The following is a 217,830-nucleotide window of genomic DNA, read 5'->3' as shown; positions in this document are numbered from 1 at the left end:
AGGGAATATTTGCCAAGGGTATCGTTTTGTTTCCAATACTTGTTAAGGGTAGGGTTTCACACGCCAATACTTGTTAAGGGGTGCATTTTCAGAATATGGAAATTACGTGTTTAGGGTGCTTTTCGAGACCCCATGGTCGCGCATGGTATCCACTCGTGAATGGAACTGGCCCCCCCGGGGTTGTGGAGTTGAGCAATACTACTACAACAAAAAACTTGTATGGGATTTCCCTGAATCCCTTCAATAATGTGCGGGATTCCGCATGAGTGATTGGATAAATTCCAATCACATGACTTGACAATCGGATCACTCACTCATCAAACATGGCGACGTCGGGAGAGGTTCGGTGAAGTGAGAGGAGCATCTACCGGCGCGCTGAGACGGTGTTTGGAAGCAGATTTTCTCTTCTTTGCTAGTAAATTGGAATATATGCATGACACAATGACGGGGTGGGTTCCAACAAAGGAGGCAAAGTATGCTGTTGGTAAGTATTTTATACAGTTATCGCACAGTTCAGATTTTTTTTATCTTGAATTTCGCTTGGGAGGCCGAGGGAGACGGAATTCAGCTGCAGACAAGGGTCATTGCCCATTCGGTGCGGCAGAGCCAGAGCCACCGGGGCCGGGGCGACTGGTGGTTACCGTTGACCAGCCTCTGCTCTGCTGAGCTGATACCTTGGATTCTGAGATCCATTTTATCTCAGATAAACTATAATATTTTATCTTGTACTCAGTTAGAGTAACTTTACAATCCAATGTCTTAATCAAGTACTTTAGTATTTTTAGTTTATCTTTGTTGAAATCACTCATCCTACGAACGAGGTTGTTGAAATAATGACAAAACAATGTCAATGTCATGAGACAAGATTAAGATAACCGTAAATCTGAATTTGTATAACAGTTAGTTTAGACTACTATCTTATCTTCATTTTATCTTTGTAGACAGTGTAAGACACACCTATTGCCATTAATGAGATATATATTTTTTTAGATCTATCTAGATCTAGTAATACTATAGTAAATGTGGCTGTCAATGAGAAATGCTGTACATGTAAGTGTACTTATAGATCTATACCGTTAGCTTTCTCATCTCATTCAATCAATGAAAAATGCTTTTTACCTATATCAGGTCATGCAGATGAGATGAAACTGGCAGTCAGTAGTCGATCTAGGTCTGTCTACAATAAAAAGTACAAATCCTCTCACAAAAATTGCTACAATAAGAATAAGTAAGAATGCCACACTTCCAGAATGTCGACGTAATAATGGGTAAATTTGAAGGCGCTGATTCGAAACATCAAATAAATGAAATGCACAGGCATGTACGGTGATACACCAGCCTGGTGGTGGACTGTTCTTTCACGGATGATGATGATATTTCGCAGACACATGCATGCACCAATTTGTACACAAAAGTGCATTGACCTGGCTGCATACTCAAAGCTTCTCTGTTTGTTGGGGGTTATACGTTATGGCGCCACCCTTCTTATTTTGATAACAATTATCACTCCACCTTGAAAATGGAATGATCGCAAGCATCTTTTTATAATCTATATTTTGGTACCAAATATTGGTAATTTACGCAGGCAGCTTTGGAAACATTGATTACTTAGCAGGGCATGTCAAACCATTGTCCCCCCAAAATATGCAAACTTATGCTAATTTGGGGCATCTAATTTGCATCTTTAAAACTTGGGCAAGATCGCTACTGTTGCTGCTGCCTCTGGGCTATACATGAATTAATATAGCGCTCAGGATCAGTCTCCTATTTTTGGGGATGTTGTTATCTTGGCGCATACCATTCAGATGTGAATATTTACCCCTGCTAAAACTTGGCTTATTTCCAGTCTGGATCATGGATAAAAAATTAAGCAAACAAGTCAGTCCGAATTGAATGTCTAAGTATGTGACCCCCCCATGAAAGTATAATGTAGATAGCCCATTAAGATTTCTTACAAAATCATGGCACCACCAATAACTCTAAGATTTGTAAAGTAGGCCTTCATGTATTTAAAAAGCCCTGTGCTTTCAACCCTATTTCTGGCCTTTGTTTCAATAAAAAGACAGTGTAGTGTGTGTTAAATCTTTTTTTTTTCAAACCTTGTTTCACTCAGGGTTAATACCTGTAGCTCAGACATACGTACACCTATCCTCAAAAGAATGTTTCTAAGAAGACTCCTCCAACTTGCATAAATTTGAGTTGAGCTAAAAGTTCATGAAATTGATAGACAAATTAAATTTCATATTTTCTTTTATGATAAAAATATGATTATTTACTTCTTGGCACATCAAAAGTTCAAAACTGATACAAATATGCATGTTTGAAATTGAATCAAGATAAGAAGCATTCAATCCTATCTAGTCATTAATTCAGCGTCATGTTTTCGCTTGCTTACCATGTCCAGCTGCCTGATTTTGAGACAGTTTAGGCCAAGTAAAAAAAGAAAGTAGTTGATCGTCCTCGCGCGCATCTATTTTGGCCGCCGCATGAAAATTTTTACTATTTACTATTTCCCCCCCCCCCCAAAAAAAAAAAAAAAAAAAAAAAAAAAATTGTGATGTTTCTCCTCCGTGCCTGCTTTCCTTTTCGATTGCAGCATCAATTTTATTGATATTTACTATTTCTATGGCTGCTGAATAGCGAAAAAAATTCACAAGATTGGCGAGTGATTTGCTCTCATGTGCTCTGGGATCTCTCTCGCAACTTAAAAAACAATTGCTAAGTCCGATATCGCCGTAACTGCAAGAAGGAAAAAAAATCTGATTTGGTTTTTTATTGGAATTTTGAAGATACCATCATAAATTAGCGAGAAAATAAAGTTTGCAAACTCGGAAAAGATCACGGATTTCTTAATTTTTAGTGCATTTTCAGGGACCCCGCTTCCTGAATCTGAACTAATCCGTCGCGTGCTTTGGAAATATGGCGCAAATAAATCAATTTTAATGATGTAATTTGTATTTTAGCGGGGTATTTTGGTGAGTGATAGCGCCAGTACTTCAATGTGTGTTACGGTGAATGAGCTGTGCTTGTGACTCTGTTGGGTGAATGCAAGTGTGCTGGGATGATGTGATTGACTGTGCTGGCGCGACATGTGAATTTGTGAAATGAAATGAATTTTCTGGCAAGTTTTCTTACGTCAGCAGGCAATGCATTGAATATTCAAAAAATAATTTCAAGTGGGTTATTCATTATCAATATTGAAAATCATTAATGGGATTCCAGTAAGTGCCAATTCTGTTCAAATTTGATAAACTTCATTCTTCCTCGAGCTATTCAATTTGATGTAAAAATTAGTAAATAGATCTAACACTAACAGTTACAAATATTGAAATAATAAACATTATGTGAACAATTAACAATTAATTCAATAATCATTTAACATTTGATATCAATTAAAAAATGAATAAAAATTGAAGAGTATTAAACATTATGTAAACGAATATACAAGCAGCTGGAAACTGCGATGCGAAACCATGCCCAGAGCTAAAAAAGAGATTGGCTCTGGAAAACTTAACATGGCTCCATGGTAATAAAAATGACCCCCCCCCCATGCATGTTTTACCCGTACATATTATAGAATAATGTTTAAATCATTCACTTGACATGAACATTTTGTTTTACAACAAGTACCGGTATACATCAGTATTATACTTCAATAGATTTGTATCGCATAATACATTTTCCATATAGATTTCCAATCAATTGTATACATATATATTACGCATATATATATACATGTGTATATATATTTCTACTCATTTATTATTAATATTGAGCATGCATCGATCACATAATTCGAGCTTGACATGGCCTGACAATCATTTGAATAAAAAATAGCAAAAAAAAAAGTAAATAGTAAGGACCTCCCTCATCACTGATGTCAAAAAACGGGCCGAGAAAATGCCTCCTTGTTTTTAAAAAAAATAGCAAGATAGCAAATAGTAAGGACCTCCCTCATCACTGCTCTCAGAAAACCCGGACGATCAACTACTATCTTTTTTTACTTGGCCTTAGTATTACTTCATCCATCCGGTGAGTGTTATTTCCTCACTGGGTGAGTCCAGTTGGCCAGACTGTTAAAGCCTACCTACATGTATCTGAACAGTAGATATCTTAGTAAAAAAAAGCATTGTTAAACTTAATCCTGATGTACTGTGTGTTAATGCCATTTGTGGCCCCAGGTACTGTAAAAAAATGTTCATTTATTATTGCAAATTATTAACAAAACATTCATGACTATTCATTTAATCCGTTCTAAGCAGGATCCTGAAGAAAAATTATTCTTGCTTGTATCATTTTGAATTCTCATTCTGTGCATGGCCTCAGACATATTGACTTACCGTAAATTATTGTTAATAGTGACCAAAGCAATCTTGAATGAAGACATTAGTTTAAGTTATTTTTGTGCAAACATCCCTTTTGGTACATGTATGGAAGTACAGAACTGTTTCAAATAATGAGAAAAAAATGTTCTACTTTATTAATAATATTCTTCATTTTATGGTATTTATTTGATATCATGGTGCATATTTGAAATGAATTGCAATGGAATGACAATATTAAGAGAGTTGTGGTCTTTATGGTTGTGTTTGTAATTTGTATCAGATAATACAGAAAGAATTTTCTTCAATCAAAATAATGTGATATTGTGGCTGTACATGTAAATGTGTGTAAAAAGCCCATCTCCTAGTTTGCATGCATGTCTTTCACGGGTACTTAGTGCTTCTCTAGTACTCATGGAATTAAGAACAGGAACTATTCATTAGTCTATAACTGGATTCAGTAGGTGTGACAAATAAGGAATATCCGTCAGAGTGTGGACAGGCCTAGAATGGTCTTGGGAGGGGGAATTACCTGTTTCGTTCTTTAAAGGAAAACTCACACCTGCTGACCTAATAGGCAATAATTGATTTGATTGGAATATTTTTGTTCGTGAATATTCATGATCTCCGTTCTCAATGATATTTTGAAATTTCAACAGATGAGCATTCTATTTTCTGCATCGTGATTTTGACTTTTTAACCCTATCTAGGCCAGGGGGGGGGGGGGCCTTGGAGGCCCCCTCAACGATTCGTGCAATATTTTCGCAGTGCAAAATTGTTTGACTGCGCTTCTTGCTGAATTTTTACGTTCAAGTCTTGCGCATTTGAGACCAAATTTGCGACGCCCAGGTATGCGGTTCCAAAATTACTCAACATTTTGTAAGTGCTTGTCAGACCAAAAATTGCTCTAAAACGTGGTTTCATGTACAAAGTAAATGCAAATTGTGTTTTTATCCAAAAATCATAAATGTATGACTATTTTTAATTGATTTATTTTATGCTGTTTATGATCTTAAGAGTCCCCAACAAAGTTCATCAAAAAACAATGAAAAAAAGTTCCAAAAACAAAGAAATTTATAAGAAATTGCAAAAACAATATAATACGTAAGAAATTGATCTGATATCGCAATTTTTTTTCACGTACATTTACTAAGAACAACACAAAGAGTTTCTACACCAAAAATTATGACATTTGGAGCTTTATTTTAGGGAGTTAGAGAAAAAGTGTGATTTTGCATGTATTACTAATTATGCATGTACCTGTATTACTAATTATGCATAAATTAGCATAATCAATTGATAGCAATTTGCATGAAATAAATTAATATAGAATTTTGTAGATTATAGGCTATCCCAGACAACCTGCATGCCAATTTTCGGCATGATCGCGCAATCAACGGCCCAAGATCTCAAGGGGGGACTGGGAGGCACCCCCCCCCCCCGGCCATATGATCTCCCAATATAGTTATACCTGACCTAGGCAGGGTTAAGAGAGGTTTGAAAGAGGGTTGCTTTGGGTCGTACGTATTAAAAATATGATTAAAAAAAATTCAATAAAGATAAAAGCGTTACACATGTACTGTACCATCTATTAAAAGTCTTGTACTGACTGGCTGAAAAATGAGAACAATGTACATAAATGCATTGACATGTCTGTAATCATAAACTTTTTAGTGATAGACCAATTGGTTTGTTGCCAAATTGGAAATATGATGAAGCCCTTTAACTCGAAAAAGGATTGGGCTATTTGAGATCTATTGAGGACTTGGGGGGGGGGCCATGATGGCCCCCCTTCTGATCTCGGCCGCCGTTCGCGCGATCGCGCCAAAATTTGGCACGCACATTCCTTACCATATAAACTACAAGATGGTATAAAAAGAAATTCTGAAAATAATTATTTTTTTATTACAATGTATGAATAAAATGTGCAAATTTATTCATGAAAACATTATTTGCATTTTTAACACCCAATTTCACCAGAAATTTTCTTCTTTTTTTGCAGATCTCATCTTTGTAATCTAATTTAAAGGTTTCCACAAAGAAAAATTGCAAAAGCCAATTTTTTCCTTATGTAATTCTTTGTTTTTGAAATTTCTTATGTATTTCTCTGTTTTTTCATCTTTTGTTTTTTATTGTTTTTTCAATGGAAATTATTACAGACCATTTAACAACTAAATTAATTGAGGAGACCGATTAGAACGAAACAGAATCACCCTTTTATAAATTTCATCTCCTTAGACTTTGTGCACACAAAGTATAAAAATGAGCCATTTTCGGCATGACATTGTCTCGTATAAAGTCATGTGACGTCGCGATGCTATACCCGTATGCCACGAATTTGGACTCAAAAGTTGCGCGAGACTTCAAAGAAAAAAGTCATAAAATTCTGCGGTGCTAACTTTTTGCGTTTCAGAAATATCGCACGAAGCGTCGGGGGGGGGGGGCCATCATGGCCCCTCAGTCCTTTTAGGGTTAAACCAGTTATTGAGTATGAGTAGCCTATCAATCGCATATTCATCTACCTGTATTTGGGGATGATAGACCATGTACATTACTCCCCCCTCATCTTGAGCCAAAAGTTATTAATAGTGGCCTGTTAAATACTAGGAGGTCCTGGATCTCAGGTTACTGTTGGTGTTGTTGATACAGTGTTTTTGTTTATCTTCCGTTGCCATCACGACATAAATCTCTCAGTTGATAATCTTTATAAAATCTGCTACATGTACATGTAGGTGATGCTCAAGTCTCCTCTGCTGATGCATTCACACCTGCCTGGCTAAAAAAGCTGGAACCTGTTCAAGTGTCAAAATGATAAATAATTATCCTGTAGTAAAACAGAACTATGTACAGTGTACATGTATGCATTGCTTTGAGTTTTTAAAATTTAGTGTTTAGTTTGCAAAGATCCCTGCAACCCTCTAGAACTCTCTGTGAGAGTTTTTGTAATTTTGAAAGTACAAAAATGTTTGAATATTACAATAAAAAAGATTGTAAGGCCTATGTATTTTTCCATGGGCCCTGACCTTAATTTTGTAAAATCATTAATGTTTAGAAGCTCTACATTTTATATGTAGGCTACATCCACTCTGCGTGCCTACATGTATAAAGCGTAAGAATTTTAGAAATTACTTAATGTTATCCAAAGAATCCAAACTACATACATCATGTATGGTATTTTTCTCTTGAATCGCATTGAAATATAAAATGAAATAACATTACATGTATATGCTTGTAATATGATTTATAGATTGATATTTTTGTAGGTTAGAATGATTTATCAAATAGGGTAATGCTGAATGTGTATTTTATACATGAAAAGGCAGGAATATAGGCCTAATTTACTGTAAATATTTGGCTGCAATGTGGTTTTCCAGAGCAGGAAGCACTTTTTTCCTGCTTGAACCTTTCCCAGTCTGGTGTGTGGTAAACAGTAAACTGCTGGGGAAGTGGATGAAACAAGGATGAAAATGCATAAAAATAGGCATTTTATGTGCAGTGTACGTACATGTAGGCGGAATAATATACTGTAGGCTTACAGTAGTGTCATTTGATCAATTATGAAAATTGTACATGGTATGATTTTAAAGATAAGAACACTATTGCACACAAAAAAGAGCCCCTGAAAATGTTTTTGTTGACTACAGCATAGTACAGGACTACAGGTTCATATCTTTATTAAAACCAAATACTGGTATTTCCAAGAAAATTGCCAACCCTAGACCTGTATCATAATCCACTACATGTACTTAAAGGAGAATGAAACCCTTGAAACCAGCTGAATCCATATCAAAGAGAAAAATCAAAGAAACATATTGTTGAAAGTTTTAGGAAGATTGAATGAATAATAAGAAAGTTATGAGCATTTGAATATTGAGATCACTAATGCCATGTAGATCCTCCCATTGGCAATGCAACCAGATTCTGTGATGTCACACACGTACAACTCCCTCATTACTTTAGTACTTATTTCACTTATATTCTCACTTTTATAGAGTCTATCACAAGGTGAGGTGTTCTCTTTATGAGAGGACAAGTACAGAGGTTTCACAACATTATATCAATGATGAATCGTTTGTCATATGATTAGAATGAGCAAAAAGAGATGTTTTGGGGTACATTTTCAGTGTCCAAAAGGGGAGAGTTGTTCATCTGTGACATCTAGATCTTGGTCGCATTGCCAATGGGAGGATCTCCATAGCATTAGTGATCTCGACATTCAAATGCTCATAACTCTTCTATTGCTAGTCCTATTTTACTCAAACTTTTGTTGATCTTACTCTTTTATTTTTCTGCTTTCACAAAAGCTAACTTGCTCCAAGAGTTTCATTCTCCTTTAATAATATGTGTCTTAACACCGGAGCAATGGACATGTACTTTTAAAAAGGGGTGGCACGACATTTGCTCCTGCGACAATTGCTCTGGCTTAATTTTGTGATGTAGGGCTGCAATAGGGTTTTACATGTACATGTATGTTAGTTTTAGGGTGGGTGGGTTGAATTTGGACATCCAATTAATGTGTGGAATTTTAGAGCGGAGCAGTTTTTACCGGAGAAAATGTCATGGAATCACTTAAAAGTACAGGGTGTACATGTACATGTAAGTGATGAGACTGGTGGACAGCAGGCCACCATTAATCTTACATTTCCAATTTCATGTTTAGTATATTGTTTACATACAGTATAGAGATCATGATGATACCTGTATTCTAAAATGATGCAATTTTTTTTGGTATATAATGTGTATTAAAGTTGTGAAAAATATATTGTACAGTGTACATGTAAGTCAGTGCATGCACTGAAATTGAATACCAATATGATGGTATCAAACTTTATCAAGTTCACGTCTAAGTTTCATGTTACAAAATTAAAAATCTTGGAGTAGTTGGACATACATGTATACATGTACAGTAGGCCCTACAACCTAAATTAAAATTGGTTACAGAGAAATTATGAATTCCAAGCTGCGGCCGCTATGTCCAAGGATCTACATGTACATGAGCTCTACATGTAAGTGCTTTAATATGGAGCTATAGAGGTCCATTTCTTTCCTTAGGACAGGCCTACTGTAAATTGTTTGTGTGTGTTTTACAGTAGGTGGTTTCAAACCGCCTCGATCACAAGAATCCCCGTTAAATTACGAGAACTTTTTTAGGCTGAAAAATACCCATTAATTATTCCTGCATTCACACCGCCCTGAAACATACCCTTCGGGATAAGTTCCTGAAGTTACGAGCATGCGCAGTATGGTCTGATAAGCAGCAAGGCGCGAAATTCAAAATCACTAGCCCAGCAGCAACCCATGCACGGCGCCGCACCCAACGACACGCTGGGCTAAAAGTTCCTGTAATTTGCTTTCAGACCGCCAAAATACCCACGACCTTGGAAAAATCCCAGCGAAAGTTCTCGTAATTTCGCCAAGTACCTACTATTTATCGGGTATTTTCTTTCGGGGATATTACGCGTAGTTTGCTTTCACACCGCCAAAATACCTGGTATTTTCTGATCGGGGTAAATTTCCCGATCAGAGAATACCTGGAACTGGCGAACTTCGAGGCGGTCTGAAACCACCTAGTGAGTCATGAATAGATGAAGTGTTAGTGATTGCATTCACCCTCAATAGTTTACTCACCAGATTGATGTGATGATTGAGACTATAAACATTCACTTTTCTATAGGCCCTTTATGACCCCGTTCTCATTACCACCCTAAAACTAGTTTACTGGAAATTAGTTTAGTGGAAACTACTGTAGTTTAACCTGTAATAAAAACGGTTGCAGCGGTCTATGAAGTGATCTTCCAAACTAGTTTGGAAAACCACCGCATGATGTAGTTTTGAAGATCGCTTTGCCTAGTTAAACTGGTTTTCGCGTAAGTGAGGACACAGCCGTTCTTCAGAAAGTGATCTTCGCACATTTTGAGCACGCTACTCACACTTTGTGTAGAATGTCTACACTGCGGTTTCAAATTTCGTGTGAAACATGTCATTCCCACTGATAGCATTTCCATAGCAACAAGGCCACTTTACGTGAAGTGGTTTTGAAAACCACTTTTGGCTGATCAAATGGGAATGCTTGCGAAGCAATCTTCCAAACTGGTTTCCGGAACTGATTTCCAGTAAACTAGTTTTAGAAAGTATAATGAGAACGGTGTCTATGACAATAAAGATGTGTGTTCATGATGATGTAGGCCTGTAGTAGTCTGTAAGTACGGACCCTTGGTTTTCACAATGCACATGATGTCGTGCATAATGCAGTCTCAAGTACATGTAGGGAGACAATCATTCACTTTTTACTGTGGCTGACACAGATATGCTTTTTACATAACCCCGGGAGTATCCTAAACCCTATACTATCCTCTTTTTTTACTTCATTTTCTTAGCTAGGGTTAACGCCTTAACACTGGACTTTTGCACAGCTCATGAATATTGATGATTTTGCCACGTAGCGCGTGATTAACGTGCAATTTTTACTTCTGTGTTTGGCTAATACTTACAATGTAGCTCCACTTTTCCTTAGCCCGGTTTGGTTTCAGAATGCAGTTCTTAGCACCGCAATAAGCCGGATAACCCTGCTTTTAAGCAGGGCCAAGTACTGTACTGTTTACCAATGCTAGCCCACTTTGGTTAAACGTAGTGTGAAAATGAAGTGGGCTAATAAGCTTAACCCCGGGAAATTGATGGGGCTTAGGCCCCTACTCCCCCCCCCCCCCCCCGGAAAAAATTGAGATCCCTAAAAGACTAGATGTAAATTTCAAATTTGCAACTGGGTAGTAAATTATGACAAGGGGCAAGGAAACTTTCCCATAGATCTAGGCCATGTACTTAATGTTCAGGGGGGTATTTTGAAAAGTCTCATAAGTTTCCTCTTAACTTTCCTCATAAGTTTATACCATTCAATGGAGCGCTAATGGACCTCCAAATTTGTATTCTGAAAACTCTTAGCGCTCAATTAACTCCCTTTAGGCCACTCCCCCATTGAGCCGAATTGGCCAATCAAATGTGCTCTTTACAATACAACGTAAAATTTTCTACCAGCGTGCAGTGTCTCTTCACTTTACTGGCTTGCAGCAAAGTTTATATAGACTACCTTCTTTCCCTTTATTCTATTCCCTTTTATACCTTTCTCCTTAATTCTCTTGCTTCCTCCTAATTTTGGTCACAGTAGTAAACAGATTTGATGATGATGATGTCTTGCCTTAAATTTGATAGTGAAAAATTTGCTATAACTATAAGATAGAGTTCGTAAACTCGGAATAAAATCACAGATTTTTTCATTTTACCATATTTTTTGGCGACCCCACTTCTTAAATCTGAACTAAGCCACCAGGTGCTCTGGAAATATGGCGCGTATCCCGCAATTTGAAGGACGAAATTAGGATTTTCAGCCCTGACTTTTGGTAACAGTTAGTGCATGAGTTTAAATACATGTACAAGTAATGGTGCTAATGCAGTTTCATACCCGCATGTGTTGCAGTGATGGTTGACTGTGAGTGTGAGCTTTGCTAGTAGCTGCGCTGGCGTAGAAATAGCTTAGCTTGTGAAATAAGTTGACATGTTGATGTTAGCTCACTTAGCTGTCACTGTCAGGCTGCGATGCATTCAATATTTCATAAAATAATTTTCAAGTGAGTTTTTATCAAATAAGAAATTAAAACTTATGAAAAGGATTTCTCTGAGTACAAATTCTGTTCAAATTTGATAAACTTCATCCTATTCAGTTTGATTGAAAAAGATGTAAAAGAACGTCCAGTTGATTTAATACATGAGATACAAACAATAAACATTAAATGAACAATAACAAATTAAATAATCATTTAACAATTAATAACAATGATGAAAAAAAATGTTAATTAAATAAACAATGTTAAACATTAAATGAATTTGTAAACAAGCAGGACAAATTGCGATGCTAAACCATGCGTTGAATCATGAAAAAAAGTATGGCTCTCAAAAACTGAAAATGGCTCTGGTAAAATGAAAAATTGCTCTCGAGTTTTTTTTCAAAATGGCTCCCTAAAAATAAAAAAAATTAATTTTAACACTGCCTTCTGTGCACATGATGAGAGCTCATTATTCCCAAATAACCATATAGTATTAAACGATGCTAATTCCACATGTTCGGGGAGGAATTAATTGTTGTATCACTTGACAATGAGGAGAAAATTAGAATATTTCATATAATAAAATTCAAAAGAAATAGTAAGTGGATGATGTCATAGTTTCCTCATTTGCATACCAGCCAGGATGTGCATATAACTGTTTTATGAAATTAGGCGAAACTTTAAAATGTCATAACTTTCTTATTTTACATCCGATTTTGATGAAATTTTCAGTGTTATGCTTGTTGAATTATTCTCTTATTATTCAAATCAACTTTTTGTTGGGGTGGACTTGTCCTTTAATACTTGAAATCCTACAAAAAATTGTTGTCATAGGCCTTATGATTGTCTGTATATTATGTAAGCCTATGTGTAGGAAGGCTTACAAAACATAATTTGTTATTCCTTTCCACCCTACTTCGAAATAGTCATCATTTACCCACAAATTGGGATTATTCCATGTTGTTCATGTTATATTATGTTATGTTTAATACAAATACTGCAGCGTAGGAAATACATTTCACCCTCTTGACTTCCCAAATTGCCCCTAAAATTCCCTCCAAAATCCATGCTTTGGGCAACCCTTCTTTTTTGACTTGCCCCAATATCTTGTCACAAACAGTATTCAAGATTATTTTGGAAAATCAGTATTTTAGCTATGGCACAAAAATTATATTTGCTTGTACATGTACATGTACATTGTGCAGTACTGCATAATTGCTTGTTTCCTCATAAAATCGGCCCTTAAAAGGAAAGAAATAGCCTCCAAATGTACTCTAAATGTGGATAAAAGATAGGGATTAAAATTCTGCAATTGTACTCCAATGTGGAAAAAATGAAGCCCCCCCCTCTCCTAAAAAAGAAAATTATTTCCTACCCTGAAAATACTGTCATTTATGAAGCATACAACATATGTACAAATGAAGAAAACAAACAAACAAAAAAATACCCATATTGGGTGTATTTCCTATGATGTTTAATGCTGTAGTTTATGAGGCATACAACTACACGTACAAATGAACAAATGAAAAAAAAAACTCATCAAAAGTCCTGGTAGGTCAGACTGGAAAAGTAGTGTCCATTGCCTTTAATGTGCATGTGTATTTATAGCCCTACGTATGTACAAAAAAATTTGCAATAGGTTTTGTAATGTTTTGCTGTAGTACATCGGGCGCCTACTCTTTGTTGAAAGCTGTAGACCTATTCGGAAACTCAGAATGACCCACTGTCACCTACATGATATCTTATTTTGGCTCTACTCTAGTCTGTACAAAACAGGGTCTACTTGTACACGTATACAAAATGCCCTCACAATACATGAATGTACAGTACAGTACTGTCTTGGTAATCAAAGTTTATTTGCAAAGCTTTTGTTTTTACAAGATGTAGATAAATGCGAAATGTTAGAGCATAATTAGGTCTATGTCTTATCTTTCCTGCACTGTGTGGTACATGTACTTGTATCTAGAGTGTTGGGTAAATTCTTGTCATGGTTTACTCTGATGAGTTATGTAACATGTACCGTTCTAAGACTATTTATGGGTTGTCATTGATTGATCAAAGTTTTTCAGGATCCAACATGTAATGGTAAATTGCCAATTCATCTACTGCCAACTCATCCAAATGGTCTACCTTCATTCTAGTCTAATGCCATTCCGTCCATCAAAATTTGTCGAACAACCATTGGGTCCACTAACCATTTGGTCCAATAATCACTTCGTCTAATCACCAATTCGTCTATTACCATTTCGTCTCATAACCAGTTGGTCTTACTGGTTATCCATTTTATTTTCATGTATTTTGCCCAATTAACACTAAGTCCAATTAGACCAAATGGTATATGGATTAAATAGCTATTGGACCCACTGGATATTAGATAAAATGGTGAGTGGATGAAATAGCAATTAGACAATGTGGATAATGGATGAACTGATGGTAGACCAAATGATAGTAGATGAGTTGGTAATTGGACAAAATGGCATTAGACCAACTATAAATAAACCCAGTTATCAGGCAAAAAAAATAATGTCCTGTTTTCGGGGGCCTACAATCCTGAAATCTGTAACATTGGATAAGCATTAACATTGCAGTGAATAGCATCTTCCGTAATGTAATTCTTTCATTTGATATTGACCATTAATGTTGTATGTGTAAATACCTAGAACCTACATTAAAAGAAGAGGAGATAATCCATAAACTCAATCTGTACATGTTTGTTTTATTCTGTGTACTAAGTTTTAACCCCCCAGAATTTTTTTTTTTTTTTTTTTTTTGGGGGGGCTTGGATCCTGACTAAAATCCAGTTTAAACATTTGCTCCATACATGTATAACAGTTGAATGTACATGTAGTAGTGGAATAGTGACTATATACATTTGGGACTACATTTACATGTACATATACCAGAACTTACATGTCCAAACAACGTTTCCATGTACATTTAATCCCTTTCCTGATCAGTAGGTATACAGTACATTCTAGCCATTGATTGTTTTGCTATATAAAGGGTTTTTGGAAGTATGTCACAGTTTTTAACAAAATATTACTAGCTAATTATATTTGATATTCTTTTCTCCTCTCTTTAATCTTTTTTTTACAACCCTTTTCTAGCCATCTACAATTTCATTGGGTCTGGCCCCCATGAACTAGCTCTTAGTGTTGGTGATACTGTGCAGATTGTAGAAGAAAGTGCAGGTAAGTCTATTGTCATTTCACTTTACTCTAAACAATTGTTAATGCTACTTCATGCACAACCCAGCCAAAATACATTGTTTAAAGAAATAGGACTCTGTATAAAACCTAAATTAAAAGAGGTAAAATATAGAGCAATGAAATGGAACTGCTGTGTTGAGTTGAGAAGCTCATTAACCGCATGCGTAGTGGAGCTACAAAGAAAGGAAGTGTTTTTTCCCATATTTTTTTTATATTTTACAATACTGGTAATGATTACCTTTCAATATGCATCAAGGAAGGATGTGGGAAAGAAAAGATTTCTTGAAATGACAATGTTACATGTTTTTTTTTTACAGCAAGAACTATCCCAGTCTTTTCCAAGAAGAAAACTTATTTTTGTCTCGCCTTCATAGCAGAGCGAGACTATAGGCGCAGCTTTTCCGACGGCGTCATCAACATTGAAATCTTAACCAAGGTTAAGTTTTTGAAATGTCATCTTAACTTAGAAAGTATATAGACCTAGTTCATGAAACTTGGATGTAAGGGTAATCAAGTATTACTTAAAGGAGAATGAAACCCTTGAAACCAGCTGAATCCATATCAAAGAGAAAAATCAAAGAAACATACTGTTGAAAGTTTGAGGAAGATTGAATGAATAATAAGAAAATTATGAGCATTTGAATATTGAGATCACTAATGCCATGTAGATCCTCCCATTGGCAATGCGACCAAGATCTGTGATGTCACACACGTACAACTCCCTCATTACGTAAGTACTTATTTCACTTATATTCTCACTTTTATAGAGTCTATCACAAGGTGAGGTGTTCTCTTTATGAGAGAACAAGTACAGAGGTTTCACAACATTTTATCATTGATGAATCGTTTGTCATATGATTAGAATGAGCAAAAAGAGATGTTTTGGGGTATATTTTCAGTGTCCAAAAGGGTAAGTTGTTCATCTGTGACATCATAGATCTTGGTCGCATTGCCAATGGGAGGATCTCCATAGCATTAGTGATCTCGACATTCAAATGCTCATAACTCTTCTATTGCTAGTCCTATTTTACTCAAACTTTTGTTGATCTTATTCTTTGATTTTTCTGCTTTCACAAAAGCTAACTTGCTCCAAGAGTTTCATTCTCCTTTAACATCTAGCCCGAGTTTCAGGTCACATGACCAAGGTCAAAGGTCATTTGGGATCAGTGAACTTACAAGTAGACCATGTTGTAGGAATCAATGTTGAAATCTTAACCAAGGTTATGTTTTTGAAATGTCGTCAGAAAGTATATGGACCTAGTTCATGAAACTTAGACATAAGGGTAGAAGTGTATCACTGAAGATCCTGCTTTTCTGGTTTCTGGTCACATGACCAAGCTTGAAGGTCACTTAGGGTCAACGAACTTAGACCATGTTGGGTTTTTTGTGGAATTGTCATCATAACTTTCAAATTTTATAGATCTAGTTCATGAAACTTAGACATACATGTAAGAGCAATTAAGTATCCCTGAACATCCTGTGCAAGTTTCAGGTCACATGACCAAGGTCAAAGGTCTTTAGGTTCAATGAACTTTGATAATGTTGGGGGTATTTTAGGAATTGTCATCATAACTCAGTCAGTCCGCAAGCCCTGAAAAAGTAGCTTCTTTTATCCAAGTGATATTCATGACTCGAGGGTTTTTGCATAGTTAATGAGCTTGGTGCGAACCAAAACACCTCTTTTTATTCGGCCATTGCTGCTCTAAATATTGACCAAATTTCATGTTTTTGGTATCTTTGTAAAGAAGAAGAATCATTCTTTCAGGTCATGTGTTTGGATTTTTAAAAGAATGTTGTAATAAAGGAAAAAATTTTGATCTAAAACATGAGACAAAATATTTTTTTTCATGCAACAAAAGTTGTTGTTTTCACAATTAATTTCTGTTTGGGCACAAATGATTTTTAGATCATGATAAAGCTGAAGATCTAAGCTTTAATATGATATAATTTTAATAAGAAGATGTATTTTAGATGGGTCAGCAGCCAGCTTTTTATAGGCCAAGTACATTTTGCAGCTCAAAAACAAGAATACTGCGCTCTGATTGGTCATAGACCACACACCCACGCAAATCCCAATGTTACCCACACTGGGCCTCTGCAAGGTCACACTCACCATGTGGTAATCTCTTCAAATTACCCGCGCCTGTTGTTTTGAAAACAGTATTCAGCCAATCAGAACTCTGGATTTTATGTTACTCAGAAATTTCAGAAATCTCGTCTTGCATCTTGATGGATAAAGCTGGCTGCTGACCAACCAAAAAATTACACGGGGGCGGCGGGCAAATTCGCCCCGGAAAGTCCAAAAAGAGCCCCGGAAAAGGGCTAAAAACATTCACACGAGGGCGACTGCAAAACTCATAATCGCCCCCGTCAACACTGTATATTTATGTAGCATTTCATGCATACGTACGTGATTGCATTTAAATTATACATTATACATTATATTGCATTTAAATGTGTACTTGTTTGCATTTGCGTGTGACCGCTTATATTACAATCTTGAGCTGTTTCCTACGCGCACACCAATTGTGCTACAAAATCTCAAACTCATTGCCCGACTGCAGTTGCGAACATCACGTATATATGTACGTAAATCACCGCGGAGCTGCCCGCAGAGTCACACAAGCAAATACAAGATACAGTGGCACAATAACATTGCTCATTTCAGTGCACGCGAGTCCATCATAGGATCGTGTCAGCTAAGAGAACTTACCTGTGAATCTCTGTTTACGGGCGTGAATAGTGCATGTGGTACATGTGCCTATGAATTCGAGATGGTACCGGTACGTACTTCTCACTAGCTCGCGCCGCGCTGCTTCGAAGCTTCGTTGCTATCGCATGTACAGTACACGCGTATGATTACATCGTATATGCTAGCTACCGTGTATATATATACGTACTGTACTATACTGTAGTGTTGCATGCTCTTAGCTAGCTCTGTTAGACTACTCTATAGATAGATTTCGTAATTGTAACTAGCTCGAAATTGAGGGGGAGACAAGGAAATATGTCATACTAATGATACTATCACATCTCCCCCTCAATTTTTTGTTTGTAAATAATGAAAATGTAACTGATGTTAAATTATACTGGAAGAAGAGACAGTAGAGTAGTAGACAAAATTCACGAGAATTATTAGAATAAATCAGTACATCTTGTTAAAGCAGAGCCTGCAGCAGAGCAGCCCTGCACTGCTGACCAGCATCCCTTCAATGTGGCACACACACACATACACACACACAGACACACACACACACACACAAACGCAAAAAAGCCGCGAAATAGCTCCAGAAATTGTAGCCCTGGAAAGTGGAAAAAGAGCCCTGGAAAACGAAAAATTAGCCCTGGAAAATTTTTAAGTTTTTCAAAAAAGAGCCCTGGAAAGAAAACAAGTAATTTTTTGGTTGCTGCTGACCCATCTAAAGGATGCCACATATCAAGAGTGACATTGTAAGAAAGTATAGAGTTTGAGCTTTCTGATGATATAAATAATGTTGGTGCCTAAAACACAAAATGTTGCACAATTTGCAAGTGAAAACAGAGGAAGAAAATTATGTTTGATGCATCTTTTCAGGTAAAAAATTCACTTATTTATCAAAATATTTCATTCAAAAGAAATGACCAATATAAAAGAGTAACATTTACTCTTGCCCATGGTACAAAAATAATCAATATTACTCAAGGAGAAAGTGGTTAAATTCTTTGAGAAAGAAAGTCTCACAATTCACGAGATTTTGCAGGGACATGAATTCAGCCACGAGAGGACTTGGATAAATCTTGCTCATTTGCTCATTAACACAGGGGCTTGCGGACTGACTGAACTTTAATAAAATTTTATGGATCTAGTTCATGAAACTTGGACATTTATAGAGTAACCATGTATCCCTGAATATCCTGTGCACTTTTCAGGTTACATGACCAAGATCAAAGGTCATTTAAAGTCAATGAAATTTGGCCATGTTGGGGGTATTTGTTGAATTGGCATCATAACTAAGAAAGTGTATGGATCTACACATGTACATGTAGTTCATGATCCATCTAGACATATTAGGGTAATCAAGAATGTTTTGCACACATCTTATTTCACATGATCATGGTCAAAGGGTCATGTTGGGTCAATGGACATAGTATTTTATTATCATATGAGTGTTTCCTTTTGTGAATAATTATTCAATAGCTGTTTTCAAAGTCAGTACTTCTGTTATATTGAATCGCGTAATGCAGGCGAGACTGCCAGAGGCGTTCCACTTGTTACAATTTTTTTTTTATAGATTGTTTAATGTATTGAACACTTTCCTCTACTTAGGGAGCAGGAGAAAATATACATTTGGGCAAAAACGAGAAGACTTCAACCATGAAATGATGTAAAGGTGCCCCTTTAAAAACAAGTCTCTACACTTTTAATTGTATACCACAATAGCGAACACTTGGGAAGTTGGAGTTGAAAGAATGACCCTTGAAAGTGATGGTAAAATGTGAGATTGTCTGTGTATGTGTGGGGAGGGGAGGGAGAATGTTGTGGGGGGATGAGGAGATGCATGATCTACATTTACACCTGTTCCATGTTATGTGCATTACTGGGATGTAGTAAAACAGATGATTACTTGCAGCGTGTGTATTGATTATCTACATATATTATTGTTCTTTTTTTGTACAGGATGGTACAGAGGAAGTAATACAAGGAACAGACAGTTGAAGGTGAGCTTTGTTCCACTTTTTCCCATCTTATGATAATTGAAAGTTTACTTGTTCGCTCAGTAGTGTATTAGCAGCTTATTAAGCCTCATTGTGTAGTTATAGTTAATTAGATAGATGGATAGATAGATAGATAGATAGACAGATGTAATGGATGTAATAAATGTAAACTATTTGATCTCAGAAAAAAAAGTAGTGTCAGTGGAAAAAAGAAGAATGTAGTGGTAGGTTGAATGAAAAGAAAGAAGGAAACTAGACAAATGAAAATGGAAGTCATGAAGGTGTAAGGAAATAAATGGAGAGAATGGAAAAGAGAGAAGAGAAAAGGAGGAAAAACAGAAGGAGAAAAGGAAGAGAAAGGAAGAGATCACATTCATCAAATCCTGACATGTACACACCATATCCTATCACGTAGAGATGGTTCAGGAGAAATGAAATGAAAATATGGACGAAAATTTGAAATTGAGAAGTAGGAAAGGAGAGAGAGAGAGAGAGAGAGAGTAGGCCTATATTTCCATTTTTTGTTGAATCAATGAAACAGTCCTTAAAAAGTAGCATGGCTCCCTGCAATATGTTATCCGTTTCATGATGACTTCTTATAATAAATGCACAATTTCTATAACTTACTATCGACCAATCAAATCGAATGATTTCAGTAGCTTTAAACAATTATTGCAAATAAGTTATTATAACAAGTTTTAAAGTATGAAATGGGTCTGTGGAAACGATACATGGAAACACACACACATGTGAATTAAATGCTGCTTCCTTCTGCATCTATACAATTACTGGACAAATGTGAAAGAATTCATATCAAAAGTAGTTATTATTTGCCCCTCAAAGATACCAGTTCAAACAGAATCCGATATTAGATTAACACCCAAGTGTTTGTATGTATAAATAAAAAATATGTGCCAAGTGGCTCTGGAAGAAAATGTGTAATCGCTGAGAAATAAGCAAAATAAGCACGTAATTCCATAAAATGTCAGGTATTTTTCCGAGCAATATATATACACTGTCCCACATGTGCTTTCCTGTGTTAGTGATCATCAGAATGATCGGTTTTCGGTGAAGATTTCATGATTTCACATAGATAAGTTTACATTAATGTACCAGATCTAGATATATATATGATAATAATTATGGTGACAATTAACCTTGATTTTATAGACTCTCCTGAAATAAATGTTTGCTGCAACTAAAAGTTTTATTATAAAAACCAGTTATGAATTTCAATGCCCCTTTTGTCACTATACAATGAAACAAACACATTCTCACACCACTCCAAGATTCCAAACAAATCTTGAGGATGGAATGCTCTGATGACAATTAAATCACCAATTTACAAATCTATCAGTGCATCATTTTCACATTTGCACAGACAGTTGTCTAGGTTTGTAATGGTTTCAACAAGGTCTCTAGACAGAGGTCTTGACAGGCTCAACAATCAGGGGGCTTCTTTATTAAACAACATACTTGGCTTTAATGTTTATACAGAGAGTAACCATCTGGAGGAGAACCAAATTTGGATGTCTGTGATCGTTTTTGGAAATCTTTTAAGGCTGTTGTCTGGTATTTCATAACTGCCTGTTAAAACAAAAGGCTAAACAATACATAATGATTATTTTCCATGTTCACACAAGTCTAAACAAAATGAGATCTTGTAGATGTTAGCCAGCAACACGATTTGCAATGACGCGCATTCTTAATACCACATGCCTATGAAAAGTAATTGTAATTTGCATTCACACTGCATTTATTTCTGGAACCTTTATAGAGAAATCTTTGCAGAAGTAATTTTGAAAAGTTATTGCAGGCATTTTGATATAATTTATTTTCTATAGTCTATTATTTTGGTTGGATCCTTGTGAAAAATAAAAACAAACAATATTTTTACAAATTTTGGTTGTGTGCCTGACTAAAATAAAAAAAATGCATATTTTATTTTTTATTTGTGGTATAAAACAAATTCCCGAAGCAATCCCAATCATGGAATGGGACAATATTTGCAGTTTACAATAATTGTTAAAGTTTTTATGGACTTGTTGGAATGCCAATTTTTAGAGGATAAGAACATTCCTGAGAGAAGTCTGAAATATGATAGATATAAAAGTTTAAATTTTCAAAAGGAATAGGTAAAATGGAAAGATATTTATAAATTACTATACTTTTGTATAGTTGGAAATGAAATCTTGGATTCAATATTTCAATGTTCATGTACATGTAATTCACATTATTGAATGGTTGCCAAATGCTTCTAAAAGATAGACTGTATGTCCATTTTACATTTTTGGCATTTGATGGTGGACTCAGAACAAGCCAGAATAAAATGTCAAATATATTGCTTTCCTGAATATGGCTTTGCAGGGAAAGTATGCTAATGTACTTTCTACCTTGGAACAACCAGTGAGAGAGACAAACAGATGTATTCCTTGTTCCCACACCCATCAAAGATGCCTTCATTTGTACAGGCCAAACTTAGGTCAACCTTTTGAACTTTATCAAAATAGCCATAGTATTTGACTATTGGTAGCTTCTTGTGTTCAGACCATTTTGATATGCACTCAGGAGTAAAAAAAAAATGCCATATTTCCTCCACTGTGAACAGTGCCCTGAACACAGTGTTTAGAACATGACTAATACCCCTTTCATAAACCTATCCTCCAATTAGCCGCCTAATAGTAATGCGGATAATTCAATAAAAATTGCGTTCACAAACTCCGAAAATTATCCGCATTATTTTTACGAGCGCCCGTCCTGAAAAAGGCGGATAATCGTCATGACAACTGGACACGCCCCCTCCGATGCGGTTGTGTTGGAAAAGGGTGACCTTGTGACCGCACCATGGCAATTATCCGCATTATCTGGAAATACGTTCATAAACTCAAAATCTTGTCCCGATGCTGCTATTATGCGGATAATTGCAGCATCAAAATAATGCGGATAACTCTGGTCCTCCTCCGATTTTACGACCAAATTATGCTGCTATTAGCCGCATAATTGGGTTTATGAAAGGGGTATTATTTAGAAGGACATTTGGTTTGAATTTTAGAAGTAGAGCATCTTTCATTATTTTCATGGATAACAACCTAATTTTCCCCAAACCATGTCATCTTAAATATTGGCATGTTAAAGGGCAAGTCCATCTTGCCTGAGCTGATTTCAATAGATAAAGAAAAACAAATGAGTAAAATGCAGAAAATTTCATTTTATATAGATATTGATGAAATTTTCAGCACACAGTTTTATTGGATTTTAATTTATAAATTCAAATCAACTTCTTGTTGGTGTGACTAGACTTGACCTTTAATTATAAACAGAGATTGAATAAAACGATGGACAGATTTGATTCTAGAAATATTATTCAACCATTATGGAAAGCAACTCAATATTACCACATCAACTGAAACATTTAATACACATATAGACCAGCCACTGTACATGTATGTATGAAATATGCTAGCAACGTCATATTGATATGATGATGTTAGGCTGTGACTGTGTGGAATATGATTGAAAAACACAGTGGCTTTTTATTAATCTTTCTCCTACGCCTCATTAATGGAACCATTAGTCTCACTATATGCCATCTGTTCCCTGTCTGGCTTGCTTTCCTCATGGTCATTATGTGTTGATGATTGTCAGCTTTTGAACCATACTTCCTACATGCTAAAACAAAACAACAACAACAAAAATAGAAAATATAACGTCAAATACAGGTAATATTTCTGGAATGGGGGCTATTTTCCTACTTAATTGTTCATGAATGCAAACATAAGTTTTGTTTTGATTCCAACAACTACTTGGACTTCTTGACATTTTGGGGCAAATCACCTTTTGGCCTTTAATATGTATTTTGTTTGCAATGGTTTAACATGTACATGTACATGCATACGTACCTGTACAAGTACATCATTTTTATTTTCCCTTTTTTAATATTTGTCTATACCCTTTTAAATTTTGTACATGTATGTACATTGAATCCCCATTTCTTCTTTCTCACTCTACTCATTCATTTTTGTTTTCCTGTGAGCATTTTTTGTCATTTTTGTTTAGAACTGAACAGGATACTCTGGATTAAGTTTTTGTGATATTGATGAATTAATTAATCTGGGAAAAAAATGGCAAAGTACTGTTGCTGAATATTTATTAAACCAAATCGCATGATATTTCACAAAAAATATCAAGTAGTCTCAAGATTCTCAAGGTTTAATTCATAGCCCATAAATGGCATCTTCATGACAATATCATCTTGAGATTGTTGTGTTTTTGGTAATATTCTGTTCTGTATCAGAAATAGGGTGATTATTTGAAAACTCATGCTGATTGAGATGAGCATTTTATGCCAAGTAGTGTTTAAGTGCTGAAGTACATGAAGATGAAACACAGATCACAAGTAGATGCACACGTGTACAGTACTTGGAAATTATGCCATAAGTTGTTCCATTTCAAACTGATTGGTTTAAGGTTATTAAGTGCACTTTGTTATTAGATTTCTTTTAAAGAGGAACATTGCCCAAGATAAAACTGCCAACTTTTGACCACAATTTATCCGCTTGTATTTCATGAGAGGGTAATGTACCGTACTGTACAAGAGGGATCTTCATAGCTTTTCATGTTTTATGTCTATACTTGGTCGATCTAGGAGCTCTTAATTCCATTGTTTATTGGCCTTAAAAAGAATACTTTTGTCTTTTCCAAAATTATCAGGATCAAGGATGTGTTTATGTAAAATGTAAATTGAGGAAGCATAAAGTTGCTTGAATGATAAGAACTCATAAAATTTTGGGGAATTTGCTTTGCTTTTTTTGGATAAACATGAGCTGAAGTTCTGGTCATTGAATTATTAAACTTTAAAGTGCATGTAATTGCCTTTAATAGTGTTTGGAATATTCTGATTATAATACACTGGAGAAATAGTGTACACATTTGATGTAAGATTTTGGAATCACCAGAGAAAAATGATTAAAATTATTGTCTGCTGATTACTACATATACAGCCTTTATCACTGCACACTACTTGAATGGGACTACACACAAATTGTTGGCCAGACATTTGTGTCATTTCTTTATTGGCCTATTAAAGTGTTTTAATTTGAAGGCATCTGAAAAGCAATCCTTTGCATTGGACATTCTTTGATATCCTTAAAAACTTCTGACATTTAAAGCTCATATTTTTTGTATCCCTCTTACCCACAACAAGAGATTGCTTTTAAATGACCAGAAAATCTTCCAAGTGGTGTTTTGTCATATTCCCAGCACTCTAGAACAGAAAAATGAAACCACTATTAAGGCCTGGTCCCACTGGCCGACAGATACAAAACGTACTCATAACGTATACAGCGGACAAGCAAAATTTTGGGGTGGCTCCATCCGTTTTCATCATGGACCTACTAGTAGGTCCATGGTTTTCACCCGCTCCAGACGATGGACAAAATGGGCAAATGATGAAATCACAGTGGATGGATGCTCGATGTATAGATATAGAGCATATGAAACACATACGGAAAGAGTACACAACAGGTACGTTTTCCAACGGATGGCAAGATTCTTTTCCATTTTACATCCTCTCTTCATCCATAAGTGCAGTGGGACCAAGCCTTAACATTTATACATGTATAGTATCAAAGTAGCCTTGCTTTTTTTCACTCTCATGGATATTGAATTTTGATTGAAGCTTTCGTTGACCCTTTTGTTCATGTTTTGATTTAATGATATCATATGTGCTGTTAGAAATAAATCAATAAAAATTATCTTGTTTCTTTATCATTATTTTTTTTATTGTTATAACAGGGCATCTTCCCCAAAGGTTATGTACATATCAAGGAAGCTTTGGTGGAGACCATTGGGTAAGTTGTGTATTGACATAAATATAATTTATACAACCATATATTATGAGTTGATATTTGTTCACAAAAATGGTAACTTTCTATTAAAAAGAAAAATCCTAAATTTTATGTCACTGATACATACATATATGGCTTGCCTCCTTTTTGTAATAACAAAGTTGTAAAAGCTCCTTTTGTCAAGACTTCTGTAATAAAGTCAAGTCTAATATCAGTTACAATGTACAATGTAATATGCCACATGAGAATAATATTAAACCCCTCCCTTCACCCATTCTTCCAGCCTTTGGGTATTTAAATATTTGATATCCCGATTGAGTCATAAATGAACATTCTTTGCATTCTGATGTTTTTGGAAACTTTCCATGCATATTTTGCAATGGAAATGATGAAAACATCTGAGAAATATGAAATAGTGAAAGTATTTAGAAAGACCACATGCACAATAGTGAACCAGTTCTGGGCCTGTTGCTTAAAACTTAATGATAACTTTAAAGGAATCTTTGATTTTGATTGGCTGTTGAGCACTTCTACCATTGTTTGGATGGCAAAGTTATATTTATAGTACCTTTTATGAAATAGGGGCTCAGATATTGCAGTTTCTACCATCAACTGTATTGATTCCTTTTTTTTGAGACGTCAGGGAGACACTCGGCACTGGGCAATTGGGTTGAAGGGCTCCATAAATGTCTGTACAAGTTCATCCTGGCCACCGAAATACACTATGATATATTGATATGTTTTTCACACTGCACATATTTTCCTAAAAGGAAAATGAAACCTTTGGAACAAGATAGCTTGTGCGAAAACAGAAAAATCGAAGAAATTTATAAAAAAAGTTTGAGAAAAATTGAATCAATAATAAGAAAGTTATGAGCATTTGAAGTTCAGATCATTATTGTACTGCACATGTAGATCCTCCCATTGGCAATGTGATATTATGTGTGATGTAACATCTGAACAATTTCCCCATTACTTTTGTATATATTTGACTTCAACTGCCTCTTTGAGGCCGTTCTCATTACGCTTTCTAAAACTAGTTTTCTGGAAACCGATTCAGAAAACCAATTCGGAAGATCGCTTTGCTAGCGTTCCGACTTGATCACACGAAAGTGGTTTTCAAAATCACTTCACATAAAGCGCTCTTGTTGCTGTGGAAACGCTCTCAGTAGGGTGACACGTTTTGCGCGAAATTCGAAACCGCAGCATAGGCATTCTACACCTGTCGTGTGGAGTAGCGCGCTCAAAATGTGCGAAGATCGCTTCCCGAAGAACGGTTGTGTCCTCACTCACGCTAAAACCAGTTTAACGAGGCAAAGCGATCTTGAAAACTACATCGCGAGGTGGTTTTCCAAACTGGTTTGGAAGATCGCTCCCAAGACCGCTTCGACCGTTCTCACTACGCGTTAAACTAGTTTCCACTAAACTAGTTTCCAGTAAACTAGTTTTAGGAACGTAGTGAGAACAGCCTCTTTTATCACATCTATCAGTAGATCATATGCATGTATTCTTTCTATAGGAGGGTATGTAATACAGATTTTCAAAGAATAAATTATGGATAAAGAGTTGGTATCACCAGAAGAAAGAGCAAAAAGATACATTTTGAGGGTATTTTATAGTCCATCTAAGGGGAAGTTGTTCACATGTGACATCACACATCTTTGTCGCATTGCCAATGGGAAAATCTCCATAGCATTAGTGATCGCAATATTCAAATGCTCATAACTTTCTCAATATTTTCTCAAACCGTCTTTGATCTTATTCTTTGAATTTTCTATTTTCACACAAGCCCACTCGTTCTGTGTGGCAAATTCATCAATATTCATGAGATGTGCGATAGTCCGGGGTTAAGGTGTTAACCCCGGCTAAGTAAATAGTATTGGGTTAAGAAAGACAGTGTGAAACCAAAAAAAGATAGTCTGGGGTTAAGGATAGTGCGGGGTTAAGGAAAGTACATGTATGGGGTTAAGGAAATGCAGTGTGAAAAGCATAACAGAGTATGAAATATCTCACTGCTGGGTGATGATTGTTTCTTGGGACGATAGAGTTAGTTCAAAGTCACTTTATGAACTGATATACATAGCAAAGGTATATTGAAATTTGAAAACTACATTGCAATATGTTTTTTGAACCAGTGTCTCTTTTCTTATCACTTGGGGTGTTTACAGTCACACTGACTCAATTGATTCATGTTGATTCCAACAATACATGTATTCCTTCAGTGTACCGGTAAGTTTGTTCAGTGAACAAGTATAGAAGATTGCCTCTTTATTAAAATACAGCATTAAACTTTGAAGGGTAAAGTCAGACAGGCGGCGACCCATTAAAACAAGCAGAAAAATATATGAGAGAAACATGCCAATGAAAGTTTGGCAAAAATCCATCGTAAGGAAGCAAGTTGTGAACTTAATAGTACAATATTTATAATTTTGTGAGATCACCAATTGAGTTGTTATATACCTTTCATGTTATGTTGTCATACATAAATAATTCCATCAATTAGCCTCTTTATGGTTCATGATAAATCAATTTAAAAAAAATAATCTTGAAGAAAATTAACATTTTCGACATTGGAGAGCAGTTTACAAGTGAAAACTAATCATAGCAACATTTTTGTAATCTATTGGGGATTTTAGTAAAACTTTAACAGATGCATGGATCTACCTAAATGACAATTGATGTCTTGCTGTGTTAATGAATGAAATGAAAAATAGAAATCATTAGGACCTATACTGTACATAAATTGTCACTTCCCACATAGGTTTTCAATTCCCAATACTTGTACATGTACTTGTTAATATGCTAGTACATGTAGGCCTACACGTTTCTAGTGTGTAAACGTCCTCTATAATTTGTGAAAACTCACTGAAATACATGTATGCTTGCTTTCTGAATATGGAAGCCTTTTACAGATATTCTGACAGCCTTATGCGAAAACAAGCATTTTTGGCCTGCAGGCCTGACCTGTAATATATTCCCACAAGCAATACTTTCAAGTCTTTTTGCAACAACAAGGTTAAGATTTGCCATGCCTGGGTGCCTGTGCATTGATCATGATATAATCGCTGCATTAAAGGTCGAGTCCACCTCAACAATGAGTAAATGTGAACTCATAGAATAAAACAAGCATAAAACTGACATTTTTTTCAAATTTGGATATGAAAAAGAGTTTTCACAATTTCTTTTTTAAACTTCACAAAACAGTACACATGTATGCATGGAAGTGCAGTGATTTATAAAATGTTTTTTTTTTTTGTAGAATTGGTTTAAACCAGCTCTTGAATATTATATATAGTTACTTAATCAATCTTGTATGTTTTCAAAATTCCCATTACCGACTATCTACCTATATATTTTTTGAATTTAAATTAAATTTTTAGGATTTCTATTTTATTCAAATAAACTTTGGGATGGATGAGGTTGAACCATTTGATATCAAATTTAAGGCAAAAATTCTGGTTAATTTGTTTAATAGTTAGTGCTCTGTCAAGTCAAATGCACGAAGCCTTTTAATAGTGAATATTAAAGTTGCACTGATGTAGACAAAAGCTGGGTTCAGGGGATCACTAGTAAAGTGCCAACTAAAGACTTGTAATGTTTACATGATTGATTTTAATATGATATCCTATATTAGTACTATCAATGAAGAAAGAAGTGCTATTGTGCTATAATGTGCGATAATGCTATTGTAAGGTTATAATGATATAGTATAGGGCTACGTTGCGGGCATTTCGGGAATACATGTACATGTATGTACTTGTAAATTACCACAAGCCATTCTCCCCTCCCCCTGCCCATACAAGGGAGATGAGGCTTGTTCTTATCACATGCTCAATCACAAACTCTACAATGTAGCTTGATTTAAGAAGGGTATTGTGCAGACTATACATGTACATCGTACAATGTACTGTATATAGTCCTACACATAAACATTGCAATTGTTCTATCAAACAACGGGCAGTTGTACTATTGTAGTTCACCTTTAATTGCTCCATTAATATTAATTGCCTTACTGTACAATGCAAGTGAATGTACTATTCATTCTATTCATACAGGCATCTAAGAAGAAATTCGCTTTCAGCTGCCCTTTTACATGAACTTGTAGGTGTGGGAAACTTGGTCAGAAGTTTACTTAACGCTCCCCTTGTTAATTGTTTTACCAAGCTGTATTGTAGGTTTGTCCTTTTTATGATGCTAAAAAGATAGGATGTGGATATTGTGGATTCCTTGATTACAGCCTATGTAAAATGCCTAATTGTAGTTTAAATTTATTATTTAAGATTAATATCGAGTTTGTTATTTAATTGTGTAAATATATAAAGAATAACATTGGGGTGAATATACAGTATGTCTCAGAATGCATGTGGAAAGATGCATTTTAACCAAAGTCCAATAGGCCTACTTTAACCATTACAGACTTTATAAATAGTGGCAATTGGCTGAATTGTTTAAAAATTTGTTTGTGGTGATTTACAATCACAGCTGTACATGTACATTTTGTAGATTGTGTTTGATTTGACTTTTAGATGTGAGCTTCTTTACTGAAAGTTAGAAATATTTGCATTTTGTTCTTGAATATGATACTGTATTAAAGGCAAGCCTAAATGTTCTTTTCATGATAGTGATTTTATGAATAGTTTCCAGTAATCTATACATTGTAACTTTAATTGTTATGACAGCTAAAACTCACATTTAATAAATAATACCATCGTCAAACTAAACAACAGTGTTTTACCCTCTCCTCCTCCTACGCAAATATTTTCAAGTGGTTGGGTCTAAATGACTTTGTTGTGATTATTATACAGATGGCCTTATTCATATATTTTTTTTTCAGGAAAGGCAATGACGTGTACATGTACTGTGTTACTGGTAGGCCCGACTCTCTCCATGAAAAAAAAAAAAGAATTTAAATTACGAGCAAGCACAAAGTATTTATTAATTTTTTTGGCCTGCATTCTCTGCAATGATGTATCAACATGGCTATACAGTACATGTAGTACAGTAGGCCTACATGTACATGATGTAGTACGGTGTCCTTGGATGCTCCACAAACATGTAGGCCTACAGGTCCAACATCTAATTTGGTAGCAGTACATGCCTCTTTCCAAAAATTAATAAAAATGTCACTGTTGTTCTTCCACGATCCACCCACGAAAAGACATACTGAGAAGAACATGACCTTAGATCTGAGGTCATTTCAAATTCATAGAGGAGACATTCCATGGTTTGTGAGTTGCTTATATTGAAAGTGAAATAGTTTGGTTATTAATCATCCATACTATTGTGTGGTCTGGGTTTTCTTTGAGTGGGGTACTTTGTGTAAAAACTACATTGTTTTTGTAACTTAGGTATTTGAGGATGCAAGTAAATCATGAATCATTTTTGCTATGAAAAATGAACATGGATAAAATCAATTAAGCCATTATTATTATAATTTGTGGTGCAGTTCTTTGAGTTGCTGCAGTCTGTGTGGCTTTATTTTCAAAGTTCACCCACAGTATCCTGTTTAATGTAAATATGGATTGTGAAGATGTGGTAAATTTCAACAATATCCTAAATTCCATGTGAGAATGTGCAAAAATTTACTGTAATTAAACAGTATGTTACAAAGCCCTTGCAATTGCACACATCAGGGTTGCAACTTGAGTCTATGTGAGAAAGAACTAAAAGATCTGTTTTGCATTTGGATCTTTAAGATAATGTCTGAAGATAAAAAATGCAAATGCACAGATTTTAAGGATCTAATGGTCATCATTTTTATGTAATTTTCTAATAATTTGAAGGAACCTCTAATACTTGTACATGTAGGTATATTATTTTCTTGTATTTTTATCAGAGCAGTATGAAATTTCCTCTTCTGATTAAAGGTAAAAGAAAGTAGTTGCAGCAAAATAATCATTTCATGAGAAAGTCTTAAAAGTAAAGGTTAATTGTTACCATATTATCATAGATCTACATGTAGATCTGGAACATTGAAATAAACTTATCTTTTAATATGAAATGATGAAATCTTAGCTGAAAACCGATAATTCTGATGATCACTAACACAGAAAGGCATACTTTATGTAGGACTTGGAAAAATACCTGACATTTTATGGAATCAGCCTGTGCTTATTTTGCTAATTTCTTAGCAATTACCCGGTAAACATTTTTTTCAGAGGCCATTTGGCACATATTTTTTATTATACACACAAACAGTTTGGTGATCATTTAATTGGATTCGATTCGAACTCATTTTGAGATCGTTACCACAAACTGGTATTTAGGCCTACATATTTGTATATGTATATTTAACTATTGTACATGTTATGATTTTCAAGCTTTTCATGAAAAAAAAGTCTGAATAGAATTTTATTTAGGAAATAGGATGGACTTTTTTTATTGGAGTTTGATGGTTAAACTTTTCACAGTTGTGTACTTTGTATTCTATTGATGTTAAATCATTCATTCCATCATTTTCTGCCTTGCTATTGATCTTTAATACAGTGAAACACACCATGAACGGGTGACACCCAAGGAGATTCCAATCGTTCAAGAATTAACAGCAGTCCTAAGAGAATGGGGGATACTGTGGAAACAACTCTTTCTGGTAAGTCAATCATGAGTTTACAAAACATGATCATTAAAACATGATCATTTTCATTTAATCATATTTCTTTTGGAACCTCTCAAATAACAAAATTATAATGAATAAAAGATAATGAATGTTTCAATTACTGGCTGACTGAATAAAGAATGAATTATTGAATGTGCCTACATATTATTAAAGGGTTAATGAATAATGACCAAAAATATCAAGCTTGATCATTAACAGGCATTTATACTGTAAAACACAAAGTGTAAAATGAATTTAAAGTAATAGATTAACAAATAAATAGGTAATTAATTGGTAAAGGACCAAAGGAAGAAGAAAAGCAAAAGAAATAGAAAGCGCCTCAGAATAGTTCACTAGACAGATGGCGCATAATAAAGGCTATATTTTATTATTATTAAAGCAACAATAATGAAAGACAATAAAAAATAAAGAAACCCAAAAAGAATGAAAGAATGGACAGCAATGAATAAACAATAATTATGGATAAAAAGTAAAGAAACAAAGCAAAATAGAGAAAGAGAAAGAAAAAAGATTGAAAGGAAGAAAAGGAAGAAATAAAGAAGAAGGAAAGATATAAGAGACATGGAAGAAGGAAAATTGGAAAAAAATAAATTAAAAAAAGACTAAAAGCATATCAATTTTCAAATAAAAAAAAACCCTGAAAAATTGTTGCCAGGAAGTAACAAATTTTTATATTACATACAGATTCTTTTTTTTAATGACCGAACTCCCTTGTGCATACTTAGCACACAGTTCAAGGCATTCCTTTCTTTTAGAAGAACAAAAGAGGAATAAAGAATGAATTGAACCCTTTTGAGTATATCAATCAACTTGAATGAAGAGGAACAGTAGAAAGGTTCACAAGTTCAGTCAAAATATTGACCATGAAAAAAAGAAATGGTGCTTGCATTCTTTTCTGACCATAACAAGGCTGTTTTGATTGGATGTATATTTGAGCACCAAAGGGGGGGGGGGGTCTTCTTTTTATTTGGCAACCAGTCAATTTGACTATTTTCGCCATCATGAATATTATAATATTATTCACGTTTGTACATGTATTCTTTGAGAAAAAAAAATATAGAAGTAAAATTCTTTTTTTTTCTTTTCCCTTCTTTTTCTTCTCTATTTCTTTTTTTGTTTTTGTTTTTTGTACTCACATGAAAAGTCTTCTGTCAAAACTCAAATGTTTTTTAAGTTAAATTGTTGTTTTAATAGTTTATGTGAACTACTTGGGTAGTTTCTGTAGACAAAAATTACATGTAGATGCAAGTACAGTTCAGACCCTTTTCACTCCAGGTTGTGTACTTCTCAAGTCAAACTACAGAGGACATTAGCTGGGCTCATAATAATGAATGATAAATTGATAAAATTTGCTTAATCCTGTAGCTACCACAGCTTTTAGATTTCTTTTGATATCTGGGCTTACATGTACATACAATCCAGCTGTGTGATTCTTAACTTTATAAATAGGGATGCTCTGGGCTGAAAATGTTTATATCTTTAAATAGAGTAAAATGCTGAAAATTTCAACAAAGTTTGATAACAAATAACGAAGTTATTAAATTTCAAAATTTAGCAATTATATTGTGAAAACAGTTATATGCACATCATCATGAATATTCATTAGATGGACTGATGATGTCACATCCCCACTTTCATTTGGTTTGATCGCACCCTTGAAGAACAGTATGAAGAAGGTATTTCTGCACTTGAGAGAAAGAAAAGATCAAAACAAAGCAATATGTCTGGCAAAATATGTTTTCAATAGAGTCTTCTCTCTGCTCTTATTGCTTGTACATGTAGCTGGATGTAGCGATAACCCGCATTGAACAAATTGAATGAAATTATGTAGTAGAGCAATACATCTTGTCTCGGGTTGAAATTGAATTACATCGCAGTGATTGTAAAAATGGAACATGTCCAAGGATGAAATGCAGCTCAAAATTGCATTTCATAGAGGGAGGGGTCTATTTGGCCTGTGTTTGCAATCATGGTTTATGTTATTTTCCAAACATATACTGTACATGAAGGCAAGGAAAAAAATATTTTATTCTAAATCTAAAGAGCAGTGATCTTTTCTTTGCAAGTTCAAAAGGGTTGAGGCTTTTACAGTAGGCTCTTGGAACATAGGCCTATATATGTATTTTCCAATAGGCCTTCCAGTATAAGCTAAGGACACTGTGTAGGGAAAAATAAATTTACAGTAGTTTTTTTAGTGCACAGTATGTACGTATGTACATGTAGTTTTTCCTATTTCCCTGTAATATGTCACCTACATGTATAATGTTCTATTTGAGCTTGGCTTCCGCTACCGGTATTCTGATTCTCTCTATTACATGCATGGTGATATAAATTTCATTGGCAAATTATGGCTCCAGGCAAGGACTCGGATCTCAGATTAATTTGGTTCTCTTGGGGTTGTTTTGCAAATTATGTAAATGTGTGAAGTGCATTTGAGCAGATTTACACTTGTATAATAAAAATGATTAAAAAAGAAAAAAAAATTGTCCCTGATATTTGTTCGCTTTGACATTCCCTGCCAACCACACCTTTTAAAGATTTTTGATACATGCATTGAACCAAATAAAGGTGATTATTCATGTTATTGTATGCCCATTGCCAATGCAGCCTTCGCTTTTATTATAGGCTGCATGTTAAATTACACAATGGGTGCTACATGTACCAAGTACAGTGTATATTTTACTTTAAGTAAGACTCTTTGTGACATTTGAAGCCACACTGCAGTACAGATTTTATGCTTCAATTATAATTAGCTTGTCAAAGGAAATCTCTTCACAGTACTCTAAGCATGTATTGTTATGAAAACTCCCTAAGATGATTGTAGAGATTAAATCAGAACTGGAATAGAAATACTTCCTCTTCTTAATATCTGTTTCCTTTGGATGTAGCCAGATTCAGTTGATGGTAAAGAAGAAGCTACATGTAATATATATCATCTTCCCAATTTTGTTAATTTATCGAATTTGTTGTTGTGCTGATCATGCAACTGGGTGAAGTAGCTAATGATAAATATTCAAGTGTTGGGCCTTGTTTCCTCTTGAAAATGGCAAAATGGCCATACCATACTATGTGTATGTACATAAATTTAGTTGATTGTTTTAAAAGGAATAAGGGATGATGTTTAATCTACAGTCGACATGTATATGACCCCCATTCTTTTTTTTTACATATACATGAATGTACAGGTTTGGTTCAAAAGGGATTGGCAATGATGCATAGCTTTCCATAGTCCTTCCTATTCATGAAATTACTTTGGTTTATCACGCATGGAAATACATTCATAATGTAGGCCTTCAGGTTTAATGATGCAATGCTCATGTTAATGCAATTGAAAAGATTATGTGATTTTATTGAATATGAATATAAACTCTATTCATCATCTGTACATTATCGACAAACTGCACAAGTTCTTGTATCTCACTTGTATTTGATTTGAGATTCAAATATAATCCTTCATGATATGAAATAATTTTAGATGAGTTTGGAAAGTATGAAACATGTGTTAAGGCCATAAATAAAAGAAGAACAAAGAAATCAAAAGAGAATGAAAGAATCTTTTTATATATTCATGGGGAAAATTAATAGTTGAAATGTATGAATTTAGAAACCAAATTTTATTTTTCTAATGTTATTTATTCAATTTTCAGACGTGGAATGGGGAGTAATTCCAGGATAATGTAAAAAAATGTCATAAAAACTTCATTCAATGAAAAGTAATATAACGCTACACTTATGTAATATTGAAATGTTAGAATCATTTTTCAGTACATTTCATGTTCTTAAAAATTTATCAAAGGTTTACTACTTGTAGATAGGCTTTAGAATTAGATTCAATATTTCCAAATGCAACAAGGATATCTGTGTTGATGCATAAAGGTTAAGTATTGATTATAAAGTTATATTAACATTTTTTGTCCAAGTTTTAGCAACTGTTTTCATAAATTTACTTGTGATTATTCAATTTTATAGAAGAGAGACATAGAGAAGTACGACCTGGTGCACAAGATGTTGTACGAGCTCATCGACTGCCGACGACAGATCATGTCTGGGACTCTACCGGTGGATGACATCAAGGAGATGAAACAGCATGTTACATCCAAGATAGACTTCACTAACAGGTCAGTACAGCTAGTTATTAACTTCTAGTATGAATGACAGGAGCCTAAAAGAAAAGCCCCTTTCATACATGGCATGAGAAGGCTTGAGAATACAAGATGAAATACCTTGTTACATCCAAGATAGATTTCTCTAATAGGTCAGTACAGCTAGTTATTTATTTCCAGTGTGAATGAAGTAGACAAAATGATAAGCCCCTTTTAGACTTTGCATGAAAACGCTTGAATTCAGGAAACAAAATACCATTTTACATCCAAGATAGATATCACTAACAGGTCAGTTCATTCAGCTAGTTGTTAATTACCAGTGTGAATGCAGAAGCCAAAATGAAAAGCCCTTTTCAGACATGGCATGAGAAAGCGTGAGCTTACTGAGACAAAACAGCTGTTACATACAAGATACATGAAGGTTTCACTAAAATAGGTCAGTTATTATTAAAGTGAGTTATCAATAACCCGTGTGAATGACAATACCCCATATAATAAGGCCTTTTCAGACATGGAATGACAATTTTAGCCATGAGCTTTAAGAGATGATATAGCATGTAACATCCAAAATTGATTTCATTAACAGGCCAGTTCATCTACATGTATTTATTGATTCCCAATATAGCCAAAATAATATTTACATATCAAGCCAGTATTGGACACGGCATAACAAAATTAGGCATGCCATGGAAGAATATCAATTTATCCTCTCAGAATTCATTTAAATTCAAAGATACACAGGGTGCGTCACTTGCATCTGTCAGACAGTCCCAGACCTGTATAAATTGCTGTCAGGCCAGTAACTTTTACTGGTCCGATGAGACCATAAAAAGTATATCAAACTGATACAAATGATATTTTTTCCTCTTTTTGTAAACTATAAAAATGGCTGTGGCATCTTAAAAAAATGGTTCTCCAAAATTGAAAAATGGCTCTCATGAATTGTGTGTACTGTTTGTTTGTATGGTTTTTTTTTTTTTTTTGGGGGGGGGGGCAATAAAAGCAATAAAGGACAACAAAATAAACTCAACCCTTTTTTTATGTTTTTCTACATTTTTGGGGACTAGTAAATTTTAGGTTCGGACCAGTGAAAAATAGAAAAACTGGGTATCTACTAGTCCAACATGAACAGGTTGGACCATTAGAAAATAGTGTGGAGCCCTGAATACAAGAGAATCAAAATAATGGATATTTAGATGGTATATTGACCTGCAAGTGCTATACAATATTTCTATCAATTAATGTTTAGTAACTTCAATCACATAATTTACATTTATCTTTTTTGTGCTCTCTCCCTCACTTACCATTATTTATTGCTGTTCTATTTTGGGAGTGGTACTTGCAAGAAAATCATATTTTGCTTGAGGGAAAGTGCTTTTGCGCTAAGAGACTTTGGTGATAATTTTGAAACTTGTTGAATTGGAACTTAGGAATAGGAAGGAAAATGGATTGAAAGAAGGAAGTCGCCTCTTGAAAATGTACACGATTTACATGTGTAGGTGATTAAAATTGCCTTAAGTTACATAGAATATCAAGAGACACATCGTTGGCTGGGTGGTAATGTGATTTACATGTACGTCTTTTCCTATTCTGTTGGTCAGACAAAAGTGTTAACTCTTGTGCACAGTGAACATTTCATGTAGCGAATGCTTGAGCTAACGTTCTGACATGTAGGCCTATACAAGCCGTGCATTTTTGAAAATGCACGCGCGCCCTCTGCCAGCCATGGAGTGATATTTGTTGATAAGGGTTCAAAGCTAAAAACAGAATTATAGAATGTTCGTAACCTTACAAGTCAAGTCCACCCCAGAAGAATGTTGATTTGAATCAAGAGAAAAAAAATCAAAGAAGCATAATGCTGAAAATTTCATCAAAAACGGATGTAAAATAAAATTCACAAAACAGTAATGTATGTAAAGCCTAGTTACATGCAAATGAGAGAGTGGATGATGTCCCTTACTCACTAATTCTGTCGTTATTAAGTGTGACCAACTTGACTGACCTACAAAATGTTAAATCAATGGTAATTCCACAGGTTCAGGGAGGGATAAATCTGTTTCACATGAACACGAGGAGAATATTTATATTTCATATAATTAAATATATAATGAATAGCGAGTGGGTGACGTCATCAGTCCCCTCATTTGCATACCGACCAGGATTTGCATATAACTATTTTGGTAAATTAAGCCATACTTTAAGATGTCATAATTTTCTTATTATTTTATTGTGATGAAATTTTGATGACATTTTTAGTGCTATGTTCTTTGGATTTTTCTCCTTTTATCAAAATGAACTTTCGTTAGGGAGGACTTGTCCTTCAAATATACAAGAGTTGTAGGGCCCACAGCTCTAGGCTTACATATATTGCTGATTTTATGATCAATAAGAGATGACTCGTGGACCTTTTCTCCACTTCAATGAGTTTGTTTTCAAGTTTGACAGCCTGTGTCTGGATTGTCATTACTGCAAAGTACTTTGTGGGCACTGGAATTTCTTTTGTTGTCAATGTTTGTTGATACTCTTAATATTGCTGATCAGCAAAATGGGGAAATAAATGATGTGTGAAATTTTTGGTTATAAGACAGATTTAGCCAGTGTTCATTATTGGCTTGAGTGTTAACTGTACATGTATGTTGGTATGATTATAAAGGGGGTGAGGAGGAGGGGGGTGCTGATAATTTTAACAGTTTGGTGCTTTAAAAATATAGCCAAATCATGTACTTAACGTTATTCCGAAGACCAGGTTCATTTTAAGTTCAATGGTGATGTGCTGGAGTGAAAATTGACCAAACACCAAAAAAAAAAAAAAAAAAATGAACCTGGAACCTGTTATTTCACAGTAATTTTCATATTTGTCACTTGCCTACATGTACTTTTTTTTTTCAAATTTGGAAGTGCAGCTTCTGTATGAAATTCATTCACTCTATAACTGCAGATTTGTCTTGTTGTTAAACTCCTGATAGGATTTAAGGTTATCAAAATTCATTTAGATTACATTTACTTCTGTTGTAACCTTGGAATATCCCAGTGAGGGTTCAAGTAATTTATCTATTGAAAAATATTGATCAGTTTGCATGTATTTCCTTCAGGGATATAAAAATACTTTACATTAAAGTTTACTTTCACACTGGCAAACTACCAGGGCCCCGTCTTTAATACAAAGAGTTGCGATTTGTCCGATCAACCACAGCTATGGACGGCCAGCAACGTCAACATCTAAAATACAAATTTGTTCAAAATATTGTCTAGATATGATGTATATTCATACCTCAATCATTCTCTTGAAGATTCAGTGTGAATCTCTTTGTTTACTAGGAGATTGTGCAAATTCCCTGTAGAAAAAAATATGGTATGGATGGATTTCCATACAGTTGAGATTGATTGGATAAATTATAACTCTTTGGAAGATGGGGCCTAGGTATGTTTTTCGTGATTTGGCAGGTGTAGATTTGTCCATACATGTCTATAGTAAGGAAATATTTCCATGCTTTTATTATGGAAAATGAATAGAAAGGTGTGTGTTATTGGAGGACACTTGTTATTGGACTTGACAGCCTTCTCACTGCATTCCATTCATGTGAAGTCCATTTAACCTTGACTCCCACATGCTATGCACCCCCAGGAGACTAAATGATATCTTCCATTGCTTGAAGCAGTTTTTACTGTCCCTTATCAATAACAAGGGTCATTCCATTCCTCATGAGGGTGGTTAGATATAAAGAGTTCAATAGAAAGTGTCCAAAGTACAAAATACTATATGGGAAGCAAATTCCATGAAAACAAAACATGTATTGATAAACAGTACTAGGTCTGTATTCTAAATATTGCAAATTTATTGCTTTTTGTTTGTTTATTTTAGCTAGTTTTTAAAATAAGCCTGTCATTGCATTATCAATCATTTGAATAGACATGTAGGTTGATGCTCTTCTAAGCTCAAAATTGCTAACTTATGGTAATTAACATTTTTCCAGCCCAGACAGTATTTTCTAGACCATTTTCTTGTCTTTATCCTGTAATTCTTGAAGTTGTGTGACTTCTTGTTTCTTTGATATTGGCTTCCTTTGGGCTGTATATTGGACATATAAATTACAAGAACATTGAATGAGTTGTAGACTAGTGCAGAGTGACGCAACTGGATGTAATACTCAACATTGTGCAACAAATTGTAAAAGAGCTTTTATTTCAATGTGGAAATTAATACTTACTTTGAATTAATAAATTCTCCATGCAGATAAGAAGAGAAATTGGTATTGTGTCATAATCATCAACTACTTGTGTAGACCATCTTTTGCTGTTGCATGCACCTAATTGAATATTGTATTAATTATACTGTTTTAATAATAATACATATAGGCATGTATATTGCGCCATCTTTTTAGAAATATTTGATTCTGACGCGCATTATTATTACCCCAGCTTTAGCTTGAGCTGTCTTTCAGCGCTCAGTGCATTTCAAGGAATTAATCCTGCTGGGGACCCATTCACCTCACCCGGGTTGAGTGCAGCACAATGTGGGTAATACTGAAAGAAAGAAAGAAAACACACCATGGCTGGGATTTGAACCAATGTCCCTCTGATTGAGAGACAAGAGTCGTAACCACTAGACCACAACACCCCCACATGTCAAACTACAAACAAAAATGACAATGATAGTAATGTTATTGATAATATGATGAAGATTGCATTATCCTGAATTTATATTTTATCGTATCTGATTATTCTCTTATCTTTCAATCGTAGGAAGTTAGGTCTTGACCTTGTGATCAGAGATGAAGAGGGTAGCGTACAGAATCCTACAATGCTTAGCACGGTGGCGCTGCATAGACTCCATGAAGTGGCAACACAGAGAATCATTGGACAACAAGAAACTTCAGTAAGTCAACCTCTCTCTCTCACCGACTCTTGTTTGATTCTCCTTTGTATAGAGTAGCAGTAACTGCAGCAAATCAGTTTCAAATCTTGATTTTGGTCAAATTGCAGTTGATTTTAGTTTCACAAATTGCTACTCTCTCATTCTGAGCCATTAAGACTGATATGTTTTTCAATTAGAATATATTTGGCAATAAAATGAAGTTATCTGAAACTGATTAGATAAGTGTCAAATTTCCTGATTATCTGAAACTTTACTCATCATATTCATTATTTTGGTTATCAGTCAATATATAAATTACATGTATTAGGGTATTGTGAGGGATCTTTATGCTTTCCAGTTTTATAGCAGAAATAATGGTGACGATTCTAGTAATAAGATTTGTTTGAATAAAAGATCAGTTTGTACCAGTCTTATGTTTATTTCACTCTATTTTTTCTTTAAATTATTATTAATCCAACAGTTCTTACAGAGGACAAAGAAGCAGAGCACTGTTTACACATACAACCTGTACGTCATGATAAAGAACGTTGTATGTAAGATTGGTGAGAACTCAGAGGTGCTGATGAGTCTCTATGATGGCAAATTGTGTGAACACATCAGGTAGGTTTAACAATTGTGTGAAATGATACAGCTAGTAGCTCTGATAAGGACATTTAAAAAAAATTTAAATTCTAAATCAAGCATATATGTAAGTTCTGAATCAAGACAAAATCTTTCATCAAAAACAAATTTGTAGTTGATTAGCTTTCAATTGCTACTCTACTTTTTTTGCGACACCTAATTATGTTTGATTTTGGGACTTGTCTTTGATGTTTCTTGCAATGTCCCATTAGACACATAGTCACAGCTCTTCACCTAATGATACATAAATTATGAAGTCCTGTGGAATCTAAAAGTTCACACAAAGTGTGTGTGAGTCTATACTGGCAACTTATTTGAGCACTCCAATTTTAATAGGTCAAAGTCAAACCGTTTAATAAGTATTCAAATGACTGCCAGAAGCAAAACTGTTTACCATTTTGCGAAAAACCTTTTAATCATTTGAGGAAACTAATGATATAGAAAACCTTTAAATTGACATGTTCCTCAGATATTACACAGTTATGAATTGACTTTGAATGTGCATTTTACTCAGGATTTCAATGGAAATTGTAGAGGAACTATCATAAAACTTGGTTTTGACTTTTGAAACTAGAAGGTCAAGTTTTCAAGCTCATATACCATATTGAAGTCACTGAGTTTGAGTAAAATGGCAAAATTTGTGCATGCATTAGATAGAAATATTGGTTATACTATGCAGTTTGACCATGGCAGAGAAATGAGAATAGTGAACTATAGTCTCATTTGAAGTGTTGTGGTATTGACCGCATTATAACATCATTTCAAGGTTGAAATATAGGATCATGAAACCAAAACCTTTTGTGTATTGGTAATTCATGTCCCATTTATCATGAATCTGATCTTCTAAGGATGTGTGCAATGTTGGTTTCCAAGTCAAGATTCAGAATAAAATTTAAACGTTGAAAAATAATCGTTTGTAAACGTGATCAGCCCAAATTTTACGACCTTGAGCATCGTGAATGTGACATTGAACACAATTGAGTTTTGAAACGTCTTTGAATTTACTCTCGCAGTGGAAGCCTACACAAGCAGGTGCCAGAACTGACCTTTCGTGTGATGGGTCAAACTGCACACTAAAGCTGCGCTCACGAAAGCGGGAAATGTAAAGACGATCAGCATATAAATGGATTTATATTTTCAACACTGAACAGTGCACCGCTGATCGTGTTTGTGTTCAGTGTTTTGTAATTGAATTTTCAATCATGATTCATGTTTTGCTATTTAAATATACCCTATAAATTGTGTTGAAAAATAAAGTAGCCTTACTGAAGTTTTTGGATTATGATGTGTGTTGTAGAATGATACATCTTGATTGGTGTAATAAAGTTGTCAGCAAGAAATTCATTCTTTTTTAGTATTTGATTTATAGAAGATTGTAGTAAATGATACATAAGTTTATTAATTTGAATGAAACAGGCATTCAAATTTATAGCAGTTTGATTATAACCGGTGTGTTGGCTCAGTTGGTAGAGCCTCCGTCTCACAACCGGGAGGTCAGGAGTTCAAACCCCGGCCGCGTCAGACCAAAAGACATTAAAAGATCAGAGTTTGCTGCTACCCTGTTTGGCGGTCAACTCTACAAGGAATAGAGCTACGTCGATCTGGCTGCAGGGCCCACGATTAATTGGGCCAAACAAATTTCCTGAGGATTTCTGTTTCGAACAATAAAATATGGATTTTCCGTTATTTTCGATTAGGGATTTTCAATCATCATATTACATGGTGGTTATAGTTAAAATACTAAAGAAGAAAAATGCTGTGCACCTTTATCGCGCAATTTTAATCTTTGGATTATATTCAGAAGTTACATCCAGTTTTTCATTTCCTTTTGTTTTTCATCGTATTGAAGAAAAGTAAATCAGTCTTCTATTTAAAATTATTCTTTCATATTTACTTGTGCTTTTTCATTGCATCTAACAGTGAATCCTACATTGTAAAATGGAGTAGTAAAGGCACGCCGACTGATTTGAATAAGCTCTACAACCTCAAGACTCTTTTCACAGTAAGTGATCTTGACCATTTATCTTCTGCTGACCACAGTTATTAACTTATTGCGTACTGGAACTGTGTAATCCCACAAAGCCTGAATGAGAATTACATAATTCAGCAGTCAATGGGTCAAGTCCTTTTTTTTGCTTGCTGCTTTACCAGAAGCACCTGCTCTTTCATGGATATATTTTGCATATTACTTTAGTGACTTGTTTTACCATATAAGATAAAAATAGTCTGAAATGCCTTGCTCGAGGCATGGATGCTATGTGGGGATCACATCCTTGATTTTCACACCCGTTGATGTGGCTTGGGCTCCTAGACCATTGGACCTCCATAGTTTTCCCTTGCAGTACTGTGGGAGCATGTATGTGAATCTTGATACCACAAACCGCATACTGTGCTAAAATGAAAGTCCACCAATCGAGTAGTATGAAAAGAAATAGAAGTATCAATATGGTTACAGGTATATCCTGGTTTCCAAAGGTGTATTTAACAGAGCAAAGTATTGAGAAATGTGTATTTTGAAAAGGTAAATTTGAATGAACTCAACTTAAAGAAAGTGTTTCACAGAGAATAATTTCCCGTAATAGCTCTGACTTGAAACTGAAAAAGTGGTTATTTTTTCACATTATGCCATTTGATTAAGGTTTTCTGTGACCTGTTGAAATGATTTTTTAATTGCTATTGGGTTAGTACAAGGCTTGATAAGTTTCTTTTGTCAAATGATAAACAGTTGTACATATGTGGGGAGAGATATACTGGTTTCTACTATAGAAATCTCACTACATGATGTATTTGTAGTAGAATACAATGTATGTTTCGATGACTTATTTAACAATTGATGGTCTTGTTGAAATGTAGCCACTCATGCAACATTACAGTCTAATCACTTTAATTGGTTTATTACTGTACCAAGCATTAATAAATGAAGGCAATCAGAGAACCAATGTACTTTCACTCTTTCAAAGACGGCTAAAAAAATAATTCATTTCCTCAGGCACAAGATCACTGTCTAAGTTTAAACTGTAGTCACTATTGACCTACTGTATATCCTTTGATGACAGTGTATAGTGATTGTTCAATTTGTGTTAATTTTCCTTTTTAGGATCTTGGGGCGAAAGATCTTCAAAGAGAAAAGATCTTCCTCGTTTGTCAGATCATTAGATTAGGTGAGTTTATGTTTCCACATCTCCAGTGTCCAGTAATCAGTAAGATCTTATCTTCACCCCTCACCTTTCTCATCTCCTCCCCCTCACCATCCATCTGAATTTAATGCAAAACATTCACTTATATTTTAGCAAAGCTCTTGTAAATATATAGTGAATTTAAATAGGGCTATATTAATATCTTCGAAGTTATTTATTTTTACAGTTCATCCCAAGTGAATAGAAAATATTTTCAATGATTATTGAGTTAATGTAATCATCTTGTTGCCATGAAATAAACAACCGAGAGTGATTTTGATAATGACTTTACTAATGTTTTTATTGCTTTTTTCTTTTACAAATTATGTAATTTGTTCCTAGTAATTTCTTGCATAATTATGGATAATAAAACCAACATTTAATGTGAAATGCACCTCCTGTCTATTTAACTTTAATAGGGCTCAGAGGAATAAGAATGTTGAAAGAGCAAGGAATTACAACAACAGCATTTCTAACAATGTTTTAAACAAATAAATATTTCATGCATGCCCAATTATTGTTTTGGTCATATATCAGGTCGGATGGAGTTAAAAGAAGGAGACCACAGCAAGAAGTATACAACGGGACTAAGGAGACCATGGGGTGTGGCAGCCATGGAAATCACTGATATCGTGTCAGGAAAGCTTGATACAGATGAAGAAAAACAGTACTTTCTGCCATTCCAACCGTGAGTATTTAATATTACCGTAATCATATGATATGTATACACTTAATTAAAATCTCAATTAAACAATCTCCCCATCGATGTTAGTTCAACTGAACTATATGCCTAATTAATAAACAGATCAAATATCGTACATACCCTACCACTAGTAAGTCACATTCCACCCAACACTTGCAAAGCACACATGTATAAGCTGATTTTCTCATATTATTCATGAAGTTAAACATATTTTTACTTAGACCACAATTCTATAGATTGCCAGTTGCAATTCATTAAATATAGAATATCTTATCTGCACAGTGAGAACTTTTCCCCCAAATGTTTGCTCTGAAATGAGAAAGAAAAATAATGTGAGTATATTTCAGTAGATTGTTTTGTACATTATTCTCTTCATGAATATTGAATATAAAGGAAGATGAATTTTAACATTCCATAGAACTGTGGAATAAAATTCTCGCCTAGTCTAGAATTAGACCTATGAATAAGTATGAGAATGACCTATGAATTTCACTAATATTTTTACAATTTCAGTAAATATAGAATAGAAATGAAATGATCTTATGTTATGATGACCTAATGATATCAGAAAACCACATCCTTCAGGAGCATGACTGTGGATATAATGTTGTCGATTTGTTTCCCACATTTTGAGATTAAAATCCATATTAAGATTGAATAATCTGAGCAAGAAAGAATAATTAAAAAGAAAATGAAAATTGCCATTGTCATTGCCTTTTAGTAAGAAAATGATATTGTTTTGAACGATGTTTATTTTCTGAATCTTCGGTTAAAATTGTGATTTATCATCAGGAAGAAGTATTAGTGAATGCGTTCATCACAAGCATTAGGTTTTCACATGGTTACTGTAAAACAAGACTTGTTATTTGATCCTATGATTGTTTTTTATGATTAAATGCTTTAAACATTATGTACAGCAATTCCTACAAAGCGAATGCATAATCAATCACTAAGCTTTTACTGAACTGAGGCCTTTATGATGAAGAATAACAATAAAATGGTCTCTAAGTACTAATTGACACACAATAAGTTAATGATGTGTGTAGGAGTTGTGATGACGTATTTTTATTACCTAAATTATTAATGAGGTTAATGATCTACATCATAACCAATACGAAAATGAAACACGCAAGACGTTAGGTCTTTGAACAGCATTTGGATTACAAAATAGAGGGGATTTTAAAGCATGGTCTTATTGACAGAGTATTGTGTTTTCTAGGGCTTGTTTTGAGTTTGTTTCTTGGGACATCTCCCGGGACAGATTCTCCAGGGAGAGCTGTTCTCTCTGGGGATCATATCAAGGAGTGTTGTTGATACAGCTTTTTTAGATGTATTGGCCTTTTAACTATGGATAACAAATTCTGCTACATTCATATCTCATTGTAAAAGTTCTATTTATTAGCCCATATGACATTCAAATCGTTCTGAACTGTTGGGGAATGATAATAAGATAATAGTCTTCACCATTGAAATATTAGGAAAGAGCAATGTAAACATAAGAAATGTACTATGAAACAATATTCTGACATTTTTGGCTTCCCATAAGTTTAGCACACAATTATGCCTTGGTCTTAGTTAAACTGTACTTTGAATATGGGCCATTGAATACAAAAACACATTGAAGTCTTAAGCACAAAGACCTTCAGTGCTTCATTTTTTTGTTTTGAGTTTAACTAGAGTAGCCTCAATGAGCAGTAGTTATTTATAGAGGTTTTCTTGCTCTCATTTTGTAAATCTAAATCTAGTATGTTATGATATACATGTAGCTAATTTAAATCAAACTCTATGAAAGTAATGAAGTCTTCTTAATAATAATAGGCATTTTTATAGCGCCATCTATCTAGAAATATTCTATTTCGAGGTGCGTTGTTATTATTATTATTACCCCGGCTTTAGCTCGAGCTGCCTTTCAGCGCTCATATGCATGCATTCAAGGAATAAATCCTGCCGGGTACCCATTCACCTCACCTGGGTTGAGTGCAGCACAATGTGGATAAATTTCTTGCTGAAGGAAATTACGCCATGGCTGGGATTCGAACCCACGACCCTCTGTTTCAAAGTCAGAAGACTTATCCACTGGGCCACAGCGCTCCTCACTGCATACTTGCAAATTATATTTATGTAGCTGATAATTTATATACATATATTTAATTTTAAACTAGAATCATGAATATGTAATCATGTAATATTTAGTTAAATATGAGCCATAGAACACATAGTTTATCATTTAGTTGTATAATCTGTTTAAACCCATTTGTGAAATCCTTGATTTTCATAACACACACACACAAAAAGTGACATTTACATGCATAATTACTTTGAAAATTCATTATTTACAAAGAAAACTTTATTACATTTTTTGTATTGAAACTGTACTATGTAAAGACAAATTGAATGTTTTGGACATGACTGCTTCAGATTCATTTAGTTATATATCTACAAATATAATTGATTTTCTTTGTTTTGTTTGTTGTCATTAGTTGCCCTGGTGATGATGGACTTGACAGTGTCATCAGAAGGTTTGTACAAGCCAAAGAGGTCAATCACAAAGGTCAAGGGATATGGGTCACTCTCAAAATGCTGCATGGAGAGGTCAAACAGGTCAGTTTTATTTCATTTTTTAAAGTTCAAATCCATATTTATTTGATTTTATATCATGAAATGTACAGATTGAATTGTATACAGCAGCTTATCATCATCCATCTGGCTTGCTTCTAACCGAAAGGAAAATGCGCTGTCAATTTTCTATTGGAATGGATTGCTTGAATTAGGTTGGAATTAAATGAGTTGAATTGGAATGAAATGACTTGAATTGAATTTATTACCATATCTCACTGACAAGTACAATTTTCATCAAAATTTACTTCACATATTAAAGAAAACATTAAATTTGGAGCTAACATAATTGTAACAAAATGCTGATCAAGGTTAACCCATATAAGGGTTGTTTTATAAATGGAAAAATGTCCAAATTTTCAGGGCTTGAGCAGTAAAAGTGTGTAAATGTCTATTTGTTTCTTTATATTTTGTTGTTTCAGGTATACAAAGAATACCCTCATCTGCTTGATAGCAAGACATCAATCTCAAGAAAGATGGGCTTTCCAGAAGTCATTATGCCAGGTAGGTAAACCTTGGACAAGTGCAGAAATGTGTTTCAAGACATTGGGAACTATCGGAATGTCTTTAATCCAAAATTTAAATATAGATATGAAACCAAAATAGCCGGAATCAGTGGTCAATGATATGTGCAATTAAAAAAAACAAAATGTGCAATCAAAACTTGGGTTGGATGACTGATATTTGAGAATGTTGATCTATTCGATCGAGTGCACTTATGATTATTCATATATGAAACAGTAAAATTGATCCCAGTCTAAAATTATTTTCGTGAACTAGTGAGTTTGGATCGATGAGAGATTGAGATGAATATCAAGCCTAGTTTCCTGTAACATAAAGCATAGATATTGATCATAGTGCTGATCTTTACAATTGATTATACACAGTAATAAATGCAATCAATCATAGAAATCATACCAATCTCTATGCTTTGTTTTGGGGGACCAGAAATCACTTTAAAGAACAATTTTACTCCCAGTTAGTGAATCACCTTTGACCTTGACTCTACCCCTTCAAGGGCATCTCCCTCCCCCCCATCACCTCTCAAACATCCTTGTCCCTATAGGTTAATAAATGGTTCCTTAATTGAATCAAACTAGAATAGCCTCTTCAGTTTGCAGGCTGCCAAGCAGAAGGTTATTATTTTCACTTAAATCCTTTGGAACTGATGATCTGTTTTGATGCCTGTAGGCATTTAAAGAATCTAGAAGTTAAAAGATTATTATACAAGTCAAAGCAAAACCTTCTGTAATTATTGTAATTTATGACAAATATCTAACTTGGGTTTGTACAGTTCTGTGTCAAATCAAGGTAATATTCTCCTGAAAAGGAACACAACAAAAGAAAAGAAAACAGACCTCACTCTTTATCATGATAAGAAAGCTGTTTGCCATTTTCTTTACTTAAATTGTTTGAAATATGGTATGTATGGACATGTATTCTTGACAACACATTTAGAGTGTATGCATGGATGGAATAGATGACATATATGCACCTGCTACTTGACAGAGACCAGCTGTTTATATCATATATACCACATGGGACTTATTCTGTATGTTCATGATTACTATATGATGTACTCAAAGGGCACAATGGAATCTTAATACAAGAACCATCCACCCCTGGTGTTGAAAGTGTTATTAGGAAGGAGACATTGTATTCTCTAATTATTACAATCAGCTGTTTTTTGTGTGTGTGTAAATGCAAGCCCCTGGGTTTGAGAATGTTGATTGGAATACTTGTTTTGGTCAACTGTTTTCTTTTCTCCTCTTTGGTATGTGACTCTTGGCAGAATTTCATCATTGTGTTTATCATTCAATGAATTATAGCAAGCACCACAGACTGTCAGTTCTTGGATGCATTATCTTAACCCTTTCCCTGTAAATATAAGATAGTACATCCAAGTTATAAGTCATGACCAGAACTGACCTTTAGCTTTAGTTTAATCCATTTTCGTTGTTAATTGATACTTGGGTTAAATTTACCCCTTTGCCAACCTCCTTAGCCTATTGTTACGGTCAAACCTAACCTACATGTTTGCTTCTCTCTTTTTTTGCAGTAGTTTTCTTTTTTCTGGTCCAACAATGCTAAAATCTTGATGTCAATCAATTTGCTTCTTTAAAAAAACAAACTTTTTATTACAAAATACAAAATAGGTCATAAATTATGAAACTCTCTCTCTTTAACTATTAGACATGTGAAACTGAATAAATTATTAGTAATATGCCCTGTAACATATTAATACAACCAATTATGAATTTAAAACATATCTCTTTCTGTTACACCTCCATGGACATATTGTAATGTTTAGTTATTAATATGAGTATTCCTGATAAATTCATACCTGACTTTGGTGTGTTTTTTTCTTGTAATTTGTTCTTCCTTTAGGTGATGTAAGGAATGATGTGTATATCACAATACTTCAAGGTGACTTTGACAGGGGAGCAAGGCCCAAAGCTAGAAACGTTGAAGTCAACGTATCAGTGTGCACAGAGGATAACACTATTCTAGAGGTGAGTGTATCCATCTGTGTCTCAGGAGATAATAAATGGTTCAAGGACAGGTGGATTATTTTACACTAGTAGTGCCCTTTAGTTGTAAAACATATACAGTGGTAGTGGTAGTGGTAGTGGTAGAGTTTTGTACAGGATAATTTGACATGAAAAAACAGCACCTGATGGAAGGGTGCTTTGTGGAGGGAAAGACAAGGGGCTTCAACAAGGTATTTGTGCCCTTTAGTTGTAAAACAAATACAGTGGTAGTGGTAGAGTTTTGTACAGGATAATTTGACACAGAAAAACAGCACCTGAAGGAAGGATGCTCTGTAGAGGGAAAGACAAGGGGCTTCAACAAGGTATTTGGTTTAAATTTTGATGTGATTTTAGTTTTGAATTGAAATTGATCACTGATGTTGCTTTCCTGGCTTCCAGGGGTAGTTATTCTAACGTTTTGGGACCACGCAAGCAGGATTGTGTCCCAGCTTTAAACGTTCTGATCTGTCTCATTTCTTTCACAGAATGCAATAAGTCAAGCATCAGGAGAGCCTGCAGACTCCAAGTACAGGTCTGTTGTTTACTATCAGGTCAAGAGTCCCAAGTATAATGAAATATTTAAGGTGAGTTATATAGTGTCTTCACTATTATAGGCCCTTTATCATTTAAAAGATGCAATCATAATTTACAATTGATAATTTTTTACATGGTTTGTCATAGACGGCAGCATAGCTCAGTTGGTTAGAGCGCCTGTTTCCAATAAGAGAGTAGATCTCAACGTGAGGGGTTGGAGTCCCACTCATGTTGAAACATGTTTGACAAAATACTGATGCCAGCTTGCCTCACCGCTGTATTCAGTGCAGATTTGAATGCAGTTGGAAAACACTCCGACCATCAGAAAGGACGCAAATGTTGGTCCCGTGTATAGGAGAGTCACAACCTATGCACGTTAAAACCAATACACTGTTCGTCAAGGAGTAGGGTGTTCACCCGGTGTATTGCAGGTGCCAGTCCCTACAAACCTCAATTATATGAAAATAACCCAGAATCTGGTCTGTACTCATAGAGGAGGAAGACTCACAGTTACATCTAATTGTATACTTGTAGTCCAGGATAGGCCCCATAGAAAACTGACCAAACCTTGTTTTTTCATAAATACAATATTTTTTGATGGTTTCTTGTCAATTCGAGGGTGCTGATTACGAATCTGAATGATGCCACTCGTGTAACCTTGAGCTTTTTCTGCAAATTGGCAAAATCCAATATGGCCTCCAAAATATGCAAATTACCCATGAAAATCATAAAATTGCCCGCACATTGGTTATAAAATGTATGTATTTGTGTTGCAGGAGTGAAATACTCTCTGAATAAACGATTTTTGACAAAAAATGATTTTCTAGATATTCAAAATGGCCGCCTTGCGGTAAATGCTCAAGGTTACACGAGTGGCATCATTCAGATTCGGAATCAGCACCCTCGAATTGACAAGAAACCATCAAAATATATTGTATATATGAAAAAACAAGTTTATGCCTCTTCTATCCTGGACTATTGTACATAAACCAGGTTCCTTTATCATACAGATACCATCAATTTTTACAGTTGATTGTAACAATTTGTCATCAACTTGTAATTACACTTAATAATATAAATGATTGTATTTTGCAATGTTATAGGACCCTGATATTGTTAGTGTATTCTGTATGCTAGTAGAATTTTGCTTGTGTCTAGGTAATACAATGCAAAGGATAGGTCTGTGGAATAAGTCCCATGCTGCATCTTCTGAATATGACTTTAAAATCTAAGAAGTTGCAGAATTTTAAAACTCATTTACTGGTATCAGAATAGCAATGTTAGCACCACATCATCACTAGCATAGTCACAATTGACCAGAACAAATACTTTAATTTCTGATTATTCATTTGTATGATGTAATTATTGCATCAAGTTCACATTTGTGTATATTGCAAGTCAGCATTTCCAAGAAGATTTTCATGCATTTTAAATTGTGTTTATAGTCATACTAATGAAAAATGTGTCTATGTTACGTTATTATTCTTGCAGGTTGCTATTCCTATCGATCAGTTCTGTAAGAACAACACCCATGTCAGGTTTACCTTCAGACATCGATCAGCAACAGAAGGTTAGTCTCTGTGTTCTTTGAAATTGTTGGTAACATTTTTAGTTGTCATCGGTCCTAAAAGTGTAAATAAGCAAATAAAGTAAATAGAAAAGTTCATTTCCGATCTCAAATTATGAAATGACAGTGGTAACATAGCCTTCATTTCACTAAAAAATCAATATTATTCATGATGATGATGATGACGGTGATGGTGGTGGTGGTGGTGGTGGTGGTGGTGGTGGTGATGATGATGATGATGATGATGATGGTGATGGTGATGATAATGATGATGATGGTGATGATGATGATGATGATGATGGTGATGGTGATGATGATGATGGCATTGAAGATAATCATTCTAAATGATAGTGATGAATTCCGCAAAATGCAATTTGAGGGTTGGTTTGTTGATGCTAGGAAGATAATCCTTAATCAAAATACCTTTTTAGATGATGATAGATTAGAAATATTATATATTCACTGTTATTTTCTCATGCAGCCAAAGACAAGCAGGAGAAGATATTTGCCATGGCCTACCTGAGATTGATGACAGAAATAGGTACAACCATCACCAATGGAGTACATGAACTCATCATCTACAAGGTAATCCTGTTCATCAAATCACAAAGATATTTCTCAAAGGATGTTTGCAGGTTCTGGATGGCGTCCTCCTAAAAGAAATTTCATTTGTATCATGTAGTTTTACGGAAATCCTATACTCTGAATATTTGAAGCCCGTTTTAATGTATAAAAGCATAAATGAGCAAATATCTCGATATTGCTCTTTTTTACAGTGTGACAAGAACTTGGAATCGAACACGTCATACCTAAACCTGCCATCTACAAGACAAGAACTGAAAGCCTACGAAGACAGGAATCAAACGCATGCATCTAACCATCAGAAGGGTCTATCCATAAGCAGCAAAGATACGTTTCAACTATCCACCGTGGTGTGCTCGACAAAACTAACACAAAATGGTAAGGAGGGGGCAGGTTAGGTGATAACACACCCTGTAGGATTCATTGCTCAGATGTTTTAGTGCCTCTCAGCTTCACCAAGGATACCACTGTTATAAAGTGCAGTAGAGCATATCCATGTTGTAGTTGTGCTATATAAATTGACATTTTTGTTGTTATAAATATTAATTATTTTAATAAAAAAGAATAATAATTTTGAAATAAGTTGGTAGCTCTCAATAATTGTTTCCTTTTTCCACATGTACTCAAAGATACTATCATTGAAAAGTATGTCTTTATGTTGCTTTGCCCTTTTTGTATATAGTTGATCTTCTTGGATTATTGAAGTGGAGAGCTGAACCTGATAAGATTAGACAGAGTCTCGAATCACTCATGAAGGTCGATGGTGAAGAGGTTGTCAAGGTATCTGAAGTGTTTGTTTTTATGAATTTTTTATGAGGATTAAGACCATAATATGTGGATTGGATCAGTAACATTGCATTGGAAATTGCAAAGATGTACATTAGAAATTAGAGTAGAAAGGATATTTCATGTGGTCATTTAATGAATTTATAGTATACATGTACAGTACTTAAGTAATGTAGAACATGCATTTTATGTTTGGTAATATGCTTTGTGGAGAAATTTTGAAAAACAAACTTACATCATTTGTGCTTCTTTATCATTATGTAGTGTATAATTGTTAAGAGCTTTTAGAATTCGCTCAAGAGTTTAAGTACACTATATGAAAACATTATATTCTTTCATAGATAAATAAATTAAAATGAGACTTCATGAACTGATCAACCAATGGTACTCAAGAGCATTATAGTGAACTTCAAACAAGTGTTTCGGGTAGGTTCATCATATGTAGGGTCGGATGTACACATCTTATAGAATTGCTCTTATATCATTTCTAATGAAAATCAAGTGCATGTGGTTAAAAATAGGATATGGGGCATCACTATTGATACTTGAGCTTAAAGGTCAAGTCCACCCCAGAAAATGTTGATTTCAATCAATATAGAAAAATGAAACAAGCACAATGCTGAAAATTTCATCAAAATCGGATGTAAAATAAGAAAGTTATGACATTTTAAAGTTAAGCTAATTTTTCACAAAACATTTATGCACAATTTAGTGAAATGCAAATGAGAGGGTTGATGATGTCATTTACTCACTATTTATTTAGTTTTTTATTGTTTCATTGTTTGAATTATACAATATTTCAAATTTGACAGATTTGACAATAATGATGAACTTGTCTGAACCATAAAATGTTAGAACAATGATAATTACACATGTTCATGGAGGATTCAAACTTTGTTTCACATGACAATGAGGAGAAAATTACAATATTTCATATTTCATATTATAAAATACTAACGAAATAGTGAGTGAGTGGCGTCATCAGTCCCCTCATTTACATACAAACTAGATGTGCCTATCACTGTTTATTGTGAAATTAAGTGAAACTTTAAAATGTCATAATTTTGTTATTTTACATCCGATTTTGATGAAATTTTCAGTGTTATGCTTGTTTGCACTTTCTCTTTTTATTCAAATCAACTCTTTGTTGGGGTGGACTTGTCCTTTAAGTTTTGGATGAGGTAATATTACTATTCCCTTTCCTCCTTTGTTTAGTTTCTACAAGACACTTTAGATGCTCTGTTTAGCATCATGGCTGAGAACCCACAGTCTGAAGAGTATGACAGACCTGTATTCAATGCTGTGGTAAGTTCATCTGGATCCATTTTAAAAAGCTTGTGATCATTGCAAACTACCTACTGCCGTTTAAAGCTACTGAAATCCCAGAAATTTTAATGCCCCCCAAAATAGTTGTAAATAAAAAAAAAATGTGAAGTTGGATGACAAGCCTGTACTTTTATACTGTAAGTAAATCAAAATACACACTGTGCACCATACAAATTCCTTATTCTTGATCGTTTCAGAAAAGAAAGTGATTGCAAGAAAACTGAACAAATGTAGTCTTCTAACACAGGTTCTTTTCAGTGATGAAAATACTACTAACTAGAATAGCGATACCTGTATGTAGTGTACTAATCAGAATATTAATATAATTTGAATTTCTTGTGAATAATCTTGCAACTGATCAGGCATATTATGAACCTTCACTGGTGAACAGGTACATTTTTCTCTTTTTTATTCAATTAAAATGCTGCTCGTTGTGTATATTTCAAGTTATCAACAGCAATTTAAAAGTAATGTTATTACTTGACATTCTAAATATAGCTACCGATTCTTACAATTTGACAATACTAAACATGATATTATTAATAATTTGTATTCATATCAGTATTGACCACAAATATAGGGAATGGTAATTTTATTTTATTTTATAATATGTTTTCTTTGTGATTTTCATTTTATTTTTTTATTCATTGTCTTTTTGTACGTAGGTGTTCATCATAGGGTTAATAGCAGATAGGAAATATCAGCAGTTTAGACCAGTACTGGATACATACATCAATGAACACTACAGTGTTACATTTGCCGACCAGTAAGTACTTCATATGCAAGCATGGCTGATGATGACTAAGTCACAGATGGCATAGATAATATGTGATGATGATGATAATGATGAGGATGGTGATAATGATCATGATGATGCTGATGATGCTAATGATGATGATGATGATGATGACAATGATGATGAGGATGGTGATAATGATGATTATGATGATGATGTTGATGTTGATGGAATTATGAGCAAACAGCAATACAAAGATGACTTTTATTTGTTTGTTGTTGATACTTCATTTATTCAATTCAATTTGCATTTATTTAAAATTTATGTTCACTCATAAAAAGCAGTAGAAACATATAAACATACAGGATAGACAATATACATGAATGCACAATAAAATCTGTAGTAAACATGAGTGAGAGCACTGGCAAGAAAGAAACAAACCTTATAATGCCAACTCAAGATACTTAATGGTATGAATTGAAATGACGTACATATTACACTAAAAATGAGACGACTAAAAGCCAACAAACCCTGGACCAAACAAAACTTAAATGCAAAATACAAGAGCCTACTATATTAATGCAAATAATACTGATCAAGTAAAAAAAAGTGTTATATTTATTTTTGGAAACATAAGTGATATACTGTAATGAATTTGGCATGGAGTGGAATTTCAAATGACAGGACCTTGATAAAATATTGATTGTTTATACAAAGCGTTATTAAAAGATGGCAAGTGAAAGATTAATGGTTTTTGTCTCGCCTGCATAGCAGAGCGAGACTATAGGCGCCGCTTTTCCGACGGCGGCGGCGACGTCAACATCAAATCTTAACCTAAGGTTAAGTTTTTGAAATGACATCATAACTTAGAAAGTATATGGACCTAGTTCATGAAACTTGGACATAAGGTTAATCAAGTATTATTGAACATCCTGCCTGAGTTTCAGGTCACATGACTAAGGTCAAAGGTCATTTAGGGTCAATGAACTTAGACCATGTTGGGAGAATTATTTTCAAAATCTTAACCGAAGGTTAAGTTTTTGAAATGACATCATAACTTATAAAGTATATGGACCTAGTTCATGAAACTTGGGCATAAGGTTAATCAAGTATTAGTGAACATCCTGCTCGAGTTTCAGGTCACATGACTAAGGTCAAAGGTCATTTAGGGTCAATGAACTTTGGTCAAGTTGGGGGTACATGTATTTGTTGAATTACTATCATAACTTTGAAAATTTATGGATCTCGTTCATGAAACTTGGACATAACGTTAATCAAGTATTAGTGAACATCCTTCCTGAGTTTCAGGTCACATGACCAAGGTCAATGGTCATTTAGGGTCAATGAACTTTGGCCAAGTTGGGGGTATTTGTTGAATTACCTTCATAACTTTGAAAAGTTATGGATCTAGTTCATGAAACTTAGACATTAGGTTAATCAAGTACCACTGAATATCCTGTGCGAGTTTCAGGTCACATGACCATGGTCAATGGTCATTTAAGGTCAATGAACTTTGGCCATGTTGGGGGTCTTTGTTAAATTACCATCCTAACTCTGAAGGTTTATGGATCTAGTTCATAAAACTTGGACATAAGAGTAATCGAGTATCACTGAACATCCTGTACGAGTTTCAGGTCACATGACCATGGTCAAAGGTCATTTAAGGTCAATAAACTTTGGCCGAGTTGGGGGTATTTGTTGAATTACCATTCTAACTCTGAAGTTTATGGATCTATTTCATTAAACTTGGGATATAAGAGTAATCAAGTATCACTGAACATCCCCTGTGAGTTTCAGGTCACAAAACCAAGGTCAGTTAAGGTCAATAAACTTAGGCCATGTTGGGGTAATTGTTGAATTGCCATCATAACTTTGAAAGTTTATGGATAGAGTGAATGAAATGTGGACATGGGTGTAGTTGACAAGTCTTAAGTCACCGTTCAAATGTCATCTATGGTCATTGAACGTGGTATTATGTCATTATATGAATGGTGTTTTTGTGAATGATTATCTTACAGTAGTTTTCAAAGTTAGCACTGCTGCTATATTAAATCTCGTAATGCAGGCGAGACTGCCAGAGGCGTTCCACTTGTATGATTAATATGATGTAATTATTGTTAATTATGTATAATATTAATGAAATATATGCCTTGAAATTATTAATCATTGGATTAATTGTTAATTGATATTCAAAAGTAAATATAGGTGACTAATGAAAGTAGAACAACTTGCAACTGATACAACTTTCATAATCCACTCATCATTGAGTGATGTTGAATCATAATGTTAATAATTAATGGATATTTATAATTATACCCTTGTTACAGCAAACTTGCCAAGGTATTAAAGGACCTATTAGACAGTGCTGGTGAGCTAGACAGTCCTACGCAGCTTCTCCAAGCTCTCAAAGCCATAGAGTATCTATTCAAGTTCATTCTCAGGTCCAGGAAACTCTTTGTGGCGTAAGTCCATTCTCATTCTCAATCAACCTATTGACAACTGAATTCTATAATTTCCGTAGACGTGGTACAGGACCATCAGTTTCCAGCAGGCAATGGGTTAAGCCATATTCAGACGTGGAGTGAAAAACACTGACATTTGTGTTCAAAGTTGATAGGATAAGAGGCAACGCAGCAGGTCACAGAGGCAGAAGACATAATGCATATGGGCTATTCCACGGTTACTCACGTTACATTTGGAGACACCTTGACTCATACTTGGAGCTGTAACTCCATTATTATTGATAGGAACTAAACATCTCTTTATCACAACATAGTACGCAGTCTGACTATCCTTTGTATAAAAAAAACTTGGGAAATTTCATTATGCTCCTGGCAAATCTTTGAAATGTGTCGGTTACTCATGTAACATGATTTGGACATGCATAAAATGAAAAGTGGACATAAGTGAAAAGTGTCCTCATGCAAGGCTTTTATGAAAGTTGATTATATCCATTTCAAAGAAGTATATTAGGGAGACAAATTTGTATATGGTTAAAAAAATAAAGAACACATGGTTTTTACTAGGGGTGCAGATAAAGTGGTTACTCACGTTACGGTTTAGATGGGCTATATGTACAAAGACACATTGAGCTCATGTCCACCAACCTATGGAATTGCCCATATATATATTTTCATTTAGTTACAAAAAGCTTTTGGCCAATCAAAAATATTTGAAAACAAATAGAGCAAAATGTGAATGGTTTGGACAATGCAATTTTCATCAATATCCCTCTTATAAGAGATATGATGCATAGGTGTACTTTCATTTACATAAATCAGTCAGAGTAAGAGAGAAGGGACGGAGTTCTTCAATTTTTTTACATTTTCCATTGTAATATTCCAATGTAAAAGGGGCCATGAATAGAATTGTTTGATGTTATATTTTCTCTTCTATGGCTTTATTCTTCCAGTTTGCATGGTGAGGCAACGTGTAAGCAAGGGTTTGAGTCTTCCATTCGAGAGGTCTTCCGCTCCCTCAACTGGTTAATGACATACACTGATGATCTGATGGTTCTATGCCAAGTAAGTAATACATGATACTGATGTGGTAGGAATATATATAGTCAGTTGTTGCTCAAAGTAGCTAATCATTCTGATTGCTTTGTGCCACAACTGAATATTTCTGTACCAGTCTGTGTGATACTCCATGACGTTCAACCCCTTCTAGTTTATGTAACACATTGCATGAGAATGATGATGATAACGCCCACTTGTTTAGCCCTTGTATCCGCCATATTTAGATGCTTATCTCTCCGCGTGCCACTCTTTACCCAGGTGTAGTAAATGGGTACCTGGTCGGAAGAAATTCCCTGAATGGTCGAGCACCCGATGAGTGCCATGCTAATGCCAGGGGTAATAGTATGCAGTGCTTGGAAAAATTGTATTTAGCGCTTTATAAATGTTCTTATTAAGTTGATTCATATTGAGAGAACCTGGTGGCTGGCATGGGGGTTATGCATGCAACACAAAAGTACAAACTAAGCAAGAACTTTTTATTTTCTTGATCACTTATAGGGAGCTGCCATGAGGTTCCTACCACATATCATCAAGGACACCATGCAACAGTTCATCCCTAAAGAGCTTGCCATTCACCTGAAGGAGTTCATCCTCAATCTGCCTCCAGATCGTCTTGTCAAACAGAAGCTAGAGTGCCTCAGAGACTTTGTCCAGAGTGAGATCTTCAAAGTCAGAGGTAGGTTCACGCTGGTCACCCGACATTCGAGTAGCTGCAACAACTGTTCTTGCCTTAGTTTCTCTGTAGATATAGTGTAAACATTACGATAGAGGTTTTATTGTTCAGAATGTTTTGGTTAAAAATAACATGAGGATAATGCTTAAGGATAGGTTTCAAATTAGAGTTTGGTTGAAATATTTTTTTTCGTAATGTGCTGATTTTATTACACAGGAGAATCTTTTACTTTAGCCAATATCTCATCATAGTTTTTCAAAGGCCAATTCTAATATCGCCACCATTTCAAGTCTAGTTTGTGGCTAGTTTTTTTAATGCCCCAAAGCATAACACCAGCTTTTAATATGAATGAAGAAATGTAACCATTCAACCATCCAATGTCAATTCTAAGACGAGCAGCATTTTAGGTTTGACAGCTTTTGGTGGGACACCTTTAACTACCAAACCTCAACTACCCAATGTTTTTTTCATTTGATATGTGATAGAATGCAGAGCAGTACTTCTGCCCATGATGACAGGTCAACTCAACACACTCATCTTGAAGAGAGAAGAAATGAAGTCATGCGCTGAACTCTTCCAGGAGATCCTTGATACATTATGGCAGAAAGAAACGGTGAGAAACTTGTGTCCTTACCAACCAACATGTCCTTGTCCCCTGGCTTGAAAACTTGGGGAGTGTTTTCATGAACCATCTTGTCATTGATGATCGCTCGTAAAAATTGCTCTGAGTCAATCAGGTGCAAGGATTTTGTTAGTGTATGAAAATTGTCATTGAAAATCATTGACTTTCCCTGTCATGAAACGCTCCCTTGGTTACAGGGTTTGGTGGATCAGGATATCTCTGGATAATTTCGGAAGCTGAAAATGTATGGGGGTTTTTTTCCAGAAGAAAACAAGAAGGGTATTTCATTAATGAATTCTGGAAATTGATGGAAAATAAGTCATTCAAATTATAGATTTTCCTGAATTTATTTGTGTAACAGATCATTGTCATTCTATGGTTATGTAATCTACAATGTATGTTCTGATTAAGTCTTTACACCTGTACATAGCACTACATACTCTGTGAATCTTTATTATATGGAGGTCATATACACTACTCAAAAAAAGTTAAGGACCACTTTTTAAAACGTACATAAAGATTTTATACAAGGTGTTTTATTTCTGGAAATACCTCAGTACAACTGTCCTAAATGTCCTTAAACACGCTGTAATCAATTTCACGCATGGGTGGTTTCAGTTGTTGCACAATGTCTCTCGCATCACTGCACATCCTGAAAAGTGGGCCCCGAGGGGTATCAGCTACCGACATGAAGTGGTAAAAACGAATGTCTGAGTGTCTTTCAGGCAGTTCAGTAACGAGTGTGACCACCTCCTGCAGCAATAACGGCTTCACAGCGCTGTCTCATGGAGCTGATGAGGCGATTGATGTCTCTGACGTCCAGTGCATCCCATGCAGCCTCCAGAGCCACACCCAGCTGCTGCAGTCCAAGTGGATGGGCTTCGAGCTGCTCGAGACTCCTCCCCATCATGTCCCAGACGTGCTCTATCGGGTTTAAGTCCGGGGACCTCGATGGCCACTCCATACGCTCAATCCCCTGGCCCTCAAGGAACTCGGTCACCACCCTAGCTCGGTGGGCACGGGCATTGTCATCCATGAAAATGATGTTTTGTCCCACATTTTCTGCAAATGGCACCACTATAGGTTCAAGGACCTCATCCCTGTACCTCACTCCTGTCATTGCTCCCCCTGGGACCACGTAGAGACGAGTACGGTTGGCGTAGGTGATGCCTCCCCACACCATGACGCTGCCTCCCCCATAACGGTCATGTTCTGCAATACAGGGGTCTGCAAATCTCTCTCCTGGTCGCCTCCAGACTCTCGAACGTCCATCATTGTGGTCAAGGGAAAATCTGCTCTCATCTGTGAACAGAACTCTACGCCATTGCTGTCTGGTCCATCTGACATGCTCCCGGGCCCAGTTGAGACGAATTCTTCTGTGAGCAGGAGTGAGTGGGACACACTGAGCTGGCCGTCTGGCATGCATATTGGCTCTGTGAAGTCGGTTACGGATTGTTTGAGTGGAAACAATCACTCCAGTTGCTGCAGCGAAGTCATTGTTGAGGCGGCGTGCACTGTGAAAGCGGTTGCGGAGGCTGAGATTCGTCAAGTAGCGATCATCTCTAGGGGTTGTCGAAACTGGTCGGCCACTGCGGGGTCTCTCGGAGTATAGCCCTGTATCTCGGTGTCTTTGATTTGCTCTGCTAATGACACTGTGTGACACGCCCATCATTCTGGCTACTCTTCGCTGACTGAGGCCAGCTTCCAGCATCCCTAGGGCACCGAGAGACAGGGATATACTCCGAGAGTTTCCACTCAAACAATCCGTAACCGACTTCACAGAGCCAATATGCATGCCAGACGGCCAGCTCAGTGTGTCCCACTCACTCCTGCTCACAGAAGAATTCGTCTCAACTGGGCCCGGGAGCATGTCAGATGGACCAGACAGCAATGGCGTAGAGTTCTGTTCACAGATGAGAGCAGATTTTCCCTTGACCACAATGATGGACGTTCGAGAGTCTGGAGGCGACCAGGAGAGAGATTTGCAGACCCCTGTATTGCAGAACATGACCGTTATGGGGGAGGCAGCGTCATGGTGTGGGACGGCATCACCTACGCCAACCGTACTCGTCTCTACGTGGTCCCAGGGGGAGCAATGACAGGAGTGAGGTACAGGGATGAGGTCCTTGAACCTATAGTGGTGCCATTTGCAGAAAATGTGGGACAAAACATCATTTTCATGGATGACAATGCCCGTGCCCACCGAGCTAGGGTGGTGACCGAGTTCCTTGAGGGCCAGGGGATTGAGCGTATGGAGTGGCCAGCGAGGTCCCCGGACTTAAACCCGATAGAGCACGTCTGGGACATGATGGGGAAGAGTCTCGAGCAGCTCGAAGCCCATCCACTTGGACTGCAGCAGCTGGGTGTGGCTCTGGAGGCTGCATGGGATGCACTGGACGTCAGAGACATCAATCGCCTCATCAGCTCCATGAGACAGCGCTGTGAAGCCGTTATTGCTGCAGGAGGTGGTCACACTCGTTACTGAACTGCCTGAAAGACACTCAGACATTCGTTTTTACCACTTCATGTCGGTAGCTGATACCCCTCGGGGCCCACTTTTCAGGATGTGCAGTGATGCGAGAGACATTGTGCAACAACTGAAACCACCCATGCGTGAAATTGATTACAGCGTGTTTAAGGACATTTAGGACAGTTGTACTGAGGTATTTCCAGAAATAAAACACCTTGTATAAAATCTTTATGTACGTTTTAAAAAGTGGTCCTTAACTTTTTTTGAGTAGTGTATATATATATACATATATATATATACATATATATATATATATATATATATATATATAAATGTGTAAAGTTTTACATGTACAACAGCTTTGGCAACTCTTTTATTTAAATATTGTAAAGAAATGGATGAAGAGAACAATGGTAGGCGTAGCTTCAATCAAGGTTACCCAGAGCTATCTACCCTTTGGAAAAATTGGTGGTGCCGAAAAAATGTCTCTGCCGGGAATCGAACCCGGGCCCCCAGCTTTGAACGCCGGTGCCTTAACCACTAGACCACAGAGACGGGTTAGTGGCTAGGGCGACCCCGATCTGATATATATATATATATATATATATATATATATATATATATATACATACCTATTGAGCGTCTGCTACCGGCGGTTTCACACCCGGACTTGAGGCGATCTTCAGGCAGACGTTATTGACTATTTGTGTGGTGCGGCAGGTCAATTTGACGCTTCGGTGGTTTCCGGTTTGGTCTCGTTCGGTGTCTGCACTTTGAAATCAGTTCCGACCTTTTGTTAAGTGAGTTTCTGTGTGTTGTTATGGACACTTTTTCCTCCAGGCAAAGATTGCACAGGCCACTTTTTCTTTGGTTTAAGTTTGACTTTTTTTCGATGTCTCAAGTTAGCGTAGATTCAATGTTCTTTTCCTTCAGATTCCATATGTATTTTGAAAGTTGAGTTTCGTTCCGGTATCTTTCATGCTTAAATGATTTGATGTGGTTTCTGTATCTATCTTTGAATGTCCCCCCTGCAAGCCCGAAGTAGTGTTTCTCTTCCTTGCCATGTCGGATCGTCGCCTTGTATACCAGAGCCGTCTGCATCCACTTTCCTTGTAATGGACATTGGGTTTTTTGCCGACAGTTACATTTTGGCTTATTTTCCGCTCGTGGGTCTGATTGCTTGACAACTTTTTGGTTGTGGGTTTTTATTATGGTATCCATGTTTTTCATGCAACTGTAGCTAACCTTTATTGTTTTCTTGTTGAATATTTGCTTCATTATTAGCTTTAGGAATTTCCCTCCTACATTGGTTTTGACTTCAGAATTGTAAGGTGGGTTAAACCAGGTGACTTTTCTACTTCTGTTTCTTCTTTTTCTTCCTTCTTCTACTGGTCTGGTGTATTTGATGGTTTTGTCATACCCGCTTCTTTTGAGGGTATCGTTGTATGCTGGCACTGCTTTCTTGAATAAGTCTTCGTTAGAAGACAGTGTCGAGAGGCGCTTCTCAACGGCCGCAGGTATGTGGTTGAGGATAGGGGGTGGATGGTTGGATGCCCTATGTACGTAGGTGACTGTGTCGTTAGGTTTTCTATATGGTTGAAAATCGCCTGTGTCTAGATTGAGGGTGACGTCCAAGTAATCTACGATTTTTTGGTTGGTTTGGACGGTGATGCGTAGGCCGAGATCATTGAAGACCTTTATGAGGTCTTTTCGCGCCCTATCCGCCCTGCTCCCTGATGCTCGTCGGAGTACCGCTAGGTATATATATATATATGTGAACCAAGATAAAACAGTCTTTTATGATCATATTGCATGTTGTCTCAAGATACTGTCAATGCTTATCAAGTGATACTGCTTTTAATGTGTATGAAGGTGAACTGAAAATTTATCTCTGAGCTATATGTTGTGAGCAATCATATCAGATTTAATGCAATGTTGATCATTTTATATACCAAATTAACACCATTTTATTTTAACATGTGTTTCTTTACAATCTCTTTATTGAAAATAGATTGTAAGTGAAGTGTGGATGGTGGCTTATTAATCTTTCCTTTCTGATTATATAGAGTATTTACAATATTTCATTCTTTTCTGTACTATTTTGTAGAAATGTACCCATGGTGACACAGCAGAAGTGATGCATGCATTATTGAGGACCGTTATTCAAGCTGTCATCTACATGTACCTAGAGCAAGACCTTGGTCTCATTGTAAGTATACATCATTTTGCTTGAAGATATTAATTCAACTTCTTGAAATATTTGTGAATGTTGGATCCAGATTATAGGTACTTATCATCTCAAGGCTCTTATTTAGATCAGTCGTAGGGCTATTCCATTGATATTGAATTATTGTGATATTGAAAAGCAATTATGTGCTATTATGTTATTGATTTTTTTAAAGATAATTTTAGAAATGATTACAAGAAATGTCTCTTTCTGATAATTTGAATAATACAAACCATTTTTTTCCCAGGGCAAGTATGTTGCTTGTATGGTAAGTCTCCTGAGACAGATGAGTGATATTCATTATCAGGAATACATCAATCAGTTCCCAACCAGGACAGATCTGACAGACTTCCTCATGGAGATATTCCTAGTCTTCAAAGACCTTGTCTCTAAAAACGTCTTCCCCAATGACTGGTCTATGATGATCTTACAGCTCAACAGGTAAACTGGGCTCTGATTCATAATATGTGCTATAAATAGCACAGCAGAATATATTCTTTTCTTAGATAGTTTCTGCACTCTATAAATTTACCTTTGTATTGATCAAAATGTGGAATTTATGATGAATTTGGTCTGGGCCAATTAATTTCCTTCTCTTGTAAAGTAATTTCAAGCCTGATCTCCTTTTTTGGTCTTGGTGTTATCTCATTTCATTTCATTTATTGATTTATTTCAATAAAATTTTGGTTAAAGATACTTAGAAAGTAATTATTTAGGATTACTGTAGACAGTCTAAAAAGCAAAAGAGCTTTATATAGGGTTGGCTCCTGGCTACAGTTCAAGTGAAATGTTTATTAAATGGATTGATAATGAATAGGATAAATTACATATGAATCCTCAACAATGAAGTATGTTAATGATATAATGATATAGAAGTGTTAATAGAAAAGTTCCCCATCTCATAAATCCAGTTATGTGGGTGTAAATGTCAAGCATTTGTTTTAATTTTTCTTTTGTCCAATGAAAGTGTTACCAAAGTGTTAATGTATTAAGTGTAATCTCTTCATTGTCTTTCAGTGTAATTCTTCTTGCGATGAAGCAGTTTGCCCGGGTTCTTCATCGCTCCTTTGTTCGCATTGAGGACTTTGAGTTCCAGCTTTGGAATAACTTCTTTCATCTAGCTGTTGCTTTCGTTACTCAGGATTCTTTGCAGCTTGAGAATCTACTACAGACAAAACGGAACAACATCATTGACAAGTAAGTACTCTCATTTTATTAGTTTTAAATGTTTCATGATAATCCATCATATAAAATGGTAATTATTAATTGTTAAAATCAAATCATCTATTGATATCTATGGCTGATGTTTGATTATCTTATGTTAATTCATTGATTTATTCATAATTTATATGTATTTATTAATAGATCATTCCTTGTTTATGATTGTTTTAGTTACGCTTATCATTAAGTAAATGTTATATATTACAATACCTTCAGTCTAATAAAAAAATATTTCAAGTTTGGTGTAGAAATAATGGTGGTGCTCTTATCTCAACATCCTCTTGATGAGTAACTGACTGATATGCTTATAAAATTCTATTACTTTATTTTGGATCTGGTACAAAGTTGCTTACCATCTTCAATCATTATTCCAATCGTCGTGCTTCTGCATTTCGTCAAGACCCCAAAGGAAGATTTTTCTTGTTTGAAAGCATTAAACTATGTCCAAAACCGGGGCCCGTCTTACAAAGAGTTACAACTGATCAGATCAATCTCAATTATATGGAAATCCATCAACGTCATAATTTTTCCTCAGGAAATATGCACAGTGTCCTTAGTAAACAAAGAAAATCAAACTGAATCTTCAAGAGAATGAGGAATGTATGAATGTACATCATAATTATCTAGCAAATATCTTTAACAAATTTGCATTTAAGATGTTGACGTTGCTGGCCGTCCATAGTTGTGATTGATCGGATCAATCGCAACTCTTTGTAAGACGGGGCCCTGGTACACTTTGGCATTTGGCATATGATGAGCTTTATGCAGTGTATTATCTTGATTCTTATGGGTATAAATGTTCATTCATTCCTCCACTCTTCAGGTATGGTGACATGAGGAGAGAGGTCTCATTTGAGATAATCCGTACAATGTGGAACTATCTAGGCAAGAACAAGATCAAGTTCATCCCAGGTTTGATTGGTCCATTCCTAGAGGTTGCCCTAGTACCTGAGGTGGAGCTACGGAAGGCTACCATCCCTATCTTCTTTGATATGATCAACTGTGAGTTCAGCATCAAGAATAACTTCAAGATGGTGAGTGAAAACCTCTCAACTATTTAACAAATTTAATTAATAGAATTTTGAATTTTGACCATTCTGAGATATTTTTCCAAAATTGATTTCTGCACTTTCATAGAGAAATGCTACCTTTTTTAAATACCATTTTAAAGCAAAATTTACCTTTTTTTTTCAAATGAAAGGTTGGGAGGAAGTTTAGTGTGATGGTCGCATGGGAGAACAAGACCCTTTTCCATAAAGATTGTTATCAATTACAAATTCTAGGATACTATGATGATTTTGCTCTAAAGTAATTGAATTTCAGCAAGATATTAAGAATTTTCCAGACAACTCACCCTTGTGTCCTGTCTAATATACAAGAAATTGAAAAAATGCAAAAATTTAGAATATTTCATTAAATAGAACACAAATTTCACAGAAGCAGAAGTTGGCTTTCATGAGAAGAATACTAGACACTAGTTTTGATCGCTTGCTAAGCTTTCGATGTCTTACTCCTCATTCCTTCTCTTCCTCTTACAGTTTGAACGAGAGATCATTGGTCAGCTAGACGCTCTAGTAGAAGGTGGACGAGGAGATGAACAATTCAAGGATCTCTTCAAAGAAATGTAAGTTTTTATTCTCTCATGCAAAGCCCTTTTCTATTCATTTCTCAGAATGAGAGCAGAAGATAAAAGTTGCTCTTGTAAAGTGGGAAAAGTTGAATTATGTATATTTGGTCCCTTCATTTAGTTGGCTTATCTTGTGGTATTTATATTCACAGTGGATAAACTTTTTTTTTTTCTTCAAGTATGTGATAAATTACAAAGTTATAACAATGTAGCAATGATAAAATACAGCATAATATTGATATGATGACATGTAAGAGATAGGATACTACTTAGATACAAGAATACAAGTACAAGTATGAAATACATATTTGAAATCCAGAACAAATACTAAATAAAAAATACTACCTCATCGACTTTACTTTCATATTGCTTTCAAAACTCATGCAGTCTCTCTTCTACAGCTGGAGTATCATTCACAAATGAAACACAAACTAAGTCAATGACCTATATTCCAAATTTTCAAACTATTGTCTAAATCTGTGGGTTTATTATGGGTAGCCAAATGAAACTATTACTCTAAAGATGATTTTTTTTTTTTGCTATACAGCCTGTGTGATTTCTGTGGGAAGCATCAGTACTTAAATCAAAGTGGAGTACACTTTGTGAACCTGGTAACCAAACTGCTGGACAGACTACTGGACTACCGGGCTATCATACATACAGACAACAAGGAGAATAGAATGAGCTGTATCGTCAATCTATTGGTAAGTTAAATCTCATCTTTTGACATCTTGATAATAATAACTTTTCTTGAGGACTTGTGTGATGGTATTATCGTATTAAGATAAACGTTGACTCATTGCATAGAAATTATCACTATTAAGATGGAAGTTAACCCTAACAAAAAGTTGATTTGGATCAAAAGATGAAAACTGAAGTTGCTGAAAATTGAAATCAGATGCAATTTAAGAAAGCTATGACAAACATAAACTGCTGATTTCATGCAATGAAACTTTCTAGGAATTTTAAAGAAATTTATATTTAATTCTAAATTAAATCTTAGTTGTGCAGACATAGCCATCCTGTTACACCAAGGTAAACACAGGTATGTACCTTCTTTTCATTGTTTGATACAGAACTTCTACAAGGACATGGATAGACAGGATATGTATACTAGATACCTCTATAAACTCTGTGATCTACATCTGGAATGTGATAACTACACAGAGGCTGGATTCACGCTTCAGCTACAAGCAGACAGACTCAAGGTATAGTGCTCAGTCAGTGGCTGCACGGCCCATGACTAATCGGGCAAAAGCAAACTTTCAAAGGATTGCTATTTCTGATTTCTGTTTCAAAAAAAAAATATGGATTTTCTACTCTTTTTTTTTCTCTCTTTCAACTTTTGTTATTGATAGAGTGGGAAATCAAGTAGTTTGATTTAAAAATGATTTGACTTAGAAAACTGCACATCAAACATCTACCTGCTGTAGAGTCAAACCAACAGAAAGCTAGTCTTTCATTTTGAATGAAAAAAAAATGGAAATAAAGAGAAGATATTTATTTGAATGGGATGATAGGGGTTGGTTTGTAAGGTTACAGTGTTAAAAGCATAGGTATGATAATATTGATATTAAAACTATACAAAGAGAAGCTTGAATTGCTTCAACATTTCTATCTAATTTATTTTTCCCTTGAAATTGTTTTCACCCTGTCATATCATGTAGCCTTTTTTGTAATTGATCCTCACTGATTTCAACTTTGCATCTTAAAAATATAATTTCCGTATGACTTTTGATGGATAGTTCAATAAAAAATGAATGAAATATTTATTTATTTGAATGTCCAGTGGTCAGACTCACCGTTGCTGACATCAAGTGACAAGTACCCGGAGGCGATGACCGATAGACAACTCAAGGAAGTACTCTACTATGACATCATTGAATTCTTTGATAAGGGCAAGGTCAGTTGGTATGCCTGTCATTTTGATATTCAATTCACATTAATTTATTATTTCATCAATTTTAATTTATCAAATTGGCAACATAGAGTTATATTTTTTTGTCTTTCATTTTAAAAGTTTAAATTCCTGACATAAAGAGAATATGCGAAGGGAAAGTTTCATTTTTTTTGCAAGTTTTTATGGAGATACAGTATTCAAGGCATTTCTATCATGTTGCCAGATTTGATATTTCAATTATTTTTGTCCTTTAAACACTTTAAAAATCAAATGATATTGATGCAATGAAAATGGGCACAGTTCGTGAAGTAAATTAGTTATATTTGTTCTTTCTTTTAGATGTGGGAGAGGGGAATTGCCCTGTGCAAGGAGTTATGCAATCAATACGAGAGGGAAACGTTTGACTATGTTCAGATGAGTGAAATACTGGTAAGTTTGTATTGTGGATTCGCTGTTTGAATTCATGACAGTTTTCATTGGATGCACAAATGTTTTGGAAAGGATGTGAATGTCAAAAAAAATTGTATGAAGTCCAAGTCACATTTTTCATTGGATGCACAAATGTTTTGGAAAGGACGTGAATGTCAAAAAAATTGTATAAAGTCCAAGTCACATTTTTCATTGGATGCACAAATGTTTTGGAAAGGACATGAATGTCAAAAAAATTGTATAAAGTCCAAGTCACATTTTATTCAAAACATGCACCAAATATGTGCTTCGTTTTGGAAGTTTCACCAATCGCTCATTGAGTTGTTGGAGTTTGATGAAAATTTAGAAATAATTTAAACTGGATGTATGATTGTATTGGAAGAGAGGGAAAATTCCTGTTCATGGAGCTATATGTATACTATCAGTATGAGATGGAAATATTCATATCCTCTGCTCTTCTTGTTTTAGATGTGAACATTGTATAGATAGAAATTTAGATGAACTGAATAATAGATGAGCACAATTGTATAGTCTGTTATACCTAATTTTGTTATATTTACAACCCAGATAGCAAACTTGTCTAAAAACAATCTAACCTCATAAAATATCAACACGAGTGATGTTTCTTGAAAGATGATTATTAACATTTTTACTTTCTTTTTCTGACCATTCAACTTAGACTTCTGAATACTAGTAATAGAGAGAGAGAGAGAAGCATCTGTTTCCCTAATCTTATCTGTGTTTCTCCAAGATCTGGAACTAGTCTTTGCCACCATCTAAACCATAGGGAAAAATATTTAACTTCTTAACATTGTTTATACTTTTTTTTATAATCAGAGGCGGCAGGCTAACCTGTATGATAACATCATGAAGGTTCCGAGACCGTCACCAGAGTACTTCAAGGTCTGGTACATAGGCCAAGCCTTCCCAGCATTCCTCAAGGTTAGTTTATTCAAATTTGACATTCCATTTAGTTCAATTGATTCTATGTAGCCTCACTTGATCAGCTTTTATTCCTCAAATTGGCAACATGGGGGTATTATCTTTCATTGCTAAACTTTTCCTTTTAAACATGTTTCTGGATTAAAGATTGATTTGGAACTAGAGCAAGATGGATGTTCCCTGGTTGGAGATAGATGCATATATCAAGATTTATTAGAGTTGCAGTTCATAAGGGCACTTTTATGCAAGAACTATTATATATAATGACTGCTATCCATAATATGTGGCTGAATGAATAACAGGACAGGCAAATGAGACCAACACATCACTATTTGTCAGGTCGGTCATTCATTAGGACCACTATTATTCGTAAATCAATACAATATCTTTCTTTTTTCAGAATCGAGTGTTCATCTACAGGGGGAAGGAGTATGAGAGATTAGCAGACTTTGTTGCTAGGCAACAACAGCTGTATCCGAGTGCAACCCTCCTTAACAAGACCACACCCCCTGACAAGGAGCTCTTTGAAAATAAAGGCCAAAGTATCCTTTTTTTGTCATGCTTTTTTTTTAAAATGATATCAAGACTAAAAACCTGTATTAGTTTCTGAATCCTAGAATATTGAAATAATTTTTTATCAAGTTGCATATATATATATTTGAAAGCATCATAATGTATGGTAATCAGACTCTTTTCAACAAAAAGCCTATGATTTGGAACCCCTCTTTAGATTGCAATTTTTCTTCATTAATACTGAAATCAATGACTCATTAGGCATCAAAAGTGTATGAGCCCCTAATTCGTATGAAGTTGGTTATATGTCTTTGTTTAACCATGTCACAGAAAAGTTCAACTGTTGTGTATGTTCCTTAATGCAATTGTACGTTAGTTCTTCAAATCGTACCTGTGCAACCCAAACGAGATACCAAGAAGGAATTCAGAGGAAAGAACATCAGTGAACAGATTCTCAGGTTAGCTAATATGAATGAAAATGATGATGGTGATGGTGGTGGTGGTGGTGATGGTGTTGACGATGACGATGAAGAAAATTGCGAATTGTGATTGAAATATTTTATAAAATTACATTGACGATGGAGGCTGCACTCTTGCGCAATAGATAATATTACTTTTTATTAAAAAAAATCAATTTCTCTCCACTTTTTGCATGTCGAGACCAGGCTACTCGTTGTCAAGGCATTGATTCTTACCATGTCGGATTTGACATTTTTGGGCTGTTGAGCATTGTTAACTTCTCACCATTGTGTGATGTGGCTTTATTTTGCTTAGTGGGGAGATTTTATAATGTCATTATCTGCATTATTTGGCATTGGTAGTATTTTTGTGTGACTTCATGGTGTATTCTGTCCATTATCTTTCAGCTACTACTCAGTGAATGAAGTACAGAAGTTCACCTACTCTAGACCGTTCCATAAAGAACAGAAAGACAGAGAGAATGAGTTCAAGGTGAGTACTCATCATGCCTGTGTAGATCTCACAGAAAATTGCAAATACATTTTCGATAATTCCTGTTGGAATTTCATGAAAATTTGAATGTCTCGCCCCAATTTTTCTCCTTATTCGCTATACATCACAAACTGCTCAAGCCATGATGATTTGAGATCATACAATCTTTTATGAAAACAAAAGGATACCCAGTGATAAATCATTTCAGTAAAGTTGAAAATCTAGGGGTCAGATATTCATACTTAATTGAATCACCAATAAAGTCATCAGCTGTGAACAGTTAAAATCCTATTTGCCTGTTTTCATTCACGTTTCATTCATTCTCATATATTTTTTATAGTTTAGGTAGTCATGTAAACTTTCCTTTGTGTATGTTTGTAATCCTTTAATTTTGTTTGAACAGACTATGTGGATAGAGAGGACACATTTCTCAACAGAGTATAAGCTACCTGGCAATCTCAGATGGTTTGAGGTGGTAGAATCATGTACGGTGAGTTAACCCATTCAATCCTACTACTGTGCACTTAATTATTGTAGTCAGAATGATCTGATTTGATATGGTCAAAAACAGAAGTCTTTCCTAGTGCATTCTGGAATGTGAAATATTGGATAAATTTCATTAGGTCAAAGATCAGATCAGATATCACAAGAATTTCTGTGAAAGAAATGGTTTTATATGACACCTAGATAGATCCTTGGCATTTGATTGGTTGTTTGATATCAATCATTCGAACCGTTTTACAATGACATCATCGTCTGTGCATGTTTGGATCCATACGATTCTGTCCATTGCAGGCGCGCACCGAGACTGCAGGCATCACAAGTAAATCAATCAACAGAACGATCTCGCACTGCATGATCATAATTATTTTGCATCAAAATAAATAAATTTTATATGAAAACAATCTGTGTCATATGAAATTTATTAATAAAGTGTCATATAAACCAAATAATGAATGTTCCTTCATTCGGTGAAAGATTTAAAAAATGATCCAGGCGTAGGATCTTTTCATCTTTTACCTCATGAAGTATTTTGTCCTTTGCACTCATAAACATTCATTATTTGTATACTAGTTTATTTTGCCAATATATAATAATGATACTGATAACAATAACAAGCTAATGAAAACATAGGTTTGGCAGTGATTTTTTTCTTGGGGAAGGGGGGGGGTGGGTAGGGGATAACGGAGACCTTCGTTATTTTTAATACAGTGACAGTCTTTACAAGTATGATGCCCGGTAATCTTTCAGTGGTTCAGGAAATCAACATCAATGCGCTGTTTATGAAACTTATGCTCTACCAACTGAAGAGTGAAGAGGTGCTGAGGTGACAGATCTTTTTATGTTGCAGGCCCCCATTTGTGGAATTCACTCCCATCGCACATCAAGACTTGCAAGTCACCAGAACTCTTCCACAACAAATTAAAGACTCACCTTATGAAGCAAGCATTTGCTTAACTGTTGTGGGATTACTTTAAGTTCTTAGAAACTGCATTGTATTAAGCGCTATATAAAAGCTCCATATTATTTATTATTTACTTGTTACTTTGATTTCCAACTTAAACTGATAGTGTAATTTTTCTTGTAATTTTTTTTTCTATTTTAAGTATTTAGTGATTTCATTTTCTGGATTGAAAAAGTTGTTCATTGTGCGCCCTGAGTGCCATTATCCACAGACATGTGCGCTATATAAATCTTAAATTATTATTATTATTTTGTACACTTATATATACAATATATTGCATTAACAGGAAGAATTGAGTCCGATCCAGAATGCCATTGAGAACATGGAAGACGTGAATCGTAAGCTGAGGGCGCTAATCATCCAGCATGAAGAAGATCAGAACCTTCCCATCAATCCCCTGAGTCTCCAGCTCAACGGTGTCATCGACTCGGCCGTCATGGGTGGACCGGTCATGTATGAAAGGGTGAGAATGCTGTCCTCAGATTAATGATGTTTATCTTTACGTTCTTAACAATGTTTGAAATGATGTCTGGCTCTCCTTCAGTTTGCATTGGAATTGCATTATATCGTATGTAGGAAGTGCAGCCTAACCACATGCACATGTTATACTAGTGAAATAGTTATATTTACACAAGGAATATCATACATATCACAATTCTTGTAGGATGGGATTAAGGAGGGATCATCATGCAAGATCCCGATTTAAGATTTAAGATTCATTGATAAATGCTATATATTAGCAACTGAGAAAAATAAGAGAGAAAAACGAAGAAACCTAATGTAAATTTTATATGATTTTAACAAATGCACTATGTAATACCCCAAATTTTAGAAATGTATTCTTGTGTTGTTTTTTCAAGGCATTCTGTGTTGAGGATTATGTAGCACAGCATCCTGAGGATAGCATTCATATATCAAGGCTCAAAGAGCTCTTTGCTGAGCAGGTAAGTATTCAGATTAAATTATGTTGGATACTCTAATGTATGCAATTGGGACTGAGTTAAGTCCTAAAGCCATTGGCCCACATTCTGAAATCCAGTTTAATTTAGGTTATGGTCTTACTCTATGCTAAATTTATGCAAAGCTGAAAATGTGAAAAAAAAATTACATTGTATGTTTCTTTATGTATACTGTGTCTTTCCCAATGATTTAATGTTGTAGAAAACTATTCAAATTATTATTTCCAGACAGTTATGAATGATTGAGTTCAGCTTTAAATGTGCTTATAAACTGAACCTCTGCTGTTTTAGAGATTTGTGTCTGCATTGGCGGTCCATAGCTTTTAAGAGTTTAAATCAAACCCAAGATCATGACATGGACCATACACTTTATACATGTGACTTGGCGAAAGGCTCATGCCAAGACCAACAATATTTGGTTCTATTGACTCCCTTTTCTTTTATGCACCATATATTATTTGTTACATAATGCTTCATGATTTTTATTCTTGTGATTTAATAAGTGTATCAATGCAAATCTATTGATTTTCAATTTATTTTGTATGGTTTATAACAGTGAAAGGTTTGTGGTTTATTTGGTCATGTAATTCACAAATATAATGCCACTACATATCGTTCTGTCCTTTCACTATTCTTTGCAGATGCCACATAATAAACTCTTGCTTGATATTACTTGATTTATTCTGTTATTTAAAGCCTATTTAAGATGTGGTAAATCCTTCATGAATGAATGACTGATACATGCATTTTGTGTTTCTGCATAGATCCCGCTGGTGGAATTAGGGTTGACGTTACACAGGAACAAGATGTCAGAGGACCTAAGACCCTTCCAACGAAAGATGGAGGATCAGTTTCAGAAACGAAGATCGATCGTTGAAGAGCGTTACGGCAAGAAGGTAGGGAAGGATAATCTTTAAAAGATTTCAATTATATAGTTTGGGCAGGAAATAAGATTAGTAGTGGCATTTTTTGGTTATATGAGAAAAGCTCTCAACTACGTTCTGTAAAGTCCTATTTTAAAATGTGCTGCTCAGATGACTGTGTAGCAGTTTTTAAAAAAAGATGTGGAGCAAATTACGATGCAATACCAGGATAAGCATTCCCTGTCACATAAACGTTTGTAAAGAGTTTTATTCGAGCAGATATGTTACTATGAAACTGTTACTCGTATTGAGGCTCATCAGTTTTATGCATCAATGTTGGCCTCTTTTATATGTTCATGTGAGTTTATGTGGAGATGTGCTAGGGGTAGGAACTGAAATCATGCTCGTATCAACCTCTGACTCAGCTGGTTTCCTGTGCTGTTCGTTATATCAAAATTATTATTTTTTTCTCACTTTTGTCCTTTTATATACTCCCAAAATCCTAATTTAGTGTAATATCACTGCCATTATTACATTTTAAAGGTGTAATGAAAATGTTACTTATGATGTGGAAAAGCTTCAGTATGTCCATGTTTGATATTTTCAAAATATTTTCTGACTTGTATTTGCTTTCAAGAGAGTATGTACTTCCTTTAAAATCTTGTACAAATACTGTGAAAAGGGCTTCTTTTTGCCTTATAATGCTAAATGAATGTATCACTAAATACTGACAATATTCTCTTGATTCTCTCTGTTCAGTTGATTGAGCACTTTGCGTTGACACCCAACGACAAGTTAATCCAGTCTTTTGCTAGACGACACTCAAGAGGACAGACATACTCGGGGCGCCCTCTTTCATCCATGTCAACATCATCAACATCTTCGGACACACAAGGTTCTCGTAGTAGTATCATCTCAAATCCAGAAAAAGAGTGAGTTGTTATGTTTGTCATTTTCTTTGGATTTTGGGAATAAACTGCAGTGACTACATGTTGTCCAAGTCCTAGAGTAATACCATTTGGAAAGGGTGCTTTACACTCTATAAGCTCTGTAACACAGAGAATGCTCAATTTTATGATCAATAGTAACATGCGTCACTACACCCTTCCAATCATATCAATGGTACGATTGATTGTATTGTCGATACCTATTTCTTGTTTTCTGGGTCCTGTATAATTTAAGAAACAGTCAATTTTAGAATTAATTGGCATTCTTACAGATATGGCAAACAATGTACAAAAAGTTGCATGTGATCGCAATTATTGATTTGTATTCCTTTTGTTATATGGTTGCGCAGATATGCTTGCAGTAAATTTTACAGTAATGAAGTTGTAGAAAGTACATAATCAAATCCGTTTCCGCTTTTGCTCTCCTATGAGTTGACTCTGCTATGTAAAATTTTGTCCAATTTGTCTATGATGTTGTGTTTCTATTGGCTTATTTATGCATGAAGCACTTATCCTACATTTTTTTAAATTTTTTTATGTTGCATGAAGAAACAAATATATAACCCACAGTTTGATTTTTAAAGGAAAGGCCTTTTTATTGGTTACAGCACTGTGTCCTAAAATGGTGTACTAGTATACTGTCAATCTACTGATGTCACAAATTGTTAGTCATTCATAAGCTTCAAATGTGACTGATTAAAATCATTCTTAAATGTTGAAGGCCAGTACAACCTTATAAAGTTCATGAAATCATTTTTGTATAACATTATGCAGTGAAGTCATTCATAATGATTAAGGAAAGTAAATCAGTAGAGCAAAGAAGATGAAATCAATAGAAATATTTATTCCAAAATAAAAGCTAAAGCATTCAAAAATTTGAAATCTTGTAAACATGTCAAAAGAACAAATTGTTCTTAAACTCAAATGATAGAAGGGGATTGCTCATGACCATATCAACAAAAATTATCAGAAAACGTCAGGAAAATAGCAATCATATCAACCAATATAAATGGAGTTATTTTTTGGATGAATATGTACCTTATTAAACATTGGTGCCTAAACAACATGATCTCTTGTGTACAGTATGTATTAGATTTTTGAAGCAATTTGTGACATCTTAAATTATTGACAGTATTGAAAAGTTGGCTGCATGGATTTTTAATTTGATGTTTTGTATGTCTTTGTATTCATTCACAAGGGAACAATGGATAGTGTGTACTCTTTGTTACTCTTCTTCTTCAGAAACTGAGGCTAAATTGCACCTCTTGGCACCTGTGCATGTTCTTATGCAAATATAATTTCAACCCTAGCTCTTTTCTATAAGAAAACAAAAGTTCCTACGTTGAATATTTATACTTAGTCTGAGGCAAATTTACTCATATACACGTATATCAAAGAATAATATTAAAGTCACTGCAACAAGCAATATGCTCCTAAGTAAAAGAATAAGCACACATACCTGCCAATAAATGAAAAATATGCTCGCATTTGGCATTATATTTATCTCTTGAGAATATAAATTGACTGATTGGTTCTGCATAACACACTTGAATCTCATGAAAACCATAATATTTTTATCGTGTTAAGAGACATGCTAATGAAACCATTAAAAAGGGAATGTTTAACAGTGCATGTGTGTGTTTTTTAAAAGCTCTAACTTTTCAAGGAAAGCAAATTGATTTTTTTGTTATTTTGGGGGGTTTTCACAAACCGGTTACCTTTGCTAGGTAGCCTTAACCGTTATGCATGCATTGTTTCTTTTGAATAGTAACAGCTACCTAAGTGTTCCGCAGAAGCTGACCAATAAACATCGGTCACTGTCGTAAGTATTTATTCCCAGATGATTAGTGATAGAGGGACATATAGTATGCTTCTCACCACACATGTATTACCCATTACTAGTTCACCAGCTGTTAGAGTCATGTTAACAAGATGCCATTATATACACATCATGTAGGACCAACTTCTGTTTATGGTTTTACTATCTATAGCAGTTTATCTTGGAGGTACAATTATCAACAACTGATTGACTTTCAATTGAGTCAAAATCTATTCATTTCTATTTTAATTTGAAATAGTAGAAATGTTCTTGGAAGTTGTATTTTTTTTCTTTTATTTTTGTGCCTTGATCTGTTTGAAAGCAATGAATGCAAAAATGTAACTTTAGCATAATAATTTTTTTTTTACTCTCCCCTTACCTTTGTGTTAAAACTTGGTCTCAAATTAATTTACTTATAAATTTTAAATCATTTGGTGAATAATCAAAGTAATAGTCTTCCGCCTTTTTACAACTATCTTCTGGGTAAATGAAATTCTTGCTAAAAATATTAAAATTTATATTAATGCTGAAATGAACTGGAATTGATTATTGAAAAATAGATATTTGCCTAAAAGATTAATTTTCTGAGTATCGAGAACTGTGTTACCACCATGAGATTGGGTGGATTATTGATTGTATTTTTCTGCTATATTCATTTATATTTGTAGTTAAAATCTGCCTCCAGGTTGAAATTGATTTATTGTAAGATTTATGGAAAAGTAACTCTTTTTTTTGGTGTTGGGCTGCATCACCGATTCCCATTTATGTCATTTGATATTTATGCATCTTTTTAAAATTCATCCATACATACAGATTAATACATACAATAATTCCTGTTATTGCATGATTTGCAGTGATATTAACTTCATCATTCTAAATTACCCCTTGTTGAAGATGTTTATTGTGTATTCTTCAAGACCCTAGGCATCAATACACATTATTGACCAGAATGCATATACCATTTGCATTATTATGAAAGTTTCATTATTTATATCTGATCAGAATTACCTTTACAATAGTCTGTATGTACATGGAAGTAATATTTATCAGTATTGTAATATGAATTTTTGGATACTAACATTTAGTAACTCATAGTTATTATCTTCATCATGATATTTGCATGATATCATTCTATAATGGATGTTTAAATGAAATGTGAATCATTGTGAAAATTAAATTAAATAGAGAGGGGTGGACGAATTGTGATAGAGAGAAAAACAGATAGAATGATAGCGAAACACAGAGATTATTAAAAAGATGGAAAAGAACGAGAGAGACAGAGATAGGTACAGAGATGTACAGCATTTCACTTAGCTTTTTTAACTCATTTAAGAATTTGATATTGATGGATTTATTTTTTGACAATTTTTATCAGCAATCTCAGTTCCCAACCATGGCTTAAAAGACAATTATCTTTGTCGTAAGTATATGACCTTCCTTGCAAGATAAACCCAAGTGCTTTTAAAAATAGCGTTATATTTCCAACAAATTTTAGATATATACGTGTGAGAAATGATTTGTTTGGCTGCCATATCTTTTCACATACCACGTCGCATTCAAAGCAAAAACATTTTGTGTAGGATATTGTGTGAAAAGTCATATTGTCCCCATTTAAAGATGTTACAAATTTGTGCTTTATTCCCAGCATTTGCTTATTTCACCTCACAATTAAAAATTTATCATATGAGACATCCTGGTCATTTTTTGAAGTAGCTCTCATTGAGACTTAAAAATCTAATTGATTTAATGGTTTTGAATGGCAGATAGAGATTTTGTAAGGGCTTTGTAATATTGAATGCAGTGTATGTTTTGTGTGACATCTTTATTGTGCATTATTTTTGCAATGACAGTGCAAAAATTAAGGCTTGAATTTGATTTTGATGCTAGGTATAAAAAAAAGACAACCAAAGTGCTTTATCAAGGTTTTAATGTAATTCAAGAATGAAGTTGAATGCTCTGACTAAAAACTTCTCTTCAGAATTTTGATATGTACTTGGCAAACTGAAATGGCAATGTTGCCAATTACTGAATTCAATCCCGTTTGAGGCTTTAAGCAAAATACTTTATAAAATTTCACCCCATCAATAAGTATGAAGATGAAAACAAGGCCTATATCTTAGTATAGGTTCATCTGAAAAGATGTCTCATATTTCATGTTTCTTTTAAACTGATCTATTTGAATCCTGGAAATATTAAAGAACATTTTTTTACAATAAGACCTATTTTCAAAGAGTAGTTCCAGTTTAGTTATCAGGTTTCAGCTACTACTGGTAGTTCTTTTTGTAATTACATTGTTGTTCATTCCTGTATGAATAAGGAGTAAAGCAATTCACTGTATACTTTCATATATTTTTCTATCAGAAATATAAACACCCAGACTAGACTTATTAAGCAATACTCATTACCGTAAGTACATGTGTGATAAATGCAACGAGTACCAAAGAAATATTCAAAGTTGCAGCACTAATGCACTTAAGATGTTAGATTGCCCTTACACTAACACTTATACTTGACTTACTAATTCAAGTAGTTATCAATCTGTATTTAAAAAATGCTGAAATATTCTTTATCTTTGAAAAAGAAAGATTGCTATTAAAATCAAGATTTGTCTTAATTTTTAGTCTTTTGAAGAGGAAATAAAATAACCTATAGGACTAATGATTCCATAGAGAAAGAAGGCAACATTAGTGAGCCCAATTCCAATTAAATTTCTAATATCTTTTATCTATCAAAGTGTATTGATTCGAGCAGTGGTATGAGAGTGACTATAGAAAACCTATGGTAGAAATTTGATTTCCCTGCATTTGGCATACTCTAACTAGTGAAAATTCTGCTCGAGTGAGAAATGCGGTAGCTCTCTTGACCTTGACAAAAAATATCAAGTCTTGGAAGTAAAAGATCTTCAGAGTTTATCAGGTTTGTCATTGTTGGGTGCCCATATTTAACCACAGACTCCAACTACTAGTATAGTTTGTTTTAAACCAGATGTTAAATGTAGGTATGAACTATGAAGTAGATTTAAATCAAAGGCCTTATAGAATTAGAGTGGATAGGAAATTCATAAGAGCGGCTTCAATATTTCTTCTTTGTATCAATTGGTGGGGTAGGGTTGGATTGTGTTTTCAATGATACAACATTTTCCTATGTAAATCATCCTATTTCATATAATCAAATCATTTTGTGTTATCAGCTGGTTATTACATGTTTGAAGCTCTTGGTGGAGATCAATTTAAATTTCTTTTAATTCATTGGAATCAATACCAAGTCGTTGTAAGACCAGGGTTCTTTGTTAAAGTGTAATTCGGTATCATTCCATTTGTTTGGCACAAGTCCTGCTTCATCCAATCATTATTTTGATTTTCAAATTTGTTTGTTGTTCTTCCACTTCACTCTGATTTGTCTCTTTGTTTACAATGTGTTCTTTGATCTGTTGATTTACATTATTCTATAATCATTGATAATTGAGCAAACATTTCATATTGCCTTTCATTACTTCTTGTTTCTCTTGAAAATTAATTTCTGATGGTACTACATGAATACTTGTGTTCTTTTCTCCTTTCTTTAATGCTCATCACCTTCAATCGTTTTTGTATTATATATGTGAGGTATATTAAAAACTTTAATTGATTCCTCCCAATTCTTGTTCATTTTTAAGATCCAAGAACTTTTTGATTTCAATGAGTATTATATTTCATCTATTCTTAACCTTTATTATCATGTAATGTTAAGTATAGTCAGTTATAATACTTGAATATTTGTGGAATTGTTTAGTGTTTGCCTTCTGTCTACATGAAATGGACATAAAAGTGGCATTTATTGTAGAGTTGCCTATGTAGGATGATGATAATCATATTTATGACATCAAAATACAGCATTCTTACTTACTGATAAGTACTAATTTATAATCCTGTTTCTTTGTAAAGTTGCATTAGGGTAATTTGTACTGTATTAAAGTAACCTTTCCAGATTAACTGTCCAACACTTATATGACACGCATGTGTTGATAGTGTCGTTAATTTTTTATCAATCAATCAATCTTTATCATATGATACATCGCCTCTTACAATGCATAATGAGTTTGGATGTTCAAGACAACCAAACTGCCACAGACTGAATATTTCACCCCCATTTAACCTGACTTTGAGGCTAACCTACATGTACATGTATGCTGGAGAAAAAAGAGTGAAAATCAGGAATTAGGGCCATCAGAGGCCATTTGATTGACCTAAATGCCTTTCTCACTGGCCTTGAAGATTTTTAATACTTATTTTTCTTTTTCCAATTTATGCTGCAATAAAGAAGGAAAATGATCTTGCCCTTAAAATATTAAAATCTAAAGCTCGGAGAACAGTACATGTATATTGTCCTATAATCATATCATATGATATCTATTTGATATAATTAGATGTTTTGCATACATCATGCAGTCTTTGTTGTTTGATTCAAGCAAGATGTGAATACCCCTTATGCTTTTTTTTAAATTAATACACCTCATATCACTCTGCAATTTTTATTCATTTCAATTTTAATGTTTAACTATATTTTTCATATGAACATTGTGAGGAGAAATGTCTTTGAATAATATGGTGCCTTTCTCTCAGTATATGAGTGTGAAATTGCAGAATCAAACTCTTCTAATATGATTTGTCTATAGGTGTGGAAAAAAAAACAGAATGGCCCCCCAAAAAATCAAGGAATAAGAAAGTTATGGCTGTCTGAAAAATTAGATAATTTATCACCAAAAACCTATACATAATTTCTTAACATTTGTCTGTTCAAAGTTTCAACCTCAACAAATCAGCTTTTCTGCATTTTCTTCTTCTGAATTTTGAGGCCGTTCTCATTACGCTTTCTAAAACTAGTTTACTGGAAACCGATTCAGGAAACCACTTTGGAAGATCACTTTGCTAGCGTTCCCACTTGATCACACGAAAGTGGTTTTCAAAATCACTTCACGTAAAGCGCTCTTGTTGCTATGGAAACGCTCTCAGTGGGGTGACACGTTTCGCGCGAAAATTTTGAAACCGCAGCATGGGCATTCTACACCTGTCGTGTGGAGTAGCGCGCTCAAAATGTGTGAAGATCGCTTCCCGAAGAACGGTTGTGTCCTCACTTACGCTAAAACCAGTTTAACAAGGCAAAGCGATCTTGAAAACTACATCGCGAGGTGGTTTTCCAAACTGGTTTGGAAGATCACTTGGACCGTTCTCACTACGCGTTAAACTAGTTTCCAGTAAACTAGTTTTAGGAACGTAGTGAGAACAGCCTCTTAGTCTTCTTTGGGGATGTTTTTTGCAAGTTAAGATTTATGGCACATTTTAGTGTAATTAGAATGAGGAAAGATGCAGGCCAGAGGATGGTATTAAAATTAAGCAGGTTTGCTTTATTTCTTCTGTCAGTCATTCTTTAGTATAATTAATTAGCTCTTTAATATTTCTCATCCAGCTTTACACTTTATATAAATGTAGACAAGTTGAAATGCAATATTTGTCTTCAATTTGACAGAAATCTGATTTATGTACATGTAGAGCATAGTAAATTCAGGATAGTTATAGAAACAGTAAAATGATCGGTTGCTAAGTCAGTTAAATAACAGATTGCTGATTGCTGAGTCTGGGGTCAAGAGTAATAGTGGGGTGCTGGTTAGTCTGATAATAGCCTGCTGGTCAGCCAGTGGTAGACTACTGGTCAGTCCTCTTGTTGGTCAGTTTGATGATAGATAGGCTGGTGGTCAGTGGTAATAATATGGTGCTTGCTGATCAGTTTGATAATAGGCTGCTGGTCAGATGATTAACTGCTTGTTATTTTGATTATATACTGCTCGATACTTAATACTAGACTGTTGGTCAGTTGATAGGCTGCTAGTCAATTAAGAATAGACTGGTGGTCAGTTAAAAATAGACTGCTGATTAGTTAATGATAGCCTGCTGGTCAGTTGAAAGGCTGCTAGTCAGTTAAAAATAGATGGTCAGTTGAAACAAGATTGATGGTCAGTTGAACAAAGACTGATGGTCAGTTGAAACTTTACTGATGGTCAGCTGAAAATAGACTTGATGGTCAGTTTAAGGATAGGCTGCTGGTCAGATTGATAAGAGGCTGTTTTGCAAGTTCCACAACATCTGTAGTTTTGTTGGTTTGTGCACTAAATGAAGAACTGGTAATAATCTTGTTTCAAATCTCGCTTCGAATCTGCTATTCTTGTCGAAGAGCAACAACCAATTAGCACACTTTATACATGTCACAAGTTGGTGTTGAAGTTGCAAAGACAGTGATAGTCAGTTTGATATGAGACTCCAACATGAATTATAAAATCTGGAAACACATACTCATTGTTTCCCCTTTCTCTTTCTATGTCATTCTATGTGTACAGCAATCAGAGCATATCAAGCAAGTCGTCAGACAGGCACAACAGCAAGGGACAGGGAAGCCCTAGTAGGAACTCACCGGCCAAGATGCATCGGAACAGTAGAGATCTATCAACAGAAGATCTTGGTTCTATGGCAACCACACCATCCAAGGAGACACAGAAGCCGATCATCCTAGATGAAAAGGTGAGTGAGATGGAGGGATGGATAGATAGAAGAATTGGAAGATTGACTGACTGGACAGTGAAGTTACCAAACAAACTCTTAGGTAGACATTGACAAGGACATGTGAATTATGGCAATGATATCAGTTATGGAGCCACAAAACCATAACTGATGAAGGGATGGAGAGTAAGATAGAGGAGATAGATAGATAGATAGACTGGGAGACAGGCAGACAGATTGCGGCATGCCAGGTGTAAGGGACGGACTGCCAGATACAGGATCAATCAACATTTATTACCAATCTATTTGATGAAATAATACCAAGCGCAGAACAAGTCACCTTGGATTGATGATTGATTGGATAAAATAATACCAAAAGCATAGAACAAATCACCTTGGATTGATGATTGATTGATACGAGTAAATAGATGTAGGGACAGACAGAAATACAGACAGACCAACAAACAGACACATAGCAAATGGGTGTCTTGATATACACAGATGAATCTCAAGAGAGTCCTTGGGCACCATTTCATACAATGTTGTACGAGTAACAAAAGTTTTTATAATTATATGATATACTGCCCTCTACTAATCAATGGGAAGTATCTTAGTAGATTATTACAGAGACTAGTAAAATACTAAAAGAAGGAATGTTAATGGGATGGTACATTGACTCATATATTTTCAAGCGCTGAAGGATAAATAGACATGAAAAGACAAAACAGACAAGACTGTCAGAGAAATATTGTCAAGAAAGAAAGATGGTCAGTTGTGTTCATAACATGTCGACTAACAGACATTTTCATTGGAAGAGCCAGCTTGCTGGATTATCCACTTTTTCACTTCAGATAAGTGAAAAAATAAATGCAATCTTGAAAGAGTGACGAAAATGTAATGTCACCTGATTAACCACATTTTTTTATTAGTTTTTACCATATAGTTAACCCTCATACCAACCCATCGGTGATGGTTTTAACTTATTTTCTCATTGGTGAATTAGATGTTATTGGCATTGTTATAACTTTTTTATTTCTGTTGACTAAATGTAAATTTTTCTTTCACCTCTTTCTCTATAGAAGTTTTCTGATAAATAATTGCAGGCTTTAGTAGGATTGATATTTGTTAGACATACATATTTTAGAATTTGATAAAATTCTTAGATCAAGATCCAATAGGTATAAAAATCCTAGATTAGTATATTAAAAAAAAAAAAGTAGAGGAGAATGAAATGATGTATTCTCTATTGCGTATTTTTAAAAAGAATTACTCTTCATGTTTAAATCTAATTGCAGCTTATAGAAAGAATTTTGAAAAAAAAAATCTATATTTCTGTCATCATCAACTACAAAATACAAGGGTGCAATGATTTTCATTATGAAATCACATTTCCAAGGACCTAACTTCACAGATGTTTCTAATGTTAAGACAGTATTCTTATGAACAAATAGCCAGACAGATATGGATACGTATTTCTTAAATACCCATTGATGTCTATCGTATTACAATGTGGTGCTGGTTCTATTGATATACCATCAAATCAATTGACCTAAACTATTTAATATCCCATTTTCAATACTCAAGTATTGTAACTTTCATTAATAAGGCATCATCTTCCTTATGAATATTGATGGTGTACAGTGTCTGTTTCAGTATTGTAGGACTAAGGGTGAATATTTCAAATCACTTTATTTTATTATTTCATTTTTTTTTATCTTGACCATTGGCTGTGAATAATTTGCTTTAATTTTATATTGATTCAGATAATACATGGCCTTTGTTGGAATTATCTTATATTTGTTTATAGTTATAAAAAATTATTCAAGGCTATTGTCCTTTAAAATTCCCCAAAACAATTTTTTTTAAGTTCTGTTTAAAAAAGCTCCTTTTATTTGCTTTTTGAAAACTACACCCAAGACCCACACACCTCTCTGGAATGCATCGATCTTGCACTTACATGTACTAGATTAAATGCTATTTACCAGCCCTGCACAAGCTCTATTACAAATAAAGTCACATACAAAATTTGTATTGCACAAATTGTATTTTGCCTTAAATATGCTATGCCATTCACTCTAGCTTCAGGTTTTGTAACAAGCTTTTTATACTATTTGATCTCAGAGTATCTAGAATTGAGATTGTTCACTATGATATTGCATCATGTCATTGTATTTCTCTTATGTGTGGTGATATGGACAACAACCATTTGATCATTGCTGATATTATTGACTTTCATTGGGTTTCGTTCATCCTTATTCTTAACAACAAATTCTTCCTGAAACACTGATATTTTTACTCTCATGTGAGAAAATTATTGTTAGTGCTTAACATGCCCTAAATCCTCTTTCCTTTTCCCTCTACCAAGTTGCATTGCTTTTGATAACCATCAATATTGTGATTCTTGATAGTGTTTATTTTACCTAGCTATAGGGGCCCAATCCCTTCTGCAAGTGGCTATCCCGTTCCAGCATTGTTTTTATTTTATTCTCTGTTGATACAACTGGATAATTCCAAAATTCCTGATATGTGCTTATTAAGGATTATTATGTTTTGGAATGATTCATGTTGGGATATTTTTTTTTCAATGAGTCAATTACTTTTAAAAACTATAAATTTAGTTGTTTTCCTAGATAATTGCATGCATAGTTAAAGCATTGTACATCTGGGCTTTTGGAAGGAGAGGGTATGATTTGTTGAATTCTGATTTTACAATGGAGCATGCTCTAATCTTCTGAGTGGTAAATCTTCTCTCAAAAAACAACAATTGTTTATGTCTGGATTAATAAACATTATGGGCAAGTGTGGAAATTGTGACTTCACCTTGAAACTATTTTGGGATCATTTTGGTTTATTTTACTTTGAAAAGTAATATGAATGAAAAAAAAAACCTGTATTACCCAATTAAATTTTTAAAATCACTATACAGAAGATATAGATTAAGAATTTGGATTTTTTTGTAGGTATTGATTGGATATTTTTTGTCTTGTCTTGTTTCCCTTGTCTAATATAGAACTTCATGCCACTCTTTCAACAGGTACTATACTATGTGTAAATATATCAATAGTCTTTCAACTTTTGCTTGCCTGTAACCCCCTCCCATCCTCTTGGTCTGTCTGTCTCTCGCTGTCTTTCTCTCTCCTTGTCCTGTCCATCTATCCCTTTCTATTTCTCTTTGTCAAACTCTCCCTCTTCTTTTTTCATTTTCTCTTGTCTTACTCTCTACCTCACCCCAACCTCTTTCTGAATCTCTCCCTTTCTGCATTTTTCGTCTTCTTGCTCTCTTGACCTCACTCTGCATCTTTCTTGGTATGTTTATTTCTCCCCTATCACTTTTTATAACTTTCTTTATTCCTCTCTTCCCATCCCCCTGCCATATTTCTTTGGGACATTGTGTCTTGCTCATTGTTTTTCTGTAATCTACCCCTTGACTTTCATTCTCTTCCTCTTATTCTCTTTTAGATGTTATCTCTCTTTCTTATCTTCTCTCTCTGCTTGCATCATGTTTTTTGCAATGGATGGTGTAGAAGTAGTGTCTAAAATGCACTTTGAAATATAGCAAGTTTCCTGAATGCCATTAGTAAATGTAGCTGTTTTTACATGATTGCTGTATTTGGAGGAAATATCAAAATTCAGCGAATTGTTGTCAAAATCATTATGGAATACCTGTTTCAGTTTAATACCAAAATATGCCCCAAACAAGATGTGATATTTCTTGAAAAACTATAATTGAAATTTGAAGAAGTTGTTATGAAAATGAAAAAGCGCCTGCAATTTTTTTTTTTTTGTATAAGATTGTAATTGTTTGTGTGCATGTGCATGCAACACATTTGTTGCCAAATAAGTGTTTGTTATGTAAATGAAAAAGCTTGTGTGAAAGTTTGATTCAGTTTGATTTTTTTAGTGGGTTTTGCGAAGATTCTTATAAACTGATGAAGCTGAACATTTTGTTTCATCTGCGAAGCAGAAGTCAGAGATAGGTGCTGCTTTTCTGACAGACTCGACAGCTCTACAGTTGTGAATATCAAAATCTTAACCTGGGGTTAAGTTTTTGAAGTGTCATCTTAACTTCAGAGTCATAAACCACCGTCACGCTTGCCTCAACACCGCTACAGTCCCAGGACTGTCCCGAGACTTTAGCGGTGTCGCCTTCAGTGTAGAGTACCCTAAGATAACCGCACCTCGCTATATTTCTGCGACAAACTTTTGTTCTCAAACCATAGTAATAGCACTGGGACAGTCCCTTGACTGTTACGGTCTGCCTTTAGTGTGAAGGCACACCGCTATTTACAACACCGGGATATTTTGTTAACTTACAAAAGTTTTCTCCACAATGGGGTGTGTATAAAGTGAAATAGAAAAAAAATCTACCAATGGATTCACGTAAATTCTGCATTGTTTTGTGTATGATCAAATGCAGGGATTTGCGATTGAAAATATGCTTGCATTATTTCTGCATGAAAGATGCAACTATTTTTATTTTATAGTGCCTTATCCCCTCCTGCATTTTCTCTGCAACAAAATTCCATCCTTTTCCTGGATTTATTTGTTTTCTATGAATAACTGTAGGGAGGAAATACATGAATCTAGTATCATCAGTTAATTCAATGACCCATTCTTTGAAACAGATGAAGTAATCTGTTTCTTCTGATGCTATCTTCATAGGTAGTGTACAGGCTACCTATGAATGTGGGGAAAAAAGATGGGGGAAAAAGACTATTTCTGTCAGTGCTCTAAATTCATACTAAAACTACTACATGTTAAGTTTACAATATGAATAACAAAATTGGACATGCTATAGGAAAAAATAATTGATTATGCTAATTTGTTGAAGGTAATACTGTATTATCATTCTCATTAAATGGGCTGCCCAAAGAAAACTAATCTAGATAGCTTCTACTGAAAACTGTATAATTGCTGAGAAATGTCATGCTGCCTTGCAATACACATAATTTTCTCCCTGTCTCTTCTTAATCTCTTTTTTTTTTTGCTCCTGTGCATCTTGTGGGCAAGCAATTTCTTATGCATGCTTTGATTTATTTCTTTTTCTTTCTGTTTTTGGATTTCCAATATATGTATTTGTATTTCCTTTAACAATTTGTTCTTATCTTATTATTTTACTTCATAAATAAGTTTATTTTGGGTAATTTTTATGTTAGTCTCATAAATGTATTTGTTATTGGAAATAATAAAATAGCCCTGCACTCTCTCAATACAGGATTACATATCAAGATAATTGATAATTCAATTGTATGATCCAAGAATGTTTATTATATTTGTTTGTGAGAATTCTTTATTTCTATAAAATATTGCAACAGGAACAGGATAATTTTAAGATGGATCAAACTTGGTTACAGTTACAACTAAGTATTTTTGTTATGCTTTACAAACTATGTAACCTAAATGTATGATTGAAGTAAACATGTATAGGTATTAAGATCGTAATTCCAATGTCTTTAAATGATTATGACATTATATTTCACATATGTGTTGTTACTATATTTGAAAGAAAATCATGATCATGTCATGATGTATGTCTTGTTTTAAGTGTGATATTATTCAATGTTAATAAATGATTTTTTCATTTTATATATCTTTATCATTTGTTATTTAATGATCATATCACAATGTCATGAGTCATCTTTTATTTTTAGTCATCATTTATGGCTGTCATCTCCATCATGACATTCTTCCGTTATTATTGTGATCTTAACATGTATATTTTATCATAACATGATGCTTAAGAATGCTGGCAGAATGAATCTATATTGATTCATGATCCCTTTGCCTCTTCCATTTACCATCATCATCACCATCATCACCATCATCATCATCATGATCACCATCAGTATCATCAGTATCATCATTGTCATCATCATCATCACCATCATGACCATCATTATCATCATCACCAACATCATCATGACCATCATTATCATCATCATCACCATGACCATCATTATCATCACTATTGTCGTCATTACCACCACCACTATCGCCAGTGATGATCAATGTTCATATCAACATCGTCATAATTCCTTACCTTGCAATCATCATCTTTTTTCATCATGGCCTTAATTTAATTTAACAACCATCATCTTCCTTTTTATAAATTAAGAACCTCGAAAAATAAAGCTTCAAATCCTGTAATACAAATTATCAATTTGCTGTCCAGGGTATTTGAAAGCAAATGACATATCATGGAGGAAAAATTAATTTAATTTCCAATTTGTTCTGTCTACCAAATAATTTTCTCACATTTATATCTGAAATATAAACAACATTTGTATCTGAAATTACTTATTGAGATATGAAACTATTTTTCTTGTGCCCTACTTTTTATGATTTGTTCAGAACAATCATTTTGTGCATGATTTTTTTTTAACATCACAATATTTATTTTTAAGCATGTCCCTATTGTATGTGAAATGATCCATTTTAATCTTAGTGATATTTTTGTGCAAATGTGTTTAGACCAAATGAAAATAATTAGTTGAGAATCAGATAAGGGAACTTACTGTGATAAAATAAGGTTGTTATTTATTTGATGCATGCATAAGATCACAGCCGTCTAAAAATTGTCAAATGTTTTGATGCCTTATTTCAGGGTTTTTCTCTTTGTAGACGTAGGAAGTCATCAAGCTCGGTAAATGTTTAAGAAAATACACATCATATAATCCTCTTTTTTATTAGATCACTTTGATTTAGAGATTTATTTTTATTTCTTTTCAACTATGAGTTTATCAGTTAATGTTTAAATCAAAAAGCATTTGAGTTTTATTGAGTGAAATTTCTTTTCAACACTGCTCATAAAATTTTGAAAGACATGGTATTTAATATGAACTTTCAATGAAATTTTGATTTGGAATTAAAGTCTGCAATTACTTCTAAATTCAAATTATTCAACCAATTTTGTCTTCAGCATGAAACATTCTAGCTTTTCCTTAAAGATGTATCTTTTCTATCTAAAACAAGGAATCAACTGTTTTTATAAATGTTTCTTTATTCACTTTTTCATGCACATTGAATGCAGATTTCTTTTTCACCTATTATTTTCATTGAAAATTAATTTCCTCCTTTATTTTTGTGGGCTTAGAAATGTATTACCTACAGCATATACAGATATGCCTTGTTGGCCTTCATACTTATTGGAAACGACATAAAAATTACTGTACTTGATAATTGTTGAAGAAAGGAAACTTTCTTTTATTCTAAAATTTAAAAATCCTTTCTTCATTGGACATACTGTAGGTTTTGTTTTTAGTGAATGGATAAAAACCATAGTTCATTCAGGTTTCACGTATAATTTATATATAATTGAGCATGTACATGTACATTGGGAAATTTCCAAAGTGAATGTGTCACAAAATGGTTAATTCATTCTTGTTGCTTTGGTTTGAAATATCAGTTCACTTTCATAGATTTATATTATCAACAGGAGAATCATTTTTAAATAAACTCTGATCTCATCTAAATGAACAGTTATCTCAATGAATTGAACACCCTATGACAAAATTTCTCAATAGTTATGATTCTTCTTCAATGAACGCGCTACCATAATGTATACATGAAATCTACAAACCTTAACGCCATCTGTATTCTGTAGTAAAACTCTGGGATAAGAAAATGTTGGTTGAATGCAGTCTTGGAGTACCATAACTGCACTTATTTCACTTAGATCACTAGTGATGATAGACCTTTTTGTCATGATAGATCTTGAGACCTTGGAATCTTTTATTACTTTGGAAATAGAGAAATTATATCAGGTTAACATAGTTAAAGGTCAAGTCCACCTCAGAAAAATGTTGATTTGAATAAATAGAGAAAAATCAAACTAGCATAACGCTGAAAATTTAATCAAAATCGGATCTAAAATAAGAAAGTTATGGCATTTTAAAGTTTCGCTTATTTTTCACAAAACAGTGATATGCACAACTCAGTGTCATGCAAGTGAGTCAGTCGATGATGTCCATCACTCACTATTTCTTTTGTTTTTTATTGTTTGAATTATACAATATTTCATTTTTTACAGATTTGATAATAAGGACCAAGTTGACTAAATCATATAGTATTAAACAATGCCAATTTCACATGTTCAGAGGGAGGAATTAATCGTTGTATCACTTGACAATGAGGAGAAAATCAAAATATTTCATATTTCATATAATAAAATACAAAAGAAATTGTGAGTGGATGACGTCATCAGTATCCTCATTTGCATACCGACCAGGATGTGCATATAAATGTTTTGTAAAATTAAGCGAAACTTTAAAATGTCATAACTTTCTTATTTTACATCCAATTTTGATGAAATTTTCAGTGGATTTTTCTCCTTTTATTCAAATCAACTTTTTGTTGGGGTGGACTTTAATAGTTCATGCTTGGAATATTATGGAAACAACATTTGTCAGTTACTATAGCATTTTTGTTTGATTTTGTGATGGGGGAAACATTTGATGCCATGAATATGCTGGCATTGTGGAATTGAATAAACATGTTCGAAGATGCAGAGGTTTTTTTTTTTCATCTGATTGAATTATCAAACATTTTATATTTAGTTGTAGTTACTGGGCTTAACATCAAAGTAGAACATTTTTGTTCAGTAAAAGTATACAGTTTTGTGCGGTGTGTGCTTGTGCCTTTTGTTATGCCCGTGCCTGTTCCTTTGCATGCTTTATGTCAAGCATTGATCAAAGTACACTGTCATATCTAATGTTAGTGTCACGTTTTGACAAATGTGTATTTAATTTGCAATAATGGAATTTCTAAAGGAGCTTAAGTATTTGAAGCACTCTAATAATAATTCTTATTCTAAAAATGTGAAAGCTAATGTTTCAACTTGAATTTCAGAGATTTTCTCCGCTTATCTTTTTTGTATGTTAGTTAGCGTTTGTGGAACGTATACATTCATGTAATTATTTTACTCTGATAGTAATTGGTTAAATTCATATAGCCAGCAGATTGCTAGAATATTTGGGTTTTTAAATTTCAAATATGATACTTTCTCTTTTACATAGAACTTGATTGAATGTTACTGCATTTTTGGATTGGATAAACTTCTTGTTATAGACAAAATCGACCCTATATGAGTTGGATTAATATGAAATGTGAACCAAGGATACCAAACTTCCTTTCAGCTAATGTAATTTGAGTATAAAAAAAAGAAGACAAATTTGTTGTTTGAATTTTTGTGGTCTTTGCTTTTAAAAGAACTTGCATGGCTCTCACGTTTGCTCTCTTTATGTGCATCAAATGCATGAATGTTCTTTATGCAAAGAAATTGAGATATTAATATAAACAGACAATATTCAGTCATTTCTTAGCATATCTGTCATGGTATAAACTTGAGTGAATTGTCAAAGTTAACCAAAATTTTCAAAGAAATCTAATTCTCAAATTTCAACTCAACCTCAATAGCTGAAAACCAGATTTATTCCCCCATGATTCCTTATTATGAAGAAAAAAAAGTAAAACATACATGTTTGTCATGTATGGAAAATAATACAAGGTGTATGTAGCTTTCCTACATTCCTCAGGAAGATGGTGGTAGGTTAGGAACAAACAGTGGATCAGAATCGTTGAAGATTACAAAGAGTAAACATGGTATCTTTAAAGAAATATTCACATTGAAGAAAAACTGATATTATAATATATGTACATAATATGACCTGTATTTCATGTTTTCTCTTTGTGATATCATTAGCTTTCAAGTGCAAGACCATTGAGAAAGGATATGAAGAAAGCTAACCATGTTCCAATGCAGAGACCCATTAGAGCAATGACTATGCATGCAATGAGTAAGTATTACAAAACCATTACGATATAAGAATTATGTGTGCACCACTGTAGTCTTGCAGAAATCCTCCGTTGTGACTTCTCATTTGGAAATCCAGGAAACCAATTTTTGTATGTTTTGAAGGGTGATGTATTAGAAGTGTAGCCTTAAAATTACCGGTGTGAATTACAATGTATAATATGCATGAATCTCGGTACAATGAGACACCCTTTATGATAATAGACATTTGTATACCAATGGTATATCATACACATTATGTCACATGTGACTTGATTATTTTGTGTTGTACAGACCAGTCATCATCTACGTCTTCTCTCCAGTCATCTGATGGGGACAGTGACGCACCCCCTAAGCTGCCCCCAAAGCAATCCAGTGGTGATTTCAGTCATACCGAGGTCATCGATCAGAACAACCCTCCTCCAAAACCTGCAGGGTTTCCAGTTGCTTTCACCTCCCTCAAAGATAAGGTACAATTCATTTTATAGTTTGTTGCCCTTGTTCACAGGTGTACTAAGATGAACCATGGTTAAAAGTCTTTGACTAAGTAGGCTTACTATGAGTAGTGGAATGTGATATTAATATCTAACAATAGATTGTTCATTATGTTTATTATTCAAAAACTAGGAATGATACTTGAAAAAATTTTCTTTGTCATTAAACTTTAAGACAAGACATGTAATTCTAACAGCATTATATTTACCTACCCTTAGTTATTATATACCATCCAATAATTTAGTTATTTTATATATTATGTGATAGTGGACTGTAGATTCATTCTCTTAACCTTTGAATTATCTCTTACCAAGCTTTGTCGTATAATGGTATTCTTTTATTATTATGGAAGTAAAAATAACCTGTGGGACACTATGTCTTTCATTAGAGTTACAAAGATAATTTGTAGTATGTGTAGTTTTCCCATAAATCCAGAGGCAGTGTTACATTCAGGGGGTGGGCTTACTGACCGCCATATGATTTTTCAAGTAGTGAAGGAGAAAGAAGAGTATCAAATGAGAGCTCTGGGCCATGTTATCCCTGTTCAATTGACAAAAAAACCTGGGTCCCGTTTCATAAAGACTTGTTATAACAACAAATGAACCATTTCTATAACAAATTTACCATCAGCCAATCAGATTGAAGGATTTCAGTAGCTTTAAACTGTTATTGCAAATTTGTTATTATAACAAGTTTTATGAAACAGATCCCTGATGTCATCTTTTGGTTGTCTTGCCCCCATCCCTCCATCAAAACACTTGGTGCTACCTATCAATTGTAGATGTCTTTACCCTACAACTCATCTTAAAATATCTTTTCATTATATCACTTTTGTAAAACGTCATTTTCTATTTTGATTTCAGGACCAGTCACCTCCTCCGCTGCCCATCAAAGGATCGTTAAACAACACACCTCCTATCAGTAGAAAGGACTCAAAACCTTTGGACCATATACAGGATTCCTTGACCAATGAACCTCCAGAGAAACCCTGACAGATACTTTCTGTCATCCCGAGGACTTAATAAGTATATGATCTCTTAAAGGAATCCTAGATTGAACCTTCAAAGAAACATCAATAATGCCTCTTAATGGCTAGGAAGACAGACAACCATAAGATCACGGAAGGGCTCCTTGACCGATAGATATCCGCAAAACCTTGACCAAATTAACTAGTCGTCCTCAAGGATTTACAGGTGTATAATCACTTGAAGGAACCTTAGATTGAACTTCTGAGAATCCTCAAAGATGCCCATTTTCAATTAAAAGGATAGAAAAACAAGACCACATTGACAAATCCTAGATTGATGGAGTACCACTGAAACCAAGATATTATTAACAAGAAGGAAGGGATCACTACTATGTGTAAAGATTCTTTACCAATCAACCTCCACAAAAACCCTGACAGATGCATTCCGTAATCAGGAAGGAATATGTCTCAGCTCATATCAAAGAAATCCTGACCAATGAATCTCACCAGAAGTGTTGAGAGAAGTGTGTACTCAGTAGAAGGAATGCTGACAGCTGCTATCTGATGGCCAGAAAGACAAATCTTTATGACCACACAAGAAATCCTTGAGAAATAGGCCTATGGGCATCTATTAGATGAACCTTATATGAATCAATAGGAAGTCTGTACAATTTTCAGACCTTATGCAAGGAGCCTTGAACAATGAAAATTTGAAAAAAAAACCTGTTAAACTCAACGAATACCATCATTACCAGTTTTTGCCAAATTATGGCACCGATAGATATTTCTTTCTTTTGTTGTATTTACCAGGATGGTACAAGTTTTGTGGTTTGAGGCAGAATACAGTCAGGCTGAGATTTGCAAGTCATAATGCTGCCAAATGAAGAAGAATAAAATCTCCTTGAGACTTTATATTTGTTACTCATCCTAAGGCAGGTCGCAAGTGACCTCAAGGCCGTCCTCGACTCCATCCCTTGTTTACAGCTCTGAATCAATACTTGAATTCTATCTGTTAGAATGTCTGGTGCTTTAATGAAATGATGTCCTATCATATGTACACCTTTCCTGGATATCCAAGTTTAGTCTCAATCATGTAAACCTTTTCTCAATAATTAGCATTAAAATCCTGTTTATCCACAGTGTTTAATGATATGTTACTTGTGACTGTATCTTATCCTATTGGCATTACCTTTGAATATATTATTCTTATTTATATTATATGATTTCAACAGCCAATTCAATGTATTGAGATTGAACAGTTAACATGGAATACAAAACAAATACTAAAAACACATTTAAACAAAAGTAGAAATACTATGAGTACCCGCTTGCACTTCTTATTGGTTAAAAATCAAGTTGCGTTTGATTGACACTCTTTGTGAAACCGACCCAGGATTGTGAAAACTTTATTTAGGTAAATCAGGCATTGTCAAAAATAAAAGCTTTGTTTTCAAAAGAAAAGCAAAATGGCTTTAGAATGTTATAATCATTCCCAGGGTGCTTAATGCTGTGAGAAGAGAAAACACCTTATTGGAAATCCCTGACTTGCCTTTCTAAAACCTTTGAAGACAATGTTTTTGCACAGAAAAGGCCATATGATAGACCTTGTTACAGTATACAAAATGGCTCATTTTAGTTAATTTTTCAGGTCTTCTATTGCCGTTCACATGATCATCTCAGATAGAGAAAAGGTGACCTGATGCACTGACAAACTACTTGTAACTTTAAACAACATTATGGTTGATTAACTTGATTTTCAAGAATTAAGCTCTTCATTTTGTTGATAACAGTGGTGCAATCATTGCAGTTCTTTCCAGGTCCTTGTAAACTTGTATTTTATGAAGTGATATTTCTTAGTTTTCAATCAGGTTTGATAAAAATCACATTTTCTGCCTTATTGCCTCTTTTTCTATTTAATAACTATTGGTTGTTGAGGAAGAAATTTGACAGTGATATAATGTTCTTTCATCAGCTGATAACCAGGACCTCATGTCACAAAGCTTGGCAATCGATTGTAATAGTGGATTTGTACGATTGATTGCATATGATGATCAGTGCAATCAGTCTTACAATCAATCCCTAAGCCTTGTGTTACCAGCCATGTATAGTGTTGGACGGCACCTCAGTTTTCCCCTTTTCCCTTTGATGATTTAAAAAAACAGGGTCATTAAGAAAGCCAATACAGCAAAAATAAAATATTACAGGTAATTTGCATCAAGCTGCATTTATGTAATTTCTTGAATGAATTGTGCAAATGTTGAAAAAAATATCTCCCAATCTTATGAGATAAACTATGTACTGAATGAAATCAATGATTATTATGTTAATCCTTGTACTGTATGGGAATTAATGTAAATATATCTTATTTACTGAACAGTACATAATGGTTATGGTGCAGAGTATTGTTTTTTTTATATGTGAATATATTTCTGTATATGTATTGCACATATTTTGTTCTTACTGCTCTGAATGATGCTCAACTTCAGAAGAACACATGTATTTTGAAAAGGGATGTGCAAGAAAAGGATATTTATAATTATATATCTTTATGATTCTGCTTTTATTTAGAAATATGCAACTGGCCAAGGTCAAGAATAACTCCAATGGTTAGATATCTCTTTTGTGGAGGTATTGTACCCGATAATGTGATTATGTGAGCAATTATCCAAAGAAAAATAGGGAGAGGATACGATTCTCTTCCTTATATGCTCTTGAAGGTAATAATTTGAGTGCACCACAGAGTTGTGTATATAACATGGACAGTTCACATTATTATCATTAAAAGGAAGATAGAGAGGGAGCCATATTTGATTTCCTCTATTGTACCTTACATTATGACTTAGATTAATTCTACTAGGAGATATTGCATATGCTCTTGATTTAAATGATATCTGTCGAACATGGTGCTGCTGTCCATTAAAAGCCTGAACAGGATAGCAAGAAGAGAATTATTTTACTCCTAACATTCCAAAATCTCCTTATTTCATTTGATTTATTGTTCCCTTTTTATTTGTCTTTCTTGGCTGCTTTCATGAAGTGTATTCATGAGCTGTGATATGCTCCTACACTGATTGGATATGATAAGATACGTTCAGGACTTCTCCACCTCTCATAGCTATTTAAATAAAACATAGGAATTATTTCTCCGGTTAAAAAACATGATGAGTACTAGTTTTGTTAGAATACATGTGTGATGATTTTGAGATCGTCATTATGTAAATGTAAATACAATTTATGATATTAAACTTTTTTAGCATCAAATATTATTATACAAACTTATGATATTGTTTACTGCTTTTGATTTTGTATGACTGTAATAGTGTCTTTGTACATTGTTAAGATATCTTATTTAAAAAAATATTAATAAAATCAGCATATGAAATGTGATGTTTAAGTTGCAATTGTTCATTGTTGAGTACAATTTTTTGCGAGAATATATACATCAGTTGTGATCAATATTTTGATATTTTTAGCTGATTAAAGATTGTGAGGTGGTTTAAACATTCATTAAGTTATTTTGGTGCCATAAGTTAGAAGCAGTACTTAAAACATTACACGCAACTGGACTGAGATCCAATGTAGTAGTTTTAAGACTGGTGTCTTGCTGGAGAGTTTTGAATTAGTTGCAGTTTATTAATTTTGGAATCAGGCATTTTAAAGAGTAAACTAAGCAATCACACACATTACATCTTTATATTTCCCATTCTTTCTCCACCCCCCCCCACCACCCTCCTCTCTCACCCTCTGTCCCCCTCATTCATTCCTTCTTCAAGTCGTTAGCTATTCATTGCGTGTCATTTTTACTTCTCTATACAAACCATAATTACTAGAGTACGGTACATCCCACAGGATCTACTTTTCATTGCTCTTTGATGAGCAAGAAATATTTATCATACATACACAGCTTGGGATATAATTATTGGACAACACTGTATAGGAGCTTAGTAGGAAAGTGGTCGATTATTATTTTCCAAACTGTTGGTAGACCAGTATAGAGTATGATATACCATACACTATACCAATCGGTACATTTGAGTAAGCTGGTTTAGACAGATCTCAGAGTTTGATATATATCTCATTAGACTTAATTAAATAGCTCAGTCTCAGGCCTGTAACGTTTGTGCGCATCATTGTCTGATCATGGAGCTATTAATAGCTCCATGATCTGAGCATACTTAATGCTGTGCACATTGACGTCACAATGGATGAACAGGTGATTGATAGGTATCAGCTTATTTTTCACGTGACCTGCATTCTAACTTCAGATCTGATGTGTTATTTTATAAAGTTCCTTACTGAAAGTAATCCATGGACCGATGGTTTTCAAATACTATACAATATCTTAATATTTTACTCGAAAGTATGACAAATATGACCTTGAGTTTGAATAAATGGTAGAGTAGAATTTTTCTCATACAGAAACCTTTGGTGCGTTTTTGGTATTTTAAATAGCACACTTGCTTACACCACTTAAGTACACCTTCCTCTACAAGTTTGCAAAGTTTGGTGAAAATGGCATTTTGAATAGAATGCGGCATTTATTGATTTCTCAGATTTGTTATAGAAATGTCAACATTTTGAGAAGTGTTTTGTCATCACACTATTTGAAAGAAATGAAGGTCCTGCTAGCCTTAAAAGGGCAAACAAATAGCAATATGTATGAATTCTCCATCTTTAGTATGCAATTCTCCACTACTAGTATACCGTAAAATTTGATAAAAATCTACATGGATTTTGACTTGGTAATAAAGGTTTAACCTCAACATAGTGATGTTGTGGGGTCTAAAAATGCCAAATTCATTGGATTCGCAATTTTTGAAAACTTCCAATTGGGTGAACTTCAAAGCTCAATAGCTAAAAATCAAGCACATGATATACAGGTGTTGATGTACCACTGCAAAATTAAGTGAAAATGACATGGATTTCATTTTAACTGTGGAATGTCCTTAATTCTGTTGATACACATATAAAAAAAAACACAAACACTAAAACAATTGAATGCAAATACTGACAATGTATTTTTATTCTAAAGTAAATTAATTAAAAGGACAGTGATTACGTTTGGGTTATCTCATTGAAACGGCTCTATCATTTTAAACCCAAATTCAACCCAAATTAAAGCAACACATCTCTTTTAGCACCAGACTTTTTTTTTTTTTTTAATAGTACAAGGTGAATGTCAAAATGTCGAAAAGCTGTGTCAAATTGACATATGGGAAACATGAAAGAAAAGAGCATAGTGGACATAATGGATCATGTAGGTTAAAAGTTTGACTGCATTTAGGAGACCATGGAGACATTCCATTATTCATGTGCTAAACAGACAAAAAAATAATCCTGAAAGTGTTGCATTCTGTCTCAAATGATTTTACGGGTAACTAATGCATGTTTTTTTTTTAGACATGGGGGATTTGGTTTAGTTTCCTTGATAAAATAGATGGTATAAGGTCCCTTTTATTGGTGAAATATCACCCTCCACCCGAGATAAGAAGATTTATTTCATGCACTTAATGATAAAGGAATTCTTCTACAGAGGCAGTAATTTTAAATGTATTCCATAGTAAGTTAATCTGATGCCAAGTAAAAGTTGACAATTCTTCTACAGTACAGTACACTTGTATGTGATGATAATCAACTTACCTTACAAACCAACAAAATAATATGAACATTGTAATAAAAGTTTCAAATTATTGCATTACTGAGTAACAGATCTGATATCATGTAAAAAATAATACTTAAAAGTATATTTAAAGTAAAGCAATGATAAATTTAATAAATGCACTGTAATAAATCTAAATCTATTGAGATTTATTGCATTTTTACAAATCAAAATTGGTACGATTCCTTCAAAAACAAAATTATGTTTACCTATGATAGTTTGAAAAAGACGATAAATATTTTAAAAGTAGTACTTTGGACAAACCAACCCATGGACCGAATTATTATAGATGATTAATGTGCATAACTTGCTAAAAATGGAAGGACATACTCGCATAAAGATCCCAAAACCTGATAATTAATTCTAAGAGATACATGTAAATGCTGAAAAATTATTCATAGTTATTTCCATAGATTTTTAATAGAGGAAGGATGATTGAAACTAAATGTTTCCATTCAATGTGAGTAATCATTCCATTAATTCGATTTCCTGGTCAGGTCTGGCATGTTGAACATTCACACTGAAAAGTAAACACAAGATATATATGTCAGACCAATCTTCAAAACTTTTACATAATGTTGAATTAAAATTATTTTATAAATGGGTTATATACAGCTCTCTGTGAAACTATATACCGTATACAGGGGCCGCGGAACGGTTTTCAAAGTGGGGGGGCTGAGCCAAAAGTGGGGGGCTGACCATGCTAAAAATCACAATCATATGGTCATTTTTACATTTTTGTACACGGTTTTGGAAAAAAGTGGGGGGGGGGGCTGAAGCCCCCCCCGGTTCCGCGGCCCCTGGTATATGGTGTTCATATCAATTAGTTTGCTGGCCTTGTGAAGGCATGTCACACTAAATCAACCGGCTCCTGACTGATATAAGCTACTACTACATTATTTCCAATGACATACTATCGGTGGGGTTGGAGTAGGTTAAGGTGGTGTGACTGTAGCATCAATAGTGGGGTGAGTTGGGGTGGTTTTTTTTTAATCAAACCTTGCCTCGAACAAAGATCTAAAAACTCTAACTTTTGCCCAATACTCTCTCAGGTCTCCTCTATGACATAAAATCCTGAGAAATGCAGGGGAAGGGGAGGGGGTCTTGTTTCCTCTCCCCTCAACGATGTCTTCCTTTTGGAAAGAAAAATGGAGGATGCGAAGGAGGCCGGAGGAGAGGGGAGTAGGGGAGGGAAGGAGGATGGGGGGGGTAGGAGGAGATCTTTGTGGCTCACCAGTTTTGAACAACTTACCTGTGAGAGGGCCTTCACCATATAGTTCCATACGGAGACTGATGTGACCATACCAAGTGACGGGCATCAGACGAACATAGCGGCAATTCTGGGGCACAGGTAGGGTGTTGGTCACAATGGTATCACGGTCAGAATTAGCAGTGAAGATCTTCAAGGAAAAAAAATAATTATTTCAATTTTTTAACAAATAGTTTAACTCTTTAACGAAAGGTAATACATGTATTTACAATTTAAGTAGGCCTACCATCTTAACAATGTATAATCTGTACCTCAGAGGTGATTTTCTCAGGGATACTGACTGCATTCTTAGTTGCAAAGTTTCAATGTGAATTCACTGGACCTGCTATACACCTCTTTGTTATTTCTTGTTTTGTATGTTAGTTTCCCTCTTTCTGTCATATCAGTACATTAGAATATACTCCTAATAAGTTAGTCACATGTCAATCAGAATTATGAGAAATTGTGAGGATGGGATCAGGCATTTATGCCACAAAAATCTAAAACGGTACGATCAAAACAATGGCATACTCAACATCTGATGTATTCATTTTAATCATTTATTTTGTCTTTACTCAACAGAATGTCATGAGTGATTCACACAAATCCAGCTCGCCCTGCCCCGCCTAAGCTGACATCTGAGAGAGTTCAATAATCTGAAAGGACAAACTTACCCTGTCTGCTCCAGAGTTTGTACAGATTCCCTGTACAGTGTCAAAGGTAGTACCGTCAGTGCTACAAGCTAGCTTGTACCCTGTAACCCATTGGTTTACATCCTGACGCCCTTGAGTCGCCACTGAAATAATGCGGTAAGTGTCTGATAGATCAACCTATGGAAAGGTGGAGGAAGAAATGTTAAGGTTAATCTAACATAATAACTATATAAATGTAATATCTTATAGATAATTTTTGGGAAAAAAACACATATATGACTTCGACTGATATCACTAAGTATATCTTTACTTGTAAGGATTTATCACTAATTACATGAACCTATTCGGAAGTATATTTAGAAAATTCAAATTTTAATTATTTCTGTTTTAGTAAACAAAATAAATAGTCTTTCCTCCTATGGGTTGCGAGTAATCCCAGTCTTCATGTACATGTGGTTTATATCTTTTGTATTTATGCACAATGATCTTGTTCAATGGCTGATCAGAAAAAATGAGTAGAAAGAACCTATGTACAAGATCTTGATCACAAGAGCACTTCCAATTGGATTGTAAAGACGAATGGGAGTTTAATTGCCTATTAAGGGGGAAGCCCATATGATATATTCCATTAAAATATTAATATGAAATAACATTCATATGCTTCATGACAAATGAGTTGCAGAAGTGGCACAAAATCATAGAATGATTAGTGATTCATCAATACTGGTGGCAGCGGTAGGATAAAACCCTCAGGTAATGTGATTTTAGTTTACAATATCTGCTAGATGGCAGTGTTAACTCTTTGTGCCGATCAAGCATTCAGAATGAATAAGTGGGCAATTCCACCATAAAATGCCATCATAAAATTATTTGCGATTCTTACATTATTGACAGCAGCAGAATATACTGTAAATCTGTAATAATAATCTGCAATTATCCATGGTGGCAGCGGTGGGATCTATGCCCTCTATTCAGAAAACATAAAAAATGACAAGTGATAATTATTCTGCAGTAGTGGTGGGCCAAAAGACTAAACCATACATTGTATTTTCTCACCTGGATCCACTGGTTGGCATTGTTTGTTTGAGCAGACCAGGCTCCGCGGAGGTTCCCAACTCGGGCAAGATTAAGCCGAGCTCTCTTCGCACCATGATCAACGTTCCACTCACTAGAAGCTGTAAGGCTTGAATCTGGGATGACATAACTCTCAAGGCCCAGAGGAACAGGGTCGTTCAAGATGGCTATTGGCACAAATTTATAACAAAATAAAGGTACAGATTTTAGAGGTCTGTAGGCATAATATCTGAAAATCGATACATAGTGATTGGAAACTTATAATAAATTCTGTAGTCAGAAAATGTGTATTTTTATAAAATTTGAAATCATGGATTCATTCTATAACTAAGACAATAGTTTCTCATGGATTATTATGTAGCTATTGTTGAAAATTTCATTTCTTAAAATTGGAATTTCAATCTTATTCCCCAACACACCAAGCTTCAGCTTTTAAGGATTGCCAAGTCAATTTTTTTGTGATAACATATTGGTCTAAGATATATAAATTGACATTCAGTTGGAATTGATAAAACAAAGAATCCAGAACGCTATGTTAAAAGGAATTAAATCGTTTTAAAAAGGTTAAATAAAAAAGCTATAAAGTTTTAAACAATTACAGAGATATTTCATTTTGAAACTGTATTGCTTTGAAATGCAAAGAGATGATTCTATTCTTGTAGGTTTTTGTGTCAAGAGAGATATAGCAGGGTAAAGAACTACCCTTTCTCGATGACACAGATCAATCAAATATTGGGTAAAGGAATTATTAACAAGGAAGTCACAAACAAGTATGTACCTGCAACAGGTCCAGCTCCAAGAAGTTCTATACGCATGCTGATGTGTCCAAGCCACATAGATGGCAGTATTCGGATAAAGCGAGTGGTTAGTGGAGGGGAAAAGTAGTTGGTGACTTGAGTGTTTCGGTCGCTATTTCCATTGAAAACCTAAAGGAACATTATAGAGGATATATTATATAGATGAAAAGCATAGAAAATAATGAAATACTACATGGTATGGAATCATTGTAGAATACCAATTCTTCATGACCGAAGACATACAAATAAACCGACTATTGATTTCAGAGAGCTCAACAATAACAAGGTAGCCAGAGAAGGGAACCCTATTTCCAAACAAGTTTACCTTTCAATACGTCTGTGAATACGTTTTGAAGAGGTACCAGTTCTGCTGAATTTGCTACCTTGGTTTTAATATCTAGGAGAAATCTTTCAGTATTTGTAACAAGGGTCTATAAATTTCCGTTAGTAATAGAAATCATAATCTGTTTGGGTGACCAGTTGTTTAAGCCTTATATTCCAGTTGCTGAAATCATTGCAAGAAACGATGTAGGATGTCAAGAGTAGGTTTGTTAAGATATACTGTAGTTTTGAATGCGTACCTTGTCTTGGGTGGATGCCGCAGCACGAATAGTATCAAAAATCAATCCATTCAAGCTATGAGCAACCTTATATTCGGTGACCCACTGATTAGCATCAGCTCTTCCTTGGGTGATGACTCCAGTCACACGATAGATACCTTGTAGGTCAACCTGAAGCCACTGACTGTGATCCAGTGTGCTAGCGGACCAACCACCTTTCAATGCTCCACTTAACGGAAGGTTTAGGCGAGCCCGTCCTGCGGCATGGTTGGAATCGTACTCGGTGGAAGCCGTCATGGAGCCATCAGGTATGCGGTAGTCTTCAAGGCCAAGTGTGTGAGATGCATCTGCCACTGCAACGTAAGATGAAATTAATAACACTTGATCTATGTATACTAAGACGCATTTAAATAGTTATTATATTCCTCAGTGCATCACACTCGTGTCCATAGAAGTCTTATTGTGCTTTTGGTAACTTATCAGCCTTACTAAAGCACATTTGGACTTGTTAGAATTGCTCCTTAAACTACCAAACTTGCAGGTTAAAAGCAAAAAGTCTGAAATATTGCACCTTTGGTAATAAAGCAATATTAGATTCAATGTAATATGCTGAAGGATCACACCACTTAATTTTCGTACAAAAGTAAAATGCAATGAGGCCCTCCTTTGGAACGTTTCATTTATTTGTTTTTCTTAGTATGGAGAATCAAATAGAAAGGCCTAATTCTAAAGCAGTTCACTGGGAAATATGTGGTCTATCATAGATTATGGGAATCATATCAAAGGGAGTTGCATTCGCGGGGCAAAGGAACTCCCTTTAATACTCGAGACTCAAATTATAGCTCAATACTTTTTTGCAAGTCCTCTTACAAAAGATATATGTGAGTGTACTGCTTACATGTGAAGGGACCCTCTCCTAGGAGTTCCCATCTCAAGCTAATATGGTTGTGCCATGTCAAAGGATGGATACGGAAGAACCTAGCTGTCACCGGTGGGCTGATACCATTTTCAACCAGACTGTCACTATCAAAATTAGCAACAAAGGTCTGAAACATAAGAGACAAAAGAAGACGTTTAGTCTGAAAGGATTTGGGCAGATACGTGTATAGAGATTTCGGAAGTGTCTCACGTTCATCCTACATAGAAAACCCTGTTTTTAAATAAATCCTGATAAGATTTTTGACCTAAATTATTGGTTATTTGAACCGGGTTTCTGAGAAAAGTTATGGAACAAAGGAGTACATTCGAAGGTTGTAATTTACAAGGCAGGTTATCATTCATTGTATATCTTTTACTGATTCACAGGTTGTCGCCTTTACTTTCTTCCTATTTTTCTCTCTTAAGAAATCATAGTACATAGTTGAATCTTAAATAGCAAACTTTCAAGTTGAGTGGTAAGGCATCACCCGCTTAGTCAGTACGCTCTAGGACATTCACTAATCTTAAAATTCATTGAAAGAGTTTCAAACAATTACAGTATGCCATCCTAGTGAGATATAGTATCACCCAAACATTAACAGTTGAGATACTTAAAGACAGTCACACGTTGCTTCTTATAAATAAGAGGTCTGAGATGGCCCACCTTTGGTTCTCTATCGCAGGCGTCTACCAAAATCCAGTCCTTGCCATCAATGCTGTAGGAAATGCCATATGACTCCACCCATTGATCGTAGTTGTTCCGTCCTTGTGTGATAACCCCAGTAACTTCAAAGGCTGCAAGCAGGTCAACTTGTATCCACTGGTTTTCATTGTTTGTCTGTGGAAATGTAGAATGTCTTGATGATTGCAAATCCATATTAACAGGTCAAATATTCTAGAACTTTGGCGGATTTTGAAATTTACTGAAGATGGGGTAAGTTGTGTCAAAGAATATAAAATATGCAGTTCTATCATAGGTCAAGTCCTATCTCAGAGGATGGTGGAGCAGAGTCATGTTACTAAGTTGCTAAGAATTACCATGACGATGCTTGATAATAAGCAAACATAGAATACCTTACCAAAAGGACTATCATATCGACTTGGTTGGACCAAATCACGAGACCTTCACTTTGACAGTTGAAAGAAATAAGTGGTATTTTTAAAACTTACTATGGCAGACCATGCTCCCCTGAGAGATCCTTCTTGTGGCTGATTAAGTCTGGAGCGATCGACGCAATGGTCATTTCGCCAGCACGAAGAAGCTGAGAGACGAGTAGATTCTATGCTTCCATCCTCTATTCCAAGTTTTCCAGGAGTGGCAACGACTATAATGAATAAATATAAGAAAACGTTAGATAATCTTTTAAAGGTTTTATGGTGGTGCGGATAACATTGATTTGATATGGATCATATATTTTGTAAGGATTTGAGCGAACTCCTTCAAATGACAACATGGAGCAGATAGAGATTGATCAGATGAGAATGCTTGACAATTCTTACAGGTTGACCATTCATCATCATGATACCTTCATCTCATATATCTTTCAACCTGTTTTACGCTGTCATATCCCCTATGGCTTACCGAACTTTTAAGGACTTCATTCAATCTTCTTAAATGGTGCTATCTTCTCTCTCCTCTCATAATGAATGTGAACACATCAAATTCAACGTAATTTTCAACCAATCGGATACATCTATTCGGGATTTGCGAGTATTGTTGTCGTTCTGTTTAAATGCAATTATTTGTGCAATTGGTCCTTACCATTGATAGGCCCCTCTCCAAGCAGCTCAAAGCGCATACTGATGTGGCCATGCCAACTAGCGGGTAGAATACGGACATACCGAGTGACGACTGGAAGAGGAAACTTGCTGGTCACTGGAGTATCTCTATCACTATTTCCTGTGAATGTCTAAAGAAAAAGATAAACGTTTTCTTCACAAATAATTAGGATTATGTGGTAAAACCTTGACTAAATTTCATCAGATTCGGATCTTTTCAAAGATAGCATTTTAAATTGTGACTGACATCATCTTTCAAAATGGTATCAAGTTCATGGCCCTTTCTGACGATGATGTTGGTTATGTTAAAAACGTTTATACAACGATGATATCTTTATGATTCCCATCTCCCCCAAAATAAATGTTTGAAATAAAATCACTTACAATAGCATCTCCATCGTCGTCTTCTATATCTGTGAATGTTAACTGTCCATCAGGTCTATACTGAACCTTGTAACCGGTCACCCACTGATTTAAATCTGATCTTCCTTGGAGTACGATCCCACGCAGTTTATAGTCTACTTCAAGATCTACTTGATACCATTGAGATTGGTCTAAGACTTGGGCAGACCAGGCACCTTTTTTCCCACCACCTTCGGAGAAATGAAATCGATTTTAAACCGTTTAATTTTTTCAGGCAAGATTTTATTACTCCCCAGTTTTCCATCTGAAGATTATGTCATTATGCCCTGTGGTACCTGGAAGTGGTTATGCAACTGAAACATACAATTAGAAATGAAAACGGTGCAAATGCTAAAAAAATACACCTTCTTAATTACGAAAGGGGTTGAACGTGCTCCTTTACAACAATTTGAATTGCACGAATACAACGTCATCAAGGAACAGTTGAAATAAATCTAACACAGGGATAACAAAACTTACCCCAAGGCCATTTTCAGCAGCAAAGCTATTTTAGGGGGAATAAATAAGAACTTTTTTTAAGAACCTTTTTTCGCTAATCAAAAAAAAGTATGTACAAAAAAATGAATCTTCACTTCAAAACCAACATTATGATAGCTTTCTAGTAAAATTACACGTTCAAAATACATTGAATATGATACTGACCGAAGATTTTGAAAAGCATTTTTCAGCATCTAAGGATCGAATGTAAAATAGTTATCAGGGAAGGTTGAATATAAGAGATTGAATAATGTTATAACATCGATGATCAAACCTGCTACTTGATTTAGCCTTGCCCTGTCGACACAGTGGTTTGAATCATAACATGTACTGGCGGAAAGCTGATCATCCGCAATCCCTCCATCTTCCATTCCAAGTTTCATCGGGGCAAAACGCTGGCCTGGAGCGGAGAAATTAAGACAACAAAATGATTGTGTATCAAATAGGTAAGTCATTCTGTGCTAAACAGTATATTGTTATATACTTATCAGTGGCGTCGAAACTTTCTGATCACAAACAATGAAGCACCAAACGTTTTGTCTGATTAAAAAAAAACGTTCCTTGCACCATTGGCTACTGATTAAATCTTAATAAAAAAAATAAAAAAGAGATGTTTACATAAAACCAGTAAGCAAGGAATATCAAGACATTGTAGAATATTGTATCATAAAAAATGCAATATGTAGGACATGGATTTCAGAACAAAAAAAATTTGGGCGGTATCAATAGCAATTTTGACATACTTGTTTGTATTAGTAACCCCAAAATATAGTTGCATCCAGATTGTTGGTATATCTAGTAAAATCAAAATACAATATTCTATTTTCAAAAATAATTGAAATGTTGTCACGGACAGTGTCATGGTTAAGCATAGAGGGAGAAAAAAAATCAAATTTCCCGATCAAAACTGCAAGTACCATCGGTACTTTTTTCTGATCACAATCTCAACTTTTGTACCGATTTTGGCGCTCAGTGATTTGATCGCATTGCTAACATTCTTGATCGCTCATTTTTGTCAATTCTTATTTATATTTACCATGAAAAACATAGCTTTACTGATTAACATTGGCTGAACAATTCATTCGAAGAGGAAACATAAGTTCGTTCATCAGAATCAAGTTATCACAAAAGCCATCATTTATCTTACCAAAATCTACTTCAATAAATTGAAAATTTATTTATAGAGAATTCGTCTGGATTGGGGACTTATTCATATATAAATAAAGGTTCTAGAAACATGAAAGAATTAGAAACCTACTAGCAACTGGTCCCTTTCCAAGAACTTCCAATCTCATGCTGATGTGATTATTCCACGAAGTAGGATGAATTCGAAGGAAACGACCAATGACTGGTCGATCAAATGCAGTTGTTACCTTACTGTTACGATTGACATTCCCATCAAATGTCTATAAATAGGAAGAAACAAATATTGAAGATTTGAGATTGGACACAAGGCCACTACTACCTTAATGGATGGCAATATCATAAGTTAACCCCGGATATAAACAAGAAATATAGTCCAAACTTGTACAGAATGCATTATTCAATGTTCATAAAAAAGGCAGTGTAACATTTTTACTACAGAATAGAATAAAATCCAATTCAAACGTTTATGTATATTCCCATTTTCTTCTAATTTTATTATGAAGTTATTTCTTTCTAAAGTTCTTCACTGCTCGTGACTTGACAAATGGCACTGTCTGGAACTATGGTCAAAGTTAACATACGTATGTTTACAGCAGTGGCGGATCCAGGGGGGGGGGGGCATCCGGTCCGTGCCCCCCCCCCCCCTTGAGAGCTATAGTAAATTTTTGTAACGTAAATATGCCGGTCTTACACAAGTGTGCCCCCCGGAAACCTGGAAAATGTTGGATCCGCCCCTGGTTTAAATATACCAATACTATCAGCTCTTCAGTTGGATATCTAACTATACCTTAGGATCCCCATCGCAGTCAAGGATATAAGTCCAGGTTGTTCCATCACCACTGGATGACACACTGAATGTGGTCACCCATTGATCAGTGTCTTGTCGACCTTGAGTGATGATACCTGTTATCATGTAGAAGCTGTTCAGATCAACCTGCAACCACTGGTCTACGTTATTGGTCTGTGCCGACCACGCCCCCTTTCTCCCACCGGCTGTTAGGAAATCAAGAGAAATGTAAACTACCATCAACCTCTGTGGGACAAGACTAGGATTGCAGCTATAGGATTGCATCCATCATAATAAGTTGTGCCCATTATAATTCGCATTTTGTTATGTAGTGCAATTTCAAAATGTCAAATAACCTTACATTGTTACGGACTCGTTGTTATTAGAAACATTATTACAATCATTATTCTCCTTCTTCTCCTTCTCCCCCTCCTTCTTCTTCTCCTCCTCCTCCTTTTCCGTCTACTTCTTCCTCTTCTTCTTCTTCACCTTCTTCTTTTTCTTCTCCTTCTTCTTCTCCTTCTTCTTCTTCTTCTTCTTCTTCTTCTCCTTCTTCTTCTCCTTGTTCTTCTTCTCCTTCTTCTTCTTCTTTTTCTTCTCCTTCTTCTCCTTCTTCTTCTTCTTCTTTTTCTTCTTCTAATTAGTTTCCTCCTCCTTTTCCTTCTACTTCTTCTTCTCCTCGTCCTCTTTCTCCCCCTTATTCCTCTTCATATTCTTCTTTAACAAAAGCTACCTTGTTTTATTCTTCTCTGTAAAACTTGGGGAAATAGGATGGAAAAGAAGACTTCTGTGGCGTTTGTTCAAAAGTTCGAAAACAAAAAGAATGTTGATTACACTTCGGAGGGTAGTGTTATCATAGCCCTAGGAAGCGGGAGGAGGGGGGGGGGGGCTGGAGTCGTAGATAGGCAGCACTCTCTGGAAATCGGTAAATATGCTAAGTAACACACATTTAACAAAAATCTCTTTCATTTTGTAGCGAAAATTTCTCATGAATAAATGGACCTTCATTTTTTTTCTTTTCAAAATCAAGCACACCATGTTAAAAAAATCGTTCCCAGGTTCCAGAATGTTATACAGTATGTGCTGATAGGTGTAAAAAAATATTTATGTATTCCATAGACAAGGTAATACTGAAATACAACACATTGCGATATGTATTCTGCATGTGACAATTAATATCTTGGTATACAGATTTTTTCGTGGAAAGCCATCCACAAATAAAAAAAGAAAAATAGTGTAGAAAATAGAACATACGGTATAAAATATCTTTTCTCATTTATTGAGATTGACCATTTTAACTCGTCAAATGAATGATGCTGGTAAATAAAATTTATATTTACTCAACAGTTTCATCTATTTTACAACCTATGTAAGTTGAATTGACACTTTTAGTCAGAACTTATTTGATTTAAATGCACTTTCATTAAGTTAGTGTTTGTCGAAATTTTCGGGAAGAAATGTAGACTTTTTATTTTTCATTTTTTGTTGTTAACATCAGCATCATGAATACGTCATTTCTTATGATATTTTATTATTTTATTTATTATTATTATTTTCTTAATAATGTTGTTATTACTGCACAGCTACTACTTAAACAGCTATCAATACTGCTGCTACTACTAACTAGCACAGCAACTAGAATTATTATCTGGGAATGAAAAATGTTTGGCACTGCAAAATAGGTATTGCAATCATTATGGTTGGGCAAAATAAAACAAGGAAACGATACTTTACACTGTTATTTTTTGTATAATAATTCTCTTATCAACTAGGATTACATCAACATAATCAACATCATTATCAACGTCATCAAACCATCACCATCATCGTCACCACCACCACCACCACCACCATGCCACTACTACAACAACTATCACCCTCACCACTATCACCATCCTCTCCAGAACACAATCATGCACATCATGTACTTGGAGGTGATAGGTGTAAAAGAAACGAAACAGCAATAATTGCGGACAAATCGCAAGTGAAGCAATGCCCCCCCCCAAAAAAAAAAAAAAAAAAAAAAATAATAATAATAATAAATAAATAAAAATAATAAAATAAATAAATAAATAAATAAAAATAGAATGAAAATAGAATGAAAATTAAAAATAAAGGAAAGGGATCAAGGGTATTTTTTTAACTCACCAGCCACGGTATCCAGACGTGCTCGTTCGGCTCCATGGTTGGCATCATACTCTGATGAGGCTGTTAGTGCACTGTCTGGTATCTGCCCATCCTTCATACCCAAAGCTATCTGGAGCCCTTCAATCTCTGTTGAAAATAGGAGAGAGAGAGAGAGAGAGAGAAGGTGGAATGGAGCGAGAGAAAGAAAAAGAGAGGGGTAGAGGAAGAGAGGGGGAGGGAGGGAGAGAGAGAGAGAGAGAGGCTCTGTGGTAAGCATTCTCGTTTTCTTAAATCGCGAAAGCTCGATACGCATTTGACTCAGACTATAGTGCGTATCAAAAAAAAGTTTACACTTGAAAAGCCCTGGGAATTAAAAAATATACAACATGTGGGTAATTTTTTCACATATAATCTAGGGTTTGGGTCTCATCTATTTAATGAAAGTAAAAGTTTTGACAGAATGTTACACTTGAGTGAGCACTGTCCATTTTTGTAAAGCTCGTAGAAATCTGTTTGCGCAGAAATGCTCGTTTTCACGCTGTGTCAAGGGGAAAGGGCAAAATCAAACTTACCCTGCAAAACATTTCTCATACATTTCCCTTGTACTTTTAGTCATTTGAAATAAAACGGATACATTCAAGCATTTTGTAACAATTTTGCCACCAAAATTGAAATTTCAACACTTAGTAAGCACAACCGTTACCCTTTTTAGTGCCAGCTGAATCTGAGGACATAACTGAATCTGAACAAAAGTTTATATTAGACATCTCCAGCATTTTTTCACTAATTTTTTGTCATTAAAAGTGGGGTTACATTTCATTTTTCATTTAATAATCGTTTCTCCACACTTTTCCCAAGCTTGACAATGATTAACAAAATGAAAATCAAGCCTAAGCCATTTCATGTAATTCACAGCTCAGTGTAAAGCAAATATCGTCACGATGGCCTCGGTGTTTGGGGGAGTGGGGAGGGGCGCAATGCACTCTTTGAAGTGTTTTGGGCAATGAACAAGTTAAAAAGGTGAAAGATATCTTCATATCAATTTTGCTAGCTAACTTCCACGTGTTCTTCATGTTTAAGGTCTACTTATATTCGCATAACTATTTCAAAGTTCTGCGCAAATAATTTTTCACTAATATTTCAAAAGTAAGTGGTGCTCACTCAAGCGGAAATATTTTTCGACAGTTATATCGTCATTTGCTTACATGGATCTGTACCAATGTTAAAATGTGGAAAAATCTTCAGGATATTACACATGTATAATTTTACAGGATTTTTCTAAGTGTAAACTTTTTTTGGATACGCACTGTATTTAAGAGGCGTTGTTTTCCACTTTTCTCATCCGATATAGACGAACTATTTTAAAATCGTCTAGTTATATGATATTACATTACCTTATAAAGTTCTAATCTTATTTCATGCCCAATGCAACAACTTAAAGAACATATTGCCCTTTACCGGCTGTCTCATTCACATATCAACCGCTTTGTGATTTATTTTCCCGGTAAACGTTAAACATATTTATATACACGAACTTTCTTCGTTCCTTTCTTTTCATCTAGTTTTGATGAAAATGGAAGTGTTATAATTGCTCCCACTTCTCTCTTTTCCAAACCCAAGTTATATGCATTGTAAGTAAAACCGAACTTACTTGGTGTAACATATCCCAGAATCTCAAATCTCAAACTGATGTGGCCAGACCAAGTCACTGGTTCAATCCTAATGAAACGAGCTACAATGCTGGGAGAGAAAACATTCGTCACAGCAGTTTCACTGTCCGTATTACCAGGAAAGACCTATAAAAGAAAATGGTAAATGATCGTCACCAGGGCTCCGTATTACGACAATGGTCCCTTATGGCACCGTCGACGTATTTTGACCAAAAATGTACCTTTTGCCAGCAATTATCATTTGGGTGGGCTTTCTCTTTTCTGTGGGTACAAATTTACTTATGTCGATGAGGCCATTTGGGAATTCACCTTTGTAGTTTTATTTGTTGATTGCAATTATGAAGACCAACTTTCGAAATTGTAATTCTTATTTGCTGTAACATTGGATGACGTACTTTCACCGTGTTCAGTTTATGGAATAAGGAAAAGTCACGCAGTTTCTTTCAGACCTATGAGATGTCATCCTTCACTCTTAAAGTACAACTCACCTCATTACCAGCCATCATAGCATTCTGAACAGCCGTCCAAGTCAGTCCATCTGTACTGTACATCACCCGGAAACTCGTCACCCATTGATTGACAGCATTACGACCCTGGGTCATAACCCCAATGACGTCATGCAGCTGTCGTAAATCTGCTTGGATGAACTGGTCTTGGTTGTTAGTTCTTGCACTCCATGCTCCCTTCTTACTACCACCTAATAATTTGAAATTTTGAATTATTCACGATTCGTCCCGGGATTTTTAAAACAGTTTTCGCAAATATAATAATACAGAAACCGCGTTGCTATATTAATTTGCCACTATGCACCCTGTTGCGGTACAGTTTGGGAAAATGCACACTATGCTAACTTACCAAAAAAAAATGTGCCTTAACAACATCGTCATGTAAACTGACAGAAGTTTACATAATTCAAACTTACTCAGTGGTTGGTTGAGTCTTGCTCGATCAGTGCAGTGATTTTGATCAAAACAGCTGCTAGCAGTGATCTGTGAGTTCGTGATTCGTCCATCTTCTACTCCCAATGATTGCTGTGACGATGATGCTGAAAGTCAAACAACAAAAATCATTTTTTTAAAGATATGTCAAGTGTATTTTTACCTTCATCAGAGTGGAAGTCCGGCCAAATGTATCGTACACTGAATTACCGGCAAAATAAAAGGATGTGATTTAATTTAGTATTTAGGATAAACCATTGATTTGAAATAATAAAAGTATAATGTTGTATTTATTACACCACGTCCATAATTACACTAACGAAAACATCAAAGTTGTCCGTGCAACCTTATCTGCGAAGAGTCTGTTCGCTAAACTACAATAGTTCCTTTCCCGATTTTCGATATACTGTGATTGGCTCAAAGTTCATTTATGGTAGCAAAGACAACGATCCTCTCCTCCGCTAGTCTGCAAGCGCAGACCCTTGTACTCGATCCCACCGCCGAGAGGTTTAAACGGTTGCCTAGGTTGGTTAAATCATTGGGACTAAATCGTCCTTAAACCTAGAAAGTAACATGATGCCGTAAAATTCACAATAGGCATGTTTCTAAGCCGGCATAAATACTGTGTTTTTCGCGTAAAATAAGTCTTCGGCATAATTGACATCTTAATTCAATTGGTTTTGAGAGACGCTGACGTTCAGGGCGAGGGGGGTCCAGAAGGAATTCAGCAAAAGGGTATTCATATTTGCATAACTGCCATTTTCGACCTTCAATTTCTCCATGGTCTTTATTTTATTTCATTTTTTATATACCATCTTTATATTAAACGAGATAACCTGCCAAAATACTAGAAGTTTTTCTTTAACTTTTAAAAATAGATTTAATAGCTCGCCTCGTACCCTCGTAAATTCCAGTATAATTATGAAAAGTATTTAAAAAAATTAAGGAGTACTCCAGACTTTAAAAATTATGCAAATAAAACAGATGGAGTATAATCAGACAAAATAGACTGAAAAGTAAATCAAATTTGATAAAGAATAAAAGAAGTACATTTTCAGAAGTTGGAAACATTTCTCATTATTGTCATTACATTTTGCATTACTAAAATAATTTTGTGCACGTCTTAATTAAGGAGCCGCTGTTGCAACATCCCACTTACACTTTTCTATTTCTAACATTTTATGCAAGAGAGTGTATCTTTATAAGATTGATAATTCCAATGGTCTCTATTCATGATATTCTATTGTATTCTATTTTATTAAACTATCAGTGTCCAAAGTGTTGCGAGTTGGCTTGAAAATATTGAAATCCACCTAAAATGCACCGCAAACGTGCAAAAGTCTAATAATACCGTCTAAAACATGTAAAATGTTAACGATTCCGTAGTTTTGCTCCCTAACATTCAAAATCCATGTCATTTTCATCATACTCTCTAGATTTGTAGAGGAATATATTCTAAAGGCATTAAAATATTAAAAATATGGGGTCCACGTGCTCGTTTTTAAACTATTGGTGTCCAAAGTGTTGCAAGTTGGCTTGAAAATCGCCTAAAATGCGCCGAAAACATGCAAAAGTCTAATAATATGTCTAAAATACGAATGGTTCCTTAGTTCTGCACCCAAACATTCAAAATCCATGTCATTTTCATCCTAGATTTGTAGAGGAATATATTCTAAAGGCATTAAAATATTAAGAACATGGGGTCCATGTGCTCGTCTTTAAAATATCAGTGTCTAAACGGTTGCGAGTTGGCTTGAAACAGCCCAAAATGCGCCGAAAACAAGCGCAAGTCTTATATTATAATACCGTCCGAAATGTATAAAATACGAATGATTCATTAGTTCTGTTCCCAAACACTCGAAATCCATGTCATTTTAATCGTACTCTCTAGATTTGCAGAGGAATATATTCTAAAGGTATTAAAATATTAAGAACATGGGGTCCATGTGCTCGTCTTTAAAATATCAGTGTCTAAACGGTTGCGAGTTGGCTTGAAACAGCCAAAAATGCACCGAAAACAAGTAAAAGTCAGATAATACCGTCCAAAATGTCTAAAATACGAATGGTTCCGTAGTTCTGCTCCCAAACATTCAAAATCCATGTCATTTTCATCATACTCTCTAGATTTGTAGAGGAATATATTCTGAAGACGTTAATATATTAAAAGTATGAGCTCCATGTGCTCGTTATCAAACTATCAGTGTCTAAAACCGTTCGGGCACAAGTCTAATACCGTCCAAAATGTCTAAAATACAAATGGTTCCTTAGTCCTGCTCCCAAACATTCAAAAATTACCATGGGTCCATGTGCTTGATGTTTTGCTATAGAGCTTCAAAGTTAACCCAAAATGGATGATGTTCTTAAGAATTGCGCATCCAAAAGAATTTGGCATTTTTAGACCTCACGAGATCACAACAATGAGTTTTAAGCTCTATAACTCAGTCAAAATCCATGAAGATTTCATCAAATTTTGCTATATGATTAATATTTGTATCCGTAAGATGGATAATTTATTTATATTGCTGTCAATTGTTTGCTCATTGCATAGGCGGATCCAGGGGGGGGGGGCCGAGGGGCCAGGCCCCCCCCCCCTATTGGCGGAGCAAAAAAAAAGAAAAAAAGGAAAGAAAAAAAAAGAGGGAAAAGAGAGGAGAAAAAAGAAGAGGAGGAAGATGAGTAAATAAAATAAGATGAGGGGAAGACTTGGAAAATAAAAAGAATCTTTCATGTCACTGTATAAAATTTTCGCTCGCGCTTCGCGCTCGCATTGCCTGTTAGGTAATTTTCGTATCTTGTTCAATATGGAGTTTAAATATCAAGTTTGGAAGTCAATATACAAAACATATTTCATCTCGGAAATCGAACTTTCATTATTGTGGGTGATTTTTTAAAAGTGCTCTGTAAAAATGTCAGTTTTATGGTCTGAATATTAAAGTTTTCTTGCAGGTACCTTTTATTTTCGTGTATTCCATAACATTTTCAAAATATCGCTTTTCAGGTCTGATTGTAAAAACGTATCAGCTCGCGCTGCACGCTCGCATTTTGATTGGCGAGTTGTGTTGTCTCAATATTGATTATACAACAAACTACTTAAAATCCCCTTTTCATGACAGTGTATAAAAAAATAGGCTCGCAATTTGCGCACGCTTTAATGATTTGAATATATTAACTGATGCATCCTATTTATAATTACAAAAGTGCTTGGAATGTCCAGTTTTCAGGCCATAATATCATCAGATTTTGTGCCCTCATTAGGCATTAATGAATAAGATATCAATTAAATAATCAAATTGTCCCTTTTAATTGTTTCATCTCGCGCTTAGCAAGAGGAATAGGAAGACAGTCAATATTTTCATAAGATGACATGTCCTAAGGATGTCCCAGTCCTATAAAAAACTCTTTTTTTTCAGATCGGAATATCAAATAGTTTAAGCTCGCGCTTCGCGCTCGCTTTGATTTTCATGATAAAACATTATTTAGAATGCCTAGATTCTAGGTCTAAATATGAAACACGCGCGTATGTTTATACAGATACTCAACTTGTTCTCTTAATTTAAATCATTTTCCAGTTTAAAATCACAATATTAAAAATTTACTGCTTGCGCTTTGTGCTCGCATTATTAATGTACGAAGATCCCCTATTACTCATTCTTTTCATGATTTACAAAACGTGTATAGAGTGTCCCGTTTTTAGGTCTAAATCTCGATTTTTTTTCCGCTCGCGCTTCGCGCTCGCATCAAATTATCAATTGTTTAGTTATATAGCTATTCTGTTCACGATTACGAAAATTGATTAAAATTTTCCATTCTTTACGTAGAAATGTCCAATATTTTCAGCTCGCGCTTCGCGCTCGCATTATTTTATTGCTGAAATATATGTAACGTCTTCATGGCTAAGTGCAAGCAGTCATTAATACCTTTTCGATCAGCTCAAAACGTATATAAAAATTTTCTGCTCGCGCTTTGCACTCGCATTATTAATGTACGAAGATCCCCTATTACTCATTCTTTTCATGATTTACAAAACGTGAATAGAGTGTCCCGTTTTTAGGTCTAAATCTCGATTTTTTTTCCGCTCGCGCTTCGCGCTCGCATCAAATTATCAATTGTTTAGTTATATAGCTATTCTGTTCACGATTACGAAAATTGATTAAAATTTCCCATTCTTTATGTAGAAATGTCCAATATTTTCAGCTCGCGCTTCGCGCTCGCATTATTTGATTGCTGAAATATATGTAACGTCTTCATGGCTAAGTGCAAGCAGTCATTAATACCTTTTCGATCAGCTCAAAACGTATACAAAAATTTTCTGCTCGCGCTGCCAAAAGCTTTGTATCTATATGTGAGGAAAAATTCCGAACCACTCTTCTTCCATTTATTCAAACTCGGGGTCATATTCATCATACTTTGCAGCACTACAGAGAAACTATTTTGAAATTGTAGAGGAATAAAAAAAATGGTCTTTGGAATAATTCCAGTTTATTAGCTTCATAAAATAACACATCGGATCTGCAGTTAGCGAAGATAAGGAGAAAAATCCGCTCACATGAATTAACCTACAGCTGATTAATCACCAGTTCATCCATTGTGACGTCAGCGCACAGAGTGTAAAATGTGCGCAGATCATGATGCGCACAAACATAACTGTTTTCGTCGTATTGCCCTTGTATTTTGAATGATGAAGTATATCCTGTATTCCCAACTGTAAATATACAGTACAATAACCATTGTAGTAACACATTAATATAAATACGTAACAACTTTTGATGTATCTATTTATACTTTCCTTATTTTCTGGACTATTATCCAAGCCAAGGATTCGTCTCCGAGAACAGAAGTATATGAGGCACCGTTTTTTGTTTTGTTTTTAATACTTCTCGGTTTTTAATGAATATGGAAAGTTATTGTTCGTTTACAGAATAGAATGATATGATATTTAATTTTTTTTTAAGGAAATGGAAATGAATCATTGTTTTTAAAATAATGAGGTACAAAATGTAATTATCTACAAATACTGCATTTTTTTTTAAATATATCGAGTCAAATTATGATTAAAGACAATACAGTATGAAAAATGAATATAATCATTCATTAGCAATTAATCCCGGTAACGCGTTATTTTTTTCAATTTTTTTGGCAGGATTTTCTGCATTTATTTGAATAATATACAAAAACAAATTTACAATGCGTGAGACATAATCATAAGATAGCATAAAGTACATAAACAAGTGACAATCTTATATACAGTGCGTATCAAAAAAAAGTTTACACTAAGAAAAAATCCTGTAAAATTATGCATTTGTAATATCCTGATGATTTTTCCACATTTTAACAATGGTACATATCCATTTAAGCAAATGACGATATAACTGTCGAAAAATATTTCCGCTTGAGTGAGCACCACTTTTGAAAAGTTAGTGAATAATGATTTGCGCAGAACTTTGAAATAGTTATGCGAATAAAAGTAGACCTTAATCATGAAGAACACGTGGGATTTAGATCGTAAAATTGATTTGAAGATATCTTTTACATTTTTAAAACTTGTTTCCTAGCCAAAAACACTTCGAATAGTGCATTGCGCCCCACCCCCTCCCCAGCACACCGAGGCCATCGTGACGATATTTGTTTTACACCGAGCTGTGATTTACATGAAATGGCTTAGGCTTGTTTTTCATTTTGTTAATCATTGTAAAGCTTGGGAAAAGTGTGGAGAAACAAGTATTAAATGAAAAATGAAATGTAAACCCACTTTAAATGATAAAAACTTAGTGAAAAAATGCTGGAGATGTCTGATATTTTCTTTTGTTCAGATTCAGTTATGTCCTCAGATCCAGCTGGCACAAAAAGGGTAAAGGTTGTGTTTACCAAGGGTTAAAATTTCAATTTGGGTGGCTAAATTATTACAAAATGCTTGAATGTATCCGTTTTATTTCAATTGACTAAAAGTGCAAGGGAAATGTATGAGTAATGTTTTGCAGGGCAAGTTTGACTTCGCCCTTTCCCCTTGACACAGCGTGTTCTGCGCAAACAGACTTCTGCGAGCTTTACAAAAATGGACAGTGCTCATTCAAGTGTAACATTCTGTCAAAAATTTTACTTTCATTGGATAGATGAGACCCAAACCCAAGATTATATGTGAATAATTACCCACATGTTGTATATTTTTGAATTCCCAGGGCTTTTTAAAAGTGTAAACCTTTTTTTATACGCACTGTATAGTGACTGGAGAAAGACATAAATACAATATAGAAAAAAAAATTAATGAGTAAAATGCAGAGGCAAACTATATAAGCAAATATATGCTTGAAGCATAGCAGCCAAAATCATATCGGATTCTTGTTTTCTTTTTATGTAGGTAATGATTATTAAAAGCTATATAAATTTCCGAGTTATGCTTGTTCCGGAAGTAGTCGCGTTGGGCCACCCACCGTTTCAGGTAAAAGAAAATGGTTTATTTTCAATTGGTCTAACACTGATTCGTCCAATTACCAGCTCGTCTACTTTTATTTGGTCTACCATCATTTCGTCCACTGTCCACATTTCAGCCACTCACCATTTCTTCCAATAGCCATTTAGTCTATATACCATTTGGTCTAATTGGACTAAGTGTTAGTTGGGCGAAATGAATGGAAATAATATGGACATTAGACCAACTGGTTATGAGACGAAAAGGTCAATGCCGAAGTGATGATTGGACCAAATTGTTATTGGACCAAAAGGTTGATAGACGAAATCTTAATGGACGGAATGGCATTGGACTAAATGAAGCAAGACCATGTAATGAGTGGACGAGTTGGCAACAGATGAATTTGTAATTTACCAAGAAAATTTGGGAGATCTGACAAAATGGAAATGAATTATTTGAAACATTATTATTACGATGTCACCTAACGGCTAACGGGCCCTCATTATGTCATTTAAATTCCATTATTTGTAATTTTCCTCGAAATTTCGAATCCTATTTTGCCATTGACATGAATTTAAACATAAGGATCACACACATCGTATTAAACACGCTTCCATGAAAAATTATAATATTGGATCATGAGAAATGTCGTGAAGAAGAAGAAAAAAAATCTTACCAATCATTGCCGACAAAATGAAAACCAGTAAAATTTGCCCCATCTTGTTACCTAAATGGCAAAAAAAGAAAAGAAATATAATATGAAAAAGCCGTTCATAAAAATAGGAATCATATATAATATTTAGGACAAAGTATACTGGAGACATTGTTAGGTATAGACGGGGTGTAGGCAATCTTACTCTATATTCATGATGATAAGTCAATTCGAAAATTGATTAGATTACATATTGTCAGGATTGTAGTCTAATTAATTTTAATCTACAAAGTATATTAACTTTAATTACTTTGATATTTAAAGATAAATAATATTGCGGCTCTTACTGCTATCATATTTTAAAGATTTTATTTTGAAACGTTAAGAATGAATATTAAACTTCAAATCGTAGTCTTTTGATCAAGTGTGTTAATTATTTGCAAAGATGCAATTTTCTTTATATCAATAATTTGTCAAAATACCAGCTTTCTATATAAGATTTATATACAACGAGTAATTTACATCTTTTAAGATAATATATCAGTAAAAGTTCGAATTCTTGCAGATGAGATAGATAAATCACATTTTAGCAAAGAATAGAGCATGAATTCAGGAGTTTTCAAGCACAAATTTATACTTCTTAAAGGGATCGTTTAACTTTGTTTAACTTTAGCTGATTAAAAAAATTATCAAACTGAGTTGAAACGTGCGTATGAGTGCCTGTATTTGTCCTCAAAAACCCTGAAACAGACCACAATTTATATAGGATGAAAAACTCTAATTTAGATACAAGTAGCAATTTATTAGCCTGATTTTGAGAACCGTCTAGTAGACGGGTTCAGCTTATGACCAGTTTTCTCAAATTAAAAAAGTCCGTTGGCTATTTTGACTGCCTTCTGTTGTGTGTATCTCCTATACACACGCTATTAGCTGCACTGTACATTCATTGTATACCTTGTACACACTGTATGTAGGTCATGCTGTGTTCATCTAGAATTAATATGTTGTGGTGCACAGATTCCCGGTATACACATAGTCATTGAAACCAACTCCCAATTATTTTCAAACTTTGGTTTACATCTCCAAGGTTTTAAAATTGATCCTGTAAATATAATACTTTGAAACTTCTGGGATGGTATTTTTACACTATAAGCCTAATGTTTAGCGCATTTTCAGTAACAAAAAGGAGAATTTTTTAAATTAGAACAAAGTGAAATGATCACTTTAAAAGGATCTTGGTATTTGAAAAGTATGGAATCTTCAAAGTGCCAGCGACTTTTTACGATGGCGAGATATACGTTATCTCGCCAAATTGACTTATGAAAAGTTTAAGTCATAAGTCGACATAGCGAGATAATATATCACCACGTTGTCATATACAACTTTTAATAAGTCGACTTGGAGAGATGATTTATCTCACCACGTTGTCATACAACTTTAAATAAGTCGATTTGGCGAGATAACGTATATCACCACGTTGACATACAACTTTTAAAGGTAAAGTCTACCCCAGAAAGATGTTGATTCAATAAATAGAGAAAAATCAAACTAGCAACACGCTGAAAATTTCATCAAAATCGGATGTAAAATGAGAAAGTTATGACATTTTAAAGTTTTGCTTATTTTTCACAAAACAGTTATATGCACAACTCAAATAAGACAGTCTATGATGTCTCTCACTCACTATTTCTTTTGTTTTTTATTGTTTGAATTATACAATATTTCATTTTTTATAGATTTGACAATAAGGACCAACTTGACTGAATCATCTAATATTAAACAATGCTCATTCCACAATTTCAGGGAGGAATTAATCGTTGTTTCACTTGACAATGAGGAGAAAAAAAGAATATTTCTGATTTCATATAATAAAATACAAAAGAAATAGTGAGTGGATGACGTCATCGGTCTCCTCATTTGCATACCCACCAGGATGTGCACATAACTGTTTTTTAAATTAAACAAACTTTAACATGTCAGAACTTTCTTATTTTACATCCGATTTTGATGAAATTTTCAGTGTTATGCTTGTTGGATTTTTCTCTTTTTACTCAAATCAACTTTTTGTTGGGATGGACTTGTCCTTTAATAAGTCGACTTGGCAAGATAACGTACCTCGCTTCATATATATATCGATGGCACTTTGAAGCTTCCGTAGAAAAGTAACCATAAAAACCTTTAAAAATTCAAAGCTACTCACGGTTTAGTCTTTCCGGATACCATCTGAAGCTTTCTCCAAAGTGTGATCAAGATGGAAAAATCACTCATATTTATACATTTGATAGACTACCAGCAGACTGCGTGTGTTAGTTAAAATTGATTTTGTGGAGGTCAGGTACTAATCCTTACCCAGGCACTTAACATTGATGGCAGACAGGATGTCGTGTGTTTTTGCTCTCGAGAAAACACTTCACACCAGGAGCGGTGATCCTGGGGGCCGGGGGCACAGTGCCCCCCACTTTTTAAGAACTGTAAAAGTGCCCTTTTACGCAAGAAAAATGCCCCCTCACGAACGTGTACTGTGCCCTTTTTCGCATAATTGCCAATTGTTTTTAAAAAAAGCAAAAATGCCCCCTCTCGAACGTGTTCTGTGCCCCTATCACCTGAGAAGGCACCGATTTATGTGTTAGAAAGTGTAATTTCTCGATTTTTTTGGCCAAATTTTACCGAAAAATTCCCCCTCCCGAACGTGATCTGTGCCCCTTTCAGCTGAGAAGGACCCGTTTTATGTATGAGCAAGTACCCCCTTACCTTCTTGTAAGTGCCCTTTCTCGAATCGGTGCCCCTTTTTATCCAAGAAAGGTGCCCCTCACGAACTGTTCTGTGCCCCTTTCACATGAGAAGGACCGGTTTTATATGTGAGCATGTGCCCCCTTCCCTTCTTATAAGTGTCATTTTTCGAATCAGTACCCCCTTTTACCCAAGAAAGGTGCCCCTCACGGATGTGTTCTGTGCCCCTTTCACCTGAGAAGGACCCATTGTACGTGTTAACAAGTTCCCCTTTGAAACAAGAAAACCATATTCTCATGTTTATATGTTAATACAAAACTTGTAAGGATAATCATACATGCCTTAAGCTTCAAGAGTCATGTGAGTGGGGGTAGATAAGCAGATCGAGGCGTACAGATGGGGGGCTCTTGCCCCCTCCCCAATTTTTTCACGACCAAGAAAAAAAAAAAAAGGTGCCTCCCACTTTCAACTTGGCTCCACCGCCCCTGCTCCACACTATGTAGATCACACAATTCCTTAGTGGAGTCAAGGTTGTGGACCGTTGGTTGGGTTCGAAACTGGGTATAGTTGTTCTCAAGTGCCCTTGGATATCGAGCTGGATAATCAATTTTGCTATTATTAAAAAGCCGTCGGTCCCATAGTTAATAACTAACAAATGGATGAGCTTTTAATAATCGAATGAAATAACCAACCAAATTCATATTATTTTCCGCATGAATTTTGAATTTCTTGTAAATTTTCCTCCCTTCTCTTTATATCTTTTAAGAATTCCTCAGCAACTTGCCAGGATTTTAAACAGTCTTGAAACAAAATATGCGATACACAAAGCGACATAGATTTATAATGACACGTTATTTATCAATATATATTATTTATCAGGATAGCAAGATCAGAATAAAATGCATCTTGATCCTATATAAAAGTACATAACATACACAAGGCATGAATTATTTTCGTAAAAATACATAGTTGTATTAGAATAAGTTAATGTATGTTATCGTTAAAAAAGTAGTGTAGCGTAAAATTTCTAAACAAAGGGGAACAATGTAGAGCCAAGTTAATTAAAATCAGTACGAAAGGAATAAAATGCTCACACGATGAAAATAAAAATATATTGAGGTAAATGTTTATGTCAACAAAATAGCTTTGTTCACAAGGGGGAAGGTTGCTTAGGTATTCAGATAACAGGATATAATTGGGAATAATCTTCAAAGAATTTATTGTGTGGCGTTGTTGTTGTTTTTTGGTAGTTTAATTTGAAGCTATATTTACGGAATTGCAATTTTATGAATTGCTAGGAAGTTTGTTACTGACTGTCGCACCGGCATGTTTGAATGATTTTTCTTAAAATTTATTGAGGAAACTGGCACTACTAGTCTACTACTATCAAAGCCATGAAGATCAAAGACCATTTCAATTTCGTTATACAGACGTGGATAGCCCATTAATATTTCATTTCATTTGTATTCATTATGAACATGTATACAAACTTAATCAATTTCTAATGCCCCAATTGCATTCGTGATGCAACTTTTGCTTAAACCAATTATCGGATTGATTACTATCCCTTTCAAGTTTGGCTCAAAGATTTATTTTGAGTTCAAACACCGACGCAACATAAACATACATCCTTAAAAAAATCATTTTATTTCATTTTGCCTCTAGTGTAGTCAACCATGCTAGTAGATCTGTCCTTATTTTATTTTCCAGCAGAAAATCAAGGCTTGTGAGCACTCTCGTATTATTTTAGCACTTTTCGGATGCATGTGTCTAGCTAAAAGCGCGGAGGGACGCTGTGTCGTGATATGCGCCATACAAGAACTGCGTTATTATTATTATTATATTATTTGATGATTAGAATGATACTCTAAAATGAATTACCTTTATGATGATGAAAGAAAAGGATTCTTAGTAAAAGAAATCTTATCAATGCCCACGTTATTGCTTAGATGACGTGAAAATTGATGATAATTTCATAACTGCTCTTGCCAAGACCTGTGTATCGATTACATTTAACCTTATTTTAAAAGTCTAGAAAGGGCAAGGTGAGGGATTTGGTTTCAAATCTTGAACTCTAAAATAATTAGACCTTCCCTTGAGATTTTGCTGGTAGCTTAATGAATATATGATTAAAAAAAAAATCGTGCGTTTTGGCTCAGCGGCTGGAGAGCCAAACACAAGAGGTCATGGATTCGAATCCATGCAGGGTCATACTGTATAACATCTTATGAAAACTTTGACTTTCTGCCTTATAGGAATAGAAATAAAACCTAAGTTGAAAAGAATATATGGATGAGAGTAGGAAGTTATGAAATTATCATCATTCAGAACTACACAATGTCATATTTAAAAGGGCTGCCATGTGTAAATAATACATTATCATAATGATAATGATGATGGTAATGGTGATATAATATTATATTTATTCAAATATACTTTAAGTTGGATGAGTGGACCCGACCAGTGAATATTTTTTAACTGATGATGAGACCGAGGTTATCCTGACGAGTTATCCATCTTCTTCCATTCAAATATACATGATATAGAAAATACAACTGGAATACATAACAACACGATATTAATATTGGATGAAAGTTCTTTCATGAAACTCTCCCACGGCCGCTGAACTATTATTGTAAAGTCGCTAATGCTAAATACAGTAATTTTTTTCTTCACTACTACAGAAAAATGAAAGTCGACAATCCATATACTTCATCACGTTCTTCTCAATTAAAAGATTATGGTGATTCTCGGATGAATTCCTCACCTACTCATTATCCATTAGTATTATGTGTGTGAAGGAGGCATTTTGCAGGCCTACAGATGGGGCCAATTTTTGTTTTTCACTATAAACCGGGGCAGTGGCGAAATGAGTAAAAAAAATTGAGGGGGCCAGATATGGCGTATCGGGGAAATTTATATCAGTACCGTGTTTACATGTGATCGGCTTTTGCATCGGCTCGCGGTTCTGAACCAAAAGCCGATCACATGTAAACACGGTATATACCGTGTTTACACTTAATCGGCATTTGAATCGGTTCAGCATCGGCTTTTTCATAGCGTGTAAACGCGAGCAACTTGAATCGGCTCGCGGTTCAGAACCGGCAATTTGCACCACCAAAGTAGTAGGTTCTGAACCGCGAGCCGATGCAGAATCGGCTTTTTTACTACGTGTAAACAGAAAGCCGATTCTGCACCGGCAATTTGTGCGCATTTCATTTACTTTACCATTGTGACGTAATTGTAAGCGCACTGATCCAGCGTTGTCTTTATTATGACGTATATTGTTGGTTTGCGTATCATTTCAGGTTTTTGCATCGGCTCGCGGTTCTGAACCGCGAGCTGTAACAACGTGTAAACGCAATCCAAATGCCGATTCTGCATCGGCATTTGGTTCAGAACCAAATGCCGATTAAGTGTAAACACGGTATAGTTGCAAGCGAGCGAAGGTTGGGATGTATGTGGGTGCGCAAGTTTTATGTCCTTTCAGACATAAAAAATACAAATTACAACTCGAGCATTTACCACGTTGTGATTTCGATGCTATGATATTATCACCAGTATGAATGAAACTTAATTCAAAGCACAAAAAAAAAGGACCTGGAAAACCGCCCATGCGCATACAATGTTTTTCAGCGTAATCATTTATATCAATAATATTTGTATATTAAATTGGATGGCTCAGAATGGAATACCTGAAATATTCCAAGAGTTCGGGTAAATATTTCACGAATCGCAGATGAGTGGAATATTGCTGGCCCTAACGAGTGGAATATTTCTGGTATTTCATGAAATAAAGACATCCAATATAATTATTATCATCTATCCCACCCCCCCAAAAAAAAAAAGAGGGAGCAATTTGATTGAACAAGCCATAGATCACTTATCACATTATACCATCATCACTTCATAGGATCAATTTTGGTCGTCGACTTGCGACTTGCATGCAGCTCATTATGACGTCATCAAACGTAATTGTACTCTATGCTGCGCATCGCATTGCTTTCTTTGTACGCTTTGATTGTACGCCTTGTATATTTCACGCATTCGCGCATGCTCATTAAACTGTTGAATATGCTCTCATATTCAATATATACGGTATAGCAAATTCGTCGGATTTCGGTCCTTTTTAGCTTATATTAGGAATACGCTCCAATATACTGCACGGGCTATTGATGCAGACCAAAATACGCGTTTTAACGCATCGCTAGAATTTCCTGACGTCTTGATCGCATTGATTATAACAAACATAGCAAAAATGAGCCCCGTGACCAATTATTGCTAAGCTTAACAGAATGAGGGCCCAGTTAGGCATTTAATCTGGTTTACAAAGCAACAAATTCCCTTTACGCTTTTATTCTGCTACCTCATTTTGTTCTCTCGCATTGCTACTGTATCAGTGAAAAGCTTATTTGCGATGTGTTATTATATAAACTTTAGTTCCTTCTTCTCAACATGACACAGTGACCCCCCTCTATCAAACCAGCCTATACACGTCCTTGAATTCACTACGTTCACTATAATTGGCTTACAGGATTGTCGTGGTACTCAGCCGTACATAATATGTCACAAACAGTATCAAAAGCCATTAGTATCATACATTCATGTGCAGGTGTGTGTGTTTTGGGGGTTTTGCTGTGCCTTCTATATATAAAGCATTCAAAGAACTTACTGTGCATTTTATAACACTAAACTCATGTGAAACATGAATTTGGCGCCCGAGGGTCAAACATCAAATTGGTGCCCAAAGGTAGAACATCAATTTGGCGCCCACTCCCCCCCCCCCATGAGATTAAGGTCTATTTGGTGCCGCTTCATTTCAGGTCAATATGGCGCCCCCAGTTCGAACATGAATTTGGCGCCCCAGGTCAAACGTCAAATTGGCGCCCCTAAGGTCGAATATGAATTCGGAGCGCCCCCTGTAGGTTGAACATGAATTTGGCCCCCAGGACAAACATCATATACTCGCACCCCCGGGTGGCACCCCAAAAGTAGAATATGAATTCGGCGCCCCCTCCCTAGTTCATTTAGTTTGAACATGAATTTGGCGCCCCAGGAAAAGCATCAAATTGGCGCCCCCATGTCGAACATTAATTCGGCACCTCCTATGTCGAACATTAATTCGGCGCCCCCTATGTCGAACATCTATTCGGCGCCCCCGAGGTCGGACATCAGTTTAGCGCCCCCTATGTCGAACATCAATTCAGCGCCCTATAGAACATCAATTCGGCGCCCCCGCGGTTGACCCTGGGCGTGGTGGCGTGCGCCTGTAATCCAAGCTTTGGGGAAGTTACAAATTGATGCAGAGGTTCGAGGTTCGAGCCCTGGTCATGTCTTTCGGATGGTGACGTTAAAGGTCGGTCCCAGACGTAAATAATCATATCTGATTGATACACGTCTGACAAAACTCAAATACACACACGGTTGAACATCGATTCAGCGCCCCCTACTTCGAACATCAATTCGGCGCCCCTATGTCGAACATCAATTCGGCGCCCCTATGTCGAACATCGATTCGGCGCCCCCTAGGTTGAAGACCAATGCGCATGCGGCGCCCCTATGTCCAACATGTAGTGTGTGTGTGTATCTGAGTTTTGTCAGACGTATATCAATCAGATATGATTATTTACGTCTGGACTCGAACCTTTGCATCAATTTGTAACTTCCCCACATAGCTTGGATTACAGGCGCACGCAACAACGCCCAGTTAGGCGTCCCCGTATATGTCGAACATCAAAACGTCACCGTAGGTCTAACATCAATTCAGGCCCGAGCCCTCCCCCCCCCCCCCGAATAAGCGCATGAAAAAGAAGAGGTTTTAAGCACTTTTTAAGTTATGAATAGGATGAATGGGTTAATGTATTTTTTTTTTAATGTGAGCGAGAATCGCGAGCCGAAATTTTTGATAAACTGTCATGAAAGGGGATGTTAAGTGATTTTTTTGAATTAATAAAAGTATACATAACTCACCAATTAAAATGCGAGCGCGCAGCGCTAGCTGATACGTTTTGACAATCAGACCTGAAAAGGGATACTTCTAGAATTTTTTTGAATAAAAGAAGAGAATATAGGTACTTGACAAATCAAATAATGTTAGCGCGCAGCGCAAGCTGAAAATTTTTATATTCAGACCATAAGCCGGACGTTTTCCGGAACATTTTTCCCCTTGTCTGCCCAGGGATTTCCGCTCATGTAACTTATATCGAATATTGTAAATCATTTAATGGCATGACATTAGAATTTGTGAAACTGATGAAAATGCCAGTACCCCTTCCCTGTGGATTGAATTGTTTATCAAGTTGTTACTGAGGGTTTTTTTTTTATCAACTCTCATTCCATTCATTGTTAACTCCAATCTGAGTAAGAGTGAATTTTGCATGCCAGTAGCTAGTGTTCCTAACTTTTGATATTCCAAATTACGTTCCTTTGGGTTTGGGGTGCTAGTGCGTCGTAAGAATTCCAGAGGTTGTAATCAATGATATCCTATAATATATACTAGTATATATATACATATATATATATATATATGTATATATATATATATATATATATATATATATATATATATATATATATATATATATATATATATATGTATATATACTCTTATTTATGTATTTAGAAAGTCACATTTTTGGGGGCTCATGACGCTACTGTCTGGCAGATTGGGTCAGTCGATAGTGAGTCCATCTCATGTCGATCTCCAGAAGAAATGTGCCAATACATTTTGCCTTCTATATCAAGGTGATCCCAGGTCCCGACGAAAGCTAGATATCATTGAAGCCAACAGAGCTATTATTATTATTTTCTTGTCACTGCACCCTCACGTAAAAGTGTTTGTGTTGTGAATATCAGGTGAAATCAAATGAACCTAGAACTGTGTCATATTCGTGCACTTTATCACAAAAGATATGGAAAGTCAATTGGTGATTATTTCAACATGTATTTAGGACATTCTTCAGAACAACAATGTAGACTTTAGTCTCCATTCTCTCTCGTCCTTTCCCTTTGATATATTTGATAAAATTATCTATATCTCTTTTCCTCTCATCCCCTCTTCTCTCGTCCTCTGACTTTCCTCCTCCTCAGGCTCACCCACCTCTCTCTACCCACAGCTTCCCTATCCAAACTCTGACCTAGCCCCCCCCCCCCTTATCTCCCCCATTCCTCTTTCACTCACTCATGCCATATGTTTTTCTCTCCCGTGTCAAGTTCAAGGCGTTCTGTACTTTTAGTCGTAATTTTATCCATGTCAAGATGGTCTTGGGTCAACATAAGATGACTTTCAGACATGAGGGAGGAGGCGGTTACGAGTAAATCGTGAAAGTCACTTTCAGGATATTATATATATGTATAATTTTTTGTGTGTTTCATATATTTTTAACAACTGTTTTGTTGCCTTTTTTAGTGTCACAGGAAAGTTCAATGTACCGACCACGCATGCTCTTGCCCTTGGGGAAAAGGAAAAGGAGAAGAACCCCCAACTTTTAGTGCAGCTGACGCCGAGAGAGTTTCTTGGGATGAAAAAAAAATCGAATCGAAATAATTGAGGGATCTAGACAGGAGGAATTCAAAAAATTGTTCTCTATATATTTTGCTACCAAATAAGAAATCTATGAAGGATTGAAAAATCTAGATAAATTGGGATATTAAAATGTGAGAAAGACGCAATGATCAATATTTTGGTTAACATATCAATAACGTTCGTAGATGAACTGCATTTTTTACTGAAGCCGCGGTCGGCAAAATACATGATGACGTCTTCACACGTATACAAGTGAAGCGAGCAAGAACGTTAAGGTTATTAATTTAACAAACAAGTAGGGAATCCAGTCCAAAACTGAGTTTTTGAGCAATAAACTGAGATTTCGATATACATTTTGGACATCATTCTCTCCACTTACCAAAAGCAATTTGTACAATAAATGAGATAAATGAAAAACAAAAAATCGGTAGAAACAAACTGAGTGATTAACTATTTGTTTATTGGCGAAAATCCGAGTTTAACATGTAAAAAAAAACTTTCGAGTGGTAAAATATATATTTTTGATCGGTAAACTGAGTTTATCGCATTTATGGTACAACATGATTTAAATATAAGATGACCCTAATAAGGGGAATGTGTAAACTCTTTGGGAAAGGGGAGTATTCTAGAAGTTAAACTTATCAAATGTCTTTGAGGAGCAGCTGATTGCAAATGTACATAAAGTCATCATATGAATTCATATTGTTTGCACATTATTTTTTAAATTCATCTTTTAGCTATTTTTCTATAAATATTAATCGCCATCTTCTTGTTCGATTCAATTTGAATAATGATAATGTTAATATTGTTTTTATCGAAAAGTCCACTATTATTTATAACTATTTTCTTTCCTTATCCCGTCCCACTTATTTGTTCATATTGCCCTTTTCTTTATTAGGGCATTGCAGTGAAAGAGCGCCCGCCTTATGAACAGGAAATCGTAGGTATGATTCCCGGCCAAGTCATACCAAAGACTGAACTTATACTCAGCATTTATATTAGAGAAGGGTAATAATCACTTATGCAAGGCCCATTGAGAGAACAGTTTCTTACGAAGTTTAAACCACGTGACTCTTGATAATAATAATAAAAATAGTAATGATGATAATGATATTAATAATAATGATAATAATGATAATGATAATAAAAATAATGATAATAACAATAATTCTTATTTCTTGTATTATCATGATTATTATTATGATTATGACGATTATTCTTACTATTCAGTGTAGTAGAAGTAGTAGTAGTAGGTAGTTGAATAAATTGCATCATTAACATCATCATCATTTTTCTTATTCACACGTTATTTTTTGTGTAAGCCATTTGATTTCAATTGGTAGTATACTCCCCGCCCGCGAAATTATTATGAAATTAATGCGCTCGCGTAGGCTGACCGTAGCCTAGCCTAGCATTTTGTCTTGTCATTAATGGCAATTTGATAAGTGTTTAAGAATTGGATCTAGATATAGATCCAAGCCTAAGGCCCAGGGGCGTCGATCCATTTTTCAGATGGGGGGGGGGGGCAAAATCATGAATCAACGGTCCCGTTCCAAGGGCGCTCGATCACACGAAACACACCCACACACACACACACATAGGCCTATATATATATATATATATATATATATATATATATATATATATATATATATATATATATATATATATATATAAAACTCATGAGAAAGAGCCACATATCTCACCAACAAATTAATGCGAGCGCGAAGCGCGAGCTGAAATTTTTTTGTATACTAACCTGAAAACTGGAAAAAGGTACCTGTTTAGGACTGTCTGTAGTAACTCATGAGGAGGATACATATCTCACTACACAGATAATGCGAGTGCCGAGAGCGAGCTGAATTTTCTTTATATTCTGACCCGAAAGCTTGATATTCTAAGCATTTTTGGTACCAAGGATTAAGATGGGTATCTAAAACAATAGATGCGAGCGTGAAGCGCGAGCTGAAATTTTGATATTTCGATCTGAAAAAAAATTGACAGTTTAATGGACGTTTTTTATAAGGAACAAGATATATTGCAAATCGAAGCGGGAGTTCTTTTGAGGCTTAGAATTGAAAACGGGACTTCTATTCACAATTTAATCATGAAAAGTATGGGTTTTTACTACAGAATTGATGCGAGCGCGAAGCGCGAGCTAAAAAAATTTATATTCCAATCTGAAAAAGCGGACATTTTGAAAGCGATTTTAAATAAAGAATGAGTTGTGTATCTCAATCTCGCTTGCTGATTTCTGTGTAACATTACAATCTTATTTTATTTTTGCACATGCGGAATTATTGGGGGGGGGGGGGGCAAAACGATATGTTTGCCCCCCCAATATTTTCATTGGTGGGGCGATCGGGGCGATCGCCCCCCTGCCCCCCCCCCCCCCAGGATCGTCGCCTCTGCGTAAGGCCTATGTAATTCAGGGTGCTGATTCATTCGAGGCAACGTGAACGGTTACGCCCACAATTAATTTTGTACTCTTATTCCGAAGACGCAAGTCATGAATATTCATATTGGATGCCGGAACCGCGGGGGGAAAAATAATATCGCTTCCCGCCCACACCCCACATCCCTTGTTGTAGGTACGCCCTCATGGAAAAAACAGTGTTACCACACTTTGCAACACAGTATGTAACCCAGTGTGTAACACAGTGTGTACCACAGTGTGTGACACATGTATGGCACATGTGTGCAATATATGTTTTGGGACGTGTGGTAACAGTGTGTAACACAGTGTGTGACACATGTGTGGCACATGTGTGCAATATATGTTTTGGGGACGTGTGGTAACAGTGTGTAACACACTGTGTAACAAAGTGTGTGACACATGTGTGGCACGTGTGTGCAATATATGTTTTGGGGACGTGTGGTAAAAGTGTGTAACACTGTGTGAGTGCCTCCAATATAAAAGAGTTTTGTTCAAATAAATTGAAAAAAAGGTATATAGACCTAATAATAGTGAACAAATTAGAAAAATACATTATGATGATGATGTAACCAAAACAACATCAAAAATTATATTAGTCACCACAAATACAGTGAACAATTTTTTGCCTGGGGTGCAGATGTAAACTTTAAAAGCAAAAAAAAAAGTTTCACTAGAAAATGAAGGTCATTTTGGGTACATTTTTCATTTGTACACATCTTTCAGAATACCTGGGGTTGCTGCCTATGGAGAATAATAGCACCCCAATCCCCAGGGATATGCACAACTAGATAAAGAAAACGTTTGAAGAACATTCTGGAAATGTGATTCTTCGGTAAATAAATGTCATAGAATCTGGTCACTCCGATAGAACTGAAATTTTACTCGTCGTTGATTAATCAATAAATAATCACTTCATTAGTGTCGAAGCAAATCACTCGTCGCAGATTAAGAAATAAATGACGTCGTAATTACGTCATAATGATGTGGTAAATTAATAAATGATCTTAAACCCCACAGTGTGATAACACTATGAACACATGCAAGGTTTAAACATAGTTCAGCATTACACTGTGGTAAGCACACGAATCACTGTGTTTCAAGGTGCCAAGTCTGTGGGGGATGATATGTGGTAAATAAATTATCTGAACTCTCACATTGTAACAACACTATGAACACAGGGTGTACACATAGTTCAAAATATACCATACTGTGTTCAGTATACCAACTATGTGGAAATTATGTGGAAAAACACATAAACTTAAAATTCAGACTGTGACAACACTATGAACACAAGGATTTATACATATTTCTATGTTCACATCTCTGTGGTATATGTGTGCCTCTCTGTGTTCGGAATGCCAACTATGTGGGTAACTATGTGGTTAACTATGTGATATGAAGTCCCACACTGTGAGAGCACTGTGACCACATAGTTAACACACAATTTACACATAGTCAACTATGTGAACACACTGTGGCAACACTGTGTTTGTTACCCAACTACATGGGCAATTATGTGGTTAACTATGTGATTTGAATTTCCACACTGTGACAACACTATGACCACATAGTTAACACACAATTTACACATAGTCAACTATGTGAACACACTGTGGCAACACTGTGTTTGTTACCCAACTATATGGGCAATTATAACTATGTGATTTGAATTCCCACACTGTGACAACACTATGACCACATAGTTAATACATAATTTACACATAGTCAACTATGTGAACACACTGTGGCAACACTGTGTTTGTTCCATATTAAAGGGCGACCCTGGTATTTCAGAGCTATCGATTTATTTCTAAATGGGATACATGCCTGCCATCCTACCCCCTTGCATCCTCCGGTCCGCCTTGCCCACCCCACCCTGTCCCTTTTGTACTGTTGACTGATATCAAAATCTTATCAATCAAGTCTTCAATTAAACACATTATGCCCGCACGTGTGTGAACATGGGTTTCAGTATATTATATTGCTTTCATTCTCAAAACGCTGGCCCAAAACCAAGTTACTATCCTTCTGAATCTGGAACCCTGCCTGGGGCCAGGGGCCTATTATCACGATTATGTGATGATTAATTGATCATACTGCCATAAATAGTATGTTAACCTCTTCATCAGTGACGTAACATGGGAATTACAAAGCTGACTGTCAGCAAAGTCAACATGTGGGACTGTAGTGGGCTCGTCCTTTTCCTTCCTGAATTTTGTCTTTATTAAACCCTGGGAAATTTAACCGCTCCTTTTATGAATACAATCATGATCTCATTTTCCTCCAACTTGTTTTCAATTCATTTTGACTTCCGAGCCTCTTCTAACTCTCAAGTAAAATACATCATTATACAAAGATATTAAATACTAAATAGGCAGAACAGAGTGTTAATAATTACCACTCTGAGTGGGCAATCCAGCCATTCATATGTATTCATTTTATACTTTTGTAATTATATCTGATGTATTTTGTTTGTATCTTGCATGTTTTTATTAATGTAAAATAAATACAATACCTATCTCTGCAATTGCGTTGAGTGATTAAAATAAAATTGCGCGAAGTGAATCATTAATAATAAAAATAATATATAAAGATTGGTCATGATGAAAACAATAATTTCGGCTGCACAAGAGGGGGCAGGGATCGATCGCCGATTATGATTTTTCAAGAAGTGAAAAATAATAAATTGAAGAAAAAGGGGTAAGTAAAATAAGAGAGAGAAAAGGGAATAGCATAAAAAGATAGGTTTTGATCGTATAAATCTATATTAACCCTGTAATTCAATTGGGGTGGGGGGGGGGTGGATCGCCCCCAATCAAAATACCTTGGCGTCGCCCCTGTGCATATTTGAGAACACGGTAACTTACTATTCCATATTTACATGGTGACGTTCATATCGTGTTATGCAGTGATTTTCTGCATTTTAACTAACGTAAGCAAGCGTCTGCGAGACAATTAAATATAAAGATTTTGCAGATAATATTTTACATCACTTTTTTCTGAGGGTGATATTTAAATAGTGATAGTGGTACATAACGGCAATATTATGTTATATATTGTGTATAATTATGATGAAAATATTAAATCATAAACGACATGTATCATGAGATTGGGAGACTGGGGCACAATGTGGCTTATTGGACACAATTTTCGAGGAGCGAAGCATAGATGAATAATGCGGCCTATGTTATAAAAAAGCAATCACTTTTTTTTAAATGATATCACATTTCACCTTTCCCAACTTTTTGGCCCTTGAAAAGTAGGACACACGATGATCATGACATTAATGTCTTTCCTCATCACTGGATGTAAAAGACTAGATGGAAATTAACGATAAAATGATGATCACTTTATTACTCATAGCCGGCCTGCAAGTTCGTGGCTTCCTCCTTCCAGTCGTGTTTTGGTGATGACTGACAGACCTGATGTAGTTCAAGAAGAATGACGTATATGGTCCCCACCCCCAACAAACCCTCCTCACACCCTAGATTAGTCTACAGTCATAGACTCTTATCACCAAGATTAAGCGTTTAAGCGGGTACTGAAAGAGTTTGCCATGTCGGGATTGTGTGAGGGTTTATAACGCACAATGCCAGTGCACGACCCTGTCTGTTTGTCATTTCTGCAAGCTACCGATATAGTTGCAGGCAATAACGGTTACTCTTTTTTCTAGTTGTTGTCGTTGTTGTTGTTGTTTGGTTTTATTTTGTTTTGTTGTGTTTTGTTTATACACTGTAAAAAAATGCGGTGTTAAAACTGACACCAGTTGGTGTTAATAGAGGACCACACCCCGAGGTATTAAAATCACACCCTCGAGATTAAAAATAACACCAGAGCGTGTAAATGTAACAACCAAAGGTGTTGTAATGACACCTATAGGTGTAAAACTAACACCACCAATTCAACACCAGTGTAAAATAACTGGTGTGGTCCTCTATGTACACCGGTTAACACCACAGTTTTTGCTGTGTAGGATCCAGGCCAATAAAAATTGACAAGAATGATATCCAAATTACTGCAATTAATTTGTAGTAATTAATTAATAACTACAAATTATTCAAACAGCTTTCGGGGACTGCTGGCACTTTCGAAAAAAAAAAGAGAACAGTATACCTAGTTAGAGATTAAGTGTTATTCAATTCAGTTTCAAAAAGATTTCATTTTTAACACTGATTAATATTGCTTACAATGCAACCTGGTAATCAATGCTCGTACAACTTCCGGATTAAATTACGAGGTCTTTCACAATAAAAGTGAGAACAAGGGTGTGGATAGGCTAAACAATTTTGTTTTGAAATGGAAGTTATGTGACATGTGCGATGAAATCACGTGTATGTCAAATTCAATGTTAAGGCGAAGATGAAGAGATAGGACAGACGTAGGACAGCGGCAGGCTATTTTGAACAGCTGGGATTGTATATAGGGGGCAAGGCGATTCATTTTTATCATCAATTGAATTATAGGGGTGACATAGAATTCCTACGATTTTGGTACTCTTTTATTCTTATTCTTCCCCTTTTTCATTACTTGCAAAATAATTAGAGGCGACTCCAGCCTATGCACGCCCTCCCCTATATAGCGCCGCTCTAATTGGGCGAAGGAAACAAGAAAAGTTGAACGAACCGAATACCGTTCAAGGGTAACTAATATTGTATTATTTCATTCTTTATTGACCTGTAAAGCCATTCTTTCCTTATCAAAATCAATTCTTTACAGGTTTGTATAGGTTTTATAGTTTTACATAAAATAAATTTCCGTTAACAAGCCTAATTGTATCACTCGGAATCGAAAGTATATTGTTTATAATACGTAGGCCTATATGTATCAGCAAGTTTAAAGGTCATTTATCCGCCCTTATCATTCTGATATCAACTTGATTTAATAGATTAGAACCTAGATAAAATTAAAAAATCAAACAAACATGATATTGAACATTGGACAAAAGATGAAGTATTAAGTCAGGGGCCTGGAAGCGATTTTCAACGAGGAGGTGCTGGTTTGTTTAAAAAACACAAGCAAAAAACAAACAAACAAAAACATGGTTTTCACGTAATGAATTAGATTTTAATCAAACCAATCCCGAATAAGGGATATGTAACTCTGGTCTATGTGTTCATCATTTCATCAAAATAAGTCTACTGATATACATTAGTGCAAATTCTAGGGGTGTCCCGGAAAAATGTAACAATTTTCAAGTGATCATTGAAAGATATTCATATGACAGTATGCAAATGAGAGAATTGATGATAACATAATTTCCTAAAATGAAATGTCGCGATGTTATAAATCGATAAAACCATTAATCCTGGTCAATTAAGCGCAACGAAAGGGAAACATTATTTACTACAACAGAGGCCTAAATTGAATTGCTGGACGATACGCAAATGATGTATTATTAGTCACAATCATGTCAATGGGCCTCTACTTTTCAAACATGAAAACATGAAAAGAAAAAAAAATGAACCGAACTGAATTCAATATCGAGTTCGGAAGCTTAGACCATCTCACTTATTCGAGAAAATAAAAACTCTCGGTTATGTTTTGGTCACATGACTGGAAAGGAGAGAAAACTAAACATGCTAAAGAAGTTACGTTTTCAATTTCACTTTCCCACGAAAGTTTGTTCCCATCTTCACTACTGTTACTTACAATCCCTTTTCACAACATTAATACACTGAGACTCCCTTTTTAGGTATTAAATGAAGAAAAAAAATCAATCCCCCAATTAATTTCAATAAATAGATGGAAATAAAACAAGCACAACTCGACCCCGTTCTTTTCTCCCTTCCTCTCAAGCTCGTATACTCTAAAGGGATCTTATAACAATACGAAAATGCACGATATCAGAGCCACCCTCTCAAAATACAAAATAAGAGGGTACTCAAACTTGTTGCTGACGGTTGCAATAATGGTGATTTCTCGCAGTTTTTGCGTAATAATTGTGAAATATTTGAATTCCGGAAATAGGGTAAAATAGGTTTTCCATCGTACCACAGTACAATTTGGTCATTCAGCGCGGAGGGAAGCATTTGCCTTCAAAATCACGACACCCCCCCCCCCTCTCAAAAAAGGAGAAAAGGAAAGGGGTGAAATATGATTTTATTTGTTGAATATTATGTCATAATCACAAAATCAGAAGTAACATTTCAAAAGGATAAAATTTTCCCACATACATCATACTGTGCCCTCTTCAATTTATTTGACTCATTGCGTAACGAAACGTAACTAAAATGCCTTTACTTTGCTATTCTATATCCGACATTGATGGAATTTTCGGTGTCGGGCTTCCTTTATTTGTCTCCATCTGTCAAATCAGTCTTAGTATGAACTTGGACTTTAATTCCTCTGTTAACCTTTCAATACAAAATGCAACCGGCCGCTTTATAGGTGGTAAACACTAACTTCACGTTTTGCCTCTCAAAAGTTTGTAGTGAAACTGTTAAGAGCCTCACCCTCCTCTCTCTGCCTCTCTGCCCCTTCCTGTACCCCCTCCTACTGGCTCCTATGCCCTCGCTCCGCATCCTGCTTTCTTCTCTCATCCTCTTACATCTCCTCCTCTTATATCGCCTTCTCTCTCTCTTGTTTTTTCTGACCTTGTTTTTGTGATAGATCTAGATCTTATGATGATGATTTCTCAAGGAACACGACAAGAACTATATATTGCCGCTCTTCACACAGGTGAAGATGGTGATTTGTATAGAAATCATCCCTGCTAGAAAGAACGTATGCTCAAAGTGTGTTGGACTATATGTGAAGAGGTGATTCATACTGTTAAAAATGCTCAAAGTTAACAATGTGGACGCCTCTTCAGTATACTCTTAAAAAGTTTGGGCAAAAAAGGGCTCAATTTTTAAGCATCACTGGGCAACATACTGTCCACACAACTATTGGTAAAAATCTGTCCAAATTGGGTTATAAAAACTAATAATTGGGTAATAAATTTGCTAAAAATGATTGCCCAGAATATATATATTTTTTTACCAACATACATTACCCAACACAGTGGAGAGTATATTGCCCAACATTTTAAGTGTGTATGAATGTTCACAAACCCTATGCGCAGATATTATTCCACACTGTGAATACACTGTGGGACATTGTGTTATTTGCAGCATGCTATTTCGCTTACCACAGCTATTCAGAGAGTCCACAGAATAACCAAACAGTGTGGTAGGTGACGTAGATCCCTAATTTCCCAATCATATTGACTACTATTGCTATAATTTTTCACAACTTCACCATCTGGTAATGGTTGTAAATGCTTTGTTCAACGAGGGAAATTGTTCTGCTTTCCTCAGAGGAAACGTCTATGTTTATAAAATGTTTGTTGTCTGTCCCAATCTTTTCGCAAGGAAGTTTTGAATGAAACAGCACTAAAAAAACATGTAAACGAGGGAGAGAGAGAGAGGGGGGGGGTGGGTGGCTGCTGAATGATATGTGAGGGTGAGAGGGGTGTGAGATTGTTCCGTCAGGTTTGTGAACCGGGTATCTGCGTCGGTCTATATCCTTTATGACCGGTTGCGCTCCTGTGAGACGGACGCCCTTTTCCTTGCTCCAATAAAAAGGGGGTCTTTCTCGCGTCATACTTTAAAACGTCTCTCCAACTTTCAATCCAGACTTAGTCACAACATCCAACCAGGGAGTTGATCCAACCCTCTCTTGACGGAGCTCCATTGTCAATGTTCCTTATATTCGCAGCTTTCATTCATCGTCAATTCTCTTCGTTGGAATAATTGTGAAGTTTGTCAGGATTGTAGTAGTTGAGAGCGAACAGGAACGACCGGTAGCGCAGGAGTCTTGAATACTTCAAATCAGTAGCAGTTCGAAGACGTATCACACTTGATATAGATCCATCGAAGGAACACATTCACTCAATTCTTCAGGACAATTCTTTGACGATGGGTATTTTTAATTCTTTTGCGGGAATCGCTTCAATTCTTGCAGCTTTCATTGTACCAACACGTAAGTAAATCATAACCTATAGTTAAAGTTAGATGAATATATATATTTTGAAATTGAACTTGTTAAATTGAGGTTCACTTTCTTTGAAATTTGTTGGGAAAATTGCAATCCAAGCAAAATAAACCAATGATTTCTGTATTATTTTCTACAGATTTGCGGTTTCCGTACGTTGATTAGATATTCCAGATTACATATTTTCTATATTCAGAATGTTCAGTGTGCTCTTTCTTCATATATAAATATTTTCAAAGAAAAATATTACTCCTTGTATCTAACTGCCTATAAAATTAATATCATAATTTTGAAAATATAAGACATAGATTATGTTTATCAAAGTATTATTTTCATTTCTAAATGCTATTCTGTTAATCAATCATCACATTTATCTATAATAATGAATGCAACAATGTCGGGTATACAACAAGAATTCCTTCTCATCTTACTTCGCATTAGGCTATTTTGAGAGATTCGAATGATTTTCGTGTTTATTGTTCCCCAATTGTGTCAATGGGGATTTGGACTTTATCCAAGTCTTTTATGTATTTATTAGATTTCGTTATCACATTTCGATTGTAACAAAAAATAAACAAGCATTCATTATGCAACTGGGGAACAATCCTTACCGATTAGCGGTTTTTTTTTCATTCGCATACAATAACTTACATGTTCAAACTATTACATAAAGATACTTTAAAGGAGAATGAAACCCTTGAAACCAGCTGAATCCATATCAAAGAGAAAAATCAAAGAAACATATTGTTGAAAGTCTGAGGAAGATTGAATGAATAATAAGAAAGTTATGAGCATTTGAATATTGAGATCACTAATGCCATGTAGATCCTCCAGTTGGCAATGCGACCAAGATCTGTGATGTCACACACGTACAACTCCCTCATTACTTTAGTACTTATTTCACTTATATTCTAACTTTTATAGATTCTATCACAAGGTGAGGTGTTCTCTTTATGATAGGACAAGTACAGATGTTTCACAACATTATATCATTAATGAATCGTTTGTCATATGATTACAATGAGCAAAAAGAGATGTTTTGGGGTATATTTTCAGTGTCCAAAAGGGGAGAGTTGTTCATCTGTGACATCATAGATCTTGGTCGCATTGCCAATGGGAGGATCTCCATAGCATTAGTGATCTCGACATTCAAATGCTCATAACTCTTCTATTGCTAGTCCTATTTTACTCAAACTTTTGTTGATCTTATTCTTTGATTTTTCTGCTTTCACAAAAGCTAACTTGCTCCAAGAGTTTCATTCTCCTTTAATACTTGTTTGAAATAACCACATTAAGTGTGTGAATCTTGATAATTATGAAGTAATAATTGCACAGTAAATAAGAAAAACAAATATAAGCGTACCCCGAAACATTACAAGCGTATCCCGAAACATTACTCTTTGTCATATATATTATATTTCGCATTACGCTGCAAAGTAGTGCAATAAAAATGTAATGAGCCTATAGTGCATTCCTTTCTAGTTTTATTTATTTCATTCACGAACCCGTCTCTATTCATTGAACATTTATTATTTATATCATATGATTCGACCAGCTGATGGTTTATTTGTTGTTGACTTGTTATCTTTGCACACATGAGATAAAGTGTTTAAAAAGTAGCTATTGTATTGAAATAATGGGATTATGTTGACCAATCACAAATCGATTGTCTTCTTTCTATCCTGATCTGTATCATGAATATAAAGATTAAACTTATCATTCCACCTGTTCCAGAGAGGCATTTGTGTAATGATCCCTTAAAAATAATCAAAGGGCACAATGTGGCATGTCGGGTAAAATTTCTGAAAAGTTGAGAGAGATTGAAAATTTTGAATTTTTGAAATGAAAATATAATTATGTGACATGATATTCAAAATGTATTGTTTCACACTTATCTCTTCCAATTTTTTTCTCATTTTTTTTTTTTGGGGGGGGAGCAGTGCCCTCAATACCCCCCCCCCCACGCACACATCTATATGTGTATATAATGTAGAGAGGCACGTGTGTGCATCGTGGGATGGTACGATACTGCATCAGGATATAAAATTTACCGACACTCTATCAAATGACAAAATTGTTGATGGTGAAGATTTTACGATCTACTAGTACCTCAGCGCAAAAATACGGGGCTTACACAGAAAAAGGGGTTCGAAATATGAAGGATCTCAAAATCAATATCCATTAAGTCACGATTAAAGTCACGCCGATGATTATTTGGCTTTCACCAAGATAGAAATAAAGAGATAATGGAATAAGAATAATGTTAGCTGTTGGTGCATAAAAATCTTCCTGAGCTCAAATAAGGTATATAGTTAGGAATTGTAATTCCTATCATTATCATGATTATCGTTATCACTGGGATTATCATGACTGTTCCTATCAGCATTACATTAATATTGTTAATATGATTTTCATCTTATACCACTCTCATAATTTCAATATCATTACAACCATTACCATTATCACTGTTATCAGCATCATCGTCATCATCATCATCATCACCATCGTCTATTATAACCGTCAGCAACATTTTAAGTACCCTCTTATTTTGAGAGGGTGGCTCTGATATCGTGCATTTTGTGCCTTTTCGTATTGTTATAAAGATCCCTTAAGAGTATACGAATATACATCGCTGCTATTACGGAGCTTGAGAGGAAGAGAGAAAAGAACGGGGTCGATGGTGGTGGTGGGCGGGGGGGGGGGGGTGTTGCACCCACAAATGTAATAACGCCCACAAATGTAATAACGCCCACAAATGTAATAACACTTTACCCACAAATGTAATAACGCCCACAAATGTAATAACACTTTACCCACAAATGTAATAATTTTTGATCGCCCACAAATGTAATAATGACTTTACCCACAAATGTAATAAATTTGAAGGGATTTTTGGCGAATCCGTTCTAAACTAAAATCCTATAGTAATGCGTTCATATAGCACAAAAGTGCAAAGTCTTTTTTCCAGACCCGATTAATTCAAAAAATTTTATATAATTTAAAGTCTTTTTTCCAGACCCGGTTATTTCAAAAATTATAATATAAGTCCGAAGTCTTTTTTTTTTCCAGACACGGTTATTGAAAAAAATATAAAATAAATCCAAACTAGGATACGATAATGATATTCCAGTGGAATGAAAATGAGAATCGAGCTTAGTCTTTTCTCCAGACCCAGTTAATTAAAACTGATGGAATTAATGTCTTTGTTGTTGTTTGAACTTACACGGTGTGTATTATGAATATATGCGCTAAGAGGAAATTGAGAATCAAGTGTAGTCTTTCTTCACACCCGGTTACTAAAAACGAAATCCTCATAGTGATGCGTTCATATAGCACAAAATTGCAAAGTCTTTTTTCCAGACCTGGTTAATTAAATATTTATGACATAAGTCTAAATTAAGTCTTTTTTCAAGACCCGGTTGTTTCAAAAATTATAATATAAGTCCAAAGTCTTTTTCCAGACCGGTTGTTTCAAACATTACAACATAAGTCCAAATTCTTTTTTCCAGACCCAGTTATTTCAAAAATTATAATATAAGTCCAAATTAAGATACCATAATGATATTCCAGTGGAATAAAAATAAAAATCGAGCTTAGTCTTTTCTCCAAACCCTGTTATTCGAAAATTATAAATAACAATACAACAACAACAAAAACAGTATAAAGACCCCATAATCTTATTAATGCTGGATAACATGGACATATAGCATAGTCTTTCAGCCAGACCCAGTTATTTTTTTTCAAAATAACGCTAACAGTAATAATAAGAAAATTCCAAATCTAAGACCAAACAATCCTTCAACCTAAGAACCTGTTTTAAAAAGAGGTTTAGAGCATTGTCTTTATACCAGACCTGATCATTAAAAAAAATTACAAAAAAAAAATATTCTAACGTAAGACTATATCATATTCTAATTTTTCTGGAATAACACGAGTTTTAAAACGTACTCTTTTCTCCAGACCCGGTTATTTAAAAAAATGAATTAAAAAAACTTCAACAGTTCAAGTCTAAGACCAATCTTCAAAAGTTACACCCTTACTGGGTGTAAAAATATGTATTTACTCCGCACCCAGGCCAGTTTTTTTTTATAAATAATACTAAGACCCCTACAAAACATTGTAATAATGCATGGGTAAAGCAAACATCCTTTCTCCAGACTTGGTTATTATTCGAAAAAAAAGATAGTTTTTACAAATATTCTAAAACGAATACCCAATAATCTAATTACTGTGGAATAACATGAAGTTCGATTGTAGACTTTCCTCCAGACACAGTTATTTCAAGAATAAAAAAGCAATAAAACCCAACCCCAACAACGAATCTAAGAACCAACAATCCTCCAAATTAAAACCATGTAGAAAAGCACATGTTTAGAGCGTTGTCTTTATTCCAGACCCAGTCATTTAAAAATTAATTCAAACAGTCTTAAAAACACAAGACTTTGTCATATTCTTATTCCTGTGGAATAACACGAGTATTATGCTTAGTCTTTCGTCTAGACCCGGTTATTTAAAAAATAAAGAAATATTGAAAAAAAAAAACTAAGACCAAATTTCAAATTAAGCCCAGTTAAAATGCTTGGGTTTAGCGTGTTGTCTGTACCCCACACCCAGTTCTCTGAAAAATACAAATTAAGCGAAACTTTAAACTTTGAACTTACAGTATAATTTTTCAAACAACCGGGTATGGAAAAAAGACATTGGACTTATAATAATTTTTTTTTAATTAACTGGGTCTGGAAAAAAGACTTTGCACATTTGTGCTATACAAACACATTACTATAGGGTTTTAGTTTTTAGTTACTGGGTCTGGAGAAAAGACTATGCTTGATTCTCAATTTACTCTTAGCGCATATATTCACAATATGCGCCGTATAAGTGAAAACAACAACAAAGACACAAATTCCACCAGTTTTAATTAACTGGGTCTGGAAAAAGACTAAGCTTGATTCTCATTATTATTCCACTGGAATATCATTATCATATCTTAGTTTGGATTTATATTATAATTTTTAAAACAACCGGGTCTGGAAAAAGACTTTGGACTTATATTATAATTTTTGAAACAACCGGGTCTGGAAAAAAAGACTTTGAACTTATATTATAATTTTTTAAACAACCAGGTCTGGAAAAAAGACTTTGAACTTATATTATAATTATTGAAACAACCGGGTCTGGAAGAAAAGACTTTGGATCATATTAGACTTTCTTTATTAACCGGGTCTGGAAAAAAAGACTTTGCACTTTTGTGCTATATGAACGAATTACTATAGGATTTCAGTTTAGAACGGATTCGCCAAAAATCCCTTCAAATTTATTACATTTGTGGGTAAAGTCATTATTACATTTGTGGGCGATCAAAATTATTACATTTGTGGGTAAAGTGTTATTACATTTGTGGGCGTTATTACATTTGTGGGTAAAGTGTTATTACATTTGTGGTCGTTATTACATTTGTGGGCGATTATTACATTTGTGGGTGTAACAGGGGGCACAGAACACAATCCTCTGTCTGACTAGGAGATCTGACTTTTATCCACAAAATGCTTTCTTGAAAATCCCAATCGTGGAAAGTGAACAAATGTGATCCAAAAATAGAGACCGTGCTGTGCGAAAATTAAATCCTCCAAATCCAAGTTCAGATTTACCATGTTTATAGTCGTGAGTGACTATGCCCGAATACACGAGAAAAAAGAGAGAGGGGCAGTACAAGAAGACTGTAAATTCGTTCGAGATTGAAAGTCAGTCATAATATTTGAATATCAAATATTTATAATTGAATGTGTTTGTTTCATTCGTTTCATACTTTATTAAGCGATTACAGAAATATGAGATACACAAAATGGGATAGACTTGTATTCAATAGCAATGTGATGGCGTTAGTATATATGGTTTCTGTTCCATACTAGCCTTGCAGGTCGATATGTAATATGGCACAGAGTTGATATGATTCAATAGAATAGTATGTTAAATAAGTAAAATGTTGTAGAATCAACGCTTTGTCATTAATGATTAGACAATTACGGAGCTTCTCCATGTTTCAATATAATTATTACTTTTTATTAGCTTCTATTAATTTTCATTCAAAAGAGGTGTTTAACAACTTCCAGCGAAAAGTATAAATTAAGACGTCAAGAATTTGAAGTTATACTCCCTTCATGAGAGATATCCGTACATATGGAGTCTATAGAGTCAGTCAAAAATTATTAGTAAAATAAGACAAAGATTGCACGTTCCTCACAGTATGTAGGGACCGTAGCATGCTGAGGGGTTGTAATAATATTATTTTGTTCATACTATGTTAATAATCAAATAAAACATGACCGCTGTTCACCGACTACTCGGATCGACCTTTACCCTGCTGTGTAGTATATACAAACCAGTGATCAAACCATTGTTTTACTCGTCTATTGTGATTATATTCAAACCAACTTTCAGTATTGTTTTATGTCTGTCTTTCCAATCGGATATAACACAAACTGGATCATTCTGATCTACTGGTCCTGGTACATAACTCGAAGAGATTCAATTCAATTATTCATTAATCATTTTCCTTGAAAACATTTCAATATAATATATTTACCATATTAAATAAAAACAGTTCAAGTAAAGGAAAAATATTAAATACACAGGTATAACAACATGAAATACAATAAGAGAGTCAGTATAGATTCAAATCGTTTTAAAAAAAGGCGGTCCGTTATTTTATATTTCGTGATTTGAATGTCTTTATCGTCATTGGACTTATTTTTATACTATCGCTGAAAACGGATGCTGATTAAAACATGCACATTATTCTTTAATATTTTGATTCGGTTTGAGTTGATTTTTATTAACTTTTTCATCGTTTCAATTAGTTACTCTTTCGGAATGAATAGAAAGCATTATATTTAGATAGATTTTTACTTGCATACTCTGTATGCTTCCAGTCTTGGAAGAAACATGTCTTTTGGAATATCAGAAAACTAAAATACGAAAGCAAGAATGTCTGAAAATATATATTTTGGTATCAACTTTAATCTTATTCGAACGGGATTGGTTCCTGTATACTACATTGCTATTTATTGCACGCCCCTCCGCCTTTTTAAAAATCTATTTCTCTCTTTCTTTATTTCTTTCTTTTTCTTTATATTCAATATTCTTGTCCTCTCATCCCCCTCTCTCTTTCTCTGTTCCTCTTTCCCTCCCCTTGTAGTTTCTGTCATGGGAAACTCTCAGATCTGTAAGTTTAATGTACTTCTTTTATCAACTATTCTTGGAACGATACCAGGTTTCGAGGGCGTCTACTATCACTCCATCTCATGTTTGGTCATTGAATGGTTAACTTGGGTTAACTAGACACTGAAGGATAAACCATTATTCGTGTTGACAAAATAAGCTTTGATTCTGTTAGAACTTTCAATCGAAAAAACAAATTAACTCTAAGGGGAGAAATAGAGGCAATTATTCTTTCTAGATTCATTTTAAACTCCTTATGTTAAGTTTCTAAATTACAAAGACTATAAAGAAAATGTATTTATCAAGATTTCAAGTTAATTTCTACGAATGAGCATTTGTATACATGATAATCACAGAGTTTGGTGCCTGGAAAACCATCGTGTATAATGAATCTGGTAATCTAAATGAAACAAGACTCATATTAACCCCCCAAAAAATACATTTAGGGGCATATATATATATATATATATATAGGAAGTTACATGACAAATAAATCACTATCTTTTTAGTATTTTCATTGTTTTGTAGGTCTTTATATTGACTTGATAGTTATCTCCAATATACAGGCATAATTCGGCGATAAACGGTGTAATAATAATAATCTCAATTAATAAAGAGGAAGTTGAGAAGGGTAGAGTGATGAGCGATGACATTTCATTTTTGAAGGAAAGAAAAGAAAAAAAGAGGGAAAACTTGAAAAAAAGGGATATAGGGAAAGACAACTTAACCATAATTGGCGATGACAATATAAAGTATCCACTGGGACATGAGAGATGGCCTTGCCACTGGACCTACATCATACTGAGGCATTTTGTCTGGGGATAACGTGACAGTATTGGCGATGATCCAGGGGATGAGGGTCGGAGGTGCTCCCTCATACTAGCAGCAACCTAAAAGAGGGTTTTTTTAATCGCCCCTCTCCATTCCTGTCACATAAAAAAAATATGTGACTACAATATCAGATTTTGAATGATGCCTCAATAACATGATTAACGCATCAGGGGCCCGTAACACAAAGATTAGCAACCATCGCAGAACAATGTCTTTATACGATTGATTGCATTGACTGCAATGTACAATTAATCGTGAAAATCAATTGTATAACCGATCGCTAACCATCTAGTATAGGAACTAGGGTCCAATGCAGAAAAAATTGCAATCAAACGCTATTTGATTTTCAACCAATCCGGCGCACGCATTTGGAACTTGCGTTTGATTTTGTGTTTCGTGTCTTTTATGCAGCAGGGTAAACAAAGTAACGAAGCGAATAAACATGTCCGATGTTATTTTGATAACGGATTCAATTCAATTTAAGAATATGAGGAACAATGTCTGCGCTCAATAAGATATGAGCCAAAATTGGGATCTCAACAGGCAGACGAAAATTGCTTCAACGGGACAACTAATTTTGGCAATCTTCATGATAATGACCTTGATCGTAGATTACTACGATCGCGTTTTCTTTTTATTTTATTCAATTTTCAAAATCTGAATTACTGGGCTGCTCTTAATAAGAATCGACAGAGCTGTATCAGATAATCCGAATTAAAATAATACATCAAGGTCTATCTCCTTATTTATCTGTAAAATGCTGTAATTATTTAGAAAGTGACACAGGCATTCCATTTTCTGTTATATTTTCTTTTCTGACACGGACAAAATCTTTTAATGAAGTAAATACTTCGAACAATATCTGAAAAGAGGATAATATATAATAGTTTCTGGTTACCCCCGCCTAAATTTTCCCCGTCACTATCCCTATTGTGTCTATTTCTTAAAGTAGCGTCCGTTGCTCGTTCCCCTTGCAAGTCCTCCAAGATTTGCCAGGGGGGGGGGGGTGCTGCATGTGTTATTCACCCGTAGGCAGCATCCCTTGGAAGTCAGGAAGGTATGCTAAAAACTAGAAATCGAACCAAGATCACCTTCATTTTGTAGTGAAAACTTTCTTTTGCTTGTCAAACCTTCTTCCAAGCCAGCACCCACTATTAAAAATCATTCCCAGGGTTCCCGGTGGCGCCACTGGATGAGAGGTAAAATATCCATGATCAAAGATCGAAAGCTATCGCATAAGTTAGTCACCCTTCAAGAATATAGCGATTGTCATGTTGCTTACAAATGATAAGTATGTTGTTCATTACGTAATTCAGTTTTGTTTGATTTTGTTTTATTGAGCTCGGTATCATCGGCAAATACCATGAATACGGGGCCATTGAACTATTTGATAGATGTTTAAACAATGTACATCAAACTGTGTTGATCCAAATCTGTTGTTTGTAAATATTTGATCCAATGGAAAACAAATTTCTGCATAAAGAAAATCAATTCAATTCATATCTCTTTGCTCATGTGTATCACAATAAATTGAATTTAAGTTCATTTGTGACGTTTATTACTCTCTACTAAAGTTTAAATAATACCTTATCAGGGGGTCATTTAAACTAAAATTCAAATTAAGAAATGACGAGCTTTCTGGTCACAAAGACGGCAACTATTTCAATGTCTTGTCATGTTAATTTTGACAAGAATCTTCTGATTTTTAAACTGATTTCATTAATGCCCATCTGATACGAATGGTAGTATACTATCCAAATGTGAATGGATTTTTAAAGGACAAGTCCACTCCAACAAAAAGTTGATTTGAATAAAAAGAGAAAAATCCAACAAGTATAACACTGAAAATTTCATCAAAATCCGATGTAAAATAAGAAAGTTATGACATTTTCAAGTTTCACTAAATTTCACAAAACAGTTATATGCACATCCTGGTCAGTATGCAAATGAGGGGACTGATTACATCACTCACTCACTATTTCTTTTGTATTTTCTTACATGAAATATTCTAATTTTCTCCTCGTTGTCGTGTGAAACAAAGTTTTATTCCTCCCTGAACATGTGGCATTACCATTGTTATAACATTTTATGGTTCAGATAAGTTGGTCCTTAATGTCAAATTGGTAAAAATTGAAATATTGTATAATTCAAACAATAAAAAACAAAAGAAATAGTGAGTGATGGACATCATAAACTCTCTCATAATATCACAGAGTTGTGCATATAACTGTTTTGTGAAAGATAAGCGAAACTATAATATGTCATGACTTACTTATTTTAAATCAAATTTTGATCAAATTTTCAGCATTATGCTCGTTTGATTTTTCTCTATTTATTCAAATCATTATTTTTCTGGGGTGGACTTGACCTTTAACTGTATAGATCCAATGCACTATCGTAACCTCATTCAAGATTTGATAGTTCATAATGCATTATGCGGAATGTGCGGTTAACTGAGCAAAAAAAAAAAAAACAAGTGATAGTCTCCATTGTCGATCAATCCATGTAATGTCAAATAATTTCCATGACCACATATCATATCTTAGAAGTGCTATGACCTAATAATTATCGAGCAATTTATTGACACGATTGTATTATTCTCTCAGGGTTTTAACTATGGATAGCCAATCGCGATATAAAATCATCTCTAACGGAACAAGTTCGATTTATCAGCTCACATATCCCTAAAATCATCCATAAAATCATCCATCCGCGCATATACTTTTATAGGTTTTTCTCAGATATTTGTGAGTCACACCTCATCTGGTACGATACAATGTCTTTGTGAACTGTATTGTATGAATTTAATTTGAGAGAAAAACAAAAAAACATCTAAAAAATTGTCTGGGATCTGAAATTATTTTCCTCACCATTAAAGTATAATTAAAGAGCATAATGAACATACAGTAATGAGCATATGTAGATTGTAAACAAAATGTTGACATCGTCGGCTTCCTATAATTTAAGCGCAGAGTTAGATCATGGACAAAATTAGCTTGATTTTAGTTTAATAGTTTGGTTAAACATTTTTTAAGCTGATAATGTACAGCAGACTGGACATGTCTGTTACGGATATCGAATTGTGATCTAATTGTGTTACTCATCTAACGGTTAACAGTTAATATATCACCTCCTGTTACTAATGTCCTATTGTTTTGTCGCAGCTGATTGCTAAAGGGGGATGGGGCGGGCGGGGGGATGTTATTATTGGAGGTACATAGGGGTACGAATTGGGGAGATGCACCTGTTGTTTAATCTTTATTAAGGTCCTGTTCTCTTATTCACTCACTAACCAGGTTGCGTCCGTCATCAAAGAGATACACGAGTGTCGACAGACAATCACTAGGAATGGGAGGGAGAGGGGGGGGGGGGGGGGGACTTGATGAAAGTTCCCCATTAAAAGCGCCCATTCAGCTATAGGCATTACAGATCAATGTATTCTATCATTTTTGTCAAATGTGTATCGAATTATTTTTAGACAGTGCAACCCTCATAAGGTTTTGCATATTGTGCCAAAGTAATATGGGATTCGATTTTGAAAAAAAAAACATACCGGCTGGAGTAGGTAGAGTGAAACATAATTCATTGTAATATCATTATATTATTATTGAAATTTGCTATAAACATTTGAAAAATATACCCGTTTATTCAATGAAGCTATAAGCTACATCAATTATTTAACCAGTTTTATTGCAATAATGAATTCATGACAGCGATTTAATAGGCCTAAATAGAGTTTGCTTTGTAAAAAAAAAACAAAAAAAAAAAAAAAACATTGTCAAGATCTCCGATAAACATACAATTAAATTGTAGATGAAAATCTGTGATAAGATCGATTGGAATAATCATAACGAAAACAGAGACGGGCTGATTTTACCGACATGGTTGAACGACATGTTAGATGTAAATCTGAAAACAGTTCGAGTTCTTTTTATAGATTATTGCTCTATAAAACACTGCCAGCACCGATAAAATCCCGTTGGAGTTTATTTTCAGGCAGGTTTGGGGAAGTCAAGGTGAAGGCGGTCATGAATCATCAATGGTGTACAAGAAAGAATTCCCCCACAGGTGTTGAAATTGATCATGACTGAGAACAATCTAACTGATTATAGCTTCCTTTCAGCCCTTAACTAATCATCGTATATTCCAAGTCAGGACAGTCAATGTTTAGAAGAACAGGATATTCGCGAAGGTCGTTGCATTCATCGAACTTTTAGTCAACTCTAATTTCTACAAGTTCACTATAAGTAAAATGAATGACTATCCCACGACACTTATTACAAACGGTAAAATAACACAAGAGCTATAAATATAAACATTCACTGCTTTTTTATGAGTTTCATGTGTTTGTTTATATCTTTCGTAACCAAAAAAAAAAGTCACAAATATCGGGCTCTTACGAAAACCGATTTTGATATCAATGCATAGTAATTTATAAGACAAGAAGAGATAATTTCTAAGAAGTTCTCACGTGTACAGTATTTTATAATTTCCTTTATTTCTTGTTTGTAATGCTTTTTAAACAAAGTTACGCACGAGCTACGTATTACTGGTCATGTCTTCATACTATATAACTGTCCAGGATAACTATATATTCCTATTTACGGTTACATTGGGAGATCTGATTTGAATTAATGTATGGTTGAATTTAATTGAATTATACAAAAAAAATAGGCCAACTAGTGGATTTTAACCGAATGCATTAAAAACATTTTCTTTATCAAGATTTGTTTTACCTCTCTTCCGTGTTCTCGACATTCGACAAGTAAGATTACACTCCAATATATCACTCCCTTAAGTGATGTGTGTGATCCAAAGTTTTGGAGGAAATTCGTTATTTTCCTTAAAGTTTGACTCTTATACTACAATGAACAATTATCTTGTTGAGGGTGCGTCCCTATCTAAGGTGTAGATAGGCTTGTGTGATCATTTCTTTCTACATAATAATTTTTGACGAACAGATGATTTAATTATTTGGATGTTACATGTTTTCTTCCTTAATCAGCACCTCCAAGCAATGAAATCTGTTTCGGTGATGTCGGCTGCTTCTCCAATGACTTACCCTGCCACAACTTAGACATGTCAACACCAGAGGAGATCAATACCCGGTTCTTTCTCTTCACCCGTCTTAACCGCCATAAGGCCCAGGAGATTACATGGAAAGATTTAAGGACGATAGAGGATTCAAATTTCAACAGAACGATGCCCATCAAGTTTGTCATCCACGGGTGGATAGAGAATACACGCAAATCATCGTTCATCAAGATGAAAAATACGCTTCTTGATCAAGTGAGTATGTCTGTTAGTTTGGAGGTAGGACAACCAGAAATTTGCAGATCTGATGAAGCGTTTAAACGATACTTTAAAATGCAAAATTAAAAATACGATTCTAGATAACCATAATGACGATACCAGTTCACCGACATCACCATAACTACAAGCATAAGTCCAATCATGAAGCTATAGCTTCATGGTCCAATCATAAAAAGTTACCTTTACCACCACCACCACCACAAACAATCATCTCCATCTTGATCAGTGGACCGTAACACAAAGCTTAGCAATGACCGTATAACATTTTTCTACGATTGATTCCATTGGCTGCAATGTACAATCAGTCGTAGAAATCAAGCGTATGATTAATCGCTAAAGCTGTGGTCACATCCCGTCGTACTTGCACGTGCGCGCAGTCTACGTGCGAAAACGTGGGCAAAAATCGGGAAATTCGTACGTCACGCACGTGGTGAGTACCGACTCGGTACGGATTTGGCAGTGCGCAGACACGACGCAGAACTTTTAGTGCAGGAGGAACTTTCGCTGCGTGCAGGCTACGTTCGAGCTACGGATTTGCCCCACGTGCGCGCACGCACGCCCTCGGTACTGCCAAAGTACGCACAACGCACCGACTCCGTGAGACTTTTTAGATATTCGCCGCGGCCACTTCCTGTACCGAAGGTGCACTTAGCAAGTGCGCGTTGCCGCACGGATAATTGCGTGGCCCGTGCTTACTCGGCACTTTCCCAATCTAATTATTCAAATGAACGTGAAGAACTCACGTGCACGTGCGGAGTAAGCATGTGATCAGCACTTACAACGCACGTTGTGCTCAAATATAAACAAGAAAACACAAAGTCATATTCTATTACCATGTTCCACATAATGACCTTATTCTTATTTATTCACACACTATATAATACATGAATTTCATGAACTATGTCAAAAAATGTATTATCATGAGTGCTTGAAGAGGTTGTAGAATGTAAAAAAATGAAATCGAATCGTGTATCATGAGTTCAAACAAAGACAGTGGGAAACTGTATTAGTCCGCCAAATAAAATAAAAACAAGAAAAAAAAAAAAGATTTTTCATAGATTTCTATGAAATGAAATAATGCTTATTACGAGTTCTTGTGTTCACACAACGAGATCCTGCCATGGTATTCGTCCGAGCGGGGAACTGTAATAGTTCGCGAAGTAGTTCCTTAGTGGTTTTCCTTCCCTCGCGGCCCGTTGGCCGACCATCTGGTCGGGTTCGGTCATCTGTACATCATTCCTCCAGGCCCCGGGGATTACCTTGCCATCCGCATCCTCACGGTCCACATTCACGTCAGTTTGTCCGGGCCGGTGCTTTCTAGGCAAATTGTGAAGGATGATACAACCCAACAGGACGCAAATTCCGTTGTTAGGCTCCATCTGCAAGGTAGTCAAGAGACATCGCCATCGATGAGCCAATATCCCGAAACCGTTCTCTACGACACGACGAGCCCGAGAGGTCTGATGGTTCATTACCCTCAGGGCATGGCGACAATATGGCTTCATCAGCCACTTTCGAAGGTGAAACGCGTCGTCGCCCACTAGGAAATTAGGAAAATTCTGGTCGTCACCTGGCAGTGGATCCGGTGGTGGAAATCCAATGGTGGTTCCCTCAAGTGCTCCCGGAATGATCCCCAAAACGTGGACTTGTTGAACACGCCTGCATCTGAAGAGGAGCGGTTGGCCCCAATATTGCACCACAAGCATGACAAGAAGGAATAGTTAGAATCCACGATTGCCATGAGCACCACAGAGCAGAACCACTTATAAGAGCGATCCACTCGTCCTGGGTAGAGGGCATGGTGCGCATCTATCTCCTTATATTCCTCGTATAGGGCGGTGCAAACTTCCGGTACGAACATGGATATACTATTGTGTGCCACCCGGAAGTCATATGCAAGGGACCTGCTTCCCGTTGCCAAAAAAGCGAAGAGTGATGGCGAGTTTCAGGCCAGGTTCCAAGGCGCGGCGACTCCTGAAACATTGAAAGTATCTACACCATTGATATATAGTCAATATGTGTAATCACACGTAAAGACAATTCCTTCTTTTTTCTAAAAGGAAAGGCAATCCCCCTCCCCATAATGGAGAATATAAGTTTTAATTGGCATTATAATTGCAGTTAGTTTTTCCCAAACCTTTCTAATAGTACATGGACCTTTTCTATTCAAGAAGGATTGCTTCAAAACTGTCAATATTCTTTATTACAAAATTATGGAGTTAGAAGTAGCGGATGAAATAATTGTTTATAACACGTCAAGTAATATTTGCCGTCCAAGTTATCGATGTTTATAAAGGTGCCACGTCTTGCTCATGCCCTGCCACTTGAAGCTGCTCTTGCAGTATCAGAAGTATTTGGAGTCTCTGTGGTAGAAGAGGCGGCATTTTGAAGGACGTCAGAAGATCAATCTCTATAAATATACCCCACCACATAGGGGGGGGGGCTTACGTTCATCGCAAGTGCATGCAATTGCAACCTGCGCGTAAGTAAGGACGGCGTACGTGAGCAGCACGTGTAAGTACGGCCTCCATTCCAAAATATGTCGAACGCACGGAGATCGTACGTTGTAAGCAGGTACAACTCACTCCACACGTGCGCGACGTACATTGCACGCAATCGCTCACTGCAAGGCGTGACACGCGGGCAGCGCACGCACTACGTACTTACACCTTGCGTAGTCGTACGAGTGACGTGCGTCGATGCACTTGCTCCCTGCGTTCGCCACTTTTCCCTACGTTTTCAGAAAAACGCAGCGACCGTAGCCTCCCCCAAAAAACGTACGGCCAAAAAAACCGTACGGCGGCTTGTGACCAGGGCTTAAAGCTGTGGTCACATCCCGTCGTACTTGCACGTGCGCGCAGTCTACGTGCGAAAACGTGGGCAAAAATGGGGAAATTCGTACGTCACGCACGTGGTGAGTACCGACTCGGTACGGATTTGGCAGTGCGCAGACACGACGCAGAACTTTTAGTGCAGGAGAAACTTTCGCTGCGTGCAGGCTACGTTCGAGCTACGGATTTGCCCCACGTGCGCGCACGCACACCCTCGGTACTGCCAAAGTACGCACAACGCACCGACTCCGTGAGACTTTTTAGATATTCGCCGCGGCCACTTCCTGTACCGAAGGTGCACTTAGCAAGTGCGCGTTGCCGCACGGATAATTGCGTGGCCCGTGCTTACTCGGCACTTTCCCAATCTAATTATTCAAATGAACGTGAAGAACTCACGTGCACGTGCGGAGTAAGCATGTGATCAGCACTTACAACGCACGTTGTGCTAAAATATAAACAAGAAAACACAAAGTCATATTCTATTATCATGTTCCACATAATGACCTTATTCTTATTTATTCACACACTATATAATACATGAATTTCATGAACTATGTCCAAAATTTATTATCATGAGTGCTTGAAGAGGTTGTAGAATGTAAAAAATGAAATCGAATCGTGTATCATGAGTTCAAACAAAGACAGTGGGAAACTGTATTAGTCCGCCAAATAAAATAAAAACAAGAATGAAAAAAAAAAGATTTTTCATAGATTTCTATGAAATGAAATAATGCTTATTACGAGTTCCTGCGTTCACACAACGAGATCCTGCCATGGTATTCGTCCGCACGGGGAACTGTAATAGTTCGCGAAGTAGTTCCTTAGGTGTTTTCCTTCCCTCGCGGCCCGTTGGCCGACCATCTGGTCGGGTTCGGTCATCTGTACATCATTCCTCCAGGCCCCGGGGATTACCTTGCCATCCGCATCCTCACGGTCCACATTCACGTCAGTTTGTCCGGGCCGGTGCTTTCGAAGCAAATTGTGAAGGATGATACAACCCAACAGGACGCAAATTCCGTTGTTAGGCTCCATCTGCAAGGTAGTCAAGAGACATCGCCATCGATGAGCCAATATCCCGAAACCGTTCTCTACGACACGACGAGCCCGAGAGGTCCGATAGTTCATTACCCTCTCTTTGTGTATCAGGGCATGGCGACAATATGGCTTCATCAGCCACTTTCGAAGGGGAAACGCGTCGTCACCCGCTAGGAAATTAGGAAAATTCTGGTCGTCACCTGGCAGTGGATCCGGTGGTGGAAATCCAATGGTGGTTCCCTCAAGTGCTCCCGGAATGATCCCCAAAACGTGGACTGGTTGAACACGCCTGCATCTGAAGAGGAGCCGTTGGCCCCAATATTGCACCACAAGCATGACAAGAAGGAATAGTTAGAATCCACGATTGCCATGAGCACCACAGAGCAGAACCACTTATAAGAGCGATCCACTCGTCCTGGGTAGAGGGCATGGTGCGCATCTATCTCCTTATATTCCTCGTATAGGGCGGTGCAAACTTCTGGTACGAACATGGATATACTATTGTGTGCCACCCGGAAGTCATATGCAAGGGACCTGCTTCCCGTTGCCAAAAAAGCGAAGAGTGATGGCGAGTTTCAGGCCAGGTTCCAAGGCGCGGCGACTCCTGAAACATTGAAAGTATCTACACCATTGATATATAGTCAATATGTGTAATCACACGTAAAGACAATTCCTTCTTTTTTCTAAAAGGAAAGGCAATCCCCCTCCCCATAATGGAGAATATAAGTTTTAATTGGCATTATAATTGCAGTTAGTTTTTCCCAAACCTTTCTAATAGTACATGGACCTTTTCTATTCAAGAAGGATTGCTTCAAAACTGTCAATATTCTTTATTACAAAATTAAGGAGTTAGAAGTAGCGAATGAAATAATTGTTTATAACACGTCAAGTAATATTTGCCGTCCAAGTTATCGATTTTTATAAAGGTGCCACGTCTTGCTCATGCCCTGCCACTTGAAGCTGCTCTTGCAGTATCAGAAGTATTTGGAGTCTCTGTGGTAGAAGAGGCGGCATTTTAAAGGACGTCAGAAGATCAATCTCTATAAATATACCCCACCACATAGGGGGGGGGGCTTACGTTCAGCGCAAGTGCATGCAGTTGCAACCTGCGCGTAAGTAAGGACGGCGTACGTGAGCAGCACGTGTAAGTACGGCCTCCGTTCCAAAATGTGTCGAACGCACGGAGATCGTACGTTGTAAGCAGGTACAACTCACTCCACACGTGCGCGACGTACATTGCACGCAATCGCTCACTGCAAGGCGTGGCACGCGGGCAGCGCACGCACTACGTACTTACACCTTGCGTAGTCGTACGAGTGACGTGCGTCGATGCACTTGCTCCCTGCGTTCGCCACTTTTCCCTACGTTTTCAGAAAAACGCAGCGACCGTAGCCTCCCCAAAAAAACGTACGGCCAAAGAAACCGTACGGCGGCTTGTGACCAGGGCTTAACCTTTGTGTTACGGGACTCGGATCATCAAAACCATCCTCAAAGCCAACACCACACATCATTGGTTAGTAATCGACGACTCCACCACAGGCAAACGTTTCATCAAATAAAATATTACCACTACCACCAACATGACATCCCCTATCACGACCAAATAGTGAACTCTACCACCATCATCAGTTTCATTAATCACCTTCCACACCACCATCAGTGACATCGCCACCATCACCATGAGTCTGTCATCAACATATCCTCACAAGCATTGGCCATCAACAACCAAATCAGTTCGATCTTTTCTACTATTGCATTTAACCTACTACGTGCCAGTATACTCTCTATGAAATAATCCTTCTCCCTGAAAGTAAAGTTTTAGCGACCACCATTAACTTATTGCAGTTTTATTTTGCACCCAACTGGAACTGGCAAAAAAATTAGAAATACAATAAACATTAAATTGGTTTAAATCAAATATCATTTCTCTATGACATTTAAAAATGAAATCTTCCTCTGTCTTAGACATGTTCGCCCTGCATCCAGACGAATAGGAGAGGGAAGGGAAAGTAAAGTAAAGTAAAATAAAATAAAGTAAAGAAGAAAAGTGAAGTAAGTATTGCAGTGTAAAGTAACATTTCTAAAGATTTCTTTCACTTGAAACTCAAACTTGAAATTTCTCCTTGTCATCTCTCTTTAGGCTGATATGAATGTGATTCTGGTTGACTGGCGTGGAGGGTCTTTGGATATCTACGAGACAAGTGTACAGAACACACGTGTTGTTGGCAGGGAAATCTCAATCTTGGCTCGCAAGCTGAACAGAGTGTTCGCAGCTCCTTACTCCAACATGCATGCCATCGGCCATAGCCTTGGAGCCCACACGGCTGGATATGCTGGGTCGGACTTGATGCGGTTCGGTCGTAAAACGGATCGTTTGGGTCGTATAACAGGTAAGTTCCAAATGCGTTTTTTAAACAGAATCACATACAGGTTCATTACCATTTGCTGCACAGCAGACTTTACTATTATGAATATCTTTGGGCAGCTATTAATAAGAATAAATGAAGGAAGAAAATGAGGGACCTTGTGTTTCTGAAGCCATGTCATGTCACTCAAATGGCTTGAAAACTTGATCCATTTTAATAAAGAAGGAATATCTCATAAGATCACTTTGAAAATCCTTGCCGAAATTCATGTCTTTTCTAGGATATTATCCCAACAATTTGAACATGCCGCATGCTTTGATGCCATGCAAGTTGGATATTAAAGACATTCGAAGACACTCTACAATCTAGACAAAATAATTGGAACTTTGAAGCAAAAGGCATTATAGCTAATTTGTAGCTTTGCTTGTACATGTAAATGTACAAAATAATGAACCCATTCTCAAGAACAAACAGTTCCAATGACATTGACTGACTGATATAAACTTAGATCAGCCTTTAGTTTTTGAAGTAACGATCTTGGCTTCTCTGCTGAACGGTCTCTTCTAATATGATTTCTGACACTCTCGACTAGGTATGGACCCAGCAGGTCCTTATTTCCGTGGGCCACATCTTAATCAAGACTGCAGACTGGACAAAACAGATGCCCTCTTTGTTGATGTCATCCACACGGACGGCACAAACTCTTCATCCTTTATCATGGGAATGAACGGAGCAGGATTACAAGAACAGGTATGAAGTTGGTTGCTCCTATTTCCCGACATTTAGGAACCATAATGCCCTTTAAAATAGTTTACCTTTATCATGGAAATGAACTGTGCAGGATTACAAGACTAGGCACATGAAGTTGGTCGCTCTTATTCCCAAAATTGAGAAACCTAATGTATTTTAATATAGTTCAATATCCATTTCAACATGTTCACCCATTCATGGAAGCCAGACAAAGGGGAATGACGCAATTGATGTCCAAAATGAGCAGATTAGAAGAATGATTGATTAGAGAAAGTTAACAATACTTTACATATGTTACGAGATATGAAATGTCCTGAGCTGGTATTTGTGATATCTCAAGAACTGTAAAAAAATCAAAGATAAAGATCGAAGATGGATGTAGAATAAAGATCCTGAATATGAGCTATACAACAAAAACTTGGTAATGGAATACTCATCATTCAATCACAAAAGTTTATCAATTGTATTAAGGCTCTTTTATTCTAATATTTTATTCTAATCAACACTTCTTAATAATCTTCACAGCAATATCCTTTTCTTAATTTTCTTAATGATGCTCTCACTTTTGTTGCATAGATTGGGCACCAGGACTTCTACCCCAACGGAGGCAAACACATGCCAGGCTGTCTTCCTCTAACTCACTGCTCCCACTACCGTGCCGTCTACTACTTCACCCAGAGCATATCAACCTGTGCCTACCAGGCCACCCATCGATGCGATTCTTGGGACCTCATCGAGAACGTCAAACAATGCCCAGCTTTTCCTCCGAGAAAGAAGGACAAGAATGGCAGACCTCGCATGGGATATCATGCTGATCCTGCCCATGCCGAAGGTGCATACTACCTCAGGACTGGAGGGTCATTCCCATACTGCTAGTTCCTCAGCAGATATCAATGGACTGCCTGTATGGACTCTGAGGTTATATTGTCTGGAACACGGAACATCTCCAAACTGCAAACTGCTGCAAACTGTTGCCATTAAAACCATTCATCACCTGCTACAAGATTTTGAGATATTTCAAAATTTCATTCCAAGTTGTTTTAGTTGGTGATCAGGTCACGGTAGTATCTTGGCTCTCCAGAAGCAGGGACCATTTTCACGAAAATGGGCAATGCAAGGACTGTTATTTGTAACGCAGATTAACGAGGAAACTATTCACATATAATTCTCTGCTCTGATTGCCTCTGAAAATATTACTAGGTGTACATCATGATATAAAATATCTAATTATTCATTGATTACTATTTTCATGAATGTTTGAAACATTTCATTTCATAATTAACCAACAAAAAGCTTCCTTTAGCGACATAAAATAATAAATCAGCAATATGAATGTCTCTCCTTGCAAAGTCTTTTCAAGATCTTACCCTGGCGATTATTGGTGATTCACAATCTAAAACACAAAAATAGGAACCGATCAGCACATAAGAAGTCTCGTAGTAAGCTACTAAAAAAAAAAGCTTTTCATTGGTAGGAATGTTCATACAATTGTAATTTGAATATAGATTTACCAAGGGAAATTCAAAACACATTTTCCTGATCTACCTTCCTTAAAATCAATTGCACTTTGCAAGCCAGTTGAACTTTATCAAGGTCTTAAAGGCTGTTGCTTCAAGATCAACATGGTGGATAACAAGTGATGAATATTAAGTCCCATTAATATGGCCAGAAGACACCAATATACAGGAAAATCATTGGATTGTAATTGAAATACAACAAAATATGCACCTTTCAATTTCATTGTCAAGGTCACTAACAATGGATAATATATGTAAAAAACTTGAGCAGGTGATTTAACATTGGTTGATAAAGTTTCTGATCTTTACGAACAAGAGGTTTGCAAGCTTCATCTCCAGGCTTCATCTACTCCCATTTCAACATCGCACCATCAATTCTTTTCACAACATACTGTACATTGCCCTCTCCAATTTTTATATCTTACATCATATGCTTTTTTTAAAATATAATAATCATCTATTGATAATTTTAATTGTAAATTATATACATATATATATTTCATCTCTGTTGACAGCACTATTATTCACAGCCTTGTACTTCAAAACATGTGAAGAATGATATAATGCAATTGGGTGTCATGTCTATGCAAGTATTACATCAAATATGGTACAAAACTTGGTAAAGTCTATTTTCTACAAAGGCATTACAAAAGGAATGTACTAATATTTTTAAGAAAAAGTGACTTGATTTCATTCAAGTTATGACACTTTGGTGTCATACATTCGACCCAAAAATCAACAATGAACTGATGATAGTTAAGCACTATTGGTTTAAAGAATACAGATCACTGTAAGGAAAGTGTGCATGATAAATTTGGAGTTGAAATACAATTCAAGATTATTTTTGTAGAGTATATTCTACCTCAAGTTGGTACAATTTTTTTATTTACATGTATCTTGCTGCATCGCACAACCGAGGTTGACACAAAAGTTTGGTGTTGAGAGCTGTATCTGGTTGTCTACCCTAGCTCCAAGAAATGTGAGCATACAAAATTAAAAGCTTAACACCAAATCAGTCCCAGCACCAGCCTCATTTCATGTTCAGTGGTAATGACTGGTTAAAAAATTGGCCAAACACCCAATGCCAGCTCTCAACACCAAACTTGACATCGATCAGTGTCATCCTATAGTAACTTAATATAAGCATTACATACCCAAAAATGCGACATAACTAAAAATTTAGAGCACTTAACGGTATTTTCCTATGCTGCATATGTTTGGGTCTTGTTATCCAACTATGTACATTGTGTATGCTGTACAGTATATGAAAAAGCAGTAATATCTGGTATATAATCATTGCCTAAGTGCAGTATATATTCAAACTCTATGCATAATAAACTATCATAACAAAGCACAAGAAATAAACTATTGATTGTCTTATTTGTTCAAGGGGGTGGGAACTGGAGAGTGGTCTCTGATCGCATCTCTGTATTTAATTTAGGTTTTTTTTTTTTGGGGGGGGGGCACTATTCCTGAGGGTTTATACTCCCTGGGTTACCGCATAATTTGTCTAATTCTCAGATAGTCTTATAATAATACATATGATTTATAAAGCGTCTTTTCCATTTTGATTAAATGCTCATGGCGTTTCGAAGAGAGCAAAACATGAAAGTAAAGAGAAGTACAAAAAAGGGTGAATTACAAATGAGGAAAGAGGTCTGTCTTCAAACCTAGTACCTGCTAATGAACAAATGCAATTTTAGGTTGCCCTTAAAGGATGTTGCAGAGTTTGAGTTCTTCAGCTCCTGTGGTAGTGAATTCTACAGGGCTGGTCCGGCATGAGCAAAGGCTCAATTGCCCCAGGATTTTTTAGATAGTGGAATATTTAAGAGACCAAATTGGGATGATCGCAGTGTGCATACAGGTTGATAGTGGTGTATAAGAGACTTGTAATCTGGTGCGGATCCAATATAAAAAACCAAAAGTAGAATTTTGAAAACTATGTGATCCTTTATGGGCAACCAATGGAGGTCTTTAAGATTAGGAGTGATGTGATCGTGTTTATTTGACAGAGAAATAATGCGAGCTGCTGAATTCTGAAGTTGGGTAATTTTAGAGTTATATCACATGGGCTAAACCCATTTGGTCTACTATCAAATCGGTGTAATAGTTGTTTAGTCTACAGCACACTTGCTCTAATACCCACTTAGTATAATACTCATTTACACTGATATTTTATATACTCTCCTTTTCATGAATCATCTTATCATTTTATACTTTGACAAAGCAGTGTTGTTATAATACCAAATTGAATATGAGACAAAATGGATTTAGTCCAAAGATATAGTCTAACTGGAAATTAGACAAAATAGTAAATGGGATAAATAGCAATCGGACCACTTGGTAAGTAGATGAACTTGTCGGAGACTATCTCGTGGCCTTACGCAGCGGGGGGGGGGGGCAGTTGCCCCCTAGAAATTTGAAAATTCACATTTTTTAACTGAAAAATTTCACAAAATTCACCATAAGTATGCGTGAAATCCTTCAAGTTCACTTATCAAAATGCAAAAACGCCCTGATGACAAGTTCGGTCGGTTCGTTCCCTCGCTTTCAATTATTTTTCAAAAAAGTTCACCATGCTGCCTCCCAAGTGAAAAATTTCAGCACACGGCTATGGACTAACTAGGATTACACCATGTAGGAAGGAGATGAAACAGGACGTAGATGAAACAGGTGTAGACTAATCAGAAAATTTACCCTTCTAAGGTACATTCTCCCATTCCTTATTTTCACTCTTTCTCTTCTCACTTTTCATTATATTTCTCCATGTTTTCATGCTTTACGTTTCTCCTCCACTCTACCATTCTTATCATTGACGTGAATCCATCTTACTATTCAAGTAGATCATCCCCCCTGAGTAATACGTTCACCACTTGAATTTACGTCAGTGATTCTTATTACTCTAATTCACTTAACAAACCTCTGCAACTGTCTTGAGTTTGAAGAAAATTAACCACTTATGACTTTGTCACTTTTCCATTCACTTTAGATAGATCGATCTATCTGAAAAAAAGACTCATAAATGGTTAAAAATAAATACGATCCTTGACAGGTTAATGTTCAATTCTAGGATAAAAACAAAAACATATTACACCATGTGTATTCCATTCAGCATTCCAATTTTATTAGGAACTCCATTTGTAGAATTTTCATTCTTACTATAAACTTAATTTGTACAATCACAAGGGGGAAAGGTGTAGATGAGAAAAATGAACTTTAGTTCATATTTCACATACAATTTATGTCCAATGTAATGAATAATACTCAGGGTATTATACCAAACAAATGCCAATGCATCAGTTGATAATCATTTCACTCTGAAGAATAATATGCAAGAACACCTTGAATCAATAATATTGATTCTTTGTATGAAAATAGTGAAATTTTCGTGCTTCCGCATTACATATATATATATCTAAACGTTTCAAGATCGCACACAATTAATCCCTTTTGTTACTTGGTAACTTACTTTATTACCACAAAAACGCTCATTTCATACATCACAATAATAAAAATGTACAGTACGTACATTCACATAAATATATTGCCTGTGAATTCATGATATAGAATTTCATTTCTTTTCTTTTTATTTTTGGGGGTGGTATTTTGAATCACCATAAAAAACTGCTAGGCTGTCTTACAAACAAATATGATTGATCTAATCAATCAATTGATGTAATCACGGCTTCCCATATTCTACTTGTTCTTTATATCGTTGGTAACTTTATGATTAACTTCATGAAACAGTCTCCAGTTTGTCTATGAATCATGGGGCATTTGGTTTAGTGGTTAGAGAGTTGGACTCGGGATCATGAAGTTGCGAGTTCAAATCCCAATCATCCATTAAAACACTTTAACCAAAAGGCCAGAGAGTAATTTTTGTCACCTATAAGGTCAGCCACTGACTAATTAACTTCAATACTGGCGTTTCTGGTTCCTTTGAGAGTTACTTCAAAAGAAACAGAAAGAAAACCTGGCAACACAAATATATGAGAAGTCTAGGTGGCATTGGCAACCATCCTATAAACCTTTCTACACATAACTGCTAATTATAAAGTTACAAGCTAGTTGTGGGTTGTATCAGATTTTGCAAGCTGGGGCCTCAAGTACCGCACAATTTTAAGGTAAAAGGGCACATAATTGCAAGATATATGGGAAAATTCAAGCATAGGCAAGAGTGTATATTCTTTGATTTTAATACTGACTGCCATTTCAACAACTGATAATTAAATACATGTATAGCCCTCAATAATTTAAGCACTTTATCAAGTTGATTTAATCACACACAAAAGACAACAGAGGTAAATGAAAACAGAAATGACAGAATATAACTTTCTTGAATACTATTTCTTACATAAATCCATCCTCATATGGAATAAAAAAATATTTGTCTAATTGATAATAACTAGATGGGATCAGTGTTTTTTTAACAATGAGGAATTTCCTTATTTATTCTAAAGTTTGTTTTTATTTTGTATCATACACACAATGAATTCACAAGGAAATCACGGATTAACACATAAAAAAAATCAATAATGCACACATGTAAATCATATTGCAGAAAACATGATGGGTGAGTTTCTTAATACATGATAACAACTTGCATATATATTTTGAATGATAATTGAATATAACAACAGTAGTATCAGTATGGCAGACACTGCGGACAAGAGAAAATTACAGGGGTAAAGGGCAATTCATCTCCAAAATGTCATAATATCCCTTGTAAAATTCAAAAGTGCACTAATGTGTTCACTTTAAAGTGTAATTTGGCATGAATACAAGTAAGAAAAAGAAAATAGCCTCAGTTAAGAAAAAAAAAGTAATTTTTTCCTCTGGTATTCAGAACTACTTTTACTTATTTCAAATTATAATAAAATATAAAGCATACATTACACTATCCTCTGATGAGTCACTGTCATCTGAGAATTTTCCTTGGGCTGGATGAGTGAGGAGTGCAATTGGAAGATGGGCGGAGCTGGTCACGGTGATGTAAGGACATGGCAATGGATGACAGAATTAGTTTACTTTCTCAAAGTATGACTTGGAACCCTCTGGATCAGGCTTGATCTGATTTACAAAAGAATAAAAAGGAAAAAAGGAAAAGCAAATATAATAAAATTCATAGTCTAATGTCATTCCGTCCATCAACATTTTGTCTGACAACCATTTGGTCCAATCACCAGTTGATCTTTGACCATTTCGTCTAATAACCAGTCGGTCTAATACCCATTTTCTTTTCATTCATTTCGCCCCATTAACACTATATTCAATTAGACAAACTGGTTTATGGACTAAATGGCTATTGGACCGACTGGTTATTAGACGAAATGGCAATTAGACCATGTAGATAGTGGACAAATTGATGATAGACCAATCTAGAATACAAATTGGTAATTAGACGAATTGGCATTAGACCAATTGGAAATAAACCAATTTATCAGGGAATTTAAAGTTTTGTATTTAATAAGAAGTTTAATAAGTTAGAATATTAGACGAATTGTGTATGATTGATAATAGTTTCCAAATATGAGAATGGAAGTTTATTACTGACACAATGGCGAACTGGCAAATTTGTCAGGGAATTCTAGGATTTGTAATCAATACAAAACTTATGGGATGGTTTCAAAGCCCTGAAATCCAGTTGGATTCTGACTGTGGAGTATGTATTCCAGTCTAAACCCTTCCATAATGGTAACTTATAACCCAATTTCTGTCATCTGATTGGCAGAGTGGGAATTTTGTCAGGAAATTCTGGGATTTGCGATAACTTAAACTTTTTATCAAAATGTTTGAAGCCCTGAAATTTAGTCAGTGTCTGATTGTGTAGTAACTAGTATGAAGTTCAGATATAAAACTTATCTTCCACAGGTGCGATGCACTACTTGAAAGTGCATACCTCTGGCCTGCATCCAGGAATACTATTCTTAAGTAATACACCTTACTTCCTGCAGCAAGCAAGTAGGTTTGTATAGTACACTTTGATAAGGAGTTGTTTCCACCTAGCAACAATCACATAAAAACAAACATCACTACAAGATCCAAGTCTCTCATGCGAGTTTCTTCCAATAAAGTCATTTCCGTTTTCAAGGAAGGCACAAGGCAAAGAATTGTTTCGACAAATCTCTTGAGTGCATATTGGGTTGTCTGGCAACAGCTGTAAATAAGACTGCAACTTTGTGATAGTGGGATTGTGGGGAGGCATGCTTGCTGGGAATGAAGTTCAAACAGTATTTCTTGAGTTCAACATTAAAGTTCATACACTTTATAGAGAAACTAGGTTATCATGTTATCAACTGATGTTAATGAGGAAAAAAAGATCATCACTCATTTACACAGAAATACAAATTTTTACTAAAGTCAGTTGGTTAGTTGTATCAAAACCAAATTATCATTTACCTTTCCAAAAATCCAATAGCATACAGTTTTAAGTCTATCTATTAATCATAATCTGAATTTGAAAATAAAAAGCTTCTGTATATTGTTTACCAGATTGATCATAGAATACATCACAAGATTTGTTGTTGTTTTATGGCATTTCCACTGTAGTTGGATAAATTTTGCAATTTATCATTCTAGTTTACCGTCATATAAAGGGCCCTTGCATTAGAGTATGAAATGAATAGGTCTATGATTCACAATTATCTCTCAATTCATTTTTATGCTGCGCGTAATCTGCATATGTTTGAATATCATGTCATAGATATAAAATGAGAAGAAATATGTCAAGATAAGGCTGCTAAAATCATATAAAATATGTCATAAATTTATGGGATGTTTGTATTGGTAGACACTCATCTCTATTGGGTAACAATGTTTTGTTCTGGTGACGTTTGCTCCTGTTCTAACACAGTAAACATGATTTGATTTCTATATACTAGTAAAAAGGAAATTCCATAGTTTATCTGATGTTAACTCGGATATATTGCTATCAAAATGAAAAAGAGGCTTGGTAAAATATGGAGATGGTTAATATTTGGCATCAGCTTAAGATTTTTCATTGGCGTCATTGATGTAAACAAAGTGTGATGGAATCTTTAAAAACCCCACACATTTGAAAATTAAAATGTATCTTGTTTAAACAAGAAAAAAGTTATTAAATGTTTTAGGAATATCTGTTGATAATTTACTCAATTCCTTTGATGGTTTTTGCATGAAATTGACCCCCCCCCCCCGAAAAAATCTAAAATCTAGATTACTTTATCAAGCATCTAATTCAGGCTATCGCCAGAAAATATTATTCCTAGTTGAACTCTTTCAACCCTTTGGTGAATTAACATAACAACATTACAAGTATAATTAAGGAAGTACTAATGGCTATAGAAACAACTGTGTGATATGTTTATGGGTGTCACCTCCGGAGGAATGTACCTCTTAATGAGTTATGACCTAATTCTGAAAATGATGAATAGGCTTTTTCCACTAAACCAAGGCATGAAACTATTTAAAATCATATATAAAAGAAAAATTCTCATGAAATGACTTATTTTTGTTTAAAAGTGACCGTAGCATTACAACTCCAAAGTGCTAGGAGACATTGTTTCATTGTACCTGTAATAAGCACATGTATGTAAAAAGCAAAATATCATTATTAAAGATTACTCAAGTCCTAATTTCTGGGAGCGCACCCATTGTCATTTAATCATTCCAAATATATATAAAAACAGAACATATTTATGATAATAATTCAATTTCTTTTTTTTTACTATCATTGCCAATTTGTCAAACATTACCTCCTAAAAGACCATGTTAACATGTCATGCGACCACTAATAAAATTCATCTTAAATAGAGCATGAATATTCCTTCCTTTTCCACAACAGAAACATGACGAGATAGTAGTCATAGTACACATACTGTATTGAGTCAAAACAACTGGCTCTATGTACTCTGGATCATTGTTTCCTTTAACAGGAAATAAGCACTGTGTTTGTGTATGTATAAAGCTACATGACTTTCAACAAAATATTAAAGAAAAGATTCAGCCAGGAAAAAAAATTAGTATGTATAGAACATAATGGCCACAGATAGTGACAAGCGAAGAAAAAAAAAGTATGGAAATAAATTGGCAAACGGCAAAGACTAAACTCTTTGTTTCACTGGAACCAATCAGAATCACTTAAAAAAATTGCATATTTGTGATTGATTTTTAATCAAAGATTCTGATTGGTTATTTGGTTTATAGAACTCTTTATGTCCAATGGCATACTCATGCAATGATGATTTTGATTGGCTGTTGTCATTTTATTAATGATTGCAATTCTTTACACTACAAGCTTGTGCGCTGCTAAATGCTGTCAAGCGAAAGTCACGGTAATCATATCCAAGTCCTTTGGAAGCACATAGAGACATTATGCACTATACAAGAACTGTTTATTATTTCTATTCTTACAAGGTCTTGGAAAGTGAGCAATTTGGCACAATTGGATGAAAGATTGGATTTTACGCAAATTGGAAATTCTGCAATGTACAAAATATTCTCCTAGAGTTCTCTGTCATTTCCTCGGTCCTTCAATAATCAAAAAATTTATTTTCCTCTTGAAGGAACATAATGGAAAGTTGTTCTGAAATGAAAATGAAGTACAAAATCAATAAATAGCATACATTCTAACATTTATGTTCTAATTTTTTTTTTTAATATGATTGGTTAAAGGCCTAATAGCTGCCTACAGGTTTGGGATCAAGAAATAAGAGAGAGACAAAGATAGAGACACACAGACAGTCATAATGGAAAAAAAGAAGTATTTATTGGATAATAAATCACAACAATATTGTCAATAATCAACAGCACATTAAAATCCTTGATAATAGTTCATAGAAACCCAAACATTATCTAGGCCTATAACCCATAGTCTTACACTTTAGGCATCAGCTGCATGCATTTCCGAATACAATTCACAGACATAACTCCACACCTGGTATATGTAATGCAATGCCAAAAATAACATGGAATCGCCCAGGTGGTCCCATGTTAAATTCATTTTCTCACTGCAAGTACATTTGAGGGGCAGTGCCAAACAAGAAATGTCAATACCACATGCCCAGGTGGGATTTTCAAAACTTGGCTTATAGCCAACGAGTAATTCACAAAGCTGGAATGTTTTGAGGCTAAACAACCAATTGCAAGATGTATTTGGCTGGATGGACTTGATCCCTCCCACTGGGCTCAGGGTCAAGGTTGTAGTGAGAAAGAAAGAGACTGAGAAATGAGGTCAGACTGGCAGACATAAACATAAGGAAATAAAGACAAAGGGGGGAGGGAACATGGGAGAAATGAGTGACAGAGAGAAAGTGAGAGAAATACAGACAGCTAGCCAGACAGTGTAAGAGAAAAGGAGACAATTGAGACAAGGAGACAAAGAGAGAGGAAAGAGACAGACTGAGAACAATTGCACAGAGAGGGGAGAGATAAAGAGAGACATTTAGAAAGATAGACAGAGAGATAAACAGTCACATTTGCTCTACGGTAGCTGTACGACAAGTCGAAAACTGCCGTTTAATTTTTATTCAAACCCACTAACCTATATATGTAGCTATTCCAAAAATGATAACACGGATGTTTTGTCTGTCTGTCTGACTGAAGTATAAAGTGAATGTCATCACAAGAACAGAGACAGAGCCACAGAAAGAGTAGTAAGAGGATGATTTCAAAAGAAACAGAAGAGGTGGAGGGAGGTGGACCTAAAGGAAGAAACAACCTTGAGGTAGACACAGAGAACAGTCATCAAAGATGTAGGTCACTCAAAGCCAATTCATCAAAATGGTCTAGCATCTGTATTTTGATTCTGACTAAATCAATCAAATAAATTCATTTGGGCCTCAATTATCCATATGTCCGTTTGTTGTCACAGGCACGCAAATATCAAGCAAGGATGCAACTGTAATATAACAGCAAATCCAGTGCCGAAAGATCTCCAAACTCGTGCTGAGGTTGGGAAGCATTGTCACCAGTGTGAGAGATGCAGGAAGCTTTTAAAAGAAAGTAAACAAAGTTCTGATGGCAGTTCTGAACCGCTGCACAGACTCTGGCCATCTTTGGAGCATTTAGGGCAAATGCACGATTTTGACAATTATATCCTATGTAAATTCCAGTGCCCATAAATATCCACCTAAATATACACATACTTATTCCTCAGTTCTCAATTTCTACTGGTATGAAACGTGTTTACAGCTTTTAGTGATTGTGGATCATTTGCATTTCACTTGATTTATCTTTGCTCTGTGACCAACAAACAAATCACTCTCAAAGGGCCGTAATTAAACATCTTAGCTTACAGCAGAAAATCAAGTTATGTGGTTATTCTAAACCAAACACAAGAGGGAGGTAGACAGTTTGGTACAAAACCATCAGAGAGGAAATTTTTTTGTTGACAATCTTACTCAAGGTATTCTCATTCTAAAGAAAGCATGGCCTGCTGTATACAACATGCCAAGTGAGATCTTATGATGCTGAAAAGAATTTAATAATAATAATAATAATAATAATAATGATAATAAAAATAATAATATAGAATTATCTTAAATTGGATTGTTGACTTGAAAAAAAAACAGAGCTCATGCAAATAAAACCATAAATAGAAATGAAATTTCCTTGCTCTTTCAAAACATATAGAAAAGATAAAAAAATCCTGATATGCTATTACTGTTTCACTCTTCATTCAAAGATTAATGGAGGGCTAAATATTTTTAAAAATTTGGTAAAAAAATTGGGGGAAATGTGATGTTCTCATGATAATAATGGTGTGTATGCATAGTAAACTGCACAGACAAGTGCAGTTATTAAGCCAAAAAAACTTTGCAGACTTTGCTGTGCTGATATGCCATATAACATTTCTACGAAAGAAACTAAGATGAAATACAATATACAGACATGAGCCATTATTTTTTTTTCTGAAGTGGCAATCAGGTAATTATCGATTTTGTTGTGTGCTTGTTGAAGACATCATCTATGTTGTGGTTTAGCGAAACAAAGCTAGTTCCAACGAAAGTACTTGTTAAGTATATCTGACAACACCATACAATAGCAGTTTTTATGGCATGGGCAGAGCATTGTTGACACCATGTCATCATCTGCTAGAATTCAAGACAATTCATTCTTGACAACAGCACTTCTAATAATGATAATAATAGATTAGGAGATTTATAGTGCACCAAATCTTCTCTGTAGATTGTAGAGGAGAGAGATTATGCAATGATAAAAAGAACTTAATTAAGTAATTGAGTATTAAGTTATGTGTGACATATAACGCAGATTGGCACTTTGGTATATTACTCATTAGAAATTGGGACTTACAGTTTCTGAATCTGGTGTCCAGCCAGCAGGACAGACCTCTCCATGCTCAGCAACAAACTGGAAGGCCTTGACCAATCGCAGAGTCTCGTCCACTGATCGTCCAACAGGAAGGTCATTGATGCTCATGTGACGAACCACACCCTCTGGGTCAATGAGAAACAATCCTCTGTGATTGGATAATCATAAAATGAAAAAGAGAGAGATAGTGATCAGTTAAGAGATGGATTATTACTACAATTAAACTCTAAACAATAATCTTTTTAATGCTTTAACAACCATTTGATATTAAACTTATTCACCCAAACCTAATAAAAACAAAACTACACTAGGTGTTTCACAAACCACTAGTCTCACCTGGATTCTTGATCAATAGAATATGCAACATGATCTTTTGACCCCTAGATGACCTCTGACCTTATCATTCTAATAAAAACACATGTGGTACTACCCAAGGATCATTTGAACCAAGTGTCATCACAACTGATGCAGAAATAAAGAAATGAGAGCAAGTTGAAAAAAATCTTTAACGTTTTTGTAACAGACAAACAGACCAACAGGATAAGTGATCACTAGGTCTCTGCCGAACTTCATTCATGCGAGACAAAAACCAAATCTAGTCTTAACTGAAAATATCATCTTTATTTCCAAGTCATCCCTTGAAATCATAACGATTATTCCTGGAAATCCTTACTGAAAATTACATAATATCTGATCACTGTTGACATTTCATGAATGCCACAAACCCATATCTTGGCAGAGACTCCTTTTTACAATACAAGCAAAAATCAAAGAACCATTCTCTATTAGCAATGAATCTTTGAATAATTTTCCATCAATCTCTACACAGACGGTTCAGTGTTTATTGCAGTAGAGGGGTACTCTACATGCTGAATTGTCCTCTTGTACTAACGTCAGAGTGTCATTTTATTTTATTGTGTGCCCCCCTATCACCCAATCCTACCTCTAATCAGAATGCAACACAGTTGGTGAAGTTACTGCTCTCACTCTTAAGAAGAACCCCTAATGTCTTTGGCTATCTGTTTCTTCATTTCATAGAGGAAAGGGCAATTCACCTTGGTACATTTGTAAACATTACATTCTTTTTGTGCTAGTTTTTTCGGCAATAACTTGAAGCTCATAAGTCAAAACAAATTTTCATCAGACATTGTGTAAAGCATGGGCTATTTACCTCTGTATGTTGCATCATATACCAATAGCATGCAATCATCCCCCCATCCCATGACAAACATACTCTACCTTAATGCAATACCAGCATCCTTAAGGAGTACTCCATAGTCTTCAGCAATCTGTTTCTTCATATCAGAGAGTAGAGGGATCTTCATCTGACCAAGACCTCCTTGCTATTTTTTTAGTATAAAAAAATGTATGTGTATATTATTATAAAAAGTCAACAAAAAATATGAAAAACTCTTAAAAAATTTGAACAATGCCTTCAAAACAACTCCATAAGTAATTAATTTCCAACCCTCCATAGTGTAAAATTTTGCATTCAAGACATTAGAAAAATAAATGAAACTGCATTACTGGGCATGGTTGGTCAATAGCTAAGGTCTACATTTATCCAAACAAAGATCCCATAGTGCAATTTGCACTGAAAACCATGAAGTGCTTTTCAGAGGTAATATACATAGATTTGGCATACATTTATGCTTATGCAACTTGTTATGCCTTTTTGGCACAAAAAGAAATTCTGTTAGGACGACTTCATAATATTTTGTGAGATTTAATCCTTGCCTTTCTAGGTGTGTTGATCCAAGCCAAGTGTGAAAAATGTGAATCAATCGAAGCCGCTACGACTTCTGTATTAATGGCTCTGAATTCATCTGCTCTGTCACTGTAAGCAATTATTTCAGTTGGACACACAAAGGTACTGGAATTTTCAGAAAGAGAGTAAAAAAGGTTTAGCATAGATAATGCATTTCTCGGCAAGAACTAGGGTTGCATGATTATTGCATATTGGGGTATTCCCCTCTATTATCTTGAACTTTAATATCAAAAGACTATATATATCAACCCCCAATATATGAGTGTCACAATAACAAATGCTTCTCCCAGCTTAGCATAATACACACCAGATGATATCTTCATTTTAGGTTTCATCATAAAAAGAAGCAACTGATTGGATCACAATAGTAAGAAACAATAAAAGTGATTCCTCATTTTCACCACGTTTTGCATCAATGCAAAAAAAAGGAAAAAAGGAAAGAAAGAAAATAATTTTCATATTTCTTGTGAAGCATTTTAATTTCCCTCATTGCAAATTGCAATGAGGGAAATAATTGTTTTGTAAAACTAAGCAAACGGTGATATCTTTCACAATATTCATTCTAATCAAATTAGATTTGGCTCTTAAAATAGTCAAGTCTTACACATACATGTAATGAAATATAGCAAGTATTCATGCAATTTATGTGGGTATGCACAATAAAAATCAGTATTTATTAAAAATGCTTCATATTTATGTTTAAGATATTCATATTCTTTAATCTCGGAAAAAGATCTATACACAAATATTCTAATTCGATTTATTTGCATACTAAATTTAACTATACTTACAAATCTAGAGGGTAGAAAAAAAGGACCAGGTATTTGCCCTTGTAATCTGAAAGTTTGATGTCTTTGAACTGACCATCAATAACTGCTGTTCCTTCAAAGTCAGGTGCTGGCTCCTGAATAGCCACATTCAGATGGCAACCTGAAATAAAATATTGATATTGAAAAATAAATATTAAGGGACAAGGATAAATAGAATATTAAGAAATAATGATAAAAACATGAAGATGAAATAATAGATTTAACTAATGAATTATTAAAAGAATAAGGACAACAAAAGAGGATGAAGCAAAAGATTTCTCAGGAACATCTAGACCAGAGTTTTTACTGGAGACTCCGTTCAGCATAATGTTCCTTTTTCTTGGCTTCAAAACAATTTTGCCCCCCAAAAATACAAATCTCACTGGTGTACTTTCATAAATTGATGCAGATCATCTTTTGTTGGCATTTGCACCCAAATTGGGCCAGATTCCGCTCTAATTTTTTTTTTCTTTCTTTAGCTCCCCACCCACCCCAATATTCATTTTTTTTCTCTGTCTATAGCCTAGGGTATTTCTTTCCCGTGTACTTGATTGTATTTGTATTCCTTGTTACTGAATGTTTTTTATGATAAGTAATTTATTCACTTGCAGTAAGTGTTCCAAACTTCAATCTCAACATGAAAATGCATTTTGTGATTCCTGCAATACTATATTACTGGTATTCTACTTTTAACCATTATGTAAGCAATGTAGAATTTGTTTTGTCAATTTTTACTTTCTTTCATTTAGAAAAGCCTATTGACGAGGACAATTATCATGCCTTTGCAATTAATCCTTTTACTCTGAATGAATCTGAGAATGACTATAATGATATAGGTAGCTTTCTATCTCCATTTAATTTAAACAATGCAAACAATATTTCCTGTAAATATATATTTTCTGATGAATTTATCCCAAAATATCATTCTACTTGTGACAACTTTTCTATATACATGTGAATTCCAGAAGTCTTGTTCATAATTTTGATGATTTACAGCTCCTTCTGAAATCACTAGATTATAAATTTACCGTTGTCGGGATTTCTGAAACACGGTTTCGTGATAATATTTCAATTGATATGTATAATATTGATGGATATTCCCTTGTCCACACTGATAGAGTTGGTAGAAATGGAGGAGGAGTAGCATTATATATAAGAGATGGCATTGATTATAACTTTTGCAATATAATATCATTAAGCAAAGATCACTGTGATCCTGTTTTTGTAGAAATTAACCAACCAAAAAAGAAATCTCTTGTAGTTGGTTGCATTTAGTACCCGATACTGATATAACTTTATTTAACAAAACACTTTCAAATATTCTTACTGACATTAACTCCTCAAAAAAGGACATTGATCTATTAGGTGATTTCAATATTAACTTAATCAATTATAATATTGATAACAAGACAAATGAATTCTTAAATACTCTTTTTTTCATATGGCCTTTTTCCATCTATAAGCAAACCTATACGTGTGACAAGGCACACTGCTACATTAATAGATAATATTTTACCAACTGTATTAATGTGAACAATAAGTGTGGTATAATACATTCTGATCTTTTAGATCACTTTCCAATTTATCACATTACTGACACCAAGTCTATTCTAATTTGTTCGCATCATTGTAAATCACATATTATAACTGAATAATTTTTTTGGCATTTCAGAGAAAGCTTCTATCAATCAACTGGTCTCCCTTATAGTAACTCAGATAACTCAGATGTTTATGTCTCATATGACCTATTTATTCATAAACTCACTTCCGTATACTCTGAATGTTTTCCTTTAATCAAAATTAAAATAAAAAAGTATATGAGCCTTGGATTACTCATGGTACCATGAAATATATCAAAAGAAAACAGAGAGTTTCTGTTGTTATATCAAAAAAAGAGACTCTCAAAGTCGAAAATAAGTATATTGAGTACAAAAATATATTCACTTGTACTATTTGTCAGTGTAAAAAAAGATTTTATGAAAACCTATTCAGTAAAACAAAAGGTAATATGAAAAAAAAACCTGGTCTCAAATAAACAATATATTAGGTAAAAAGAAAGACTCACTTCCACCGCATATGTATTTAAACCAAGAAAAGATTTTTAGTAAAACATCAATCAGTGAAGCTTTTAACAAGTATTTTGTTAATGTTGGTAAAACCATGCAAGAAAAGATTCCTAATCCAGTCTCCCATTTTACTGACTATTCATCAAACCCTGTACCTTCTTCATTATTCTTTAATCCCACTTAGACTAATACTGAAATAATCAACGTTCTATCACCCCCCCCCCCCCTCTTTTTTTCTGCAGGAGCGTTTCATTTAATTTTGATCTAAGATTTTCACTCTTTTTAATTTTGTAATCATTTTCTCAAACCACATTATATTGCATTTTCTATCATTGTTTTAAATAATGTGAATTATATTTTTCTTCACACTTGTTATTTGTAATGTATTAATGTATCGTGGTGACCCCTTTTTATAATAAGCATCGCTTCTCCAGTGTCTCTGAACCTTCTTTTGTTTTATTTTTCTGATAATTTGTTAATATTTCATCTAATCTTGTACTGTTTTTATTGTTTTGATGCTTGAATAAATGAATTGAAATCAGCTTGTTTCTGATGACACATTCAACGCCACTTCAGTCCTACATAAGTCAAGATTATGTTGTTGTTGTAACCTCTAAATCAAATGGCTCTAATCCTTAGTCTAGACAACAAATACAATCAAAATCAAAGTTGGTTTTTTTTCATTTAAGAATTATTTCTTATTTATCTTAAGTACCCCCAGTTTCTTTGGCATTGTCTAATTACAAGTATCTTGACATAAGTCACCAGTCCATTCACTGGGCACCATTTATTTTGTCAGTGCTGGTGACATCTGTCCACTCTCAACGATTGTACAGAGCGACTGCACTTACACATGCATCATACAGAAACAAGAAATTTAAGTTAAAGAAAAGAGTTTGATGTAACTGTGAGTTTGAATGCGACTGTGAGCCTGATTTCACAATCACCAGGGCTCCGTAACACAAAGATTAGCGAACAATCGCTAAATGAACTGACCTATTAATGTCAATGTTACATGCACATTAGGTTTAAAATACTGACCAGGGACCAATCAGAGAGGTTCTTTCATATTTGCAATTCATCGCAAATAGCAGCCCTGGTCACAGTCTGTTTCGTTACGGAGCCCTGGGGCCCGTTTCTCAACACCTGGACAAGTTAGTCATATCTTTATCCACCAACCACGGAGTAAGTTCCAATCTTACTAAACCCGTTTAATGAAGGGCTTACTAACTAGAATCCCTTGACATCGATACTATCGGTAGAAAGAGCAGACGAGACGTAGCCTTAGACAAAAAATAGCATAATTTTTTAAAAGCAAATATATGATAAAACTGCAATTATTGTGATTAATTTGGAAAGACATCTAATCAAAATGATAGCAGAGGCAAAATATGTACCATGCATACTTAAACCATGAAGACTGGAGCATCCTATTGCTGAGAAAATTAAATTATGAATAATTCATTTTCATGACTAAAAAATCACATGTGGACATTGAGATGGGTATCCCCGGGATAGTAAATTTTGATAGTTTACGAAAGTAAACCACAATTGTTTTCTTTGTAAAATAATGGTAAATATACGTTTATTTATGGTCCCAAACATCATCAAAATATAGTTTAACATAAACTTTTAAAAATTTTACATACCGAAACACACGATTTGACAAATTCTTTGCATAAATTAGATATAGAATTTATCAAAATGTTGATAAGGGTCTGAAAACAACGAATACGAGTCCAGTTATGGATAATAATAATAATAATAATACATTGTATTTATATAGCGCTTAATACATGGTGTTTCTAAGCGCTTTACAAAAAGATTAAGTAGCATACATCGTTAACATTGAACAGTATAAACAAACATAAACATAAACAAACAAGAAATAAATTAGGAATAATCGTTTGATATTGACAAAATTAACTTAAAACCTAAAGGAAGAATTGTAAAGGTAAGTTTTGAGAGAAGCTTTGAATGATTCGAATGACGGGGCATCCCTCAAGTCTATGGGAAGGTCATTCCAAAGCTTTGGAGCAACAACACTAAATGCTCGGTTCCCATACCTTGTCCGAGCTCTGGGTCCTTGGGCCAGATGACCTGTGGCCCATTGTAGGAAGAGTTGCAATCAATCGCAACTCTAAAAATCATGTGCAACTTGATTTTCAACCAATCAACAGTGCGCATTTGGGACTTGCGTTTAAACGCAACTCTTTCTGCAACGGGCCCCTGACGTGGTAGAATCTTTATCAATTCAATTATTTTACTATTTCAAAATGAATGGTTGTCTTGCGTTTTACCAACAGTTTTTATAGTTTCTTTGCATTACAATTATTATTGAATGATCTATCACACCTGTTTTGCAATGTAATTTCAACTTCTATGAATGATTACGTAAGATTATAATTTTCAAATTTCGAGGCACTTTTTGCATGTCATAGTCTACCCACGTGATGCCACTACGTCATTAAGAAAGAAGTTAAGACAGGTTCGGAGGTGTCATTAATATTTAGATAAAGTTGGAACCCGCACCCGTTGCGGTACGAGTTAACCTGCCGGTATATCCCCGATCGCGGGTTGCGGGCCGGGCCGATTTCATTCTCAGACCGTCATACGAAAAAAAGGGAGAAGTAACGACGCATAATAAAAACATTAACAATTACAATTGAGTTAGGATCATATGCTTTTTACGTGGCGGATTCTTTTAGAGACGTAGATATTTCCTTTAAAAAAATGCCGGCGTATTTTTGTCTTGTGAACAGTGAACAGGACTGAGACAGTTCGACATAATACATCGAGTTGCTCTTTCAAAGGAGCGCCAGTGCAGCGCAGTCAGAGAAAGGAATGTTTTACGACTGGGAGAGGGGGAGAGAGAGATAGAGAGAGAGAGGGGAGGGGATGTGTTCGGAGAATGTAAACAGAAGCCAGAATACATTGCGTAATCATGTCTGGCAAGGAGCGAGTGATAGGCCACGTGGCAGAGAAACAACGCTTTATGACTTGGAGTGGGGCGAGTCGAGCCTGTTTCCACGGCAACGTTCGCTAGCTGTTTGAGCTCGAGGGATTTGTGGTGCACGGCAGTGAGACAGGTGTTTGCTTATTGGATTACCAAATTAGGTCATGACCTGATAGAGCGTGCCGTCAGGTCAGAGTGTTAGCTGCCCTTTTTTTAAGACATGCTAAGCTGGTCTAGTCTAGTGGCTAACTAACCCTCTTTTTCGTTATTTCATACATTTTCTGATGAAAACTGAAGCCCCCGCACCCTGAATGCCCAGATCTCTTAATTTTTCCGATGTACAATTGATTGAAAGTCTTTAAGATTTCTGAAGATGTAAAATTGGATTGCAATGGATTGCAAGTTTCTTGCAAATACCTCTCTCTTGACCGATCGATCGAGAGAGATGAAAAATAAAAAATAAATAAAAGCCTAGCTAAGTTAAGCTAGCTAAGCACTAGTAACACGAGCTGTTTACGTAAGTTCATGGGCGCCCTCGTGCACGTTTGTATTAGTTTACAAAGAATTGGAAGAAATACAAAAAAAAAGAAGGAAATAATATGGAGATATACAAGAAGAAAAAATTGACTGTATCATTATCCTGGTATTTATTTCAATTTTGATTACTTTATAGACGAGGTCCCATAGAATTGAATATTGTAATTATGATTGTTGTGAGTCGCCGTGTCGACCGAACTGGACTGAAAAACAACATTGCCGATCTTTGCTGGGCAGCCTGGGCTAGCTAGCGCGCGCTGAGCTGCGGCTCCAATCAGAGGAGTTAATTGCGTAATGCTTTCAATTTCGAGATCAGAGCGGACCCATTTCGTGGTACAAAGTCACCATAAAAAACATTTTCTCTCCGGAATAAAAGGCGAATTTGCAAATTGTAAGTAAATTCACTCTAGGCTAGGTTAGTAGTTGGCATATATTTTCCTGATTTGAGCCTGTATAGTGTGGGGATTGCAGAAATAATATTTTTAATTTTTCAAAGATAAATTGACTTGCGAGTTACAACCCGACGGGTCAGCGGGTCCCGCTTGCAAATTATTGGATTATAAGGGACGGTACGGTTTGGGTTTTCACTTGCGGGTTACAACATTATATTTAGACAGGTTGTTGTCCCTGATCTTGGCAAAGAGGGCTTCGTGAAACGGTTAGCGGACAAGTAGCTCACTATCTTCGATTTAGTCAAGAAGTTAGACTTATGACGGTGTTGAGAAACGGACCCCAGGTCACAGTCACACGTAGACAGGAATAACCATCGTTTCTGGGGATTTATTTTACAATTTCTGACATTTTACTATCATCCCCATTCACCGACGGTAGTACTGTAATTAGTGCAAGCCCTCATGTGTAATCATTTCTCCCAATTCGGGCCTATAGTGTTTTTATCTAGATTTAATTTTTGTAAGGTCTAAATTACATTGTATTATCTTGAACGATGCCCCACTATTTTTGTTAGACTCTTATCTTTCTTTTGATACAACACATTTTCAAATAAAATTTCGAAAATATTCGTTACTGATGATTTATTCCTTATTTCTTGAATTTTTCAGCCGGAGAGGAAAAACTGGCAGCCGTGTGTTGCTGCCCTCTACGTTCTTTGAGTTAGGCTTTTATCAAGGCTTTCCGATTAGAATTTTTGATATCCTGGCCAATCAATGCGAGCGACAAGTTCCGAACGCACGCACATGGACAAGCGCAACGCAGCGGCAAGAATCGCGATATATGGCGACTGGTAAATACGTCTATAACTAAGGATAATGACGTCATCCAAGATGGCAACTTACTATGACCAACGAAAGGATCGAGGACGACTATGTTTTGATCATCATTTGAAAAGAATTAGCTGTAACTGCGGTCTAAGGTACGATATTTCTGAATTTTATATATTTTCATGTCAAGTTGGATGTAATTTATTTTTTATAATGTGACATTTCATGTACAAAAAACGATCCGAAAATCAGGTTTCCGCTGAATGTTAGATCTAACGTTACTGCCAATACGTTGTCTTTACGTACGGGCCTGTCGGGCCAACAACACATCAGTCTATGTATTGGTGAGTGGAGCCAATGCAGTTCAGCGAAACAACCAAAATACAGAGACTGAAGTGAAGCATAATTAAGTTTAAGTTTAGTTTTGGTCTAAGACTAAGACAAGTCACACGATAGTCGATAACCCGTTTCTTTCACTAGCTCACTGCATGCAACCATCCTGCCTGTGGGGAATCTACAGGTAGGACTATGGTATGCCAATGCTGTACAGAGCACACACTTTAAAAAATCCTTAAAATATCACTTTTGTGACCAAAATTACTAATTTCCATACAGTTGCAATTTATTTTTCATTAGTAACTTGGGAATGATTTTTGTATTCACCAGAGCGCTCAAAAACTTGAATTTTGGGCATATTTTTGTGTACACCCTCTATTGGTGGAAAGTAATAGCAAGAAAATTTTCATTTTTCGATCTCTATTTTTAATTAAGAAAAAAATAAGTTAAAGAATCAAATTTACTTAAGAGCCAAGTTGTATGATGAATAGGTGTAATGGAAACTGTCAGTGTAAAAAAATCAAGCATTTGTCTCAAAGAAAAAGATAAAATAAGCCAAACATTGCCACCCTTATTTTGCCACACATGGAGATATAACAGAGAACAAGGTTTATTATTTTAGTATGGTATACTATAATACTAACGTTATAAGTTAACCTCGCAATACGTGTGAGTGAACAACTTCAACAAGGTTATTCAATGATAACCTTCACCCTTGTTCATTGAATCATGGTTTCTTTCTTGATTTCTCTTCTGACCACATCCCCTTTTTAGTTACTGTTAGTCCCTCTCCAATTTTAGTTCCAAATCGCTCGTCTATACTTTGAATTACTCACTTGTGGATATTTGTCTTCGTTTGCAAGATCTTGCCCAATGCCCGAGTTCACCAACGGATGCTGCTTGTGACGACGCCAGAGGTTTCGGCAGAGTTACACGAGAGCATACCGTAGACAAAGACCGCGGGGTAGCTCTGGCAGCGACTGCCTACAAAATTCAGATAAATACAAACACATAATCAATGATGACCACCGTATATAATATAATTTTTATAATAAAACTTCATAATTGATTAATGACAATGATAGGCCTTACCCCGAATCGAAAAAATTTGTGAAAAAGTGCCATCTTCAATAGTTTCGATTCCTTCGTTTTCCAGTTCGGCTGCTCAGCTCATCTAGCTACCGGGATGCGTGATTATCATCCTACATACGGTACCGGTACCGTAAATTCGCCCGGACCAGCGCCAGTGATATGACGGAAGGTCTATTGTGATTGTCTTCTCGAGATCTCTCGCGGTGACGTGAGCGCCGGGTGAGCGTTTCACCCCCCCCCCCCCCCCATCATTAGGTTTTACTTGAAATAGTCAAAAATAGATTTGAGGAAAATCGATCAATCAATAAAACCGTTATTAGATTTTTTTTCATTTGTGACCGTATTAAATGCGGAGCAAGTCCGAGCAACTAATCATCATAGGGGCCTTATTATCCTCTGCTTGACACAAACTTTTTGTCAGAACCTCTTGAACATCAAACTGGTGTAATTGTTGTGAATTGAGTCATGATTATGCCCGTGATAATTACTGATTGGTCTTTGAGATTTTGTGACTTTGGATTCAGAAACGAGTGTGAGGGTCATCATTTTTGCCCAGGATGTTTGGGCAAGTGACATGTAGTGATCTCCAGGGACGGATCCAGCCTTTTTTTTCAGCCATATTTTCCCAGATCGGCCGCTCGAAGATGATTTTTGGTTTATTCTTTGAAGGGGTAGTCCTAATAGTTACTTTTCAGCTTTATTCTTATTAATCAACATAAATATATAGCATCATAATCCTTATTTATATAATACGAACGCGAAGCGCGAGCTAAATTTTTTTGAAATCTTATGTATTTTTTCCAAAAAATTTGAACATTCTGCATGGGCAATGTTTGTTATCCTGAAAAAGATGTGTATGCAACTAAAATTACTACGAACGCGAAGCGCGAGCAGAAATGAACTTATGTAAACGGTACCTGTTAAAGACTGCATGCGGTTAGCCATGATTAAGACGTTAATGATTTTAAAAATCAAATAATGCGAGCGCGAAGCGCGAGCTGATTTTTTGTGACATTTTTACCCAAAGACTGGAAATTCTAAGCACTTTTTGTAACTTAAACAGAATAGGTATACATGTATAACTTAACATTGATGCGAGCGCGAAACGCGAGCTGAAAATTTTTTGACATTTCTACATAACAAATGGAAAATTTTAATCAATTTTAATAATCGTGAACAAGATAGCTATATTATAACTAAACAATTGATGCGAGCGGGAAAAAAATCGAGATTTAGACCTAAAAACGGGACACTCCATTCATGTTTTGTAAATCATGAAAAGAATGAGTAATAGGGGATCTTTCTACATAAATATGCGAGCACAAAGCGCGAGCAGAAATTTTTTGATATTGTGATCTGAAACTTTATAATGATAATGTTCTTAGGACATGTCATCATAATTATGAAAATGAAGAGTGTCCTCCTATTCCTCTTGCTAAGCGCGAGATGAAACAAATTCAATTATCAAAGTAATATCTTACTAGTATTCATTAATGCCTATAATGAGGGCGCGAAATCTGATGATATGATGGCCTAAAAACTGGACGATTCAAGCACTTTTGTAATTATAACTAGGATGCATCAGTTGATATATTATTAACCATTAATGCGGGCGCAAATTGCGAGCCTAAATTTTTTATACACTGTCATGAAAAGAGGATTTTAAGTAGTTTGTTGTATAATCAATATTGAGACATATATACATAACTCACCAATCAAAATGCGAGCGTGCAGCGCTAGCTCATATATACGTTTTTACAATCAGATCTGAAAAGGTATATTTTGAAAACTTTATGGAATACACGAAAATAATAGGTACCGGTACCTGATAAATCAAAATTTGCGATCGCGCAGCGCGATCAGAAAATGTTAATATTCAGAACATAAAACTGACATTTTGAAAGAGCACTTTTTAAAAATCAATTTGTAAGTCACACAAAATAATGAAAGTTCGATTTCCGAGATGAAATATGTTTTGTATATTGACTTCAAAACTTGATATTTGAACTCCATATTGAACAAGATATGTAAATCATCTAAAATTTAGGCAATGCGAGCGCGAAGCGCGAGCGAAAATTTTATATAGTGACATGAAAGATTTCTTAATTATATTTTAAGTCTTCCCCTCGCTCATTTTATTTTATTCACTCGTCTTTTTCCTCTCATGTTTCCTCTTCTTTTTTTCCTCTCTCTTCCCTTCTTTTTCTTATTTTTTTCCCCCTTTTTTCTTTTTTTTGGCTCTAATAGGGGGGGGGGGGCGGGCCACTCGGGCCCCCACCTGGATCCGCCTATGATTTCTTAATTATTGACATGTTTTAGTAAAGATTATTGAAGCTAGCCTGTGTAAAGATATTGTTAAAGGACAAGTCCATCCCAACAAAAAGTTGATTTGAATAAAAAGAGAAAAATACAAAAAGAATAACACTGAAAATTTCATCACAATCGGATGTAAAATAAGAAAGTTATGACATTTTTAAGTTTCGCTTAATTTCACAAAACAGTTATTTGCTTATCCTGGCTTGTATGCAATTTAGGATACTGATGACGTCATCCACTCAGTATTTCTTTTGTATTTTATTATATGAAATATGAAATATTCTAATTTTCTCCTCATTGTCAAGTAAAACAATGATTAATTCCTCTCTGAACATGTGGAATTAGCATTGTTTAATACTATATGGTTCAGTCAAATTGGTCCATACTGTCAAATCTGTAAAAATCAAAATATTGTATAATTCAAACAATAAAAAACAAAGGAAAAAGTGAGTGATGGACATCATCGACTGACAGGGGCGTCGATCCATTTTTCAGATTGGGGGGGCAAAATCATTAACGGCACTCGATCGTACAAAACACCCACCCACCCACCCACACACACACACACACACACACATACACACACACACACACATATATATATATAGAGAGAGAGAGAGAGAGAGAGAGGGAGAGAGAGAGAGACACACACACACACACAGACACGTATCTCACCAACAAATTAATGCGAGCGCGAAGCGCGAGCTGATTTTTTTAGTATACTGACAGGAAAAGCGTGCCTGTTTAGGACTGTTTGTAGTAACTCATGAGGAGGATACATATCTCACTACACAGATAGTACAAGTGCCGAGAGTGAGCTCAAATTTCTTTATATTCTGAGCTGAAAACTTGATATTCTAAGCATTTTTGGTACCAATGATTAAGATTTGTATCTAAAAGAAGAATAGATGCGAGCGCGAAGCGCGAGCTGAAAATTTTGATATTTCGGTCTGAAAAAATGACAGTTTACTGGACGTTTTTGATAAAGAACAAGCTATATATCCAAGAAAAGATGATTGCAAATTGAAGCAGTTCTTTTTAGGCTTAGAACTGAAAACTGGACATTTACATTCACCAATTTAATCATGAAAAGTATGGGTTTTTGCTAAAGAAATGATGCGAGCGCGAGCTGAAAATTTTTATATTCCAATCTGAAAACGGACATTTTGAGCACAATAAAAATTTTAAATAAAGAACGAGTTGTGTATCTCAATCTCGCTTGCTGAACATTACAATCTGTTTTTTTTATGCATATCCGGAATTATTGGGGGGGGGGGGGGCAAAATGATATGTTTGCCCCCCCAATATTTTCATTGGTGGGGCGATCGCCCCCCCTGCCCCCCCAGGATCGACGCCTCTGTCGACTGACTCATAATGCATGTCACTGAGTTGCGCATATCACTATTTTGTGAAAAATAAGCGAAACTTTAAAATGCCATAACTTTCTTATTTTACATCCGATTTTGATGAAATTTTCAGCACAATGCTAGTTTGATTTTTCTCTATTTATTCAAATCAAAATTTTCCTGGGGTGGACTTGACCTTTAATATTTTCTTGGAATTTGGGCAGTGCCCTTGTAAAAATCTGATAAGTTTATTGAGAACTCAGTTTGTGTAAGGACAGGACCGATAGGCCGAGTCGGGTAGAAGTGTATACCGGTAATTTTTTACGAATAAAATTGTTGGTCGAATTGAATTGAATAACCTATGGTATCTTTAACATGATTTTCGTTGGGAGGATCGGATGATCGGAAACGTCAGTGACATATCGACACTGATCAGAGTCAGAGGAGGAGTCAACATTAGGGCCTAGATTTTAGCCTAGCACTAGAACCACTCATCCTACGATCGGTCTGCAAGATGGAGTATATGCCAGGAACAGCTAGTTTGATCGATGAAATTAATAGTAAGACCCAAGAACCGTTTTGTATAGATCTAGGCCTACTGAGTAAATGAATGACAATGAATGTGCAATGTTGTCCCACATGTTGAATTCTATGTCAGGCACTTGCTTTCTGAAACCACGGCACTAGTGATTTAGTCTAGGCTTTTCGAGAATCGAGGTCTCTCTGTTACTATCTCTTTCGCCTCGGTAGCTAACAACTATTTTCAAAGAAATATAGACAATAGATGAGTGTATAATATGTGAAATTTTAATAATTCAGTAACTTTTTCAATTAAATTCAAAATGGTTTATTTAGTCTAAGTTTAGATAAAAACTTCCATCGCAGCACAGAGCCGAATTACAAAAAGTTTTTACAATATAAAGATTGAAATCATAAGGTATAAGCATAATGTGGAATATAACACCAAAAACATAATACAATAAAGCAACAAATATGGTACAAAACATAAAATAAACAAAAACTTATCACAAGACTAAATGCGTTCAATATGACGTTAACGTCAATTACAAGAATCACAGAACTAAAACAAAAAATACAAAGTCAGAGAATCAATGTGAGAAAAAAGATTAGACATGCAATTTATGCAAAAAGTACCAGATCGTGTGCAATTCAGGATTAAATTAAATATATGAATACACAAGAGATGAAGGATAAAGAGAAAAATATAGGCAGAATAACAAAAGTGCGGAGAAAAGGGACAAAAGGATAAAGAAATGAAGCAGCAATTAAAATTGAAGGCGAAAGAAAAAACAAGAACAATATAATCAACGAGATGGAGTAACTGTTCAATAGTGAAAACAACTTAATTGGGGATACAATGTAAATATACAACGAAGCAAAAAAGAAAGAAGGAAAAAAAAAGAGGACGAGAGAACGGTAGCGAGGCTACCAGAGAAAAAAAATCTGTTTTAGTTATAGATAATTAGAATTCAACATAGTAAACTGGGAAGATAAAAAAATGTAAAATTTGTCTGTATTGTACCAGATTGCATCGTAAAAAATAGAGTGCATAGTGTTTGTGTTGAAAAAACAGAGTGGTGAAAAGCAAGAAATGAGGAAAAATGGAGAAAAATACAGAAAAGTAGAGAGAAGGTGATAATGAGAAGGAAAAGGAATAAACAGTCAAAGAGACCAAAGGTGAAAAGGAAGAAGCAAGGGTAAAAGAAAAGGGAAGGAGATAATAGAAAGAATTACAAGAAGAAGAAGGGAAAAAAAGGAGAAGAGGAAAGAAAGGGGAGAAGGAAAAACAGAATGCGGGGAAGGAGAGAGTTAAGTAGAAAAGGAGGGAGCGTAGCTCAGTCGGTTAGAGCGCATGTTTCTGATAAGATCGTAGATCTCAACGTGAGGGGTTCGAGTCCCGCTCATGCCGAAACGCGTCTAACAAACAAAAATCTGATGCTATAGCGTTGTGTGTTAGCGTGCCTCACCACTGTATTCAGTGCAGGTGTAAATGCAGTTGGAAAACACTCCGTCCATCGGAAAGGACGCAAATGTTGGTCCTGTGTATAGGAGAGTCACAACCTATGCACGTTAAAACCAATACACTATTCGTCAAAGAGTAGGGTGTTCACCCGGTGTATTGCACCTGCAGGTCCCGGCAAAATTCAGGTCAAGTCAATCTTGACATTCATATGCCATAATCAATATAATGATTGTGGGCATTAAATAATGGAAAGACAAGACAAGGTAATAAAGAGTCGAAGGGGAAGGTGAGACACAAGACCACAAGCATTAAGGGATTGACAAGTCCAAAGAGCAGGTAGGGAGGAACAGTAGCATACTCACTCATCACTTATTCTGGTTATTGTTCAGTATACGAATGAGATACGGTATTGCACTATTTTGCATTCGTTTGGTTTTACATGTTGGCTCAGGGATTAGGGGTTTACGTCTCAACAATCTTGGATTATCTGGAGGTAAAAACGATTTGAATTGGTCTGTATTGATTAGAGTTTTCTTAAAGAAATTCAAACTCAAATCTTCCCTTCTATCAGAGAGAGATTGGAGTTTCAATTCCACTAAGACAGTATCATAAGTAGAGTAGCATGTGCCCATAACTAACCTCAAAGCCCTTTTCTGAACTCTTTCTAATCTTGTGATCTGTTCTTTGGTGAGTCCCCCATTTCATACAGGAGCTCCATATTCCAGCACTGGCCTAATGTAGCACCTATATATTGTCAACAAATCATCTTGGGGAAGACCATGGCATTTCAATAATCTAAGCATGTGAATTTTGCTGTTTGATCTCTTTATGATATCATTTGTGTTTTGGTCCCATTTTAATGTTTTGGATAATGACTCCCAGAAGTTTGGTTGATTGAACAGTTGCCAGTTCATGGGTACCAATGTAAACTGATGGGTGCACTTGGAAAGACCTTTGAAAGCAAACATTCATTTGCGCACATTTTAGGGGGTTCATTTTCATATGATTGCGTTCACACCAGGTTAGAATATAGTCCATAGCTTTTTGCAATTCAGATAATTGATTACTGTTCCTACAATCTACAACAGACAGATCATCTACATATTTGAAGGTAGATGAGTTCTTGGAGGATGGCTTAATGTCATTGACCATCGCTAGGAATATAATTGGCCCCAATTTAGTTCCCTGAGGGACACCTGCATGTAAGGATAACCAATCAGAATGCGTTGAACGATATCTTTCACATTGCTGACGTGAACATAAAAAATCAGCAATCCATGGAATAACGGCAGATCTGGTACCAAGATCAATCAACTTCCTTATTGCTATCGTGTGGTCCACCCTATCAAATGCCTTACTAAAATCAGTTACAATTACCGAGGATGTAGCTTTGGGTTTGTCAGCATTTTCGTACATCAAATGAAGCATATTGATCAGATGGTGATTAGTTGAGAGGAATTTTCTGTTACCGAATTGGTTAGGGTCAAGTTTGGGTCTAATATCCTGTAGAATCCAGTTTGCCATGAATCCTTCAGCTATCTTGGCAAAGTGGCTGGTTAGAGAGATTGGACGAAGTTTATCTATCGTTGAGGGTTGTGTCTTAGGAACTGGAATAACGATGGCTCGTTTCTAGTCGCTGGGAACTTTGCTTTGGCTGAAAGAGGTATTGATTATGTCTGCCAAGGGGGTTGCAAGTTCAAGACAGAATTCCCTAATGATCCTAGCTGATATACTATCAGGACCGCCAGTCGTAGACTGTTTCACTTTTTTTTCATTGATATCCACTTTGTTGGTAACGTCAGTCCAATCAACACTATTCAACCACATACCAAAGGACCGTATTGCACTGTCAGGCATAGGACGAGTTGTACGATAATGGCTAGTATTGCTTGGAGCTATATGGTGTCGTGGAAGCCACAGTACCGAATTATGATCCGACTGACCTATGGGAGAACAGATATCTATCGCTAATGTTGCAAATAATCTTATTTAAGATCCTATCACCTCTGGTCGCTTGTCTTACAACTTGTTGAAAACGGGGATCAGCAACTAAGGCGGAAATGTCCAATCGGTTGAAGTCACCCGTTATGATGATTGCAGCTTCTGGATGGTTGTTCATGATATCATCGATAGCTGCAAGGAGATGTTCAACCAGTTGTGCTTCAACTAAATTGTCAGGCTGGGGGAAGTAAACAGCAGCACAAAATATGCATGATACAGATCTAGGCAGTCGGTGAGGGCGCAATTTGGCCCAAACTACTTCCAAGTTGTCAGGTACCTTGATATTATTGGGTGACGTTGCATTTAAGTGGTGCTTTGCATACAGAGCTACTCCTCCACTCCGATGCTCTCTAGACTTGACGAACATTGAAAAACCTGGAATGGAGACCAGTCCAAGTGGAAGATCATGTTTGTACCAGGTTTCCATGATGGCGCATAGGTCAACATCATGAACTTGAATAATTGCACTGAGTTCATCAAACTTATTAACAGCAGATCTTGCATTGCAAAGGAAGAGTGAAGGGAGTTCTGACTTATGTTTATCATTATCATTATCGATCCTTTGTATTGGGACAGTTACAAGATTCGACGGATCACGTGATCTGAGTTTTGGAGATTTCACAGGGAATTTGTTCACTATTACTTGTATCAGGAGGCGGTTCTTAGCTTTTCGTCGTCCTGCTCTTGTACCCCTGTGTCGAGGCCTAAACGGTTTTCTCTTAATTTCTAATTCTTTGATTGTGTCCTTAACGGTTTCAGTTATATCAATTTTTCTTCTGTTACACTTGGCCCCAATTGTATATAAATCATTAATGCTATAATGGTAGTTGGTTGAAGAAAGTTCAGTACGATTATGAGCATCCGTTGGATGGTTAGAGGGTCCGGGATTAATCTCTATATCCCCACAGCGTATTATTGAGAGTTGAAAAATTACACAAGCATTGACATAGTAGGGAACACAGGCTCTGTGGTATCCTTTGGTAAGAATGTTTTGACACCATGCTCATTCAAGATGATCGTGAAGATAGCCATGTTCAATTACAGGCGTTTGCTTGGGGCAGGTACATAAGAGTAAAATAAGTAGTATGATTAGCTTATATATCTCCATCGAAGCGTTTATGACTTTGCCCGTGACTTTGTCCCTTGCCTTAGAATGATGTTACATTCTATTGTCAGAAGGGATGCTGTGCTATTGTTCCCTTGTCAAAAGGGGTACTATACTATTGTTCTCTTGTCCACCACTCAAAATATATGGTAAGACGATTACGCGGACATGGCTACAGTACATACCAACTACAGCAAATGTATCGAAGTTTTCTTCCAAGAAATGTGACAACATGGAATGTCCATTTGATAAAACACTTTTCCTGGTGCTTCTAAGATATATCCTTTCTCCAATGGTCAACAAAAAAACACAAAACACTGAAACGACGACGATTTCAAAGTTTAAAAAAGAGGAGCTAGAAAAACTGAGCTGACAGCCTGTTAGGCGCATGCGTAACTGTACTCAAAAGCTTTCATGGCTTCGGTCCGTATTGTTTGAATTTGTTCAAGAGTAGACCAAGTTGCATGTCCAAATCGACAGTCTGACAGTGCTAAGTTTGGCTTGGGCTTGGCTAGTGCTAGTGCACCCTCAAACATAAACAGCATTGATTTGAGCTAGTGGCGGTGCGCATAAATTAAAAAATGCTCTCTTAATCTACTCTGGCAGGGTACTTATTCTTATTTTATACAAAACCAATTAAATTAATCGCTACCAAATTGCTGGGGAAAATTGTAGACTGATCTAATTTATTGACGAAAATGTAAAGGGGTTTTGCGGTTATTCTACAAATTCTTTGTCAATCGAGGAGTATGCACTGCACTGTGTTAGTAAACAGTTCTGAAAATGTAGTTCTAACCTTATTTCATGCACGAAAACATTTAAACAATAAAATTAAGCACAAAAAGGTGAGATTTTTACATCAGATAGATATCAAAATGCTATAGATTTGGTCATTTACACATTTACTCTCATTTTTTTTTTTTATATCTGCTTACAATTGGTGATTTCCTGTATTTGGAACCAGTGCTAACTGGTGACAAATTTACTGATAATTTGTCAATATTAAAAAAAATGCTGATCTCATGATTCTCATTCCCCCCCAAAAAATATATTGCAAGGTAATTTTAAGTTGCTTTTTTTTTGTTGGCGATATCATATTTTCAAGATATTTAATACTTAAAAAAACAAAACGGCCATGCACAAAGTTTGGACACACTGCCATACATAAAAATGGCAAAAAGATTGTGCCTTTCAGCTAATGTGGTCATATACAGTGGTTAAACATTTTGACTCTACCCTACTGTACTTGCAACAAATATCCATGGGTGAAGATAGTAATGAACTTCATGAAGCCACTATGGTGTGTGTGATTTCTTTTAATCTATCTATATTTTAATCTATAAAATCTTAAAATGATGACATTTCCACATAAAAAACAAACATTGTCAAAGTTCATTGACCCTAAATGACCTTTTACTTTGTCATGTGACCTGAAACTCACACAGGATTTTCAGGGATACTTAATTGCTCTTATGTCCAAGTTTCATGAACTAGATCCATAAATTGTCAAAGTTATGATGACGATATCACAAATAATACACAATAATTTAAAAATATACACAATGATATCAAAATTCTTCCTTTCCTTCCATTCATCTTCTCTTTGTGTTGTTATTGACTTTTTTTTATAGAAAAGCTTCTGGTTGTCCTAAGAGATGGAAGGACCCTGATAGGTATTCTTAGAAGTATTGATCAATTCGGTAAGTATAAGTCAATTCTTGTGGACGTCTGACTTTATAATTTTATACAATTATCAAGGCATTTTATTTTTTTAATAAACTGTCAAGTAAAGATTGGTTTGCAAAGTATTCATGCTTTTTATAGTTTATGAAACTATCTTGTGCATTATCATGATCCCTTTTACCACATGTTTGTAACTTTGAACCACTTTGCTCATTCACCTGCTGCATAATATGAAGAAGAATATTATTATGCCTGCTGCATAATATGTAGAAGAATATTCTTCTTCTACCCTCCTTCCTTCCCTCCTTGGTTCCTCATTTTCTTACCCTCCTTCTCCTCCCTCCTTGTTTACTCATCCACCTTCTCATTTTTCTACTTCAACTCTACTTTATTACATTCTTCATTTTCCTACTCTCAATTAAAAAAAAATAGTAAACTATCATCTAAGAAAATAGCCTTAGACATTTCAATTTTTCAAATCATATACACATTGAAATTAACTTTCTTTTGTGGTATCTCTTCTTATCTTGGCAGCCAATCTTGTGTTACATCGTACCATTGAGAGGATACATGTAGGCAAACAGTATGGAGACATACCAAGAGGTGTTTTTGTTGTCAGAGGAGAGAATGTGGTCCTTCTTGGTGAAGTAGTAAGTTATCTCACTATTTTTAAACCAAAATTTGGTGATATCGTTGTTGATGATAATGCATATGATGATGATAATGATGATGATGGTGATGATGGTGGTGGTGGTGGTGATGGAGACTGGTAATCATGATGAATGGCAGTACTGATGATGATAATTGATGGTGATGATGATAATGATGGTGATGATGATAATGATGGTGATGATGATGATAATGGTGATGATGATGGTGATGATAATGATGATGGTGATGTTGATGATGGTGATGATAATGATGATGGTAATGTTGATGATGATAATGGCAAAGTGATGATGATGTTGGCGATGATGTCATGATGATTGGGGGGGGGGGTGATAGTGTTGGTGAACTGGAGATCATGATTATGATGATGATGTTATGATGAATTATAACATAAATTTTATTCCTTTATTCATATATTTCAGGATACAGAGAATGAGAATAATCACAATTTGGAGGAAGTTTCTATTGATGAGATCCTTGAAGCACAAAGAGCAGAACAGCTAAAGAATCAAGAGGAAGAGAAGACACGGAATAAGAAACTTTTAGAGAGAGGACTCCAACCTCATGGTGAACAAGGAATTGATGAGTTTCCATGAATCAACCATACCAGATTTCAGAAGACTTTTGTTTTTCTTTAATTAATTTAATCTCTTAGAGCAAGAGGAGACTGAATCGGGGACTCTTGTATTTTTTTCCCAGAGTCTTGGGATCTCTATCTTATTTTCAAAATAAGGATCAAGTTTCAATCTCAGACAGCAATGACGCAGTGGACAGTTTTGTAAGACTTGATCATTTTCTCGGAATCAACCAAGTACAGGATGTCATCTGAAAACTGCTCTTTAGAGCTTAAACTCTGAGAGCAAGAGTTGACTGAACCTTGGATTATTTTTTCTTGAGTCTCACAAGCTTCCTTATTTTGGAATCTTGCATCAAACGTGTTGTGACACCATGGGGCAAGGCATAAGGTATGGATAACTTTTGTGAATCAACTTGAACCAAACATTGATTTTTTTTTTTTTTTTTTTTTTTTAGTGAAACTTAAAAGCAAGTGGAGACTGAATCAAGGATTTTTATTTTTGTGTATTTTGTTGTCAAGTTCCTTGTCAAAAGTAAGAGCTTTATCTCTGCCACAGGAATCCTGCAAGCAGGTTTTCCTCACAGATACCATAGCAATGCTGCAATAAATAGATGCATAGCATCATTATAGCATGATTCCTGCTAAAAGGCATGACACAGACTTTTGACAAGCTGCTACACACATGATGATTTTTTTTTAAGTTCAAACAGAGCTGATGCAAATGTGGAGACATCAACATTTTTTAAGTTGATAAAATGTGATATATTTTTGTTTTATTCATAATTGAAAGTGTTTCAGTTAAATCATTTCAAATTATGTAGAAATAATCAAATAAAAAAAAAGGAATATGTGAAACAAAATAATAAAAATAAAATTTGAAATACATACAGATTAGTCCTGCTAACACAATTTTTAAATGAAATTTTGAAAGAATGATAAAATGTGTATTTTGACTAAAATCGCCTAATTGAAAGGAAGCTTTTCTTCAGAATTAGAGCAAAGCAATTCTGGTTTCAATCATGGATATTGAAAAAACTGATTTGAGAAATTATGTCATTTCAATCACACTGTCAATGGCCAGGACCTAGTGGGGGGGGGGGCAGAATAAAGATGTTTACAAAGATGTGCATGTGTTTATGAATGAATGGCAACATTGTAAGCTAAAATTAGGGTAATTCAAATATTATTTTTTTTAGTCACAGCAAAAATTTGAAATATACTAGTGTAGATTAGCATACTTATTGTACACATGCATTTCAAAGTAATGCTACACATTGTGAAGAGATAAGGATATGTTCTCAACATCTCATTTGGCCTTCCATACCTTCAAGAACAATTTAATGAATACCCCCACCCCCATTAAAAAACAATACCTGGAATGCATATGATATGCTCATAGGCCATCAAGTGGTAATGACAAAGAAAATGATCTAATTGCTTCAGAAACAATCTCAAGGTTAATAGTCTATATTTATATGCATAAAAATATGTATGTACTCTCACTTGTCATATACATGTACGTGTATAATGTCCCTTTTATACATTGAATTACACAATACACAATTTAGACATACAGAAAGATGTGAGTTTCCATCTACCTTTATGGTTCATGGTTTTGAGATCTTTTCATCAGATATATTTCATTGACATGTCAAGAATTTTTCAATACCAAAATTACAGCTACACTTGAATCATGCAGAATAGAATGCCGCAATAACAACGGAAATTCATTTACCAAAAATCAACTATTTGTGTAGATGAAACAACATATGTATGGTAAGGGAGGGTATGCAAATGAGTTGTTTGTCAAGTATTATACAATCTATTTGCATTGAAGGATAACATCATGATGAAAATTGTGCTTTTAGTTATTTTCTTTCATTTCTAATGATTTTATAATTACACTTTTATAAATGAAACCCCAAAAAGGTGATGTAATTTTGAATATTTGATTTTATGTATGCCTATTAAATAGGAAGATGTCATCCTTAATAATAAAAATGTTAGTGGTATTGAATCGTATCTTTTGTCATGTCTAAAAAAGTTTGACTTTAATTTAGGATGGAACTATATTTGCAGATTTTATCACACTCTGATATAAATTAATTTCCTTTTTGTCTCTACCCCTCCTCACTTTCTCACACCTTCCCCCTCTCCTCTCTTTTCTTCCATCTTTTCATGCAAATCTAATTGTTCAGTATCAGAATTTGCAATATATTTTTAACACATTGTTAATCAACCTTGCAATTTTTTGTCTCGCCTGCATAGCAGTGCGAGACTATAGGCGCCGCTTTTCCGACGTCGGCGATGGCGGCGTCGTCGTCAAGATTGAAATCTTAACCAAGGTTAAGTTTTTGAAATGTCATCATAACTTAGAAAGAAGTATATGGACCTAGTTCATGAAACTTGGACATAATGGTAATCAAGTATAACTGAACATCCTGCCTGAGTTTCAGTTCACATGACCAAGGTCAAAGGTCATTTAGGGTCAATGAACTTAGACCATGTTGGGGGAATCAATATTGAAATCTTAACCAAGGTTAAGTCTTTGAAATGTCGTCATAACTTAGAATGTTTATGGACCTTGTTCATGAAAATTGGACATACACTGTAAGGATGATAGTGTATCACTGAAGGTCTTGCCTGAGTTTCAGGTCACATGATTAAGGTCACCTAGGTTCAACGAACTTTGGCCATGTTGGGGGTATTTGTGATATCGTCATCATAACTTTGACAATTTATGGATCTAGTTCATGAAACTTGGACATAAGAGCAATTAAGTATCCCTGAAAATCCTGTGTGAGTTTCAGGTCACATGACAAAGTAAAAGGTCATTTAGGGTCAATGAACTTTGACAATATTTGGGGTATATGTGGAAATGTCATCATTTTAAGATTTTATAGATTAAAAGTTTACATAGATCTAGTATATGAAACTTGGACATAAGAGTAAACGTGTATTTCTGAATATCCTGTGCATGTTACAGGTCACATGACCAAGATTAAAGGTCATTTAAGGTCAATGAACTTCGACCATGTTGGGGGTATTTGTTGAATTGGCATAACAATAGAAAGTTTTATGGATCTACACAATAGTTCATAAAATATAGACAAAGGGTAATCGAGTATGAATGATTGTTTTGCACACATCTTAGGTCACTGGATCATGGTCAAAGGTCATGTTGGGTCAATAGACATAATATTTTATTATGATACAAATGTTTTTTTTTAATAATTATACAGTAGGGCATTTTCACCACAGATGGACACAGAGGATAAAAAATCAAGTTGATATTCATGTCAAATGCTTTATGTTTTTTAATAAAACAAGACCTGAAGTTTCTGAGACAAAATTTTTTTCCGACTCTGGCAGCCATTTTTTATTTCAAAATGGCTGCCAAAGTATGGATACAAATTAGTGTTGAAAATAGTATATTGATACATATTTTGTTTTGACAGATTTTTAAAGAACAGGTTTGATCATGATGTTTTCACATGTGATTTAGCTTGCTATTATAACACTTTTTAAAATCCCACAGAAAGAAACACCAGTAATTCATTCATCTGATAAAAAAACATTGATGAAGTATGTGATATGGTATGAAATGTCAGTTACCAAAAACATGAACTTTTTTTCCTCATTTCCTGGAAAAGAGGATATATTACATGAAACTTGGTAGATTTCCTCTCTAGGTAACACCCCTCCCTTCTACACCAAAATTAAAGATTACCAATTAACAATGAAGCCATAGGGTACCATTAAATATATGTAATGTCAGTTACCAAGTGGAAAATGTAATGTCAGTTACCAAGATGTAATGTCAGTTACCATGATAAAACGTTGAAATGCAAATATGTGGTCAATTTTATGGTGAAGAAATATTGTATACTTGTTATTTAAGTCTTTCACTTAAAAAGTCACACCAGAAGGAGCTTGCTATTGACTTTTAAAAGGTATAGTTCACAAGGAATACTATATGAAATTATGAAGGAAGTTGCATTCCCATATTGCAAAAAAAAAATACTATGAAATTGTTTTGTACATGCACTTACCAAGTACCTAATTGTTTGTATCAGACAATTTTTTTTTTTTTTTTTTTTTTTTTTTTTGGGGGGGGGTAGGGGGTACTTTTCCCAACCTATTGCCTAAATCTGCAACATTTTTAAGCTTAACATTGTGATGAAGGGGATTTCCAGGGTCCCTTTTTTAGTTTCTAGGATTCTTTTGAGCATTGCCTTGCTAAAAGTAAATTCCTGGTTTTTATACCTGTTAGTAGTGTGGATGTGTGATACAATTTTGTTTTTGGTTTACAAGTATAGATGAAAAGTGAAATTTGACAGTTCTGATCAATGTTGCATGGATCTACTAAAACTTTTTTTTCTTCTAATTTACAAATAGTTCAGTTTCAGTTTAGAAGCTGGAGTTTATTTTTTGTTGACAGCTTAAAAAAGAAATTAGCAAAGAAAATGATTAAACAAATTATGAAGAGAATTGAAATGCGACAGATATGAACAAGCATTGCTTGCACTGACCAGAATAGAAATCAATGAAACTTCATGGCTGCATGAGCTTCGGGGGAGGGATACGTGTAGGCTAGGGGAGGAGACCCTTATTCATTTTGCCTTTTTTGAGGGGAGGGGGAGGTTGGAGAAGGAAAAGGTTTAAAAAGTCAATATAAAACTGATGAATATATTATGGGTGCATAGTCAGAAAAATCCATGTGTACAGTCAATGCAATATTAAATTAGTATAGGAAAACATGTAGCTGCTATGACCCACCCCCCTCCCCCCCCCCCCCGAGTAAGTAAAACATACATTTCTTATCTTTTGATAATTAAAAATGTGAAGTATTATGAAACTTTTATAATTTTAAAAAGCCTTACATATAAGTACCAAGAAAATTATGCCTTTGAAAATCATATAGCACTGGTCAATGTTAATGTGTATTGTCAGTTACCGAGAAGTAATGATAAAAATGTTCAAATTAAAGAAAGGAATTATTAAAGAAAAAGAAAGTTTTTTCATTGAAATGTTCCTAGAAACTCGGGTATACTTCCACATCAAGCTCACTTTCATGTGAAGCCCTGCACAGAAGATACAATGCAATGATTCCACACATTTGACTTCCATGTGTTATCTCTATGGCAAATTAAGTGTAATGTCAGTTACCGTAATGTCAGTTACCAGCATGGTTGTGGAAAAATTATCATAGCCCCCAAAAGACAAAAACGAATTGTTTAATATTTTGACACATCTTAACCTAGTAACGGAGGTATATTTACATATTCAATTTATTACTCTATCTACTCAGGGACATGAGATATTTCAATTTTAATGAACACCCTGAAATTGCATGTCCTTTTGCGTAATGTCAGTTACCGACACATTTTTGCTTGCTGATGCGTAAAAAAATGTGGTTTCATAGGAAAACTTAGTATCAGAGTATACAGCAAGGTTCACTTTATTAACTATATCAAAAGCAAACTCCCATCATTTGTTGTTTTAGAGATACACACAATGAAAGGTGTGAAAACATTGTGCCGTGTAATGTCAGTTACCGTGAAAATGCCCAGTAGCTGTTTTCAAAGTTAGCACTGCTGCTATATTGAATCGCGTAATGCAGGCGAGACTGCCAGAGGCGTTCCACTTGTTTTGACAATTGCACCGTGCCCATTGCTTCTGGTTTTATTTCCTGAATAAAAGTGGAGATTAAGGTCGTCATAATGTGAAAATATTATTTTAAAAATGAATGAAATGTCAGAATATGATTATGGTTTTAAGTTAATGTTTGGCTTAATGTGCAGACTTTCCATGGGAGCAGTTGTCATAGGAGCAAATGTCATGGAATCATTTCATTCACAAACATGTTAGAAATCTGTAAAACTTGGGTCCTCTTCTCTCTGATAATTCATTTTCATTCATGAATGAATGAAAACACTAAGTAGGAACCAGAAAATTTTAGCTAGCAATAAACAATATTTGAAGACATCACTTTCTACAAATTATCCTTTTATAACTTTTGACATTCCTTTATATTGTATTTGTTCCCTCATTTTTGAAGTGCTTGTATGAATTGCATCAAATGAAAGAAGAGGTCCAAAGATTTTCAAATTATACATGATGAAACATGGTGATGATAAATGAGGATGATGATGGTGATGATAGTGAATATGAGGATGATGTTGATGATGGTGATGATGATGGTGATGATGATGATCATGATAGTGATGATGATGGTGGTGATGATAGTGATGATAGGGATGATGATGGTGATGATGATGATGATTATGATGATCATGAAGATGATTATGATGAAGATGATTATGAAGATGATGATGGTGATGATGATGAAGATGATAATAATGATGGTGGTGATGATAATGATGAACTGTTGCTGGGATAGCACCATGATCGTCTGGACGGTGTGTGCGCTCAATAAGATATCACAATTATTGTTATCATTATTATTATTATAATGATAATGACGACGACGACGATGGTGATGATGATGGAATGATTATGAGAAAAGGAGATATTAACATATTAATTGGGTAGGGACTGCAGAAATGAATTCCACTCGGGATAAACTCATTTGATAGCATAAACAGATTGTGAAATCAAAATAATGTTTAAAAAAGAGTGAAGTTGGCCATCATCTCGGATGATGGCAGATAAACATTGTGTGCTTTGGAAAATATTCAAACAAAGAAAATGGTACCAGTGATATTTGTTCGATTGCAATTTTATTAATTCACAAATATCAAAAAGATGTTCATCTTTTAACTGCCTTTGTCACATATAATTCAAGCGAGATCAAAATCGTGGAAAAGTTTACAGATTTACATTTTACATTGGTACATAAAAACATGATATTGAGATAATTTGAATGCAATGCTTCAAGACTCGCTCTAAAAAATCTTATAAAAATGAGTGGGTGGTAAAATGAAAAAATCTGTAATGAAAAAGAATGTACGCTAATTGAGATATACATGTAGCCTATCCATGAAAGCCGTCAATACATACATTTATGTACAATATTTGGAACATCTTTCACGTATTTACAACATGCTTCGAGTAGTACTACGTGCCTTTGGTTCGTTTGTCTTTATAATTTAAGTTAGAAAATAAGATATATGTAATTCTGAAATATATAAACATTAATCAACATTCGAATCTGTACAGTCTGTACAGCAAAATGGCGGTTAAAAAAAAAACACACAAATAGACCCATTTACTGACTAATTCAAACTCATTTAGATTACATACACGATTTGCCTCACATTGCTCAGTGGCATGTCCAGGGTTCTCGAGTGGTTTAGGACACATGTTTGTATTTTTATTTTAAAAGCAAGCGAATTAAAGTGAAAGAGGAGAACAAAAAAAGTTCATAAATCCGAAATTGGTCGTCTTAATTGTCTTCAAAATCGTTAACAACAATCAAGCAAAGTAAAAGAAAGAAAACTCAATATAAAAGTGGACACAGAAGGGAAAATGACATGTTATTCTTTTTGTATAAATTTGGATCAATTCATGCCTCTGTGCATACCTCCAAATTATACTCAAGAAACAACATGTTCTACTGTAACACAAAGTTTTGTGTCATGTTGCATGAAGACAGGTTTGTCACATTTTAATTACAAAGAACGGTTTTTTTCAAAAACACAAGTTTATGACTTTATGCTGTACATACTGTATGTATCTTACACAGATCTAAAATAAAGCACTGTTCATTGACAACCATTACTCACATTTCATTTTAAAATTCAACGAAGGCCATAGAAATTATTGTATCATGTTCCAATGGTAAAAGTTGATCAAAATCTGAAAATATGAGTACATGTATGTGCATGCCAAGTTCATACTAAAAACTTCAGATGTTTGACTGGGCATGCTGGGTGAGCCGTTTGGTTTCATCATACGAGGCTACTTGTCCACCATTAATGGCACCTTAATGATCGTTTGGTAATCATGAAGCAAATTTATTTACATTCATACCAAAAACCTTATATTACATCACGAAATATGGGATAACATTATACGTACAGATGACAAAATCAAATCATGTAAAATACATTCGAATTATATATATTCCTTAAATAACATCTGATTACTCCAAATATCACATTAACTAATCTGCTAATAGTGATGTTTTTCACCTGCTCATTTATTACACTGATTTCTTATTATCTGCGGATAACAGAATTAATGCCCATATTACAATGTTTATATTGATGAAGATAGGCCTAATATATCATGATGAATCTTCCTAGAAATGTATGTCAAATTCTATCTTCTCTAGTCTGAAATCATTGTTATAACAGTAGAATGTAAAATATAATTTAACAAAATCTTATTAAAAAAAACCATATCCTGTGGCACGTTGCTTAAAACTTGCAATCGAATTCAAAACTATTCCAGCATGTCCAGCGCTAAAATTATTTTCTTTCTTTCTTTTTTTCTTTCTTTCTTTCTTACTTACTATATTTTCTTTCTTTCTAACAGAAGTTTTGATTGGATTTTTTTAGATTTTCACTGGCAGAGATACGATCTGCGATTGAGAATACTTTTTAGGTTACAGAGTTTTCATCTACCCTTAATCTTTGATTTTATGCACTATTGCCCCTGGTCAGTAGAAAAGTTTTTAAGGCTTCATGATAAAGATTAGATGCAAATAAAAGTTAACATTATTTGTACACGATGTAATAAAATGCATATTTCAGTGTAATTTTGAAATTATCATAAAAATCAAGCAGCTCAGGAAAGCAGTTGAAAGACTATAAATATGAAAGACATTTGTGCGGTTACGGGAGTACATTAGTCTACAAAATCAAATATGAAAGACAATGGTATATAAATTTCTCATACTATTCTAACATAACTATCATGAAGATATTTGTATAAAAAAACGACGCCAGTGCCTTTGGAAGTATACATAATAATATTAGCAAATGTTAAAAAAAAATTAAAAGAGAACTTTGTCGTATCATAAAAAAGTCAATTCGACCATAACACTGCAACAGCATTCTAGATAGAAAGCCTTAAACATAGATATGCCTCGTACAAAAAAAAAAGTTTTGACATTTTATTGGATTATCTATCGATTTAAAGAATATTTTGAACAAATAAAGCTTCATATACATGTAATGATCTGATCATGATAACACTGGAACTGCGAACATGCATTACACTAGAAGCGTGGTGATTACACTGATAGATCGTGGATTTTTTTTCAGGGATGACAGTAATCTACAACTTCCATTTACATTCAATCGACATCAATTATGAAAATCAATCATCTAAAGAGCATGTGGATGTTTAATATACCGTGTCGCATTGTTTTTTTTTTTCTTCAATGATGTTACACTATATTAGAGCGTGTCACACTTACCAAAGCCATGCAAAATGTTATTCATTCAGAACGAAAAGTTCACCAATATTATAATTTCAGTATACACTGTAAATGTACATGATAAATTCTTCATGATTGATCGTAGGTTACCTATATATATTTGATAATTGTTCAGGGGTCTTTGCAGAAAACGTTATCAAATGAAACCTGATTTTTAACCAATCAGAGGGACGTATTTGAGTTGTGATTGAGTTATACATGTACATGAAATTGCAATCAAACACAAATCTTTGTTGTAACCAGTCTCCAAAGCTAATTATTTTGATTGATAAACCAACATGTCCGATGGGCAAAATACGACATCACAAATGAAATAAGGCCTGTGCTTTACGGAGCACGTTTGATTGATTTGACCGATAACGTTTTACATTGTAAATATGGACAACTCTCTAATAAAATAACAATAAGCATGCTCGAAATTGGCATTTGACAGAGTACTTTTAGTAAACAAAGAGCTAAATGGCTTCTAAGAATAATGAATAGCGTGCTAAAAACAGAAAGTATATAGAGACAAGGACTCGCTCAACTAATGCTAATTATCATAAATACGTTTTAAAGGCTCACTGCTATAGCTGAGTGATGATTTTCTTTGGTGATTCAAGGATAGTGTCTCTGATAATAATCAGCATTGATCTACAAGTATTGCGGTATTTTGGTCCGTATCCAGCTAGCAAATCTGCATTTCGCCCTGGAGAGAAAAGGGTAGAAAAATAACACAAAATGTGAATGCTAAAATAACCATTTGAAATATCTGATTCATTTTCCCCAATAGACTTGTATACATGTAGTCACATGAGGAAATTACAATGTCAAATTCCTTTGTCATTGTAGTAGATAGGCCTTTACATCATTTACATGTAATGATAAAACACAAACAGGTTCCATAATAAACACGCACAAAAACTGATGAATCGTTTGTGATTTTTTCTTCTTCAAGAAATCACCAAGTTAATGGTTTTGTCAGATATCTACTGAATAAGGCGCCACATTTATGTGTTTTCTAAGTCCGGAGGATAGATTTGAACAGAGTCTATCCGGTAATGGGTTTGTCCTCAATAGGTAAGAACGTTTTTGGTATCATTCCACGAGTGAATGTGGTTGTGTAGAATTGAGTCAGATGAGAAGACTATTAAATTAAAGTAAAGCGAAATAAATCGAGAAATGGACAAAAAATACTGAAACCCAGAATTAATTAAAAAGGTGAAAAGAACAAATAATTGCAACAAAAGTACAAAAAAAAGAAAATCAAGTAAATGAGAGAGAGAGAGAGAGAGAGAGAGAGAGAGAGAGAGGGAGATAAAGACTTTAAAGAGAAGGAGAGGAACATGTTTACAAGGGATGTTCTAAATGGTTATGTTGATATCAAGCAGATGCGGCGAACATCTAAATCGCTTTATTGTTTGAGGTTTTAAATGACAATCAAATTGATATATTTTAATTTTTCACAAGACGTTACTTGAATAATTCATTTTTTTCATTACAGCATCAAATTCTGCTTGTATCTGGTAGCATCAAATTTATTAATTTGATCCAGTTTGACGATCTCGATTTGAATCATTAGAACCTGCATGTAGTTACTAGGGCTCTATAGTTACAAACATTAATAGTTTTCGAAGCAATAGAATTAATATAAAACTTGAATTATACATGAAATTGTATTGACATAAAAATAAGGATCTGAAAGGTTTTTGTAAGTAATTATTTCGCCTCATTTCAATACAATGCCAAAGCACATTAAAACCCAAATCAGCTACATGTTAAACCTTTCTATTTTAGATATGGATTTTCAACATGATGATGATGAGGATGATTACATAATAATGATAGTAGTAGTAGTAGTAGTAGCAGCAGTAGTAGAAGTAGAAGTAATTATAACAATAATCATAATTACAATTACAATAATCAGGATAATGATAACATTCTAATGATAATAATAATAATAATGATAAAAATAATTCTAATAATCAATGATATTGATAATGAAAAGAATATTGATATAATAATTATCAGTATTACTACAATTATCATAATTAAATAATGATCAGAATATTGATTGCCGCAACATTATGCAAATTTCACTGTTCCTGACAGTAACATTCAATTGGAAATCGCTGCATAAAGCTATAAAGTGTAACTGCAAAGTATTTTTAATCATATAAGTACGATATAATAAAAAAAATTACGATAGTAATGTGAGAGATAAATTGGAATTAAAAAAAAAAATGTTTTATTATCTGTATATGAAGAAACTTATGGAAGTATAATAGGGCCCCGTCTTACAAAGAGTTGCGGATGATAATATAGAAAGTCAACAAAGTCAACATATAAAATGCATGTTTGTTAAAAAAAAATCTAGATATGATGTATATTCAGAAATTCATAGATTTCTTGACAAATTGGTGTGTTCTCCTTTGTTTTCAAAGGACACTTTGCAAATTTCCTTTTGAAAAAATTATGACCCTGATGGATTTCCATATATAGAGATACGATTGATTGGATCAATCGTAACTCTTTGTAAGACGGGCCCCAGATCATGCTTTGGATTGAAATGAAAGAAGCCAGAATGTGAATTAAAAATGACAAAAATACTTTGTAAGTGAATCCAATAGATAATTATCTGGATAGTCATTTTTATACAATACACCATAATAATACGTTCAATATGATAATAGTGAACATGGATTTAGATGGTACAATATAAGCTCCATCCATAAATTAAGACAGTCTTCTATAAATGATTATCAGTTGTATTTAGATGTAAATAATTACGATGAACCTTGAAATATATTCCGCTTGGTGTACAGAGAGAATTAAATGCACCAATGATTAATTTTTATTTCGAAAGACTATCATGCTTATTGTACCAGATTTCTCTCCGTAAAGATATGTACAAAAACATTGCGGAACATGCACGGAGATAATTTTTGCTCCAAGCAAATACAGCAGAATAAAGTCAGACTTTTGATACCAATCGATTAGTTGAACAATAGGGGTTTTTGTCCTTTTGTCTCTCAAAGCTCTACCGTTTGAGAATAAAGAAAGAGAAAGTGCATTCCGTATACGTGCAAATAAGAGATAGCCTTGAGAATTGGGGAAACGATTGAAGACTAAATTTAGATTCCACATCACTGTGATCGAGATAAGACTTGCTATGACTATAAAACGATGAAGGTTGGGATCTTCTAGACTTGAAAAATGATTAAGGTAGAGGAAAATAATGATAGCAGCATATTTTCTGAACTGTCGAATAGTCTTTGAGACAGTACCACGTTCGATATTTTACTACCATTATTGCAATTTTTGATCAAAAGTGCATACTAAGCAAAATTACATGTACTCATACTGATATTAACATTTCTGTTAAATCAATATAGATATTATTATTATCATCATCTTTTAAATAAGTTTTATTATCGAATATCATTGTCTTTAATATTACCATCATTACTATCATTATAATATCACCTTCTTTAGTAGTTATCATCATCATAACTATCATCACCATCATCATAATTATTGAAGGGAGTTAAATTTGAATGTATTATATCATAAGTATGGAAGTACGTGAAAGAGCGATACAAGCTTGTTGACCAAAAAGTGGGTTGATGTCATTTCAGTCGATCTCCAAACTTTAAAATTTAAGATGGGACGCCATTTAAAGACCACATTATTTTTACAGATCAAGCAAATTATAAGTATGTCGGGCTTATTAAAAGATGCGAGTTTTCAAAGAATCGAAGTAAAAGGACCTTTTTAATTGAGCAAAATTGTTACACTGTTACTTACTTTGTCTATATGCCATAACATCACTTCGATCTTCCTGAGCCCTCCTGTGCCTTAGAAGATGAGCCATTATCTCTTGGACTTGATGAATTACTATGTATACTCTTCCCACTGGAATGTCTTTGTCTCTTTTCTGACTCCTCCCTGCTCCTAAGACCACGTCCAACTCCATTACCTGTACTACTGACGCGCCGCCCTCCTTTGCTACTGCTGGTCCCGTTTGCCCCTCCACCTCCTCCTCCCTTGTCCCCATCGGCAACGCCTTTCTCTGATGATACTCTTCTTGAGTTGCCCCCGAGTCCATCATCGTCTCTACCAGTGATATTATTAGCGTTGTTTCCGCTAGTAACGGCTCCTTTCTTAGATCGCTCTTTTCCATTTGATGTTATTTGGTTTTGTTCCCTGATCGGTGATGAGGTATTTGTTGAAATAGTTTCACCTTTGCTCACTCGTCTCGCCCTTCCTTGCAAATTACTATCTGAAGATTTCTCAGAAGGTTTTATTTCATTCGAGGGAAGGTCTCTTTTGGAAGTACTGTTTTTCTTTTGCCTTCCAACTTGCTGGGGAGCAGGGCTAGTAAAACTAGGGTTGGTTTTACCATCTCCTTGTGAATATTTTTGGTAATGTCTTGGGGAGTATTCCTTATGCGCTTCTCCAAATTCCCGTTCATTCCGTGGTGACACCTTCGCGTCACTTCCGGGCGTCGTAGACTTCAGAGCATGAAAATCTTCCGCCCTCCCCAAAGACAACTGAAATTGTGATATTGCAGTTTTGCTATCGGCCGATTCATTAAGATCAAACAGGCCATTGTCTTCTCCTTTCAAAGGCATGCTACTGTCTGTATTAAAACTATCTTCCTCGCTACTTTGCACGACGCTAAAGAGTGGTGGGAGGTAAGGTGGAGGACGCCTGCTGCCTCGTAATTTTTCTTCAGACGCGAAGTCTGCAACCTCGATGTCTCCACCATCCTTACTTCCTCTAGAACTGACCTGAAGCTGTAGCCCATTGGACGTTGGAAACAGTACAGGAACATTGAACGATCTGCTGAGTGTCGATCTGTCAAGTGTTGACCTATCGGTTACAGATCCATCACTTCCTTCGGCCCATGAAGAACGAACTCCTGGGATACGGTTCCGAAGGCCGTTCTCTGTTATTGCATTTTCCCGACGACATGCGATAAAGTGTTTGCATTCTTTCCAGGATTCTGGCCAGGCGACCAGAATGACCACCGGAACCAAGAAATCATAGATAAATCTTAAGCATGTGAAGATTGTCCATACCACCCCAGGGATCATCGTTACCCCAGAGTACACATAGATCATTCCTAAAATATGAAATGGCCCTATTAGCAAACACCACAAAAATATCAAAACACCTACTGGTTTCGCGTGATTAAGTTCTGTAGCTTGTCCAATGGGTCCAGTCAGTTCGCCATACCCTGCTTCAGCTAAAACATTATCCCTTGCGTTTGCTTCAGACGCTAATGCCACAATGTAGATATAGCAACACATTATTGTCACCCAAGGAGCTATGTTGCATAATAATGAATATATAACGTTGTATGCTAAGTTGTTTTTGTACTCGACAGAGCAAAGATACCTGTCTTCGAAATAGTCACTCTCAACGGACGTGACGACGATAGCCAGGGTAAAAGCCATTGAATGGACCCATGCGTATCCAGATATCAAGTTAGCTCTCACCCCAACAGTCTTCCTGATGTAACTATCCGAGTATTTCAAGGACAGCATCCTGTCCAAGACTAGTAGCATCAGACTTAGGATAATCTGGGTATGTATCAAATTACCGATGAAAGAAGTAACGTTACATAGAAAAGTAGAATCCAGCCATACTCTACCGTCAGAGAGCATCGCTCCTATGATGAAAGGAGCATTGAAGAGGCAATCACACAGGACTGTGATGGCAAGGTTGTTCAAGAAGGTGTAAAGTGCTCGACCGTGAAAGCATTTATGTCGTAAACCAGCGATGACTCCAAGGTTTCCGATCAAAGCCAAGGCGGTAATGATGATCATCAAGACACCAGCAAAGATCCTCAAATCACTGTCCGTGTACGCTTCCGATGACGGTTGCACGATCGCACTAGTAGTCGGAGCATCCAACTTGGTCGTACTCAACCCTTCATCTGTTGTCGACAGGGTGACAAATTGCGTCACCGTCGTACTTGATACATTCGACGAAATACCCGTTACGGTCGTTACGTTCCATAACGTCACATTAATGGTTGTAAAGTTTCCTTCATCAATTAATGTGCTTGTTTCGTTATCACCACTCCCCCACACTTCCGTCGTTGATTCAGTCGTCGTGTCCATGGTAATGTCTCAATAAAATTATTGCATTTTAACAAAGCCATTACTGGCAAACCAAAGTGATGACTCTCATGTCGACAAGGGAACAACCACTGTCTGCCATTGAATTTTGCATTTACTATGTCCCCTATTGATTAATCGATCTCTTCCCCAATGACATTGAGATGAAGGGCTTAATAGTCGAGGATGTAGGTCAATGTTTGCAAAATATATCATAAGCGAATTAAAATAATTTCACTCAGAATATGTTTTGGTTTATCTCAGAAATATGCGATTGCTCCAGCAATGTTGCTTTAATATAGTGGTTAAACGGGTATATCATTACCTACTCCTAACCGCTCCTAAAGGCTCTCCGGTTTGTGATGGTATGTAGATACATCAATGATACCTCAAATTTCATGATAGTATAACGAATTTGCTATACAGGTGCGTATTCCACTTTCCAGAATGATTTTAATCGTAGCGAGAAGCGATATAGAAACTATGTACTCCAACTCAACAACTGATCACTTTCACCATTGCCGTCTGCGATGTCTTAACTTGGTATGTAGAATTATCGATTTCTTAATGTCGCGGATCACAATTATAAGTGTCTTACACTGCTCCTATTCCACCGCATACTTTGCTCAAATTCTCACTTTTCCTCCGGTCATTGTTGTTAATGAATCTCCAGTTATAGTTTAGCTGATCTTTTGGTTGTATGCTACCTCAGATTTCTATTTGAACCCAATGGGGAAATATGTTTTGGTAGTATATCGTCTGCTAATGCATGTCATATCCCGCGGGATTCTCCATTGTCATGATGTTATTTACTTCAAGTTCCACCCGCCAGTAAATACCAGTGTTCAATAGCCGTGCGTACACTCTGGTATACAGTTGAAAGATATTAATGCATAGCATTATGTACAGTAGAGGTTCGCCGGTACGGAGGGTTACGTGGGACGCAATTTGCATGACAACAAGAACGAGGCGCCGAGAGCAAAAGGCGCCAGGCCATATAGACAGTAGAAAAACCGCAGCGTATTATTACACACTCGGAATCACCCATACCTCACTCTACTGTGGACAGACATTAACACACAATATATTATTGTGTTGGGTATAGTCTGCTTGTAATTATCCGAGATTGTCGGTATTATAACGATATACGTCAAAGTAAATCATTCGTGACAAAACTGACAATGATCGAATTGATTGGCTATTGAGATCTAACACGGAGTAGACTTTTGACATAAAAAAAATTCCCGCAGATACAGAATCGCACACATCATGAGTTTGTTGTGAATATTAAAAACAAGTTTAAAACGTAACCTATTAAATCTGCTA

General features: G+C 35.3%; 6 protein-coding genes across 15 annotated transcripts; 3 read left to right on the top strand and 3 right to left on the bottom strand.

Annotated features, from left to right (window-relative positions):
• Positions 1-15,032: 15,032 nt before the first annotated feature.
• On the top strand, positions 15,033-100,758 carry LOC129273213 (dedicator of cytokinesis protein 1-like). Of its 8 annotated transcripts, XM_064107163.1 has the most exons (49): positions 15,033-15,111; positions 19,787-19,827; positions 25,618-25,673; positions 32,157-32,259; positions 36,256-36,404; positions 41,133-41,265; positions 41,726-41,865; positions 43,807-43,888; positions 44,984-45,047; positions 45,600-45,750; positions 48,246-48,366; positions 48,804-48,885; positions 50,770-50,894; positions 51,398-51,496; positions 52,938-53,016; positions 53,495-53,598; positions 53,790-53,973; positions 54,278-54,375; positions 55,597-55,686; positions 56,373-56,473; positions 58,771-58,905; positions 59,856-59,967; positions 60,460-60,637; positions 61,120-61,247; positions 65,834-65,935; positions 66,201-66,394; positions 66,971-67,150; positions 67,998-68,208; positions 68,713-68,798; positions 69,349-69,505; positions 69,878-70,009; positions 70,591-70,704; positions 71,041-71,130; positions 71,968-72,072; positions 72,473-72,614; positions 72,962-73,043; positions 73,452-73,536; positions 73,940-74,026; positions 75,288-75,464; positions 75,862-75,945; positions 76,725-76,856; positions 77,583-77,755; positions 79,539-79,592; positions 85,960-86,140; positions 89,130-89,153; positions 92,724-92,762; positions 95,820-95,913; positions 96,204-96,379; positions 97,268-100,758. In XM_064107163.1, the coding sequence occupies exons 5-49, from the start codon at positions 36,292-36,294 to the stop codon at positions 97,394-97,396; spliced, it is 5,349 nt and encodes a 1,782-aa protein (XP_063963233.1). In that variant the 5' UTR covers positions 15,033-15,111; positions 19,787-19,827; positions 25,618-25,673; positions 32,157-32,259; positions 36,256-36,291; the 3' UTR covers positions 97,397-100,758. The 8 variants fall into 8 exon arrangements, with proteins under 8 accessions (XP_063963233.1, XP_063963236.1, XP_063963234.1 ...); XM_064107166.1 differs by lacking the exon at positions 79,539-79,592; XM_064107164.1 differs by lacking the exon at positions 89,130-89,153.
• Positions 100,759-102,365: 1,607 nt separating this feature from the next.
• On the bottom strand, positions 102,366-127,043 carry LOC129273391 (uncharacterized). Its single transcript, XM_054910419.2, has 20 exons — positions 126,887-127,043; positions 124,711-124,761; positions 117,613-117,735; positions 117,179-117,387; positions 116,672-116,816; positions 115,042-115,167; positions 112,894-113,099; positions 112,219-112,366; positions 111,235-111,360; positions 110,445-110,653; positions 110,044-110,191; positions 109,452-109,606; positions 108,946-109,119; positions 108,262-108,409; positions 107,385-107,716; positions 106,785-106,932; positions 105,989-106,173; positions 104,954-105,109; positions 104,283-104,430; positions 102,366-103,550 (listed from the first exon to the last, which is right to left on the bottom strand). Exons 2-20 carry the CDS (start codon positions 124,751-124,753, stop codon positions 103,546-103,548), a joined length of 2,934 nt encoding a protein of 977 aa, XP_054766394.2. The 5' UTR covers positions 124,754-124,761; positions 126,887-127,043; the 3' UTR covers positions 102,366-103,545.
• Positions 127,044-144,750: 17,707 nt separating this feature from the next.
• On the top strand, positions 144,751-168,578 carry LOC129272854 (pancreatic lipase-related protein 2-like). Of its 3 annotated transcripts, none has more exons than XR_010295250.1 (6): positions 144,821-145,340; positions 158,407-158,690; positions 164,721-164,970; positions 165,539-165,696; positions 166,273-168,131; positions 168,302-168,578. XR_010295250.1 is itself a non-coding variant. In XM_054909946.2 (5 exons), exons 1-5 carry the CDS (start codon positions 145,277-145,279, stop codon positions 166,570-166,572), a joined length of 1,056 nt encoding a protein of 351 aa, XP_054765921.2. In that variant the 5' UTR covers positions 144,751-145,276; the 3' UTR covers positions 166,573-168,578. The 3 variants fall into 3 exon arrangements, 1 of the variants encoding a protein (XP_054765921.2); XR_010295249.1 differs by having other exon boundaries at positions 144,885-145,340; positions 166,273-168,228; XM_054909946.2 differs by having other exon boundaries at positions 144,751-145,340; positions 166,273-168,578.
• A 1,737-nt stretch (positions 168,579-170,315) lies between these two features.
• Positions 170,316-189,485, bottom strand: LOC129273210 (peroxiredoxin-1-like). The gene is made up of 7 exons (XM_064107338.1): positions 189,308-189,485; positions 189,052-189,199; positions 181,083-181,221; positions 180,261-180,396; positions 179,763-179,866; positions 178,506-178,671; positions 170,316-172,283 (listed from the first exon to the last, which is right to left on the bottom strand). Exons 1-7 carry the CDS (start codon positions 189,338-189,340, stop codon positions 172,233-172,235), a joined length of 777 nt encoding a protein of 258 aa, XP_063963408.1. The 5' UTR covers positions 189,341-189,485; the 3' UTR covers positions 170,316-172,232.
• Positions 189,486-193,213: 3,728 nt separating this feature from the next.
• Positions 193,214-202,989, top strand: LOC129273209 (U6 snRNA-associated Sm-like protein LSm1). The gene is made up of 4 exons (XM_064108025.1): positions 193,214-193,529; positions 199,691-199,759; positions 200,277-200,392; positions 200,834-202,989. The coding sequence occupies exons 1-4, from the start codon at positions 193,484-193,486 to the stop codon at positions 201,005-201,007; spliced, it is 405 nt and encodes a 134-aa protein (XP_063964095.1). The 5' UTR covers positions 193,214-193,483; the 3' UTR covers positions 201,008-202,989.
• Positions 202,990-207,714: 4,725 nt separating this feature from the next.
• LOC129273390 (uncharacterized) lies at positions 207,715-217,565 on the bottom strand. Its single transcript, XM_054910418.2, has 2 exons — positions 214,184-217,565; positions 207,715-211,085 (listed from the first exon to the last, which is right to left on the bottom strand). Exon 1 carries the CDS (start codon positions 216,505-216,507, stop codon positions 214,204-214,206), a length of 2,304 nt encoding a protein of 767 aa, XP_054766393.2. The 5' UTR covers positions 216,508-217,565; the 3' UTR covers positions 207,715-211,085; positions 214,184-214,203.
• Positions 217,566-217,830: the final 265 nt, after the last annotated feature.

Source organism: Lytechinus pictus, chromosome 12 (assembly GCF_037042905.1).
Source record: "Lytechinus pictus isolate F3 Inbred chromosome 12, Lp3.0, whole genome shotgun sequence".
In the NCBI taxonomy this organism is placed as follows: Eukaryota; Metazoa; Echinodermata; class Echinoidea; order Temnopleuroida; family Toxopneustidae; genus Lytechinus; species Lytechinus pictus.
This window is presented reverse-complemented; position numbering and strand designations above follow the sequence as displayed.

Coding starts and splice junctions, on each gene's coding strand:
- LOC129273213 (XM_064107163.1), top strand. CDS start 36,292: ATGTTGTACGAGCTCATCGACTGCCGACGACAGATCATGTCTGGGACT. Junction 45,751..48,245: donor TACTTTCTGCCATTCCAACC/GTGAGTATTTAA, acceptor TGTTGTCATTAG/TTGCCCTGGTGATGATGGAC. Junction 65,936..66,200: donor AGCAAGACCTTGGTCTCATT/GTAAGTATACAT, acceptor TTTTTTTCCCAG/GGCAAGTATGTTGCTTGTAT.
- LOC129273391 (XM_054910419.2), bottom strand. CDS start 124,753: ATGGGGCAAATTTTACTGGTTTTCATTTTGTCGGCAATGATTG. Junction 109,120..109,451: donor GGGGAGCATGGTCTGCCATA/GTAAGTTTTAAA, acceptor ACATTTCCACAG/ACAAACAATGAAAACCAGTG. Junction 106,933..107,384: donor CGGCATCCACCCAAGACAAG/GTACGCATTCAA, acceptor ATGTTCCTTTAG/GTTTTCAATGGAAATAGCGA.
- LOC129272854 (XM_054909946.2), top strand. CDS start 145,277: ATGGGTATTTTTAATTCTTTTGCGGGAATCGCTTCAATTCTTGCAGCT. Junction 145,341..158,406: donor AGCTTTCATTGTACCAACAC/GTAAGTAAATCA, acceptor TTCCTTAATCAG/CACCTCCAAGCAATGAAATC. Junction 165,697..166,272: donor GAGCAGGATTACAAGAACAG/GTATGAAGTTGG, acceptor TTTGTTGCATAG/ATTGGGCACCAGGACTTCTA.
- LOC129273210 (XM_064107338.1), bottom strand. CDS start 189,340: ATGGCACTTTTTCACAAATTTTTTCGATTCGGG. Junction 180,397..181,082: donor TTTTTCTACCCTCTAGATTT/GTAAGTATAGTT, acceptor TGAAAATTCCAG/TACCTTTGTGTGTCCAACTG. Junction 179,867..180,260: donor GGATCAACACACCTAGAAAG/GCAAGGATTAAA, acceptor CTAAAAAAATAG/CAAGGAGGTCTTGGTCAGAT.
- LOC129273209 (XM_064108025.1), top strand. CDS start 193,484: ATGGAGTATATGCCAGGAACAGCTAGTTTGATCGATGAAATTAATA. Junction 199,760..200,276: donor TAGAAGTATTGATCAATTCG/GTAAGTATAAGT, acceptor TTATCTTGGCAG/CCAATCTTGTGTTACATCGT. Junction 200,393..200,833: donor TGGTCCTTCTTGGTGAAGTA/GTAAGTTATCTC, acceptor CATATATTTCAG/GATACAGAGAATGAGAATAA.
- LOC129273390 (XM_054910418.2), bottom strand. CDS start 216,507: ATGGACACGACGACTGAATCAACGACGGAAGTGTGGGGGAGTGGTGAT.